The 282,226-nt window shown below is 49.0% G+C and overlaps 13 protein-coding genes and 4 pseudogenes across 27 annotated transcripts; 10 read left to right on the plus strand and 7 right to left on the minus strand.

Moving 5' to 3' along the window:
- The first annotated feature begins 1,771 nt into the window (after positions 1–1,771).
- Positions 1,772–118,986, plus strand: LOC309967657 (MHC class I polypeptide-related sequence B-like; annotated as a pseudogene). The gene is made up of 6 exons: positions 1,772–1,841; positions 2,488–2,520; positions 4,895–5,154; positions 5,385–5,671; positions 118,221–118,461; positions 118,979–118,986. The product of its transcript is annotated as an MHC class I polypeptide-related sequence B-like (transcript).
- Positions 7,138–25,277, plus strand: LOC309966990 (vacuolar ATPase assembly integral membrane protein VMA21-like; annotated as a pseudogene). Its single transcript has 2 exons — positions 7,138–7,174; positions 24,740–25,277. The product of its transcript is annotated as a vacuolar ATPase assembly integral membrane protein VMA21-like (transcript).
- On the plus strand, positions 38,052–42,778 carry POU5F1 (POU class 5 homeobox 1; the record flags this gene model as incomplete). The annotated part of the gene is given in 6 exon segments (XM_082847176.1): positions 38,052–38,455; positions 38,457–38,460; positions 41,413–41,533; positions 41,803–41,933; positions 42,251–42,409; positions 42,512–42,778. Coding segments are annotated over 6 exon segments (1,086 nt in total).
- Positions 44,982–47,330, minus strand: TCF19 (transcription factor 19; the record flags this gene model as incomplete). The annotated part of the gene is made up of 3 exons (XM_082847354.1): positions 47,086–47,330; positions 45,484–46,039; positions 44,982–45,222 (listed from the first exon to the last, which is right to left on the minus strand). The coding sequence occupies exons 1-3, from the start codon at positions 47,321–47,323 to the stop codon at positions 44,982–44,984; spliced, it is 1,035 nt and encodes a 344-aa protein (XP_082703480.1). The 5' UTR covers positions 47,324–47,330.
- CCHCR1 (coiled-coil alpha-helical rod protein 1) lies at positions 49,144–62,169 on the plus strand (the record flags this gene model as incomplete). 3 transcript variants are annotated; one of them, XM_082847501.1, is made up of 18 exons in its annotated part: positions 49,144–49,386; positions 49,658–49,724; positions 49,803–50,016; positions 51,753–52,056; positions 54,510–54,673; positions 54,790–54,925; positions 55,123–55,233; positions 55,447–55,596; positions 56,047–56,157; positions 56,369–56,475; positions 59,335–59,447; positions 59,610–59,655; positions 59,815–59,951; positions 60,080–60,268; positions 60,366–60,467; positions 61,298–61,449; positions 61,548–61,719; positions 61,936–62,169. In XM_082847501.1, the coding sequence occupies 18 exons, from the start codon at positions 49,144–49,146 to the stop codon at positions 62,043–62,045; spliced, it is 2,628 nt and encodes an 875-aa protein (XP_082703627.1). In that variant the 3' UTR covers positions 62,046–62,169. The 3 variants fall into 3 exon arrangements, with proteins under 3 accessions (XP_082703627.1, XP_082703628.1, XP_082703629.1); XM_082847502.1 differs by having other exon boundaries at positions 49,144–49,359; positions 49,911–50,016; XM_082847503.1 differs by lacking the exon at positions 49,144–49,386 and having other exon boundaries at positions 49,636–49,724.
- PSORS1C2 (psoriasis susceptibility 1 candidate 2) lies at positions 64,326–65,428 on the plus strand (the record flags this gene model as incomplete). Its single annotated transcript, XM_082847433.1, is given in 4 exon segments — positions 64,326–64,367; positions 64,369–64,378; positions 65,015–65,295; positions 65,297–65,428. Coding segments are annotated over 4 exon segments (465 nt in total).
- On the plus strand, positions 74,704–77,978 carry CDSN (corneodesmosin; the record flags this gene model as incomplete). Its single annotated transcript, XM_082847829.1, has 2 exons — positions 74,704–74,788; positions 76,546–77,978. The coding sequence occupies 2 exons, from the start codon at positions 74,704–74,706 to the stop codon at positions 77,976–77,978; spliced, it is 1,518 nt and encodes a 505-aa protein (XP_082703955.1).
- Positions 81,581–82,755, plus strand: LOC309967354 (uncharacterized protein C6orf15 homolog; the record flags this gene model as incomplete). Its single annotated transcript, XM_082847944.1, has 2 exons — positions 81,581–81,659; positions 81,893–82,755. 2 exons carry the CDS (start codon positions 81,581–81,583, stop codon positions 82,753–82,755), a joined length of 942 nt encoding a protein of 313 aa, XP_082704070.1.
- On the plus strand, positions 107,034–110,840 carry LOC309967864 (BOLA class I histocompatibility antigen, alpha chain BL3-7-like; the record flags this gene model as incomplete). Its single annotated transcript, XM_082848793.1, is given in 9 exon segments — positions 107,034–107,097; positions 107,428–107,697; positions 107,899–108,174; positions 108,795–109,070; positions 109,189–109,211; positions 109,214–109,301; positions 109,734–109,766; positions 109,907–109,954; positions 110,118–110,840. Coding segments are annotated over 9 exon segments (1,083 nt in total). The 3' UTR covers positions 110,123–110,840.
- Positions 117,672–117,842, plus strand: LOC309967261 (small ribosomal subunit protein uS14-like; the record flags this gene model as incomplete). Its single annotated transcript, XM_082847830.1, has 1 exon — positions 117,672–117,842. One exon carries the CDS (start codon positions 117,672–117,674, stop codon positions 117,840–117,842), a length of 171 nt encoding a protein of 56 aa, XP_082703956.1.
- Positions 118,987–119,670: 684 nt separating the features above from the next.
- LOC309967658 (MHC class I polypeptide-related sequence B-like) lies at positions 119,671–124,386 on the minus strand (annotated as a pseudogene). Its single transcript has 5 exons — positions 124,297–124,386; positions 121,556–121,912; positions 121,039–121,325; positions 120,142–120,458; positions 119,671–119,741 (listed from the first exon to the last, which is right to left on the minus strand). The product of its transcript is annotated as an MHC class I polypeptide-related sequence B-like (transcript).
- Positions 124,387–131,992: 7,606 nt separating this feature from the next.
- Positions 131,993–132,246, minus strand: LOC309967470 (bolA-like protein 2; annotated as a pseudogene). The gene has a single exon. The product of its transcript is annotated as a bolA-like protein 2 (transcript).
- A 25,794-nt stretch (positions 132,247–158,040) lies between these two features.
- Positions 158,041–162,723, minus strand: MUC21 (mucin 21, cell surface associated; the record flags this gene model as incomplete). Its single annotated transcript, XM_082848425.1, has 3 exons — positions 158,041–158,229; positions 158,583–160,603; positions 162,660–162,723. 3 exons carry the CDS (start codon positions 162,721–162,723, stop codon positions 158,041–158,043), a joined length of 2,274 nt encoding a protein of 757 aa, XP_082704551.1.
- A 32,340-nt stretch (positions 162,724–195,063) lies between these two features.
- SFTA2 (surfactant associated 2) lies at positions 195,064–195,685 on the plus strand (the record flags this gene model as incomplete). Its single annotated transcript, XM_082847564.1, has 3 exons — positions 195,064–195,124; positions 195,373–195,461; positions 195,599–195,685. The coding sequence occupies 3 exons, from the start codon at positions 195,064–195,066 to the stop codon at positions 195,683–195,685; spliced, it is 237 nt and encodes a 78-aa protein (XP_082703690.1).
- Positions 195,686–199,966: 4,281 nt separating this feature from the next.
- On the minus strand, positions 199,967–211,697 carry VARS2 (valyl-tRNA synthetase 2, mitochondrial). Of its 3 annotated transcripts, XM_082847945.1 has the most exons (30): positions 211,601–211,697; positions 210,899–211,126; positions 210,685–210,766; positions 210,468–210,568; positions 210,055–210,176; positions 209,616–209,682; positions 209,428–209,525; positions 208,810–208,891; positions 208,520–208,639; positions 207,951–208,062; positions 207,151–207,239; positions 206,365–206,455; positions 206,098–206,225; positions 205,877–205,980; positions 205,608–205,689; positions 205,214–205,290; positions 205,058–205,133; positions 204,663–204,768; positions 204,375–204,445; positions 204,121–204,246; positions 203,793–203,897; positions 203,567–203,635; positions 203,364–203,442; positions 203,116–203,243; positions 202,831–202,983; positions 201,831–202,037; positions 201,019–201,130; positions 200,698–200,873; positions 200,384–200,512; positions 199,967–200,267 (listed from the first exon to the last, which is right to left on the minus strand). In XM_082847945.1, exons 2-30 carry the CDS (start codon positions 211,097–211,099, stop codon positions 200,172–200,174), a joined length of 3,189 nt encoding a protein of 1,062 aa, XP_082704071.1. In that variant the 5' UTR covers positions 211,100–211,126; positions 211,601–211,697; the 3' UTR covers positions 199,967–200,171. The 3 variants fall into 3 exon arrangements, with proteins under 3 accessions (XP_082704071.1, XP_082704072.1, XP_082704073.1); XM_082847946.1 differs by lacking the exon at positions 211,601–211,697 and having other exon boundaries at positions 210,899–211,419; XM_082847947.1 differs by lacking the exons at positions 210,055–210,176; positions 210,899–211,126; positions 211,601–211,697 and having other exon boundaries at positions 210,685–210,701.
- Positions 211,698–211,924: 227 nt separating this feature from the next.
- On the minus strand, positions 211,925–217,412 carry GTF2H4 (general transcription factor IIH subunit 4). 2 transcript variants are annotated; one of them, XM_082848091.1, is made up of 14 exons: positions 217,253–217,412; positions 216,477–216,619; positions 216,117–216,221; positions 215,629–215,760; positions 215,263–215,359; positions 215,079–215,167; positions 214,753–214,864; positions 214,535–214,558; positions 214,262–214,345; positions 213,885–214,017; positions 213,573–213,703; positions 212,886–212,933; positions 212,634–212,712; positions 211,925–212,162 (listed from the first exon to the last, which is right to left on the minus strand). In XM_082848091.1, the coding sequence occupies exons 2-14, from the start codon at positions 216,614–216,616 to the stop codon at positions 211,990–211,992; spliced, it is 1,347 nt and encodes a 448-aa protein (XP_082704217.1). In that variant the 5' UTR covers positions 216,617–216,619; positions 217,253–217,412; the 3' UTR covers positions 211,925–211,989. The 2 variants fall into 2 exon arrangements, with proteins under 2 accessions (XP_082704217.1, XP_082704216.1); XM_082848090.1 differs by having other exon boundaries at positions 214,535–214,603.
- A 4,658-nt stretch (positions 217,413–222,070) lies between these two features.
- On the minus strand, positions 222,071–246,724 carry DDR1 (discoidin domain receptor tyrosine kinase 1). Of its 6 annotated transcripts, none has more exons than XM_082848608.1 (18): positions 246,305–246,724; positions 232,835–232,967; positions 232,642–232,744; positions 232,213–232,441; positions 230,744–230,891; positions 230,375–230,483; positions 229,702–229,888; positions 229,345–229,591; positions 228,701–228,796; positions 228,432–228,583; positions 227,380–227,545; positions 226,572–226,682; positions 225,252–225,496; positions 224,954–225,081; positions 224,524–224,739; positions 223,823–224,057; positions 223,102–223,251; positions 222,071–222,989 (listed from the first exon to the last, which is right to left on the minus strand). In XM_082848608.1, the coding sequence occupies exons 1-18, from the start codon at positions 246,557–246,559 to the stop codon at positions 222,849–222,851; spliced, it is 3,051 nt and encodes a 1,016-aa protein (XP_082704734.1). In that variant the 5' UTR covers positions 246,560–246,724; the 3' UTR covers positions 222,071–222,848. The 6 variants fall into 6 exon arrangements, with proteins under 6 accessions (XP_082704734.1, XP_082704737.1, XP_082704738.1 ...); XM_082848611.1 differs by lacking the exon at positions 246,305–246,724 and adding an exon at positions 237,352–237,389; XM_082848612.1 differs by lacking the exon at positions 246,305–246,724 and adding an exon at positions 237,085–237,091.
- Positions 246,725–282,226: the final 35,502 nt, after the last annotated feature.

The following is a 282,226-nucleotide window of genomic DNA, read 5'->3' on the forward strand; positions in this document are numbered from 1 at the left end:
GGAGGGCACACCTGGTACCATCAGGGAGGTTCAAACCATGGCCTAGACCAGTGGTTCTAAAATTTGCCAATACATTGGAATCACCAAGGGAGCTTTAAAAGATATGAAGGTCTAAGTCCAACCCAAGGGATACTAATTCAATTGGTTTTGGCCACTGCCTGAACATACAGACAGTGAAAACTCTCCAGCTGGTTTTAATAAGCAGCTGAGTTTGAGGACCATGGTGTAGGTATTCCAGAGACTAAGAGATGAGTGCTGGGGATAAGTCACAGCTTTCAGTAGAAGGAGGCCTTCAGGACGGCATTATTGTTATTACAGTATTATTGAAGTATAATTCATATATCACATAATTCACCCTTTTAAAGTTACAGTTAAGTGGTGTTTAGTATAATCCAGAGGTTGTGCCACCAATCCCACTATGTAAAAGAGATCTTTTAGGATGTGCAGTTCTGATGGGCTGGAAGGCAGAGGAGAGTAATCCATAAGAGGGGAATGTGTAAGCAGTGGCATCCTGATAGGACAGGGTAAGGAAATGGGGGGAGCCCACTTTTACTGCAACCCAGGGGAGATGTCACCAGAGAAGTGGAAGATGATGCCAGACAGCTGGTTGTGGCAACTGCAGGCTTTGATGGTGGAGTAGAGACCTTATGTGTTAATTCTGCAGATGGGGCAGCTGTGGATGGCTGGGGCCTTATGGTTATAACTGGCGACAGGCAGGTGTTTAGGAAGCCTTTGCAGTTCTCTAGGCTGAGGTAGATGAAAGCCTGGACTAAGGTAGCTGCAGTGGGACTGAAAAGGGGTTGGAGGAGCTGACTGTGAGCCCATGAGAGGCAGGGGAAAGGGGATCAGAAGGGACCAAGCTGGTGATGGTTAAAGAGAACTTGGGGAGGGAGAGAGGCTGGTGTGCAGGGAGAGGGCTAGAGTTTGCCTGTACATCTGTTGGGTTTGAGGGGCAGATGGGCCCAGAGGCGCAGTTGTCCTGAGGCAGGTTGGAAAGGGAGTTGGGAGAGGTTGGTGTTGGGGTAGATCGTGGGGAGCCACCTCATTGGGCCTGAATCAAGAGGCTTCCTTGGGAGAGTGTGGATACCCATAGGCAGAGGCCACAGGAAAAGACACATGGCTCCGTCTTGGAGTCAGTGGGAGGAGAAGATTATAATGGTGGAAACATCTAGAAGAGTTTAAACTCTGGGGAAGAGTCCTTCATCTGGGCAAGTGGCTTCTGAGAGGCAGAGCTGCTGAAATCTGCAAATCTGGTCTCAGCGGACTGTTGCCAGTACCTCTGCTGTGCAAGGTGGAGGGAGGGGGTTATGGTAGAGAAGTTGTGCCTGAAGGAAGAAGCCCTGAAAGGCCGGAAACGTGGGGTGTCTCTGAAGCAGCCTAGTGAGACCTTCCCTGTCGCGGGCGGGGAGTCTTTTTGCAGAGGAGGGAGGCGGTGATCTGGGCGCTTCTGGTGCGGGGGGCGCCCTAACTCTCTGCTGCTCAGAGCCTGTCCCTTCGGCATTTGTCTGCACTTACCCTCCGTCTCACCTTCCTGGGGATCCTAAGGCTTTTCTAGCCTCCAGGCTTTTTTAGGCAGCGGAAGCGGCCGGATGGCGGTCCCCGCTTGGAGGAGGGAGGACAGGGACGGGGACGGGGCGGGGGCGGGGCGGGGCCAAGTTTTTAAAGCTCCGTGCGGGCCGCCTCGGCTGCCAGTGCGCCGCCGCTGCCCAGCTCAGTGCCGCCCGCTCGGCTGCTGTCCCGGGGCCTCTGGGAGGTTGACAAGGTCTGGGCCATGGCGCTACTCCTTGTCCTGCCGTTTCTAGCCAGTGCTGCCCTTTCTGTGCTCCCGGCTACCGCCGCTGGTGAGTCGCGTTCATTGAGGTCCTCAGCCGGGAGCCTGGGGCGGTTTCAGGGTCCGGGTGGGATTCGGTGAGCGTCGCGGGGACCGTCTCACTTGCGGTGCAGCGGGGTGGGGAGTGGGGGCGGGGGAGTGGGGGGAGTCGGGGGCGGGGTGAGGCCGGGGAGGGGCCGGGAGCGGCTCGCGGCCTGTGGCCACCAAATAACGTTCCGGCTTTTCAGTCTCTTTCCGACTCCCACCCTCTGCTGCCCCTGCTGCACCCGCCCTCCCTGCTTTCCTCTTCCTCACACATCCGCGTCCTCTGACTGCCCTGGGTGGGAAGGCTGCCCCCAAGCCCGGGTTGCTCCCGTCAGAGGCGATCAAGGGCTCTTGGAGGTCCGACGCTCAGGCGGCCACTTCCCACCGGTGTGCGGGACGCCCTCTTAGGCCCCTGAGCGCTGTCCTCTCCTCCTGTTCTCAGTTCTGCCCTCTTCCCGTTTCTGGCCTCGGGAATCAGGGGGCTTCCAGGCAGGCAGCGCTCAAGGGCCTCAGGCCTTGGAGTTGAGGGTCTCTTTCTAGTGACTGGAGCTCTAGGAAGGGCCCAAGGGCCCTGAACCACATTTCCTACTGCTGTGGGCACCGTGGCCGATCCTGGCTTTCACTGAGGGAAGCGACAAAAAATGTTTTCCCATATTCAGATACAGGTAAGTTATCCTGTCTTATACATGAACTAAGTTGAATTTTGCACTAAGTAACTTGCCTCTTTGTGGCCTGTCAGACATACATTGTACATCTGCTTTAATTATTAAAGGAAACGGCACATTGACCAGAAGTAAAGAATCTCCATGTTAAAAATAAAGATTCAATGCCCCTCTTCTTGGGACTCCAACGCTAGTTCACCTTTGATGATAAGACTCCTTTCCCAGGTGCCAAGGCCACACTGTATGTGCTGCACGTGTATGTGCTGCAGCCCTGACTTGTTTAATGTTCTTTGTTCTGACAAGATATAAAAGCCTGTGCTGTGCTGAAAACCCTGCTGGTTCAGGGCTAGTCCTTAGTTTGGCTCAAATAAAACTCTTTTCTATTCTTATTATAGATTGTTTATTGATTAATTTCATTGACAGAGTGAATCTGATGGCTTTGGGGCCTAGATTCTTCCTGTGGTTTCTATGGTCTCTACTCCCTCCCTCCTCCCTTACTTCCCCCCTCCCCCACTCATGTTCACTCTAATTTTCTGCTGTGCCCACGTACCCACCCCTGATTCTCTCCTTGCCTCCTCCCCTGCCATCTCTTGCGCCCCCTCAGGATTTGTCCTGCCCCTTCCTGCTGTCCCCTCCTCTCTACAGTTCTCTGATCCCTTCCTAGGGCGTCCTCACCCTCATCCCCTTTCCCACCACAGGTCCCTCTCTTCCCCTCATGGGTCTTGACCTGCAAGGACCAGACACCCGCATGGCTCCTACCACCCCCCAGCTTTCACTAACCTTACATTTCTGGGGATGACTTTTGCCCAGGGGGACTTCCCTCCCTCATCACTACCCTATTGTCATCACCAGGGGGAGCTCTGCTGCTAATGATAACTGGGCCTTGAGCACAGTGCACAGCCCCTGTGGGAGGACCTGTCCCTTGGTCTTGGCACCCATCCTCCTACCTCCGCCCCAGTGCAGGCACCTGCTCTTGGCCCTTGTTCAGTGTGGGCCTTTCCCCCAGCACTGCCCCTTCCCCACTCCTGCATCCTAAACCTCACCCTCTTGAGACCTCCACTCTCTAGGCCTCAGGTGCTGGACTCCACTTGCCCTGGTCCCTCTGCACCTACCCTCATGGCACGTTGCCCAGCTTCCACTCCTTGCCTGAGTGCCTGGGGCCATCGCCACGTTCTCATCAATCACAAGCCTCCTCCCAGGAATCACTACCCCATCCTCACCCTCAACCAGAGCACCCCTCCTCTCCTGTCTTCACCCTAACCCAAGGTCCCCCAGAGTGACCCCTGAGGCATGCTCATCCCCTGCCCCCCAATCCACCCTCACCACTGTCTCCTCTGCAGCCCCTTGCCCTTCCTCCCTCCCCAATAGGAATACTACCCTTGGTCCAACTGCCCACCTCCTTGGCCTTCATCACCCTCTCTTGGGTTCACTGACCCCAGTGGGCTCTCACTACCTCAACCATGTATCCAAAATCCTTGTTGATGCCACTTGGTCAGTTGGCCTTTCCCTACAGGGGGTCTTCCCCCAGCCCCGCCCTCCTGTGCTGCCTGCCTGACCCACACCCTCTGTGGAGGTGTGACCTGCCCCCAACCACTCCCACCATGCAGGTCCCTCCCAATGTGCACCTTGGCTTTTCAGTTCTATTTTCTCTTGCCAACCCTCCTAATTCTCCATGACCCTTGGGCACATGGCACTGACTCAGGCCCCCAACACCCACCTCTCCCAGGGGACACTGGCAGGTCCAGCCACCTCCCCACCTGGGGCCTCACCATGCCTCTTGCACTCTGGGCCCAGACCCACTGCTTCACCTCCACCAGGGGTACTGGCCCACCTTCCACTCTCTTAGGGCCACAGCCCAGCCCCTCAGGCCCCTCTGCCTCGTGCCTCACCCTCCCTTGAGCCCACCTTGTCCATGATGAGCCTGCCCCACGGGCAGCAGCCCTCGCTCTCCATCTCACCTGACCCGCCTCTGACCAGGGATGCCTCTGATCCTGGGCCTGACACTGCCCCTCCCTCCCCTCTGACTCCACCTCCCCTCACCCTGGTCTTCCTGCCTCTCCCTTGCCCCCTGCAGGCCAGCCTCTCCCCTTGGCCTCCTGCCTGGACCCTTAGGGAGCCGGTGCCTCCCTGTCCTGGCACTTGTCCTGCTTGTTTGCCCATCTCCACCCCTCCCTCCACTCCTCAATTCCCCTCTCCTTCCCTTCTCTTTTTCTTCTTTCCCCTGTGTTGGAAAAATTCTCATTGTGGTCCCTTGTACATGTGCATGTTCTGCATCCTCAGTCCTGGAGCAGGTCAGGACAGCAGAACTTGTCTGGTAAATATTTGATGTGCACTTGTTTCCGGAAAGCTCTTTCATCTGCGGTTCCCCCTTCCCCAGGATCACACAGTCTTCATTACAACCTCACGGCGCTGTCCCGGGATGGATCTGTGCAGTCCAGCTTTTTCGCTGGGGGACACTTGGATGGCCAGGCCTTCCTGCACTATGACCGTGAGACAGGCAGGTAGAACCCCGGGGGCTGTGGGCAGAAGAGCTGGGAGCTGAGACGTGGGACACAGAGTCCAAGGACTTGACAGAGACGTGGAAGGACCTCAGAGAGCTTCTAGCAGAAATCCTGGCCCTGCAGGAGGAGAAAGGAGGTGAGAGTGGGGAGGGTCCGAGAGTGCTGGGAGGCCTTTCACTGGATTTGGGGGCAGGGGCCAGAGGATAGGGGTCTGTGAGTTCAGCAGGGGGGTGGCCATGACTCAGCAGCCCTGGGAAGACATGAGGGGAGCAGGGAGGGGGCCCTCTGGCTGGAGTTTCTCACTTGGGTGTGAGGACAGAGGGACACGGGGACTGGAGGAGTCACTGCTGGTGGGGTGGGGTGCAGGTGTGAATTCCCTCCAGGAGATCTGGGCTGTGAAATCCGAGAAGACAACCACGCCTGGGGCTTCAGGTTTCGCTACTATGATGGGGAGCTCCTCCTCTCCTGTCACCCAGAGACCCACGGATGTACAGCGCCCCAGTCCTTGGCTCGGAACTTGGCCATGGAAATGGAGAAGTCCTGGGACACAGATGGCTTTCAAAGCAAGTATTACCAGGCCCACATGCAGGGAGAGCTTTGTGGAAGACTGCGGGGCTATTTGGAATCCTGGACAGGCTTCAGGGAGAGAACAGGTACTGCTCCTGGGCCAGGGCCCTTCTTCTCCCCCAGACCCCTAGAGCCTCCCCGCCGTGACTCTGCACACGGAGACCCTCCCTGTCCTCTGGGTACATATATGCTCTGCTGGCGTGGTGTCCTGCAATTTAATGCCATCCTGAAAGCCTCCTTCTGAAAGCTGTGCCTTATCCCCAACACACATCTCTTGGTCTTTGGAATACCTACGCCATGGTCCTTAAACCTGATTGCTTATAGAACCACCTGGGGAGTTTTTACTATCCATATGTCTAGGCCATGGCCAAAACCAACTGAATCAGTATCCCTTGGGTTGAACCTAGGGCTTCATATCTTTTGAAGCCCCCTCAGCGATTCCAAATGTGTAGGCAAGCTTTAGAGTCACTGGTCTAGCCCTGCTTGAAACCTCCCGGATGGAACCAAGTGTGCCCTGCCTTGAGCCCCATCTGACCATTTTATACTCCCCACATTAGAAAATGAGCCACTTTAGGATCAGGAACTGTGTTCATTTCATCTTTGTCTCCCTGCAAATGCTTTTTTTAAAGTTGTACTCTGCCTCTCATTAGTAACCATTCCACTAAGATCCTTTTCCAATACTTTTCCTGTGGATGGAAATGTCATGCCTCGGGAAGTTTTAACAATTTCTTAGATTTCACATCATTTTTATTAATTAATTACTTTGACCATCATAATTTATTTAGCAGGTCAGGGATTGGGTCCTGTCCCATCTCAGAGAGCTTCTTTTCATTGCGAAAGGTCACAAGGGTAGTGAAAGTATAGAGGCAGATGGAACCCAGCTCTCCTGACAAGCCCTTTCCTCCAAGACCATCGTCCTTCGAAGACTTGATAGGTGTGGCAGCTCCAGCAAACGGTCTCATTCGAGTCGCAACCCCTCTCCCCCCAAAAAGACTTTTAATACTAATACTAATATGTTAGGTTTGTCTCACAGCATTTAGAGATGACTGCAATGAGAGATAAAGCCAACTACTCTTCGTGAGAGGTACGACTCCAGATTTGGGGTGCTCTCCCGGATTTGGGCGTGGCTGTCCCTCCCCCATCAAGCGTCGCAGCTAGTCTCTTGTACAAAGTATTTTCCCTGCACGCCACGCTGCCTCCAGCCTCCCCTGCTCTGCCCTATAAACTACCTGTTCTCCCTCCACTCTCCCTTTTGTACCCCTGGACTCACCGGCACACTGGCATCTTTCTCTGCGCAGACCTCTCGCACTGCTGCTGGGTCCCGAAAGGAAACCGAAAGCAGCCTGCGCGGATGCTTGCCTAACCCGAGGCGCGGCCCCTCTGCACCCTCAGAAGATCAACCAACCCCTAACTCTGGTTTAAAGGAAATAGAAGTTGTTCGTGGATATAAAAGCAGAATAAAGGCTCTTATGGGCAGGTTGGGACAGGAGTGAGCTGCATTCAGGCTTCTGGTCCTCACACTGCTCGGCAATTACATCTGCAGGCTGCGAAAATGCAGACCTGCTTGGGTCCGCGGAAATTCCGAGTCGGTAGGTCTGACGAGAGATGTGGAATTCGATTTATTTTAAACTGCCCCTGGATTGATCCTGAGTTCGGAGCTGCTTCTTCCAGCCCACCCCGCTGCGGGGCCCACCGTTAGATTCTAGGATCTAAGTACACTTCTACAGCCTCGCGTCGCCCCCAGGAAGGAAAGCGCCCGCTGCGGACCTGGCCTTTAAATCCGGTCCTTCCTGCCCGAATGAAAAGCAGAGATCCAGAAAACAAAAACAAAAAACCACCGAGGTTCTGCCGCGTTCAGGGAGGAAACTACTTTAGACCCAGTGTGACTTCCTTCAAAGACTGGGGTGACTGCCTGAAATGATACGATAACAGTGGAGCTGGGCAACGCTTCATCATTTACAAAACGCCTGGGTGAGCATCGACTTGGGCGTCGGTACCAGACCGGTGGAGGTGAGTCAGGTGTGTTCGTGTGTTTGAATATGCAGGGGATAAGCCCTAAAGGAGAGAGTGGAAAAAGCAGGGAGGAAGGGAAGGGGGAAAGGGTTGAAGAAAGGAAAAGAGAAGAAAAAGGGAGAAAAAAGCTACGGGGAAATAAACTTTTAACGATGTACTTTTATGATTTCTAACGTTTATTTTTATTCTTTATCTAGTTCTGTCATTTATTCAAGGTTTGCTATAGCTGTTTGATCTCTCTCTGAATGCATAAATAGACGGCTATTACTGTTATTGCCGAACGACTGGAGAGTGAGTTGCGCACAGCAGGACTCCTCACCTCCAGATGTGCAGCGTGTAGCTCTTAGCAACAAGAACAAGGTGTTTTGTTTGTTTTGCTTACCTAACCAAAGTACAGGTTCCAAAGAGGATAATATTTTAAAAATCAACTTTGAAGGGACATACTTTATATACAATTTAATGCATCTATTTGAAATGCACAGCTGGTTTGAGCTTTGGCAATTTACGCGCCCATGTCACCATTACCACAGTAAAGATGTAGAACATTTCCACTGTCCCCAAAGAAAAGCCTTGCGACATAATTCCATGCAGCCAATATAAGGAGTAAGATAGATTTTACTGTATTGCTATGAAAAGATGTGCCCAACACACTTTTAAGCTTCTCTAAAAGCTAGAGAACGTACTGAATTATAATGCCACTAACACCACTTACAAAATATATATCTTATTTATTTTAAAATTTATTTTTATTTACTTGGTTGCACCAGATCTTAGTTGCAGCATGCGAACTCTTAGTTGTGACATGTTGAATCTGGTTCCCTGACCAGGGATGGAACTCGGGCCTCCTGCATTGGGAGTTCGGAGTCTTACCCACTGGACCACCAGGGAAGTCCCCAAAATATATATTTTAAATAGATGAAACCCTGGAAGATTGCTCACCGAAGTTCTGACAGTGGTATCTCCAGGGAGTGAGATAATTCGTGGCTTAAAATTTATCTGAAATGTTGGAATCTTCTTTTAGTGTAAATTTGGATTTATATTGTGTAGGGGGTCAGGGAGTGAATATTTCCACTTAAAAATATCATGACACTAAGCCCCAAAGTCAATAAGTTGCAGATTTTTAAACACCAAAATGTTAACTAAAATCCAACACCAGAAACTGTATTTTGGGATAATCCTTCACACTTTCATAGCCCTGAATCTTTCAAAGTGCTTTGCAAAGGGATGTTTTTAGTGGAGTACACGGAATATAAACAAACATTTATGAGAGGCTCGGACTCTAATAAAAAGAAGCGCAAATCAGTGGGGACACAAGGGATCCCGTCACATTTATCCTCAACCCACGTTCCAAACCCGCGGTGCCATAGCGTCCTCCAGCCGAGAAAAGGTCGGGGCAAACCTTATTCCTCGAGCCTCGATTTGTCCTTGAGAAAAGATAAAGGCTTTCAGAGCGAGTCTGAGGAACAAGACACTGACTTCCTTTTTTTTTTTTTTTGACACTGACTTTCTGATGTAAAGTTTCAAAAATGCTGGGCAATGGCAGTGTCTCCGTCAGAGCATCCAACCCATGTGGGCGATGCTCGCTCTGGCTCTCGGGTTTGCAGTGGCTCAAGGAGAGGACGCAGAGAAACTGAGAATTCCCTGGCGGTCCAGTGGTTAGGACTACAACCTCTCACTGCCGAGGGCCTGGGTTCAATCCCGGTGGGGGAAGTAAGATCCTGCAAGAAGCGCGGTGCGGCCAAAAATGGAAGGAAGGAAGGAAGGAAGGGAGGGAGGGAGGGAGGGAGGAAGGAAAGGAAGGAAGGAAGGGAGGGAGGGAGGGAGGGAGGGAGGGTTAGGATGGTGGCGGGGAGGCAAGGAAACTCAGACAATAACTGGAGAGGAAGAAAGCGTGGTAGGGAGGACCCAAAGCCTCCACACCCGTCCCTGCTCCCCTTCCTGTTGGTGTTGGAGGGGACAACGCAGTCCTGGGAGGCACAGCTGGTGCAGACACTTGGGTTGCTCCTAGCAATTTCTGATGAGCTTAAACTGGGAGGAGACTGTAACTTTTTTCCTTTGAAAAGCAGGCTCCTAAAATGGTACTGACAAAGTGGTTTGCAGGGCAGAAATAGAGACACAGATGTAGAGAACAAACGTATGGACACCAAGGGGGGAAAGTGGGGTGGGTAGTGGTGGGATGAATTGGGAGATTGGGATTGACATATATACACTAATATGTATAAAATAGATAACTAATAAGAACCTGCAGTATAAAAAATAAATGAAAAAAAATTCAATAAAAGAAAAGTAGGCACCTAATCTCCCACTCTGATGGGTTTACCAATTCATCCTGACGAAACACAAGAACAAAACAAAGTCAGATTCTGATCTTTCTGGCCAATAGAAGGTCTGCACTCTCCCCATTCCTCACTTGCTTTAGGACTCCACACAGTGAACTGCTGGGCTCCAGACCTGCTGCCCTCAGGCCAGCCCCCTCTCCTGCCAGACTCCGCCTCTCGTCCAGCTGCACTCGGCTTTGTCTCTACTCTCCTCATCCTTTTCCCTCCCCAGAACCATCCCTGAATATCTCTCACCCTTTTCAAAAGACTTCTCCTGGAGTACAAACTCCTCTGAACCGCAGGAAAAGAGAGAGGCAAAGACCACTGAGAGAAACCCTGAAGGGCACCTGTGGCTCCGCCTCTAGACATCCCATACCATCCCCTCCAGCTCTCTCTCTGTGTAAATCTCGGGTACCCAAGTTGGGAACCACTGGTGTAAATGGAGAGTCAAAATTTAGGAAACCTTCCCACCTTGGCACTACATTCAAGACTTTGGTGTTATGGTCACATGTGCCTTTATTTCTGGATATGGGACAATGGCACTCATCAGATCAGCAGACTGCAAACACCGCCCCCCCAAAAAAAAAGGCTTAAAGCACTCTGCATTCGGGAGGAGGGTGAGATGCGGTGACCCTGTGACTCCAAGTCTACAGGTCATTCCTACACAAAGGGATACTGAAAAGTGGTGCAGGACAGTCCATTCCCTCCAGGGACTGGTCAGGGAAGTCAGAGCCACTGAGGGTGGATGTCAAATTCCCTCAAAGAAATATCATTGCAAGGAAACCTTTGTCACACTTTTAAGCCCACACAAATGCTCAAATAGAACCAACATCAGAAAACCAAAATCCTAGTTCAGATGACACCACTGAAGTTGGCTCTAAGGCTTTGTGGGACCACTTAGGTGGAAAGAACAACTCTATTTAGGGCTATAGCTCAATAGCCCCTACATCTTGGGGCCCCCAGAAAGGAGACTATCTCTTCAGCAGCACACAGTGAGGTCATTTCTGAGAAAAACTGTAAAATCTTCTTGAATTCCTGAGGTTCTTACATTTACTCAATGACTTTGTAGATGTTGATTTAATCTTTGAACATCTTGGAATTAATCTGCTTTACTCTAAGTATAGAACCGGAAGCAGGAAACAAGGGACTGACCCTGAGCTATGGCCCCACCCCGTGGCTCTTTTAGGCAATAATCATAAGAGATTTTGAGCCAGTGAAATCCATGACTAGGTAAACAGTAAGCTCTCCATTTCAACAAATGTTTCAGATATTCCAGCTTGCCTAGTAATGTTCTAACTTGAACCCAGTCTCAACATTTAAAATTTATATTTTTATATTGCTTTTTAAATAATTCATGTATATTACACTGAGTTTGTTGCAGTAAGCCACGTGGAATCAAGTGTGGAATTAAGATAAGTAAATAAATGTGTGGTTCTTCATTGACTTACTGCTCACGCCATCTTTAAAATGTATCAACATTAAATCCAGTCACTTCTCACAGCTCTACTGCTTCCATCCTAGAACTGTCCTCCCCACAATAGTAAACAGGCTAGCCTTCCAGGTGGGCTCCCTGCTGGCTCTCATGCCCTGCTGTCTGTTACCCACGTAACAGATGACATGAATTTTTAAACTGTGAGTTAGACCACATCCTCACCACCACATCCCACAGAACACTGCAGCGTCTTCCTTTCGTAGGCAGAATGAAATCCCAGTCCCTCACCACTGCCTACAAGCCCCTCATGACAGGGACCCTCTGGCCACCCTGGCCTCAGCCCACCACTGGCAGCCTGGCTCACTCATCTACTCACATGGGCCTCTGACACAGCCCAGTCCTGTCCCAGGGCTCCTGTCCTTGCTGTGACTCCCCAAGTGTACCTCCTCCCCAGAGACTCACATGGGTGCTCCCTCCTCCATTCAGGTCCAGTGTCCCAAGGTCAAGTCCTCAGAAACATCATGTCCAACAAACTCTCTGAGATATTTGCCTTGCCATTGCCACCACCAATCTTCTAGCCCAGCCATATTTTTCTCCAGAGCAATTATCACTGATAGCAGAATAATTGCTTTTGTCATCTGTGTCACTGAAATATATGTTCTTTAAAACAGGAACCTTGTCTACTTGTCACCACTTGTATCTCTAGCATGTAGAACAGTCCCAGTACATAGTAGGGGCTCAGTAAATATGGGTTGAATATAAGCTGGCATAGTGGTTTTGAAAAGCAATTTGAAAACATGTATGACAAGCCTTAAAAATGTTCATACCGGGCTTCCCTGGTGGTGCAGTGGTTGAGAGTCCGCCTGCCGATGCAGGGGACACGGGTTCGTGCCCCGGTCCGGGAAGACCCCACATCCCGCGGAGCGGCTGGGCCCGTGGGCCATGGCCGCTGAGCCTGTGCTCCGCAGCAGGAGGCCACAATAGTGAGAGGCCCGTGTACCGCAAAAAAAAAACAAAAAACCAAAAAACTTCATACCATTTGACCCAGTAATTTCTATTCAACAAATCTATGATTTTAAAATAAAATATAGAAGGATATTTAGGTGTAAGAATTTTATTTTTTTAAATTTTTGGCCATGCCAGGTGGCTTGCAGGATCACGGTTCCCTGACCAGGGATTGAACCTGGGCCTCTGCAGTGAGAGCTCCAAATCCTAACCACCAGACCACTAGGGAACTCCCTAAGCATAAGAATATGAATCAGGGACTTCTTTGGTGGCGCAGTGGTTAAGAATCTGCCTGCCAATGCAGGGGACATGGGTTCTATCCCTGGTCCGGGAAGATCCCACATGCCATGGAGCAGCTAAGCCTGTGCATCACAACTACTGAGCCTGAGCTCTAGAGCCCACGAGCCACAACTATTGAAGCCCTTGCACCAGAGCCCGTGCTCCGCAACAAGAGAAGCCACCACAACAAGAAGCCTGCGCACTGCAACAAAGAGTAGCCCCTGCTTGCCACAACTAGAGAAAGCCCCCGCTCAGCAACAAAGACCCAACGCAGCCATAAATAAATAAATAAATAAATAAAGACTAGGTGCTTTCACTGCTGTGGCCTGAGTACGATCCCTAGTCAGGGAACTAAGACCTTACAAGCCTCACAGCGTGGCCTAAAATAAAAAGAATATTAATCAGATTTTATTTGTAATGGTAAAAAATGATACAGAAGAGCAGGTATATCTTTTTTTTTTTTTGGAGATAGTATACAGCTGGTAAAAGCAGTGTTTAAGGAGAGTTTGTAATATCATATATAAAGTTGCTTACTGATAATAATAATGTTTTCAAAAACAAGATTCAAAATAATTCATAATGTATGACTACAGCTAACTACAGCTATGCAGTCCTGTATGGACAGACACATGAATACATGGGAAACAGCTGGTGGGAACTAACGGCCTGTCAAAGGGCTCACCATGATCCTCCCAGTGGAGACACCAGATGGTTTCCCATCTTTCTGCTTCTATACATTTTTTTTTTTTTTTTGCGGTACGCAGGCCCCTCATCGCTGCAGCCTCTCCTGTTGCGGAGCACAGGCTCCGGACGCGCAGGCTCAGCGGCCATGGCTCACGGGCCCAGCCGCTCCGTGGCATGTGGGATCTTCCCGGACTGGGGTATGAACCGCGTCCCCTGCATCGGCAGGCGGACCCTCAACCACTGCGCCACCAGGGAAGCCCTATACATTTTTATATGTTGTCTGTGACTGAGCAAGCTTTACTTTTTTAATAGGATAAAGTACTTATTATGAAGTATTAAAACGTGCAAAATGAAATTTTAATGAAAAAGTCCAAGTCTCCTTTCCCAACTCAGCTTGAAGCAACATCTCTCCTTTGGACTCCACAGGGCAGAAATCCCTACTGATGGTCCTCCAGAGGGAAGAAATGAACTCTTCCTCCACAATCCTTGATCCATTCTTGGGTTTGGGAGTTGGCTGAGCAATAAAGGCAACACTAAGAATACCGTCAATTATAGGTTACTGATTGTTATGTAATTTTATAGATCAGTTATATAACTGATTGTTATGTAATTTTAATCTCACCACACCTGAGAAAGTAGCATGGATTCTTTCATCTTCACAGCTTGAGAATCTGAGTCCCTGATGTACTGAATGTGTGGCCTGGATTCTCCAAAAAACGTTGGCCTTGAAACTTAAATGACACTGGACCTCCTGGGAAGCCCACCTGGGCACCACCTGGGTGACAGATGAGTGGGTCACTCTGTCACTGAGTGTGGGTCCTAGCATTTCTGGAGCTGTCTGTAGTTTTTCTCCTGAAGACTCCTACACATGCTAAAACGATGTTTTCCCTCCCCTCTTCCCACATCAAGCAGGCTTCTATTTACAGATGTAAAGATAACTTCCCTAATGTTACGACCAACAAGTGCTCTCCCCCCCACAACCCCAAGTGACTGATCCCAACTGGATAATCTAAATTTCACTGAACTTACCCTCAGGGTTGCCATTGAGCGTGTGGATCCAAGACACAAGTTATCTGGAGATTTGGGCTTGGCTGATCCGGAAAGCAGTCCTGAAAGGTAATGTTCTACTAGATGGGCTTTGGAGAGGGGAAGGAAATGCCTGGTGAGAGGAGAAGACAGATGAGAAGATTCCAAAAGCAAACCTCAGTGAGCTCTGTGTTCCAACTAAAGGGTTTGGAAAATCTCCCAGCCATTCTTGGCTTGTAGTTTCCTGTTTCAATTTCCTATGTCTATGAGAGACCATATCGGATAAACCAGACCACACCTGACTGACCCTGGAACCCCACTCTCACCGCGGTGATCCAGTGTTTGATTGCCTTGGGGTCACAGGAATGGCAGACAGACAGGTAGGGACCAGACATGGAGGTCAGAGAGGGTGATCCAGAGGCAGTGCTCTATGCTCAGCACCTGGGGCTGCTGCAGCCCCCCAGACTGGCTCCTACACCCTCAGGGCCTTCCTCACCCCTCAGCACGTTGACCTCCAGGCCTTCCTCCACCATACCTTGGCTGTTTGGGCCTATGATGTGACAGAGGGGCTCTGATCACACTTTCTGATCCAAAGATAGGGTGACATAGTCTGACAGGCATGGGCAAACTTGAAGGATAACAGAATGGGCCAATAATGAGAGCCCTGAAGTGTTGGTAAATGGCTTCAATCAGATGTCCTAGGTGAAACTCCAAAGTGATTGATCTTCTAATTATTGAGACCTTGAGCCCACATGGACACTAGAGGGCGTCCTGAGATTGCTGAAACTACAAGTGTTGTGTCCAACCACCAAAAAAATGCCTTGTAGATTGGGCTTTCCTGCTTAAATCAAGATTTGGTCAGTAATAATAATAATAATAAAATAAAATTTTAAAATGGGAATTCCCTGGTGGTCCAGTGGTTAAGACTTGGCACTTTCACTGCTGTGGGCCCAGTTTCGATCCCTGGTCAGGGAACTAAGATCCTGCAAGCCATGCGACGCGGCCAAAAAAACAATAATAAAAAAGTCGGTTTCTTGACCAAACAACTTGCATTTGTTAACTAATCATGCCTTTATTTTACCTTTTGATGATTGAAAGATATGTAAAGAAAGTAAATGCAGGGACTTCCCTGGTGGTGCAGTGGTTACAAATCTGCCTGCAGCTGCAGGGGAGATGAGTTTGATCCCTGGTCCGGGAAGATCCCACATGCCGCGGAGCAACTAAGGCCGTGGGCCACAACTACTGAGCCTGCTCTCTAGAGGCTGCGAGCCACAACTACTGAGCCCTCACGCCACAACTACTGAAGCCCACGTGCCTAGAGCCTGTGTTCCACAACAAGAGAAGCCACCGCAACCAAGTATTAATTCATTAAAAAAAAAAAATCTTCCTATGTCCTTTTTTTTTTTTTTTTTTTTAACCTCACCATGAGGATGTGGGATCTTAGTTCCCTGACCAGGGATCAAATTCCTGCCCCCTACAGTGGGAGCTCAGAGTCTTAACCACTGGACCCCCAGGGAAGTCCCTTTTTTTTTTTTAATTCTTATGGTACTTTATTGTATAGATATGCAATGCTTTTCTCTTTTTTGAATGTTTGAATTTTATTTTATTTATTTTTTTATACAGCATGTTCTTATTAGTTATTTTATACATAATAGTGTATCTATGTCCCCTGCACAGCATCGAAGACCCAATGCAGCCAAATAAATAAATTAATCAAAAAATAATTAATTAAAAAATAAAAATTTGCACAGAGATTGCCATATTGTCCTTCATAAAAACATTACCAATTTACAATCCAATCTGCAATATATTTGAGTACCAATTTTGGCATGATTATTTTTTAAACTATGAAAATATGTAGAGTTACATATTTGGGAGCCATCTGTGTATAGATGATATTTAAAATCCTGTGACTGGGTGAAACTAGAGCGATTGGGAAAGCGGTAAGAACAGAATAAGCAGTCCAGTTAAAGCTCTTAAACATGTCAAAATTTACAGGAAAAGGAGGCGGCAAAGGAGATTGAGAAGGAGCAGCCGGGGTGGTAAGAAGAAAACTAGAACTGAGTGTCGCAGGGCGCATGGGGGGTGGGTGGGCAGAGCATATATATATATTAATACAATCACTTCGGAGAACAATTTGGCATCTCGTAGTAAAGAAGTGCAATAATTCCACTCCTACAAACATATCCTAGCGGGACACACAAGGGACCAAGGAGAGATACCCAAAAATGTTCACTGCAGGCAGCCATGTCTGTGATAAAAACAAACTAAAAGTCAATGAAGAGGAAAAAGAGAGAGAAATTGTAGCATATTCGTACCATGGCTACTATCCAGGAATGAAAACAAATGAACTATTTGTATAAACGTGGATTCATCTCATATACAATGTTAAATGAAAAAGTATGCTACAGAATGATACATTTAGCAAGAAACAATTTATACAGTCTTAAAACATACCTAACAAGAGGATTTTAAAAATCCTTAGTAAGAAAAGCATGCACCAAATTCAAGACACACACACACACACACACACACACACACACACCCCAAGCCATGCCAGGAAAATGTTAATTGAAACACATGCCTATCAAAACCACGCAAAATGAAGACTGTCTGCATATGTTTCTACTGTTTACTATGTATACCACATATAGCAAATGATATTAAAAAGTTACAAATCGACAAACCTGCACGGTGCCTCCATAAGGCTTTCTTATAATTCTCTATTCTTTTCTTCCAACTAGAACTACTTTGTAAAAGCTTTGTGAAGTAAATCCAGAACTGAGCAAAATAAATAAAAAGAAAGAGTTGTCAAGTATGGGGAAAGCTGCTGAGAGGTAAAGAAAGATGAGGACATAGACATCTCCATTAGGATTAACAGTACTATGTTAGTGACCTTGACCAGAAGAGACTTCCTTGAGAATGTGAGCAGAAGCCAGAATGAAGTGAATAGAACCAAGAAAGAAGGATGAAGGAAGGACCACAGGCACAAATAGGTCTTGGGTGTCAAACTCTTGGCGGGGGTGGGGGGGGGTGGGGGGGTGGGGGGGCAGGTGGACTGGGAGGCAGGGCTGCATTCTGAGCATTCTTTGAATCCAAAGCTTAGGGAAAGCGAATTAACATTTATGAAGCTCTTTCCACAATCTTCAGAGGGATCTTCTGAAATAGCTTTCACAACCTGAAGAATGAATTCTCCAATAGCTCCTGGGTCCCTCAGAGAAATTAAGTACTTTGGCCTACTTTCTGAATACAAAGACAATAATATGAAGTTCCTGTGGGCTAGAACCTCACAATCTGGGCCATTATTCTCAATAATGTGTGAAAAATCAGTAGATTTTGCTTTCCAGAAGAATTTTTTTTTCTTTTAAAAAGAAACTCCTTTGTTAGAATGTTTGCAATACATGTATCGGACAAAGGATTTGTATCCAGAGTATATAAACAACTGCTATGACTTGATAATAAAAAGACAAACAACAACAACAACAAAACTGAGTAAAAGACTTAAATAGGCACTTTACAAAGGGAAGATACATGAATGGACAACACATATATGAAAAAGTTCTCAGCATCAGTCGGGAAAATACAAAGTCAAAACTTTGAAACCACAGTTAGAAATCACTACACCCATCAGAAAAGCTAACAGTAAAAAGATTAATAACCATAAATGTTGGCAAGGATGTGGAACAACCCGAACTCTTATCCATTGCCTATAGGAATATAAAATAATTACTTTGGAAATTAGTTTTGGATCTTCAAATAAAGTAAAACAACAAGAAATCTATGACCAGCATGTACATTCCTTGGTATTTACTCAAGAGAAATCAAGATAGGGCTTCCCTGGTGGCGCAGTGGTTAAGAATCTGCCTGCCAATGCAGGGGACACGGGTTCAAGCCCTGGTCCAGGAAGATCCCGTATGCCATGGAGCAACTAAGCCCGTGCGCCACAACTACTGAGCCTGTGCTCTAGAGCCCACGTGCCACAGCTACTGAAGCCTGTGCACCTAGAGCCTGTGCTCCGCAACAAGAGAAGCCACCGCAATGAGAAGCCTGTGCACCTCAACAAAGAGTAGCCCCCGCTCGCCGCAACTAGAGAAGGCCTGAGCACAGCAACGAAGACCTAATGCAGCCAAAAATAAATAAATTAAATAAATAAATATATTTTTTTAAAAAAAAAGAGAAATCAAGATATATGTCTATAGAAACCATGTACAAGAATGTTAGTAGTTGCTTTACTTGTAGTAGCCAAAAACTGAGAATACCCTCAAATAGCCAAAAACTGTGGCCCAATCTTCAATGGAATACTGCTCAGCAATTAAAATGAAGAACTACTGATACATACAACAACATGGATGGATCACATTGATATTATGCCAAAGGCAAAAAGCCAGACACAGAGAAGACCATACTCTGTGAGTGCATTTGTATCAAGTTTTAAAACAGGCAAAACTACTCTGTGGTGATAGTCACCAGATCAGTGGATGCTTTTGGTTGGGGAAGGGGGACTAAACGAAAGGGAGTAAAGGGAACGTTCTAGGGTGAAGGGAACATTCTATATTTTGATGGGGTGTGGGTGACATGGCTGCATATCTTTGTTAGATTTCATCGATTGATTCACTAAAGTTCTGTTCATTTCACTATATGTACATCATACCTCAATTTAAAAATGTTTCTAACAAAAAATGTTAATGTTTTTGTTTTGTTTCCTTTGCATGGTATGCGGGATCTTACTTCCCTCACCAGGGATCAAACCCGGCCCCTGGCAGTGGACACGAGGAGTCCTAACCACTGGACCACCAGGGAATTCCCCAAAATTGTTAATATTAATAATAAAAATAAGATAATTGAAGGCAAGATGTATGAAGACATCTACCACAGCACTGTAAAGGTAAAAACTGGAAACCACAAAAAATCCATCAGTAGGGGGCTGGTTAATTCAATACAAATACAATGGAATTCTCCATTTTTGTGTCTTCTTTAGCTTCTTCAGAAGGTGACTTGGTATTATTGTGTATCTTTTAAAACATTTGTCTACCTTCCTTCAACTGTAGACTCTTTGAAGGTAGGGACCACTTCAAGTTTTAACAGTCTGAAAGTCAAATATTCTGCCCTGTTATTCCTATAAAGATATGAATAATCTAATCAAACGATTCTCTCCTGAGCTCATTAAGAGCTCCTGCTCTTCGGACCCCTCCCACACCCTGTTTCAATCTACCAAATACCATCTCGTGGGGCTGAAGCCCCAGAGAGAGTGAGGAGGCTGCACAAACAGCCTTTTCAGGACAGATTCATGACTGATGACATGAGACACCTGACAAGCACCCAAACTAGGCTAGAGAGAAGAGGGACAGAAAGAGCTCAAAACCCCTGCGGTCTGGCACCTCCACACTTTGTCTAAGAGAAGAGAGTAAAACAAACACACCACAGCCACAGGATAATGAGATAAGATCCTACATATCTGCAAGCCAACATTTTGTGACTCGTATGATTTCAGGAAAGAGAGATTGGTGTGGCCACAGGAAGCATTAAGGGTTTGGGGGGCAGAGGCTGGGATGGAGGGGGGAATAGCTTGCTTCTTTGTAGCATAGGTACTCTTTGCCAGGAACTTTAGATAGAATCTCCTTTAATCTTCACAATGTTCCTGTGAAGAGGAACCTTCCATTTCAGACATCTATACCTGAGAGTCCAGAGCTTAACTAATCAGTCTACAACATCACCTGGGAGCAAAGCTGGATGGATACCCAGGACTCCAGCCTCCAAGCCTGCCCTGTTTCCATTATCTCTTCTCAGGACCCCAAAGCAGGGGGAAGAATTTGAATGGGTGGTGAGACTGGGGATAATGCATCAGCTGGATCTGCACTAAAACAGTGGAGAAGCATCCCTCCCTCCCCTCCCCCATGCCTTCCTCAAACAATTGAAATCATCCCCTCTGATTTACCCAGCACCCCTTCCTCTCCCTCTCTCCACAATGGCTAGAGTTGGGGAGGAAGGAAGAAGAAATTGCTTTTGCCCTTCATGGACCCTTCTTCTCCTGGGGTCTCTGCCTTTCCACCTTTTCCCTTTTCCCACAGCAGCCCATTCGCTTCACAACTGAGTGCCTATTGAGTGCCAAGAGCTGTCCTTGTCTCTGGGGATAAGAAAATGAGTAAGACAGCTCCTGCTCTCAAAGAGTTTACTGTCTGGGGGGAACGCAGGCACTAGAGAAGATTGTAATAATCTCCTTCTGTGTTAAAATTAGGTGTCATCCTCATCCTTGGAGGGAGGACAGGGGTACTTCAGGGAAGGTGACCTGGATGCAGCTGACACATAGGGTATGACAGGTTCCAGAACTCTCTTTACTGGAATTCATATCTGCACACAGGTAAATAATGTCTTTCTGACTGAATTCCTTTCAGTCTTCCTGAAAGATGAGCAAGCTCACTCCAGAACAAGGCAGGCGGGTGGGGTGAAGAGGCCACTCCCCAAGGACACAGGCCCAAGATGCTTGGGTACCACTGGTCACCACTGCCCACCCACACTTCTCCTAGGTCCAGCCTTCTTCCAAACCTCTCACAGCCCTTGACTACATTCCATGGTGTTCCGCATGGGTACCACGGCCATAGCCAGCCTCAGAACCTGACTATTGAGAAACCAAGCAGCACTGATCCCGGCTGAATTAATAGGGAAGCTGAAGTCTCTTTGAGGCAGAGATAAACTTGGCAGTTCAGCCTCATTAAAATCTTTAATTACAATTCCAAATGGTCTGCAAAGCCATGAAAGGTCACTCAACTGATTAGCCATAACATCTACAGCTGATGAAGATACAGGGACAGGGGCATTCTTGAGAATGGAAGCTGTGGGGACTGGAAACTGCTTCCATTGTTTGTGAACATAATCTGACAATGTAAAGGAAAATACCTGCCACCCCCTGACCCAGCAGTCCAAGGTGGGGAATATCTCCTATGGAGGTAGCAGCTTAAGAACATGTAAGGATGTTTATTGTAGCTTTATTTGTTGTGCTGAACTGGAAACAACTCAAATGTCCATCCAGTGAAAGACTAGATAAATTGTGACGCATCCATATCATGGACTATTATGCAGTTATTAAAAAGAAGGAGTTTAGGGCTTCCCTGGTGGCGCGGTGGTTGGGAGTCCGCCTGCCGATGCAGGGGACACGGGTTCGTGCCCCGGTCCGGGAAGATCCCACATGCCGCGGAGTGGCTGGGCCCGTGAGCCATGGCCGCTGTGCCTGCACATGCGGAGCCTGTGCTCTGCAACGGGAGAGGCCACAACAGTGAGTGGCCCGCGTACCTCAAAAAAAAAAAAAAAAAAAAAAAGAAGGCGTTTAATCTATATGTACAGAGGGATGTCTGTGAGTTGCAGACTATTATGAACAGCATTATCCCATCCCTGTAAAAGCAAAAAATAAAACCCTCAAATATGTGGACATCTGCTTGTATGGTCATTAATGAAACATCTGGACGGGTTACACGGCAGACTGTTAATGTGGTTATACCTCTTGGTGGTGGAAACAGAATACATTTGTTAACTTTTCGTTTATAAATTTTTGGAGCGTTTACCTATAACAAGAAGCACATATTACTTTTATACTTTAAATTTTATATTGAACACATACAAAAGTTTCTTTGTGACGGTTGCACAACAATGTGAATATACTTAATGCCACTGAATGGTACACTTATAAATGGTTAAAATGGTATATTTTATGTTGTGTGTATTTTACCACAATTTGAAACAAAACCAGAAGAACACCGATGCATCTTCAAATGCTCCAGTAACTGAGAATGGAAGCTGGGGCTAGTCAGAGTTTAGGAAATCAGACATGAAAGTAGATTTAAAATTTTTTTTTAAATTTTTTGTTTATTTTTTGGCTGCATTGGGTCTTCGTTGCTGCCTGTGGACTTTCTCTAGCTGTGGCGAGTGCGAGCTACTCTTCGTTGCAGTGCCGGGCTTCTCATTGTGGTGGCTTTTCTTGTTGTGGAGCACGGGCCCTAGAGCGCCCGGGCTTCAGTAGCTGTGGTGTGTGGGCTCAGTAGTCGTTGCTCCCGGGCTCTAGAGCACAGGCTCAGTAGTTGCGGTGCACGGGCTTAGTTGCTCCGAGGCAGGTGGGATCTTCCCAGACCAGGGATCGAAACTGTGACCCCTGCATTGGCAGGCAGATTCTTAACCACTGCAGTACCAGGGAAGTCCCGAAAGTAGATTTTTAAAAGCATAATATTTAACTGGTGAAGAGAAGTCTGAGCATAAAAATAGTCATAATCCCATGGTGACCGAGGAAGAACAATTTCTTTTTTAAAATTTTTTTCCAAAAATAGATTTTATTTACTTATTTATTGGCTGCGTTGTGTCTTCCGTGGCTGTGCGCGGGCTTTCTCTAGTTGCGGGGGGCTTCTAATTGCGGTGGGTTGCGGAGCACAGGCTCCAGGGATGCAGGCTTCAGTAGTTGTGTCACACGGGCTCAGTAGCTGTGGTGCACGGGCTTAGTTGCTCCGTGGCATGTGGGATCTTCCCGGACCAGGGCTGGAACCCGTGTCCCCTGCATTAGCAGGCGGATGCTTAACCACGGAGCCACCAGGGAAGCCCCGGAAGAACAATTTAAATTCATTAATCCAGTCAGGATGAACCAAAGCACCTCTGTCCATCAGGGTAGGGCAGAAGCCTGGCTCTGACTAGATTTAATCCAAAGGGATTCAAGGAAAAGGAAAAGTCCAGTCTCTCAAGCAGCTATGGCCCAGTGGGAGCCTCCCTGGGATTCGCCACGGGGAGCCAGGTCGGGCAGTGGGGCTCGCCCTGCCTCGGGGCTAGATGCCAGGCCCTGGCGGGTTCCTGCTTGTGCTGCTGCTGTGCTGCTGCACATACCCCCTCCATGCCCGATCCCCAACCCTGCAGCTACAGGCTTGGCCCCCGGGGAAACCGAGGCCAGGTGCCCCGCCCCCACCGCCCCAATCATGGGGGCGCTGAGTTCTGGGGCCACTCAATTGTGTCCACCCTCTCCCTTCACCCCAAGCACACCCTCCCCCAAACCGTGGCTTCTGTGAGCCCTTTGTGAGCGCTTCCTGCAGCCCAGCAACAGAGGTCTGGGGAGACAAGGTTGCCAAAGCTGAGAGAAGATAAGGCCATAAGTAACATTACCCCAAATCCTCTCCCACCACACTTCAGTCTGTAACTTAATCCGTACACTTAGTCCTACATCATGGCAGGAACTGAGCAGAGGGGGAAATGAGTTTTATATCGAATTGGTGTTGGCAACCCCCCCACTACTGATGAACTATTTTGTGCTTGGTGCAAGGGTTGAAAAGATAAATAAAATCTCATCTTAAAGGGTATCAGTTTGGTTTAAGAAAAAAGAAAAAAAACACAAACGATTGAGTGAGCAGATTAGTGCAATAAAATATTAAAGATGCTATCACAGCAGAATGTGTAGGGTCAGGGACTTCCCAAAGGAGGATGTGAATTCTACATTCAGAGGTTCAGAAAGGCTTGAGAGGAAGTGGCTAAAATTCAATAATGTTGGAAGATAGGCAGGTCTTGGGCAGACAAACCAGAATGGGAAAAAGGGCACTCCAGGCAACTGGGCAGCTAGAGTGGGCTTCTGGGAATCACAGGGAGATCTGAAAATCTGACTGAGGGTAGGAAAGCATCTGCTGAATCAGAGCGTATCGATTTTTAAAGCACTCCCCTCTGCCCTTGCATTCTGGGTATTTACTAACATTAAACTCTTGACTCTCAGCCGTATTCCTTAGTCTTGTTTTCCTGTGTTACCGATGAGAGAGAGAAACACTTAGAAGTTACACAGCTTCCCTAAATTTACACTGCTGATATGTTGTTGAGTGAGAAACGCCAATCCAGATTTTTCTGATTCCAAATCCTGGTCAGGTTCGTTTCTCACAGGAGCCAGGTGGAGAAATGGACTATTTTTGAAGGCATTGGGGAAGGTCTCATTGAAGGAATCTCACGCAGGGCAGTAAAATGATCAGACTTATGTTGAAAAAGCAGCTGTGTGGAGGACGGATGATGGGAGCTAGGAGGGTAATGAGAGAAGTCCAGAGGTGAGTGGGTGTTTCCAGGCAACACCTGGAGAATGAGCACAGGGTAGGGCTTGAAGAAGTGACTCAGAAAACCCAATAGTCATGGCTGGGGTACTGGAGCCAGTCTGGGAGGCAGGGGAGAGGAGTCAGCTCCCAAACAGGAAAGTGACAGGAGGAAGTGACATCCAGGGTCACAGGAGGCTGAGAGAGCACATCAGATAAGGGCTGAAAAGTGTTGGTGGATTTTGCAATTAGGAAGTGGATAGTAGGCTGGTCAGTCTGAGCTCACAGGCACTTCCAGTGCAGCCCGCCTGGACTGACCTGTCGCCCAAGCCGACTGAGCACAGCCACTGAGGCCAGCCCGCTTCTGAGCACCTGCTGCGGGCACGGAGCGCCTTGATAAAGCGTCACTGAACACACTGCAGCCACCCGGCTTCAGAAATGAGAGTTCATTAGCATTCACTCTGGAGATGCTCCTGTTCTTCACAGCTTTAAAGATCACTGTACCTGCTGGGTTATATTTCATGATAAATATTATGTTTTTGAAGGTGCCTTTGGGATGTCCAATAGGGACAGCTATTTTTATGCTGTTATTGTTGCAGTGGTCGCCGCCCATGTGGTGCTGGCCCTCTTTGTTTATGGCGCTTGGAATGAAGGCTCATGACAGTGGTGTGAAGGCAAACAGGATTAATGTGAATATCACCTTTTGATAGCATTAAATTTATTTTTTTAAATGATAAATGACTCTGGGATATTCATGATTTCAGTAAAGTTGCAAGAACATGTTAAAATCAAAAAAAGAAATAAGAAAAATAAAGAAACTGGCTGGGGAAAAAAAAGAAAATAAAGAAGTTACATAAGAGTAGAATCTAATTTTTTGTTTAAAAACGCAGGTTCATGAAAAGTAACCTTTTAGAGCATTCACCAAGCTGATGACACTGGTTATGTTGGGAGGAAAGGTGTTGGAGGGCCTTTTGCTTTCTTTGTGGTGTTATTCTGAGATAGTTGATATTACTTTATTATCAGAAAAAAGCAATCAAGTAAAATATTTTGTTAATTAGACGTGAGTGGGAATGAACTCTCAGAAAGAGAAAGCAAGAAAACAATCCCGTTTACAATTGCATCAAAAAGAATAAAATAGGGCTTCCCTGGTGGCGCAGTGGTTGAGAGTCCGCCTGCCGATGCAGGGGACACGGGTTCGTGCCCCGGTCTGGGAGGATCCCATGTGCCGTGGAGCGGCTGGGCCCGTGAGCCATGGCTGCTGAGCCTGCGCGTCCGGAGCCTGTGCTCCACAACAGGAGAGGCTGCAGCGATGAGAGGCCCACATACCGCAAAAAAAAAAAAAAAAAAAAATTGGGAATAAACTTAACCAAGGAGGTGAAAGACTTATACTCTGAAAACTCTAAGACATTAATGAACGAAATTGAAGACAATACAAGTAAACGGAAAGATATCCGGTGCTCATAGATTGGAAGAATTAATATTGTTAAAATGTCCAAATGACCCGAAGCAATCTACAGATTTAATGCAATCTCTATGAAAATATCCATGATATTTTTCACAGAACTGGAACAAATAATCCTAAAATTTGTATGGAACCACAAAAGACCCCAAATAGCCAAAACAATATTGAGAAAAAAGAACAAAGCCAGAGGTACCATGGGCCCTAACTTCAGACTATACTACAAAGCTACAGTAATCAAAACAGTGTGGTACTGGCACAGAAACAGACATATAGATCAATGGAACAGAACGGAGAGTCCTGAAATAAACCCATGCACATACGGTTAATTAATCTATGACAAAGGAGGCAAAAATATACAGTGGGGAAAAGACAGTCTCTCCAGTAAGTGACGTTGGGACAACTGGACAGCTACATGTAAAGGAATGAAATTAGAACATTTTCTCACACCTTATAAAAAAATAAACTTAAAATGGATTAAAGACCTAAATGTAAGACTGGAAACGATAAATATTCTAGGAGAAAATATAAGCAGTACACACTTTGACATAAGTCTTAGCAATATTCTTTTGGATCTGTCTCCTTAGGCAAGGGAAACAAAAGCAGAACTAAACAAATGAGAAGTAATCAAACTTAAAAGCTTTTGCACGGCGAAGAAAATTATCAACAAAACAAAAAGACAGCATCCTGGATGGGAGAAGATATTTGCAAACGATATGTCTCATAAGGGGTTGATATCCAAAAGATATAAACAGCTCATGTAACTCAATATCCAAAAAATCAAACATCCTGATTTTTAAAATGGACAGAAGACAGGAATAGTCATTTTTCCAAAGAAGACATACAGATGTCTAACAGGCACATGAGAACATGCTCAATGTCATTAATCATCAGGGAAATGCAAACAAAACCACAATGAGACATCACCTCACACTGTCAGAATGGCTATCATCAATAAGACAACAAACAATAAATTTTATTGGTGCGGATGTGGAGAAAAGGCAACCCTCGTGCACCGTTGGTAGGAATGTAAATTGGTACAGCTACTGTGGAAAACAGTGTAGAGGTTCCTAAAGAAACTAAAAATAGAACAACTATATGATCCAGCAATTCCACTCCTGGGTATATATCTGAAGAAAACAAAAACACTAATTTGAAAAGATATATGTGCCCCTATGTTCATAGCAGCATTATTTATAATAACCAAGATATGGAAGTAATCTAGGTATCCATCAACAGATGAACGGATAAAGAAGATGTGATGTATATATACAATGGAATATTATTCAGCCATAAAAAGAATGGAAGTTTGCCATTTGCAACAACATGGATGGACCTGGAGGGTACTATCCTTAATGAAATAAACCAGACAGGGCTTCCCTGGTGGCGCAGTGGTTGAGAGTCCGCCTGCCGATGCAGGGGACACGGGTTCGTGCCCTGGTCTGGGAAGATCCCACATGCCGCGGAGTGGCTGGGCCTGTGAGCCATGGCCATTGAGCCTGCGCGTCCGGAGCCTGTGCACTGCAACGGGAGAGGCCACAACAGTGAGAGGCCCGCAAACCACTAAATAAATAAATAAATAAACCAGACAAAGAAAGACAAATACTGTATGTTTTTACTTATATGTGGAATCTGAAAATAAAACAAACAAATGACTATAATAACAGAAAACAGAAAGAGACTCATAGATACAGAGAACAAACTAGTGGTTACCAGTGGGGAGAGGAGTAGAGGGAGGGGCAAGATAGGGGCACGGGATTAAGAGGTACAAACGACTAGGTATAAAATAAATAATATAGGGACTTCCCTGGTGGTCCAGTGGTTAAGACTCCGTGCTCCCTATGCAGGGGGCAGAAGTTCGATCCCTGGTGGGGGAACTAAGATCCCAGGTACCATGCGGCAAGGGCTAAAAAAAAGGAGGATATAAGGATGAACTGTACAGCACAGGGAAGATAGCCAATATTTTATAACAACTTTAAATGGAATATATTCTATAAAATATTGAATCACTATGTTTTACACCTGAAACTAATATAATATTATAAGTCAACTATACTTCAATAACAAAAATTAGAGGAAAACAGTGAGGGGCTAAGGAGTAGAGAAGGACAATTTATTCTCGGAGCCTATTTTGGGAAGAGAAGAAGTGAGCCTAAAGGGAGAAATTTCTGGAAAAGGAGCCAATGATAACAGGAGTTATGTCTAACTAACAATGTGTTTTAAAATATCTACAGTTTTCTTTTCTTTTCTTTTCTTTTTTTTAGGGGGAGAGGTATTACCTTTAGTCCTCTAAGATAGGCACTATTTCCTCATTTTATACATGAGAAAAGTAAAGCTCAGAGACTTAAAACCAAGGCATTATATCTCATAAGAATCATCAATGAGGTGCTTGTTAAAAATAGATTATTGGGTCCCACCCAAACCTCCTGAGTCAGGCTCTAGAGAGGAAAGGCCTAGGAAACAAACAGCCCAGGTGATTCTTAGGCTCTGGCAAGTTGAGGAGCACTGTCCTCAAACCTCCTATCTCTCTGTTCCCCTGCTAGATAGAAGGGAATAACCAGGGGGTCAAAGGGAGGCCAAGGAAGAAGCTTTGAAGAAGAAAAGGGATGGCCCCGTTAGGGCAGCACAGCCCATAGATGAGTGTGCAGGGTGTGTGTGTGCATTGTGGATTGGCCCACCATCCTCTGAGTAAGAGTCAGAGGTCATCTCTGAAATAAAGGGGTGCAGTAGAGTGCAGACGGTTTGAGGCCAGGGCAAGGCTTTAATGCCACTGGTGTATGGAGCAGAAGGGGTCGCGAGTCTTCCCTTGAGAGTGAACAGTCTCAGGAAGACACTGGGACGTGGAACAGCAGCAGGAGGAGAGATGCTCGAACATTCCTGGTCCAAGAGTGAAGGCAGGGAGTGGTGGGAGATGAGGGTGAAGTAAGCCTTTGAGGGGCCTTGTTTAGTCTGCTAAGGAGCTTGGAAGTCATCCTGAGAATGAAAGGGAATCCTTGAAGGAGCAGCAGAGAGCTATGCAGTCAGACACATATTTCCAGATTGATTACCCTGATTATATCAAGGAAGATGGATTTTAAATGGTTAAGACGGGAGGGAAGGAGGCCAATTGGAAAGACTCTGGCTATAAACCAAACAAGCAATGCTATGGGTTGGTTTGATGAGGATAGAGAGGAATGCCCAGATTTGAGGAATGGGAAGTTAAAAATGGGCAGAGCTTGGTAATGGTTTGAAACTGGAAGGTGTTGAGGTAGGCAGCAGTCCAGTATAAGCGCCCATGTAAAGCACACCTGCCTATTGTTTGGGAATAGCCAGTTCTGCTATAGAAGACAAGAAGACAAATGGGACAGATGAAATTTATAAAGGTAAGCACATTGGAAATCTGTGAGACACGTTAGACGTCCATAAGTATGTATCAATAGAACACGTATTTGTGTGAACTGAGGTAGAAAGAGAAGGAGGGGGACTTCCCTGGAGGCCTAGTGGTGAAGACTGTGCTTCCAGTGCAGGGGCCGTGGGTTCAGTCGCTGGGGAACTAAGATCCCACATGCCATGGGGCCAAAAAAAGAAAGAAAAAGAGGGCTTCCCTGGTGGTGCGGTGGTTAAGAATCCACCTGCCAATGCAGGGGACACAGGTTCAAGTCCTGGTCCAGGAAGATCCCACATGCCACAGAGCAACTAAGCCCATGCACCACACTAGTGAGCCTGCATGAGGGAGGGAGGGAGGGAGGGAGGGAGGGAGGGAGGGAGGGAGGGACCAAAGTAGGCACTAAATACTCATGAGCCCTAAAACATATGAGGCATCTGAGGCTATCAGTATGCATAACCCAGAATTCAGGCTGCAAGAGCCTTCCACCCAATATGAACCTGATCTTAAATGTGTTAACCTCCCCTCATCACTTTCCCTTGCTCCTCATGGTGTGTTTTACCTTTATTTAATAAACCATGTGGTTCAAGCATCTTAGTTTGGTCTGTGAGCCTTTTTGTTCCACGACCGCTGGATAGCTTCACGGTACTGTACCAGGAGGCCACTGTGACATAAGTTAATTTCCCACACTACAACCCAGTTCTGACTTAAGCAAGCAGATAGGTCGGATGGTGATGCCACCTACCAGGAATGTAGGATGAGGGCCAGATTATTCCCTGGTGGGGGCTAAGAGGATATCCTTAGTTTAGATATGTTGAATTTAAGGTGATGTAGGACATTCTGTCAAGACGGCCAATAGGTGGTTGGGTACACTGATGTGAAGTGCAAGGATTTGGACAGTGGAGTCATTACTATCTAAAACTATGAGCCTGGATGAGATCCTGCAGGGCAGCAAGAGTTTCCCTTCCCATTGTTCACTCCCCATGCCCCTTACTCACTCTTTTGCTGTCCTAATGATAGTCCTACCTCCTCACCTTCTTACAGGTGGAATCATCTCCCCAAAAAAGTGCCCACTAGAGATAACCCATTCCCACCATTTCTTTTCCCCTCAGCAACCTATTCTCTGCGCTACAGCTTCATCACTGCTTCCCAGCCTAGCCCTGAGCAAGCCCATTACGAATTCTCAAGCTCGCGGATGACCAGTCTTTCTAATGGTACTGCAAGGAGGGCAGGTGGGCAGAGTTCCAGGCATCCTGGTCTGAAGCCAGGGACCTAGGGGTTTGGGAAAAGCTGATTCTCAAAATGAAGGCCAAAGCCCAGTACCTTGTTATCAAATAAGAAGCATCGTGGAGCAGAAGAATCAGAGCCAAGGTGATGGGGAGTGAAGGGAAGAGCTCACAGCAGTCCTAAAGATATGGAGTTGTTCATTCATTATCGTTAAACTAATATTTATTAAACTCGAAGCCAGGCACCCTGCTGAGCACTCTGGATACAGCACCCTTCACTGATGCTGCCTCCTCCTGGGGGGTTTCATCCCTGACTCCAGACCCTAGTGTGTACCTGATGGTGCCCAAAAGATTGGATATTGAGTATTGGGTATTGGAAAGGGTAGGACTTAAGTATAAGACTCCTACCTTTCTCCAGTCAGGGAACAGGGCTAGAGAGTTCTCCGTTGTCTCAAGAACCCCAGGACTTCCCTTCAGGTGAAAAAAAAAAAAATTGTATCCAAGTTTTTCAAATCCAGGGTCTGGGAAATAAATGGCCTTTCTGACATAGCCACCTCCCCATCTCCACCAGTATTTATAGGAACCCTGGAAACCAGGTCAGGGTCCCAAGAGAAGTATATTTCTAACCTACATTTTTTTTTTTTCATCTAGCAATATCTGAGGGTCTAGTAAATGCTGTTCATGGTGCTTTACCCATAATAAACATTACAATAGCAGCTACTGGGACTTCCCTGGTGGTCCAATGGCTAAGCTTCGGAGCTCCCAATGCAGGGGGCCCAGGTTCGATCCCTCATCAGGGAGCTAGATCCCACATGCCACAAGTAAAAGACCCTGCATGCCACAACTAAAAAAGATCTGCATGCCACAATGAAGATTGAATATCCTGAGTGCCACAACTAAGACCCAGCGTGGCCAAATAAGTAAATAAATATTAAAAAAATAAATAGCAGCTACTAGTTCTTGAATTCTTATTGGCAGGTATGACATTAACACTGGCATGCATTATATCATTTGATCACTATTGTTATCTCCAACTCCCAGATGAGGAAGTTGAGGCTTAGAGAGGTCCAGTTACATTTGCTATGGACAATATATCTAATAGTGGCATTTAGATCTGGGATTTAAACATGTTGCTCTGTAAGGCATACGGTTAATATGGTTAATAATATGGTAGTAACATTTTTTTTTGCATAGTTTTTTTTTTGTGTGTGTGGTACGCGGGCCTCTCACTGTTGTGGCCTCTCCCATTGCAGAGCACAGGCTCCGCACGTGCAGGCCCAGCGACCATGACTCACGGGCCCAGCCGCTCCGCGGCATGTGGGATCTTCCCGGGCCAGGTCATGAACCTGTGTCCCCTGCATCAGCAGGCGGACTCTCAACCACTGTGCCACCAGGGAAGCCCCGGTAGTAACATTTTTTTAAAAATATTTATTTAGGCTGTGCTGGATCTTAGTTACGGCATGGGGGATCTTCGTTGCGGCATGCGGGCTCATTCATAGCTGTGGCACATAGACTTCTTAGTTGTGGCATGTGAACTCTTAGTTGTGTCATGCATGTGAGATCTAGTTCCCCGACCAGGGATCGAACCTGGGCCCCCTGCACTGGGAGCGCGGAGTCTTACTCATTGGACCAGCAGGGAAATCCCCAGTAGTAACACTTTTGGAGACAGGTGGATACTACTTTTCGTGATGATCATTTCATAATGTACGCAAATGTCAAATCACCATGTAGTACACTTGAAACTAATATAATACTGTATGTGAACTATACTTCAATTAAAAAAGCTTGGTGAGGCTTCCCTGGTGGTCCAGCGGTTAAGACTCTGCGCTTCCACTGCGCGGGTTCTATCCCTGGTCAGGGAAGTCCTGCATGGGCAAGGTGCGGCCAAAAACAAAGAAACAAACAAAACCCCATGATGCTGGGCACAGGGCATGGGTCCCTGCATTCAGGAGGGCTCAGTGTGCTCAGTACCATGACTGTGGCATGAGCAGGGCATGATGGGAGCAAAGGAGGGAGCCGCTTGCCGCAGGGCATGAAGGGTGGGGTGCAGCATAACTTTGGTGGGGATGTGCATGACCGGGAAGATATGTCTTGGAGAATGAGTGAAGGTTTATCAGCCGAGGAAGGGAATTCCAGGCATTTTGGGAAGTGGTGGGAGTGGAGGTAGAGAAAACTAATGTTTTCTTCTCCTTTGGAGTTCTGGGACTTCGGCATTTCAGAGTCACACGACTTGCTTGGGAATCAGAGCACCTGGGGACACTGGCAATACAACTCTGATGGCCAGGACTCCCTTCTCAGTACACTTGAGTCTTTCAATTCCAGCAAAAGCAAGCTAGGAAAAAACGGAACTACAGATGGAGAGAAGTGAGAAGAGTAATCCTTCTTGACCAAGAGCTGCCTCCACCATTTCAGGAAATACCTGGAAGCTGGGGTGGGGCCCCAGCCTGCAGCCTGTGATAGGAATGATAGGTGGGGACTGAGCAGTGTGGAAGGTGAAGGGGCTGAGGGCATGGCGGGGAGGGATGAGGGAGCAGACCTCTATTGCATTAAATGTGTCCTTCGTGAGCACAGTTTTTTGTTTGTTTGTTTGGCCACACCGCGTGGCATGTAAGATCTTCCCAGACCAGGGATCGAACCCGTGCCCCCTGCATTTGAAGTGCAGAGTCTTAACCGCTGTACCAGCGGGGAAGTCCGTGCATTATCTTTGTTCTACATGAGCACAGTTCTGTTGCTAACCAGCCTAGCCACTGGCCTTGCCTTCTCTCACACATATTTGGTCAATCCATTCTCCACTTGGTGTTCAAGTTCTGGCCCAGGGCTTAGCACCCCAGGGTACTCAGGGCGGGGTGTGACCGACAGTCACCATGGAATGTGGTGTGAATGGTGCCTGGGTGGCAGCCCAGGCCCTGTTGTGGAGGATGCATGGCAGTGTGGCAAGACCAGAGGTGGCAAGTCCCCCCTGGTCTAGGAGTCTCTAGGTCTCCTTTGCCACCACTCCTCCCTGTCCCACTGGCCCTCTCAGTGCGTGTGCCTCTCTACAAAGCCCCCTAGAAGAGAGCCCATCCCAACATGCAGGGCCCATGGCTTCTGTCCTCTGGTGTCCAGCTGTCCCTGAAGCCTGGGTCTTTGGGACCTCAAGCCATCTGATCCCAGTGGGATGGGACTGCTTAGAGCCAGCAGTCCACTGAGATGCCCTTTGACACAGCAGAGGTTTCCTGTCTGGTGGCATCCCAGTCCAATGCTGGGTCTCTGCAGGACCTCAGATGAGCAGACAGGGTAGCCCAGGGAAACGGTGGGGGAGCCAGGCTCGTCTGTCAGTGCCTCACATGCCCACACCTTTCAGAGCCTCCTGGTACTAAGCAACACACACCCACCCCTGTCTGGATCTTCTTTGGGCTCCTGGCCTCTGGAGTGGTCACTGTGGGAGCTGTAGGCACCTTCCTCTGGAAGAAGTGGCAGAAGGGCAGGGCAGCAGGTATGCTCAGAATTTTAGAACTGTGTTTCTTTTTCTTTTTTTAGCTGCGGCATGCATGTGGGATCTAGTTCCCCGACCAGGGCTTGAACCCAGGCCCCCTGCATTGGGAGCGCAGAGTCTTACCCATTGGACAACCAGGGAAGTCCCGACAGGTTTTGCTTTCTTTTTTTTTTTTTAGAATTTTAGAGCTGGAAGCGGCCTTAAGGATCATCTGGTTTCCCTCTCTCTGGGAGGCTGAGGTCCAAGAGCAGTGATTTAGAGAAAAGCAACTGAGGAGGGAATATGAAAAATATGAAAAGAAGGAGTAGGTTAGGATTTCCGTTTCCTCTCTAGCCTTTGTACACACACACACACACACACACACACACACACACACACACACACACACACACACACACACGAAGTTTTACTTCCTGAAGTATGTTCTTATAAGTTCCCAAACACCAAAACCAAATCAAAACTGGCCTCCCAAACTCATCAAACAAATCTTGATCAAACTCGAGGGGAAACTCTGCTAGATTTCCCAGGAAGGCTGCTGGGAGATGGGGGTGCGGGGCGGGAAAGCCTGTGCCAGCATCTCACTGAGTCCCTCCTCTCCCACCCCTCCAACCCCAATTTCTCTTCACAGGCGTGCAGAGAGAGATTGCTAGTCCCATGACAACTAAATGGCGAGGATAGAGAAGAGGGTGTATGGGAGAGGGGCAGCACTTTTATGTCTGAGCTGGAAGGAAATTTAGGGCTCATTTGGTCCAATTCTTCTTTATTAGATGAGGAAACCAAGGCATAGAAAGCGAGGCACCGTCCGCTGGGGTGTCAGATCCAGGGCCCAGGACCCTGGTCTGCAGACCCTTGGTTTATTCCTGACCTCTTCTCCTGGCTTCCCCTCCCTCTTGCTTTCACCTCTCTATCCCCCTACAGACTACAAGCAGAGAGCTGACTCCTAGATTTGAGGTAACAGTACCTGGATTTGGGAAAAGAAGATTTCAGTTTGCAGACCTCGCAGGAGAGATCATAGGGTCAGTTGTTGAGAAGAAGGAGTGTGGTTTACGGTGAGCAGTGGAAAATGTGTAAATTGAGATTAAGGGAGATATTCTCCCAAAGTGGGCAAAGCCTGAATCCTTCTCTCCTCAGCCTTCCATTCTTTCCCTTTCTTCTGCCTTCAGATTGACAGTAGCCAGAAGCCAAAATAAGGGGTTTGCTACCCTGGTGTAGAGCAAGTCTCCGTTGGTCCCCATGAGCCATTTCAGCTGGTTTTCCCAACAGAACAGTGAGGGGATGGCTGGGCCGACAGCAGCAAGGCCACCATCGCACCTCCTAGCAACCATGCCAGGCCAGCCACACCTGGCAGGGAGTGGTGGCCCTCACCTGCCCTCCCTGGGTCATGCTCTACAACCAGATACTTGCGTTTGTCTTTATGTAGGACCTTGACATTGCATTATAATAAAGGTGTATGCGGAGAGTTTGTGAGGCCAGTCCTAAATTGGTTTCGGGGACTTGAAGCTGTTTAGTGACTCCCTAAGACCCAGGAGAGTGGAGGAGCCAGGTCTGATGACCTAACCCCGCTTCCAGTCTCCTCTGGGCCTGCACAGAGCTGGCCCGGGCAGGGGCTGGCTAGGACTGCAGACAAACTTAACTTTCCATTAAGGTTTTGGGTCAGGCTCCAGGCAACACCTGACTGATCTGGCTCAGATCTCTGGCTACAAGCCAGCCAGGCAGCCGGGCACCCTCCCCTCCTCTGTCTCTCCCTCTGGAATGGGACTCTTGCCACCTAGAGCAACTATTGATTGAAATCTAAAAAACAGAGGTTGTTGTTGAGTGGGGGGAAAAGGGGAAGGTGTTTTAGGGGCCGCTGGGAAGACAGGGGTACAGGGGCTCTCTGGACCACATGGGGGAAGGGGTTTCTGGGAGCCTAGAGGGCGGCGAGCCAAGAAGCACTGCTGTAGGAGATTTCCCAGGTCCGCCCATCCCCCTCCTCCGGGAGGCCGTCTTCTTGGCAGACAGCAGATAGATGCATGACAAAGGGGCTGTGATGGCTCTGTCCTGGGGGTTGGGGAGATGGCTGGGGAGGGGCCCCTCCTGGTCCAAAGCACACCTCTCCACCCCCACCGGGCCCCTTAATCTATCTGCCTTTTGGGCAGTTAGTGGTTTAGCGGTGAATACAGCTCCAGTTTCGCTGCCCTGTAGATCTTCCAACAGACCTATGGGAAGTATTGAAATGCATGCATACAATTAGTTGCCCAAAAAGTACTTAGAGATGGGCTGGAGCAGGGGCTGTGTGATATAGATTCAGAGGAGAAAAAAAACAAAAACCAAAAAAACAGGCTCAAAGGACTCCCAGATACCACCAAGTTGAAGACGGCTGGCCACAGTCAAGAGGACCCCCAGCAGGACCCCCAAGCCCCTCAGAAGGCAGACGCTGAGCAAACAACCTGAGACGGGGCTGAGATGAAGAGAGGTCTAAGTCGGCAGAGGTCCACGTCCCAGGCTCAGGATTCTGGCCTTCCAAGCTGTAGGGAGCTCTGGCCTACAGCCTTTCCGGAGGCCCCCCAGTTCACCTCGGGGCCTTCATTTAGGGCAAGTTTGGGGAGCAGACAGACAAACCTCATCCCAAGCAGACAGGCAGTCTGAAAGCTATTCTCTTGCAAACAGAATCAAGCACTATGCCTGCAGTGTGAGCCTTCAGGACAGGCCCAGAAAAACAGACCCTGTGGGAGAGCTCAGGGAAGGCTTCCTGCGCACCCCCCAAAGCCGCTCTCCACCCCCTCCTCATCTTTTCACCAGCCCCCCTACACAAAGGCCTGGGGGGCTGGGGGAGGGGTAGATGATGAGGCTGGACGCCTGAGTCCTCTAGAGGGGGACAGGAGACCTAGGTCCCAGTGGGGATCCCTGTCTGAGGCTCAGTCTTTGAGGGGATGGGGGGTTATTGCTGGAGCTCTTTTAGCTGCTCTGAGGGGGATTCCGTGTGAGGGGATTGGGGCTGGGGGGTTGTGGGGCAGGAAGCTGTCCCCAGGGGAGCCATCCAGGCCCATTCAAGGGTTGAGCACTTGTTTAGGGTTAGAGTTGCCCCCTCTGGGGACCAGGATTGTCCAGCCAAGGCCATTGTCCGGCCCCCTCCCCCCGTCCCTCCCAAGCCTCTTTGAACCTGAAGTCAGATATTTTTTTCTTCCCCCCTCCCTCCTGGGCTTTCCCCACCCAGGACCTACGGCCGGAGGCCTGGGCTGGGAGGTGGGGGAGGGAGAACAGTCAACTACGGACTAGATAATGTGGGTCTCTGAAGAGGGGGGCATGGAACTTGCTGTGCATGACCCACAGTGGGGCACCCATGAGGGGGCGTCCGATTCTTCTGTCTGGACAAAGGTTGGGAGACTCAAGACCAGTCAGTCCAGAGCCTGGCCCCTAGAAGAGAAAGGGGTTCCATCCCTGACTCCGGTAGGTGAGGGGGCTCTGAGGCCGGGAAAGTCGGGGATGGAACGGAAGCCTGTCTGGCAGTCTGCCCCTGGTGATGGGGTGGAACTTAGAAGCCTAGGCAGATAGATGGCTGCTGGGCAGCGCAGCTTTGGGGTGACTGAATCTGGCCAGTAGTCTAAATGGGAACACCTAGGCTCCTGGATTGGGGGTGCAGGACAACGGGGAGGGAGGCTGTTAAGGAATTGAGGGGTAGCCCCATCAGGACTTGACACATAAACCATTAATGTTTGAGGAGCCGAGAGGGTGGCTGGGCTCGGGTGAGGGGACGGTGCCAGGGTGTTTGGCGAGGGGTCCAGCAGCCGGGCTCCTGAAGAACGGGCAGGAGGTGTGGAAGCGATCCCAGGCAGCTCTGGTGTGTGCGGAGCGTCGGCAGGGCCGGGCGGCCTGCTGGGAGTTGGGAGTGAAGGCCCGCATGGGGGACCTGCACCAAGAGCCTCGGGATCTGGGGCCTGGAGAGGCGCCCGGCTGGAGCTGCCTGGATTTCGGCTTCCAGACACCACCGCCACCAGCCGGCAAACACCCTCCGCCTCAGTTTCTCCCACCCCCACCGTCCCCTCCCCCACCCATCCAGGGGGCGGGGCCAGAGGTCAAGGCTAGTGGGTGGGATTGGGGAGGGAGAGAGGTGTCGAGCAGTCCCTTGGAGAGCCCTCGTTTTCCTAGGCCCCCGGCTTGGGGCGCCTTCCTTCCCCATGGCGGGACACCTGGCTTCCGACTTCGCCTTCTCCCCCCCGCCGGGCGGTGGAGGCGATGGGCCGGGAGGGCCAGAGCCGGGCTGGGTTGATCCTCGGACCTGGATGAGCTTCCAGGGGCCTCCCGGTGGGTCAGGGATCGGGCCGGGGGTTGGGCCCGGCGCCGAGGTGTGGGGTCTTCCCGCGTGCCCCCCGCCCTACGACTTGTGCGGAGGGATGGCCTACTGTGCACCTCAGGTTGGAGTGGGGCTGGTGCCCCAAGGCGGCCTGGAGACCCCTCAGCCCGAGGGCGAGGCGGGAGCCGGGGTGGAGAGCAGCTCCGAGGGGGCCTCCCCGGAGCCCTGCGCCGCCCCCGCTGGCGCCGTGAAGCTGGAGAAGGAGAAGCTGGAGCCGAACCCCGAGGAGGCGAGTGAGCTGCTGGGGGCGGGCGGCGGGGCCAACCGCGCCGGCCGGGGGCGGCCACGCGACGGGAGGTGGTCGCCTGCAGCTGCCCAGGTCGCCGACCCAGGAGGGGAGCGGGCGAGGGCGGCGCCCCGGGACGCGTGTGTGGCGGCTGCAGGCCGCCCTGAGCAGGGGCCAGGTGGGAACTAGGGGCTGGAATTTAGAGAGAACCGCAGGTGAGGGCAGGGCGGCCTGGGGCAGTCGGAAGTTGGCCTTGCTTCCCCCCTCGGCCCTTGTCAAGTAGGTCCTTCCACTTCCTAGGTCTGACCTGGGTCGGGTCACTCATTACCAGCCCAGCACCAGACCCAGCTTGGGGTTGGAGCCCCTTCTTCTACCCGGATCCCTTCTTGAAAATTTGAGCTTGATCAGATCCAGGATCTCCGCCTTAGGGTTAAGTGTGGCCTGAGGGTGAAAACAGTGCTTATCCCAGGGTTATTGTTCCTGAAAGTCTAGGGTGTGACTGGTTTCTGATAGAAGCTCCTGTTTGGGCTGCGTGGATGTGTGGAGTTTGGGTTTACCCTCCATCAAGTTTAGGGCTTGTCTTCCCTTGACCTCTGCCTTGGGCCCAGTGAGTCACCGTCAGGCAGAGTGCACACCCTGACACCCCCTTGTAGAGAGCTGGAAACACCAATTTCGGCCGTAATTCCATAAGTAGTGAACAGGGGGAGAAAAGGGGAAGAAGTCATCTCCAAGCTATTCCCCAAACGTACGGTTTGCTGAGGGAATTGAAGACTTCCGCATCCAGCCCTGCTGGGGACTATTAAGGATATATCTTCTGGTCGGAGTAAGAGACAAGTGCAAGCAATTAGAGATCAAGTACTAAACCTTTAGACCTCTTCGAAGGAGGTGTGATTGGTTGCAGCTGACCGAGTAGCCCTAGACACTTTGCTCCAGGCGACGGCTGAGCCTTGAATGATAATGGCTGCCAATTGTGGTCCATTTCCTAAATGCCTGGCTGTGGGCTCAGTTTCTACATCATTATCTCATTAACCTGCACAAAATCTCCTAGGGAGGTATTATTAGCCTATTTCACAGGTCTTAACTGCTAAATGGTAAAGCTTGGATTTGAACTGGGGTTTACCTTATTTCAAATCCCCAAAATATGATTTGGAAAAGCCGAGATATGGGGACAGCTGACGTTTATAGGTTTGCGACATTGGTTGAGCAGAAGTTGGGAATGGAAGTTACCTTATTTGAGTTTGATGTGATTGATGACCCTTGAAATACTTCCCTTAGGTTTTCAGGACTGCACAGAGGCCTGGCTGCTCTTCTCCATCTTCTGGCCACTGGCCTTCATTGGAGAGCTTCAGGGCTCCATCTATCAACCTCTGCTCTGTCTACCTTTCATTCACCTCTCATCCACCCTCAAGACTCAAATATCTTCTAGACATGACCACCGCATTTTCTGTCTCCTGCTGGGATGGCTCCCTGCACTGCCCCACCCTGTCCATCTCCCAGTAGCTTAAGGCCCAGACCAGGCATCCTCATTCCTTTCACATCCTTACATCCAATCCTTTGGACACGCTGCTATCTTTACCTTGGATATACATCCTGAATCAATCACTTAGAGCCATCCTGGTCCCAGCCACCATCATTATGCTGGGATTACTGCAGTTGCCTCTTTAGTCTATGGTCAATACATCAACTGGAGTGAACATTTTAAAATGTGAGAGTCAGATCATTTCACTGCACAAAACCCTTCAGCGGCTTTCTATTCCTCTGAGTAAACCAAAGTTACGGCGGCAGCTCCAGGATCTGCTCTGCTCACCTCTGTGACCTCATCAGCTCCTCTTCTTCCCTTTCCCCAGTCCTCTCACCCTGCTCCGGCCATGCTAGTTTTGCTGCTGGCCTTGCTGCTAGCTTTGCTACTACCAGGGCCCACACACCTCAGGGCCTTTCCACTTTGCTCCTTCCTTTTGCTCAAACATCACCTCTGACTGTCTTATTTAAAATTGTCACCTTCCCCATAATTCCCTACTCTGCTTTACTTTTTTCCATAGCACTTCTAACATACTGGATAATAATTATTTCATCACAATGAAAGCCCCTTGGGGCTAGGTTTCTTTCTTTTCTTTTTTTTATTAAAAAAAATTTATCTAACTATTTGGCTGCGCCGCCAGGTCTTAGTTGTGGCACGTGGAGTCTTTTAGTTGCGGCATGCAGGCTTTTAGTTGTGGCGTGTGGGATCTAGTCCCCCGACCAGGAATGGAACCCGGGCCCCCCCTGCACTGGGAGTGTGGAGTCTCAACAGCTGGACCACCAGAGAAGTCCCTGGGGCCAGTGTTTTTGGTCTACTTTGTGTAGCCACTGGTTTGCAGAAGGTGCTCGATAAATATGTTGAATTGGTCAATGAGGATACTTTTATATTGCAAAAAGATACAGTTAAAAATAAGGGATAATCAGATTTTTAAAAACTGAGCACTAACTATATACAAAGCATGTTATTCATACCTCGTACGACGACTGTTTTGTAGTGTGTTTGTGAATGTGCATGCTTTGTCATAGTTTGTGGGACCCTCAAAGTAAGCCGGAGAGAGTATATTTGGAAAGAGAAACAGAGACATGGTGCTCTGTATCTCTACACTCAAAACTTCCTCAAACTGAGGTAATACTAGAGTCAAAAAGCTTTTGTGAGTGTTAAAGAACTAAAGGGCAGGAGCCCCCTTCATAACCCGATAGATGTTCTCATTGAGGCCTGGGCTTTTCTTTCCATTATCAAATGATGTTCTGCATCTGATGGATGTGTCACTTTCTGGGGTAAATGACATTTGTATATAGTTTATTTCTACTTGTTAGGTGGGCAGCCTGGAAGCAGAGATACTCCCATAGACTATTTATTCCTTGGGGCCCAAATGGAAGGGGGGGGGTGGCTAACTGGTATGTTTATGCTCTTACATGTCCTCTGCCTTTTAAAATGCAGTCCCAGGACATCAAAGCTCTTCAGAAAGACCTCGAACAATTTGCCAAGGTCCTAAAGCAGAAGAGGATCACCCTGGGATATACCCAGGCCGATGTGGGGCTCACCCTGGGGGTTCTCTTTGGTGAGTCTCACCTAGCATGTTCTGACCCACAGAACACAGGGACCACATCTCCCCTGGAAGGAACATCCCTGAATTTGGGCCTTTCCTCCCCACCAAGGGGGTGAGGGAAGGGTGTTTCTACCCTCTTTAGAGGTGAGGGTAGAGGGGAAAGAGATCCTGTACTCGTGTGGGATCTTGGGAGGGCAGGAAGAGGTGGCGAGCCCTGGGTCTTGGGGTCGAAAGGGCCCTGCCTGCTGCCTCACCTTGCTTCTTTCAACCCACCTCCCCAGGGAAGGTGTTCAGCCAAACGACCATCTGCCGTTTTGAGGCTTTGCAGCTCAGTTTCAAGAACATGTGTAAGCTGCGGCCCCTGCTGCAGAAGTGGGTGGAGGAAGCTGACAACAACGAGAATCTGCAGGAGGTGAGGGTGGGAGGGATGCATAGGGACCTGCCTGGTCTCAGCCCGATTTCCACTGCTTCCATCCGTGGCTGGCAGCTCTCCCTCTTGGAGGCAGTGGTCCTCAATGGGATGGAATGCAGTTCCTCAGTTCTGCTGGGAGAAGGTCCAGGACCACTGGTCTAAACCCAACCTTCCGGGATCTTTCTTGTGGCCCTGGTGCCAGTCAGTGCTCCTGAGCAGCTGGCTCTCGAGTCATTGACCTTATGATGCTGCTGCTCAGCAGGTTCGAGGCTTGTCCTCCCACTTCCTTCCTTGTCATCTCCTCCCCACCTGCCCAGATATGCAAGGCAGAGACCCTCGTGCAGGCCCGGAAGAGAAAGCGGACGAGTATTGAGAACCGAGTGAGAGGCAACCTGGAGAGCATGTTCCTGCAGTGCCCAAAGCCCACCCTGCAGCAGATCAGCCACATCGCTCAGCAGCTCGGGCTTGAGAAGGATGTGAGTGCCGCTGTCCGCATCCCTGTGTGCTCCATCTCCTTCCCAGTCACACCTCCCAGAGCTTATGATCGAATGTCCCTCTCCCCTGTCTTCCTCTCCCAGGTGGTCCGAGTGTGGTTCTGCAACCGTCGCCAGAAGGGCAAACGATCAAGCAGTGACTGTTCGCAACGAGAGGATTTTGAGGCTGCTGGGTCTCCTTTCTCAGGGGGACCAGTATCCTTTCCTCTGGCGCCAGGGCCCCATTTTGGTACCCCAGGCTATGGGGGTCCTCATTTCACTACGCTGTACTCCTCAGTCCCATTTCCTGAGGGTGAGGCCTTTCCCTCGGTGTCTGTCACCACTCTGGGCTCCCCCATGCATTCAAACTGAGGTGTCTGCCCTTCCCAGGAATGGGGGCAGAGGAAGGGGGACAGCTAGGGAGAGAACCCTGGGGTTCGTACCAGGGCTTTGGGATTAAGTTCTTCATTCACTAAGAAAGGAATTGGGAACACAAAGGGTGTGGGGGCAGGGAGTTTGGGGGAACTGGTTGGAGGGAAGGTGAAGTTCAATGATGCTCTTGATTTTAATCCCCACATCACTCATCACTTTGTTCTTAAATAAAGAAGCCTGGGACCTAGTAGGTGGACACTTTTGTCTTTGGTTTATTCTCCTCTAGTTACTGAAGAGTGGATGGGGATAGTTAATAGTGGATATTAATAGCTCTCCCACCCAAATGACCCTGAGACCAAGGATGCCATTTAAACTGCCCAGAGTCACAATGTCAGAGGGAGATCTGGGATTGGATCCCAAGTTTATACGTAGAGGGCTCTTATAGGTGTGAGCTAGTTCTTAGGAGCCTGTGACCTGGGGAAATTGGAGGTGAACACCTTATTTTTGCCCAAAGGTGCAGTTATTACATAGCCCATTCCCTATTAGGAGCTGGCTTTTTGCTTTTCCCCACTCTACTCTGAAAGTCCTCAGTGGCTTTGTGCTAAAAAATCAAGTCTTTTAGGTACTCATTTCTTCTGCATATCACCGCAACCGGAAACTCTACTTTGTGCTTTCTTGATACCTGGGTCCATTTTGTTTCCACTTAAGGTTTTTGCCTACCCTGTCTGTGACTCACCAAAACTCCCACATTTTAGTCCTGCCTCTGCCACTTCCTAATTAGGGCCCTTGCTCTGGAGCCTTTCCTCAATGTGTAAGAAACTTGGGTTGGTAAGTCTAAGTAGAGGAGGAAGGGGATGGATATGCAGGTACAATAGGATAGGTCAAGATAGGGCTTTCCTAATAAGAACTACAGAAATGCTACTTTGACAGTATCTTGGCTTGGCGTACGACTCTCAGAAGAGAATCGGTGTAGCATACGTGGGTTACGTTGATACACTGGACCAGGTTGCCATCTGTTGTAGCTGCTGTCTCAGGTTTTCTCTTCTTGGTAGTACTGGTGAACCTTGTAAAAGCTCTGCCACCCTCATGAACTTGACCAAATCCCAAGTACCTTATTTTAATGGCAGTAGATCTGTTGTTTGTTGTTTGATAAATATTTATTTTGGCTGCTCCAGGTCTTAGTTGCGGCATGTGGGATCTATTAGTTGTGGCGCATGTGGGCTCTTAGTTGCGGCATGCAGACTCTTAGTTGAGGCATGCGGGGTCTTTAGTTGCGGCATGTATGCGGGATGTAGTTCCCCAACCAGGGATCGAACCCGGGCCGCCCCGCATTGGGAGCTCGGAGTCTAACCCACTGGACCACCAGGGAAGTCCCGGATCTGTTTTCTTTTAAACTAGAAACTGTAATTACCTGGATTCCTTTTTTCCTGTCTTTCCACCTCCAGCTTACCTCATATATTTGTACCTTTTCAGCGAGCAGGTTTGTATTTCTCTGCCTTGTCTGCTCATCTCCTCCCCTAAGAATCTGAATTAGTTTTCCAGACGTTACCACTCCATTCTCTCAAGAATTGGAAAGCAAGGAGTATCAGACCCACAAAGAGTAAGTACCTTGGAGTATATGAAGTTGCTCATTCTTTATTTGGAAACGGAAGCAAAGCTCTGAAAAGTCAGGTCACAGTCATGGGGATCAGCGGCAGGACTGCCCACAATGTAAGGGAGTTTGGGGCCTGTGCCCTAGGTTTTCCCAGAGATGCCTTAGGTGATGCCATCAAGAACATTTAGAACTTGCTTGTTCAAGTCTGAGGCTTATAACTTCCCAGGCATGACCTCTGCAATTGATGGGTTCTCTTTTTTTTTTTTTTTTTTTTTTTTTTTTGATGATGGGTTCTCTTGACCAGACATTCTAGTGTCCATGACAACAAGGACCTACAGCTTGTGACAAGCGGGAATTTCCAGCTCACTGGCAACTTCCTGGAGGCAGCAATATCTTTGGCAGGAAGCCATCTCTTCTGTTACCTTGGCCATGAGGGCCCGCTCCAGGCCTTGAATTGATAATCCATAGGAATGGCCCCTTCCCCTGTAGTTATTCCCTCCTAGAGAGGCAAGGGAAGAAGAGGGCATCTCTTAGGACCCATTGGCACCCCAGTGTCCACCCATGTCCTGGAGGTGCCAGCTCTGTCCTCTGGTGCTTTGGTGGTGGGCCTTAGGTCTGGATGCCTACACGACAGCCTGGGCACTGGAAGTCGGCCTCCCTGGCAGCCTGGATGCTGCAACCAACACAGGCCACATGGAACCAGATGTCACAACCATCACACTGAACCCAGGCTACTGTCTCTTCTTGGGGTAGGCAGCAACAAGGGGCTGCACAGTGCTCCCCGCCCCCAACTGCAGGGGGAGCCCTGGGGTTGCTCACTGGGTGTTTCCGAGGACGCCCACGTCGATTTCTGAAGAAAGTGACACAAAAACCAGGGTCACTGGAAACCTGCAGAAGCCTAGAACTTTCCCCTGGATAAGTGCAGAGTGAACCTATATAGATTCACTAGACTAAAGGTGAATCTGGTTAGAAGAACTAACCCAGGTCTTGTCATTCCAACCTCTGTTCCATCTCCCATCCCCATCCCCCAAGCAGAGAGCTACCTCCCAGCCTAGGGCTCTAAAAGAATCCAAAGGCAGTGAAATAACGAGACAAAGTTCTCTCCACTTACCCGCTGGGTGTCGGTGGGGTTTTCTCTACACGGAGTTTCTTCCTGGGCTCCATAAGGACTGGTGGGGGGCTCTTGGGAGCCTCTCTCTCATCATCCAGTTCCGCCAGCACGCGGTGAGCTGATTTCCTCCGGTTTCTTGGGGGTGGGACAGAAGGGGTTGTCCCCACTTCCCCAGCTGGAGTGGGAACAGGCAGGCTCTGTGGCCCACCCCCACTCCGTGAGAAGGTGAGGGGCTGGGAGTGGAGCTTGCTGAGGCTGCCAATGGAGTTGAGGATCAGCGTGGCTTTGGGGGCAGGGGAGAGGGTGCTGAGGGGGCGCTGTGGAGCCCCCTGGGAGGGCAGCATGGGCCGGAAACCAACCCCGGTTCCCTCTTCTCCCCTAGACCGTGGGGTAGTAATGGCAGCAAAATCTTGAGGTTTGACTCGGACTTGCTGAAACAAGTAGAACTCTGAGGGGCTGGTTTCTGGGGGCCCTTCAGGGCCAAAGGTCAGAAGGTCACCATCACTCAACTCCAGCCTGTGACCCCTTGGGAGTCGGACATTATTGACCAAAGTCCCTGTTGATTGTGGGGCACCAGACAAATACAGAGAACGACAAAAACAAATGACAGGTCAGAAGTGGAGAAATCTGGTCCTGTCTGGTTTTCTGGGGAACATGAGGAAGAACATGACACCTGTCATCAAATTCTCACATTCTAAATCTCTCAGCAGGTGACATCAGATGTGAAACTCCTTGTGAGTTGGGAATGAGTTTATTTTTCTTATGCCCTCTCCCAGGGCACATGGAGGGAATGAACTCCTTCCCTCAATTCACTGAGGTCCAATTCTCAGAGATGCCCACTTTCACTCAGTTCCAACTTAGTACTAATCAGCATAGCTCAGATTGGGTTCAAATCCAAGCTCCACCACTTACCAGCCATGTGACCCTGGACAAGTTAGCTTCTTTATGCCTCATTTTCCTTGTCTGTAAAGTGGGGTATTTGTGCTCACCTACATTTAATGCCCTTAAAATGTTCTTGTCTCATAATAGTAAGCACTAAATGAATGTTGGCCACTATATCCAATCCCCACAGCACTCCTCAAAAACGGACCTTACAAAGATTTACATTCTACCTAAGAGGAAACTAAGATCTAAAAAGGTGAAGTGACAGGCCTGAGTGATACTGCCAGGTGCCAGTAGCAGCACTGAGATGCGAACCCAGGCCTTCTGAGGCTGACTTAACTGCCTCCAAGTCAGGGAGTAAGACACATGTCCAGAACATTAAGACATAATTCAACATATAACTGCCCTAAGCCAAGGACAAGGTGCCTAAACAAATCTGGAAACTTAGTCAAGTCTGAGCTTGTCCCGCAGTGGCCCCAGAACAACCCCACTGATACTGCAGGCCCTGGATCTACCTCCCAGCCCCTCTAAGAGCTAAACAGGGTCAGCCCCACAGTATCTGACACTGCACATTTCTGGTGGGAAGACAGGTCTGGATGACAACCATCCATCCAAACTGATGGCGAGTTTGGGAGGCAGGCAGAGTCCCTGTGGAGACCCGGTCATTCCAGCCCAGAACTGCAACTGCCCAGGCATAAGGCTGCTCTGCTCACTCCTCACCTTGGCTGCTATGGTTCTCCAGGCTGACCCTCCAGTCGTCACCCCGGCGTTCAGCGTGCAGCTCCGCATGGACTCCAGAGATGAAGCCGGGCTCCTGCTGGGGCCGCAGGGCCACATCACAGAGATCGGCCCTGCAGCCCAAGCGGTAGGTGCAGCCAGCCCCACTTGGGGGGTGGAAGGTGTAGAGATCGCCACCCTTGCCGCCCCCTATGCGCAGCAGCTGGAAGCAAGGCAGCATGGGCGGTGCCCCCTCCAAACCACCTCTTCCACTTTAGGAATCCATCACCTTTCCCACTCACTGGGCCATGCACATCTGGCCTAAGTTCACTTTCTGTCTGATGCAAACTTGAGCTGTCCTCTGTGCAATTTCAACTTTGAGCACACTCCCTGAGTAGGGCAAATTCAGAGTGCAAGGAGCCTAGGACGCGATGCAAAATTGTCTGTCAGCAGCTTTGCAACTGAAAAGTTTGGTGAAGGTCCCAGTGTAGTGCAAAAATGAAGGCGTCTTGTGGTACGAAGCTGAATCGAATCCTCAGGCTGCTAAGTATTCCAGGAGCCTTCGATCTGTGCAAGGCAACAATACATTAGGCAGCTTCTAGGGAAATTCGAACTGTAGGTGTGGGGGTGAGGGTAGGGACTGCTTCTGTGTGGTATTAACTTGTCACCTCTGTAATTTGGAGAAGAGAAGCTTCTTCCTGTAAAACCTGCTGATCCAAATAGAGTAACCCACCTGCTAGCCCACGCCTCACTCTTCTGGCCAATCCCTCACTCAAAACTAGTTGGCTTGAACCCCAGTGGGAAGTGTATCCACTGTCACCCCTCAAAAGGCAGTGCAAACGGGTCTCTAACGTTCTCCAGCAAAGTGGATCTAAACCCTTGCTTACCGACTTCTCCGGTGGGATAAAAACAGAAGAAAGGGCTCCCGGGATGATGCAAGGCAAACCCAGCCTTTTCCCTCCCCGCCCCAGCCCAGGTTCGTATCTACCGCGCGGTGCAGTCTCGGAATGGTCCCCTCTCCAGGCAGTGCCAGCTCGGCCGGGGTTGGTGCTCCTGCGGCTGTTTGACAGCGAGGAAATCAGGGCCAGGAGGGGCGCGGCCTCCGCGCGCGGGCAGCGCCGACCCCGCCTTCGGAATTCCCGGGTCCGAACCTCCTGCCGAGCGAGCCCGCCCCCCTTGCCGTTTCTTATTGGCCATTTCGTTTGCCCTCCTCCTTTCCATTGGGCGACAAGCTGGGAGGGTCCCCGATCTCCCGCCTTCCACTTTTTCTGATTAGTTCACAAGTTTTCCCGGGTTCCCGGAGTTGGGCGGAGCTGCCAGGGCTCGGAGGTGCCCCCAACGCCTTAATTGGGCCAGGCTTTAGACGCTACTGCGCCTGCGTGCACCTCTTCTCCTCCTTCCGGGGTGGTAGCCTTGTAGGTTTTAGAGCGTCCCGCCAACCTGCCCGCTTTGCGCAGGCGCTGTCAGGGGTCGAGGCCGCGCCCGGGAGCTAGGTATAGGGGGTGTGGCCAAAGGGCTGGTGGGGGGGGTCTCTCGCGCCGGGTAAGGGGCCTTCGGGAGGAGTCGGTTGGGGGCGGGAAGGGGCTGAGAGGGGGTACGGGGGTGGGTTCAGGGATCCATAGGGTGGAGGGGTGCAAGGGCAGGGTAAAGGAACAAATGAGGTGGTCCGAACAGCCTTAGAGCTCAGCGTCCAGCAGGGCGAAGACTCATATCTGGGGGAGAGGAGGAAGGGAGAGCAGGCTATTGGAAGATGAGGGGCCAGAATAATTTCTTCAGGATGAAAGCAAATTAGGTTGTAGGGAGGGATAGGAATCCCAGATTGGGGGAAAAATAGATGAATTCGGGTGGCAGGGTGGGGAGATCTTAAACACCCCTCTCTCTGCTCTAGGACTCTGGAGAGGTGGGTGGGCGACAGGGATGGAAGCTGAGGAGGCAATAGAGAGAAACTGAGAGGAAGGTTGCTGGAAGGGTTTGGATGCGACGTCAGGAAGCTGGCTTTTCTGCCAAGGGGTCTAGGCCGCCTGGATTCCCCGGGGGTCCTGGGTAGGCGTCCTGCCCTACATGTGGCCACATTCATCAGGGGCCAGGCATTGGGCCAGCGCTTTGATAGGGAAGGACCCAGGAGTCATGGCTTGGTGGTGTCTGGATGGGCTTCCCCAAGGCCTTGGTGAGCCATGGAGAGAACTCTGGAGATTGGGCTCACAGCCTCTGTACTACATACGTCCTTTCTCACCTCCATCTAGGGAAGGCAGAGACTGTAGAAACTTAAGGAGGACGGTAAAGGCACTGTCCAGAATTCTAAAAGTATGAGTAAAACCAGAGCCTCTCTCAGCCTGTCTCAGTAAATTCTCTCCATCTCATGGCTGTTGCCACAGTCCTATCAGGAACCAGATTGAGACGAGCAAGTGCTCTTCGGGTATTTCCTACTTCTTCTGGGAAGTAGGATAAGAGGAGCTAAGAGTCAGATGGACCTGGCTGTTATTTAAGGATTATGACTTTGTTATTGTAGGGGCTCTCTCTTTGGAAGGTGGCCTGAAAATTGAATTGGAGTGTCCTTCTTTCTCGTATTGTCCAGGGGAGCATAGATGGCTGGACACAGACTCTAGAGACTTCAAATAATGTGGAAATGTTTCGACCCTCAGGTCAGTGGGACCTGGCAAGGGGGCTGGTGATTATGTCTCCCTGGGAAACTGACCATCTTTGTCCTTATGATTCTTCAGGTTCCACTGGGCTGATTCCCCCATCCCACTTCCAAGTTCGGCCCCTTCCAACTCTGCCAAGAATGGCTCCCAGGTGGGTCTCAGACATTCCCCTGGTTCAGCCCCCAGCCCATCAAGATGTCTTAGAGAGGCGGCCAGATAACCAGAGACCTCAAGTGACCATGTGGGGACAGGAAGTTTCTGGCAAAGGGCAGGAGCCAGGGTGGAGAGGCAGGTACAGATCTAATGTTGCTGTTTTCTTGGGCTTGCTTGCCAGTGGCGCTTCTTCCCTGAAATAGATTCCTTACCCTATTTCAGCCCTTAGTTCCATAATTTATTCATTTTTATATAAGCAGTTGTTGTTGCCTACAATGCATAAATAATAGCAGTGTGCTAGATGCTAGGGACAAGGATAACAAAAATAAATAAGAGAGATCCTGATATTAAGGAATTTTATTTTATTTTTGATAATTTTTTTTTTAACGAATTTATCTATTTATTTATTTTGTTTTTGACTGTGTTGGCCTTTGTTGTTGCGCACAGGCTTTCTCTAGTTGCAGTGAGTGGGGGCTACTCTTTGTCATGGTGTGTGGGCTTCTCATTGCAGTGGCCTCTCTTGCGGAGCACGGGCTGTAGGTGCGCGGGCTCTAGAGCGCAGGCTCAGTAGTTGTGGCACACGGGCTTAGTTGCTCCGCGGCATGTGGGATCTTCCTGGAGCAGGGCTCGAACCCGTGTCCCCTGCCTTAGCAGGCGGATTCTTAACCACTGCGCCACTAGGGAAGCCCCTATCAAAGAATTTTAAATCCTAAAGGAAGAGATAGGTTGACCCACAGCTGATTGTATTAAGTGTAGTATAAGGCAGGCTGAAGAAGTACGGGCTGGGAGTACAGACCGTGTGCTGTGGTAGTATAGATTCATTCTGATGGAGCTGACCATGCCATCTGTCAATTTGTTGTCTGTGAAAGTTCTTATTCTTGTTGTTTCATGTGTGTCTTTTCCCAAATGTACTGGAACATCATCCTGCCATTTTGTTCTTGAGTGGATTGCATGTGAGTCTGCCTTGGACCCCATCAAGGGGAAAGGAGCATAAGGACGAAAGGGGAGCATTGGAGTGAGTGTCAGGAGACGGAGACTCTTTGTGACTAATTTGGCTACCAGCTAGGGGTCCTTTGGCCAGTCACCTCATTTCTCTAGGCTACAGATCTCTGCCACTTAAAAAAGGTGTTGGGGAATTCCCTGGCAGTCCAGTGGTTAGGACTCTGCTTTCACTGCCAAGGGCACAGGTTCAGCCCCTGGTCAGGGAGCTAAGATCCTGCAAGCTGCATGGTGCGGCCAAAAGAAATTAAAATTAAGAGAAAGAAAATGCTGTGGCTCTGGGCCTCAGTGAGGGAGCTGTGTCAAGAGCCATGTTATAAGCTGGTTTCAACTTTATGTGACGCCAGTAGACTGTGCTCTCCAACGGTTGGGACTATGTAATTTATTGAGGTACTGCACTCTCAGACTTCTCATGTGGTGTACCTAACACTCAGTAAATGATTTTAACTAGTGCCTGGACTCACCATATTGATACTCGTTGCCATGACCTCTCTTTCCACCTCCATCAAACTTTTCCTTGCCCTTAAATCCGAATTCAGAAATCTCTGAGTGTCCTTCCAGCTTCTCCAGTTGAGAACGTGTGGCCTAACGATGTACACATCTGATGTTGAACACATCTGCCTGTATATTGTCCTCGAGAGAGGTCATGTTCCATGAACTCAGCCTTTAGGTCCTGTGGGCCCAGATATGCTTAGTAGGACTGTTGTCAATGATGATGGTGACGGAAGTGCAGAGATCCCCATGGCCCAGCTTCATCCCCTGCCATCTCCCCATATGGGAGCAGAGGGATCCTCTCCTCCTCCTGTCTCCATTTATGCCTTGGCCACCCTCCCAGCACCAGAGACAGGTCTCACCTGTGCTAACCTGTCTTTGAAGGTCCGTGGAGCTGGCGGGGTCGCAGGCCCTGAGCCAGCAGGCTGAGCTGATCTCTCGGCAGCTGCGAGAGCTGCGGCGGCTCGAGGAGGAGGTCCGGGTGCTGCGGGAGACCTCGCTGCAGCAGAAGATGAGGCTGGAGGCCCAGGCCGTGGAGCTGGAGGCACTGGCACGGGCAGAGAAGGCTGGCCGCGCTGAGGCCGAGGGCCTGCGTGCTGCCCTGGCTGGGGCCGAGGTTGTCCGGAAGAACCTGGAAGAAGGGAACCAGCGGGAGCTGGAGGACGTTCGGAGGCTGCACCAAGAGCAGGTGAATGTGGGCCTGGTAAGGGTTCAACTGCACAGTGGTGAGCTGGGCAGGAGCTCCCCAGCAAAGAGCAGGCATTGCAGAAAAGGGTGATGGATGTTTGCTGAAGGTGAAAGAAACAGGTGACCTGGAAAGAGGGAGAACTTGGATGTGTTGGTCTTATTCAGATTGCCCTTTTCCGCCAGGACTCAGGAGACCTCCCACCACTTGAAGCCCTCTTCCTCTTCCAGTAGGAAGTAGTTTGTCTTTCTACTTTACTCCAGGTACCCAGTTCATCTGGGAACACTGTGGGAGGGAGAGTGAGGGAGGTGGGAGTGGGGTCCTAAGGTGGACTGGGAAGGGGCGATTATGCAGTCAGCAAGCATTTATCCGTGCTTACTCTTTGCCATCCCTGAGACAAGAGCCTGGACACTGGGGTGAGCAAATCAGACAACTCTCTGCCCTTGTGGGTGGAGCTGACAGCCTAGTGGGGGATACACACATTCAATGCGTAATTTAATTCTAATTAATTAATTGCAATTGGGAAAAGAGCCATGAAGGAGAAGGACAAAGGAGCCCTGACTGGTCTGGGGGTTTGGGAAGGCCACCCTAACCAGTTGACGTGTTAGAAAATGAAACCATAAAGATATTGGAAGAAAATATGGGTGAATTCCTTTATAACCTGGGAATGGGGAAACCTTTCTACCTGTGAATCAAAATCCAGAGCCATTAAAGAAAAGATTGATATATTGACTTTATAATACCAAACTTAGGAATGACAAAATAAAAGTAAAATTAAAGGGTGATAAACTATAGAAGAATATTTCCAGGTCATATCACAAGAAAAAGCTAATATCCCTACTATATAACGTGTGCCTAGAAATCAAGAAGAGAAAGACAGCAGTCCAGGCAGAAAATGGACAGAGGAGATCATTCAAAGAAAAATATAAAGAGCCTTTAGTTTCATGAAAGATGCTTAATGATAAGAAGTTGACATTTGTGTTAAATAGGAATTGGCGGTGCCGCAGTGGTTGGGAGTCCGTCTCCCAGTGCAGGGGACATGGGTTCGAGCCCTGGTCTGGGAGGATCCCACATGCCGCGGAGCAGCTGGGCCCATGCGCCACAGCTACTGAGCCTTCGCTCTGGAGCCCGCGAGCCATAACTGCTGAGGCCCATGTGCCTAAAGCCCATGCTCTGCAGTGGGAGGGGCCACCGCAATGAGAGGCCCGTGTGCGGCGGCGAGGAGTGGCCCCCGCTGGCCGCAGCTGGAGGGGACCCGTACACGGCAACGAAGACCCAATACAGCTATAAATAAATAAATAGGTGTTGGCTGGTGGGCAGGCATGTGGGGAGGTGATGGGGGCTGGTGTGACACTTGGCTGCAAGTAGATGTGAACGGGAGGAGGCCAGAGGGGCCTGAGTGCAGGCGATGAGAGGGGCTCTGGGTGTTGGGGTGGAGTGTGAGGCCTTGGGCCTGTTCAACTTTATACTTTACCTCAAGAGCAATGGGTAACTGCTGAAAGGTTTTAACAGGGAAATGACATGATCAGATTTATATTTTATATGTAAAAGGACCAGTTTTGTGATTCGTGTTCAAAAAGCTCACAGTGACTATGGTATAGAGATAGGGCTAGAGGCGGGCAGACCGGAAGTGAGGGCAGCCACTTCCCCTCCTTCACCAGCCGAACCGTGACTCTCAGCGTATCTGACACCCTTAACCACTGTTGGTGGTGCTGTGAGAAAAGGACAAGCTCCCTGCCTTCCTAGGGCTTCCTTCTGGATGGGGGGAAGCAGACAGTAAGCACGTGCAGAAGCAGGATCATTTCATAATGATAAGAAGTGCAGGAAGGGCACGAACAGGTGATAGGACAGCACAGGTGCTGGGTAAGGATTAGCGGTCTGGGGAGGCCTTCCCCACGAGGCGGCATCACTGAGATCTGAGGAGCTGGAGGAAACCAAGCCTCCAGGTAGACTCTGAGGTGGGAAAGAGCAGACTTGTTGGGGGGACGGTGGGAGAGCACTGTGGCTGGAGCAGAGTGGGCAGTGGGAGAAACAGGACAGAGCTCAGAGAAGCAGGCAGAGGCCAAGACACGACAGGTTTCACAGGCCCAGGGAGGAAGCCGGTCTGAACGCTGTGGTGAGCCACTGGAGGCTTCTAAGACCGGTCAGGAGATGGTTGCCATTGTCCAGGCCAGAGATGAGGGTGGGTTGCCTCAGGTCGGTGGCACTGGATGTGGAGAGAAGTGACAATGTTTTGGTGGGAGACCTGACAGGAGCTGCTGGTGGGTTGGAGGGTGGTGGGGAGTGAGGCACCAAGGATGGTCTCCGTTTTGCTGTGCACAGTTGGGCGATTTCTTGGGTGCTTGTCCAAGGTCACAGAAAGTGGGAGTGAAGGGCAGGGCCAAAGCAGAGGGCGGATTTGGAAGGTCCAGGTGTGGGCGAGCTGGCCCCTGCTGAGCCCTCCCTTCTCTCCACAGCTCTCCTCCCTGACACAGGCTCACCGGGAGGCTCTTTCCAGTTTGACTAGCAAAGCTGGGGGCCTGGAGAAGTCTCTGAGTAGTCTGGAAACCAGGAGGTCAGGAGAAGCCGAAGAGCTGGCTGCGGCCCAGAGGGAGGCCGAGCTGCTGCGGAAGCAGCTGAGGTGAGTGGGCGGGTGGGCGACCGAAGGGCAGTTGGTCTGGCATTCGGTGGGTTGGTGGGTGGGCTGGGTCTCCAGGGTGCCCCCCGATGGCTACCCTGTTCCCACCCCAACCCTAGCAAGACCCAAGAGGATTTGGAGGCTCAGGTGACCTTGGTTGAGAACCTAAGGAGGTACGTGGGGGAGCAGGTCCCTCCCGAGGTCCACAGTCAGATGTGGGAATCAGAGCGACAGGAGCTTCTAGAAACCGTGCAGGTGAGAGAGTGCTGGGCATGGGGTGGGACGTGAGGGCTCAGGTCCTGGGCGAGGGGGCCCTGGAGAAGAGCACAGTCCCCGGGAGAGAAGGCAGTGCTGTCAAGGGGCACACAGACTGGCCGCCGCCCGAGGGCCACTGGGAGACCTGGCAAGAGGTAGCTGTCCTCTCTCTCTCTCTCCCCCGACCCCGCCCGAAGCACCTGCGGGAGGACCGGGCCGGCCTGCACACCACCACGGAGCTGCTGCAGGTGCGCGTGCAGAGCCTCACGCACATCCTCTGCATGCAGGAGGAGGAGCTGGCCCGGAGGGTAGGCCCCTGGCCCAGGCCCCTCACCCCCGGGTGCCCCCTGTGCATGGGAGGGGTTGGGGTGCCACTCCTAGAACCTGCCCGCGTCTTTCTTCCCCTGAACGCCTCTTCTTACTCTGGCTCCTGATGCCTGGGCAGGACAGAAGAAGTAAAACCCACCTCCTTCCTCTGCACCCCCAGGAGCCCACACTGTCCCCACTTCCTCCACCCTCAGGTTCAGCCTTCAGACTGCCTGGAGCCCGAGTTCACCAAGAAGCGCCAGTCCCTACTGAAGCGCTGGCGGGAGAAGGTGTTTTCCCTCATGGTGCAGCTGAAGGCCCAGGAGCTGGAGCACAGAGACCGCGTGGGGCAGCTGAAGGGACAGGTCGCCTGGCACCCTCCTTCTCCCCATGCTCTCCCCCAGCTCTCTGCTCCTTACAGGAGGGGTGGCATTTATTCACCAAATACTTGGGTGGTTCCCACATGCTGGCAGCACAGCCCTGAGCAAAGGCTGACAAGGACCTGCTCTCATAAGGCTTACATTTGGTGAGGTGGGCCGGCCTCCCCCAGAAGGTGACAGTGTCCAAGGATGGGTGGGTGCCACGGGCAGAGGCTGGCCACGGGTCCTGGTGGGTTGGTCACAGGGTAGTTCCTTAAGGTGTGGGCACGGGGAACATGCTTCTGGAAGGAAACCTGGACCCAGACTCCATTCTTAGGAACCCGGGCTTACTGTCTCCATGTGTGGCCTTCTTTCAGAGACCCCTGCACCTGCCCCTTCCTTCCCAGCGCCTCCCCTACAGCTTTGGCTCTAGACCTGCCTCCTCTCCTCCCCCAGGTGGCCGAGCTCCAGGAAGGAGTCAAAACCCAGTGCCAGGAGCAGGCCATCCTGCAGCACTCCCTGCAGGACAAAGCTGCAGAGGTGGAGGTAGAGCGGATGGGTGCCAAGGTCAGTGTCTGAGACGGGCAGAGGCTGAGGGAGGGCAGGGAAACCCCAGGGAGGGGGACACTTTTGTTTTGGCTGTACCACGTGGCATGCGGGATCTTAATTCCCTGAACCAGGGATCAGACCTGTGCCCCCTGCAGTGGAAGCGAGCAGTCTTAACCACTGGACCGCCAGGGAAGTCCTCAGGGGACCATCTTTACCATATCCTTCCTAGGCCCTGCAGACGGAGCTGAGCCGCACTCAGGAGGCCCGGCGCCGGGAGCAGCAGCAGACAGCCACAGCAGAGGAGCAGCTGAAGCTTGTGGCGAACGCTGTCAGCAGGTATCTGGGCTGCAGGGTGGGTGGAGTAGCATTTCTGCTTCGACAGCTTCCTGGGCATCTTGGAGTTTAAGAGCCTCAGGCAAGAGGGGCTAGAAAGCTGGCCGTGTGGAGGATGCAGGGCTGGAGGTATGTAGCCATGTAAAATCTTTGTGTTTGTTTTTTCCTGGGGCAACCCCCCTCCATATTCACAGCAGGGTCACTTGTTATGACTCCCACCCACTGCGTGTTTGGCTGGAGATGAGGTATTACTAACTTCCTCTTGCAGTTAGTAACGGCTTGAGCTAAATAGAGCACCTAGGAGGGTCTCCACCTTCAGAACTGTTCGAGGATGGGGAATGTGGACACTTGATCTTTCTTTCTTCCCTCCTTTCTCTCTTTCTTTCTCTCTTTCTTTCTTTCTCTCTCTCTCCCTCCCTCCCTCCCTCCCTCCCTCTCTCTCTCTCTCTTTCTTTCAAATTTTGCGGGCATGCCCTGTTGAGTTGAAAACAATTTGATCTATCTCTTTGAAGGCTGCGCACCCACAGGTGTGCCTCTTTTTATTGTACTTTGCTTTATTAACTTCACAGATGCTGCTACAAATCGAAGGTTTGTGGCAACTCTGTGTCGAGCAAGTCTATTGGTGCCATTTTTTCCCCAACAGCATTGTTTTAAAATTAATGCTATTTTAAAATGTTTAGTTGTTTTTTCAGACGTAATGCTATTGCACACTTAATGGACTACAGTATAGCATAAACGTAACTTTTATATGCACTGGGAACCCAGAAAATTCGTGTGACTCGCTTTATTGCAGTTTCCTTCCCCCCCCTTTATTTATTTGTTTGTTTATTTTTTTAACATCTTTTTTGGAGTATAATTGCTTTACAATGGTGTGTTAGTTTCTGCTATATAACACAGTGAATCAGCTATACATATACATATATCCCCATATCTCTTCCCTCTTGCGTCTCCCTCCCACCCTTCCTATCCCACCCCTCTAGGTGGTCACAAAGCACGAAGCTTATCTCCCTGTGCTATGCGGCTGCTTCCCACTAGCTATCTATTTTACATTTGGTAGTATATATAAGTCCATGCCACTCTCTCACTTCATCCCAGCTTACCCTTCCCCCTCCCTGCCAGTTTCCTTTTTAATCAATTGCAAGCCTGTCTCTGATACCAACTTCCTAGGTGTTTCCTTCATAGCTGTTGTTAGATAACCTTTAGAAAGACCTCTAAGGAGAAGCACAGGTTTCTTTGCAGAGGTAACAATCCCTCCTCGGCTTTGAACATGGGGACACGGAGGCGGTCTGAGGAGAGCTCTCAGCACAGCGCCTGGCTTACTGTCTGCATTCTGTAAATGTTCACTTTTACCATGAGGCTCTTGTAGATGGATCACACAACAGTTTTGGCTTAGAAAAATTGTGATGCAGGGTGGGTCCTTGCCTACCATCCCTTTCTGTTGGATTTGTACCTTGAGGACTAATTTAACCAAAAAAAAAAATTTTTCATGAAAAATTTCAAGCGTGCATGGCATTAGAGAGACTAGTTATGATGAACTACTGCCCAGATTCAATCCATTGCATGTGCCTCCTACCTCCAGGAAGACAGAAAGATACAGTGTGGACAGGGTTTTACTTTGATACCAGGACTTTACTGAAATGGTCCTTGCTAATGATTTATTGCCAAAAAGTCCACGTGGCCTAAAACAACCCAAGCTCGGATTGTTGCCAGGTTTGTTAGTCTTTTGGTGGCTTGGAGATCCTGTCAGGAAAAGGCTTTCATAAGAGCCACAGTAGGTGTTGGAAGCACCCACTCAAACAGTTTTCAGATAAAAGTGATCTCTGCTGTGCTGCTAGGGATACAGCCTTCGGCCTTTGTCGTCCGCTTGTTTTCCCCCTCGGTGCTGCATAGGCCCTCCTCCCAGGGGACCCCTTTAGACGTCTCAACTTCCATGAGCCACGTGGATCCTGCTTTGGGCACAGCCAGCTGATAAAGCATGTGGACCCGGCCTTTGTTGGTATCAGGGACTTGTTAGAGAGGATAACTTTGATCTCTGATACCTAATAGTGATCAAAAGGCAGACCGTGAGAAATAAGGTTAGCACATTGCTTGAAAAGATGTACAGTCATTTAATGCCTTCTTGGGGCAAACTGATGGAAGCTATGGGCTTTGTTCCACAGCAGAATGCACGTAAGTTCATACAGCCCAAACGTGGCACATGGCGGCAGGAGACTCCCCAAACCTGGAGACGCACCTGGAGGCCTGAGGTGCAAAAGCCTGAATCAGCTGGAGATAAGCCTGCTTTAGGGCACTTGTTTTAGCCCCCATAGAATCAATGTTACTGAACCCTTTCCTTTGTGATGGCATCTGAGTCCAGATAAGGTGTGACCCCCATGAACCTGATTATTGTTTTTACCGTAGGGTTGTTTTTAAAGACACTGATTGCAAGGACGCAAATGAGAAGCTTATGTAGGTTTTGGGACCAGAAATAGCTGCGCCTTTTTTTTTTTTTTTTTTGTCTGGGCCACACAGCATGCGGGATCTTAGTTCCCCGACCAGGGATCAAACCCACACCCCCCGCAATGGAAGTACGGAGACTTAACCACTGGACCTCCAGGGAAGTCCCTAGCTGTGCTTTTTTTTATGAGCAACTGCATCATTTTTATTTGACAATCACTAAGGGGCTTAAGCTCTCGGTTTTCTTTCACGACTGGCAGGGCACAGAGTTGGGGCCCCTACTCGTGGCTTCAGCTTCTCTTGCCCTTGCTCTGATTTCCCCTTCCCTGCTTTCCCCGCGTACATAGCAGTACAGGATAGAGGGGATCAAGTCCTTTTGGAAATAAGTTGGGGTTGAAGGGTCATGACTTTGTGTGTCTTCTCCAGCTTTGAGACCTGGCTCCAGGGCGCTGTGGCGGAGGTGACGCGGGCCGCAGCCCGGCTGCCCGGCCTCAGCAGCCGAGTCAGCTATGCCGTCCGCAAGGTCCACACCATTCGGGGTGGGTAGGGCAACTTCCAGATGCGTCCTGCCCTTCCCGCTGCCCCACCAGCTCTCTCATCCTACACCCACCCTCCTGCCTCCTCCTTACCAGTCCAGGCGTCTCCTGTTTTCCCTCTTCTGTTGCTCACCTCTCTGTCGCTCTCTGCCTTTTCTTCCCCAGGCCTGATGGCTCGAAAACTGGCCCTTGCTCAGCTGCGCCAGGAGAGGTGAAGTTTGGGCCACTTTGAGGTGGATCAGGGGCAGGAGTGGGGCGTTAAGGTGTTGGTTGCTGGGACCCAAAAAAGCGAGGATGGAGGAAGGATGGGGGCTTAGGGGTCAGGCAGCTGGGTGATTCCCCCCATCTCTGTTTCCCTTCCCTGTCTCAGCTGCCCCCGACCCCCACCGGCCACGGATATGAGCCTGGAGTTGGAGCAGCTGCGGGAGGAACGGAACCGTCTGGACACGGAACTGCAGCTGAGCGCCCACATCATCCAGCAGGAGGTGGGCCGGGCCCGGGAGCAAGGTACACCTGGTCCTCAAGTCACCGAGCTTGAGCCGGGGCCAAAGTCTGAGTCTGGGGGATGAAGAGGAAGAGGGAAGAGCTGGGGTCTAGGGTACGGAGAAGCCTGAGCGGGCACCACGTCTTCCCAGGGGAGGCGGAGCGGCAGAAGCTGAGCGAAGTGGCCCAGCAGCTGGAACAGGAGCTGCAGCGCACCCAGGAGTCCCTGGCCAGTTTGGGGCTGCAGCTGGAGGCGGCTCGCCAGGGCCAGCAGGAGAGCACGGCGGAGGCTGCCAGTCTCCGGCAGGAGCTGACCCAGCAGCAGGAGGTCTACGGGCAAGGTGTGCAGGAGGGGGCGTGGGCAGACCCGTGGTGGGGGCGGGGGTGGGAACCATGAACCAAGGCTCGCCTGACACCCCACGTGCACCTCCACCCCAGCGCTGCAGGAGAAGGTGGCCGAAGTGGAGACTCGACTGCGGGAACAGCTCTCAGAATCAGAAAGGAGACTGAACGAGGCTCGCAGGGAACACACCAAGGCCGGTGAGATTGGCTGGGGTGGACGTGGCTTTTCAGGAAGAAGGAAGTGTTGAGGCATGAGGTTATTTTAAAAACTTTATTTTTAAAGCTTTTTTGAAGTGTGCGAGTCATGAAGTTATCAAGGAAGATGAATTCTCAGGTGGTAAACACCCCTATATAGCCAGCTCAAGCAAGAGCACTTGACCAGCCCTGGATCCCCTGCAGCCCCTCCCAGTCACCCCCCTCTGCAAAGGCAGTCTGACATCTCATAGCAACGATTACCCCCAACTTTTTATTGGGAAACATTTCAGACACCTGGCCAAGTTAAAATGGACGCTCAGGTAATGGACGCTCAAATGCCTTCTCTGGTTAGAGGCAGCGGTTCCTAACCTTTGGTCACATTTCCTATCTATCTGTATATACACACATATTGATATATAAACATTTGGGGGGGGAATTATTGAAAGTAGGTTGCACACATCCTGACTGTTCAGCTGCATCTCCCACAAATAGGATATTTTCCTATGTAACCTCAATACCATTGTCACACTTTAAGAAAATGAACATGAATTGCACAAAATCTGATATCCAGTCCCTATTCAGATTCCCCCTGCAGGACTCTGGGAAGCGTCAGTGATGGGGGAGGTACTTTGGGTTCGCAGATTCATAGGCTCCTAGAGCATCAGACTCCCCTCTGTACGGAAGACTGAAAGCCACAAAGTGTCAGTGGCTCACCCGAGGCACAGAGCTGGGACCCAGTGTTCCTGCCCATCCTTCCAGGCTTGTTTTCACGGTGCCTCATGGCCTCTAGGCTGCCCAACACCCGTCCCCTCTGTGGCCTGGCTTTCCCGTAGTGGTCTCCCTGCGCCAGATCCAGCGCAAAGCCACCCGGGAAAAGGAGCGGAACCAGGAGCTGCGGCGCCTGCAGGATGAGGCCCGAAAGGAGGAGGGACAGCGGCTGACCCAGCGCCTGAAGGAGCTGGAGAGAGACAAGAACCTCATGCTGGTAGGAGGCCGAGGAGGGGCTCTTCTCAGGGAGCAGAGCTGTGGAAAGGGGAGGGGACTCTGCCCGGGCTTGGTGGCGTTTAACCCTCTCCTTCCCAGGCCACCTTGCAGCAAGAGGGTCTCCTCTCCCGTTACAAGCAGCAGCGACTGTTGGCAGTTCTTCCTTCCCCGTCGGATAAGGGGTTACCTGTGGAGTCCAGCCTCAGGCCCTCAGGGTCTTCAGCGCCTGCACCTCCAGCGGCGGCCCTATGCACCAAGGAGTCCATCAAAGGTAAGGGACAGATGGCGGGGGACTTCAGGCATCTCTCCTCCAGGCACTCTGCAATGCATGAGCCTTGTTCTCTGTGACCCCTGGAGGCCCACAGCCTCTCTTGTTCACGCCCGCCTTGGACCAGGAGCCTTCTCCCTCATAACCCTCACATCCTGCGGCGTGACTGTGACAGCCTTCTCTTGTCCACCTCCTGTCCCTTGGGGTCTTCTTTTCCAGGATCCCTTTCTGTCCTGCTCGATGACTTGCAGGGCCTGAGTGAGGCCATTTCCAAAGAGGAAGCTATTTGTGAAGGAGACATCCAGACCTCTTCTTCTGTCTGCCTCTGAGCAGCTGCGAGGACCGAAGGGATGAGGATGGAGGAGGAGTGGGTTGGGGAGGGCGTCCAGCCCAGCTCCCTTCCCATCCAGCTGCCCTCGGGGACAGCTGCCAAGATGTTGTGAATTCTCCCGTGGCTCAATAAAGATGACTGCAGTAGGAGCCATTGTTTGGACAGTTCTCTCTGGGAATATAAGGAAATTTTCTCCCTGCAGCCTCTCTTGTCCGAGAAATATGAGAAGTGGTCTCCCACACAGCTCTTTCTCTAGACGATTCCGTTTTCGAAACCCCTTTCCTAGGCTGCCCAGGAAGTTTTTGGAGAAGCTCCAGGTTTCTTTTTATTCTCAACTTTTGTTTTAAAACTACCTCTGGAAGGTGATCAGTGCCAGGAATGAAGCAGATAAAACATTCACATGTTCGACAGGAATCACAGATCCAGGCAGCATCCTGCCCCGGGGGCCACTGTGGTGGGCTTGACGGGCGGGTCCCTGCTCCCGTGGCACTTACAGTCCGGTGGGAGAGACAGACGATGGGCAAGTACTTACATGAACAAATGAGCCGTTTCAAACAATAATAAGTGCTACGAATATGAAGAGAAGAAAGAAATGACAGTGATGTGGTAGAAACTGGCTGTGTGGGGAGGGGCGGCATTAGATGGGGGGGACAGGCAAGGCCTCTCTCCGGAGGGATGTGGTGCTGAGGCCGGGGTGAGGTGAGGCGCAGGCTGTGCAGCCCCCTGGGAGGAGCATGAGGGCGGCCACAGGCTGGGCAGGCGGGAGGCTGGAGGGAGCCCGAGGGAGGATGCTGCAGGGAGAGGCCAGGCCTGGTGGAGCTTGGATTTTACTCTAGAAAGTCCTTAGAGTACTTTTAAAACTGGGGACAGCCACACGATTTGACGTACATTTTTTTTTTTTTTTTTTTGCCGTACGCGGGCCTCTCACCGCTGGGGCCCCTCCCACTGCGGAGCACAGGCTCCGGACGCACAGGCTCAGCGGCCTTGGCTCACGGGCCCAGCCTCTCCGCGGCATGTGGGATCTTCCCAGACCGGGGCACGAACCCGTGTCCCCCGCATTGGCAGGCGGACTCTCAACCACTGCGCCATCAGGGAAGCCCTTGACTTACATTTTTAAGAGATCTGTTGGCTGGCTGTGGAGGATGGGTTTGGGGTGTGGCCACGGGATGAGGAGAGAGAGGAATGAAGTCCTCAAAAGTGAGCCACGAGGGACAGTGGTGTCCCTTACTGCGGGGGAGCAGACCCGGTGGGGGACAACCCGGGGAGGAAGTGAGTTTGGACACGTTACTTCTGAGAGGCTCATGAGACGTCCAGGCAGAGGAGTCCTTGCTGAGGAAAAGTTCTAGGGGGATCTCTGAACGACTCAGACCAGACAGACTGACAACTGAAGGAGGAGGGGAGAGAAGGGGTGGGCACAGAGTTCACACCAAGGACACGGAGAGGGGCTCAAGGGGCAGTGAGGAGGATTCCAGAGGGAGGAGAAAGAGGCTGAGATGCCAGGGGGAGCTGAGGCAACTTCTTCCCGAGCCTCTGGGTGTGACTGATGGAACCAGCCCTGGGGTCGGAGAAGGAAGCAGGATGTCCTCGTACTGTCTCCTTCACCTGCAGTCACCCCAGGTGGCTCCTGGATGAAATTCTCAGATGTCACTGCTTGGGAGGCCCCCTTCACGCCTGGAGAAGGCATATGCTGGGAAGTGGAAGTTCCAGGAAGGGCTGAGCCCCAAGGAGAGGGTTCACACTGGGATGGGTGGGGGAGGCTTGGTGTACTAGCTGAGACCGTTCTAGCTGTGTCCCAGCTGTTCAAGGGAACACCCCCTGTCCTCCCCCCAATTGCCCACCCCCTGCCCGGCATCCTGCCTCCCAGCCCCTGTAATTACACTGCTTCCCCACGCGTGGTTTGCTCCCATTCCTTGGCTTCCAATGACCTTGAGGGACTAGAGGTAGAAGTCCCTGTTATTAGGGGTTGCTGCAGGGTGTGTATGAAGGAGGACATGAAAACAAGGGTGAGGTGACCAAGGTCTGGGTCATCGATAAAGCCTGGGTGGCTGGGTCCTGAGCTGAGGGACTAAAGTGAGGGACACCACCAGAGGTTACACATTAGCCACGGCCTTCCAGATGGGTTTGACCAGTTAGGTTCGGATGTGATTCCTTGTGTGACTGGGCCGGTCCCTCCCCAGAGATTGGCCTCCTCTTCCCCCTCCTCCCCTATAAAGCCTCTTGGGGTCCCCAAGCACCCAGACTCAGCCGACCCCTGACTGGGGGCCAGGAGACAGGCAAGATGCTCAACTGGAAGCTCCTGGGGATCCTGGTCCTTTGCCTGTTTTGCCGGAGGTGAGCTGGGAATAGAGGCCCAGAGTGTGATTTGGGGTGATGGGGGACGGTAAAGATGAGGCAAGGGTGAGCTGGGTGCATAGGGATAGGGAGATCCTGGGAATTCACATGAGGGGAAGAGTTAAGGGGATGGAGGTGGTGCGGGAAGGTGCATTTTAGCGCAGAATAAATGTTTTGCTGGTTTGGGTGTAGCTGCATGTGGCGATTTAGATCAGCATTCAGGTGTGGGGCGAGTGTTCATCAGAGCTGAGGTCCGTGTTAAGGGCGTGGAGGTCATCGTAGAGGTGGGGTCTGGGTGCCACGCGGTGCCAGGGTGTAGACAGCTTTGGGACTGCAGACACATATAGCGGCCCTGCCAGTGGGGTGTCCCAACCAGGGTTGGATGGAGCTTATGTGGGGGGAGCAGGGGATCCTGTCAGTTTAAAGTTGGTCCAGTCAGTGGTTCAGGACGGCGTTTCCTGTCATTTTAAGATCACTTGGGTATTCTGTGAACGTGTGAGAGTTACTTTTGAGTTTTGTTTGTGGGATCAGCTCAGGCTGTGGTCCATCGCAGAGAGGTGATGCTCCCTGGGTCTGTAGCTACGGGGAGAGGGGGGATCCTCACAACCTCTTATCTTTCTCCTTCCTCCTCTACAGGCATCTCAGGCAGCGGAGACCATCCATCTCCCTCATCCACAGAGCCCTCAGAGGAGGAGGGCCCCCCAACATTGCCTCAGGGCCCTCCAATCCCTGGTGACCCCTGGCCAGGGGTACCCCCTCTTTTTGAGGACCTTCCACCTCCAGGCCCCAGTTGTCCCTGGAGAGACCTGCCTGAATCTGGAGTCTGGCCTCCTGTACCCCCTAGAACTGATCCCCCTCAACCTCCCCGGCCTGATGACCCCTGGCCAGCAGGACCCCAGCCTCCAGAAAACCCCTGGCCCACCTGCCTCTAAGGTGGGCCACGGATCTCAGGAGGAGCCAGATCTTGACCCACCCCGGGAGGAGTACAGACAATGGATCCCCCAGAGGCATCCTGGGCCTCTGCCCTCAAGCCCATCTCTACCCTTCTGATTTCCCTTGAATTCTCCCCAATTTAGCCTAACTCCTTAATTCCTTTCCTCATTCCTTCTGTTTTATTCTGAACCCAGAAGGTGTTGTTCTCAATATTTTCTGTCCCCTCTTGAGATCGGTATTTAGCCCCCGCCTCCCCCTTCTTTTTCCTCTGACAGCCAAAGTGAACACCCCTACCTCACCTCCAGTCCTCTCCCCTCCCACCGCCTCTTCCCCACCCCTGGGACTCTCCGGGCAGGGCTGGCAGCACTGTGTTCTCTGCTGCTACCTGGTGGCCGCCAGCTGGGAACTACCAGGAAACCATGGTGCTTCCATGAAATGGAAAAACAAAAAACCATGTTTTCTAATTTTGACTCTAGGCTGCGTCTTTGCCAATGAGCAGGACTTTGAACATTCAGATGCCCTCATAACAGCCATGGACCTACAGAGATCTGGAAGTCATCTGAGTTCCTGTCTTGCCCATATGCATAGGGATGTGGAACTCAGCCAGTGGAGGGTTGGAAATGCAACTCTCAGAGTTACAAGGACATTCAGACCCACATTTCTCCCATTCTGGGATCCCTATTTTGGAGAACGAGAAACCAAGTTAAGTCTCTCTTTAATAGCTTATGGTTTGCATACCTCTGGCTGAACATGAAAACTCTCCCAGGGGGACATGGGCAGGACTAAGTTGTAAGGGGATCAATTTCCAGAAGCATATGTGTCCCTTCCTAAAATGAATCTGCCTGAGAACCGTGTTCTCCTTTTCCACATGCCTCCATTAACAAGTGAACCTTCTCTCACTAGACAGAGGAAGGCCGAGCTCTCTCGCCCACCCTGAACTGAACCTGGGTGCTCTTCCTGGAGCTACCAAATGAAGTCAATGGAAAATAAAAATCAGCCCTTTCCATCTCATGAAGAGATGAATTTTTAGTAGAAGTTTACTTTTCTGTTTAATCATTGTCAATATTTGTAGTTTTGATCAATTGCATCTTTTAATAATTGTAATTATAAACCCAGGGCAGAATAATGGTTTTTAAATAGTCTTATGGTCACAGGAAATAAATTCCAATTTATTGAGATGTACATATTTTCGTTATAGAGATATACAATAAAAGACTTTCCAAAAAGACACTAAAATACAAAAAAGGTGATACAATGCAAACAATATTTCATTAGGACCAAACTCTATAGGGAAAATGAAATGGAAAAAGGAACCAAAAAGAAAAATAAATGAGGTAAATTTGCTGACTGGCTAATGGACTTGTTCACTAATTAAAAGGGTGTTAATGAACATGAAAGGGCTATGGTGTTATATTCCATCCGCTACATTTAAAAGAGTGATGTGACTTTCTAAATATATAAGTATTTACAATTTCCCAGAAAGTGTACCCTTTGCAGTATTTAAACTGAAGATTAAAAATGTTAGTTGTTGACTTTAAAATGTGTAAGGGGTACATAGTTTCCCCAAATTCTTTAAGGGTGTATTTGAGCAGGAAAGTTGGAAAGGCAGGAGCCCAGAGATCCCAATGGCCCGATGTCAATCAAGTGGCTGGCCCGGGTGGGGTTGAAGAGGGCCTAAAAGAAATGACGGTTCCCTGACCTTAAAATCCACCGCTTTAGGACCCAGTTTGCTTACATGGTAACTCCCATCAGAACCTATATGTGACCGGTTTGAAAAAAAAAAAACGAAATAAAAACAAACAAAAAGCCCCCTAAGTTTAGAGTTTGGAAATAATCTTAGAACAGGTGCGAATTGTAGGTGTGAGCCTGTAATTTAATAGGCCTCAAAGTGGACTAGATTCACTCATTCATTCGATCATTATCTCATACCCTCAATATGTCCTGCAATGTCAGGTGCCACGGGGGAATATAACGGATAAAAATATACAGTTCCCATTCTCAGGAAGCTTAAAATTAGGCCGGGGGAGCCCTTCCTGGTCCCACTTCCCCACTCCCTTTCCCTCCTCCCCACCCTTATAACTTTTTAATAAATCCCTTTTACTTGAATTTTTGTCTCAGGATCTGCTTCTGGAACATCCAACCTAAGACACAACGAACGGTTTGCTATAAACCCTTGCAGCTGCTTTTTACTGCGCATGTGCAATAGGGGTACTGTTGCCCAAGGCATAGAGATTAAGCTCTCACTTAATTTGCACAATAACCCTATTGTTATCACCATTTCTCAGAGGAGAGAAACAAAGGCCTGGAGAGGTACAGTGACTCATGCAAGGTCATACGGAGAAAAATGGCAAAACTGGGATCTGAACTGAGGCCTGTCCTGATTTTAATTACATTATCCCATCTCTTTATTCATCTGTGTAAATCTGACACGGAATACAGTGCCTGGGCCTTCATGGACACTGAATATGTTGTATTGGGGTTCTCCACACAAACAAAACCAATAGAATATACGTGGAGATTTATTACATGAATTGGCTGAGAACGTCCACGATCTGCCGTCTGCAAACTGGAGAATCAGGAAAACCTGTGGAGCAATTTAATCCCAGTCCGAAGGCCTGAGAACCACGGGAGCTGATGGTTTTAAGTCCCAGTATGAGTGCAAAGGCCCAAGAATCAGAGGGCTGATGGGGTAAATCCCAGTCTGAGTCCAAAGAACAAGAGCCAGGAGTGCCAATGTCCAAGGGCAGGAGAAGATGGGTGTCCCAGCTCAAACAGAGAGCAGATTTGCCCTTCCTCCACCTTTTTGTTCCGTTCAGCCCTCACAGATTGGATGGTGCCCACCCACATTGGTGAGGGCGATCTTAACACTGTCTACCGATTCAAATGCTAATCTCTTCCAGAAACACCCTCACAGGCACACCTGAATGTAAGGTTTCACCAGGTCTCTGGGCATTCTTTAGCCCAGTCAAATTGACACATAAAATTAACCATCACATACATGTTCTATGAATGGCTGAATTCATTAATGAATGGTGAGTTTGGGCAACAGAGAGTAGATCAAAATGTTTAGAGTGAAGGAGATATCTATATAGCTATATAAATATATATAAATGTATAAGTATATAAATATGTACATTTTGGGCCTCATCATGATGCTTGTGGGATCTCAGTTCCTCAACCAGGGATTGAACCCAGGCTGTGGCAGTGAAAACCCGGAATCCTAACCACTAGGCCATCAGGGAACTCCCGGAGTGAAGAGTTTATAGCTTGGAGAAGAAAGAAATGTTGTGGAACAAGTAGGTTGGGGGAATTAGAGAAGGTCTTGGTGCCTGGCTCAGGAGCTCATATCTGAAAGTCTTTGTCCTTGGATAGAACTGTGTTCTTTGTGGGGAGGCGCACATAACCTGTCTGGTGTACTGTGGCAGGGAGGTATGGGATAGAAGGGAAGAAGGAAATCTGGATTCCTCAAACTGGCCCTCCCTCAGCAACTTCTCAAGCCAGTGCAATGGAGTTTGTTGGGAAAGGAAAGAGAAAAACATTCTTAAAGGAGAGAGAAAGTGAGGGAAAGAACTGAGTCCCTGATGTAACCCAGGAAAGGACCGCAGGCTCTTTGCATCATTTCCACATTATGTTGGTTTCCATGTCTTTCTCCCTTTGTAAAGTATGAGCTTCTTGAGGGCAGGGATTGTGCCTTGTCTGTCTTTGTACGCCTTACTTCTCTCCTAGTACTTGGCCCACAAGGAGTTCAATAAAGCAAATTATTAACCCCATTTTACAGATGAGGAAACTACTGTTGACAGAGGTAACTCACCTTCCAAGACAACACAAGTGCCAAAGTCAAAGCTGGATGTAAGTTCCAAACCAACTCTTCCAAGTTTGACACAACAGGTAGATGAGTGGGAGAGGGAAGGGAAAGCAAGAAGTAATTGGAGGGCTTCCCTGGTGGCGCAGTGGTTGAGAGTCCGCCTGCCGATGCAGGGGACACGGGTTCGTGCCCCGATCCGGGAAGATCCCACATGCCGCGGAGCGGCTGGGCCCGTGAGCCATGGCCGCTGAGCCTGCGTGTCCGGAGCCTGTGCTCTGCAATGGGAGAGGCCACAACAGTGAGAGGCCCGCGTACCACAAAAAAAAAAAAAGTAGTTGGAGATTTTAATACCAGTTAATAGGCAACAGATATTGGTACCTAAAAATGCTGTGTTTATTAGCTGGGAGGAGGCTGAGTGGGACTGGATGGTATGGAATATTAACACAGGGGAACCCACTGTGCCAGCTTATCCATTTAGATTAGACAATGCTGATTCTTCCCCATCTGCCTTGACTGACCTCACCTATGAGTGACTGCGGTGGGGACACTATTGCATTTTATGTCAACATGGAGTCATACAATTAAATAATAGAATAGGATCTCTAATAGATTTAGAGAACAATGGCTCAGTACCTTGGACATGGCCGGTAGTCAATAAACGCTTAGCCAATAAGAGAAAAGAACCTTGAACTGGTATCTTGGTATAATCTAATTATAGAAGCTGAGTTACCTTGAGAAAGCATTGGGCACAGCCCTCAGCCTTTGGGCAGAAGAATAATGTCTTTGGACTAGACAGAAGACTTGGTTATCTGCTCTCCTTTGAAGATCTCTAGGCAGGGAAACTCCAAACGACTCATTTGTTTATCTATTTACCCATATAATGGTCATTTATTGAGCATCTACTGTGTGGGGTGCTAGGTGATGGTGACAATCTCAGGGAGAAGTTTCAGTCCTCCCTGCCCTCGAGGAGCTCTGTGTCTAGAGAGGAAACAAATATGTATTAATAAATCATGACAATAAAATGTGATAAAAGTTAAATTAGGGAGGGGCACACCCGTGCTAACTCCTCTGCCAATTTCATGTTTCAAACTCATCTGACCAAAGACTTGCTTTGGTATAAACTTAAGCTCTCTTACTGTACATTTTCTCCCTCTAATCTTTAACTAACTGCCCACCAGGTGTCTAGCACTGGCTCAAATAACTTGTCGAATTAAACCAAACCTCTCTCCGAAGGTTTTTCCAGCTGATACCCTTCTCTTTTGCAGCATAATCTCAACTGTGATGGGGACAGACAGGATGGTGTAGTGGTGAAGGCATCGGACTGTGACCCAATTCGTTGTTCCTACTCTGCCATCTGATCTCTGCGTGGCCCTGGGATGTGAATTTATGGGATTTCCTTAATAATCTCTAAATTCCCACACAAGGTTGACAGCCTCAGTTCTTCGTCTGTGATGTTCCACGACATACCACCAGAGGGCAGCATAGAGACTCCTCCAAGGCGTTTCCCTCCAGAGTCCTCCTTGTCGTGCCGCTAACATCATCACTCGCCCGGCCTCCATCAGGTCCCACTAATGCCCTCTTAGTCGCCAAGGTGACTCCTCTAAGGTGAGTCAGGCACATGAGGTAAAATGAGGCAGGCGCTGGGGCCCTCAGGAAAATTCAGGCCAGGCTGCTTGCCCAAGTGGTCCATTCATTATCTATTCTTTCTCTCATTATTAACTGAGTTCCCTCCATGAGCCACGCAGCACTAAAGCTGTGGAAACAGCGGTGAGTCAGAAAGGAGGGCCCCACCCTCCCGAGGCTTACCTTCTAGTGGGGGAAGTGAACAACACGCAGATGCATACAGGTTGTATGTAATAGGCTATCACGTCCTGATAAGAGCTATGAAGAAAAAGAAGGCAAGAGGAAGGACATAGCGAATGATATGGTCCGTGAGCGTGGGGCTGGAGGGCTACAATTTCAAATAGGAAAGTCAGAGAGGGCTTCTGAGAAGACGGCAGGTCACAAGGACTGAATGAAATGAGAGACTGAGCCAGGTCGTGCAACGATCCAGGGAGAAGAGGAAAAGCTAGCTATGTGTAGCCTGCAGCATCAGGATGCCAGGTGAAGCCCCCAGCTACTGGTAGTGGGCATCAGCTTAACGCCCGGAACTTGTGTCTGCAGCTCCAAAGGATAAATACTAATTTCTGTCTCCTAGGAGCATTGAGAGAGTCAAGATAAATCCTGCACGTGCAGATGTTTATGACGAGCTGATTGTTACACTGTCGTGGAGGAGTCTGTCCTTCTCTGGTTCTAGTCCTGGGGCCCCAGAGAACAGAGCTGGGCATGGGACGCCCGCCTCTCCAGTAGGATTCTGTGTTGACTGCTGTGTTACCTGTGTGTGGGGGTGATGCATCAGGCACCAGGGGCACACTGTGGGGCGAGAGAAGCTCCCTGCCCACGAGGAGCTCTCAGCCAGAGGGATTCGGACAGTCCGGGAGAAGGAGAGAGGATGGGCCCCTGCGGATCCCACCCCCGGAAACAGTGAGGGCCACAGCCTGCCTAGAAGTCCCTCCTGGGACAAGTCCTTCTAGCCTCTCCTAAGCACATTCAGACTCTGCCTCAGTCCCCGTTTTCACCCTTTCCTGCCGGATCAGGAGGGAGCTGGGTCTCTAATTCTGGGTGACCAAAAACAATAAAATGCATGAATAGCAACAGTGGAAAGAATGACTATTTAATAGCTGAGTGTAATGAGCAGACAAGGGGTGCTGGTTTCCCTAACACTCGCTCCACAGAACAGAGAAGAGGAAAAATATTATTGTTACTCTGAGAGCTAATCACAGCCTTATATTCACCTCCTCACAAGACAGGAGGGCTGGTGGCCAAATCAGAGGTGGCTTGAGCAGAGCTATGAAGTCTCGGACTCTAGGAGCATGACCGTCACTCAGCTGACTCTCGGCTGCTTGCAGGAAGGCAGGGGGAGGAAGGGAAAAGAACGAGGGCTGGGGGGACACATCGCCTGTGGGCAGAGCCCCCGCCTGCCAAGTGTTTCCTCTACGGGATGCACTGGCTGAGGCTGCTCCTTGCTCTGACCCCGATCTTCACTCCCATGTCCCTGCTGTGGTACCCGGGTCCCTTGGAGGATGCAAGCGGGGTTGCTAAGAGGGTGAGAACAGGGCCGGGAAGAGCAAAAGTAGATGCTCACCAGGTCAAGTTCCAGGAGGTCAGTCCTAGAGGAGGGAGTGATGGACCAGGGAGCTGAGGGGGAGAAGCAGGAAGGGTGTAGCTGAGTATGGACCACACCGTGGAATATATTTTGAGGGAGTTGATGTATTTTGACGGGGTGGAGACTGCCCCCCAGAGCAGCAGTTCTCAGCCAGGGGTCACACGTTATGCTGGGGTGAGAGTCCCTGAAAGAGTCACGTAGGCGATTTTTTTGCACAGCACTGCCTACCCCACCCCAGCATCAGATGAACGCCTTGTCCAGGGGAAATCCCCGTACTTCCTCTTCGTGGCCACGTGAGCTCTGCCATTTGTTAATGGAAGTGTGCTGTATCCCTCAGAGGAAAGAGCTCATCCAGGGGAGAGAAGAGTGGCTCAAGGGAACAGTCACTCACGAGGAATGAGGGCAGGACAGACAGGCCCAAGAGAGAGCACAGGTGGGTGGCTCTGTGTCAGAGCCCAGTTCACGTGCCTGCTGCCACTGCCCGGCTAGACCAAGCACTCTTTTTTTTTTTTTTTTTTTTTGGCTGTGTTGCGTCTTCGTTTCTGTGCGAGGGCTTTCTCTAGCTGTGGCTAGCGGGGGCCACTCTTCATCGCAGTGCGCGGACCTCTCACTGTCACGGCCTCTCTTGTTGCGGAGCACGGGCTGCAGACGCCCAGGCTCAGCAGTTGTGGCTCACGGGCCCAGCCGCTCCGCGGCATGTGGGATCTTCCTGGACCGGGGCACGAACCCGTGTCCCCTGCATCAGCAGGCGGACTCTCAACCACTGCGCCACTGGGCGCCTCTCTCTTCCACTCCCATTTTGGGTGCTAGGGGACGGTCAAGGGCTAGATTCGCTGGTAGCCACTAGCCACAAGTGGCTATTTACATTTAAATGAATTAAAATTAAGTAAAATTAAGAATTCAGTTCCTCCAGTTGGTCATACTAGCCCCATTTCAAATGTTCAGTGGCCACGTGGGCTCGTGGCTACTGTATTGGGCAGCACAGAGAGAGAACATTTCCATCATGGCAGAAAGTTCTATGGACAGTGCTGGGCTGGGTCAGAAGCAGGGCAGGAGACAGAGAAAGGGAGAAACGAGCCGAGGGCTCCGGCGGTAGGGCTGCCTCTGTGAGGAGACCAGGGCAGTGCGGGAATGAGAGTCCAGGCCAGGGGAGCAGGGAGAAGGCTGGGTGGGCTTGGGGAAGAGGCAGAGAACCTGACCCGACTCCCAGGTCCCGCCTTCCAATACTGATACTCTTGGCAATACCAGTGAGCAATTCATTGGCTGGGGTGGGGTCAGGTTCCAAGCGGAGGGAGGGGAATGCGATGGAGGAGGAACCACCCCCTCTTAGCAGGTCTCAGGGCTCTGGTCCTCCAGTCCTGCCCTTCATCCTGCAGGGACCCAGGATTCTGCTGGCCCTCCGTGGTCCTACCGTGGATCCTACCCAGACCAAGCTGGCTGCTTCCTGTTGCTCATCCAGGCTGGGCAGTCAATTAATGGGCGGCAGGGCCGCCACCTTCCCAATTAGTCTTATTAGCCTCTTGCTTACACACTGGAGCCAGGGCCACCCCTCGGGGAGGGGCTGTGAGTGGCCTGTGAGTAACCAAGGCCCAGCTGTGACAAGGGTCCTCAGCCCAGGCCTGTCTCCGGGCTGAGGCCTTGGCGTCCAGCACCTGCGGGCCGTCCCTGGAGCCCCCCGGAAGGGAGAGGTCAGGGAACTGGCTTTGGAGTGCAGACTCCAAAGGTCCGCTCGCTGATGACACACGTAATAGCTGTGCGGCAAGAATGGTACTTGGGCAGTGACAGCAGGGCGTGGCGTGTAGATCCTTATACCCGGAGGAAGAGAGTGGAAGCTGAGTGAAGGGTCTCAGGGAAAGGGGAGTGTGGATCCAGAGGCTGTGGAGGGCTCCCAGGCGGGGTTAACCGTGAGGCGGGGGTGCGGGCCACAGCAGGTAGCCGGTACTGAAGGGAAAGTTGAAATGCCCACATCTGTGCGTGGAGGGAGGACGAGCAGTCAGAGAGGCCAACACTGGGGAAGGCAGGAGAGTGAAGGAGCCAGGGGACTGGGCCCCATGGTGAGGGTGGCCGCCCGGGAGTGAGCGGCCTTCGGGGCAGAGCACCTGGTTCCAGGTTAGGCAACGAGGAGCCCGGGCAGGCCAGCCAGGTGTTCCCAGGGCCATGGTGCCCCACACTGCAGCCACCCCTGCTGCTGAGTAGGCAATACCCAAACATTACTTCAGCTCCTCCCGGCCACACCAACTTCCCCCCCCCCGCCCCCGGCACCTCCACCTCCACCTCTCCTCCCCTCCCCACAGTGACTCCTGCCCGGGAAATGTCCAGCCCTGACATAAAGGCCCCGGGTGTCCACGAGCTGCTGTCACTCAGGAGGCCACACAGTCCAAGATGGGCTCTGCGCGAGCATCCTGGATAGGGCTTGTGGGAGGGCGGGGGATATTGGCATTGCTGCTGGCCAGTCTCCTCCTGCAAGGTAGGAGGCCGGGGGCCCTGGGCGCAGAGAGAGTGGGGAGAGGAGGGGGGCAGGACTGCAGATGCCAGGTCAGAGAAGGCTGGGGGGAGCCCTGCGTGGGGAGAGTCCAGGAGAGGACCCAGCGAGGGTGGAAGGGCAGGGGCTCTGGAATCTGATGCTTGAGTCTGGGGGCCGCTCCTCACTGCCTTGACACCTCAGTCAAACTGCTTAAATTTACTGAGCCTCCGTTTCTGAAACTCTAAAATGAGGCTAAAGTTAACACCTAGCTCTAGTTTCTCTCTGAGTCTCTAGGTAATGTGTGCCGCAGTGCCGTCGAACTCCTAGAGAGTTATCTCATGTTGGCTGTTGTTATTATTATTATTCGAGTGCTAGAAGATGGAGTCGATATTTAATAGTCATAATAATTGTCACCATTCATAGGGCCCTTTTTACGTGCGAGACACTCCACTAGCACTTTAATGCATTAGCTCGTTTGATCGTTAGAAGGATGGTGTGAGAGAAGCGTCCTCATGCTATACGGGAAGACACCGAGGCTTGAAGAGCTTAGGAAACCGGCTCAAGCTCACAAATTAGAAAGCAGTTAAGCCGGGATCCAAACCCCAGGCTGGGTGACTCCGGGGCCTGTGCTGTTGATCACGGTGACCTTGCCCACGGCCCCGTGGCTGTGTGGCATCGGAGGAGCAGAGGAGGAGCGCGGGGTGGGGGTGGGGGGCTGGCTGATTAGTGCAGCAGAGTGAAGGGGGCGGGGCTGCGGGCAGAGTTGGGGTTTGGCGTGGAGGTGGATGCGTTGAATTTCTTTCTGAGGAGAGAATGGGGAACTCACAGAGTGTGGAGACCTGGTTTTTGGTGGAGTGTTCAAAGGAGGAATGGCAGTAATAAATCATGTCTGATGCCTTCTGCTTTTGTAAAGCACCTTCTGCATGCGTGGTCACATCTAGTGCTCACCATAACGCTGTGAGGAAGGTAGGGCAGATCTGGCCTCTCCAAATGTACGACCTGAAGTACGTGGCTCTGTCCACACCACTTGGGACCGGAGGTGGTTAAGGTGGGGAGTAGAGGAAGGGTGGGGGGAGGGGGAGCCTGGGTGAGGAGCAAAGGGTTAGTTAAGGAAAGAAGTAGAGGCAGAAGCGGTCAGATGTGGGCCTGGGGGCAGGGAGGCACGCAGTGCTGGCCAGCGGGGAGACAACTGATAAAGGTCAGGGGCCTCGGAGGAGGGCTGCATCCTCGTGTCCCTGAGCTGGGCTCGGGGTGCAGGGTCCTGTCCTGCTGGTACAAGCGGGTTCTGAAGCAACAGTGCGTGCCCCCATGTCCTGGCCCCCACCCAGCTTTCCTGGCATGGGCGGTGCCGAGGCGGGAAGCAGAATTTTCATTCTGTACCCAAGCCTGGCCTCTCGAGGGGAAGCTGGCGACCCAATCATAATCCTCAAGTGTCCTGTCCTCTACTGCTGTCCCCCTGCCCCTCCCCCACTTTCTCTTTTTCTCAGCGTCTGTTTGGCTATTTTCCCTCCCTTCTCAGTCCTCTGTGGTTCTGTCTTTCATCTCCTCCTTCCATCTGGTCCCACGGTCTCCCCCACCTCTCAGAGTCTCAGTCTCCCCCACTCTCCATCTCTTTGGGGTCTCCCTGCCTTTTCCACCCCAAACTCTCCCTGGGCTCCTCTCAGGAGAGATCAGAGTAGCAGATGACTGAGGTGGGTCTGGGAGGGGAGAAAGAAAGTCCAGCCTCTCTGGCCCTTGCTAACCACTACTTTCCTCCCCAGGGACCTTGGCCAAGAGCATTGGGACCTTCTCAGACCCCTGCAGGGACCACACGAGTATCACCTCCCCCAGTGACCCCTGTCTCCTGGGGAAGGGGAGCTCCAGCAGCTTCAGTAGCCAAAGTGGCTCCAGCAGTTCCAGCAGTTTCCTTTCGAGTTCCAGTGGTTCCCGTGGTGGCTCCAGTGGCGGCTCCAATGGCTCCAGTGGCGGCTCCAATGGCTCCAGTGGTAGCTCCAGCGAATCCATTGCTACCCAGGGTCGTTCTTCAGGATTTTCGTTATTTAAGCCAGGAACGGGGTATTCCCAGATAAGCTACTCCTCTGGACCTAGCCCTAGTCTACAGGGTGCATCTAGTTCCTCCCAGTCAGGAAGCCTCAGCTCCCAGTCTGGAGGAGGCTCGAGCTCTTCTGTTTCCCAGACCTCCTCGATGTCCAGCAGCAGTGGCCAGGAGGTCAACGCCAAACTGAGTCCCTGTAGTTCCAACATCCCTGACTCTCCCTGCAGTGGGGGACCCATCGTCTCGCACTCTGGCCCCTACATCTCCAGCTCCCATTCTGTGTCTGGGGGTAAAATGCCTGTAGTGGTGGTGGTGGAGCAGCATGGCTCTGGTGGCCCCAGAGTGGGTCAAAGCGTCCCCTGTAGCAATGGTGGCCTTCCAGGCAAGCCCTGCCCCCCCATCACCTCTGTAGGCAAATATGGCAGCTATGAGGTGGTGGGTGGCTCCTCTGACAGTTATCTGGTCCCAGGCATGACCTACATCAGGGGCAAAATCTACCCGGTGGGCCACTTCATCAAAGAGCACCCTATCAAAGGCTCTCCAGGGGTTCCCTCCTTTGCAGCCGGGGCCCCCATCTCTGAGGGCAAATACTTCTCCAGCATCCCCATCATCCCCAGCCACAGCTCTTCTAGTTCCAACATCTACCAGTCGGGAGCTTCCTCGGCCATTGTGTTCCAGCCGGTGGGCTCTGGTGGGGTCCTGCCCTATGGCGTTGGCTCCAAGGGCTCTAAGGAGCCCTGCTCCCTCTCTAGCTCTGGAGTCCACAGCAGCTCTAGCCTTTCCAGCAGTTCTGGTTCATCTTTCCAGCCCTGTGGTGGTGTTTCCCAGAGGCCCAGCTCCTCACCAGGCACTGGCTCCTTCAGTGGCAGCTCCAGCTCCCAATCCCATGGCAAAATCATCCTTCAACCCTGTGGCAGCAAGTCCAGCTCTTCTGGTCACTCTTGCATTTCTGTCTCCTCTTCAACATTGAGTAGGCGTCGAGCTGGCTCTTCCCAACATGACCCCTCAGCTGGTGCCAAGCCCTGTGGCTTTGGCAGCTCTGGAACGATCCCCTGCCACTCCATCCGGGACATCCTAACGCAAGCGAAACCCCTGGGGCCCCAGCTAGCTGACCCTGAAGTTTTCCTACCCCAGGGAGAGTTACCTAACAGTCCATAAAGCAGATTTTGCCTACACACACGTGCAGGCACACACACACACACACACACACACACACACGCACGCACCGTCTCCCAGGTGGGAAAAGTCCAGGAGCCCAGCCATGGGGGTAGCTCAGTTTTCTTCCACCCTCCCAAGACAGCTGCTCTGCTTCCCCCGTTGTCCCAATGTGGCAGACTCTCCCTATCAGCTCTTCTTTCTTTACCTCCCCAAATTGTAGGCTCCAAATCCCTTTCCTCATTCTCTCCTACTGTTTAGATTCCCATTGTACTGCAGTGCCCTCCCTGCCAGATACCCTCTCCCTAGCATTTCCTCTGCCATTTCTTTGAGACAGTATAGTCCATTGACTAACCCTACTCATTCAGATTCTTGACTGGGAACCCCCTGAAATGTCCTACAGTAACTCTGATGCCTGGACAAACCATCCCCTCCCCACCCCCCTGACCCCCCTTTGCCAAATAAAGCACAATCCAAACAGTTATTTGAAAACAGTGACCATTTTTCACTGATCTCATTTCACCATCTGGTCAACCAGCATGATATCCTGTTGGGTTCTCACACTCCCAATTCCACTCCCACGCTCCATTATAGAGCTCAGCACACCCTTTTTGAGTTCCCAACATTCCTCTTTGTCTCTCAAGGTCTCCATCTCAGTCCCCCTTCCTGGCTGCCACTTCCCTCAACGTTCAGAGGCTTCCCTGTGTGTAGGAGATACCAGGGTATCTGCAGAGACTGGAGCAGGCTCCCTGCTCTCTCTGGGTCCTGGACAGATGTCTCAATAAACTGTGTGAACTGGATTAGACTTTTTGCCTTCTTGGAGCCCTGGGTCTCCTCTTGGGACCTGAGTGATGCTCTCCTATGCCTCTAAAGGTCCTGTGTCCCCCACTTTCATTCATAAATTGGCCTGGTATTTCTTACATCTTACAGCTCCTCCCACAAAGGAGGAAAATCATAAATATTTGTTAAACTGAAAGCAGGGGTTAGTTGGTCTCCCAGATCCTTCCTCTCACATCTCTTCTCTCTCGTTGCCCCAGGAAATCCATTCTTGTTCCACTGCCCATTCACTCTGCAGTCCTCCCCTCTCCTTACATAGAGCCTTAATGATTTCCTCCCCCTCCCCACCTGACTCCTTCTCCTTATCCATTAGTTGGCCTCACCTTCAAGATGCCATCCTCTCTGGGAGTCCCGAGCATCGATTTCCTGGGTTTCTGGGACACCAGGAGCCTTGGGAAGGCTGGAACACAGCAGCCCGGACCACATTCCTGGGGACTGAGTAGGAGCTAAGGGGGGCGTGGTTCTGGGAGCTGCGGGTGGAGGAAGTGAAAGACAGAGAGGACAGGGGCATGACGGGTGTGCAGCCGAGCAAGGTGACCTACTGACCTACATTGAAACGCCCCAGCCCATGACAGAACAGTGTCCTCCCCAGCAGTGTCCTCTCCACCTTCACACTCCTGCTGCCTCTGCTGTGGTTCTAGAGTGAGAGCTGGGAGAGGTGAGAGGGCTGAACACTACAGTGGGGAAGGGGAGGTGGCCTCCATGGGAGAAGATTGAAAAAGTAGACAGGGTGCCAAGGGCCACGCGACTATGTTCTGGAGACAGCAGGGAAGACACTGAGGCCAAGGAAGCTCTCATGCCCCAAGGAGGGGAGGGTGGGCTGTGCTCACCCTTACAGGAAGAGCCTCACCCCAAAGCACAGGCCACCTCTCAGAGCCTCTGCTTGGCTGCAAAGGAATTCACCCCCACCTTAGGATCTAGCTCATTCCCTCCTATAGGGATGATGTCAGCTGGCCCCAAATCTAGGACTGTTGTTGAATTCTCGAATCAGCAGAAATATGTTTTGTTGATCAGAAATGACCTGGGGCAGCTGAGCCAACCTGCAGAGTGGACTGAAGACAGAGGAGGGCTCCAGAACAGTCCCGTTTCTGTCATCACTGTGGGGTCACCCTTGGTTACCATGTGCCCCCTGGACTGCAGCCAATGACAGGAATCAAGGCCCTCAGAGGCTCTGTGGACCGCAATTGTGGGAGGGACGCAGCCTCTGACACGAGTATTCCTCTAGTTTCTGGTGTGATCCAGGTCAAAATGTTTTGCAAAGCTGTTGGATGTCACCCCAAAAGGCTGCTGCCCTGTACCCACTGGCCAGATCTGCACTCTTTTTAAAAAAGTTTTTATTGGAGTATATGTTGTCCACTGGCCAGATCTGGAGGAGCTCTTTACCCTTCCAGTAGCCAGCTAGCAGGGGCTGGGGATGAGGATGGAATGGTAAAACCTAACAGCTAATATTTAAACTTCATGCAACAAGAGAAGCCTAGTCTGGGTGCGTCTTGGAAGCAATAGAGAAACAAAGGCGCTTAAACACTTTTTATAGGAAAAATTCAAACATATTTAAGAGTAGACAAAATACTTAATGAATCCCTATGCTCTCATCAATCAGCCTTAACAATGATCAGCTCATGGCTATTTGACATGTCAATGCCCTCCTTCTACTTAGTTGGAAACATCTGCTCTCTCTCTCTCTCTCTGTATCTCTTGTATATTCTGTGGACACATTTGACCATCTAAGGTAGGCAGACTTGTGCCCTCCCCATGACCAGAGATGTCCACGTCCTGATGCCTGGAAACTGAATATGTGAGGTTACATAACAAAGGGAAACTGTTTGCAGATGGAATTACGGTTGTTAGTCAGATGACCTTAAAGTAGAAAGATTATATGGGATTATTTGGGTGAGTCCGAGGTAATCATAAGGGTCTTTAAATATGGGAGAGGGAAGAAGGGGAGGTCAGACTGATGCCATGTGAGAAGATCCTGCTGTTTCTGGCTTTGAACATGGAGGAAGGGGACCATGAGCCGAGGAACTCAGGTGGCCTCTGGAAGCTGGAAGATGCAGGGAAATGGATTCTTCCCCAGCGCCTCCAGAAAGGCTCTACCAACACGTCAGTTTTAACTCAGTGAGACCCATGTCAGACTTCTGCTCTTCAAAACTGTAAGATAGTAAATTTGTGTTGTTGTAAGCCATTAAGTTTGTGGTGACTTGCTACAGCAGCCATAGCAAACCAATACACCATCATCTCTTAAGGATGGGAACCAGGTCTATTTCCCTAGACACAGGGTCTCATCTAGGAGCAGCCCCTCAGAAGGGGGCCACTTCTGCACCCCAGAACCTCCTGCAGGCTGAGGTCAAGATGATGTAGCTACGGGGATGCACGAGAAAGGGGTGCTGGAAGAGAATGGTATGGATCCCAAAGAGAAACAGAATCAGGTGTTTCTATTGTTGAGAAGTCAGTGAAGAGATTGGGACCCCAAGGGTGAAGGTCCTCATGTGCCTGGTGTCAGCAGCCAGGAAGGGTAGGGCTGGCAACGAGTGATGAGCTGTGAGCCAGGGCACCTGGGTTAGGAAGGGGTGGGGAGCTTGAGGAGAGGAGCAGGGTGGGAACACCCAGCTTCCCTGAGTCATTCAAGTGACATCTGTTGCCACAGAATGAATTAGGAACGAGGGTGGAACGTAGAGCTATATTGTTTCCACAACCACTGGCTCAGCCTGTTTCTGATGTCCCCCACCCACTAACAGGATAAAGGGCTGGCTGTCTTGAGGCTGAGGGAGATGCAGAGCGAGATGCAGGGCCATGTCGCAGGGAGCCGGGCTCCTCTGGGCCTGCTCCTGGTCTGTCTTCATCTCCCAGGTATGGAGGCTGTGGCAACCTTTGGGCAGGAGCGGACTGGTGGTCCTCGGGGAACTGGGACTGAGGGAAGAGGTAAAGGTGGGAGTGTGTACAGTTGGGTCCCTGAGGGAGGAAAGAGTTGGCACAGGCAAAGTGGAGGGACTTGAAGCAAAGGGAATCAGGGAGTCAGGGAAGGGAGGGCACTGAGACTAAATATCTGGTCCACTGGCTGCCTCCTCTTCCCCTTCCCTCAGGCCTCTTTGCCCGGAGCATCGGTGTGCTGGAGGAGAAATTTCCCCAAGACTTGGGGATCAACCTGCCTCTGCTTGAACGACCTTCCTTGACCAGCCCCTCCAACTTGGAACATCCTCAGCCCAAACCAGACCCTGAGCCTAATGATTCGGCAAGGGCTCCTCTGGAGCCCAATGCTTCTCCATCACCTGGCTCTCAACCTGCAGGAGGTGCTGGGGTACAGATGTGGCCCCCATCTGGGGAGCTGCCCTACATGGATTCCTGGTCCTCGGAGGACCCTTGGCCGATGATGCCTGCTGTGTTCGAGGACTATGTGGGAGAAGAGCTGCCTGAAGAACCGTCCTACTTTTCTAGTGAGGCTGCCCTCCCTCCGGGCAGTGGGCCTTTTCTTGCAGAGCCCTTTGCATACCCCGCGGACCCCTCACCCGAGGCTTTACTCCTCCCCCAGGACTCTGAGTCTAGAGGGCCACTCCACTCTACTGTGCTGGGCGCCCCGAGAAAAATCCTTGCCCGACCCCGTCCTGGGTCTCTCCTCAATGGGATTCCATGGTCACTTCTGCCTGGTTCCCCCTGGGGGACCCTGAGTCCCAGTGTACCCTGGGGAGGTGGAGGTCCTGGCACTGGATGGAGACCAAAGCCCTTTTACCCTGTGGGAAACTGGGGTAACATTAATCCATACCCAAGTACTAGCTGGGGGTATCCAGGTGCCAGATGGAAGATTATTAATTGGTATCCAGGTACTAGCAGGAAGAATATTTATCTACACCCAGGCAATAATCAATTTCCTCCCGGAGTTCTCCGTGCTCCTGGCTCTTATAGGAGCATCCCAGACAGCTTTCCCAATCCTCAAAACCCTGAGTCATAATGGAGTTAGGAGAATGACAGAGCGGGGGCAGCCCTAAGTTAGAAGTCAGAGAGGGGAGTCCTGCTCCCTCCCCTTGCAGTATGAGCTAAATCAAGATCCTATCAGCTGTTTTCTAGCGTCCTCTCCACTTTCACTGCCTCCCTGCTCCCCATATGCTGATCTCCAATAAAACACAGCACTTACTGAATCCGCTTCTTGTCAGTGTCTTTGTTTCTGGGTGCAAACTGGAGTTTTGTCCATCCCCATTTTCTAGTCATCCTCATGTCCCTCTAGGGTCCTCCTGACACTCTCTTGCTATCCCCATCCTTTGCAAAAGATCAAAGCCCAGGTGTTTGAGGGTGGGGCCTTGTGGTCTCATCTGGGCCAAGTGGGAGAGCTGGTTCTAGAATAGTCCTGGAATCTGAAAAGGGGAGGAGGGGCAGCAGGACTAACTGAGGTGGCACCTGTGGCAGGAGGCAAGGATGAGGTCCAGGAGGTTGGTACCAGGACCAAGTGGGGAATGAATAGTCTTTGATTCAGAGACACAGAGGGTCAGAGAAAGTCATTTTTGTCTATGCTTACCTTTTCTTCCCAGAAAGTTACGGTTCTTGGAAGTGGAAGAGGCATTGATCTCCCTTACACGCATCATTTGGTACACTGTGCCCCAGAGAACCACAGACTTTGGGCATTTGCTGAACAAATAGCAGACCTCAATAGAGGAAGAAAGGAAAGGGAGAAGGGACAGGGAGAGAGAAACTTGGAGCCAACAGTCCTGCCTATGGCTGCATTTGATGCGTTTATTCTCAAGTGATGACACAGTCTCTTCTTTTGGTCACACTACCCTCCCTTTGGTTTTCCCAGGAGCTCAGTATCCTTGTACAGGAGTTGGAGTGGGGTGAGGAAGGGTCATTCTAAGAAAGTGCAGAAGGAAGTTAACAGAAGCTGGTGGGGGTGATGGGGTTTCCAGGGGGCACACTTCTGGTGTCCACCCATGTCTTCCCATCACCAGTCACACCACCCTCTATCACCCCAACCTCCTCCCCCAGTTTTTTCCCACCCTGGACTCTCACTTTCTCCCTGTCCTGGGGCAGGCAGTTCTGTTTTCAGCACCTGTCTCTTCCACAAGCCCAAGCTCATTCTCAGGCTTGGTCTCATTTCTGTCTGTCCCTCTTTCTGGCTGCCTCCCTCTCACTCCTATTTGCACTTTTAAATTCTGTGTCAGCACTCCCCTCCTCTGTTCCCCACAAGCAGCACGGGAAAGGGACTTTGCTTGTTCACTGCGGAACTCCCAGCACCACGGACAGCGTCTGGACCAAGGTCAGCACTCAGCAAACACTGAGTCAACGCACTCGCACTCTCTCTCTGACTCCCTTGTTTTCTCTCTTCTTCCACTTTATTCCTGAGCCACAGGGCTGCACACAGACTCCCATCTGTACTGCTACCATACCCTTCCCAGAGCCTCACTGACATCTCCCTAGAAACCCCACAAAACCCTTCCTAGCTTGGGAATGCTCTGTACATTCCATTCTTTCACCTTCATTAACAACTGTGAGGAAGAGGTTGTAAGATAAAGAAACTGAAGCTCAGAGAGATTAAGCAATTTACACAAGGTGACATAGCTAACACGTGACAGAGTCAGTGACTCAAACCAAATTTTTCTATGTGTCCAGGGAGTGTTCAAGTATATTATGCAATTAACAAAAACCCATCTAATTTTTATTGAGTACTTGCTATGTGCCAGACTCTGGACGAGTTGCTTTCACAACACCCTTCCAGCTAATTGCCACAACAATCCCATTGTGTAGGCACTGCTGGGCCCATTATACAGGTGGAGATACTGAGGCCCAGAGAGGGAGGTGAGCCAAGGCTGACAGAGGTAACACTGAGCCGGGGGAGTGCAGTTCATCCACTACTCGCTGCTGATGGATGGTCCCGGGTAGCCGTGGTCAGCTTTGTCGGACTGGTCTTTGCTTTAGGGCTAGTTGTTGCTATTAAAAAAAAAAAAGTGAGATTGGTCAGTAATCTGTGATATAATAAATGTCCTAAGGTCTGCAGTGGGAGCTGCTGCTCATATACAGATTTTTACATTTTTATTAGTGGTTAATTGGTGGAAGTAGCTGCTGGAGTAGCAGGAGTCATTTCTTGAAGGTTCTACAGTAGAGAGAGCACTTGGCTGGAAGTTGGAAGACAAGGTTCCCCTTCCATGTGCCCACACAGCTCTCTCTGCTGTGACAATTTGGGCTGGTCATTAGCCTCTGCAGACCTTAGTTTTCTCATCTGTAAAATGGGATGACAGCAGATGTCCAGTCTACCTCACAGGATTGTTATGAAACTTAATTAAGATAATGATAGGACTTCCCTGGTGGTGCAGTGGTTAAGACTCTGCGGTCCCAATGCAGGGGGCCCAGGTTCGTTCCCTGGTCAGGAAACTAGATCCCACATGCATGCCACAACTAAGACTGGGCCACAACCAAATAAAAAAAAATAAATGATAATAAATAAATAAATATTAAAAAAAGGTAATGATAAAGTGCATTAGAGACTGAAAAATGGAGCAGGTGTAAGGGCCTGATTATAATGCAAAATGTTGTCTCAGTGAGGCAGTCCTGGTGGCATCTCAGAGAAGGAGAGTTCTCAGCCCACAGTGGGCTGGTCAGGGTAGTGGCCGTAGTTGACTTCACGGTTGACTGTTGAGTGTGGTGTGATGCTTCCCCCTGGGAATTACACTCAAGAGAATTATTCCAAGATCAAGAAGGGAGAGTTGGCTCCTCCTTGAACTATTTCATTCCTCAAACAAACTTGTGTTCTCTCAGACGTTTTTCACTTACACACACACTCTCGGGTGATTGTAATAATGGCGTCCTTTATCACATATTTACCATGAACAAAATGTGTTACAGGGTTATCTCAACTCTCACAACAATTCTAGGATGTACTTACTCTGATTATTTCTATTTTACAGGTGAAGAGACTGAGGCTCAGCAAGGTTAGGTAACTTGCTGAAGGTCACACAGCCAGTAAGAGGTGGAGCTTGGGTATGGTACCATTTGGAAACCACAAGCAAAGTTGGGCAAACTGCACAGAGCAGGTGAAAGCAAGATTCTCCAGCCCCTACAGTTTAATCACCACCTGGAGTCCTTCCTCCGACACGTGCATTTTCAGCCATTTTCATGTCATCTGAAGACCAGCAGCCAGCCTGTGCTTTTGTCTCTCCAGACCAAATGCCTGCCTCTTGTGTTCCTCTCATTCCACTGGAAGGATGTCCCCTATTGCCTTTTTATACTTCTTTCTTTCTTTCTTTTCTTTTTTTTTTTTCATTGTTTGGCAGCTCACGGGATCTTAGTTCCTCAACCAGGGATAGAACCCGCGCCTTCGGCAATGAAAGCATCGAATCCTAACCACAGGACCACCAGGGGACTCCCTCTACCTCTTTCTAGGTCTGCTTTCTCCCTTTGCTGTCAGGAAACTGGTAAACACAACAGGAAGACACTTTTATGAGCCCAGATTGTCACACGTGAGAGTGAGCACACCAGCCCTCGGGAAGACTGGTCACATGCCAGGGTTTCTAGTTCTGTCCACTCACAGAATATCCTGGTCAAGGAGGCCTGTACAGTCCAGGGGAGGGATAGTGGGAGGAGAATAGGTGTTTCAGGTCTTAGAGGCATGGTCGTGGCCAGGGTAGGAAGGACCGTTTTCACATTCTCAGTAGCAATGACTGTTCGGGGTTGTTATTGTCCCCACAGAGATCAGTGGGGTGGATATGGCTTATCCTGAGGTGGTAGTAAAGTTGGTGCTATACCTGCTGTTTGGTTTAAAGCAGTGGGCTAGGGGCTTCCCTGGTGGCGCAGTGCTTGAGAATCCGCCTGCCAATGCAGGGGACATGGGTTTGATCCCTGGTCCGGGAAGATCCCACATGTCGTGGAGCAACTAAGCCCGTGCACCACAACTACTGAGCCTGCGCTCTAGAGCCCATGAGCCACAACTGCTGAGCCCGTACGCCACAACTACTGAAGTTCGCGCGCCTAGAGCCCATAATCCGCAACAAGAGAAGCCACCGCAATGAGAAGCCCACCCACCGCAAAGAAGAGTAGCCCCCACGCACCGTAACTAGAGAAAGCCCACGCGCAGCAAGGAAGACCCAACGCAGCCAAAAAGAAATAGATTTATAAAAAAATAAATAAATAAAGCAGTGGGCTAGGTTGACGTGAAATAATTTCTGGTCTAATAGGGTCTCCAGTTAGGCAAGCCCCACTGTGGAAAGGTGGTAGAAACAAGTTGTGAACTAGTTTTGAGACCATTTAATCTTTCTTGGCCTCAGGAAGGCAGTTATGACTGATTGAGCGGAAGCCGTTTTCTTTGGCATGTTTCTCAGTGTTCCTCTGTCTCCTCTCTATGTACCTTTTTTCGGTGCTTAACTGCTCCCTGGCTACCCAGGACAATCCATCAGGATTCCCCTCTGGCTGGTCTGACCATTCATCCCATGCACTGGACTTTCCCCCTTGCTTCACCCCCATCAAAACCCACCTCTCCTGTACCCCACTTCTTTGGGGCTCTCTGTTCACTGTGACATTGTAAGATGCTGAATTCAGAAGAACTGACTCTGTTAGTGATGAACAGGGGCGAAGATGATGAGCCTAGAAAGATAAAACCAATCTACTATGTTAGTGGGCCCTTAATTATCTGACCCCAGCCTCCCCTCCTGGAACACACCGCCATTGTCTAAAGGACTTTAAGGCATTTCTGTGTAATGTAAAGTTTATCACCCTTACGAGTTTGTTAAACAATTAACATTTAAGCACAAAACAACCTTCCTCTGCATACTACTTACATAACTACTACCTCAAAACTTACAGATTTAATAAACCAAATTTTATTCAAACATTGATATTGTTTCACACTTAAACCAATTTAAGCATTTAATTCAGATCTCAAGTCTGATGTGTAAGATTCTCTTAAATGTCTTAACCCCCCCAAGCAGCAAACAAACACAAAAGTTATTATAACATTTACAAAACCAATCACTTCACTTCCACTAAAAATCAGTTATGAAAGCCTAGTTCCATGGATTTAAGCTTCTTTCTTTTTTTTTATTCCTTAAATTCTTTTTATTTTTTAAAAAACCCTTATTTTTTTTCCCGTTGCCATAATGCATTTTTATTTTTTAAACTTATTTCTTTATTATCCTTCTCTTTCCTCTTCTATTCTTGGGTTGGGTTGCCTTTCTAGGATGTCAGTATTTTCTCTTTTTATCCCATCCTGAGGTTTCAATAAACTTAGGAATGGCATGTGACCACTTTAGTCTTGTCTGGACACGAGACGTGGTCGCACAGCTTATGATTCAGATCTGGGCTGCTGATCCCCAGCATGAGCTGTGGCTCTTTCCTTCTCCTCCCCGCCCCTCTTCCTCTTTCTCCTTTCCTCCTCCTCCTTTTTCTCTTTCTCCTCTTCCTTCTTCTAATTAAAGAAGACTAGTTGAGTCAATAAAACTTAAAAAAAAACTTTCTTGAGATATTAATTTACACACCATACAATTTGCCCATTGAAAGTCTATACTTCAGTTTTCAGTATACTCACAGAGTTGTGCAAACATCACCACAATCAATTTTAGAACGTTTTCATTGTTCCCCAGAGAAAGTCCGTGCCCATTAGCAGTCACTCCCCATTCCCCTTCCCCTAGCCCTAGGCAACCACCACTCTACTTTCTGTCTCTATGAATTTACCTATTCTGGACATTTCATATAAATAGAAAATACAATATGTAGTCTTCTGTGACTGGCTTCCTTCACTTAGCACAATGTTTTCAAGGTTCATCCATGTTGTAGCAGATATCAGCACTTCATTCCTTTTTATTGTTGAATTCTCTATTATTTCATTGTATAGGTACAACACATCGTATTTATCCATTCATCCGTTGATGGATATTCTGAGCAGTTTTCACTTTTTGGCTATCATGTATCATGGTGCTATAAACATGTGTGTGCAAGTATTTGTGTAGACATGTATTTTCATTTCTCTGGAGTATATACCTAGGAGTGACTCTCTGGGTCACATGGTAACCCCATGTTAAGCCTTTTGAGGAACTGCCGAACCGTGATTCTCCAAAGCTGCTTCACCATTTCACATTCCCACCAGCTGTCTATGCAGATTCCAATTTTTCCATATTCTTGTCAACAGTTGTTATTATCTGTCTTTTTATTAGAGCCTGCCTAGTGGCTGTGAAACTGTATCTCACTGGAGAATAAAACTCTTTTTAAGTGTATAGATTTTAGAATTTTGCAACCTATTTCTTCTCCCTAATATAACATACTTAAAAAATCCCTCTTGATTAGTGGATTTTTCCACTCATTATGATACATTTTTCTCTCATTATGATATGCTGACTTGGTCTATTAGCATTATTATATCTTAATTCTTATTTGTATCTTATTATAATTAGTAGGGCATTCTAGATATTTATTCTAGGAGATGAGGAATTGGGTTGACTATATTAGCTCTCCTTTTTTTTTTTTTTTTTTGTGGTACGCGGGTCTCTCACTGTTGTGGCCTCTCCCGCTGCGGAGCACAGGCTCCGGACGCGCAGGCCCAGCGGCATGCGGGATGCGGGATGCGGGATGCGGGATCCTCCCGGACCGGGGCACGAACCTGTGTCCCCTGCACCGGCAGGCGGACTCCCAACCACTGCGCCACCAGGGAAGCCCAATTAAGAAGACTTTTAATGTCACCAAGAGGCTGAAGGAGAGGAACACACCCTGGACCAGGTTGTGTGTGAGAACAAAGCAGAGGCACAGAGTCGGCTCACTGTAGAGGCTCTGAAGTCATTAGATTGGGGCAGGATTGCGTGCTCAGTGATTTCTGCACCGGGCTAGGTCTGTTTGCGCTATAGTCATTCAGGGTGAGACCATATTCAACCCTGTTACGGGTTGAATTGTGTCCCTCTATGTTGAAGTCCTGACTCTGGGTACCTATGAATGTCATCTTATTTGGAAATAGGGTCTTTACAGAAGTAATCACGTTAACATGAGATCATTAGGGTGGGGCTTAATCCAATAGGACTGGTGTCCATATAAAGAGGAGGAAATTCGGACACAGACACACACAGAGGGAAGACAATGTAAAGACATAAGGATAATGTCACCTACAAGCCAAGGAACGCCTGAGACTACTGGAAGCAAGGAGAGAGGCATGGAACAGATAGATTCTCAGGGCCTTCAGAAGGAACCAACTCTGCTGACACCTTGGGTTCAGATTTCTAGCTCCAGAACAGCGAGACAACAGGTTTCTCTTGTTTAAGACACCCAGTTTGTGATGCTGTGTACGGCAGCCCTAGCAACTATGCAAACCCTTTAACATACACCTCCTTCACCTGCCACCTCTCCAGTCTTCTCTCCAGGATCACCCGAGTTGGTACCAGTCATCTGCAACTCAGTGCAATGGACTCTAAGATAACTTGCTTGAGAGCAGGTTACACTGTCCACTCATTTAGCTGTCAACATTGCACACTTACTATGTCAAGGCACTGGGGCTACAGTAGGGAACACGACTCACATGGTCCCTTCCTCCTGGACCTTACAGGCTAACAGGGGTGAAAAACACGTCACATGTTTACATGAAGAATACTGAATTTAAAACAGTGATGTGTTATAGAGCAGGGCAGTCCTGTGTGTGTGTGTGTGTGTGTGTGTGTGTGTGAAGGGGCTTGGAGGATCGTGGCAGGGCAGGCACCTTCCAGGCAGAAGGAGCAGCTGTGTAGGACTTCCCTGGTGGTCCAGTGGTTGGGACTCTACGCTTCCAGTGCAGGGGGCGTGGGTTCGTTTCCTGGTTGGGGAACTAAGATCCCACATGCAGAGCGGCCAAAAAAAAAAAGAAGAAGAAGGAACAGCTGTTTGAGGAGGGGAGGCACTGGAGCAGATCCTGCGGGGCCTTGTAGGCCCTCTTAGAGATTTGGGGTTTGGGTGTTTTATCCATATCTGAAGAACCATGAGAATTCAGAGGTTGAAGCAGGGGAGAAACATATTTACCTTTCAAAGTGATTTTTCAGAGTGGAGAAGGGATTGAAGGGGAGTGAGTGTTGATGAGCTAAGGGGGAGATTTTGATGATGGAGGAGCTTCAATAATGTGAGAAATGGGTGCAAAAAAGAGCTTCAGATTTGTTGGCTGCTGACTCCAGCTGGGCAAGTCACCCGGAGAGGAAATGACTCCTCAGAAGCCTTCAGGCGGCCTGGCACAGTGAGTGTTTCGTGCACAGGGAGGTGCTTTTATTTAATTATTAAATTTGTTTCCTGTTTGTGCCCTTCTTTCTCACATGGGGATCCTCATGGCCTCTGGCCTTGGTGGTTACAGTCATCTCCTAATTGGCCTCTTACCCACAGGCCTTGTCTCCTGCAGCCCATCCTAAGGTCAGCTCGAGCTGGGGAGAGGGGAGAACAGGGAGGTATTGTTTAAAAGGTATAGACTTTCAGATTTACAAGATGTAAAGGGTTATGGTGATGGATGGTGGTGATGGCTGCACAACAATGTGAATGGTTTTTGTTTTTTTTTAAATTAATTTATTTTATTTATTTATCTCTGGCTGCGTTGGGTCTTCGTCGCTGCCCGCAGGCTTTCTCTAGTTGTGGCGAGCGGGGGCTACTCCTCGTTGCGGTGCGTGGGCTTCTCACTGCAGTGGCCTCTCCCGTTGCGGAGCACGGGCTCTAGACACGCGGGCTTCAGTAGTTGTGGCACGTGGGCTCTAGAGCGCAGGCTCAGTAGTTGTGGCGCACGGGCTTAGTTGCTCTGTGGCATGTGGGATCCTCCCGGACCAGGGCTCAAGCCCATGTCCCTGGGATTGGCAGGCAGATTTTTTTTTTTTTTTGCGGTACGCGGGCCTCTCACTGTTGTGGCCTCTCCCGTCGCGGAGCACAGGCTCTGGACGCGCAGGCTCAGCAGCCATGGCTCACGGGCCCAGCCACTCCGCGGCATGTGGGATCTTCCCAGACCGGGGCACGAACCCGTGTCCCCTGCATTGGCAGGCGGACTCTCAACCACTGCGCCACCAGGGAAGCCCTGGCAGGCAGATTCTTAACCACTGCGCCACAAGGGAAGCCCGTGAATGTTTTTAATATTACTGAACTGTACACTTAAAAATGGCCAAGATGGTGAATTTTATGTTATGTGTATTTTAATACAATTTTTAAAAAAGTCAGCTCTAGTCAGGCCACTCCCCTGCTCAAGTATCAGCTGGTTGCAGAGCCTGGAACTTGCACTGAAGGTCATTACCACGTGGCCAACTGGCCCCCTGGATTCTGGCTTCCTCTGTTCCTCACCCTGATCCCTGGGCCCTGCTCTAGGCCAGGGCGGACACTACTGGAGGAACTCAGAGAGTGGCTTTAGAACCAGTGAATGCATGTAAACAAGCAAGTACCTGGCCCCTGCCCAGCACCTGGCCCAGCGGCCAGCCCTCAAGCCCTTGGCCGCCCCGCACCCTTGCTCCTGTCACCCACCCCCCTCCTCAGTGAAAATCAGGAAAGAAAAAGAAAAAAAAAGGTACCCAGAAAAAAGAAAATAATAGAGACGTACAGCTTGATCTCGTTTTTAGACGGTATATTCATGGAGAAAGTTCCTTCAGGGTGTTATTCAGCAGTTACTCCCTGGTGGTGGAAGCTTCTCAGATTTTTACTTTGTAACCATAGGCACCGTTTGAACTTTTTCAAGGAGCATATACATACAATACTAGGTTTACAATGAAAACAAAGAAACCAAACCAACAAACAAACCAACCCCTCTGCAAATGACTCCTTGTTCAAGAAGTCTTTCCTGACCCCTCACTGAACCCCTCTGCCCTGTGCCTTTCTCATGACATTGAATAATTATGGTTGTAACTACTGTAACGAATAGGCCAGGCACTAAACTCTCCAAATCTGTTTCCTAATCTGTAAAAGGGGGGATAGTCAGAGATCCCATGGGATAGAATTGCTGAGATGACTCAAGCAAATAATTGCATGTTAAATGCTCACCATAGTATCTGCCACAATAAGAACTCAATAAACTTTTGCTGCTGTTACTATTATTACAATTTTCTCTAATTCCAAACAACCATCCAAGGTAGGCATTATCAACAATATAAATGATGAATTCTCTTGCTTCATTTTATATGAGGTAAACCCCTCTGTAATGCTTTCCAAGGGAAGACAAGAGGAAGGAACCAGCACTGAGGAAAGACAGAGAGTACTAGGCAGCTTACTGTAAGAACACATTCATTCTGGCCGTCGTTGCTGCTGACCCGGGGCAGGTTAGAGCAGCTCTCGAAGTTTTTATAAAACGGAGATAATAATATCGCTCCCCAACTTGTATGGATTCAACGAGACGACTCATGTAAATCACTTAGCACCGCTGCTACAACTATTGCCATTTCTGTTGCTGCCCAAACTATAGCCATTAATTATCCTCACTACAATTCTGCGAGGTGGGTAAGATCACTAACGTTTTTAAGACGGGAAGTGGGGAAACCTGCGCTCCTGTCACTCCGCAGACTTCCACTAGAGGGAGGCCGAGGCAGGGGATGCGTGGAGGAGCCAGGGCTTTGGGTAGCTTTGTAAGCCGGAACAAGCAGCAACAGGGGGAATAAAAGCAAACACTGATGCTCTTACTGAGTAAGTGTGAGGCCCCAGAGTTTTAAAAGTACTAGCCAGAGGGCTTCCCTGGTGGCGCAGTGGTTGAGAGTCCGCCTGCCGATGCAGGGGATGCGTGTTCGTGCCCCGGTCCGGGAAGATCCGTGAGCCATGGCCGCTGAGCCTGCGCGTCTGGAGCCTGTGCTCCGCAACGGGAGACGCCGCAACAGTGAGAGGCCCGCGTACTGCAGAAAGGAAAAAAAAAAAAAAAAAGGACTAGCCAGGGCTCCATGTCTTTCTCCCTATCTCTCTGGTCCTGAAGTCTGTCCTGCCCAAGGTCTCTGGTGGTCTTTCCTTCTTTCCCGATGACTCAGCTCACAGTGACACCTAAATCCGCCCCCTCTCATCCTTTCTTCTCTCCATACTTTCTGAAACTTAAGGACTGGGTCTCCCTCATCCTCATATTTCTTTCACTCCAGTAAGTGAGAGACAGGATGCCGAATCCCACCCTGGGGCAACTCAGATTTCTCCTTTAGGCTGAGCAGCGGCAAATAACATGCACCATTCCCTGCTGCAGAGCCTTAGATCCACGGGCTCTTTTGATTCTCACCAAGATAATTCTGGTGATGACCCCTGTCTGGAGCCCCGCTCCTTCCCCTCTCTCCCACCCCCCACACTCTCCAAGCAAGGGCAGTCCCTACGGAGAACCTTCTGGCAATGTAAGCAAAGCAGTCTGGCGAGCTGGGGCGGGCTTGGGGAAGGAGCGGTGCCCTTCCGGGGGCAGGACCTGCAACCCCGAGATTTAGAAAGTTACCACTGCTGTATGCTAAACACAATTTTAAATGTACCAATAGTTACTCTTTCAGTCCTGGATTCTATTTGTAAAAATTTCTGTGAACGCACACTATTTCACTTCTAAATGTCTCAGGCAACAGAAGGCATCACAGATCCTTCAGATCCACTGAGGAAGCCCTGTGCTGTCCATTTAGCAAGAGGACATTTCAAGAGGGGACATCAGGCCCAAGTGGATTCTGGCCAGTTTGGTCCCCAGCCTCCTAAACACTGGAGCCCAGTGAGAATCCAGCACAGGAAGTTTGGTTCTGTGAGCAGAGCAAGGAAAGGGCTTTTTTCTTTTTCCAGGAGGAACAGCTATTGCTGTGTTGGTTTGCAAAGATCACATCTACACAAATGCCACTGCTGCAGAAGAAGGAAGACACTCGGCCTCGTGAGGAGGGTAAACCCATTTACCGTCTTGTCTATACCAGGCACAAACCGGAGGTGACTTGCTCTATTACTGTCTTATGTACTAGTACAGAGACATAACCTACAGTGCTCTAAGTACAATTCTATGAACGCAAGTTATTTCACTTTCTGAATGTCTCAGACAACAGAAGGCACGCTATTTCACTGTGAACACACGCCATTTCACTTCTAAATGTGAAGTGGACATTTAGAAGTGAATGCATGCTATTTCTGTGAACACACGCCATTTCACTTCTAAATGTCTCAGACAACAGAAAGCGTCACAGCTTCTCTACCTGCAGAATGTAGAATCCTGAGTGTTGCTCTGAGATTTCACACACCCTCCAGAATCCCCTTCAGATTTCTGAGTGTGAAGGAAACATGATTAGACACAAAGCTGTACAAACAAAATGTTCTCAATGAATAGGGCTTTTCCTTGAGGTGGGCTCTACTATTTGGGCAAATAAAAACACTATGTTCTTTCTAGAAAAGTGAAACCTTGATGTATTCATCAGTTATGTTTCTGCTGAAAGTGGCAGAAATCTGACTCAGGCTTGTCAAAGGGCAAGTCATTGTCTTACTGAACAAACTAAAGAAAAGCAGGGGAGCAAGTGAACCTCAAGTACAGCTAGAACCAGGGGCTTGAATGCAACTAAGACTCTCCACCTCTTGTTTCCTCTTGTCTCTGTATTGGCTCCTTTTTCAGGCCAATTACCTGTATAAGCTGTAACCTTGCCATGTCTAGGTTCATATCTCTTATCTCCGCCTCTGCTCTTCCCTCGGTTCAGCCTCGTCTCTGTGTCCCAGCCCACCCACCTTTCCATGCACACTGGGTGGCATTCTCCGGAGTCCTGGTGTGTTGGGCAGAGTCACCTGTGGTGTGTCGTGGATGTTTCCTGGTTGTGGATGGAAGGGGGGAGAGACAAAGGCAGCTTTTCACTCCTCCGTGTGGCTGATGTGCCTCCTCCAGGTCGCAGTTTTATGTCCAGAATCTGCCGATCCTGTTCAGCTGGAAGCCTGGCTCAGCTGCAGCCTGTGGGGCCCTGGGGAGCCTCCCCTGACCCCTGACCACGAACTCCTGGGTCAACATCAGCGCCAGAAATTAGATCTGAGTCCAGGACCACAGGGCCTTTAAGTTCAGGTTGGGAAGCGGCTGGAGGGATCCAGACAGCAGGTCCCTGTCTATTATTAGGTCCATGGAGGGGAAGAAGAGGCAGGACACTGGGGTGTCCCGGGCTCTGGGGACTGCGGAGGAGCGGAGAGGACCCTTGAGGCTTCAAACGGTGGCGGATTTCATGCCTGGACAGGAGGGGCCATGCTTGGTGTCCTTGGGTACGGTGTTGGGACGCCTGGGTCCTGTAGGGCTGGGGAGGGGGGAGGTCGTTTTTGTGTCTCAGGGAAATGTTAGGGGGACCCCCGGGCCCAGATTCATGGCTGATCTCCTTGTCCCACTGTGGTCTCCAGGCTCCACTCCATGTCCTGTCCTCTGCTCTCCTGTCCTCTGCTCTCCACCTCCACCAGCTGGGCCCGTCTTTTTCCAAAGGTCTTTAGCCAGTCTTTTTGGCACAGTGGTCACCGCTGTCTTAGCTCACAGGGAAACAATGTCCAGGTAGCCCCGGGCTGTGAGCTGGGATGGACTCTCCCTTCCTTGAGTCTCCCTGCTGCCCGCCAGCACCATGTGTGTGTGGGGTGGAGTGAGGACTGGGGGTGAGGTTATTTCTCTGGAAGAGAGGAATTCCTTTAACCACCTCCCCTCTCTCCTTTTCTCTTTTCTCTTTCTTCCAGGTGTATTTGAGTTATACCATACCTGTAAGGACAGGAAAACACCGAAAACATAAGCATAGTTTACCAGCAAAATAGAGAGCTGACACCTGTGTACTTATCATCCAGGTGAAAAACAGAGCCTCTACCAGCGCCCAGGCCAGAAGCCCCTGAGCCTCTCCCCACACAGACCCCACCCTCCCCGCATACGTGTCCACTGAGTGACCCGCCCTGCCCCCTCCCCACCCATTCCTCCCCCTCCGCTCCTGTTGGCCTCCATCCCCTAATGTCACTGTTTCCTTCCTCTCATCACTTCTCACTTCTTAATAGGCTGTTACCTTGGGGATTCCCTCCTCCTCTGCCCCCTTTTCCACCCCATCTTAGGGATGGAGGTTCCAGAGTTGATTCCTTGGAGGAAGAGCCTATACCCCTGTCAGCAGCCGGAAGAAGTGACAGGGACTTGGGGTTCCAGGTCCCACGCCAGGAGGCTGAGGACACCCAGTATGTTTGTGGGGTCCACCCTGGACTGGGGAATCAGCTGTTATGGCCTTGAGATCTGATCCTCCCTGGGGCCAAAATCTTTAGTCATTTAATGGGGAGAAAAACGTCCATGTCAGCGTGTATTTTGGGTAACAATTCAAACTTCAAACTTGACACTGGATGGGATGCCAACTTGTGTGCCCAGCCCTGGCCTGCTGCTGGGAGCCCAAGGAGACCCTGGGCAGGTGGTAAGGAGCTCAAAGGGGAGCTCAGGTCTCCTGTCATCAGCACTGTGGCCACACGGGGCGCCACCACTCTGCTCTCTCCTATACAGCACAGCGCGGGAGAGGATGGGCTGTGGTCCGTCAGAAAGAGATGGCTGCCCTGGAGGCTGGACAGCAATGGGGGGATGAAGATGCCTTCTGAGCAGCTCCTCGGGGTGAGGCAGAGATTGGAGGGGAGGAGGGCCCTGGAGCCCTGCTGTGTCTGAGGTTTCCATCTTTTCTCTCCACAACTCCTCTCTCCAGCTCATTCATGAAAACACCCTGGAAAACTCAAAGTCAATAATTGTTTCTTCCACTCCCTGTTTGTTTCTGGTGGATATCTGAAAAAATATATATTTTTAAATTTTACTATAGTTCGAGATTTACAAAAAAGTAGCAGAGTTAGTAGAGAGTTCCTGTAAATCCCACGCTCAGTTTCTCCGTGTTAACATCTTACACCACCATCATACATTTGTCACAGCTAATGAAGCAATACTGATACAATATTACTAAAAACACCCGAATTTATTTGGATTTCATTAGTTTTTCTTTTTCCTGATCCAGGATCCTATCAAAGACACATTATATTAAGTCCCAATCATGTCTCCTTCAGGCTCCTGTGGTTGTGACAGTCCCTCAGAGGTCCCTTGTGTTTGATGACCTTGATGTTCTTGAGTATTCCTCAGGGATATTGTAGAATGTCTCTCTATCTGAGTTGGGTTTTGGGGAAGAGTACCACAGAGATGAAGTGACATTCTCCACATATAAAGGGTATATACTGTCCACTGGAATGTCACTAATAAGTTCACCTCATCACCCAGCTAAGGTACATTTCCCAGGTCTCTCCTTGTGAACTTCTATTTTTACTTCCCTACTTTCCATACTGTAGCCTTTAGAAGGAATTCACTACGTGCAGCCCACACTTGAGGGGCGCTCTGCTATAAACTTTGGTGTGCCGGGGTTTGTGCATATATAAGTTTTCAGATGAGCTGCATGAGGACTAGAGCGCTCAGTAGACTGGATGGAGGGTCTATGTGCAGCTTTATAAGAAACTGCTGACCATCATTTCTATGGGCTGTGCTACTTCGTATTCCTGCCCCAGTGAGTGAGGGTTTCTGTCGCTCCACATCCTGGACAGCACTTTGTATCATCAGTTCTTGGATTCTAGCTGTTCTAATAGGTGTGATGATACATCATTTTTTTAAATTTACATTTCCTAATAATATATGATGTTGAGCATCTTTTCATATGCAGTTCCATGGATAGATCTTCTTGAAGAGGTGTGTGTTCAGACTTTCCTTCATTTTAAAATTGTTTTCATATTATTGAGTTTAAGCGTTCTATGTGTATTCTAAAACAAGTCCTTCATCAGATATGTGAATTTGCAAATAATTTCTCCCAGTCTGTGGCCTGAGCTCTTTTACTGACATAACAGTATTCATTAATGCAGAGATATATTTGGGGAGAAGGAAAATGAGAAATTGCCAACCGCAGTGGTTTCCAAGTAGAGGACTTGGGCAAATGGGGGACGAGAGGGAGAACATGAATTATTTATTTTGTATACCCTTGAGTACCTTTTCAGTCCCCTTCTGTGTAGGTAAATATGCTTTCAAAAATTACATTAAAATCCCTTGCACTTGTAAAACACCTGACAGATCCTCTTAAGATAGTGCATTAGGACACACATTCTCTACTTTGGCACCCAAAGTCTTTTAACTGAGCTATTCTGCCACAGAAATTCCATTACTGGAGAAGATGGGCTGGATTGTAGGGAGAATTCTGCTCACTGAAAATAGCTGAAAATGCCATGTAAAATATAAAAACCATCTTAAAAGCATCAAAGAGGTGACAAGGTCCTAATAAGTGACCACACTGAAAAAAGAAGGAAAAAATCCTGCTTGACCTCCAAAGAAAACATGGTCCTGAGAAAAGGAGAAAAGGCTGTGTGATTTCACTGCCCAGAGCTCAGGCACGGAGCCCGGCACGTCCAGCACTGTGCCCACAGCTCTTCACTTTTTCTGCCCACTTGCCTTCCTTTTAAAAATTTAAACAAAGCTTTTGAATTCTTATTATGATGTATATGTGTAACGTATAATATAGGATATAATGTATGTTCACTGTAAAGCAAGTAATAACGTGTCGAAAGTGATAAATGACAAAGTAAAAAGAATGTAATCCTCACATTTGCAGATATTTTGTTGCATTTTTCTTTCGTTTCTTATACATCCTCGTGTTGTTGCCCAAGAGCTGGAAATTTCTCTAAGCTGAACAGCCCAGACCTCAGTGGCCCCCACCCTGCACTCTGCAGACGCCATTTCCCAGTCAGCTCACTCTCACACCCCTGAGAGGGTGATTTCTCATTTCCTCCTTTCCCCTCAGACCCCTCCACTCATCCCTCACTCCCTGTTCTTAATGATGAGCTTTTCTTTTTTAACTCAGAAAAAAAAAGCACTCAGGTGAGAATTACATCCTCCTCCTCCACTATTCCCACATCTGCACCTGTATCTCACCTTCCCACCAGTGATGATGGATGGTCCCCTACTGTCTACGCCTGCCCCTCAGCGTGGGTACAGGATCCGACTCCATCCTCCCCTGTGTCATCAGTTTCCCACTCTCTATTGCTCCTTCATCCCTGCCTACAAACATGCTGCAATTCCTCCCATTAAAATTAATCAAACAAAAATAAATAAATCAAAACAAAATTCTCCCATAAACATCCACCACTCTGTGTACAGTTTCCTTCCAACTGCTGCTCCATTTCTGTGACTCTTCTTAACAGAACAATTCCTAAGGCCAAAGGCCATTCTCTCATCTACTAGGTTGTCTTTTTTATTTTTAGCTAATGGATATGTGCACATAGTTTTAAAAAGTAAAATACTTCTACAAGACTTGATATCTAGACCGATGTCCCCAATCTTCCATGTCCCCCGTCTCTTGAATCTCAGAGAGAAGCTCTTTTAGTTCTTAAGCTGGTTCTCTAATTGTTTCTTCTATGTCTCTAAAATGCATGCCTTTAATACTCCTTTGCTTTCAGTTTTATGTATCATCTTTAGTTAATTGGTTTTTCTTTCACACACCCCTGTCTTCCCAAAATAGTTATAACTTATAATTATAAATCTATCAGTTTTGTAATTTTGATTAGCTCTCTGTGCAATATTTGCCTTATGATGATGACGGAAATGCTAGTCACAAGTGAGCATTTAGTAGACTGTGATTACTTTTCTTGAATGGATATTTAAGATTTCGCTGGAATAAATAATGTCTTACTTTGGTTGTACTGATTTTTTTTTTTTTTTTAGTTTATTTGCCTGCTTTGGGTCTTCATTGCTGCATGTGGGCTTTCTCTAGTTGCAGCGAGTGGGGCTACTCTTCGTTGCGGTGCGCGGGCTTCTCATTGCAGTGGCTTCTCTTGTTGCGGAGCATGGGCTCTAGGTGCGCGGGCTTCAGTGGTTGCAGCAGGCGGGCTCAGTAGTTGTGGCTCACGGTCTTAGTTGCTCCGCAGCACGTGGGATCTTCCCAGACCAGGGCTCAAACCCTTGTCCCCTGCACTGGCAGGTGGATTCTTAACCACTTCGCCACCAGGGAAGCCCCATATTGTACTCATTTTAAATCATTCTAAAACTCTGCGCAGAAGCTAAGTCTTTCTGAATACATTCAAGCACATCGGATATTCCACCAACTTCACTTCTTTGCACAGACTCTCCCACAGCCCTCCGTGCTGCCACACGGAGACTGGTTCCCTGCACACCTGGGGCAGGGTGACGTCCCGGATCTCCTTCTCCTCATTCTGGGCAGCCCTCTGCCTCTCTCTCCTACTGTATAATTTTACAAGGCTTCCCTGTTGCCTGGATCCCATGTTTCCCTGTTGTTGGTTTTCTCCATCATTTCCCCCGCACTTTGTCTAACAGTATCCTGAAGAAGGGAACATGGAAAGGAAAACATTGTAACTCTGATATGTCTTAGGCTACCCTAGGACTTACTCTCATCTTGACTCAATATAGAACTCTGTGTTGGAAATACTGATTTTTTTCCTTAGAATTCGGAAGGCATTGCTTCACTGTCTTCTAGCCTCCAGGCCCATGTTTTTTGCCTCTTGAAGTTTTCAAGGTCTCTCTTCTTTTCCATCCTTTCTGCAATTTCACTGTGATGTTTCTTAGCATCTGTCTGTTTTCATCTACTGCAGTTAAGAGTTTGCTTAGGCCATTTCAGATGTAAATTTTTGTCTGTAAACTCCGAGAGGTTTTCTTGAAAATTTTTTTTATTATTTCCTACTCTCCCTTATTTTTGAAACTTGTATTGCTTACTCGCTGGAATCTCTTGATTGATAGAGGAATATTCTTATAGGTCTTCTCTCCTCCTTGCCATTACTTTTCTATTCCTATTACTTACTGTGAGTATGACTGTAATTTTTCAATTCATCTACTGAATTATACACTTCTATGACATTATTTTTAATTTCAAAGAGCCCTTTTTGGTTCTATGATTTTATATAATTGTATAGAATTCTGTTTTTGTTTAATATACCATATATCTTTTACATCTTTCAAATATTATTGCTAACAGTGGTAGGGGAGCTGTCAGGTCTCTTGGTTATCTACTTTCATGATATCATGAACTTCTTCCTCACAGCACTTAGCTCAGTAGTGATTTACATTTATCTTTGTCATTTCTGTCCATCTCCCTCACCACAGTGCCTGTCGCACATCACCCAGGTCCTAACTGTTGTTCTTCATTTTTTCTCCAGTGTCTCCAGATCCTGATTGAAGGTGGCCTTGAAATATACACTCCTTAACCTCTCTGAGTCTCCACTTCTATGTCTCCTTTCTCTGAGTCTCTCTCTCTGTGTCTATACAAAGGCATCACATGTTGGGTGCCTCATGGGTTTGCTTTTTGTTTTAATTAATTAATTTATTTATTTATTGGCTGCACCAGGTCTTCATTGTGGCATGCGGGATCTAGTTCCCTGACCAGGGTTCGAACCTGGGCCCCTGCATTGGGAGCTTGGAGTCTTAGCCTCTGGACCACCAGGGAAGTCCCCTCATGGGTTTGCTTTGAGGAATAAATTTGACCCACTATGTAAATCACATGGCATTATTGCTTTAATTCTTATTAAGTGTTCCCCTATTCATAGTTACCATCATTGCAATGACTATAGCTTTTAGATTTTTTCCATTCTTTGCTTTTTTAAACCACAATTCAAGAAACATCCTTGAATACATATTTTTGAGAACATGTGTGATTATCTTCGCAGGATAAATTTCTGAAAGAGAAATTTCTATGTCATAATGTAAACATATTGAAGGCAACCCTCCTACACTGTTGGTGGGAATGTAAATTGGTACATCCACTAGGGACAACAGTATGGAGGTTGATTAAAAAAGTAAACATACAAGTACCATGTGACCCAGCAATCCCAATCCTGGGCCTAGATCCGGAGAAAACCATAGTTTTAAGAGACACGGGCACCCCAACGATCATGGCAGCACTATGTACAATAGCCAAGACATGGAAGCAACCTAAGTGTATAAGGACAGATGAATGCATAATGAAGATAGGATACATATACACAATGGAATATTACTCAGCCATAAAAAGGATGAAATAATGCCATTTCCAGCCACAAGAAAGGAAGCGAAACAGGAAAAGACAAGTATCCTATGATATCACTTACAGGTGGAATCTAAAAATGGATACAAATGAACTTCTTTACAAAAGAGAAACAGCCTCACAGACTTAGAAAAGAAACTTACGGTTACCAAAAGGGAAAGGTGGTGGGCAGGGAAAAATGAGCAGGTTGAGATGAACATATACACACTACTATTTATAAAATAATCAACAAGGACCCACTGTATAGCACAAGGAACCCTACTCAACACTCTATAATAACCTATATGGGAAGAGAACCCAAAAAAGGACATATATACGTCTATGCATAAGTGAGTCAAGTTGCTGTACACCTAAGAAAACAAAACACCCCGCAACACTGTAAATTACCTATACACCAATACAAAATTAAAAAAAAATTTTAAATGTAAATATACTGAAATTGAGACGTTTTGCATACTGACCTTTAAAATTTTTGTACCAGTTTTCAATCCCATCAATCTTTATGACAGTATATTCTCCCTAAATTCCTGTCAATACTCTCCTCATACTATTATCTTTGCCAAGATGATAGATTTTAACTTATTCCCATTTCTTATTCCAGATTTGCATTTTTCTTTACATTTATTTGTTATATATTTGTTTGACATTTGCATTTCTTATTTTGCAAATTGTTTTCTAATACACTTTAATTATATTTTGTTTGGGATTTAGTTATTTTAAACACTGAATTCAGGAAGGACAAAGCAGCCTCCAACATCAGAAGCTGGTCTGACGTTTACCTTAGGCCTCAGCGTTGCCAGAAGCTGGGCTGGTGCTCACCACGCAGCCGTGTTCTTCTCCTGTTGGACATATGTCACCTCACAGAACATCAACATCAGACAAGGACACCTGAGACCATGACACAGTGAGACAAAACAAGACCACAACATCATTTTCTCCAAGCACAGACCAAACAAGGCAGCACTATGCACCTCACAATGTATCAAACCTCTCCCTGTACTGATACCAGCGACCACGGCTTCTTTCCAATCACAGCTGCATCCTCACTCTAGTCTTTCCTCCTTACAGGGAAGATTCACTGACATGCCCAGTCATAGAATTGCCCCCACTTCCTGACAACACCCAGTGTAGAGTGAGCCCCTCCTCCATTCACCCTCCTCAAAATCACCCAACCAGTGCCCACATCCTGTATATGTTCTATCTAGATAGGTGTTCTATCTAACACCTCACACTAAGACACCATGGTCCCCGATGGTGTGTCATCTCCCTCGCTGCATCCAGTAATAAATCCAACTTGTTTGCCCACAGATGTTCTCCTGGTGGTCTTTGGCTGAAAAACATTGCTACCTGTTTGTCAATGTTTTTGTCTTTGAGTTTGATAAGGGCATGTGTTAGTATCTTTGTGAATGTCTGATTGACATAAAGAAAATTTATGATTTTTTAGCGGTTTTTCACCTTTGGGTCATACAACTCTTCATTCCCCAAATGTAAAAAATTCAAGTATTTTTTTGTCTAGGAGAGAGGGGTCCAAGGGTGAAGGGAAACAGAACTGATTGAATTTGGGGGGAACGAATAGCAGGAGCAGTCAGTAAAGAATTCTAAGCTGGTGGATTCTAAGGTTTACATCTCCTGCTTTATCATTTCACAAGTATGTACAGGTCCTGCAAGGTATTTGATATCTGCTGTGTTCAGTGAATACTTTCTCTTGGGCTAAGTGAAGACTTCAGTGTCTGCTTATATTTACCAGGTTAATGAAAAGAACAGCAAGAGCTCAAGGTTATAAAGACAAGAATTAGCCCAGTGATGGGCAGTCTTGAACACATACGACCTTAAGGTTATAAACCACGGTGTCCTTAATGTCTGAACACTCTAGTTGTTAAAATACATGTTAATGAAACTTTCTGCGCATGCTGCATTTTAAGGATATATCTAAGACCCACATAGACAAATCCATGATTTCCATGTGAAGGTTATTTTAATATGCATCAACTTATGAGTCACACAGTATCTTTTTGGGGGAAGAGACTGGAAATTAAGAACATTATAGATATGCAATGCCCAATAGGCTAGCTACTAGCCACATATTTAATGTTATTTAAACTAAATAACATTAAGGTGCTCAGCACAGTAGCCACTTCTGAGGTGCTAAATAGCGACCTGTAGCTAGTGGCTACCTGATTTTGACAGTACAGATATAGAACAATTCCTTCACCACAGAACATTCTATTGGACAGGACTGCTCTTCATGTTTTCTGGGCCTCAAGTCAGATATAATGGACCCATGAAATGGCCAATATTATTTCTCTTAGAGATGATGTCAGATTTCTGTCTGGGATATGAATACATACTTAGCTGGTGTGTAACAAAACCAAACTAGGTTATGAGTGGGTACGGTGCCTTCAGGCACAAACTGTTTCCAGGTTCAAAGGGGAAACACCTGTCCCCCTACCTCCCTTCCCAGACTGAGGACACTCTCTGGGATCAATTTCCAAGGGGTGAGTTCTCTCCTAGAGGAGCCCTGGGGGCAGGGCCCTCAGCTAAGTGTGGGGAGGCAGGGAGTCCAGCTCAGGGAGAGGGATTCTCCAAAACGAAGAGGAGGCAAAGGCAAGGGTCAGTTAGGAGATTTTCCCAGGTTTATTCGAACAGCAGTTCTCAGAGTGTGATCTGTGGAACCCTTGAAGTCATTGAGACCCTTTCATGAGATCCATGAGGTGAAACCTACTTTCATAGCATTACTAAGATATTATTTGACTTTCCACTATGTTGACATTTGCTTTGAGGTATAACTTAGCAGTGATGGAGACTACTGTAGCAAACTGCAATATAATTATTTTCACCACAACTTACTTGCAGAAAAAAAAAAAGCAGGTTTGCTTTAAAACATTCTGGTTGATGCATTACAAATTTTTATCTTTCCCTAATAAGCTATAATGGAAAAGAAAATGAAAAAGAATGTATATACACATGTATAGCTGAATCACTTTGCTGTACAGCAGAAATTAACACAACATTGTAAATCAACTATACCTCATTAAAAAAAACTTTAAAAAATACATAAAAATTCTTTTGTTTCCTAAATCATCCTTAAATCCACTTTTTTTTTTTGGCCACGCCCCACAGCATGTGGGATCTTAGTTACCTGAACAGGGATTGAACCCTTGAACCCAGGCCATGGCAGTGACAGCTTTGAGTCCTAACCACTGGACGGCCAGGGAACTCCCTTAAATCCACATTTTAAAAGTACCTTCTAAGATGACATGGGAAGTACCCATCAAGCCCTTCTGCTACATTCCAAAGTACTATGTCCCAAGGAAAATAATTTGTGTGACCTGAACTACCCTCCTCTTCATGGAATACAATGTTTACTTGAAAGAATGAATGACACTGGAAGATCTATATAACTTAGTGAAACAACGTATTACTTTTTTAAAATCTTACCTTAGTCCAAGAGACATTCAATGTGCAAAATAGGGTTATGGAGTTTAACGTAACAGAATAGGAATAGTTAATAATATTGTTTCAGGTCCACTTTGAAAATAACCTTTGAGAAACTACCACTTGTGTAGTTTTCGTTTTGTATCAAAGACTAACATCCATGACTGTCTGAAAAGGTTTTTGAAAATACTACTCCTACATATCTGTGGGCCTGTTTATTTTCATAGACTTCAATCAAAAGAACGGATTCATTGAAGAAGCAAACATGAACATCCAGGGGTCTTCTAATGAGACAGACAAGAAACAGAGAGACTTGCAAAAATATAAAAATCTGAAAAGCTCCACTTTTCCCACTACCGTGTTTATTTTGGGAAGTAGTTATTTTTCATATTAAATCATGGGTTATTAATATTATTCTAAATAAATTAATTTAAAAGTTTTAAACTCTATTATTTCTACTTTGGAAAGTACCGATAGAAGTAACCACATAAAATTATCTGTGGGGTCGTCACTAGTTTGTAAGACTGTATAAATATTCTGACCACAATGCTGTGAAAATCGCTGACTACACAGTCCCTGGGCCAGGACTCAGGGAGACACTGTGACAAAGAGCTCTCGGTGCAGGAGGGGAGGGATCAGGCAGAGTCCCAGGTCCCGGGAGGGGCAGGCTCTCAGGCTCTCAGGGTGTCAGGCGGTCTCTGGGGCAGGGACGCTCCGTGGTGGAGATTCCCAGTCTCCCGGAGTTTCACTTTCTCTCTCGCAACCTGTGTCGGGCCCTCCTGCCTGGACACTCGTGACGCGACCCCACTTCTCACTCCCATTGCGTGTCCGGTTTCTAGAAGCCAATCAGCGTCCCCGCGGTTCCCGGTTATAAAGTCTCCACCGACCCGCCGCAGTTTCTCCTCAGACGCCGAGGTTGTGGTTTATGTCACCGCGAACCCTCCTCCTGCTCCTCACGGGGGCCCTGGTTCTGACCGAGACCTGGGCGGGTGAGTGCGGGGTCGGGAGGGAACGGCCTCTGCAGGGAGGAGCGAGGAGACCCCGGGGGTCGGGGGTCAGGACTCCCAGGGAAGGAGCCACGCCTCTGCCCCGCCCACACCCGGTCCAGACCCGCCCCCTCACCCCGGTCCCCGCCTCTCCCTCCCTTGCTTCCCGCCCCCTCTTCTTTCCCCCCGGGGTGCCGGCCCTTCTCCGACCTTCACACCTTTTCCGTCTCACGAGCCCCTCGCCCCCTCCCCCCTGCCGGCCCCGTCACCTCGGACCCGGGGACCCGCGCCGGGAGGAGGGTCGGACCGGCTCTCACCCCTCCCCGCCCCCAGGCTCCCACTCCCTGAGGTATTTCTACACCGGGGTGTCCCGGCCCGGCCGCGGGGAGCCCCGCTTCATCACCGTCGGCTACGTGGACGACACGCAGTTCGTGCGGTTCGACGGCGACGCCCCGAATCCGAGGTGTGAGCCGCGGGCGCCGTGGGTGGAGCAGGAGGGGCCGGAGTACTGGGAAGAGCAGACGCGGATCTTCAAGGAAAACGCACAGATTTACCGAGTGGACCTGAACAAGCTGCGCGGCTACTACAACCAGAGCGAGGCCGGTGAGCGACGCGGACCCGGGTCCAGGTCACGATCCCCATCCCCAGGGACGGGCCGGCGTCGCCCCGAGTCTCCGGGTCCGAGGGCAACCCCAACATTGCGGGACCCGCCCGGCCCCCCGACTCGGGAGGAAACGGCGGGACTTTACCCGGTTTCATTTTCAGTTTGGGTTTAATCGCTGCGGCTGGTCGGGGCGGGGTCAGGGTCTCACACCTTCCAGGAGATGTACGGCTGCGACGTGGGGCCGGACGGTCGCCTCCTCCGCGGGTACAGCCAGTTAGCCTACGACGGCGCCGATTACATCGCCCTGAACGAGGACCTGCGCTCCTGGACCGCGGCCGACGCGGCGGCTCAGATCACCAAGCGCAAGTGGGAGGCGGCCGGTGTTGCGGAGCGCTACAGGAACTACCTGGAGGGCAGGTGTGTGGAGGGGCTCCTCAGATACCTGGAGAACGGGAAGGACACGCTGCAGCGCGCAGGTACGAGGGGCCGCGGGGCCTCCCGGCCTCCCTGGTGTCCCCTCGGGCTGGAGATGGCTTCCCACAAGGGGAGGAAATGGGGTCCCTGTGGGAACACCGCCCCAACTTCTTGTCGGGAGAGGGAGGAATCCGCCCAGGTTTTCATATTCGGTACAAGACAGTGACTCGCCGGTGGCCTCACTTCTCTGAAAGACAGTGAAGGAATCCAGTCTCTTTGGGGAAGAAACAGGAAACCATCCGTGAAATAACTGACCAGCGGCGCCCTTTGACCCTGACCCCCATCTTGTGAACCATGACTTTCTCTCTCAAGCCTGTTCTCAGCCTAAGAACATCTTAGGAGGCCTGACTCCAGCTTTTCTGAGTCATACAGCCTCCACCAAAGTCAGGACCATTGCTCTGTATTCTCCCCTTTACATGGAGCCTCCTACCTTGGCTTTCATCCTTATTCTAGAACTTTCCAAGGACTGGGAGATCTTCCCAGACCCCGGAGTCCAGGCTGGTGTCTGGTGTTTTTGCTGCTTCTTTTCAAACCTGTTGTGCTGTTCATTCTCAGGATGGTCACATGATGTTGCTTCAGTGGCCCATGAAGGTAACACTAAGTGTGAATTCTTCCTCCTCAGATCCTCCAAAGACACACGTGACCCACCACCCCATCTCTGACCGTGAGGTCACCCTGAGGTGCTGGGCCCTGGGCTTCTACCCTAAGGAGATCTCACTGACCTGGCAGCGTGATGGGGAGGATCAGACCCAGGACATGGAGCTTGTGGAGACCAGGCCTTCAGGGGACAGAACCTTCCAGAAGTGGGCGGCCCTGGTGGTGCCTTCTGGAGAGGAGCAGAGATACACGTGCCACGTGCAGCACGAGGGGCTTCAGGAGCCCCTCACCCTGAGATGGGGTAAGGAGGGACACGTGGGGTGGAGCTTCCTCTCAGATAAAGCAGGAGCCTTTCTGGACACGTTCAGCAAAGTCAAGACTGAAGCCTGAGCACTGGGCGCCTTCCCTTCTCTTTGTAGAACCTCCTCCTCAGTCCTCCGCCCCATCATGGGCCTCATTGTTGGCCTGGTTCTCTTGGTGGTCACTGGCGCTGTGGTGGCTGGAGCTGTGATCTGGAGGAAGAAGCACTCAGGTAGGGAAGGGAGGGAGGGATCTGAGTTTTCTTGTCTCACAGGGGCGGTTCAAGCCCAGGTGGAAGCTTGCCTGCGTGTGTACTGGGCAGCACCATTCAGAGACATTGCTTGTCAGTCTGCAGACTGGCACTTACCCTTTTGTAAAGCACGTGTGGAAATGAAAGACACATTTTTCACCTTCATAATTCCAGTTGGGGACCAGGTTACCAGCACTTGAAGGTCAGAGAGGGAAGGTTCCTGCTGACAGACCCCCAGGAGGGAAGAAGTTGATCCAGTCCCCGCACATCTCCTTTCTTCATGTTCCTGATCCTATCATGAATTTTGGTCAACAGTTCTGGAAAGTTCTCTGTGGTCCAGGACTAGAGGGGTCCTCTAGGATCTCACAACTCAGTCTTCTCCCTGGCCTCTCACGTGATGTTTTCTTCTTACAGGTGAAAAAAGAGGGAGCTACGCTCAGGCTGCAAGTAAGTGTGCAGGGGCTGTGATTCCTGAGACCCTTGTGAGGGTGCAGAGAGGAGGCCATGGGGGGCTCACCCTCCTAAAGTTCCTTCTCTAGTTTCTCTCCTGTGTGTTCTGACCACATCCTGGTTTTGTTCTCCGCTAGGCAGTGACAGTGCCCAAGGCTCTGATGTGTCTCTCAGGCATCCTAAGGGTGAGGCTCTGGAGGGTCTAGATTAGGACGGGGGATGGGGCAGAGGGGATGCCCTGGGAGACGGGGATTCTTTGAGTGGGACATTTGAGCAGGTGGGGGGCTGTCAGAAGGTCAGCACTTACGTGACTGCCCTGAATTTGTTCATGATTATTTTCTTCTATAGTTTGAGACAGCTGCCTTGTGGGGACTGAGTGATGCAGGATTCCGCATCCCACCCCTGCATTGTGACTTCAAGATCTTCTGACTTTCTGCAAACGTCATCTGAATGTGTCTGTGTTCCTGTTAGCATAAAATGAAGAGGTGGGGAGCCTGGCCCACCACTGCCCACCACGACCCCTCCCCACACTGGCCTGTGTTCTCTTCCCTGATGGCCTTTCCTGACCGAACAGAGGCGGGGCTGGGCCGTCTCCATCTTTGTCTTAACTTCATTTTGCGCTGAAAAGTAATGTCTTTCATATCCTATTGAAAATCAGGATTCAAACTACAGCTCTCCTCCTACTATATAGATGGGTCCTCATCGGTCTTGTCCCCCAGTGTTTGGTTGTTTGGGTCTTTTTCCTAAAACTGTACAAATGTTAGATATTTAATCTTTGGTAATATGATATTACAAAGAAATGGCTTCCTTCTGTTATTGTTCAGCTTAGTCATCTTCATATATGCTTAATCATTACTAGTTACTTCTGTTATTTCATTTCCTTCTTTTTTTTTTTTTAATTCATTTCCCTTGGCATTATCAACGTCTTTGTTACTGGCTTCTAAGAACTAATTTATGACTAAGGATGTTAACAATTTGTCATGCAATGTAAACGAAATACCATGTTTTACTGCCATCAGTTTACTATGGTGTTTTGTATTTTGGTTGTGTATTAAAATATACTCATGTTGTGCCTTAAAAAAAATCAGGATATGAATTTGTTTTTTGCTATTTATGCCATGAGGGGTTGATGGGATAATAAAGATGAGGATTCCTAAAGTTTGAGAGGAAATAAATGGAAGCACTGAGACCCTTCCAGATTCCATGTGCTTGCTGTGCTGAGTCTGCTGCAGGTGGGACAGGAGGAGGCTGTGAGGAGCTGAGCGTGGACGCGGCCTGTGCCCACTCCATGCTCACCGCATCGTGGGCTTTGAGGTGGTCACTCCTGGTCACATCTCAGCTCTTTTGTCCTTGTCACTTCAGTAGAACCTTGTCCCACCAGCAACTGTGATCTCAGAAGAAGTCACCAGGTCAGCCTCGGCTCAGGCCTGTGTCCAGTCCTCAGCCCCTATCTTTTGGGTGTTATTTGTTGTTTCTTTGTTTCTTTAGAGGTTCTTGCCTGAGTTTGTGTTTTATTCTCCTCTGGGTGTCCCCCACCTCTGACAGCTGGAGGAGTCGTTTGGCCTGTCGTGGTCCCCACAAGGCCCAAGGCTGCCCCTGCACACAGGAGTCTGTGGTGTCCAGAGGTGGATTTTCAGATTCATCCAGCTCTTGCCCTTGGTCTAGGGTTTGATTGTTCTTTCCATATTTCCCCCAACCTTCTCAAAGGATCCAGATTCTGGAATTAGCAGAAAGGCGGGAAACCATAATGTCTCGTCTTAGGTAAGTTCCTGTCGGAATTCTGCTCTGCTCGCCTACCCACTCTCCCTGCCCTTAGCTCTAGTAATCCCAGTGCTGGCTCCAGTACAAACTCATGGACTTATAAAGCAGAGTCTAATTTAGGTTTATATTTGGTTGGAAAATAGGACTCATAAGTCAAGGATCATTGTTTTCTGAAAAGAAAAATATACTTGTGTGAGGCAGTGTGGAGGAGGGTTGGTTGGGGAGAAGGGGAGAACAGCACTTGTGAGAAAAACACCGGCAGCACTGACGTCAATGTGAGTAGATGTTGTGCTGTAGCTGCCACAAAACAGCGTTTGGCCTTAGGTCACATTAGTAAAGATGCTGTCTCTAGAATAGGGAGGTGCTTTACATTGAACATTCACTCAGCTGATACCGGTTGTGTGCCAGATACATGACACAATGTTCTGCATCTAGGAAACTTCACTGAAGTTAAAACAAAAAAATTGCTGGCCTTGTGGAGCATGTATTCTAGTGGGAAGAGACAGACTATGTGCTATCAGCATAGTAAATAAGGAAAGTGTTCTGTTACTAGGGGATACGTACAATGGAAAAGATGCAGTGGAGAAGGTGATTCAGAGTGTGAGTATGGGGACAGGGAAAATGGGTGTTTTACTAGGTCGGTCAGGGTGGGCCTCACTGGGAAGGTGACCTTTGAGGAAAGATTTGAAGGACATGAGGAATTACCCCTGAGGATGTCTGGAGGAGGTTCTTTCCAGGCAGAGGGAACCTCCAGGCAAATGCACCAGGGCAGAAGCATGTCTGTGTGTCCCAGTTAAAGTGAGGAGGCCAGTATGGCAGGAGCAGAGATTAATTGAGATGGGATCAGAGGTACAGCCAGACCATGTAAGGCCTGGAGGATGCTGGGAGGGTTTCGACTTTTGCTCTGAGTGGGATGGGCGTTATAAGATTGTTTTGAGCAGAAGAGGGACATGGTATGACTTCTTTCTTTATTTTTAATAGGTTTTATCTCTCTTATTTATTTATTTATTTACGCTGAGTTGGGTCTTCGTTGCGGCGTGCTGGTTTTCTCTAGTTGTGGCTAGCAGGTACTACCCTTCATTGCAGTGCGTGGGCTCTAGGCGCGTGGGCTTCAGTAGTTGCGGAGTGTGGGCCCAGTAGTTGTGGCTCATGGACTCTAGAGTGCAGGCGCAATAGTTGTGGCGCACAGGCTCAGTTGCTCCGTGGCATGTGGGATCTTCCCGGACCAGGGATCGAACTGTGTCCCCTGCACTGGCAGGCGGATTCGTAATCACTGCGCCAACAGGGAAGTCCCTATTTTTTTTTAATATTTAAATTTTATTGTATAGTTGATTTACAATGTTGTGTTACTTTCAGGTGTATAGCAAAGTGATTCAGTTATACATATATTTGTTCTTTTTTAGTTTCTTTTCTCATACAGGTTATCACAGAATACTGAGTAGAGTTCCCTTTGCTATACAGTAGGTCCTTGTTGGTTATCTGTCTTATACATAGTAGTGTGTGTGTGTTCATCCCAACCTCCTGATTTATCCCTCCCCTCCACGTTTCCCCTTTGGTAACCATAAGTTTTTTTCAATATCTGTTAAGTCTGTTTCTGTTTTGTAAATAAGTTTATTTGTACCTTTTTAAAAAAATTAGATTCCACATTTGAGTGATATCATATGATATTTGTCTTCCTCTGTCTCACTTACTTCACTTAGTATGATAATCTCTAGGGCCATCCATGCTGCTGAAAATGACATTACTTCATTCTTTTTTATGGCTGAGTATATTCCATTGGACTTCACCTTTAAAAGCATCACTTTGGCTGCTGTGCTAAGAACAGAACTGTGAGGCAAGGAGGGAGTGAAGCCATAGGGAAGCAGTGGGAAACTAGTACAGTGTCCAGGCTGGAGATGGCCGTTGCTTCGACTTGGGTGTGAGCAGTGGATGTAATGGGAAGTAATTAGATTCTGGACACGTCCTGAAGGTGAATTTTACAGCATTTGCTAAAGGATTAAATCTGGGGTATGAGAAAGAGGAGTTAAGGAGGACACCCTAAAGTTTGGACTATGTAAGTAAAAAGATGGCATTACTCTCACCAGAGATGGGGAAGACGAAGGAGCAAATTTTGGGGGAGAGGGGGCATTATGGGCATTTGGTTTAAGAGATGTTGGAGCTGAGATTTTGTTAGAAATACAAGCCAGGTAGTTGGATTGGCAGTTGGACAAATGAGTCTGGAGTTTAAGAGCAATGTCTGGGCTGGAGAAATAGATTTGAGAGGCGATGCCACATCATGATATTTAAAGCCTTGAGAACTGATGAGGTCTCCAAGGGAGGGAGTGATGGCTGTAGAAGAGGAAGGACAAGGACTGAACCCTGGACCCCCCAGCGCTATGCAATCGGATCAGATCACACAGCTGAGCAGACTGCATGGTTCTGACACTGTGTCTAGACGGCACAGAGACCCGGGAGTCTGATCTTTGCTTTGTACAGGAAAGCCCTGGACATCTTTTTAAGATTCAGGAAGTCAGAAAGCATGAAATTCTGGGTTTAGAACAAGGTTGGTGTTGATGCTGCTGGTCTTCAGATCACACTTTTTAAAAAATTTATTTATTTATTTATTATCTTTGTCTGCATCGGGTCTTAGTTGTGGCATGTGGGATCTTTGCTGAGCATGCAGGATCTTTCGTTGGTGTTCGTGGGCTCTTTTTTTTTTTTTTAGAGAATTGATATCTTTTTATTTATTTATTTGAGGCTGTGTTGGGTCTTCGTTTCTGTGCGAGGGCTTTCTCTAGTTGCGGCGAGCGGGGGCCACTCTTCATCGTGGTGTGCGGGCCTCTCACTGTCGCGGCCTTCTCTTGTGGAGCATAGCCTCCAGACGCGCAGGCTCAGTAGCTGTGGCGCACGGGCTTAGTTGCTCCGTGGCATGTGGGATCTTCCCAGACGAGGTCTCGAACCCATGTCCCCTGCATTGGCAGGCAGATTCTCAACCACTGCGCCACCAGGGAAGCCCCTCGTGGGCTCTTTGTTGCAGCGTGCAGGTGTCTCTCTAGTTGTGGCATGAGGGCTTAGTTGCTCCGCCGCACGTGGGGTCTTAGTTCCCCGACCAGGGATTGAACCTGAGCGCCCTGCATTGGAAGGCAGATTCTTTACCACTGGACCACCAGGGAAGTCCCCAGATCACACTTCTGGTAGCAAGAACGTTCGTAGACCAGGATTCCCACATGGCTGTGCATCAGCCTTATGCATAGGACTTGCTGAATAAGCTTTTCCTTGATCTTGTGCCTAATACTCTGAGAAGGTGGTCCTGGGGAGAGGCCTGAGCATTTTGGAAGAAGCCCCACAAGCAATCCTGATGCTCAGCCACTTTGGGAACCACCAAGGTCAGCGACAGAGAGTGGCCAGAGAAGGGTCTTAAATCCACATTTAAAAGTGTTTTTTTTTTTTTTTTCAGAAAGAAAAGGGAGTACCTATATTGTCAATTATGAGATGTGATGTTGGGAAATACATGTAGTTCTCTCTACTATGGGGTATAGTCGGGTGGAAGACTTAGGAAGTGGTTCACAGTTCAGCATAATGAAATCCGTGCTCTCTGAAGTTATTCTCCAGACTGAGTTCTCACTCACTCTTGGAACAAACAATAGGATCCAAAATTTTTCTAATTTAGGCCTAAAGTACCATATATATATGATATGGGGGCTCATATCATTTTGGGAAGGCTACAGAACCAGGCTTGAGGCTCCACGGGAACAGAACCCACAGTGTCCACCCTAGGCCAGGTCCCACATAGGAACATTCGCCCCTGTTGCTGGGCACAGATGTCACTGCTCACACAGTGAGCCCCGCATGCTGGACGTGGACCCTGCGGCGAGGACGGCTGTCACTGCGGTTGCTGACAGCTGGAGGTTGTGTAACTCCCACTCACACCAGCCTTGCCAAATGCATTCTGCTCAGTCCCAGCCTCTCTGTGTCACCACATCCTGAGTAGAGCCTGAAATGTGGTCTCCTGAGTGGTGAGGCCTGAGCTCCATGCTGTGTCCACCTGCAAGAATGTTTGGGAAAGTGGGTTTTCCTCTTTTATGGAGGAAGGTGGTCTCTGCCTCCTACCAAGACTCTTTTAGTGTGGAATTCTCCTAATCTAGGAATTGTCCTAATCAGGTAAGGGGGTGGTGAGGGATGGAAAAAGAATGTCAAATTTCAATTCTTAGAGCAAAGATCTGAGACTAGAACTGGATCTGGTACATTGTAGGCACTTGGGTTTGGTTGAAAGAACAAGTGACTAATAAATGACATCCAAGGTAGAGATTTACTTGCTTACTACTCTTACTCTGAATTTCTTTGTGAGCTGGTGAGGGATTTTTTCCTTCACGCAACCAATTTTCTGATTCTCAGACGCCAACTGGGTGTCCTACAATTCAACTCAATTCTGACACGAGCTACCTGGAATTAGCATCAGACCCCACAGGTTTCAGGGCTCAGTCCCGCAGACTTCCTTTACTTCAGAAGCAAGTTGCAAGCCTCAAGTCCCTGTGTTACCTGCACTTCTGTCTGACTTGACTACAAAGCTAGGGGTTCCCCCCAAGTCTGATAATTTGGTAGAACAAGTCATAGAACTCAGGAAAATGCTATGCTTACCATTACAGTCTATAGTAAATGACACAAGTGAGCAGCCAGATGAAGAGGTGCCTAAGTCGAGGTCTGGAAAGGTCCCGAGTGTAGGAGCCTCAGTCACCGTGGAGTTGAAGTGTGCTACTCTCCCAGCATGTGGATGTGTTCACCAATTTGGAAGGTCTCCAAATTCTGTCATTTTAGGGTTTGTAATGAAAGTTTCATGATGTAGCTATGATTGATTAAATCATTGACCATTACTGATTGACCTCATCCTCCAGCCCCCCTCTCCCCAGAGGTCAGGGAGTGAGGCTGCAAGTTCCAACCCTCTGATCATGGCTTGCTTTTCTGGTGACCAGACCCCATCCTGAAGCTTCTAGGACCTTTCAGCCAAGAGTCATCGCCCTAGCACCCCAAAGATGCTTTTATCACTCAGATAGCCCCTGTCTTTGACCACAGATCCCTTAGAGCAGAAGGACCATAACAGTTAAAAGATGCTGACACATGACTAGAGTCCCATTCAGTCATTAACAAGTAGTCCAGTCCATCTTCCTATCAAGGATATTTACATGGCAAATAAATTCATGAAAAATTGCTCAACATTTTTAGTCAGAGGGGGAACTCAAATTAACCGTAATATGACATCGCTGCACACTGCCCAGAGTTGTTAAAATGAAAAAACCGCGCCAAATCAGTTGCTGGCAAGAATTTGGGCTAATTATCTCTCATAGATTGCTAGTGGGAGAGTAAATTGATTCAAATACTTTGAAAACGTCTTTGGTGGTAACCATTCACTCACCAGCATTTCCACTCTTAGTTATATAGTCAATAAATATGCATGCATATGTGTGCCAAATATATGAAAATATTATTCATAGCGGCTCGATTTGTGAAATTTGGATATAACACAAATGCCCATGAACAGTAGAGGACGAGAAATGTGGTCTATTCCTATAATGGAACACCACGAGAGTAAATAAATTACAACCACACACAGCAATAGGGGTGAGACCTGGTGACATAATGTTGAGTGAGAGAGCCAGACACAGGGGGGCATCCACTGCATAATTCTTTCCAATCAGAAACTGGCAGAACTCACCTATGTATGGCGTTAAAAATCAAGATAATGATTACTCTGAGGGGTGGGATGGGCAGGGTCCTTTATGACTGAATAGGATGCAAGAGGGTTTCTTGGGATGCTGGAAAGGTTACTTGATGTGAGTGTTGTTTACCCCAGTGTTCACTTGGTGAAAATCCACTGCACACTTATGAGCTGCCCACTTCTCTATGGGTGTTGTCCTTCATGAAAGTATGATTTTCTTGGATTTTTGAAATAATTCTAAGAATTCTTAGAATAACATAGAATTCTTCTTACTGAAAGCCCTCAGAAATGCTGAATTGAAAAAAAATCACTACAATTTTTAGAAACTCAAGGAAATACATGCCTGTGATTCAGATATAAAGAAGAGAAGCTAAAGTGAGAGCAGTGAGCCTGGGAGCCGACACAAGAATAGTTTGGGGCTTTTGCCTTGTTGCAGCCGAGAAAGCAACATGGGGCACCAGCAGCTTTACCGGAGCCATCCGAGAAAATTCGGCCAGGGTTCTCATTCTTGCCCCATCTGCTCAAACCGGCACGGTCTGATCCGGAAATACGGCCTCAATATGTGCCGCCAGTGTTTCCGCCAGTACTCGAAGGACATCGGCTTCATTAAGTTGGACTAAGTGTGAACTTCTTGAATGGGTCATCATGCATATCTACCTTCCTCAGAAACAATACTAACTCTTCGTATATAAAATAAAAATTTTAAAACTTCAAAAAACAGAATAGTTTGGGGAATGGCCGTCAAGCCAGGAAGTAGGAATCAAAACCCAAGCAGACTCTCTCCTCAGCATCAACACGTGGATCCAAGAGAGTGAGGCCCCATCCCAGCCCCTCCTCCTGCCCGGCTGAAGGAACGGGGCCCCAGGGTGCAGAGCAGACTTGGAGCAGGTCTGCGGTGGACGAGGGCTCAGCCAGAGGTGCAGCGTGTTCTCTCCATCTCCCTTAGAGGGAGCAGGGCTTGACCCCGGGCTTCACTGGCTCTGTGCTTTCTCCCCCAGGGGCCCCAGCCGTGAACGTGACCCACAGCCAGGACTTGGAGGGCACAGTCAACCTCACATGCTGGGCTTTCGGCTTTTTTCCCCCAGAATATCTCAGTGGCCTGGTTTCCAGATGAGGAACCCATGTGCCGGCATGCCCAGCAGACCTCCGTGACCATAAGTGTTCTCCAAGGAGAGGAGCAGCGGGTCTAGTGTCACGTGGAACACAGCGGGAAACACAGTGCACATTCTGCGCCCCCTGGTGAGCCTGGGGTGATCCTGGAGGGGGTTGTGACCTTGGGAGGGTCAGAGGCCAAGGTCAGGGAGAGGAGAGCAGGCCTGTGGCTCTGGGGTGCCTGGGTTATATATAATAAGTCCCTCTCTCAGGGAAAGGGTGGGGTGGGTGGGGAGGGGTCGGGGGTGCCCCAGGTGAGAACAGGAGCAACTACAGAGCTGCCTGGTCCCCCGCTCTGGGTGCTGCATGGACAGAGCCTCTCGCTGTGGGGCAGGGTGACTAACCATCCCTGTATGCCCAGGCTGAAGGCCAAATGATAAGGGAATTAGGCTCGTGGATGAGAAACCGCGTCCCCAAGCACGCCAGTGACACAAAGAGGTGGCATCAACAGAAGGAGCTGAGCCTGCACACGCCACCCTTTCACTGTTCCACGCTCTGCCTTTGCTCTTTGCCAAACGCAAAGCTCTGCTGCTCTTTTCCTCTCCCCTCAAGCAACCTGATTATGGGGAAATCAGTGTGACCATCCCCTTGTCCAAATCTACAGGGCAGTGACCACCGTGAGCAAGGGAACTGGCTCAGGGAGGGCAGGGTGAGGCCACAGAACGCAGACCCAGTGCCCTCCTCTAAAGAGCCCTTGGACTGTGTCCTGAGGGGCTGGACAGGAAAGAACCTGGAGGTAAGATAAAATCAGTGACCCCAGGTGTCCAAGGATTGGCTGGTCTCCTCTCCCTAAATGGTCAAGCGGTATCTGCTCACTACTCCTCCATATGAAGGAGATCCCAGCAAGCATGGGGGCAAGTGATGGGAACTTGAGAAGGATGCAGGCTGGGGGTGACCCAGAGGAATCGAAACTCAGAAGACAGCTCATGGAGGAGGAACTGGAGAGGTTGCAAAACATCTCTAGGTGGGGCCTCACAAGGGAGCATCACAGGCAGGGCTCTGGCACCATCCACTGAACCCTAGTTTGAGCCTTATGATTCTTCTACTTGGATTCTTAATACTGGCTGAAAAATTGGGGGAGAGAAATGCAGACAGGAAATCACCTTTCCTCTGAATTCCTTCTCAGTTTTTAACCCCTCCTCACCAGGTCACAAACACTTTACTTCAGGTTCCCTCTGATTCCAGGATCACCTAGACCCTCCCAACCAGCACATGATCCAACACATGCTCCCCAGACAAGCCCTGGTGAGCCTGAGAGTAGAGAAAAAAAGATGAGAACAAAAGGAGCTGCAACCCTCACTGCTGCCCAGTCTCACCCGAGCAAGGAGAGGCCTCGCTGGACACTAAGGGCCCCAGCCTGGCCCTGGCTTTAGGCAGAACCAAGGGGTTAGAGCAGACGTGGCTCCCATTCCCCTCACAAATACCCCAATGTCCAACTCTTGGAACAGAGGCTTGTCATCCTCTCACATCTGTGCAGAGGGACACGAGGGGGACTCTACATCCCAGGCAGAGCCCCTCCCATCCCCACCCGCGCCCAGATTTCTCACCTGGGCTCCCCACAGCTAATGCTGTCTTCTTCTTCTTCTTCGAGTAGCAAAGGACACAAAGCCCGATGATAAAAACAAGAGCAAAGGCAGCAACACCCAGGATGGTCCACTATTGACTCTGACGCAACAGGGTCTCTCCTGAGAGAGGGACTTATTATATATAACCCAGGCACCCCAGAGCCACAGGCCTGCTCTCCTCTCCCTGACCCTGGCCTCTGACCCAGGGTCACAAGCCCCTCCAGGATCACCCCAGGCTCAGCAGAGGGCACAGTGTGTGCACTGTGATTCCCGCTGTGTTCCAGTGGCACTGGACCCGCTGCTCCTCTCCTTGGGGAACACTTTTGGTCACCCAGGTCCGGTAGGCCCCGTTCCCATCAGGCAGGGCACCCCCAGACCGCTGGGCCTCCTGGCTCATGGGTTCCTCATCCCAAAACCAGGCCACGGAGATATTTTGGGGAAAGAAGCCGAAAGCCCAGCATGTGAGGTTGACTGTGCCCTCTGAGTCCTGGCTGTGGGTCACGTTCACGGCTGGGGGCCCTGTGGGAGAAAGCACAGAGCCAGTGAGGCCTGGGGCCAAGCCCTGCTCCCTCTAAGGGAGACGGAGAGAACACGCTGCACCTCTGGCTGAGCCCTCGTCCACCGCAGACCTGCTCCAAGTCTGCTCTGCACCCTGGGGCCCCGTTCCTTCAGCCGGGCAGGAGGAGCGGCTGGGATGGGGCCTCACTCTCTTGGATCCACGTGTTGATGCTGAGGAGGGGGCCGTGCAGGGTGGGCTCCTGGGGACCAGGAGGGAACTTTCTGGGACGGGCAGGCTGGAAGCCAGGGGCGCCCACCCTGGTCTAGGAGCTTCCTCTCCTGCCTGACACCCCTCTTCCCTGGTCCAGTTTCTGTCGGAGGGCCCACTGCTCCCCTGGATGATCGTCACTGGTGCGGTTCATTCCCGTCCCCACCTGCCCGTCTTTCTACAGTGGATTTAATGGAGCAGGAGATTGCAGGACACCACGCCAGCAGAGCAAATGTGCACCCAGAGGACAGGAAGGGTCTCCGTGTGCAGAGTCACGGCGGGGAGGCTCTAGGGGTCTGGGGGAGAGGAAGGACCCTGGCCCAGGAGCAGTACCTGTTCTCTCCCTGAAGCCTGTCCAGGATTCCAGATAGCCCTGCAGTCTTCCACAAAGCTCTCCCTGCACGGGGGCCTGGTAATACTTGCTTTGAAAGCCATCTGTGTCCCAGGACTTCTCCATTTCCATGGCCAAGTTCCGAGCCAAGGACTGGGGCGCTGTACATCCGTGGGTCTCTGGGTGACAGGAGAGGAGGAGCTCCCCATCATAGTAGCGAAACCTGAAGCCCCAGGCGTGGTTGTCTTCTCGGATTTCACAGCCCAGATCTCCTGGAGGGAATTCACACCTGCATCCCACCCCACTAGCAGTGACTCCTCCAGTCCCCGTGTCCCTCTGTCCTCACACCCAAGTGAAAAATTCCAGCCAGAGGGCCCCCTCCCTGCTCCCCTCATGTCTTCCCAGGGCTGCTGAGTCACGGCCACCCCCCTGCTGAACTCACAGACCCCTATCCTCTGGCCCCTGCCCCCAAATCCAGTGAAAGGCCTCCCAGCACTCTCGGACCCTCCCCACTCTCACCTCCTTTCTCCTCCTGCAGGGCCAGGATTTCTGCTAGAAGCTCTCTGAGGTCCTTCCACGTCTCTGTCAAGTCCTTGGACTCTGTGTCCCACGTCTCAGCTCCCAGCTCTTCTGCCCACAGCCCCCGGGGTTCTACCTGCCTGTCTCACGGTCATAGTGCAGGAAGGCCTGGCCATCCAAGTGTCCCCCAGCTAAAAAGCTGGACTGCACAGATCCATCCCGGGACAGCGCCGTGAGGTTGTAATGAAGACTTTGTGATCCTGGGGAAGGGGGAACCGCAGATGAAAGAGCTTTCCAGAAACAAGTGCACATCAAATGTTTACCAGACAAGTTCTGCTGTCCTGACCTGCTCCAAGACTGAGGATGCAGAACATGCACATGTACAAGGGACCACAATGAGAATTTTTCCAACACAGGGGAAAGAAGAAAAAGAGAAGGGAAGGAGAGGGGAATTGAGGAGTGGAGGGAGGGGTGGAGATGGGCAAACAAGCAGGACAAGTGCCAGGACAGGGAGGCACCGGCTCCCTAAGGGTCCAGGCAGGAGGCCAAGGGGAGAAGCTGGCCTGCAGGGGGCAAGGGAGAGGCAGGAAGACCAGGGTGAGGGAGGTGGAGTCAGAGGGGAGGGAGGGGCAGTGTCAGGCCCAGGATCAGAGGCATCCCTGGTCAGAGGCGGGTCAGGTGAGATGGAGAGCGAGGGCTGCTGCCCGTGGGGCAGGCTCATCATGGACAAGGTGGGCTCAAGGGAGGGTGAGGCACGAGGCAGAGGGGCCTGAGGGGCTGGGCTGTGGCCCTAAGAGAGTGGAACGTGGGCCAGTACCCCTGGTGGAGGTGAAGCAGTCTGGGCCCAGAGTGCAAGAGGCATGGTGAGGCCCCAGGTGGGGAGGTGGCTGGACCTGCCAGTGTCCCCTGGGAGAGGTGGGTGTTGGGGGCCTGAGTCAGTGCCATGTGCCCAAGGGTCATGGAGAATTAGAAGGAGGGTTGGCAAGAGAAAATAGAACTGGAAAGCCAAGGTGCACATTGGGAGGGACCTGCATGGTGGGAGTGGTTGGGGGCAGGTCACACCTCCACAGAGGGCATGGGTCAGGCAGCCAGCACAGGAGGGGCAGGGCTGGGGGAAGACCCCCTGTAGGGAAAGGCCAACTGACCAAGTGGCATCAACAAGGATTTTGGATACATGGTTGATGTAGTGAGAGCCCACTGGGGTCAGTGAACCCAAGAGAGGGTGATGAAGGCCAAGGAGGTGGGCAGTTGGACCAAGGGTAGTATTCCTATTGGGGAGGGAGGAAGGGCAAGGGGCTGCAGAGGAGACAGTGGTGAGGGTGGATTGGGGGGCAGGGGATGAGCATGCCTCAGGGGTGACTCTGGGGGACCTTGGGTTAGGGTGAAGACAGGAGAGGAGGGGTGCTCTGGTTGAGGGAGGGTGAGGATGGCATGGTGATTCCTGGGAGGAAGCTAGTGATTGATGAGAACGTGGTGAGGGCCCACGGCAGGTGGACACGGCGTGCGAGCTGGGCAAGGTGCCATGGGGGTAGGTACAGAGGGACCAGGGCAAGTGGAGTCCAGCACCTGAGGCCTGGAGAGTGGAAGCCTCCAGAGGGTGATGTTTGGGATGCAGGAGTGGGGAAGGGGCAGTGCTGGGTGAAAGGCCCACAGTTAATGAGGGCCAAGAGCTGGTGCCTGCACTGCGGCGGAGGTAGGAGGATGGGTGCCAAGACCGGGGGAGAGGTCCTCCCACAGGGGCTGTGCACTGTGCTCAGGGTACAATTGTCAAGGCCCATCACCACAGCTCCCCCTGGTGTTGAAACTAGTGGGGATGTAGGGAATTCATACTGGGCAAAAGTGAGTGTGGGCAAAAGTCAATCCCAGAAATGTAAGGTCAGTGAAAGCTGGGGGAAGGTAGGAGCCATACAGGTGACTGATCCTTGCAGGTAAAGATCCATGAGGGACGAGAGGATGAGGGTGAGGACGCCCTAGGAAGGGATCAGAGAACCGCAGGGAGGAGGGAACAGCAGGGAGGGTGAGGGCAAATCCTGAGGGGGCGCAAGAGATGGCAGGGGAGGAGGCAAGGAGAGAATCAGGGGTGGGAACAGGGGCACAGCAGAAAATAAGAATTAACATTGGTGGCGGGGGCAGTGGAGACCACAGAAATCACAGGAAGAATCCCTTGGCTCCAAAACGGTCAGACCCTAACTTCTCTCAGTGAAAATAATGAATAAACAATCTATAATAAGAGTAGAGGGTGTGATGAATTGGGAGATTGGGATTGACATATATACACTGATGTGTATATATGTGGGTGACTAATAAGAACCTGCTGTATAAAAAAATAAATAAAATAAAATTCAAAAATTCAAAAAATAAAAAATAAAATATAGTAAAAAAAAAAAAAGAGTAGAGTGTTTTATTTGAGCCAAATTAAGGACTAGCCGGGAAGCCAGCTTCCCAGATAACTCTGAGAAACTGCTCTGGAGAAGCAGGGTTTTCAGCACAGTCGTTTTTTGTTGTTGTTGTTGTTGTTTTGGGGGGGTAGTTTTTTGGCTGCCTCGCACCAGAATCTTAGTTCCCAGACCAGAGATTGAACTCCGGCCAACGGCAGCGAAAGCTCTGAGTCCTAACCACTGGACCGCCAGGGAATTCCCCTTCAGCACAGTTTTATAACTTGTCAGAACAAACATTGAACAAGTCAGGGCTACATTTCTCCAAGGTTTAAAAAAAACAAACAGACCAGCACGTACACGTACGTGCAGCACATACTGTATGGCCTTGGCACCTGGGAAGGTAGTCTTATCATCAAAGGTGAACCAGCGTTGGAGTCCCAGGAAGAGGGGCATTTAGTCTTTTTTTTTTTTTTTTTTTTTTTGTGGTATGCGGGCCTCTCACTGTTGTGGCCTCTCCCGTTGCGGAGCACAGGCTCCGCACGCGCAGGCTCAGCGGCCATGGCCCACGGGCCCAGCCGCTCCGCGGCAGCGGCATGCGGGATCCTCCCGGACCAGGGCACGAACCCGCGTCCCCTGCATCAGCAGGCAGACTCTCAACCACGGCGCCACCAGGGAAGCCCTAGTCTTTATTTTTAACATGGACATTCTTTACTTCTGGTCAATGTGCCCTTTCCTTTAATAATTAAAGCAGATGTACAATGTATGTCTGACAGGCCACAAAGAGGCAAGTTACTTAGCCCAAAATTGAACTTAGTTCATGTATAAGACAGAATGACTTTTCTGTATCTGAATATGTGCAAACATTTTTTGTCGCTTCCCTCAGTGAAAGCCAGGATCGGCCACGGTGCCCACAGCAGTAGGAAGTGTGGTTCAGGGCCCTTGGGCCCTTCCTAGAGCTCCAGTCACTAGAAAGAGATCCTCAACTCCAAGGCCTGAGGCCCTTGAGCGCTGCCTGCCTGGAAGCCCCCTGATTCCCGAGGCCAGAAACGGGAAGAGGGCAGAACTGAGAACAGGAGGAGAGGACAGCGCTCAGGGGCCTAAGAGGGCGTCCCGCACACCGGTGGGAAGTGGCCGCCTGAGCGTCGGACCTCCAAGAGCCCTTGATCGCCTCTGACGGGAGCAACCCGGGCTTGGGGGCAGCCTTCCCACCCAGGGCAGTCGGAGGACGCGGATGTGTGAGGAAGAGGAAAGCAGGGAGGGCGGGTGCAGCAGGGGCAGCAGAGGGTGGGAGTCGGAAAGAGACTGAAAAGCCGGAACGTTATTTGGTGGCCACAGGCCGCGAGCCGCTCCCGGCCCCTCCCCGGCCTCACCCCGCCCCCGACTCCCCCCACTCCCCACACCGCTGCACCGCAAGTGAGACGGTCCCCGCGACGCTCACCGAATCCCACCCGGACCCTGAAACCGCACCAGGCTCCCGGCTGAGGACCTCAATGAACGCCACTCACCAGCGGCGGTAGCCGGGAGCACAGAAAGGGCAGCGCCGGCTGGAAACGGCAGGACAAAGAGAAGCCCTGGCAAGCCGCGCGGAGCTGGACAGCTGGGTGGCGCTGTTTCTCCCCGGGAGATGCCGCCTCCTGGCCTGTGGTCGTTTCACTGACCGGCCCTGCTCCGTTCCTTTGCAACTTGCTTCTCCTTCCTCGCCGCTGCGCCTTCTTCCTTCTCGCCTGCTCTCCTTATTCTCCTTTTCTTTCCTTCCACTCTCACCCTCAGCGGTTTAGGGGTTTTAGCTGTGCTGCCCCAGGACCTGGGGATTTTATCGTTTGTGTGGCAGCTTCTAGAGGGCCTATCGCTGAGGCTGAGGTGTGAGGCCGTGATGAGGATGACGGAGGAGAAAACGGGGCCTCCTCTCAGCTCGCTGCCTTGGGGGCTTCTCCGCAGGGACCCCTTAGGCTAACGCCCCTCCTGGAGTCTTAACCACTGGACCACCAGGGAAATCCGCGGGTTGAATTCCTGGGCTTCTGCACCCATCTTCTTAAAAGAGAATGGTATATCTCTTCAGGAGGGACTTCATCCAGGAAAAGTAGGTGGATTACCCTCAGGGCCTGGAAAATACTGATGTTTCTTCTGTTTTAATGATGTTTTCCACCACCTAAACTCATTAGGAAACCCATTGAGGTGAGAAATGTCTCTCATTAAAAACAATCCAGATAACTCCTCCAATAACCACCTGCATTGGCCCTTTAGCTCTCCCCGCTGCTGAGGACCCATCCCCGGATTATCTTCTAACATCCATCAGTTCCGCTCTCTCTGGTGACAATCTGCAGGAACATTTCCATTTTTTTGATGCTCCAGCGAATCTCAGCTCTTCACAAACAAACTAGACCAGAAAACTGCAGAGTCTTGTGCCTCAAGCATTGGCTTGGATTGGACTCAAAGCACTTCCTCTTCAAAGGGCAGCACCTTGAAAACTATAAACCTGTTTTGTTAGTCATGATGGAAAGACATTTCTGGAGTTTCAAGTACCAAATCTACCTGAGGAAAAAAAGTGCGTTGACTCCTGGTTTTGGCAACGTACTACAGTACGTGAGATGCTTTCATTGGGGTAAGATGGCTGTAGGTTGTGTGGGACATATCTGAACTATTTTTGTAATTGTTTTGGTGAGTCTAGAATTATTGCAAAATGAAAAGAAGGAGGAGGAGGAGGAGTGGGGGGAGGGGAAGAAAAGGAAGAAAAGGAGGAGGATGAGGAGGGACATTAAAAAATGTCCTTAATGAGAAATTGAGGACATTCCAGGAAAAGGGGCTCTTTATTCCTGAGGTTTGGCCCTAACACTATTGTGGCTTCTGACCTTAGTAAGCTGGATTAGTGAACGTGTCTAATCGCAATGACTCTTTGCCTAGACAAGAGGCACGGTTGTGTAGAAGCCCGCCTCACCATGCCCTGTCACATGTCCCATGAGTCCTTCACTCTTGGGCCTTCAAAAGAGGGGCGAAGTGTCCCTCACCAGCAGGAGGGGGCTCTGAGTAATTCCCATGGACCAGCCTTAAAGAGTGATTTTGCCTGGAGTATGTTTCACACTTATCTCCCTCAGGACCCCAGCAGGGCCATTGGAGCTCATAGGTGACTGATGGAGGATTTTGGGATTTAGATCTTGATTAAGTCAACTTTGAAGACTTGCCCAACATCTGGCACGGTCTGGAAGATGACATCAAGGAGGGTATACGCAGAACCCTGGGAATTGGAGAGTTGAGTCACTTGAGAGTCTGAAAGTTCAAGAGCAGCTGCCTTCTCTTGGGCACAAACCAAGATTGAGGGGATTGAAAATACATTGAATCTCCTTGGTCCCCACAGGCACAAGCTTATTTGTGACCGCAGCTGCTTCATTGGCATGAAGCTAAGGAAGCCTTGGGTTTCTGCAGGGTGTAGAGGAGAGCAGTAGATGGAAAGGTGGAGAATATAGGGCCCTGAAATTTATTTGATATCTGCTAGAAATGCGAGGTGCCGCATTCACTAAAAAGTGTAAGGATACCAATCTCAGGATACCAGGGGAAAGGGATAAATGAAGACAACCTGTAATATGTTGTCAGGAAAAACTGAGAGGCATATACATTTAGGAGAGGTGTCCTTATCATACATTTGTAAATGTTCCAAGATGTGGGAATGTTTCAGACACGACTTTTAAAGAAACAACACAGTCTGCATGGATGGTGGAGCTTATTTTTTAAACCCAGTATATGTCTTACTGTATATTATTTCCCAAATGTGTTTTTGCTCATTTGACTATTTTAAATTTTTACCAAATTTATACATGTATATAATTTTAAAAGGCAGAAGGTCCTACAAGACTTATAACAAAAAGCTGTGGTCCTTATTACCACTTTCCCAATCTTTAGTTCTCTTTCGCTAGATGCAAACATTTCAATACTCAGTTGGCTTTTATCTTCCTATTTTTAATAACAAGTTGCATCAGTCAAGGTTGAGTGAAGGAACTAGAGATTATTCTAGGTTTATTAAACAGGAAGGGATTTTACAAAGGCTGTTAGGAGCTTTTGAAATCTTTAGAAGGGCTGAAGGAGCAAGTTCTCAGCTGAGCCTTATGGAATGACAGCCAGAACAATGTAGATATGTTTGGTGTTCCTTTAATGGCTTGTATATAAATTTATCTCTAATCTGTCACCAAATTCTCCTTCAACAGTGTAGTTTTCCTCTCCATTCAAATGCATGACAATTAATCAATTTTATCTTTTTCTTGGACATAGACTTCTGTAGCCAGGTGAAGTAATTCTCTTTATTCCTGAGGCCTTGGCCCCAAACTCCTGTTTCAATCTGGACCTGTTGATCCCTTATTGTCCCACATAGGTGCCTCTTGGGATGTTCCTTTAGCATTTGTGTGTGTATATATATATATATATATATATATATATATATATATATAAAACATTCATATATATAGCATTTATATATATATAGCATTTGTATATATATATACATAAAACATTTATATATATAGCATTTGTGTATATATATAGCATATTTATATATACACATAAATATATATACATATGTACAAATATATATACAAATGTATATATACAAATTGTAATATATATACAAATATATATAATATATATACAAATATATGCAAATATAATACATATCTATTATGTATACAAAAAATATATATATATAAATATATATACATATATATATAAAATGATACTGTTTAACACCTGAAGGCGACAAATTATTCTGGATTAGACATTTATGTATATAAAACAATACTGCTTAACACCTGAAAATGACAAGAGAAACTCTGGAACTTTTTTGACCCAGGGACAGGAAAGAATGGACACTGTTTCCACAGCTGCATTGCTGTTTTGACTGTCATTACATGTAGTTTGAAGGACTGTGAGAGTTTGAAGGACTGTCATTACATGTAGTTTGAAGGACTGTGAGAGTTTGAAGGACTATGAGAAAAAATATAGCTTTTTCTTGATTTAACAATGATCTAGGCAGGACAGACAATAATAACCCCACTTAATTAATGGATAAACTAAGGCTGAGAGAGATTACACAGTCTATAAAGGGGAAGAACTAGATTGGAACCCAGGTTTTTTGACTTTTTCTTTTCTGGTGTCTGTTTTCAGTCTGTAACTCATCTATGGTCAAAAAAGGAGGAACTCATTTGTGGCAAAAATCATCAGACATCCTACAGTCACTAGAACAAAAACCCCACAAAGGTAGGACACCTGTTCACTACTGTAGCCTCAGTGCTGACGTCAATGCTTGTCCCAGAGCTGGCATTTAGTAAATATGTGTAGAATGAATGAACGGGTAAATGAATGAACGGTGTAACTGTTTATAAGTAGGGAAACACAGCTCCAGAAATGTTAAGCGACTCACCAAAAGTCACTTATCATATTTTATAAATTACAAGACATATGTGGACATATGCTGTGCTCAGTGCCCAGCAAGTGCAAGACAAGGAGGGAGCTGGTGTGTGACACTGTGAGATGGTAATGCAAGCCAACTTCCCCTGAGATACTCTAGGCGATCAATTTCCAAGAGAGGCTCATCTCTCAGAGGACCACTACCCAGCCATTGCCACTAGAGGGCTCATCAAGACATTTAATCAGAAAGATACAGGCAGTCTGGGAGCCTCTTTTTGTTCAGGCCATTTGTTTCCACAGTTTCTTTTCATTGCATTCCCCCCGCCCCCCCATTATCTCTTTTCCCATGCTAGCTCTGTATTCAGATTAAATCTTCATTCATGTCAATGTAACAATTTTACCACATCCAAATTTTTCTAATGCCAGTTTTCATCAATCCTGACATTTATGTTATTTGTCTGACTTCACTAGTGAGTTCTGCTTTTTAAACACTTGCAGCTCTGTGATCCAGTATCCAACGACGCGTTATACTTCAGCTCCATTCACAAATCGGGTATCAACTGCAAGCAGCTAAACACAAGCAGTGAATACTAATCAGAACAAGGAAGAATGTGTCTGTTGTGGTCTCAGTGTGAGAGAAAATGCCTCTGCTCAGGGGTGCACCTGTACCTCACTTTGCTTGCTGCCCCATATGGTGACATGACCGATGGTAAATGTCACTGCTGAAAGCTCCATGAGTTTTTTTGAAGGTTCCCAAAGAGGGTGTAGAACACTAAAATATTTCATAACTTTTGCATCTACATGACAGCAATGTCCATGAACTTCCGCCAGGCACGTTGAAGGCAGAAGCTGTTTATATGGCTCTCCACTGTGTCCTCGGAGCCACACATAGTAACTGGCATATGTGTCCTATGTAAAGATCTGATGGCTGGTTAAGTGAATCATCACACACCATCTCTCCCATGGGTAGAGCAGAGGAGCTGAAAAACTCTCCTGGGTGGAGAAAATCAAAAATACCTTGAAGCTGCCCTGATTCAGGGATGCTGCCTTAAAAACTCTTGGGTGGGGCCCTAAGCCAAAAATGGAGCAACTCTGCTTGTGTCGTCTTCAAATTCTTTCAAGGGTGAGGCCTGAGATGCTGCAAATATTTTAAAAAGTAGAATGCACCTGTCAGGGCAAATTAATGCCATAAATGTCAAAACTGATGACACATTTCCTACTGTTCATTGTACACACAGATGGGTTTATTTGTATCTGCATGTCCAAAATTCGTTTTCAGGCTGGGGGCTCCCCAAGAATGGGGAGGGTGTCTGGTTTCTCTTGCTTGGCTCAAAACTCAAAACAGATTAAAGGCTAGGTCCAAGGACCTGTCATTGAAAGCCTAGAGAAGAAAAAGCTGAAGGATAAAGGTTTTATGAGGAGGGTGCTGAGCAGTTATTCATCACTTGAGATTCAACTCTAATGAGGTAAACAGTGAATGAAGACCCGTGTTTAACTCCACCTCTTCCACTTCCACTCTGCCACTCTGAGCGGGAGCTACTCTTCGTTGCTGTGTGCGGGCTTCTCATTGCGGTGGCTTCTCTTGTTGAAGAGCATGGGCTCTAGGGGCATGGACTTCAGTAGTTGTAGCTCGCCGGCTCTAAAGCGCAGGCTGAGTAGTTGTGGCGCATGGGCTTAGTTTCTCCGCAGCATGTGGGATCTTCCCAGACCGGGGCACGAACCTGTGTCCCCTGCATTGGCAGGCGGACTCTCAACCACTGCGCCACCAGGGAAGCCCGGCAGGCAGATTCTTAACCACTGCGCCACCAGGGAAGCCCCATTGAATTGAAACTTTTAAGATGAGACTATTTTTTTTTTGAATTGAGGTGTAGTTGATGTACAATATAAGTTTCAAGTGTACAACATAGTGATTCACAATTTTTAGGTTTATAGTTATTATAAAATATTGGCTATATTCCCTGTGTTGTACAATATATCTTTGTAGCTTATTTATTTTATACATAGTAGTTTGCACTTCTTAATCCCTAACCCCTATTTGCCTCTCCCCCCCCCCCACTGGTAATTACTAAGTTTGTTCTCTATATCTGTGAGTCTGTTTCTTTTTTGTTATATTTACTAGTTTGTTCTATTTTTTAGATTCCGCATATGTTATAGCATACAGTATTTGTCTTTCTCTGTCTGACTTATTTCACTCAGCATCATACCCTCCAAGTCCATCCATGTTGTTGCAAAAGGCAAAATTTTCTTCTTTTTTTGTGGTTGAGTAATACTCCATTGTATATGTATACTACATCTTCTTTATCCATTCATCTGTTGGATACTTTTGTATCCAACTGATACCTTTGTCAGTTGCTTCCATATCTTAGCTATTGTAAATAGTGCTGCTCTGAACTTTGGGATGCATATATCTTTTCGAATTAGTGTTTTTGTTTTTTTCAGATATATACCCAGGAGTAGAATTGCTGGGTCATATGGTACTTCTATTTTCAATTTTTTGAGAAACCTCCATACTGTTTTCCACAAGAGGCTGCACCAATTTACATTCCCACCAACACTGTACAAGGGTTCCCTTTTCTCCACATCCTGGCCAACATTTGTTATTTGTGTTCTTTTTCTGTGGGGGTGGGGGTCTGATTCATAATTTAATAGGTGTGCAGGTCCGGGTCCCTTATTTCTGCTGCTCACGGGTCCACTGCTCTGGGGTCACGGTTTTCTGCTCAAAGGCATGGATGTGCAGGAGCTCTTCTGCTAGGCAAGTGTTCACAAGCCGGTGTCTCTGAAGCAGCGGCTTCCCCTCGAACTTGGCCGACACCACCAGGACCGGAAGCTGGACGCACAAAGGCTGGGAGTCGTGTCCTGCATTTCCACCCCCAGGTCCCACTGCAGCTTCTCCCGGCGGTACTCGGCGCCGAGTTCCATTGTGGCAGCCCAAAGGGGGCGGCAGCCCAGCAGGGACAGAACCCCTGCTCGGACCCCTGCCACACTTATTTGTGTTCTTTTTGATGACAACCATTTATTTATTTATTTATTTATTTATTATTGGAGTATAATTGCTTTACAATGGTGTTTTAGTTTCTGCTTTATAACAAAGTGAATCAGTTATACATATACATATGTTCCCATACCTCTTCCCTCTTGCGTCTCCCTCCCTCCCACCCTCCCTATCCCACCCCTCTAGGTGGTCACAAAGCACCGAGCTGATCTCCCTGTGCTATGCGGCTGCTTCCCACTACCTATCTATTTTACGTTTGGTAGTGTATATATGCCCATGCCTCTCTCTCGCTTTGTTACAGCTTACCCTCCCCACTCCCCATATCCTCAAGTCCATGCTCTAGTAGATCTGTGTCTTTATTCCCATCTTACCCCTAGGTTCTCTTCATGAATTTTTTTTTCTTAAATTCCATATATGTGTGTTAGCATACAGTATTTGTTTTTCTCTTTCTGACTTACGTCACTGTGTATAACACACTCTAGGTCCATCCACCTCACTACAAATAACTCAATTTCGTTTCTTTTTATGGCTGAGTAATATTCCATTGTATATATGTACCACATCTTCTTTATCCATTCATCCAATGATGGACACTTAGGTTGCTTCCATCTCCTGGCTATTGTAAATAGAGCTGCAATGAACATTTTGGTACATGACTCTTTTTGAATTATGGTTTTCTCAGGGTATATGCCCAGTAGTGGGATTGCTGAGTCGTATGGTAATTCTATTTGTAGTTTTTTAAGGAACCTCCATACCGTTCTCCATAGTGGCTGTATCAATTTACATTCCCACCAACAGTGCAAGAGGGTTCCCTTTTCTCCACACCCTCTCCAGCATTTATTGTTTGTAGATTTTTTGATGATGGCCATTCTGACTGGTGTGAGGTGATATCTCATTGTAGTTTTGTTTTGCATTTCTCTAATGATTAATGATGTTGAGCATTCTTTCATGTGTTTGTTGGCAATCTGTATGTCTTCTCTGGAGAAATGTCTATTTAGGTCTTCTGCCCATTTTTGGACTGGGTTGTTTGTTTTTTTGTTATTGAGCTGCATGAGCTGCTTGTAAATTTTGGAGATTAATCCTTTGTCAGTTACTTCATTTGCAAATATTTTCTCCCATTCTGAGGGTTGTCTTTTGGTCTTGTTTATGGTTTCCTTTGCAAGGAGAATGTTGAATCACTATTGCTGGACAACTTCACCAAACATTCTCGTTTGTAAAGATGGGAGACTGGACGGGAATGTGCATTCGCAGACATTTTTGTGAGAGGTGACAAATGGGCGTAAATCCTGTTCGGGAACAATTCTTTAAGGGGTGTGCTTGCTCGGTTTCCTCAATCTGGGCAGCACAGTAACAGCAGGTGCCAGTTGGGGTCACTTGGATTTTGTACTGCCCTTTAACAATACCTAAAGAAAGACATCCTCTAAACATTGGGCTTTATAAAGAAGAAAGGAGGATTGGATGAGTGTGGCTGGACTCACATGCTGGAGTGAGCTGTATACAGTCACTAAATAGATGACACACATAGATATATGTAGCAAATTACAAGTGTCACAATGAGTATGATGAGTAATATGACTTGGAAGCCAACTACCAAATCTTGTAGTTCAGGATTCCAAGACTAAGGGCGGGATTTCCCTGACTTTTTTTTTTTTTTTTTTTGCGGTACGCGTGCCTCTCACTTCTGTGGCCTCTCCCGTTGCGGAGCACAGGCTCCGGAAGCACAGGCTCAGCGGCCATGGCTCACGGGCCTAGCTGCTTCGCGGCATGTGGGATCTTCTTGGACCGGGGCACAAACACGTCTCCCCTGCACTGGCAGGCGGACTCCCAACCACTGCGCCACCAGGGAATTCCTCCCTTACTCTTTAAGGCTTCATTTTTTTCCTTCGGGATGTTTCTGCAGCGTCTTCACCTTGTCGTTTTCTACCTTCAGTACTGTCCAGAGACCAGATGGTCATGCATCTCTCTGTGGGTCCTTAAAGGCAGGAACCATGCCCCCCTTCCTAGCAGCACCTTGCAGAGGTGGCCACATTCTGGAGATGGAGGCTACATGGTAAGATGAGGGAGGTGGACTCAGCAAAGCCCCTGCACTTTTGGCAGAACTGCTGACCCAGAGGGACATGGGTGTCTTGGGGGTAATTAGTATGGGCCAGTTGACTTTAAGAGTTTCCCTTATCCTATGTTCCTTTATGCCACTATCCTATGTACAACCCCAGGATCTGTGGAAGCAGCGAAAAGAACTGAGACTGAATTTCCCTCTAGTCCAACTGGTACTCAATTCATACTTGATGAGTGACCAGCAGGCTACCTCCTGTAGACATGGTCTTTTGGCCTGGGTGTTGGGATGACTTGGATGTGGTGCTTTTGAGAGAACAGAAACCTGTATCCCTCAGCTAGACAGACCGAGATGAACAGACAAAAAGGCATGGAGTGTTTGACCCCTGCTGGGCACTTAATAACTGTGTTGTTAAATGAATGGATTTAGATATGTGACCTAGACTGGAACAAATCTTTGCTTTATTTCTTTGATAATACTTAATGAATATCTCTTATATTTGAATTGTACGTATCTCCCCCAAATAGTTTTTATGACTAAACCTGGTAGATAAGTAAAGGCAATTTTCCTGAGGGCGTAATCACGGCCAGAATTAGGTGATACTCAGAGAAGACAGGCATTCTGAGTGTCCCTAACATGTTTATTCCCAGGGCCAGCCACCTTCCCCATCTGGTGATTCCAGGGCTCCAGACTGGGGGAGGGGAGTGGAGGCCTGAGGACAACACACATCATACTTCATGGTCCTTTACAGGCTGAGGAGGCTGGTTTGCTCTAGAACCAACTGTAGCCACTGCTGGGATCCTCTTTATGGTGCCTGCCAATCCATGGCATGGGGATGATAAACAACTCTGGTGGATGGATTTAATGGATGAAGGAAACAATTTTCCTGGGGAGAAAGGAAGTGGTTTGTTTTTAAGACTTGGTTCCTCTCTTAGTCCTGGTGGTTTGTGATCTATAAAGATCTATTCAACTCATCTCTATGGCTCCTTCCAATTTACCACTTTCTTCAGATCCGGATACCACTAAAGATACACAATTTCCAAAAATGTTGAAGTAATATAGGAAAAATAAAATTATTTTGATCAGTGGAATTGGGGGAGGGATGGAAATACAGATAATTCTTTTTTAAAAACTTTTTTTGGTCAAATATTTAAAAGTTAAAAATGTAGGAAGTTGGGTAATACAAACTTTCCTCTTACTTTCTGTACACTGAGTCTTTTGAATCATCTCTTGGTTTTAGTCTCTATAAGAGGTTAAGAAGGTGCCATTGCCAGGACTTAGAGTCCTGGTTTGGAGTGAGAAAAGGCTCCACCAACCTGGAGCGAGAGTATCTGACTTTTCGTCACGAGCCACATGATCAAAAAGCCACTTGTTTGTGATTACAGTGAAGTCAAGAAGGGCATCCCTCTACTGATGAATACTGAACGTGATTCATGCGTGTGTCAAGTACATATGAAGGCTTTCATCCCCTTTTTCCTTTTCTTAGCCATCCTTCAGTGTGCCCTAGTTTCATGGTGTGCTTTTGGTGGAACTAAACTGAACACTTCAACTGAATAAAGCATTACTTTTGGCTTAATCACACTTACAAATGGATCCTGCACTGTGGGTTTGCCTCTTGGGGCAGAGGTCAGTGCACAATGGCATCAGTGACCAACAGGAATGAATGAGGTTTTAATGACCTGCATGAGCTGACTAATCATGTAAGCGCCCCTGCTGAGATTCCAACATGCACTTCATCCTTCAGTCAGGATGGCCCCAAAGGGCCGGCCCTTCCATGTCCAGCAGAGGCCAGAAGTTGAAGGCTTGGATTTTAGACTGAAAGTCAGCAAGAGGAAGTCACAGGGTTGGCATGGAGTCCTTTTATCTCCCTTTTTAGAAACAAGGCCCCTCAGAGACAGAAAAACACCTAGAGCCCCCCTTTGAGAGCTGTCACCCATTGTCTCTCCAAGACAGAGTAGCCCTGCTCATAAAAACCTACCCAATCCTGGTTTAAAAAAATCTTCTGCAGAATTCCAGAGTGGGTAGTAGTTAATACAAAATAACATAATTTCTGACATGAGTGGATGTCCAAAAATGTTTCCATTTTCTCCTCTTCTCTTACCCGACCAATTTCTCATCGTATAAAAATTTCCAAAGTTTTACATCTGTATTTATTTAATAGTTTAAGCCTCACTCCAGCTCTCACCATGTCTTACTATATTTGTGTTTTTATGCTCCTCTTTCTGTCTGCTTTATCTCTCTCCATACTGTCTTTCCCTTCCCTCCTCTCTCCTTTTCCCTCTGTCTCTCACACCTTCCTTTGTCCCTCAGTTCTGCCCTCAATTTTTTTGCTTCTTGCCCCTTTTCTTTCTCTCCATCTCTGTGTCTCTCTGCGTCTTTGCAGAGCTCTCTCTGTGTACGTTTCCTCGCCTTTGACAATTTCTTATGCCTCAGCTCCCCTTGCCCACCTCATCCTCCTCAGGTGCCCTTATTCCCATAATGTCCTGCACATTTCAGAGCCAGGTGCTCACCACTAGGAAGCCGAATCCAACAAAGAGTGCAACAGTGGTGGCAGCCAGGGAAATGAAGGGGATTCTGATGGGTGTCAGGAGCCCAGGGGGTTTCACTGCGGTTACTGAATCTGTTCCCTCTGGTTTAGTGTCTGGATGTTCAGTGGTATAATCTTCTGTGGTCCCCAGGTCTGGGGTGGTGTAGTCCTCCGTGGTTCCTGGGTCTGGGGTGGTGTAGTCCTCCGTGGTCCCTGGGTCTGGGGTGGTGTAGTCCTCTGTGGTGCCCGGGTCTGGGGTGGTGTAGTCCTCTGTGGTGCCTGGGCCCTCAGTGACATGATCCTTAGTGGTCTCTGGGTCAAAAGTGATAGAGTTTTCAGGGCTGGTCTCTGGGTCTTTAGTGGAAACATTTTGGCTTGTTCCTACTCAAAAATAATCTCTTTTAATGTGGATCATTGATGGCCCATCATCATCTGCTTTGCTTACTAGTCTTTTTTTTTTTTTTTTTTTTTTGCCGTACGCGGGCCTCTCACTGTTGTGGCCTCTCCCATTGTGGAGCACAGGCTCCAGATGCGCAGGCTCAGCAGCCATGGCTCACGAGCCCAGCCGCTCCGTGGCATGTGGGATCTTCCAGGACCGGGGCACGAACACGTGTCCCCTGCATTGGCAGGCAAACTCTCAACCACTGCGCCACCAGGGAAGCCCTGCTTACTATTCTTCACAAGTATCTTGCCCATTCAAATGACACTTCTCCCCATATAATGTGATTTTATTTATTTGAGTTAAGGATCATTTGATATTTTAGGTTTAATTCTGATAAAACATTCTACAACATGCACTACAATATGGAGTACCCAGAGCTAAGTCATGTCCTTAGAAGATCTTCTCACCCAGCCTTTGATTCTGCCCTTGGTGGTTCTGGTCTCTTTCCATGGAAAAGTAAGCCTGACTCTTTCTAAACCTCCCTTCCCCCTGGGTTGGTATTTCAGTATCCCGGGTATTCAGACTCCATGTTTCTTTGTGTCACCTCTCATCCAGTTATGCCTGGGTCTCTGGTAAACAAGTGAGGCAGGAGCCATTATTTTTATTAGAGATTGAATTCAGGTCGTGGCTTGGTATATGTTTTAGAATGAGGCAGCTCCTGGGTCAGATCTGGGGCCAAAGTGTCAAGATTGAGGGCAGGTAATATTCAAGGTGGTTTGAGGGTAGGAGAAGTCACAAGGGGCTGTGGATGTGGTCTGGTTGGGGTTGATAGAAGCACTGAATTGGGTATAAGTAGAAGGAAGAGATGGATCTTTCCACCTCCCACCACCTCCACCTGCAGGGCATCAGGACTGAGAGTGTTTATCCTTATGAATAAGTGCAGCCCACATGGCATAAATTTTGGGGTTTTCGGCTCCTCTGCTCAAAACAATTCCCCCCTACCTGCTGCCGATTCCTCAAATAGGGCTCAAATATTTCATTTCCCAAGGAGGGATGAAATACAGAAAGTTAAGGTCTAAATAATGAAAAGTAGAACATTTCCTTAAAAGAGGATGTAAGAAAGATAATGAACAGGACCATCGGAACCTACTCCCCTGTGACAGGGAACTGGGGGTAGGTACCAGGGTGTGGAGCTCCCCAAGGATCTCTCACCTATTCCACACCTTCTCTCAAGACTGGCCCTGCCTGAGTCCTAAGAGGTTCCTTCTCCAGGGATCCCGGCCCCTACCTCTCCAGACCCTGGGGAACCTTTGCACTCTTCTCTCCAAAAATAGTTCACTCACCCAGTTCCAAACACCGGAACAGAAGCAGCATCAGGAGAAGGGATGAGGCAGCACATTTTCTTTTTTCATCTCAAGAGAATCCAAATGGGCTGGAACCCAGGATGCTTTTTCCTCCCTCCTTCTCTCTACTTTTTCTATCTCTCCTTCTCCTTAAGCACAGAGTGGCTGTGGGGTTCATATGTGCTGCTACAAAGGAATCCAGGATGCCTGGGTCTTCCTTCCTTCTTTCAGGGAGGAACAGCCTGCTTCTTTACTCTCTGTCAATCAAGGGAAGAAGAATTTGATGCAGAGGAGGGCCAGGGCAGAAGGGAGATGTCATAAGTGCAAGAAGGGGATCTTGGCTCTGCCCAGAGCCCAGAGTTGAGCATAACAGGGGATCAAACTTGTCAGCGTGGGTGGCATCACTTTCTGATGCAGAGCCCTAGATGAAAGCTGTCCACCACACAACATCTCAGTGCTCAGGGAGGGGCTTGGGCTTCCTTTTCCACAGGTGGGAGTGGTAAGGTTGGGGCGACCAAGGAGGGTTTCTGGCAGGCCTGCCTGGGGGATAGTGCATGGTGAGAAGAGGGCTAGATGTCAGAGGGCACAGAGCACCTTGGTCCTTAACAGAAAGGAGGAAGGTTGATGAGGGGGGAGAAATACCCAATCTCTCTATCTTTTAAAAATGTTTACTTATTAATTTGGCTGCGCCGCACCTTAGCTGCAGCACACGGGATCTAGCTCCCTGACCAGGGATTGAACCCCGGCCCCCTGCATTGGGAGCATGGAGCTTTAGCCACTGGACCACCAGGAAGGTCCCCCAATTTCTATCTTAGAACTTCCCTCTTCTCTCAGTCATCCACCCAAGTCCTTGTCAGTGGCTCATCTCCTACCTGCAGATTCATCTCCTTGCTGCTATTACTTGAATGCCCTCAACCCACCAAGATTTCCTCAGTGACCAGATGAAATTAGTTCACCTCCAAGAGTCCCATCGGGCTTAGAATGAGAATACCCATATTCCTTCCTTTGCGGATTCCCACCCCTGCATCGTTCAAGATTGTCCAGAAAATTATAGCTGCTTGTTTTCATTCAGAGTCAGGAAGTTTCCTGCCATTCATGGGGCCTCCCTCTTTCCCAGTATCCTCTTAAGTGGAAGAGGAGCTCGGGAATTACAGGACGGCTGGAACCATGTTCCCCTCTCAGATGGCGGCTGATTCCCTGAAAGTCAACTTAGTGAATGGCTGGTTTACCAAATTTAATTGATTACTTCAACTACTAATTTTATTTGAGTGGATTAAATATTATTTAGATGAATTAAGAAGGTATTTGTATATATTTAATATAACTAATGAATATATTTTAAAGGACTATCATAAGGAATAGATATTATTTTTAAGTCAAGAGGCACAATTTGCATATAATGAAATTAACCTTTTTTCATGTATAGATCTATAAAGCTTTTTGTTTTGTTTTATTGTAAAATTTTTTATTTTGAGATAATTTTAGACTTATAAGAGAGTTGCAAAGATAGTACAGAGAAATTATAAAATTTATACAATTATAGAAACTAAGAAATTAACTTTGGCATAATACTATTCACTAAATTACAGAATTTATTCAGATTTCATGTGTTTTTCCATTGATGTCCTTTTTCTGTTCCAGGATCCAATCCAGGGTTCCACATGGCATTTATTTATAGGTCCCCTCAGTCTCCTCCAATCTGTGACAGTTCCTCTGTCTTTGTCTTTCATGGTGTTGACACTTTTGAAGAGTATCAATATTTTATAGTGTCCTGAAACTTTGTTTCTTTTAAAAATTTTTTATTATAGTTGATTTACAGTGTTGCATTAGTTTCTGCTGTACAACAAAGTGTATCAGTTATACATATACATATATCCACTCTTTTTTAGATTCTTTTCCCATATAGGTCATTACAGAACATTGAGAAGAGTTCTCTGTGCTATACAGTAGGTCCTTATTAGTTATCTATTTTATATATAGTAGTATGTATATGTCAATCCCAGTCTCCCAATTTCCGCCCCCCACCGAGACATTTCCCCCCCAGGTAACCATAAGTTTGTTTTCTACATTTGTGACTCTGTTTCTGTTTTGTAAATAAGTTCATTTGTACCATTTTTTTAGATTCCACATGTAAATGATATTATATGATATTTGTCTTTCTCTGTCTGACTTACTTCACTCAATATGACAATCTCTAGGCCCATCCATGTTGCTGCAAATGACATTATTTCAGTCTTTTTTTATGGCTGAGTAATATTGCACTGTATATATGTACCACATCTTCTTTATCCATTCTTCTGTCGATGGACATTTAGGTTGCTTCCGTGTCCTGGCTATTGTAAATAGTGCTGCAATGAACATTGGGGTGCATGTATTATTTCCAGTTATGGTTTTCTCTGGATATATGCCCAGGATCATATGGTGATTCTGTTTTTAGTTTTTTTTTTTTTTTTTAGTTTTTTAAGGAACCTCCACACTGTTCTCCATAGTGGCTGCACCAATTTACATTCCCCTGAAACTTTGGTTTGTTTGATTTCTTTTTTTTTTTTTACATCTTTATTGGAGTATAATTGCTTTACAGTGGTGTGTTAGTTTCTGCTTTATAACAAAGTGAATCAGTTATGCATATACATATGTTCCCATATCTCTTGCCTCTTGCGTCTCCCTCCCTCCCACCCTCCCTATCCCACCCCTCCATGCGGTCACAAAGCACCGAGCTGGTCTCCCTGTGCTATGTGGCTGCTTCCCACAGCTATCTACCTTACCTTTGGTAGTGTATATGTGTCCATGCCTCTCTCTCGCTTTGTCTTGTTTGATTTCTTATCACTAATTTGTTTTTGTGGTTAAATCAGGGTCATGAATTATTGGCAAGGATACTGCTGAGATGATGTTCCCTTCTTAGTGCAGCACATCAGGGAGCTCGTGGTATCAACGTGCCTTATCACTGTGATGCTAACCTTGATCACTTGGTTAAGGTGGTGTCTGAAAGAATTCTCCACTGTAAAGTTATTATTTGTCCCTTTGTAATTACTAAATATTTGGGGAGGGGTACTGAGACTATGCAAATATCCTATTTTTGCTTAAACTTTCATGCACTAATTTTGGCAACCATTGGCGCATCTTGCCTGCAGCTATTATTATTGTGGGTTTGTCCCTCCTTCCTTCTATATTTATGAATTGGAATTCTTCTGTAAGGAAAGTTGTGCCTTCTCCCCACTTTATTTATGCGGTTATTTACATCAGTGTGGACTCACAGGTATTTATTGTGTTCTGTGGGTTTTGATATAATACTACCACAATTTATTTTGTTGCTCAAATTTTGGCTGTTGTGAGCTCTCTCAGGCTGGCTCCAGTGCCTTTTTAATATTCCCCATCCTTTTTTTCAAAGTACTTTTCTCCACTTTGGCATCACAAGATGCCCCATGCTCATTTTGGATTTTCTCTGCCCAGGCCCTGGAATCAACCATTTCTATTAAATCTTTTTTCTTAAATAAGCTTACAGACAGTGAAATGCACAGGTCTTAAGTATTCAGTTAGGTGTGTTTGACAGATGTCTATTTACCTGTGTAACTAGCAGCCCAACCGAGATATAACACATTTCTATCATCCAGAATGTTCCCCCTTCCTAAAAATTCTCACCCCTGTGGGAAATTAGTGATCTGCTCTCTGTCACTGTCGATTAGTTTTGTCTATTCTAGAATTTCAGACAAATGGAATCATACCGTAGGTTCTCTTTTGCGTTTGGCTTCTGTAGAGCTGTTTAAAGCTGTTTTGTTAATAGTATTGCAAAAGGTACATCAATGGCCTTGGTCCTGTTAAGAAGGCTCTGGCAAAGGCCCAGACTATGAGAACCATGGCAAGGGCCAAGTTGATGAAACAAAAGTGAGTGATTCATTTGCCCAAGGAAGGATCAGCAAATGCATGTGACGAGCAAGTGACACCAGAACCCTTGACAAGGGCTTGACTTTCAGCAAGAGTCCAGTGCTGACACACAGGCTTTTTGTACCTGTTCTGAGGCCTGGTTTTTCAGGGACTGCTGAGAGCCTGGCTCCTGGCAGCACAGGCTGGGCCCGCCCTTGCAGAAACTCGCAGCACGTTCTCCCTGCCCAGGACTGCCACTTGGGCTGCGAGCCCACAGGAGAGCAGGAGAGAAAGGAGGTGGCTTACACCTGTCTTCCCAGTGAAGAGCAGACCTGTGTGGCCAGGAAACCAGAGAATGTGCCACGCCTGGGTACAGCCCCATTAGCAAGACCCTCTCTGCTTCACAACTGGTGTGATCACTCCCTAGCCCCCTTGTGCTCTAATCTTGCATAGACTTTCTTGTTGTGCAACACAAACTTGTGAAGTCCAGCATCTGCCTTCCCCCATCTTTCCTGATTCCATTCTTCCGTCAGCCCGGAGGCCTTCAGGGAATGGGGATAGAATGGGGAAGAAAATGGGACAGATATAAAGTCTGGATTTCACTCTAGGGATTTGAGAGCTGGGAGAACACAGGGAAGAGGGGTCTTTAGGATATAAGGAACCTCCATTCACAGTGATAAATAAACACACACCCACAGAGTCTGGTTCCGCATATATTAGATGCATTTATTTAATAATTCAGTCACAGGACTGTCAGAGGCTGAAGCAGAGCTGGGAGGAGCAGCCCTGGGGGCAGGAGGGGCAGACACTCAGAATCGCAATCCAGGTCAGCTCCCTCTCTGCCCCCGAGGACGGTGATGCTTCTGCCTTCAGGGATGCTCAGGCCACTTGTGTCTCACAGTCAGCTCCATAGCTGCAGGAGGAGACAGCTCTCCTCTGCAGTCAGTTACAGTGGCCCTTGACCCTTCTGGAACTTCATAACAGCCGTGAGTGCATGGCCATGGGGTGGTAAGAGATCTACGTTGAAGAGGTTTCTTAGGCACAGAGAGTTTCTCTAGAAAACAAGAGGCTGAATAGCTTCAGAGTCTTGCCCCCCTCTTCAGTGCTGTCCGATCCCAAGCATCTCCCCTCCTGCCAGCTCTCTCCCTCCTCGTTACTTCTTCTGGTCTCCTTCTTCCCCTCATCAGTTTCCTCTGAATATGTCTTGGCTTTTTGACTCTCTGTCTTGCTGACTCTAACCTGCTGTTTCTGTCTTTCCTGATTTTCTCATCCTTGTTACTCCCACAGTGACTCTGCTCTCTCTAGCTTAGTTCCTTCCTCACTTGCCTGCTCTCTTTCCCTCAGAAAAAGGGTTTCCTATACATCAGGCACTCATGAAATGGAAGAGGAGTCCAGTGAGGAGAATCACAGCCACCGCAACCAAGGCCAGAGTAGCTAGCACGACTTCCCACGGCCTCAGGTGTCCGCTAGGGTTTTCCTCTTTCATTGGAGGAGCAGTACTTGTGCTGGTGACACTGGAGATAGTAGCTGTTGTGTTAGTTCCACTGGACAGTGTGGTTGATCCAAGGGAGGTGGCTGTAGTGTTAACATTAAAGTTACAGCTTATTAAGGAAGGATGACTGATTAGTTCCACTGGAAATTTTGTTTCCAGGTGTTGTGCTAAGTGCCACATATGAATTAGTACTTCAAATTCTCACAATACCTCCATGAGGTAGGAACTGCTACTACCCAATTTTATAGATAGGGACATTGAGGTTTAGAGAAATTAAGCCTGGTCCCAGGTTAGAGAGCTAGCAGGTCATGTAACAGGGATTTAAACCAAGGCAGCCTGACATGAGAGCCAGCCCTTAACCCATATACTACTCCACATTCTAAGTCACATGACCTGGGGAGTCACATGACCCAGGTCACAGGTATTAATCCTTCTCTAACTATTCATGATACTCTTCAGATAAAGAATATAAAAGAGATAGCTGAAGGGCCCATGTGTATATATTGAGCTACCCTCCAAACAGAATTGTACCCTTCTTCCAGAGGACAAATAATCAAGGGGAAGTTTGGGAGGGGAAATAATGTGCATTTTCACTATCAGGTAATTCTTATGCACACAGAAGTTTTGGAGCCACCAGGTACAGGATCCCACATGACCTTGGCACCTGGCCTGGCAGAGAACTAGCCACAGGTAGCTGGAGGAGATAAGGTCTCCCAGGATTCCAGGAAGGGACCCAACCTCCTTGCTTAGTGAATCAGAGTTAAGGTGAGGCCCATGCTTTTTCCCTCTATCTCATGCCTCTTTCCTACCTGTTCTGATTTTCCATCCCAATAACAACCAAGCTCTTGGCTTCCCAGATGCCTAAATACTCTCACCTCATCTGTGACTCTATTCTTCTGCTGGGATATAGGTTTTCTTCCCCTTACCTATTCCTTTCTTAGTATTATCTGGACTAACATAAATATTGCAAATTTAGGCAGAAGACCTAAATAGACATTTCTCCAAAGAAGATATACAGATTGCCAACAAACACATGAAAGAATGCTCAACATCATTAATCATTAGAGAAATGCAAATCAAAACTACAATGAGATATCACCTCACACCAGTCAGAATGGCCATCATCAAAAAATCTACAAACAATAAATGCTGGAGAGGGTGTGGAGAAAAGGGAACCCTCTTGCACTGTTGGTGGGAATGTAAATTGATACAGCCACTATGGAGAACGGTATGGAGGTTCCTTAAAAAACTGAACATAGAATTACCATATAACCCAGCAATCCCACTACTGGGCATATACCCAGAGAAAACCATAGTTCAAAAAGACACATACACCCCAATGTTCATTGCAGCACTATTTACAATAGCCAGGGCATGGAAGCAACCTAAGTGTCCATCGACAGATGAATGGATAAAGAAGATGTAGCACATATGTACAATGGAATATTAGTCAGCCATAAAAAGAAACGAAATTGAGTTATTTGTAGTGAGGTGGATGGACGTAGAGTGTGTCATACACAGTGAAGTAAGTCAGAAAGAGAAAAACAAATACTGTATGCTAACACATATATATGGAATCTAAAAAAAAAAAAAAAAAAGGGTCATGAAGAACCTAGGGGCAGGACGGGAATAAAGATGCAGACCTACTAGAGAATGGACTTGAGGATATGGGGAGGGGGAAGGGTAAGCCGTGGCAAAGTGAGAGAGTGGCATGGACATATATACACTACCAAATGTAAAACCGATAGATAGTGGGAAGCAGCTGCATAGCACAGGAAGATCAGCTCGGTGCTTTGTGACCACCTAGAGGGGTGGGATAGACAGGGTGGGAGGGATGGAGACTCAAGAGGGAAGAGATATGAGGATATATGTATATGTCTAGCTGATTCACTTTGTTATAAAGCAGAAACTAACACACAACTGTAAAGCAATTATACTCCAGTAAAGATGTTAAAAAAATATATTACAAATTTCGATTTAGGGGAAGAGTCCAAAAACTTCTTGTTAATGCCTCTGATTAGGGTTATGGTCAGAGTCAAGAGAGAAACTAGGGGAATTACCTGGCAGTTCAGTGGTTAGGACTCTGTGCTTTCACTGCCAAGGACATGGGTTCAATTCGTGGTCCGGGAACTAAGATCCTACAAACTGCGTGGTGCAGCAAAAAAAAAAAAAAAAAAAAAAAAAGAGAGAGAGAGAGAAACTTAGTGAGAAATTGAGGCGGGAAGCTGGCCTATGGACAGGGAATAGATTTGTTTTGTTTTGTTCAGGGGCATAAACAAATGAGTCAAAGTCAAGAAGGGGCAAATTCTAGAAAAAATTCAATCTGTGCAAGTGTTGAACAGCCCCGACAAGTTTAATTAGAGGGAAGGTGACTGCTGTCAGAGATGTTGGAAATGGATTCTTGCCTACTGTGGGTTATCAGGCATTAACTTTAAGATCCCTTCCAACTCCAATGCATCTGTATTTGGGATTGGTTGATTACAGAAGAAATAGTCCAGACTTATGGGCAGAAGAGTTGTTACTGGGAACAGAATAGAGAACAAATGCTGGGTTGGATTGAAGAGAATAGAGCAAAATATTGGTCCTTACTTCTTTGATGAGAATGAGAGCTAACAGGAAGAGTGTGCATCCCAGGACTGGACAACACTTCCCACAAACACTACTCAAACTTCAAGATTATCTTCTTTTAAACAAAATTACTCACTATTTCCTAAAAGTAATAGAAGATGAAACAACAGCCAGCATTCAAGGGAAAATGTTTTTCTCTTCATCTTGAGATTCTCTGCCTTGCAAGCCTGGAAAGGAGCGTTCTTGAGTCCCAGATATGATTAGGCCTAGAAAGGAAAGAAAAAGAACTGAGGGTCTTGAAAAAGAAGAGTCTCAAGTTGGAGATCTGAGGCTGGAGTTCTGGGGGTTTTGGTCTCCAAAGAATGGGCCCACAATGGGAAGAAAAACACCAGTAGGCAGAACCTGGGGTTGCAGACTGGGGACGCTGGATGCCTGGTCCCTTAGGATCCCTCACAGAATGTCACCTCTTTCTTTCTCTTTCAAAGGTCTTTATAGCGTCATCTGGGTTGAGCCGGAGCTGGGTATATGACCTGTTGTTCTTTCAGCTGTGGGCAGGTAACAGAATACCTGAACTCAGAGAGGAGAGGTATAGAGGCCAGGAGATCCGTGAGAATGAAGAGTGACATGGTCGCATTAGGCAGGGCCTTGGGAGGAGCAGGAAGTAGTACAGTTCAAAGGGATCATGTTGTCAAAGTGGAGGGGACTCATCCTCTGAGGCAGGGATGGGGCTAAAAACCTGTTCTAGCTCAAGACCTTGTTTCCTGGAGAGAAGTCCTGAGTAACTGGGATAACTGTGTGGGGGCAGGGTGTGGGAAGGTAGACTTGATGAGCAAACCTTAGTTGGAAGGACACATAAAGTGAGTTTCACTGTGAATGGGGACGGCGGCCCGGACCTCTGGGTGCTGGTGAGCATGTGGTAGGCACACATCTTGGATGAGGTGGGAAGAGAGACTCACGGATAGACTCTGGGATCTCTGAGGTATGGGAGGTGGGGGTGGGGAGAGTGGGGCTTGGGCTGTTGAGGAGATGGGACCAGTGGTGTATCACTGTCAGTGTATACCTGTTTGCAAGGACCCCAAATTGTTAAAATTTCAGGATTTCTGCAGCATAGCCATTATTAAAAATTTGAGTTCTAATTTGATACTATGTGTAATCAAAACAAGGTGTCTCTACCCCCTCCAGCCATGGAGGCTTCCTGGAAGAGGAACCATTTCAGATTCTTTTTTTTTTTTTTGGAGCACCATGCAGCTTGTGGGATTTTAGTTCCCTGACCAGGGATCAAACTCAGGCCCTCGGCAGTGAGAGCACATAGTCCTAACCACTGGATGCCAGGGAATTCCCCTGAATTCCCCTGAATTTCAGATTCTTTAAATGTTTGGGTGAAAGAATATTCACTGCTTGTGAGGCCTGATGAAAGTGAGCTGACAAGCAGGAGATGAAGATTCATCCCACAGATATTTAGTGATTTCCTACTATGTGCCAGACACTGTACTCCAGTAAACAAAGCAAATAAATTTGTGTTATTTTGGAGCTTATATCTAAGATATGAGAGAACTGTGAATGACTGAGTTTTAAAAGCAGGAAGAGAATGGAATGTGGTAGAAAATGTGTTGGATGAGGAGTGGTCAGGAATCTAGATTCTAGGATGCCCTAGGAAAGGGCTTGGTAGTTGATCTGCCCACTGTCTGCGATAGGAAGTCCCATGTGGGGGATGGATGAGGAGTGTGGTCAGTAACAAGTCAGTATTGGGATCTCAGCACCCTGCTCTAAGGGTAAACATCCCAATAACATTTCTAAGTAGAAAGATGTTTTCTCTACAACCAATTAGAGTTACAGGATTTGTTTTATAGTGCAGGTTTACTCATATATTAGCACTTTTCTCATCTTTTTAGTGGGGATTACAATCTGAACTTCATAGGGTTGTTGTGAAGATTAAATGGTGGTATATTAAAAAACTCACAGAAGTCACTCAGAAGCAAAGTACAATAGCAAAACAAACACAAAGTTTAAAAGATAAGCATTTCATCTGGTTACAACATACATTAATAAACTTTTATTTTTTAGAGTATCTTCATTTCTTAGACTGTCTAGTAATTTTCTTCTTCATCACACAACATCTGGAGGAGACAGAAGCAGGGAGGAAGACTCTTCTTAAGGACAAAGTCAAGCTCTGGAGGGCATTGAAGTGACCTGGGTGGAGGGAAGATGAGGAAGCAGCTGCCATAAGAGTAGTCACTGTGCCCATCCCCACGCCCTGTCAAGCAGCCTCCTTGATCCTGGGATTCTGAGTTATGGGGAGAGCCAAGGGAATACATTTACTTGACATCACTCTAAGCCTGATGAGGCTGTGGGTCTTCCAAAACAATACGCTGCCTGAGTGACCTTGTTGGTCAGACATGGAGACGCTTTCCTTGGTCCTGTCCTTGACCCAGGCCATAACCTATGGCCATTCTCTGGGAACATTCTGGTCTCCCATCTTGACTCACTCCCCCATCATTGTTCTTTGTCTTCTCCTCCATGACCCTTTCCTCCGCCAAGGTTTCCTCCCTTAGAATGTCTCCCATTATCCAGTGTCCATAGCCATGCCCTCTTCAATGACCTCCTCTAAGGTCTGCCCTGTGGTTGTCACTGGTGTGGCCTTTTCCATGGTCTCTTTCATGGTCCCAGGCCTGTGGTTTCCATCATGGCTTCCACAGAAGACACCTTGATGACTCATTTCCACAATCATCTTCATGACTGTGGCTCATTTCATGGCCCACATTGTAGCTTTCTTCATGGCCAAGGCCACAGGCCCCTCCATGGCTCAGTTTATTGTAGAGGCTGCAGAACAATGGACCCAGGCCAAGGTCATGGGTGTAATAAGTGTCAATGTTTCTTAGAGGCAGAAGAGTATCCCTCTAAAAGAGAAAGATGTGGATATTTTAAGAGAGTACTCCTCTCACATTTCACAATCCACCTGGTTGACTAAAATCACAGACTTTCACTTTTTTTTCAGGTATATATCTTTATTTTACTGAAACTGAAATTAAAATTAATAACAGTAAGCAAAGCAAAGCACAGCAAATGTATTGTAGAAGATATATATTAAAAGGTCAGAGGTATAAAACTGAATGGTTTATCCTTTTCCATATTGTTCCTGCTTTGAGGATTTTTAAAAATTGAAGTATAGTTCATTTACAATGTTGTGTTCATTTCAAGTGTACAGAAAATTGATTCAGTTATACCTATATATATAATATATACTATATATATTCTTTATCAGATTCTTTTCCATTCTAGGTTATTACAAAATATTGAATATAGTTCCCTGTGCTATATAGTAGGTCCTTGTTGTTTGCCTGTTTTATATATAGTAGTGTGTATATGTTAATCCAAACTTCTAATTTATCTCCCTCCCCCTGACTGTTCCCTTTGGTAATGATAAGTCTGTTAGTCTATTTCTGTTTTGTAAATAAGTTCGCTTGTGTCATTTTTTTAGACTCCACATATAAGTGATATCATATGATATTTGTCTTTCTCTGTCTGACTTAACTTCACTTAATATGATAATCTCTAGGTCCATCCATGTTGCTGCAAAGGGTATTATTTCATTCTTTTTTATGGCTGAGTAATAGTCCACTGTGTGTGTGTGTGTGTGTGTGTGTGTGTATACCATCTTCTTTAACCATTTATCTGTGATAGACATTTAGGTTGCTTCCATGCCTTGGCTATTGTAAATAGCATTGCTATGAACATTAGGGTGCATGTATCTTTTCGAATCAGAGTTTTCTCCAGATATATGCCCAGGAGTGGGATTGCAGGATCATATGGTAACTGCCTTTTTAGTTTTTTAAGGAACCTCCATACTCTTTTCCATAGTGGCTGTACCAATTACATTCCCACCAACAGCGTAAGAGGGTTCCTTTTTCTCCACACCCTCTCCAGCATTTATTATTTGTAGACTTTTTAATGATGGCCATTCTGACTGGTGTGAGCTGACACCTCATTGTAGTTCTGATTTGCTTTTCTCTACGAATTAACAATGTGAGCATCTTTTCATGTACCTATTGGCCATCTGTATGTCTTCTTTGAGAAATATCTATTTAAGTCTTCTGCGCATTTTTTGATTAGGTTGTTTGTTTTTTGATATTAAGTTGGATGAGCTGTTTGTGTATTTTGGAAATTAACCCCTTGTTGGTAGTATTGTTTGCAAATATTTTCTCCTAATCTGTAGGTTATTTTTTTGTTTTGTTTATGGTTCCTTTTTCTGTGCAAAAGCTTTTAAGTTTAATAGAGACTAAAAAAAATAGAAAAGATCAATGAAACTAAAAGATGGTTCTTTGAAAAGGTAAACAAAATTGATAAACCTTTAGCCAGACTCATCAAGAAAAAAAAGGGAGAGGCCCCAAATCAATAAAATCAGAAATGAAACAGAAAAGTTACAACTGACACCATAGAAATACGAAGGATCATAAGAGATTACTAAGAGCAATTATAAGCCAATAAAATGGACAACCTAGAAGAAATGGACAAATTCTTAGAAAGGTACAATCTCCCAAGACTGAACCAGGAAGATATAGAAAATATGAACAGACCAATTACTGGTACTGAAATTGAATCAGTAATTAAAAAACTCCCAACAAGCAAAAGTTCAGGACCAGATTGCTTCACAGGTGAGTTCTACCAAACATTTAAAGAAGAGTTAACACCTATTCTTCTAAAACTTTTCCAAAAAATTGCAGAGGAAAGAACACTTCTGAACCCATGCTATGAGGCCATCATCACCCTGATACCAAAACCAGACAAAGATATCACACAAAAAGAAAATAACAGGCCAGTGTCACTGATGAACATAGATGCAAAGATGCAAGTGGGATTTATCCCAGGTACGCAAAGATTTTTCAATATCAGCAAATCAATCAATGTGGTACACCACATTAACAAACTGAAGCATAAGAACCATATGATTATCTCAACAGATGCAGAAAAAGCTTTTGATAAAATTCAACCATTTATGATTAAAAAATCTCTTCAGAAAGTGGGCATAGAGGGAATATATCTCAACATAATAAAGGGTATATGTGACAAACTCACAGCTAACATCATACTCAAAGGTGAAAAGCTGAAAGCATTTTCTCAAAGATCAGGAACAAGACAAGGATGCCCATTCTAGCCACTTTTATTCAACATAGTTTTGGAAGTCCTAGCCACAGCAATCAGAGGAGGGAAAGAAATAAAAGGAATCCAAATTGAAGAAGAAGAAGTAAAACTGTCACTGTTTGCAGCTGACATGATGCTATACATAGAAAATCCTAAAGACGCTACCAGAAAACTACTAGAGCTCATCGATGAATTTGATAAAGTTGCTGGATACAAAATTAATATACAGAAATCTGTTGCATTTCTATGCACGAACAATGAAAGATCAGAAAGGGAAATTAAGGAAACAATCCCATTTACCATTGCATCAAAAAGAATAAAATACCTAGGAATAAACCTACCTAAGGAGGCAAAAGACCTGTACTTCGAAAACTGTAAGACACAATGAAAGAAATTGAAGATGACACAAACAGATGGAAATATATACCGTGTTCCTGGATTGGAAGAATCAGTATTGTTAAAATGATCACACTACCCAAGGCAATCTACAGATTCATGCAATCCCTATCAAATTACCACTGGCATTTTTCACAGAACTAGAACAAAAAATTTTTAAATTTGTATGGAAACACAAAAGACCCTGAATAGCCAAAACAATCTTTTTAATTTTATTTTATTTTTTATTTTTGACTGCATTGGGTCTTCATTGCTGCACGTGGGCTTTTCCTAGTCGTGGCGAGCAGGGGCTACTCTTCGTTGCGGTGCACGGGCTTCTCATTTGGTGGCTCTTGTTGCAGAACATGGGCTCTAGGCACACGGGCTTCAGTAGTTGTGGCATGCGGGCTCAGTAGTTGTGGCTTGTGGGCTCTAGAGTGCAGGCTCAGTATTTGTGGTGCACGGGCTTAGTTGCTCCACGACATGTGGGATCTTCCCAGACCAGGGATCAAACCCCTGTCCCCTGCATTGGCAGGCAGATTCTTAACCACTGCACCACCAGGGAAGCCCACAAAAACAATCTTGAGAAAGAAGAATGGGGCTGGAGTAATTAGACTCCCTGACTTCAGACTATACTACAAACCTACACTAATCAAAACAGTATGGTACTGGCACAAAAACAAACATAGATTAATGGAACAGGATAGAAAGCCTAGAAATAAACCCACATTTATATGGTCAATTAATCTATGACAAAGGAGGCAAGAATATACAATGGAGAAAAGACAGTCTCTTCATAAGTGGTGCTGGGAAAACTGGACAGCTACATGTAAAGAATGAAATTAGAACATTCTCTAACACTATATACAAAAATAAACTCAAAATGGATTAAAGATGTAAATGTAAGACCAGCTACTATAAAACTCCTAGAGGAGAACATAGGCAGAACACTCTTTGGTGTAAATCGCAGCAATATTTTTTTTTGGATACATAACATAGAGTAATGGAAATAAAGACAAAAATAAACAAATGTGACCTAATTAAACTTAAAAGCTTTTGCACAGCAAAGGAAACAGATTTTCACTTTTTAAGAGAACCCATTAAATTTTTTTTCTTCCTAATCTTTTTACTTCTCTGTGTCTCTCTTCATATCCATGTGTTATCTTTTATTTCTCTCCTTGTGAAAACATCAAAATAAGGAAAAAATCAAATAAAATAATAACCTCACTGTGTCTATATTCCAATTTACTATGCTGTACCAATATAATGTGGTAGAATTTACAAAGCAAAAATAAATCAACATCCCAGTGTTCAGGGGATGGGCCACCAAAGAACAGGAATCCGTCATTGTATTACTAAGGAAATGCATGTTTGTGAGACCAGGTATAACTTTTCTGGATGAGCCACAGTTTTCAAATCCAACATATAGCCTTTCAGTTAAAAACATGGATTCCTGAAATTAAAAGATCCTGGGTTGAGTTCTCTGCTGTGTGCCCTTCAGTAAGTTTGTTAACCTCTTTATATCTCCTTGCATATGAAATGTGAATAGTGTCCTTATGTATGAATAGTGTCCTTGTATATGAAATGAAGATAATAATAACACTTTCCCTGTAGTGTTATTGGGGGTATAAAATGAAATACCACATGTAAAATGCTCGCATAGTACCTGCCACAAAGTAAGTGCTTAATGAATATTAGCTACCATTATTATTGCTATTACCTCTTGGTTTTGAATAAGAGAGTGCCAGCATGTTTAGGAGAAAACCAGTGGAAGTGAGTCTGTATGTGGTGCCCTATAATTCGAGGACATTTTAGAGTTTAAAAGGAATAATGTATAGTTGGAGTGGTCTTCATCATTTATACCCTGCCACCTTCCACACATTGTTTAAGGTACCTCTCTATAACAAAAAATGTAAAATAAAAAATTCAGAACAAAAAGAAAATACAGGGCTTCCCTGGTGGCACAGTGGTTGAGAGTCCGCCTGGCGATGCAGGGGACACGGGTTCGTGCCCCGGTCCGGGAAGATCCCACATGCCGCAGAGCGGCTGGGCCCATGAGCCCTAGACACTGAGCCTGCACGTCCGGAGCCTGTGCTCCGCAGCAGGAGAGGCCACAACAGTGAGAGGCCCACGTACCGCAAAAAAAGAAAATACATCGGAATAGGGGAGCAAGTCCAGGTGAAAATCTGAATGTAGAATGCAGTCTGGAACCGGTGTGCGAGGACAGCTCTCTCAGCCTCCACAAGGAATGTTAGGAAGCCTGTGAGCTCTGGCTGAGCTCTGGAAACCTCTGCACCTCATCAGGCCGTTTTTGTCTCCTATCCTCTCTGGTTTCTACCCCTGTTATTCTGCCTTGATATTACTTCCCCTACATTATTCTACTGTAATATTTTTTGCTTGTAAGATTTTTGTTGGTCACCCTACCATGCTTCTCTGCACCAAAAGATATGTTTATAAACATAAAAAAAATTTCCTGTGGCTTGTGTTAAATTTCTCAGTCCTCAATAACATTTTGGTGAAAAGTAAATGAAAATGTTTTTCTTATGCAATGTTTTTATCTTTCCTCCAACTCCGCAATGTTTTTCCATATTTTCAAGAAAATGTGCAACATGAACCTTCCCAATATAAAAAATAATAGCATAATTTATAGAGTGCTACCAAATGTACTATTCTAGGCTTCACAGCAATCTCATGAATTGGGTACTGTTATCACCCTCAGTTTTACAGATAAGCAAACTGAGACCCAGGAAAGTGAAGAAATTTGTGGGAGGCCACGCTGAGCTTAGATTTAAAACCGGAAATTCTAGTTCTTCAATCTGTGCTCTTAGCAGGTATGCTGTACAGCTTCTGGATCTTCCTTTCGTCTTAAGATAAAACATTAGGGACTTCCCTGGCGGCACAGTGGTTAAGATTCTGCCCTCCCAGTGCAGCGGGGCCGGGTTCGTTCCCTCATCAGGGAACTAGATCCCACATGCATGCTACAACTAAGAGTTCGCATGCCACAACTAAAGAGCCGGCAAGCCACAATTAATGAGCCCGCCTGCCACAACTAAAGACCCAGCACAAATAAATAAATAGTTTTTAAAAAAGATATAACATTAATCAGGAAGTAAATGTACAACTTATAATGTCTTCCTCCTTGAAAATCATGCAAAATATCCAACTGTGATCTAAACCAGGAAACTCTTGAATGAGACAGAGTTTCTCCTTATGGAGAACGGTGTATAAGCCAGGGACGCGTGCTTCATAGTAAGTTGCTATTTCCCAGCAAAGTTTTTACAAATCTTGAATATTCTAAAATAGGTAGACAGACAGATAAGGGTTTTCTATAGGGTTTGCTATAGGGTTTTCTCCTGGGTTAAACGAGGGACTGCCACTCTTATTATTTCATACTGATGACAGCATACTGATGACAGCTCTGCTTTCATGAGTTGCTCCCCCCAGAAGGATGTATTCTTTGACAGGAGATGAAAGAGAAGAGATTGTTAAGCAGAAATCTTTATCACCCCTGCTACCTCACTCTACAATATATCTGAATAAATAACATCTTAACATGTCCAAAAATTCCCCGTTTATTACACTTCTTTTAGCCCCTAATAGGAATTTATGTGAGGCAAGGGAAAACATGAAGCCCTACTCTGGGTATACAATGACTAAATTAGAAGAGATTTTGAGTTATCCCTTTATTTGCACCCTGGAATTTTTTGCACCTAGGGAAATCCACCATAATAATATAGGAGCTAGAATGTAAAAGGTGGGTGGGTGGCTATAGAAGGAAAGCTAGAAAAGTATAACTAGCAGATGCTTTGACCACAGCCACAAAATACCTATCGAGGTTGAAGTTCTGGAAGATGATTCCCATAAGATATCCCACACCTGCATAATACTCTTTAGAAAGTCTTCATATACCTCCAAGGGTATGGGCAGACTCCATTTAAAGATCATTGCAGTAGGCCGACAGTGCAAAAGCGCTCAATCCTGTCAACTTCCTAGACCTCTGCTTGGGTCAAACTTCCTTGGTGAGATGGGGCTTTGTTGGGTTAAAACATGTTTCATCCATGTAAGCAGATCCCATGATAAAAGTTGAGTCATGATGCTTCCTAACTCTATGTACACACTCCAGTTTCTGGGAGTAGCGAGATGTTCACAGTGTAACCATGTCAATTAACCACAAGCTGAATTACTTACTCACCGTGGTTTCATCTCTTTTCATCTCCCACTGTCTCAAAGTGCCCATTGCTGTTTATCTTTGGAATTCAAAATTTTTATTTACACGATATGCCTGCTGGGTACTAATATTTTTACAGCTTTATTGAGATATAATTTATATAGCATATTCTCCTGTTTAAAATAGATGTTAATGGGGTTTAGTATATTTACAGAGTTGTTATTAATAAGCCCTTTCAACTTGCAGACTAAAATCTTTCTTCCCTGTTGTTCTTTTACTTCCTCTGGTCTATCTCTTCCTTTTTTCTCTGTTCTGAATCTTACTACTTGTTTGTTAGTCCTCCTGAATCAATCCTCCAAGTGTCTGCTATTCTCTATGTCAGTGATTTTCATCTCTGGTTTGTTGTATCTAATTGAGCTACTTTCTCCACTTGCTCTTCTAAATAACTAACTTTATTCTCAACCAGCATCTTTGAATTTATCTATTACAATTTTAAACTTGAAAATGCATGTTTTACATTTTAAAATTATCTAAATGGACTCCCTTGCTTTATTTTCACGTTTTTCACATTATGCACAGTTCACACCAGTGGGAGGCAACTTTCTAGGGGGTTCAACTCAGCTTCTCTTTCCGGTTGCTGGATCCCTGTAGGTAAGATAATGATGATGATGATGATGGGTCTGTACATGGCTCAGCATGGCCTCACTGACTAGGATCAACCGTCTGGTTTGCTGACACTTGAGAAACCCAATGAATGGTGGAAGGCAGAGCAGTTTCCACTGCTGTGAGTTGGGGTGAACCCACCAACAACCTGCTAATTCTCTCCTGAGGCCTCTGTCCCCGGTGGAAGTCGTGTCACTGGCCTCATGGATTCAGAGCAACCCAGCCTTTCAAAGCAGCTCGCCTCTGTCCTCCAAGACCTGTAGGATCAGAGAGCCTTCTATCCTAGACCATGAAAGGGGTATGTGCAGCCTTTGTGGGAGGGGAATTCATGAGAATCTCAGGCTTTACCCCAGGTGTCTCTGCCATGACCCTCTTGAAAGGAAATCTTAGCAGGCCAGGAAGTGTTTCCCTTGATAAAAACAGGAAACACTTTCTCTCTGCTTCCAAAGGCAGCACTGAGAGTGAGAGTTATCAACCAACACCTTCATTCTTACAAGTAACCCAGGTCTAGAGCAAATGTAAACGGCCTGGAAACTGTGGCTTTGAGTGACCTCCCTCCCCGCCCATCCCCCCACCCAACAGCATACCTCCTCCTGTCATGCTCTGGGTTCTGCATGTGCTACAACATAATCTCTACCTACCACAGGCTTAATCCATGAGCCTGTAGGATCTGGGCACCTGCCCTCCCTTCTCATCTCTCCCAATTCAATTCCCCTCTCAGTCTGGGAGATTCTTGGGGGCACAGGGTTCCTGCTTGGGGCAAGAAGCATTAGAAAAAGGGGACAGATATGGATGACGTCTCTGGATTTTACTGTGGAGATTCTGAATGCCAAGTGGATTCTAGCATGGGGTTCTCTCATACAACCGGGAAATTCAACTCGGCGCAGCAGACACCACTCATGTGCACACACAGGTTCTCTCTGTGATACAGTTTGTATGTGTTTATTTCTTAGCTAAATGACCAGCAGAGTCTCCTCTTTCCAGTGTCTGGCAAAAGCAAGAGAGAGGGAGGAAGTGTCTTTCCCAATACTGGCAGAGACCCAAACAAAGCTGGGAGGGGACTCCTGGGGACGAATGAAAGGACACTCAGATCTCTGGTCCCCCAGGCTGGCTTCCTCTGTGAGAAATGTGGCTCTCTGGCTTCAGCAGCCACTTAGAGCCCATTGTGGCTCTCTCTCAGCTCCATGGCCACTGAGGATACCGGTCTCCTCCAGAATCCATTAGGGCTCCACCTAGACCGGTGGTGGACTGTGTGATTCCCTCCAGGGCCTGGGCCGAGGTTTGGGCCATGGAGTGGATAGACAGCTGTGTCAAAGACATTTCTCAGGGACAGGGAGTTTCTCTAGAAAAAGAAGGCAGAATCATTTCAGAATTGGATTCTCCTCCACTCCCGAGAAGCCTTCACCAGGGACTCCTTCTGGAATCTTCTCCCCCTTTAAACCATTTCCCTCATTCAGCAGTCCTTCCACCAGTCTTTATTTCTTCTTTTGCTCCCCTTTCCCACAAGTCAATAGCTTCCTCTGCACATTGATTGGCTCCTCTGGTTCTAACTTGCTATGTCTCTTTCGTAACTTTCTCCTGATTTTTCTTTCCTCCCTACTCATCCCTAACTTGGTGGCCCTACTATTCATACCTTATTTCCCTATGTTCCCTATTCCTTCCCCCCAGGCAATTTCCTATATATTAGGCACTCACCACACAGAAGTAGAGCCCAACAAAGAATCCCACAGCCACTGTAACCGAGACCAGAGAGATGAGGAAGATTTCCCATGGCTTCAGGGACCCACTGGGCCCTTCATTCACTGTAGTTCCAGCACTTGTGCTAGTACTGTTGGAAGTTGTGATTATTCCAGTTGTCAAGGGTGTACCAGAGCCTCCTGCAGTTGCACTGGGTCCAGTGTTGGAGGCCGTGGTGGTCCCACTGGAGGTTGTGCTGGATCCAGTACTGGAGGTTATGCTGGTCTCACTGGAGGTCATACTGGAACCAATATTGGCAGGTGTGCTGGTCTCACCAGAGGTCACGCTGGATCCAGTATTGAAGGCTGTACTGGTCCCCCCAGGGGTTGTGCTGGATCCAGTGTTGGAGGTTGCACTGCTCCCTCCAGAGGTCAGGCTGGATCCAGTATTGGAGGTTGTGCTGGATCCACTGGAGGTCACTTGGGATCCAGAGTTGGTGGCTGTGCTGGTACCACCATAGGTCGTGCTGGCTATAGTGTTGGAGGCTGTCCTAGTCCCACTGGAGGTTGTGCTGGATCCAGTGTTGACAGGTGTGCTGGTCCCTCCAGAGGTCAGGCTAGATCCAGTATTGGAGGTTGTGCTGGTCCCTCCAGAGGTCAGGCTGGATCCAGTATTGGAGGCTGTACTGGTCCCCCCAGAGGTTGCGCTGGATCCAGTGTTGACAGGTGTGCTGGTCCCTCCAGAGGTCAGGCTGGATCCAGTATTGGAAGTTGCGCTGGTCCCTCCAGAGGTCATGCTGGTTGTAGTATTGGAGGTTGTGCTGGATCCACTGGAGGTCACTTGGGATCCAGAGTTGGTGGCTGTGCTGGTACCACCATAGGTCGTGCTGGCTATAGTGTTGGAGGCTGTCCTAGTCCCACTGGAGGTTGTGCTGGATCCAGTGTTGACAGGTGTGCTGGTCCCTCCAGAGGTCAGGCTGGATCCAGTATTGGAGGTTGTGCTGCTCCCTCCAGAGGTCATGCTGGATCCAGTATTGGAGGCTGTGCTGGTCCCCCCAGGGGTTGTGCTGGATCCAGTGTTGGAGGTTGCGCTGCTCCCTCCAGAGGTCAGGCTGGATCCAGTATTGGAGGCTGTGCTGGTCCCCCCAGAGGTTGCGCTGGATCCAGTGTTGACAGGTGTGCTGGTTCCTCCAGAGGTCAGGCTGGATCCAGTATTGGAAGTTGCGCTGGTCCCTCCAGAGGTCATGCTGGTTGCAGTATTGGAGGTTGTGCTGGATCCACTGGAGGTCACTTGGGATCCAGAGTTGGTGGCTGTGCTGGTACCACCATAGGTCGTGCTGGCTATAGTGTTGGAGGCTGTCCTAGTCCCACTGGAGGTTGCACTGGATCCAGTGTTGACAGGTGTGCTGGTCCCTCCAGAGGTCATGCTGGTTTCAGTATTGGAGGTTGTGCTGGATCCACTGGAGGTCACTTGGGATCCAGAGTTGGTGGCTGTGCTGGTACCACCATAGGTCGTGCTGGCTATAGTGTTGGAGGCTGTCCTAGTCCCACTGGAGGTTGTGCTGGATCCAGTGTTGACAGGTGTGCTGGTCCCTCCAGAGGTCAGGCTGGATCCAGTATTGGAGGTTGTGCTGCTCCCTCCAGAGGTCATGCTGGATCCAGTATTGGAGGCTGTGCTGGTCCCCCCAGGGGTTGTGCTGGATCCAGTGTTGGAGGTTGCGCTGCTCCCTCCAGAGGTCAGGCTGGATCCAGTATTGGAGGCTGTGCTGGTCCCCCCAGAGGTTGCGCTGGATCCAGTGTTGACAGGTGTGCTGGTTCCTCCAGAGGTCAGGCTGGATCCAGTATTGGAGGTTGTGCTGGATCCACTGGAGGTCACTTGAGATCCAGAGTTGGTGGCTGTGCTGGTACCACCATAGGTCGTGCTGGCTATAGTGTTGGAGGCTGTCCTAGTCCCACTGGAGGTTGCACTGGATCCAGTGTTGGCTGTGGTGGGTTCACTGGAAGTTGGGCTAGGTGTGCTCCCACTAATGGAGGTTATGCCTAATGATAATCATAGATGATGACATATATTGAGCATATCTACTTTCTGTTCAATGGTTGGTTAAACTCATTACATGGATAATTCTATTTAACGCTCACTACAGCCCAATGAAATAGATATTATTATTATCAACAGCTAAGATGAAAAAATTGAGGCTTAGAAATGTTGACACTTGCCCAAGTTTGTACAGCTAGTAAGTAGTAGAACAGGAATTTGAACCCAGGCCATTGAATCTGCACTTTTAGCTACCATGCTAAGTCACCCTCCACATCCACCCCCAACACCAGGGTTACATGACCTAATTTCACTGATAGTAAGCTTATTCCATCATCTGCTGTACAATATTCAACACAGATAAAAAGTATTATAAAGAAGTTGTAGAACCCAGGTGAAACTAGTGTATATTGATTAATTCATTATTAAAGTGGTATTGCTTCTTTCTTGGAAAATATTTCTGAGTGTTATTCAGAAAACACCTATATTAGAATTATCTGGGGACCTTGTTGAAAATAAAGATTTCTAGGCAAACAACTCCAGACTAAATGAATCAGAGTCTGAGATAGGCCTAGGTATCTGGGTGATTACATATGCATTAAAGTTCCACGGGCTCCTGATTACAAGGCAAAGGTTAGAAAAGAGCAAGTTATATGTAACTTAAATATATAAGATCTCCCAGGATTAAGGTCTGCAAACCAAGATCTACAGGTATAGGGAAGCATTTCCCCCTTCTTGAAGGCTCAGCTAGAGTTAAGGTTGTGCCTATTTTTTGCCTCTCACTACCTTGAAGGACAAAGATGCTTAGCCTCCCCAGATAAACAAAATTTATCTCATTTGTGGCTCATTTTACTATTAATTTGGACATGAGCGCCTAGCACCTCACCACACACGTGTGTAGCTTATTTGAACTAACATAGTATTAGAGTTTAGCTCTATTTGGGGAAGGCCCCCTAAAATCTGCAATGGGGTACAAATTGGAGTTAAGGTTAGAATCATGAGTAAAACTAAATAAGAAACTGAGATGAACAACAGTAGGGGTGATGTGAAAGAGGGAGTGGATTTGATTTGAGAAGTTTTGGAGAATAGAATAGTTGAGTCAAAATTGTATGAGGGTGGGGCTTCCCTGGTGGCGCCGTGGTTGAGAGTCCGCCTGCCGATGCAGGGGACACGGGTTCATGCCCCAGTCCAGGAAGATCCCACATGCTGCAGCTGGGCCTGTGAGCCATGAGCCATGGCCGCTGAGCCTGCGTGTCCGGAGCCTGTGCTCCGCAACGAGAGAGACCACAACAGTGAGAGCCCCGCGTGCCACAAAAAAAAAAAAAAAAAATTCTATGAGGGCTAATTTTGATTCAAAATGATGAATTCTCGGGGAAGTACCCTGATGGCCTAATGGTTAGGATTTGGCACTTTCACTGTCGTGGCCGGGGTTCAATCCCTGGTTGGGGAATTGAGATTGTGCAAGCCGTGTGGCACTGCGCCCCCCAAAAAGAAAAAGAATTCTCTAAGAAGTCATGCTTCCTAGTTGCACAATAGGAGACGGCCCGAGGAGTGTTTAATAGAGTGTCAGAGGTGCGGAGCAGAGTGGGAGTTAGTTTTGACTTAAATCCTTTTCTCCTTGGCCTGAGGCTGACTGAGGCTGATTGTGGAATAGGGGTTAAGGACACGAGAAAAATTAAGATTTTATAATATAGAAGAGTGATATTTTAAAATAACAGTCAACTCTTCTTGTTATTAATATTTAAACCCCAGCCATATCTCACAGGTTATTACCATTTTATAGATGCAGAAATGGAGGCACAGAGAAGTTAACTCACCCAAAGTGTACCAGTAACAGATGGAGCCATGATTCAAATGTAGGCAATTGGAGACCAGAGTCCACAGTTTTAACCACTGTGCTCTGACTGCCTCCCAGGTGATACCTTATTAGACTGAAGCGATTGGGGTGAAATGATGACCCTCACTCTATGGCAGAGAACCAGTTATTCCTAGTGCCGGTCATCATCTCCCACAATCCCTCAAAAGTTCACAGACCATCCACCTTTAAAGAAAAGCACTCACCATATTCCAAAAGTAGGAGATGCAACAGCAACCAGTACATAAGGCAAATGTTTCTTTTCTGCATCTTGATCTGCCTCTTTGTGGCTGGTAAAAAAGACGCTTGGATCCCAAATGTGGCCAAGACCTAGAAGGCAAAGAACAATATTCTTGAGAAAGGAGAGTTCAAGGTGAAGAGGTAAAGGCTGGAGCTTCCAGGAGCTTGGTTCTCCTACGTATGTGTTCTTGGAAAGAATCTGGAGCCTAGCGGGGTGGGAGACTGGATGCCTGGCTTCTTGAGCTTCTTCCACACAATGTTGTTGCCTCTTTCTTTATCATGGAAGAGCTGCAGGAGCCTTTATAGCTTCATAAAAGGGAGGGGTTGGGAAGTTGCCTTCTTCTTCTGCCAACTATGAGCAGGTAACAAAACAATAATGAGCCTGGGAAGGAATAGACTGGGGTTCAACAGGAAGGTGAGAAAGGAGAATGACATGATCATACTAGGCAGGGCACTGGGATGGGTTTGAGCAGGAAGTAGAATGTGATAAGGGGATCAAGGTTGTCAGAGTGGAAGAGACCCACCCTTGAGGCAAAAATAGGGCCAGAAACCTGTTCCAGTTCAAGACTTTGTTTCCTGGTCAGGAAGTCCTGTGTGCCTGCTTTTAGTATGGAAGAAGCCCTAATAGACTGAGCTGAAGGGTAGGACCTGACATCTTTAAATCAAAAAGAAAAAAAAAAAAAAAGAAAAAGAGACCTCAAAGAGAGCAGTAACTAGGGATCTGGGCTCCTGGGATATGGGCAGAAGACAGACGGTATATTGCTGAGCATGCAGTAGACACTCAACAATGCACAATGACTGAACAGAAAAAGAGAGATCCATGGGTAGTGTAGCCATCTTTGGGGTCTCTGGCACATGGGGGATGAGGGTGGGGGAGAGTGTTGAATATGCAGGAACAAGCCACCTGTCACACTCATAGCAGGTAAAGCGGTGGTATAGGGCCCCCCTTTTAAAAAATTTTATTGAAGTATACTTGATTTACAATGTTGTGTTCCTTTCTGCTGCACAGCAAAGTGATTCAGTTATATATATATATATATATGTATGTATATATATTCTTTTTTATATTCTTTTCCATTATGGTTTATCACAGGATATTGAATATAGTTCCCTGTGCTATACAGTAGGACTTTGTTGTTTATCCATCTTATATATAATAGTTTGCATCTGCTAATCCCAAAGTCCCAATCCTTCCCTCCCCCACTCCCACAAGGGCCACCTTTTGATTCTCAACCATAGGGATTCCTGTCTTGTTTGTTTTCGGAGTAATTCATAGGACCTTTTCTTCCCTGAGATCCTTCAGATGTTCCTTCTCATCAGCCTTAATGAAACATCTCTCAGCAAGGTATACCACGGGCACCACATTAGGAGACTTCAGGTCTGTTGGGGGAGGGAGATACTTACTTAGTCCAAGTCCTCTAGGAACTTCGAGTTGGGTCTGGATGCAGATATAGCAGCAGAAAGGACACACAGTCAGCTAAATGAGCATGACTGAAGAGACCCAAATGAGTGGAGGGTTGGGGAGTTTATGGGGAAAGCTTCTTGTGACCAGGGTAAGGGGAGTGGGATTGAAGGGAGTTCCAATGCATAGTCTGTATGACCGAAGTCAGCTGTCTCCATTCACTGTCAATGAGGAGAAGCTTCGTGGAAGAAACGACATCTCAGGTAGTTTATTTATAGGTGAATGGGTATCCCCGACATGTAAGACCTGCTAGAAAGAAGCTGCAAGCAGGAGGTGGCTGGAGGCATGAAGGAGCTTGGAATAAGTCAGTCTGAGAGTCCGGAGGGACAGAGTGTGCTAAGAAAGGCTTACATGCCTAGCGGCTGTAATGGGTGGTTCCTGAGGTTGAGGTGTGAGGGGCCAGTCAGTGACAGATGGGGTCTTGAACTCCCAGCAATCCTAATCTGTGGCTGTAAAGCCAATAGCACTCTAAGAAAGAAAACTTTTCTTCCCTCTAGAATTAATTGGAGGCAGAGGTCCTGAATTCAAATCCAGATTTCACCTTTTAGAGATATCCTAAAAAAATTTTACATGCATACTTATCAGTCTAAATGTAATTAATATCTTTATGCTCCTTCAAAACAATACAAGGACCTTGGAACTCTTTCATTCTTATTACCTGTCTCCCAGCTCAAACCCTAACATTATCAAGTATGTTAATTCTATCTTGTTTTTTAACTTCATGAGAAGTTATTGCTATCTGCTAACACACCATAAGAATATAGTCACACAGCTACAGTAAGCTGCAAGAGAGACTGGGAAATATAGTCCTTTGCTGGGTGGACATGTGCTCAACTAAAACTTGAGAATTCTATTTTCAAAGATGGATAATGGATATTAGTAGACAACCATAAAGCTATGACAATATCTATAGTTTTTGCGGATCTGATCCTGTTGTCTATTTGTTTTGTTTTGTTTCTTGCTGGCTTTCACTCATGGTGCCTCATTTGTGATTTGAGATTTATGACTGTAAATTTCTTTTTCTTGGGTTATTATCTATATAAGTCCTTTGAAACCCAAGGTGAGTTCTGATCTTCCACAGTGAATTTGCATGTTTTTGCCAAGCATAGGGAGGCAATACCACTTGTAGATTCCTTTAAATTAAATTATAGGCTTGAGCTCTTTTGAATTACCTAGGTTACATGATTTTGGGCTGCAAACCATGTAAAGTATTGTGGTTACAAGTTATTTCTCAAGAGGTACTTCCCCCATCCTCCCTTCCCTTGCACTGAGTTTAGAGACAGGCAATTTTGCTTGCATTTCCTTAGAGGAGGGGTGGGTTTGTTTTTGTTTGTGTTTTTTAATATTTATTTGGCTGCGCCAGGTCTTAGTTGCAGCATGCGGGATCTTCGTTGCAGCATGCAGGATCTTTAATTGTGATATGCAGAATCTTTAGTTGCGGCACTTGGGATCTAGTTCCCTGACCAGGGATTGAACCTGGGCCCCCTGTATTGGGAGCGTGGAATCTTAGCCACTGTACCAGCAGGGAAGTCCCGGGGTGGGTTTGGTTTTAGTTTACACTCTCCCTGAAGGTTTCAGATTTATGTGAAGGTCTACTACAAGAGTCCTCACCTGGGTTGGTCTGACTGAGGTTGTGCTACCTGAAGCTTAAATTCACTGGTTGGGCAAAAGTTGGCTTGAGTACTCTTACCTCCTTAGGTTCCTACCTTAACTTAGTCTTTACTTTTAGCATTCCTTACTGTCCTGCTGAATCAATGATACTTTTAAGAAGAATTTTTAGTACACCATTTTTAGTTTTTCAGCATATTTTAAGACACCTAGCCCATTATAGAGCCAGAAATTTAAGTCCTCATTGGATTGTTCTGAGAAATAAATGATCGTGTATTTAAAGGCACAGCACAGTGTTTGGTGCATAATAAGCATGCAACAATAAAGGACAAAGGAAGAGCATAAATATATAGATGCCAAGTGTATTTTGAGATTTTAATAGTAGCACGTTGCAGTGATTTTCTCCTTACTTGTCATATAGCATTTGGAAGAGACAAAGAAGTGGGGAGGGAGAATCTTCCCAAAGATGAAGGCGACCTGGAGGACATGTGTAGGTCAAAGATGGCTTTCTGTCTACCTAGTTTGTATGATTTGAAGCTACAAACCCAAATGAAGAATGTTATGCAATTACAAATTCTCAAGGGAGGTTTTTACTCCCCTCCACTCAGTGTCAAGTTTAGAGACAGACATTTGTCTCAGTCGCCAATGTGCAAGGTGGGCAATACAATTTCATTCTAGTTTAACCGCTGAAACCTTAACCCTTTTAGGTCTCAGCTTTCTTTAGTCTCCTATTATACTCCACCCCTTATGCAGGTCCTGGACTTTGTCTCCTGTACCCTAAGTGCTAAGAGGCTGTGAGAAGGTAAGCTTAAATTCACCAGATACGGCAAATGCCCTCAGTGTGACAGCTGGTTCAGAGCTCTCCTTCAGCCTCTCTGAGTCTCTGCCTTCTCTTGGTTGTTGATCTAAATATTACCTACTATCTACCCAGCTAATTGATACTATCTACCCAGCTGATTGATATAGTTACAAAGATTTTTTTCAATATTTTATCCAGTAATTTTTGTTGCTTTCATTAAGAGGGGTGGTTAATGCATCTTGTCCACTATGTTGCCAGAAAAGTAGAAATTCTCAAAAGATTGTTTTAAGATTACAAATTTCAAAATTGTTAAATGATAGTGCATTTAAAATTACGTAGTACAATGCTTAGCACATAGCAAGCACTCAGTAACAAAGGGGAAAAGGGGGGGAAAGAATGCTCAAACAGATAAACAAGGAAGCAAGTCATCTTGCCACCACAAATAGTATGAGCTGTGCTTTTTAAGGCTGTAATCATATCTTCCTTCTTCCTACTGGTCACACTGCGTCATGAGGAAATAAAAAAGAATTCCAAAGTGAAAGGGCACAGGTTATTACTTGTGCATTAGGAGAGCAAAGAGAAATTGTTGTGCAGTTGGTCACTATGACTTCCTAAGAGGTTCTGAACTATGGTTAAGCTTAGGGAGAATCTTTACTTGAGCTCAGGTCCAAATCTGATGAGGCTGCAGGCCTCCTCCAGAAACACTCTCTGTTTTTCTGGCTGCCCTGTTGGTCAAACTCTATGATCTCTACCTTGCTCATGACCGTCTCCATGGCCAATTCCCTAAAGACCTTTTGGAAGCCCATCTTGACCCACTTTATGGCCACTGCCTTCTCCTCCATGATCGCCTTCTTCTGCGATATTTCCTTTGCCAGAGTGCCCTGCATTATCCAGTCTATGTCCATACTCCCCCTTCCTCTATGTCTTCCTTGGCAGCCTCTTCTGTGATCTACTTCATGGCTCTTGTCATGGCATCCTCCATGTCCATGACTCCTGCCAGGATTCATGCCATAACCACCCCCTTGGCTGTGGCTTAATTCATGGTGCACTCCATGGCCTACCCTGTGTCCAGAGCCATATGCTCTTCCATGAACCAGTTCATTTTCTAGGCTATAGAACATTCCAGAGCCCAATCCTGAGTCCAGGTCCAGACCATGGAGGTTATAAATGGCTCTGTTTATCAGGGGAAAAGAAAAGTCATTCTAAAAGAGAAAAAAATATATTTTTAGAGTTAAATCCTTTTCTTTCAGATCATTAAAACTTGGATTGTCAAAAATCACAAAATTTCGCTTTTCGTCCATTCTCTGTGTGTGTCTCTCTTCCTCTCATTTATTTATTTATTCACTTCTCTGAGAAAACAGACTTCCTGATTATTGCACTTGCATACTCTCTACGTGAATGCTACGATCATTGCTCTGTACGTTGGCAAATCCACATCCTGTACCTAGAGTAGAGTCTCCCAGAAATAGGGAGTCTTTCATTGAGTTAATCAGCCAAGAAAGTTGCATGTCTATGAGGAAAGGTAAAAACAAGAAACTTATGAAAGTTCATAAAATAGAAGTCAGAATAGTAGTTACCTTTGGCTGGGCAGGTATTGACAGGGAGGGGACACCAGAAACTACTCAGATGATAGGAATGTTCAATATTTTGAACGGGATGGTGGTTATTTGGGTGTGTACACATTTTTAAATGAATCGAGCTGTACACTTGAGATCTGTGTACTTCTTGTAAGTTATACTTCAAATTTTTTTTTTTTAAGATAAAGGAAGGCCCATTAAGAACTAGAGGTTGGAGAACCAGCTTTAAACACTGTGGCTAAGAGAACAGGCTCTCCTGTGAAGCAGACTTGGATTAGAGCCCCAGTTCTGTCACCACCTCACCCTGTGATCTTCAGCAAGCTACTTCAGTCTCTGACTCCAGTGTCCAAGCCTGTAAAATGGGATAATAAGAGTACATGCCCCAAAGGTGGTTAAGCAGAGTTAAGGAGAAACAATGCTCTCTTGCACTTTTAGTTCTGGACCTTGCACCTAGTAAACAGTTAATAAAATGCTAGTTATTATTATTACATGTTTATCTTAAACAATTGTTTAAGATTGTTCATGGCTGGTGAGTCACATTTTGTTCTTGCCACAGGGAGGGATCAGAGGATCTGAAATAAGAAACACAAGTAAGTTGATTATAAATTATGCCAGCCATGGGGCTTCCCTGGTGGTGCAGTGGTTGAGAGTCCGCCTGCCGATGCAGGGGACACGGGTTCGTGCCCCGGTCCGGGAAGACCCCACATGCCGCAGAGCAGCTGGGCCCGTGAGCCATGGCCGCTGAGCCTGCACGTCCGGAGCCTGTGCTCCGCGATGGGAGAGGCCACAACAGTGAGAGGCCCGCGTACCGCAACAAACAAACAAACAAACAAACAAATTATGCCAGCCGTTTGTGGCTCGTGTGTGAATTTTTCATTGATTTATTGTGTATTTACTCGGGCTCATCCTACACATGCTGAAGACCACTTCTGGAATACATACTGCCAAAATGGGAAAGAAGTATATGTTTTAAAAATAGAACAAGAAAGATATATTAGAATAGGAGATTAAGACCAGGATGTAGAATAGAATGCAGAAATGAAGTCTGCTGCTGGCATGTGGCTGTCACCCCTCCCCTGTCCCCAGAGAACTGCGGGGGGCTTTAGGCCTTGAAACAGGCGAGCTCTCAGAGCATCAGAAGCCTCGCCTACTCAAGGGCAGGAGTTTCTGGGGCTTCTGTCCTTGCTAAGGGTATTTTCTTGTTATCCTCCCTTACTGCGTAGTCGAGTATTTTGAAATGGCCAGCCTATCTGAGCTGTGCTAAGGGGTACCTACAAAAGTGAATTTCTTTTCACTTGGGTAAAATCATAAAAAGAGGGGGAAAGAGCCCCGTACTCTCACCCCAGGAAGTAGCATGTGGTAATATCTATGATCGTGAAAAATCTGTTGGGGGCCCGAATGACCATCACTTTCTAGGGATCCTTTTTCTGGTGCTATATAGTTCCAGCTATTTTATAATAGATATGCTTTCCCTTATCCTTGCCTCTATCCACACCACATAGACCCATACATTTACCTCTCTCTTGGGCCCCCACTTCACATTTGTTTTCTTTTTTTTCCATTTCTTGCTATATAATCTATTGTTTATATTTTCTGTTTTGCTCCCTCTCGCGATCTTTGTATTATGGTATGTGAGAAAGTAAAAATCAGACTGAGAAAGTAACAATCTACCCTGCTGTTCACCAGGCTGGGATATAACAACGTGGATCAAACCAGATGCAAAGATTACTGGGAAGAATATTTTCCCCAAGGACACGCTGCAGCCGTAAAACATCAAAACAGCCCCCTTCGTTGAGTGACTTACTCACTTCCAGTGATTTCGTCAGTGAAAAATTTGGTTCTCTAAAATAATAGACTATAGCAAATTTGCTGTTTGAAATTGTATCAGTAAGAAGGAAATATCCCATTCTTGTCTGGAGAATCTAAGTTACTTTGGCACAGAGAAGCAGCCTGGATTTCCTACCCAGAGGCAGATGAGTTTCTGAATAACATTCCACATCTCTTGTAACTTTGTACTTTCCAAGGAAACCAGGTCCACGTCACAGTCTAGAGCTGCTGTGGATCCTTGTACACACAGCCCTGCTTTGTTCTGAGCTTATTAAAACTCTGCTTCATTTAACTTTCGCCCAAACTCCACGCTTCCCTCAATACTGTAATGACTCTTTTCCTTAGTTGGTAAGAAGCTCCTTAGTCCCTCTAGTGTACAGTCTCCTTTGGTGCAACAAGCCAATAAATCTGACTTTGTGAGACTGCGACTTTACTCCTGCTGCTCTTATGTCGATTGGGTTAGCATATGTGTGACTCGCCACGCACTGACTGCTTTCTCGTTCTGAATATCTTGCTGGTCCCATTCCCATTATTCTATTCCCATTCATGATCCATCTTCTAGGTGGGTTCCCCCCATCTCCATGTACAGTAACTCACCAGGCAAAACTCAGTCTACTAACAGTCCAACGCCAACCATGACTGCAGCCCAAGAGATGAGGATGATGCCTCAGAGCTGCAAATATCCACTTGGTTTAATCGCATGTGCTGGTGTGTGGCTCACGCTAACTGTGCTGGTGCCCATGGAGACTGGGCTTGTTTTACGGGAGATGGTGCTGGTTCCAGGAGTGGTGGTTGGCTCATGGGTAGATCCTGTCCTGGTGGTCCTAGCACCTGGCACTGATGTGGTGGATGATGTGCCAATAATGGATGTGCCCAGGGCAGAGGTATTTGGGGCTCTCCCAGGGACAGTATTCCTGGCAGCAGGGGATGTGGAGTCCGTTCCAGGAGCTGTGGAGACAGCGATGGGGGTAGTTGGTTTGGTACCAGTGATCCTAGTGTCTAGGAAACATGTCACACGATATGATGCATTGGTAGTGGAGATAATTAACAGGGAGGCAGGTGTCCTTAGAGCAGAGGGGTTGATCTAACACATCTCTGGTGCTGGTGGTTTGAGGAGAGGTGTTGTGGTGGGACGAGAGATGGTAGAAAGTGATTCGCCTGAGGCCACGGTCCCCAGAATAAAGGTGAGTGTCTTACAGAAGAGGAGGTAGAATACGTGCATGGATGGTGCTGTTGATGGTGGAAGCAGAAGATTGAGGAAATGTGACCATGACGCATGTGGACGTGGGAGATCTATTCAATTACGGAAGTGGTCACCCACAGAGAAGAGCGTGGGTTGGGATGAAAGGAATAGGGTCTGATAGTCTTGTGATGTAGTCACTGGGTATAAGGATGGTGCTGGAGGAAGAGATGACAGAATAAGGTTTTTCCATGGACGAGGCAGTGCTCATGGCTTGGAGCAGAGGTGACATAAGCTAACACAATCGTGGTGATCAACAAAGTCGAGCTGAGTGTGCTCGGAACAGATGACCCACGTGAAGAGGCTGGCGACCCCAGGGACAGAGGCGGGGTGGGGGCGAGGGACTCAGACAAGGTGGGAGGACAGGAGAGGCAGTAGAGATGGTGCTGTTGGCAGCAATGGTTGTGTTTAGATGAGACGTGGCTACACTGATACAAGAACAGTGTCCGTCACTGGAATAGCAGAGGGTGGCTCAGAACAAAGTGGGTAGAATCAGTTCCAGTACGAGTGCTGATGGCAAGTGCAGAGGTGGTTTTATTCAGAACAAGTGCCAGAGTATGAAACAAAAATAGTTTGGTCTTGGACTAGAGCAAGGATTGGCAAACTTTTCCTGTAAAGGGCCAGGTGGTAAAATTTTAAGCTGTTTGGTCACAGTCTCTGTTACAGTTACGCAAAGTACCTGGAAAGCAGCTATAGATGTAAACAAACAGGTGTGACTGTGTTCCAACAGCACTTTATTTGGAAAGACAGGTAACAGGCCAGAGCTGTCTTGTGAATTATCGTTTGCATCCCCTGGACCAGGGGTCGGTGTGTTGAGGCCACAGTAGTTTCAGAGGCTTTGGTGGGCACAGACTCCACAGTGGTTCCTGAGCCTGTGGTAGAAGCTATGGTGAGTGGTCTCAAAGCCTGTGGTGGTTTCATTGGTGGAGACTGTGGTGGGCACAGATGTCATCATGGAGGCTGAGGTGCTATCAGAGGCTGTGGTGGTCTCAGCGGACACTGTGGTAGCTGTGGAGGGCACAGAGCTGTAGCTGTCACAGAGATTTTAGTGGAGACTGTTGTGGTATCAGAGGCTAGGCTGTGCTGGCAGCTGTCCTGGTCTCAGAGTTGGTGGTGGAGACCATGGTGGTCTCAGAAGACGTTGTCGTACTCCTAGAGCTGGTGGTGGACGCTGTGGTGGACACATATGCAATTGCTGAGGACGGGTAGTCTCAGACGCTTTGGTGGAGGCCTCGGTGGACTCAGAGATCAAAGTAGAGGGTGTTGTGGGCACGGATGTTATCGTGGAGGTTGTGATGCTCTCAGAGACTGTGGCTGAGGCCAGGACGGGGGACTCGCCCAAAACTCCGCCCCCGCATCAGAGTGGCTTCAGGGTGGGAGGAGGGCATCGGCCGGGGCCCAGGCGGGCCGCTCCTCGGGGGGACGTGGGGACCTGGTGGGATCCTCAGATGAGCCTACTGTCGCCCTCAGCCAGACTCTGCTCTGTTAGGGAGTGAGATTCAGGAGCCACAGGTCAAGTGGAGCCTCCAGGGAGGGAGGGCCACGGACTGGGGAACCCAGAGCCCCCGCTGCCCGGCCCCGGGCCGCCCTGCTCAGGCTTCCCCTCTGCTCTCGCACCTGGAGCCTGCTCTAGCCCTAGGGACCTTGGGTGCCTGCTGCTAGGACGTGCTCTCTCTTCCCCGGGAAGGTGGCCGGGGAGCATTCCCTGCCTTGCCACTCACTCATTAAGTAATTTTTCCTAATGAGAGCCCAGCTCCAGAGCTTGTTAAAGGATTTCCCCTTAGATATCAAAGTGATCACTAGCCCGGGAGAGAGAAGTGGGAAGGGAGACATTCAGGGCCGTGCCCTGGGGCCCATGGCACCCGCTGTCCCCGTTTGCTTTGGGGAGATGTAGAACCTCCCCCACTCCCCCAAACACACGCTCTTTGACCCCCAGTGCTCCCTTTTGGTGCCTTGGCAGGGAGGCGTTGGTCGAGTTGGATGTTTTGCTTCATTCTGTTTTGGTTTTTTAATTAGGGTCCAGGCTGGGGAAATTCATGGTTAGAGGCTGGGGTTAGGGGGTATCTGCTTTCCTCCCGGAGCGAGTGACTCTCCTGTCATGGCAGCTGCCACATGCTGCGTCACCATCTGCCCAGAGACTAAAAGCCGGGCAGCTTCCTCCTGTGTCCTTTGGCACTCCAGCCCTCTTCCAGAGCCCAGGTGTCCTTCTCTGCCTCAAGGCTCTCTCCAGGGACCTAAGTCTGGGGTCCCTCTGGCACCTGGCTTGCCTCCTTTCTGGCACTCACGCTACAATTCTGCCCTTAGCAGAGCAGATCTGCAGCGGAAGATTCAGAGAGCCCCTCAGGCCTCAGGGCCATACCAGCCCAGGGCTGGGTCCTGGCAGATAATCCACTGACATGAGTGTCCGGGTTCGGATCACTGTCCGTGATGGGTTTCCAGCTTCCTGCAAATGGAGATGCCAAAAGTGGCAAAAAGCTGCTCGCGGCCCTGCTGTTTGATTCTGGATAGAGTCAAGATTGGAAGGCCTGTGGCAAACTGGATTGCCTTTCTGGTCAGCAGAGATGCTGATGCTATCCTCTTCCACTAAGAGTGAGACCCAAGGCTACGTGGATGATGGGCGGTGGTTCGGTTGGGACTGACATTTGGGCACGGAATGGTTTTGGAGCAGGGCTGCTCTCCTACCATGCGTATGGAACATGGCAGATGTGCATAAGTATTGGGCTTAATTCGTTAGAGTCTTGTTTTATTCTGTGTAGTGCTGCCTTGTGATAACTCGTACTGAATTATTTAATTTTAATTTTCCTGTATTTGTGTCTCAGATGAGAACTATGTCTTATACTTCTTTGTAATCCTCAACAGAATGTATAATAGGTGCTTAGAAATACTTGCTTATTAATTAACCCATTTTCTCCTCATTTTGTCACCATGCAAATGAGCCAGGCATGAACTCAGGCTGGCTCTTCTGGAAATCCAGGAACGAGCCATTTTAGGAACAGTGGAAATTCAGCCTCCTCTTCCTCGACCCTCCAAAGAATTCCTATCTTCCAGCCACTCCTGCTCAAGGTCATCTGTAAGGTCACAGCCAGAGCCAGGAACACCAGTCAGGACTTTCTCCCAACTGATAGCCCAGTAATTATGATGCCTTACTTTATAAATATTTTACACTTTATTGTAAAAGGACCAATAGATAGAAAGAAGTTATCTGTCATCAGCTAACTCTCCCTTACTCCCTCTGCCCAATCAGTAATAAGTGAAAGGGCTTTAGTAAATTGGAGAGAAAATCCAGAAAACATACACAGATGAAATGTCTGCAAGGAGAAAAATCAGAATCTGGGGTGAAGGTGTGGAGAGAATAGGGGCAGTAGAGAAGATGGATGACTCCTACAGAAAAAAAGCCAAGACTCTGGGGCTTTGTGGGGAGAGAGGAAAATAAATGATGAGTGGGGAACACCGTCAAGGAGGGTCTGGGGTGGGGATCCATGGATGAGACTGCAGGCCAAACAAAAATCCCTCCCTGTGTGCCCACACACAGTCCAGCAAGGCAAACCCACAGGATGCCCACTGCAGACGTTTAGGAAAACTAAGGGACTCAGGAGGGAGAGGGAAGAGCCATCTGGGTGACAGATATTTATGATCTTTTCTGGAATTTTTCTGAGAATGGAGAGGGTGGAGAAGGAAATCCTCTTTTCTTCTCAGATCCTATATTTTCATTAAAAAAAAAACAAAAACAGTCAAGGGCCCTGGGAACTCAGAGACAAGCCTGTTTCCCACAAACTCTAAGTAATAGTAGATGGAAATAATATAGGTTGGTCCTGAAACCCAGAAACTCTGTCTTTCGACTCGCCCTGCCCATAACCCTGACTCACAGTCAGTCTGGAGCATTGCCTTCTAAGGCTCCCGAACTTCCCTTCACTGTGCTGTCCCTCCCAAAACTCAGAGTCCTGTATTGATCCCCACTCTGTACATCCATCAGACACCTTTTCATTTTCAGATCATCATCTTCTCTAGAGAACACTTGCCTGTATTATTCGTTCTTTCTTTTCTATACCCCAAACTCATATCCTTTTTGCTTATCACTTCACCCCTTGACCAGTTTCAATAACACAGCAGTTGAAGGGTTGAAGTGTTAACCATCAGTACTTTGCCCTTCCTGGAGTCCAGGAAATAGGAATTGTGGGTCTCATTTTCCATCCAGGAAAGGGGTAAGGCATGGAAGAGCTGGGGGTTGGCGAGTTCTGAAAGATCATTGTGGGGAAGAGATCTGGGTCATGCCGAGAGTCCGTTGCTCCATCAGGTGGACTGGATAGGAAATGGGGCCCCCATCATCCTCTGGGTCATTGTCCTCAGTGTTCTGGGTCAGTGCACGGTGTGTTCGTGCCAAATAGGAGACCTGTGATTGGGAAGAGAAAGGAGGAGTGAGTACCATCTGCCATGCCATTTACTTTCCTCGACACCCATATCTCAGGTCCTTTGATTCTATTCTCCCTGACCCTGGACGTTGTCTTGCTCCTTTCCCAAGATTCCGTTCAAACCCTAATCCTTATTCCAGCCCCAGATCCGGTACATTGAGTTCCAGACTTCATCTCCAGTTCCTTCCTCTGTCTTATTTTCCTTATTCTAATATCCCCCATTCTCACACCCCAGACTCTATCTCCAACTCCAAAATTTTCCCTACTTTACACCCTTTTGTTCTCAGCCACTGCTTTCTTCCCAATTCCACTTTTCATGTCGCATGCATCTATTTTCTTTTTCCATAGTTTCCACCACCACAATCCCTCTATTACCATCCTCCACACTATGCCTCTTTTCCTAGACTTATTAGTCCCTCCAGTTCTGATCCATAACATCTCCTCAACTCCTTATCCCATGGGTTCACTCCCCTGGGCGTCACTCTCCCTTACCAAGAAAATCAGGCCAAGGAACACCAGGAGGAGAATCACTATCAACAGGACCACGATAACTATGGCCCATGCAGGGAAGGAATCATTCTCCCCCCTCTCTCCAGCATGGAAAGCTCCTTGTGAGCCAGCTTTGTTCTGGTGTGGATGGCTCTTGTCAGGGGCTTCCGACATGATCGACCTGGTGGCTGTCGAAGAACCAACGGACACATGACGGGAAACCTCAGGTTTTTTTGGACAAGGAGAGGTAGTGCTGATAGACGTGTCTCCTGTGACCTTCACTGGAGGTCTTATACTCTCTGTGGCTGCTGTGACTTTTGTTGAATTTTCTGTGTGTTTAATTGGGGATTTTATGGTCTCAGTGGCCAATGTGGTCTTTCCTTGGTGTCTAGTAGATTCTGCTGGAGCTCCTGAGTTCTTGTAATGGGTCCATTTGGTCTTTCCTCCATGTCCTGTGGGCTTTGCAGGGGCTCCAGTGCTTCCCTCATGGATTGATGTGGTCTTTCCTTCATATCCCATGGGTTTTCCTGGGGCTCCACTGGTCCTCTCATGGCCTGATGTGGTGCTTCCTCCAGGTGCTGAGGGCCTTTCTGTGGCCCCTGAGGTCCTCTCATGGCCTGACAAGGTGCTTCCCCTGTGTCCCATGGGTGTTTCTGGGGCCCCCGTGGTCCTCTCATGGCCTGATGTGGTCTTTCCTCCATGTCCCGTGGGTGTTTCTGGGGGGCCCGTGGTCCTCTCATGGCCTGATGTGGTCTTTCCTCCATGTCCTGTGGGTGTTTCTGGGGGGCCCGTGGTGCTCTCGTGGCCTGATGTGGTCTTTCCTCCATGTCCTGTGGGTGTTTCTGGGGGCCCCGTGGTCCTCTCGTGGCCTGAAAAGGTGCTTCCCCTGTGTCCCATGGGCATTTCTGTGGTCCCTGAGGTCCTCTCGTGGCCTGATGTGGTCTTTCCTCCATGTCCCGTGGGCGTTTCTGTGGCCCCTGAGGTCCTCTCGTGGCCTGAAAAGGTGTTTCCCCTGTGTCCCATGGGTGTTTCTGGGGACCCCGTGGTCCTCTCATGGCCTGATGTGGTCTTTCCTCCATGTCCCGTGGGTGTTTCTGGGGAGCCCGTGGTCCTCTCATGGCCTGATGTGGTCTTTCCTCCATGTCCCGTGGGTGTTTCTGGGTGGCCTGTGGTCCTCTCGTGGCCTGATGTGGTCTTTCCTCCATGTCCTGTGGGTGTTTCTGGGGGCCCCGTGGTCCTCTCATGGCCTGACAAGGTGCTTCCCCTGTGTCCCATGGGTGTTTCTGGGGCCCCCGTGGTCCTCTCATGGCCTGATGTGGTCTTTCCTCCATGTCCCGTGGGTGTTTCTGGGGGGCCCGTGGTCCTCTCATGGCCTGATGTGGTCTTTCCTCCATGTCCCGTGGGTGTTTCTGGGGGGCCCGTGGTGCTCTCGTGGCCTGATGTGGTCTTTCCTCCATGTCCTGTGGGTGTTTCTGGGGGCCCCGTGGTCCTCTCGTGGCCTGACAAGGTGCTTCCCCTGTATCCCATGGGTGTTTCTGGGGCCCCCGTGGTCCTCTCGTGACCTGATGTGGTCTTTCCTCCATGTCCCGTGGGTGTTTCTGGGGATCCCGTGGTCCTCTCATGGCCTGATGTGGTCTTTCCTCCATGTCCCGTGGGTGTTTCTGGGTGGCCCGTGGTCCTCTCGTGGCCTGATGTGGTCTTTCCTCCATGTCCCGTGGGTGTTTCTGGGGGCCCCGTGGTCCTCTTGTGGCCTAATATGGTCTTTCCTCCATGTCCTGTGGGTGTTTCTGGGGGCCCCGTGGTCCACTCGTGGCCTGACAAGGTGCTTCCCCTGTGTCCCATGGGTGTTTCTGGGGGGCCCGTGGTTCTCTCGTGGCCTGATGTGGTCTTTCCTCCATGTCCTGTGGGTGTTTCTGGGGGCCCTGTGGTCCTCTCGTGGCCTGACAAGGTGCTTCCCCTGTGTCCTATGGGTGTTTCTGGGGCCCCCGTGGTCCTCTCATGACCTGATGTGGTCTTTCCTCCATGTCCCGTGGGTGTTTCTGGGGGCCCCGTGGTCCTCTCGTGGCCTAATATGGTCTTTCCTCCATGTCCTGTGGGTGTTTCTGGGGGCCCCGTGGTCCTCTCGTGGCCTGACAAGGTGCTTCCCCTGTGTCCCATGGGCATTTCTGTGGCCCCTGAGGTCCTCTCGTGGCCTGATGTTGTCTTTCCTCCATGTCCCGTGGGTGTTTCTGGGGGCCCAGTGGTCCTCTCATGGCCTGACAAGGTGCTTCCCCTGTGTCCTATGGGTGTTTCTGGGGCCCCCGTGGTCCTCTCATGGCCTGATGTGGTCTTTCCTCCATGTCCCATGGGTGTTTCTGGGGACCCCGTGGTCCTCTCGTGGCCTGATGTGGTCTTTCCTCCATGTCCTGTGAGTGTTTCTGTGGACCCCGTGGTCCTCTCGTGGCCTGACAAGGTGCTTCCCCTGTGTCCCATGGGTGTTTCTGGGGCCCCCGTGGTCCTCTCATGGCCTGATGTGGTCTTTCCTCCATGTCCCGTGGGTGTTTCTGGGGGCCCCGTGGTCCTCTTGTGGCCTGACACGGTGCTTCCCCTGTGTCCCATGGGATTTTCTGGGGCCCCCGTGGTCCTCTTGTGGCACAATGTGGTCTTTCCTCCATGTCTTGTGGGATTTTCTGAGGCTCCTGTGGTCCTCTCATGACTTGACGTGGTTGTTTGTTTTTGTTCGTTAGGTTTTCCTGGCTTTTGTGTGGTCTTTTCAGTGGTTTTGTCTGAGGTGGTACCTGGTGTTACAGTTTTAGCTGGGTTACTTGTTACTGTTGGTCTCTTTGTTGTGCGCTTAAGACAAGTTGTCTTGCTCTTGGGCGCTGGGGTTGGATGTTTTTTGTGAACCGATCCTTTATCTGTGTTAGTGGAGTCATTAGTGTTGTTGTGTTTGTTCCCGGTAATTAGGTCTTTTCCTTGAATGCTGGGTTTCTGTTCAGAAGCGTGAGGAGCATCTTGAGTTGCAGAGCTTTGGGAGTTATCTACATCTTGGTGAAGCAGCTTGGAGGGGTGTGTGGTATTGCATTGGTGTTTTCGCTTATGGGTTTCTGTAGATTTTGAGCGGTCTGGGGAGCTGTGTTCTGAATGAAGAGCAGTGTGGTCAGAGTGGTTAATAGAAACAGGGCCTTGAGCCAGAGAGGAAAAATGATCAGATGTTGGGTGTTCACGAGTTTTCTGGTGTTCTTGAAGTGTGGTAGCACCTGTGAAGGGAGAGAGGCAAATAAGAAACTTCCTCCATGCTCTTCCCTGCTTCCCTTCTCACCTCATCTCTCGGGGTCCCTTTGTTACCCAAGATGTATCTCCCCAGCCAGTCTCTTCAGAATACTCCGGTATCTAATCCCCGTTCTCACCTCCGCTCTCTGGACCTTTGTTGAGGCTGTCCTTTCAGCAACAATGCCACCTCTCTCCTCTCCACCTCTACTCCTCAGTTCTCAAGTTCAGATCTTTCTAGCTGTATGGCATCTTTCCTGATCTTTCTAAGCAGATAAGATCCAGCTTCATTTCAGTGCTCAAAAAGTTCTTTGTTAGTTACTCTTTCCTGCTACCTTCAACGTGACATTACAGTTGTTTGTGTGCCTGTCAACCTCCCTCTCCGGCTTATCACATTGTAAGATTTTGAGAGGAGATACTGACTGGCCTTTTGCTCTGCAAGTGCTGTTTTAGAGTTTATATACTTATGGAATGGAGCTGCCTTTCCATTGCAGAGCTGAGAGGAAAGGGAATAAATGTCAGAATCTCTATCTTTCCTTAATAGTCCAGCTCCATCCCAAATGTGACTGTGTGAGAGACTGCGGTGAGACCTCTGGCAAAACTTCCCACAGAGATTAGTAAGTAGACACAGGTGATGCGTGAGAGGATAAGAAGAGGGATGGACGGTAGGTAGAGGAGGGGGATGGGAACCTTTCATTTTGGTGATGAAGATTGACCTGGATGCAGGGAAGCGGATGAGATGACTCAACCCTTATGGTTCCCCACTGGCTCCCCCTCTTCACACACCTGAAGCCATCTGAGATAGATGAAGGTGATCCTTCTGAAAGAAAAGGATATCGACTTGGGGGTCCTGGGAGGTGTGAACAAGGCAGCTGGATTCTGGCAGGGACCGACTATGTTTATGGACAGGGAGTGAGGGAAAACACCCCTATCAATGAACCGATGTGGGCCTTAATTCCATGGAAGAACAACCAGTGGGAACAGAGGAGATGTCTTTGATATCTAACCAGGACAGTAAGAGCCAGCAGAGCGGGAAAAGTGAGAGAGATAGCGTCGTTACATAACTGAGCTTTCCAGACTCTGTTAACTCAAGGTGGCAACCAGAGCCTGGACACACTCCCAGTCACCGGAAACCACAATCCATCCACCTCCCTGTTGACTCCTTAAGAGGGTTGAGGGTTGGGGAACTTAGTCCTTGAAAGAAATACGGGTGGACGAGAAGGGGGTGAGGGTAGGAGGGAAGCCCAAGTCCCTGATGGGATTCAAGGTTGGGGAGAGAGAGGAGGGCTGAACTGCCAGGCCCTCACTTCACCAGGCCGGGTCCATTCTCTGATTCCCTCGGCAGCAATACAGACCGTGGCCCTTGTTTATTGGGCCCCTTCTTGGGGCCAGGAGCTCAGCTAATTGCCTCATAGTCACTCTCTTTCTGGGTTGTCTTCTAAGGTGATTGATCTCCCAGCTCCCCACAAGGCATCTTAGAATCTGTCAATGTCCCTATTTTACAGCCAAGAAACTTGAATTTCTTGGAGCAATGGTGACTTGCACACAATCCCACAGCCACAGCAATGGCCAACCTTTCTGGAACACTTACTGGGAGACAGGCAGGTCCTACGAAGGAGGGCATGTATTAACTCATTTACTTTTTACAACAACCATTTGAGGCTGAGAACTATTTGTTATTCTCCCTTTTTATAGATGAGGAAACAAGGTTCAGAGAGGTTAAGTAATCTCCCCAAGGACACTCAGCAAGAGGTTGAGACAGAACTGGAACATGCATTCTGGGCTCCCAGGACCAGGCTTTAACCGGTTAAGACCACACTATACAGCCTATAGGTCAGCCCAGTCTCTTGGAGAAGGAAGAACACTGACATTTGTGGAACCTCTGAAAGATGATGTTCATATATTTGTTTAGGGACTTCCCTGGTGGTGCAGTGGATAAGACTCGGCGCTCCCAATGCAGGGGGCCTGGGTTCGATCCTTAGTCAGGGAACTAGATCCCACATGCATGCCACAACTAAGAGTTCTCATGCCACAACTAAGGAGCCCGTGAGCCGCAACTAAGACCCAGTGCAACCAAATAAATAAATAAAGTGTACAACTCAGTGGCTTAAAAAAAAATAGACCAAAAACATATATTTGTTTATTTAATCTTCACCACGAACTTGTGAGGCAAGTGTACGACCTTACTCTTTTACAGGTGAGGAAAGGAAGTTCAAAGAAGGTGAGTGATTGGCAGAGGCTTTTCACTACACCCCAGATGCTTTAAATGTGATAGGAGATGACTAAGTATCCATGGAGTGAATAAATGTGCAGGCGGCAGCCCGGAGTGGCAAATTCCACTGGCCTTAAAGAATCAGAGGAGAGGATAGAGTCCAGGCACTATCCCTCACTAGGTTTGCATCCTTACTCAGGTCACTTAAATGCTCCGAAGCCCCATGTCCTCAACAGTAAATAACGATGATGTCAACCTACCAGTTTAGTGTGAGGACTAAAGGAAGTATGGAGCATAGAAGACTCTGGAGCATAGAAGACTCTTTAAAGTGTTTGCTGAATTCAGGTTGTAGTCTTTGAAACAATCTCATACTTTGCTCTGCTCTTCTCCTGGTAGTAAGGGGAGCCTGAGCCTGTGGCCTTGCCCTCCTGTCTTCTGCAGCTCCAGGTGTCTCTCCTGGCTTCCCCCCACCCCCACCCCATATACTTCTGCGTCTACCTTGACCACACCTTCAATACCCCCCCACCCCCCCACTCCCCCACCCCACCCCCACCCCCCCACCCCCCCCACACACATTCCTGAGCCGCTTCCCCTTGCTGTGTTTTATCAGCATTGCACTCACCAGTTTCTAATGTATTACAAGTGCGGTTTACTTCCCCCAGTGGCAGGGACTTTTATGTGTTTTATTCATTGCCTAGGTCTCCAGCCCAGAGCAATGTTTGGCCCATAGGAGGCACTTCATAAGTATTTGTTGAATGGATGAATGAGACAATATTTTAAGACTGATGAAAACTCTTCAGAAGCCATGCCAACAACCTTTCATTATGCATATTAAGTAAGAAAACAAACATAATTGTGGCCTCCAAAGGTTGGGAGACCAAGGGTAACTTCTGCTATGTTAAGTAATTGAGCCCTGAGATGAAAAGATGTTGAAAGAAGGTCTCTCGCCCACCCGTTTTGGGATATTGGTCGTTATTTAATCACAGGAGCCACATAGTCAATAACTAGACTCAGATAATTAGATTTTAGAATTCCAGCATCACATAGTTGTGGAACCATTGATTATAAAATCTGGAGTTGAAGCTCAAGGGATTCCTTGGTCCTGAGCCTTGAGGCAAATCAGTGACCTAACCCCCAGGTTGAGATGACCATCTCTTCTCCCCAGTAGATCTGTCATTGGTAGCAACTTTCTTTTCCTAGGAAGTTTCCACCATAAGATATTCATTTCACTGACTATAATAATGGTCAGAAAAGAACTGTTTTGGTCACTGAGGTATAGGTAGAGAGCAAAACCTGGCTTTAGCACAAGACACTGGTAGTAGATACTCAGCCTGGATAAAAGAGTAAAAACAAATCCCACAGCATCAAAACTATGTACAGTTCCAAGGGTCTGTTCTATCTGCTTCATGCACTGGTTTGAAAAGAAGATGGACATCCTACTAAGTGACTCGTGCTATGGAGTCTCTGTTAGAGCAGCCTCACGCAAAAGAGTCCCTCAAAAATGGCTTACTCCATTTGCAATAACGTGCATAAATGTTTGTTAAAGTGTCTATACAGTTTAAGTTCAATATGTGACCTAAAACACAGACATAGTAAAAAAAAGATGAAAGGGAAAAACACTCAAGTGTTTGCATGGACAACTACAGAGTATTAGAAAAGACTTTCTTTTTCTTTCTAATTTTTCAGCTTCTAGATTGAGCATATATTATTTTTGTCATAGAAATTAAATCAAATAACATTTACTATAGGAAAATGTCTTTTTTTAGATTCTCCTCAGGCAGGACCTCAGCCCCGTCTGTGCTTTCTTCAGTGATGATTTAATCTAGATGCTGCACCTGTGGTTCTGTGGCTGCATGATGCCGACTCTGGGGTTCTAGGATCTAGTTATCTGAGTCTGGGTATTGACTGGTCCTGTGGATAAGTGACAGGGCATACCCCAGACCTGTGGGCTAAAGGTCTTCATCCACTCCTCTTGTCACTCTTCCCTCCCTACCCTGGCCGCACCGTCTGCTGGACACACTTATGTGTCAGCCCTGACTCACACTCCACTTGCACCCTGACTCCATTCCAACCCCACCCCAGACTCAAGCCCTCCCTCACCTATCACCCCCTTGCTCTTCTCTGCAGAATCTGAGCGCCCAGCGGCTCTTCCCTCCCCACCCGTCCCCTGCATCCCAGCCAGCCAAGCTCTAGCGTGGCTGTCTCCCACACCACACACACAGAGCCCAGAGTGTCCTGCTCCAGAATTCGGATCTTGAGTGTGCCCTGTGCCTGTCCTGTGCCTCAGAGAAAATCTACCTCAAAAGTGAATGTGAAGAGGGACTTCCCTGGTGGTGCAGTGGTTGAGAATCCACCTGCCAATGCAGGGGGCACATGTTCAATCCCTGGTCTGGGAAGATCCCACATGCCTCGGAGCAACTAAGCCCCCGCGCCACAACTACTGAGCCTGAGCTCTATAGCCCGGGAGCAACAACTACTGAGCCTGTGTGCCACAGCTACTGAAGCTCACACACTCTAGGTCCTGTGCTCCGCAACAAGAGAAGCCACCACAATGAGAAGCCTGCGCACTGCAGCGAAGAGCAGCCCCCGCTCGCTGCAACTAGAGAAAAGCTCGCATGCAGCAACGAAGACCCGACACAGTGAAAAATAAATAAGATAAATAAAATTTAAAAATTAAAAATAAAATAAGCTGTAAAAAAAAAAGTGAATGTGAGGGAAAAAAGTGAATGTGTGTGGAGATGATTCAGGACTCATCCCCTTCTGACCCCTACGAGTTCCTCTTCCTGGGCAGCAGCAGGACAGGAGAGGAGGGAGAGCGGCAGGTGAGACAATCAGCCTGACAGGAAGGGGAAGAGAAGGTGCGCAGGACTGGGTGGTAGGCGGCTCAGGGCGGCTCTGATGCCTCTGTCCCCAGACCCTCGAGGTGGGGGGAAGGGCATCAAATCAAGACACTGCTGAGACCCAGCAGAGACAACTTAGAGATTCCTCAGCCCCTGCCCCTGCCCCTGCCATCCACCATCTGCCCAGTCACCAGCTCGCATCCCCTCCGGCCCCAGCGTGACCCTGAGCTCAGGGAAGGAGAAACTTTCTCTAACATCACCCTCGATCAAATACCATTGGAAGGATAAGCTGCTGCTTCCCCTGCCCACAGTGCTGCCCAGAGCACCCAGACTCACAACCTTCCCGGGCCTGGTTTGGGATCATCGACACCGTTACCGTGGATGACCCTATGCAGTACGTAGAGAGTCTCTCTGAATCTATTTTTGCCAAGTGTCTACCTTGTAAGACCCTCCTCTGAATTGCCCAGGCCCCTCCAAGCTGCCCCTGTGTTTGGGCATCTCTGCTCCCCAAGTTCAGTCACAAAACTCTCTTAACTAAGTGAACTAATTTTGCAATTTCACTTTATCTTATAGGGTCTATTTTGCTTGTCAAATTTTCTTTTCTTTCTTTTTTTTTTTTTTTTAATGATTCAGCACCTCTTTTTTTTTTTTTAATTTACTTAATTTTATTTATTTTTGGCTGTGTTGTGTCTTCGTTGTTGTACTCTGGCCCTCTCCAGCTGCAGTGAGCAGGGGTCACCCTTCGCTGCAGTGTGCGGGCCTCTCATTGCGGTGGCCTCTCTAGCTGTGGAGCACAAGCCCTAGGCCTGGGCACCCCAGCAGCCGTGGCTCGCGGGCTCTAGAGCGCAGGCTCAGCAGCTGCGGCGCGTGGGCCCAGTTGCTCCGCAGCATGCGGGATCTTCCCGGACCAGGGCCCCAACCCGCGTCCCCTGCATCGGCAGGTGGACTCTTAACCACTGCGCCACCAGGGAAGCCCTCTTTTCTTAAATTTTTATTGGAGTATAGTTGATATACAATGTTGTGTTCATTTCAGGTGTACAGCAAAGTGAATCAGTTATACATATATGTATATCCACTTTTTAAAAACCATTTTTCCCCCTATAGGCCACCGTCAAACTTTTCTATATTCACTTTCTTACCAAAGCCTTGGGATGTTTCCCAACTGTAAAACGGGGATAAAACCATACACACCTTATCGAGTTGTCGTGCGGATTAAATAAGTAAACACAGACGAAGTGCCTAGAACAACGCCAAGCACATAGTAACTTCATGTCAGCCAGGCGGCATCCTTCCCATTTTACAGAAGCCCAGACTAAGTACATGGGCCAGAGTCAGGGCTGGAACCCAGATCAGAACTGAGCAGGGCTCTTGGGAAAGAAATGCACCTTATGCCCCCTGAGGACAGCGGCGGGGGTGGCATGGTGGAACCCCAGCTTGCCTCTGTGACTTTGGACAAGCCCTTTACCTCTCTGAGTCTCATTCGCCTCACTATAAAATGGGACATTACTAACCACCTCAGGGGATTTGAGGACATGAAATGAGATGAAGTACCTCCCTCGAGCGTCTGTGAATTCCCTGCACAGAGCAGGGGCTCAGGGAGTGTAAGATCCCTGCCGCTGCCTACCCAGGACTGCCAGCCCAGCCAGCGTCTTTATCCAGACTAAAAGAAGTCCCCCTCTGGTGGCTGCAGCCTTGCAGGCCATGTCTTGAGGAGCAGCGCATAGGCTGTAATTCACCTCCGACATGCCCCTTAGATGGCGAACTTGAGCAGTGTACACCCCAGGCAGCTGTATGTAGTAGCTCCGAACCCACCCCCTTTCCCACCACATAGTCGCTTGCTGTTCATTTCTGTGATCGGTCGTTCAACCCTATGAATGCTAAGAAACAACGCCTCTCTATTTTCTATCCCCCCAAGTGATGATGACCCCTTCGTCTCTGAGGGCACCTTACCTGCCTCCCAGGAAGCTAGAAGGAAGAGGAAGCAGCACTGGAGGCGAAAGATGGAATGGATGCAGTGGGCCGGCTGAGCCATGTTGGAGATGGATGGCTGCTTGAGGCCATGGGCTGGAGTCCCCTCAGCTTATATGGGCCCAGGTTTGACGTCATTGGGGCTGGGGCCCCTCAGGCCTAAATCTTAAACAAATGGAACTGCCCCACCCCACAGGGGTGCCCTGATAACGGGAGACCGCAGCTGCTTCGTCATGAAGTGAGGTACATGGATGCCTACTGAAAGGGTGGGATCTGGGGGCAGGGAAAGGCAACTGGGAGGGACAGACTCCTGCCCCAGCCCCAGTGGAAGGTGAGGGGTTGGGTGGGCAGCCTCCAGGGTTCTGGGCAGGTGGGGAGCAGATGATGGGTTCCAGAAGGACTGAGTTCTGCCTGGGGCCAGATGGGGAGGGGGCTGGTTGAATGCCTGGATTCTGGGAGGAGGTTCAAATTCTGGTTCTTCTCCAGCTGCACATTCACCCTCCCACTTCTCTCGTGTCAGCCCAGCTCTCCACACCCCTTACTCACACAAGGTCACTCTTTTTGCCCTGGGTGGAGCTGTCCATGAGTATCAGGTGAAAGAGCAGAGAAGGGGGAAAGCCCTCACATAGCAGAGACAGGTGCTTCCAGGTGTCCAGAGATGACACAAGAAGTGGGGACAGTGGGGGCAGTGGCGGAGACAAGACAGCTATGGAACCCCAGGGACTGACATTCCTCACCAGGGATGCCAGCAGGTCCAGGCCACCCAGAGGCACTGAAGCCAAGATCTTTGGCAGAGATGCTCAGTGGACAGGGGCTCTGCCTTCCCTCTCCCCCCACCCCGTCCTCTCCCACCTCAACCCAGTGGCAGTCTCTTTGCCTGCAAGCCCCCATCCACCCCTAAACAGAAAAGCAGACCTCTCATTTCTAGGAGCTCCCTGGAGTCTCTCTCTCCCCTTTGTCCTGATTCCAAGCCTGAAGCAAACATTAGCTCAGAGACTGTCAAAATTCATACACTGCGTTCCCAAGAGACAGTGGCTGAGGCTGGAGTAAGGGGAGGACAGGCTACCTGGGACTCTAAGGAGAGAGAAAGCCATGGGTCCAGGTGTCTCAGTCACTGCCCCTATCGCCCACTTAATTTGTTCACTGTGGGTCTCCGCTACTGGAAGTCAGCACCCTGCAGGTGAGGTCTGCTGCCTCCCCAGCACCTGGGACAGGGCCCGGCACACAGGAGACAATCAATAGTGTTGACTCGGCCGAATGGAGTGGAAGCCAGGGCTGGCTACTGCCTCTAGGGGGACGTGGAACAGGCAGAGGGAGTGGAGAGGGCTGGACCCAGAGGGCAGGAGGCCAGGGCCCTGGGGCAGTGGGGCTCATGGGAGGACTAGAGGGCCAATATGTGAATCCGTCTCAGTACTTGGCATGACTGGTCCCTAAGCCCTAGGCAGGGCTGGAATGGGAGGGAAGAGGAGCGGCCAACTGCTCGTTAATGCAATTAATGGGAGATTAATTAAGCTCCATGGAGTCAGGCGCCTAACTGCTCAGAACTGGGCAGCCTTCCTCCCAGGCAAAGCGTCCTGAAGGATGGGGAGACTGAGGCAGAGGCAGACCCCCTCCCCTGCGGCTTCATCTAGATGCAGGGCTGACTGACAACTCCTGTTTCCACTAGTCTGCTACCCCACGCTTTCCCCCAAGGACCCAGGCCTCAGTAGAATAAGGGACAGTAATACTGCTTATATCACAGGGCTGCTGTGAACTAAAATATGTACAGTACCTGGCACATAATAAGTGTTAAGTGTTATTATTATACATTATTAGTTATTATTATTAATGAGGAATATGGAGCACAGAAAGGTTAAGTAACTTGCACGAGGTCACACAGCTATAATGACAAAGCCAGGATTCAAAACCCAGGTTATAAACTAACTTCACAGAGTTGATTCTTCACTGCCTAGAGCTGAATTTAGCACCTCCATGGGCTGGTCAGCCCGCAGCACTCCCAAGCCTCTCTTTCAGTGGCCCCAAACCCCCATTCCTGCCCGGTCAGTGTTTCCTCTCAGCCACCCAGACTGCGGTTCCCTTTTCCCCTCATCCCTCCCTAAGTGTGGCAAGCTGTCATCTTTTACCCTGAAGCCCCTGTTCTTCTCAGAGTTCTGGGGCACCAGGTCCCAGCTCCACTGGCCTCAGGGACCCACACATTTGGACCATAGCTTCACTCACCTTTTTTTTTTTTTAAGATTTTTTTGATGTGGACCATTTTTAAAGTCTTTATTGAATTGTTTACAATATTGCTTCTGTTTTATGTTTTGGTTTTTTGGCTGTGAGGCATGTGGGATCTTAGCTCCCCTGCCAGGGATTGAACCTGCACCCCCTGCATTGGAAGGCGAAGTCTTAACCACTGGACTGCCAGGGAAGTCCCCACTCACCTTTTTTTTTTTTTTTTTTTTTTTGCAGTACGTGGGCCTCTCACTGTTGTGGCCTCTCCCGTTGCGGAGCACAGGCTCCAGATGCGCAGGCTCAGTGGCCATGGCTCACGGGCCCAGCCTCTCCGCAGCATGTGGGATCTTCCCAGACCAGGGCACGAACCTGTGTCCCCTGCATCGGCAGGTGGATTCTTAACCACTGCACCACCAGGGAAGCCCCCCACTCACCTTTTTGATACCATACAGTAGGCTGACAGTGGCTGCCACCAAAGTGAGAGTGATCAACACAATGGCCCAGTCAGGGACAGAGCCCTTCTCCTGTGGCTTTGGGCCTGAGGAACACAAGGAGACTTCAACCCCCTGACCCCCACTGCCCTCTGTGACTTTCCATCCTTCCTTCTGTGACTCTGACATCTATGTAACTCTAAGACCACGTTTCTCTGTGGAGTTCTGTCTTGTCATCTCGGGAACAGAATCTCAGTGGAGGGGGTTTTAAAGGGCTTCACTCCAAGCCCCAGTCAGCTCTTCCCAACACCTGTGGACGTGTCTGTCAGTCTCTAAAGTCCTCACTGACATCCACGTCTCTCCATCTTTCTGAACCTTCCTCCATATCGCAGGCTCTATTGTCCGCGTCTCTCTCCATCTGTGATGCCTCTGCACTGTGAGGGTCCCTGGGTGGGTCTCTCTCCTTCTTCTGAGCCCCCCTGTCCTCCCACCGCCCCACACTAACTCTGATCTCTAAGGGGAGCCAGAGTCGGTTGTGTGTTTTCCCTCCACTCATTTCCTGCCCTCGGACTGCCTGATGGGGAGACTAGGATTGAAGGGGAGGGGAGGAGGGAGACAGAGGGAGGAGGGAGGACAGAATCTGTGGAGGGGATGCTTGTTGCCCTGGAAAGACAGATTGGGCCACGAGGAGTAAAGCTGAAAACCTTTTGAGGAAGCAATCAGGTAACCAGACATCTGGCTGCTGGTCGAACCAGAGGCTTGAGGGGGAACCGAAACCCTTTTAAGTATTGGAGACATCCTCAGACATACTCAAAACACAGTTGAAAGCAGGTCCTAATGCCTGTCCCTACACTCCTCTCCAGGAGCCGAGCTGCCTGCAGGTCAATGACCCAATGCAAACAAGAGCACCTTACAGGTCGGGACGCTGAGCTCAGGTCGGGACGCTGAGCTGGTGGCCGCCCCAGCTGTGGTGGCAGTGGAACTTCCTGAGACAGCTCCACTTGGTGTGGAAGTCCCAGGCACAGGTGAAGCAGTTCCAGGGGCTGTTGTGGCCGAGAAAGATCCCAGAAAGGCAGAGGGGAAAACAGCTAGAGGAGATGTGAGTGAGAACAGAAGCAGAAATTCCATCCAGTGCTCCCTCAATTGAAATCCTAGCAAGTTTTTGGTAGAAATTGACAAACTGATTCAATGAAAATGAAAGGACTGAGAATAGCTAAGACAGTCTTAAAGAAACACAAAAGTGGAAGACTTACACTAGCAGACCTCAAGTCTTGCTGCAAAGCTGCAGACATTAAGGACTGTGGCACTGGAGTAAGAACAGACAGAACAGGAGAGAGTCTGGAAATAGACCCACACATACATGGTCACTTGACTTTTAATAAAGGGACTCACACATTTCAATGGTGGGGAGAGAGGGAGGGTCTTTGAAATGAATTGTTCTGGGGCAACTGGTTATCTGTAAGGGGAGAAAAGGAATCTTGACCCCTACCTCACTCCATACACAGAAATTAATCTGAGATGCATAATAGGTTTAAATTTGAAAGCAAAAATAATAAAGTTTCTGGAAGAACATGACCTTGAAGTAGGCAAAAAAACGCCTTAGGCAGGATACAAAAGGCACTAAGAGAAAAAGTTGATGAGTTGAAAAGCAGAAGGGGAGCCTTTTTATAGCCACCAAGGCCAGGATACTGCTTCAGTGAGGTTCCGGGGAACTAACAACTTACTCAGGGCTGAACACAGGAAGCCCCCACCCAACGCCATGGACCAAGCCAAAGAGTTCTTCAGAGATGGACTGAGCAACAGAAGTATCACCTGGCAAAGCTGATACCACTCCTGTCGTGCTCCCCAAAATGGTCAGATCTAAAGTCTGAGGACTGCTGGGCAAAGCCCCAGATGTTGAAGAAACTGAGAAGCTCACAGAGATGGTAGGGAGACCTGCAGAGTTATCCCCAGAGGCAGTTGGGAGACCAGCAGAGACATCCCCAGAGGTGATGGAGATGCCTCCAGAGTTAGAGGTCCCCAATGGGATCAGCTGAGCTGTTGGAAGAAGAAGAAAGACGATAAGATGGTGTTAGAAGAGTTGGTCATCTCCCTGGGTCCAGAGTCCACATCTTGATCCCAGTGCCTCACGTCAGAGCCTAGGTGCTCACTGTAGCCAGCCAAGGCCTGCAGGCCCAAGAGTAGCACCAGTGCAGCGTCCATGATGCCCGCTGAGGTGTGTTTCCAGGACTGTCTCCCCGCCTCTTTAAAGGCTTTGAGGCCTTATTACAAGTTTCGGGAGAGCCAGGTGTGCCAGGGCCTCCATCAACACCAGGATCTCCATCCCCAGGGAGAGGCCACCAAGCTGTCCCTAGGGGACTAACCTGTCCCAGCCTGATCCCAGGAAGCCCTGGGTGAGGGGGAGAGTAAGATCCTGAGGACTCCCCTACCAGGCTCTCAGGCTCTTTCCGGATTAGGGATCTAACCCCCAGGCCCAAGTCAGTCCCCAGCCGAGGCCCTCTTCAAAGGGAAGAGACCCAGGTGTCCTATTTCCCAAGGTCCTCTTGCTCCTAGAAGTATAACCATTGCGGGTGAGGATATACGGGTCCCTTGTGGAAGCAGGATTTGGGAGCTGGGTGTGGGTGGAGAACGTCACTATCTGGGGACTGCATCTGACTCTTAGGAGAGCCCAAGGCAGGGCAGGAGGGTGAACACCTGAGTCATCCTTCATTCCCAATGGCTGCAGCCCACAGAGCTTTCCATTTGTTTGGCTGAGAAGGGGTGACTGGAGAAGAGAGACACCTGGTAAGACAATCATCATGTTCAGAGACAGTGCAATGAGCAAGTTCAGAACCCAGCTCTAAATCCACCGCACTGGAATCCACCACTTCTAAGCTGTGCAGGCTTGGGCAAGTCACATGACCTATCGAAGTCTTCGTTTCTTCACCCCTAAAACTGGGACTTCAAAGGGCCATAATGAGCATTAAAGGAAATAATGTTTCTAAGGTGCCTAGCACGCAGAAGCCTCAGCTATGATTACATGGAAAGAAGAGGGCCAGCTGAGAAAGCCAGGGGCATGCTCCCACTCTCCTCTTAAGAGGACTCGGATGCCCCAAGGCATCTCTCTATGTTCCCACCTTCTCACCCGTGCTCTTACCTCCTATGTCTGATGATCTTTTTGTCTATTAATTCTTCCCACTCTGAGCTTCCTGCTCTCCAGTACAAGTCTGGGAGCCCTGGGATCACACTTTGTTTACTTTTATGGGATAGACAGTGTCTCCCTCCATCTCTCCATTTCCCTGGTCCTGCTTTTTTTTTTTTTTTGTAACTTTTTTTTTTTTTTTTTTTGCGGTACCTGGGCCTCTCACTGTTGTGGCCTCTCCCGTTGCGGAGCACAGGCTCCGGATGCGCAGGCTCAGCGGCCATGGCTCACGGGCTCAGCCGCTCTGCGGCACGTGGAATCTTCCCGGACCGGGGCACGAACCCGTGTCCCCTGCATCGGCAGGCGGACTCTCAACCGCTGCGCCACCAGGGAAGCTCTGTAACATCTTTATTGGAGTATAATTGCTTTACAATGGTGTGTTAGTTTCTGCTTTATAACAAAGTGAATCAGTTATACATATACATATATTCCCATATCTCTTCCCTCTTGCGTCTCCCTCCCTCCCACCCTCCCTATCCCACCCCTCTAGGTGGTCACAAAGCACCGAGCTGTGGCACCTGTGCTATGTGGCTGCTTCCCACTACCTATCGGTTTTACATTTGGTAGTGTATATATGTTCATGCCACTCTCTCACTTTGTCACAACTTACCCTTCCCCCTCCCCGTATCCTCAAGTCCATTCTCTAGTAGGTCTGTGTCTTTATTCCCGTCCTGTCCCTAGGTTCTTCATGACCTTTTTTTTTTTTAGATTCCATATATATGTGTTAGCATACAGTATTTGTTTTTCTCTTTCTGACTTACTTCACTGTGTATGACTCACTCTAGGTCCATCCACCTCACTACAAATAACTCAATTTCGTTTCTTTTTATGGCTGACTAATATTCCATTGTACATATGTGCTACATCTTCTTTATCCATTCATCTGTCGATGGACACTTAGGTTGCTTCCATGCCCTGGCTATTGTAAATAGTGCTGCAATGAACATTGGGGTGCATGTGTCTTTTTGAACTATGGTTTTCTCTGGGTATATGCCCAGTAGTGGGATTGCTGGGTTATATGGTAATTCTATGTTCAGTTTTTTAAGGAAGTTCCATACCGTTCTCCATAGTGGCTGTATCAATTTACATTCCCACCAACAGTGCAAGAGTGTTCCCTTTTCTCCACACCCTCTCCAACATTTATTGTTTCTAGATTTTTTGATGATGGCCATTCTGACTGGTGTGAGGTGATATCTCATTGTAGTTTTGATTTGCATTTCTCTAATGATTAATGATGTTGAGCATTCTTTCTTGTGTTTGTTGGCAATCTGTATATCTTCTTTGGAGAAATGTCTGTCTAGGTCTTCTGCCCATTTTTGGATTGGGTTGTTTGTTTTTTTTGATATTGAGCTGCATGAGCTGCTTGTAAATTTTGGAGATTAATCCTTTGTCAGTTGCTTCATTTGCAAATATTTTATCCCATTCTGAGGGTTGTCTTTTCATCTTGTTTATGGTTTCCTTTGCTGTGCAAAAGCTTTTAAGTTTCATTAGATCCCATTTGTTTATTTTTGTTTTTATTTCCATTTCCCCAGGAGGTGGGTCAAAAAGGATCTTGCTGTGATTTATGTCATAGAGTGTTCTGCCTATGTTTTCCTCTAAGAGTTTGATAGTGTCCAGCCTTACATTTAGGTCTTTAATCCATTTTGAGTTTATTTTTGTGTATGGTGTTAGGGAGTGTTCTAATTTCGTTCTTTTACATGTAGCTGTCCAGTTTTCCCAGCACCACTTATTGAAGAGGCTGTCTTTTCTCCACTGTATATTCTTGCCTCCTTTATCAAAGGTAAGGTGACTGGTCCTGCTTTTGACTTTTCTCCCTGACTCTGCCCAGGGTCCTCTCTGCCTCCATCCCTCTGTACAGGGGCCCATTGGTTTTGGGGGGAAGAGGGAGAAGATGAAAAGGGAGGCAGCTAAGAAGACAAAGGTCATGTGCCTTTGTGCATTCTAGAGGGTTTACGTGACAAGTTTATCAGTCTGTTGAGCTTACCCCTGTGTCTGGCAGAATGACGGATGGGTTCTAATCTCTCTGCTACTGACTGTGTGACCTTAGTAAGTCATTTACCCTCTTTGAGCCTTTGTTTCCCAGTTTTTAAAGAAAGAGGGTAAAGCAGATGGGCTCCAAATTCCCTCTACAAATCTGTCCTTGTGTTTGCCATTCTGAGTGCCTTATGAAAGGGTGTTGGCTGGGAAGATGAGGGAGTCCCTTTTGCCGTGAGTGCACAAGGCAGGGGGTGGGGCGGATATCTGATGAAATTCGTGTCCCTGCCTGAGTAGCTAGGGTATTTTAGAACAACTAAAACAAAATATTCAAAGACGAAAGTTCCCCCTTACCCAGATTTCTCACCTAGAAGGCCACTATGGCTGCGGTAACAGAACACCTGGGTTTGGGAAGAACTTGTCCTAATCCACCCCTCCATTTTGGGCCCACATTCCTGAGCCCTTCGGTGACATGGATGATAGAAATTAATTGCAGTTAATAATTAATCCCTAAAGAGCAATGAGAGGCCCAGGCTTGGGTGGGGCCCAGACACCTGCACAGAGGGACACCCTCAGCTTCCCTCTCTGTGTGACCAGGGACCCACCCCCTCAAGCCTCGAGACATGGGGGAGAAGTGGGGCGCAGGATCGAGGAAAGGGGACCACCCTCTATTTCCCCAGCAGCCCAGTGAATGGCCCTCTCCTGGGTCCTTAGAGCCAAACTGAGAGAACTGGCAAGTCCAGTTACCCAGCTTCCCCCTCCCATTTCCCCACACACACCTGTGCTAAGGATTGAGTGGGGAGTAGGAAGGCAGGCCAGTTAAGGAGAGACCAGCAGGCCTTCAGACATCTCTTCTGTCCATCTGAGAAGCAAGAAGCGATAGAGCCGCGATGGGGGCTGGGCTGTCCCTCTTCATCCTCCTGACCCTCCTCGCCAGCTCACAGGGAACAGGTGAGGTCTGGAAGGCTAGACACCTGGGTGCCCAAGACAAGGGTCCGAGAAAGGGAACGAGAGAGATGGAGGCACCCTAGTCCTGAGCTCCTGAGTGTTCGGGGCTGAACTCCTGCAGCGAGAGGGTCTGGAAGGGCCTTGTCAGGGAAGAGGAACTCGGGTGGGCGTGGGGCAAGAGGGGTTGCCCGCATCTCTGAGGGAATCCAGCCCTGGTGGCTGGGCCCTAAGCTGTGCTTTTGGATCCCTAGGGTCAGAAATGACTTTGCAACTGAAGATGAAGGACTCCTTTCTGGCAAATTCCTCCTATGATTCCAGCTTCCTGGGACTGCTCGAGAAGGTAGTCCTTGGGGAGGGAAAAGGATGGGGCTGTGTGAACTTGGAGTGCATTTGTGAGTCAGCTTGGGCCTCTGGCTGTCTCCGGGGTGTGAGTGAGACCATCTCACACCTCGCCCTCTATCTCTTTCTCTCCCTCAGCTCTGCTCCCTCCTCCACCTCCCATCAGGGACCAATGTCACCCTGCATCATGCAGGATCCCCACACCACGTCACCTGCAAAGTCTGAGAGCGGTCGAAGCCTGTGCCCTTCTTGGCTGGGGCATCCCGTCCCCAGGGTGCAGGTGCAATGCCTGACCCCGTCTTCCAGCAGGCCCGCACCCTGCTGAGTGGCAGTAAATATGCTGAGCTCAGCGACTTGACTTTGTGGGTTCATGAGCAGAGGGACCGGCAGCAAAATGGAATTGGACACTCAAGTCTCTGACTCTCCCTTGTTAAGCAGAGGGTTTCCAGGGTGGGTGCTCTCTCCTAACACCAGTGTCAAAGGCCAGAAGGAATCTGGGGAATTAACTGCTTGGACGCACACACACACACACGCCACACACACATACACATGTGCATATACACACACCCTTCAAGCTGAGTTCTTCAGAACACCTGGGAATAAAGAAAAGGAACATTTATTGAAGTCCTGCTTTGTTCCAGGCGTGAGGCTTTCCCATTTCAATGCTTGCAACAATCTTGCCTGTAGCATAATAGGTTTCATTATCCGATTTTACAGATGAGGAAATTGAGGCTTAGCGAGTGTAAGTCACTCACTGAGGTCCATTAGCAGTGGAGAGATCTGACACCGGACAAATGCCTTAGCTTAAGCAAGGTTTTAATTTCATCTCCCCCTGCTTAAGCTTTGGGACTGGGGGCTCAGGAACCTCAGACAGGGAGGTGAGCAGAACACCCCCAGGATATGGGCCGCCTGACCAAGGGATCCACACAGGTCAGTCTGGGTAGGAGGTGGCGTGGGGGGCCGTTCAGGTGAGAGATGAGGGGTTCAGCTTGTGGGAGGATGGCCAGCCTGGCAGAGTGGTGGGGAGAAGAGGATGGGTGCTCTTGTGCTGGTAACTATGGGAACGTGTAGTCCCACAGGCCCACTCTTAAATCCTAGGTGAGTTTCTCGTTCTCTTAGAGCCTCCATTTCTTTACCTGCCAGATGAGGATAATGATAGTACCTGCTTCCTAGGATTGGTCTGAGGATGACCTGGATAAGTTACCTAGGGCACTTGCCATGGTACCTGTCAGAGAGTGGACCTGGGAGGTAAGGATCGTTATTAGGGTGGAAACCTGGTCCCAGCACATAAATCCTAGTCCCCCAGGGGTCCTCATTCTCCTGCCTTTTTTTTTTTTTTTTTTTTTTTTGGCTGCCCAGCTTGCCGGATCCCAGTTCCCCGACCAGGGATTGAACCCATGCTCCCTGCAGTAGAAGTGCAGACTCCCAATCACTGGGCCGCCAGGAAATTCCCATCTCCTGCTTTTCTTGAGGCAGGTACACATCTGACTCCACACTCAAGATGATCTTGACTTCTTACCGGCTGTCTCAAAATGCAAGCATGCTGCCCAGACTTGACCATGTGGAGGGCATTGGTATGATTGCCTCCTGTTGTCCACAATACCTGTCCTACCAACCGCGCTCCCCCTCCCCCGCACACCATCACCACCATATGAAACTAGAGACTGACTCCTTCGGAGGGAGGGGAAGACAACAGTTCCATATGGAGTATCCCTGAAAATGAGAAAGCATAGTAAAACAAAATTCCTTTAGTTTCCTTGACAATTGTCCTGAGACTATTGGCCTGGAGGAGAGGTAGCTGGGGGCTCCAAAGGGCCCCAATATTTCATGACTGGCCCCTAGCCTGCACTGGTGGGCAGGTGACACCCATGGGTCAAGTGAATAGGCCCCAAACAAGTCAAGGGATTAAATGTCTGGATCTCCAAAAGGCTGGAGGAGCAGACAGCTAACTGCTTCTTTTAATTTTTTTTAATTTTTATTTTATATTGGAGTATAGTTGATTAACAATGTTGTATTAGTTTCAGGTGTAAAGCAAAGTGATTCATCCATACATATACATGTATCTATTCTTTTTCAAATTCTTTTCCCATTTAGGTTATCAGAGAATATTGAGCAGAGTTTCCTGTGCTACACAGTAGGTCCTTGTTGGTTATCTATTTTAAATATAGCAGTGTGTACATGTCAGTCCCGAACTCCCAAGCTAACTGCTTCTTAACCTGGTTCTCGAATCTCAGGGCCTGGGATCACAGGGCTGTGATTTCCAGATTCTTTTCTCAAAGAATTCTCTTCCCAGACTCAAGGCAGAGCGGGGCAGTAAAAAGAATGCTTTGGGGTTCACTAGACCTAGGGGTGGCAGAGGCTGCTAACTTTCCCCTAATAGTCATTCCCCTCCTTTTGGATAGTCATGTAAATATTAGCTGAGCACATGGCTATGTTACATTTCCCAGCCTCCCTTGCAGCTAGGAATGGCCTTGTGATCAGGTTCTGTCCAACGGGTTGCAAGTAGAAAGGAAGTATGTATACAACTTCCTGGTAATATCTTTGACAGGAAAGTCACTTCCTTTCCTTTCCCTTCTCCCAGAGGGAAGAAAACAAAGTCTTTACAAAGGCCTACAAGGTCCTAGACCAGCACTTTACAATAGAACTTCTCATCATGATGGAAATGTTTTATTTTATAACCTGCACTGACCAATATGGTAGCCACTAGCCACACGTGGCTATCAAATACTTGAAATGTGGCTAGTGTGACTGAAAAACTGAATGTTTAGTTTTATTTAATTGAGATAGTCAAGTGGCTACCATTTTGGACAGCACAGGTCTAGATGATTGCCTTGAGCCTTCCCTGATCCCTACCACATCCCTTACCTTCCTGAGTTCACCTCTCACTCTCCCCACCGCCCCCTACCACCTCCTTGCTACTCTTTGAGCTCTCCAGGTGTACTCCCATCTTACTGTTTTGCTCTAGCTCTTCCCTCTACCTGGAACACTCTTCTCCCAGACATCCACTTGGATGTCTTTACTTAAACCCCAAGTCTTTACTCCTGCAAGTCTCTACTTAAACCTCACCTTTATAATGAGTTCTGCCCTGACCCATTTCATATTACAACCTGCCTCCCCGCAACACACATATGCACCGGAGCCCCCTACCTTATTTCACCCTTTTCCCCCCTTGCATTTATGACGTTCAGACACACTAGTTTATTTATTTACATGTGTTATTTCTGACTCTCCCTGCTAGAATGAAAGAACTACAGTGGCAGAGATGTTTGTTTCATTCATTGATGAATCCAACGGTCCAGAATACGGCCCAGCATATAATAGGTGCTCAAGAAATACTTGTTGAACTGGGGGAAGGGAAAAAGGAAGGTGCTCACTCCCTCCTTTTCCTTTCCCTCTGGGTGGGATGTGGATATAGTGGTGGGAGAAGATCTTAGACCCAGAGTTGGGAAGTGTATCAAAATGTCAGGAAAGTAAGATCAAAAGGGGTATGGGACCCTCTATCTCAGTCCTGCACTGCTTCTGCCCAGCAAAAGAAACACCCATCTCGTCTGAGCCATTTTCTTTGTTGTTTTTTCTAAAATAACTTTTTTTATTTTTGAGTTGAAGTATAGTTGATTTACAATATTAGTTTCAGGTGTACAACACAGTGATTCAGTATTTTTATAGATTGGCCACCATTATCTTTAAAGCTTGGTTACAGCAGTTAGAAAACTTGCACCTAACTTACTGGGTTGAATCCCAGTTGACACTTCGGACTAGTTACTTTTATTCCCTGAGCGCGTTTCTTCAACTCTAAAATGGAGCAAATATCCACCTCGTGAGGTGCTTGGGAGGATTCAGTGGCACCACAGAGGACCCAGCCCAGTACAGGCCCGCACATACAGCAGTTTCTCAGAGCTGCTGGACAGAATGTCACTTGGGTGTGGAAGGGCCAGGCCCCTGAATTCCACCGATGAGACAAGGTGCTGGAGATGGAGGTGGCTAGGTGGGCATCTGCGCCTGTGTATATCCCTGCCTGGGGCTGGGCGGTGTGTCCCTGGCACTCTGGTTTCAGGTACACAGAAGCAGGGGGGAACTCAATCCCCAGCACAACCTACAGCTCCCCTGAGGCCTGCAGGAAGTCCCAGATCCTCTCAGAACCCTTGGCGATAAGGCCAAGAAGCAGGGAAGCTTCCTTCTGGTGAGAAGCAGAAGAGGAACGGCCTGCAGAAGTCGGGCCATTGTCAGTAAGTGCAGGAAGTAGGTGGAAGCCAGGTCACTGTTCCCAGGCCCTACCGAGAGCTCCTCCTTCCTCCAATGAGGGAGCCCCGCCCAGCACCCACACTCCCACTGTGGCCCAGAACCCAGCGCTAAGAGGCCACCCGCCTCTCTCCCAGACCAAAGTGTCAGGGAACAACCAAGAGGCAGAAAGTCACCGCTGGGGGAAAGAGGGACAAAAGGACCACAAGCAGACATGTTTGGGTTTTTTAGTTTATCTGAATTTCCTCATTCCTAAACTTCCAGGTGGGACTGCATAGGACGGAGGCTGGGGCAAAAACGTGAGCGTCTCGAGGACACCCAGTCACTCTGACCAAACCAGTCTGTTTTCTCATTGACGAAGGAGGGAACTGGACCACATGGTCTCTGAGGCTCCACGGCACCAGGACAGCTGCCGAATCTGTCCTCAAAGGCGGGTCTGGGAGGGAGGAAAGCTACCAGGGATGGTTAGAGCTCAAAGCTCCCCAGGGCTGGGAGACACATCCATCAAGTGCCGGAGGTGAGAGGCCGCCTTGTCCAGTTTTGACAGTTCCAACTGGAGGGAAGAAAGCTGGGCAAGGAGAGAAGCAGGTGAGGATCGAGGTATAGCCTCCCCCCCCCACCCCTGTCCCCAGCCCACATTCCCTTAGGGAGTCAGGCATCCTGGGTGGCCTGCCCCAGACTCACCCTCTGCTGCCTCTGAGTCTCTGCCTCTCCCTCTGATGGGGTCCGGGCTATGAGGCCATCAAGCTGCTTCTGCAACTTGTGTCTTCGGGCAGCTAGCCGAGGTAGGTGGGTCTGGGGGTCCACCAGGCCCTGCAGAAGAACAGAGAGAAGGCTCAGACATCTACAGTCCACCCAGCATGCCCTTCCCCCCATTCTAAGATCTCTCCTCACTTCCCCCCCCCCCGCCCACCTCACTTTTATAGAACCCGCCCCTTGCCCTCCTCCCAACATCCTTTTCAACCCCACCCCTCCCTCCTCCAGCCTCCTCTGGTCACCTGCAGCTCCATGTAGACCTGAACGGTGTCACTGAGAGCGGCCTGGGCCCAGCCCGAGGGAGCTGCTGCAGCTGGGGGTAGAAGGCCCACGGCCCCACAGTGGCCCAGGGTGCCCAAGGGCTCCAGGAAGGCCTCAAAGAGGCCCTGCTCTCCTGGCTCTGAGCTCTGCAGCAGCACTGGGGAGGAAAGGAAACTGTCAGGGTCAAGAGAGCAGCTCCTCATCCTGCACCTCCCAACTCTGGGCTCTGTCCTCCAGGCTCCCCCTCTTCCCCACCAGCCCCTCCTGTCTGCAGAGACTCAGGAGCCCAGGGCCCGCCTCACCTCGGGGCCGGGCCTTGGTGAGCTGGTACGTGGCACGGAGAGCCCTCAGCGCCTGCACAGCCTCCTGGACCCGGGAGAAGTGCCGCTCCAGCTCGGGCTGGTGCCAGTGCTCCTGGAGATGGGCACCCAGAGTGGGTAAGCAGGCACCTGGGGGACTCGGTCTCAACTCTCCTGGCTCTAACCTCCACCCGCCCACCCCTATCTCCTTAGAGCAACGATCTGCTCTCTCCACCACACACATAATTCACCACCTCAAGGAACGGAACATGGCAAAAACCAGGGTGTCATCTAAGAAGGTCTTAGATGATCGCTGGTTAATGTCTGTTTAGTCGCTCTGACTGGAGATGACAAACAACCAAAAATCAGAATTTAAAAGGTATTATTCAAAACTCACAAAACCAAGTAAGTAAAAAAGAAATTGAGTTAAACTTTAGAATTACTTTTTGGGTGAGTTTGTAGCATTTTATCCTTCTCAAGTTATTAAAGCTTAACACTGCACTAAGATTTTTGGGATATCCTATCACTACCAACTAATCTCATCACAACCATGACATGTACTATTACGAACCGATACACGGTCACACGGCTAGTGTCAGTCTGGTGACAACATCCTACTCTAACCACTTGCTAATACTGCCCCCAACACCCTGGAGTTATCCCAGCCCTATAGGAACAATCCATCCTCCCAAAGACTCCACGGCAAAATACAGACCACCACTGTCAACGACCCCACAGCAGCAAGCCCTTCTAGAAGACTGCTCCCCAAGCCTTGACCAGAAGTCCCACTCCAAGACTCCATGGACGTGACTCACCAAGCTGAGGGCACTGGGGTAGGGGGCAACACAGATGCTGGGGGCAGGGGCGCCACCAGGCCTGGGGGGCAGCCTCTGCCAGAGCTCTTCAGCCAGGAAGGGCATCAGCGGGGCGAGGAGGCGGAGACCGATGTCAGCGCAGGAGAACAGGACCTGAAGAGGCCCCGGGGGGCGGGGCAAGTGCAACAGCACTGGCTTCACAGCCTCCTAGGGAGGAGGCCAAGGGGTCAGGGGCCGTCCACGGCCATGTCCTTCCTCCACACGCTCGCCGCCCTATCAGTGGGGATGCTGTGGGTAAACACGGGCAGGAGCACCCAGCATCTCTGAGACTATCAACTGTCCCTGGACACAGTGTGGAGCGTGTGACAATGGGAAATCTAGGACAGCGACTCTCAGAGATGGGTGGGGAATAAAATTGTTAGGGAGGTTTGTGTCGTTTAGGATGAAAAGCACTGAGTTTTTTTTCATCAAAAAGAGACAGAAATTTTTTAAAAAGTTGAGAAACAGAAATCTAGGGCAGTGGTCCTGGGCCATCAGTGTCAGCATCACCTGGGACAAGAAATGAACATTCTTGCCAGCCACCCTCCAACCTGCTGGCTGAGCTGCTCTGGGGGTGGGACTGACACTCCGCGGTTAACAAGCCCTCCCTCTGAGAGAAGCCCTTGGTCTAAAGACCCCTACTCTTCCTCCCTGTCTGCTCCCAGCTCCCAGCCTGCCTGGGGTCCAAACTCAGCAATCACAGGGACTAAAAAAAATCTCCATCTGCCTCCCAATCCTGCTTTGTCAGACTTGGTTTTCTAGAAATCTCCCCCCCTCCTCTTCTCTCTTCTGGTGACAGGCAGGGAACAGCACCTGGGCCAGTCCCAGGGAAGAGGGGAATTAGGATTTCCCCATCTCATCTGTCTTCCTGTCCGGGGGGAAGAATTAGGAACCCAGTTCAGAGCTCTCCGCCAGGGCACAGGAAGCAGGTCTGCAGGGGGAGTGCCCTCGCCTCACTCACCAAGTAGACGTCACAGAGGTTGTGAAGCCAGAAGTGGTGCAGGGCGTGGGTGACGAGCGCGAGCTCGCGGGTGAGGAAGCCCCGCTCGCAGTCCCGGGCAGTGCGGGCCAGGCAGCTGAGGATCCAGGCGTCCATGGGGGAGGCAGGGGACAGCTGCGGGCAGGAGGGGCTTCAGGGTGGGACAGCTTGACTCCCACTCCGCTGCCTCTTCTCCTTCTAGACGCCTCCACCAAGCCTCAGATGTCGGACTACCCAGTTCCCAAGCACCCCTTCTTTCTCTCTTACCTCCTCTGCAGGCTGGGGTATGAATTTCTCCCCAAGAGCATTCAGGATAAAGCGCAGGGCATTCCAGATCTTATTGCAGAAATGTCTGAAGCTCAGGACCTCAGAGACAGACAGGTGCAAGTCGCCCCCTGGGAGGGAGAGACAGGAGGGAGCATGCACTGGTGGTGGCTGCACGGGGAGTCCTTGGCCCTGCCCCACCCTGCCCCACTGCACAGGGGCTGCCGCCGGCTGCCCTCACCCGGGCTTACCCAGGGCCCCATGGGAGCACAGGGCGAATCTCAGGGCATCTGTCCCACACTCGGGGATCCCATGAGGAAAGTCCTTTCTCTGCAACCAGAAAGAGAAGAGGGGTGGCAGCTGCCTATGAGGCTGCAGGGCCGGAAGCTGGGTTGCAGAGGAAACCGGTGGCCACGAGCTAGAGGCTGGGATGGGTCAGACACTGGCGACTCACCTGTGCTGAGGCCGCGATCACCAGCTCTGCGGGGTCCAAGTTCCCATCCCTCAGCTTCTCCTGCAGCACCTGGGGTGGGTGAGTAATTCACTGGCCTCAGTGGAAGACCCTGCCCCTACAAGGGTCCCGCCTACTGACCCTCCCAGCTCCAGCCCACCCTGCCGGCCCCTCCCCTGCCTTCCTCTCTCCTGAAAACTCCATCCCTCTTCGGGCCCTTCATCCTGACCTGCAGCTCCACCCCATTGATGATGTCCCGTGGGTCCAGCACATTCCCCAGCGACTTGCTCATCTTCCGGCCCTGCCTGTCCCGAACCATGGAGTGCAGCAACACCTGGGGGCATGGAGGGGGTCAGCAGAGGGGGGCCTGGAGAACTTTCCCCTGGAGGATCCCCTGGCTGTCCTCCAGGCTTTAGGGGTTAGGGTGGGAAGTGAATCAGGACAAAGGAACTGGGAACACAGAAAACCCCACATTAGGGGTTAGAATGGACAACAAGGCTTGGGGAAGACTGGGGAGTCACAGAGAGGGGCAGGGCACCAAAGGGCCGGGCCGTTACCTTGCTGAAGGGGAGCTGCCCTGTGAGCTGGGTCCCCAACATGACCATGCGGCCCACCCAGAACAGCAAGAGGTCACCACCCGTTTCCAAAAGTGACAGGGGGTAGAAACGAGCCAGGTCTGGGGTCTAGGAGAAAAGGATAATCAGTGAGAGGCCTAAGCCCAGGGCCTCTGGCTCTTCTCGAGACTCTCCGGGGGCCCTGGGGCCCACTTCCTCATCCCCACCTTCACTCTCTTCCTCTCAACCCACCTCACCTCTTGGGGCCAGCCCAGGGCAGAAAAGGGGAAAAGAGCCGAGGAGAACCAGGTATCCAGGACATCGGGGTCTGGGAAACAGAATACGGAATGGGAACAATTGGAACCTCAGCTTCAGAACCTCAGCCCACTGCTACCCACCTTTCCAGCCCAAGCCCCACCCACAGAGACCAGGGGTTGAGCCCTCTGCCCCATTCCCAGCTTTCCCGACCCTACCTTCTCTACCTCAGTACCTGTTCCCTCAGTACCCAGACGCCCTCCCCTGCCCTCCCCAGCTCCGGTACCCACCCCTCTCCAGGGTCAGCTCCGCTCCTGGTCTCCCTGTCAATTCTGCAGCTACTTCTCTGGCCTCAGCCTCTGTCCGCCCGACCACCCAACAGTCCTTCACGTCGCCCTGCAGAAGTAAGGGGTAGGGAAGAGTGAGGAAGACCAGCACCTGACGGGTGTGAAACACCACTGAGTTTTCATGTTCTCAGGTGGTCTGAGAATGGCCGGCACCCTCTGGTGGTGAGATGAAGAATCGCCAGCCCAGGAGCTCTGATCACACAACAGATGTTTACATGACCAAGACCAGAAAGCACAGCAAAGGCAGAGAGCTGGGACGGGCACTGGAAGTCCTTGGACTCCTGTGCTAAGGCTCTTTCAGCCACACCCAGCCCTCCCCTCCACTTCTTCCTACCAACCTGTGTGTGCTCCTCTACAACCAGGTAGGCTGGAATCTGATGACCCCACCACAGCTGCCGGGAGACACACCAGTCCCTGCCGGGAGGACACGAGTGATTTCCTAGCATAACCAGTGGGCCCCCTCCCCATCTCCTGAGAGCCCCCCTTCTCCTTACCCAGTGTGGGAAAACCAGTGCTGCCAGTTCTTCTGGTGGAAGGAGGGACTGAGCTCCAGGGCCCCTGACTCCACAGCCTGGAGGGAAAGGACCTTTAGACGGTGCTTCCCTACCTGCACACCTCAACCCCCCAAGAATGGGACAAGTGGTCTCTGAAGTGGTTCTAAAACTCAGGAAGAACCTCCCAAGCCTGCTGAGAAGATTCTGGGCTTGAGTGAGGATGCAAGCCAGCCCTTTCTGGGCACCAGGCCTCCATCCCCACAGCTCTCCTCTCAACAGCACAGCTAGAGAGGTCTGGGGGGCAGAAGGGCCCCCAGCCTCCCTGTTTCTTCATTCCACTGCTCAGGGAGTCCCCCAGGCCAGGCCCCAGGCCCTCCTCACACTGCAGCCTCACCTTGGCAGCTCTGTCCCCCATTTCCCGGCAGCAGACAAACCACTGGCTCTTCGGTAGGTATTCTACCACATCCCCAGAACGGCTGAAAGGGACACAGGACACGACTACGTGCCAGGCCCTCAAGCGCTGAGGATACAGCAGCAAACAACACTGACACAGAGCTCGTATTCTAGCATAAGGGGTGCACAGCTCACCCTGTGGTCACTCTTAAGCTTCATCCATTCCCATCTGGGGGTGGTCCCTACGGAAAGGAGTGAAAATGAGGTTACCTGCAAATGGGCAGCACCATAGGGTGGTCCTGGAATCCCCGGAACAGGCCCCGTTCCCTCAGTGCTGACAGAATCTTTTCCCGGGCCACAAATCGGTGACGACCCTAGGGAAAAGCAGCAATAGGAAAGCGTAAAGGCTGCTAGGAAAACAAGAAAGTGGGAGCGGGGAGATGGGGCAGAGGGTGCCCCCAAAGAATGGGGTATCACTGAGCTGGTACTACCTGCAGCCAGTCCCCGCAGAGGGAGGTCATGGTCCCATCCTCCGCAATGACACTCAGGGGGCTCAAGCCGTGTCGGGCCCCCAGCTCAGCATCGGCAGGGCTGTGAGCTGGAGTAACCTTCACTGCCCCTAGGGGAGCAGAACTGATGTAAGCACTGAACCCTGACCTTGGCTTTTCCAGATGTATCGTCATCGCCCACGCTACCCTATCCCTCCCTCCTGTCCCCCAGGAGCCCTGACTTCCTCTCTCTCCCCTGCCCCCACTCACCTGTGCCCAGGTGTGGCTGAACAGCACAGTCTGTGATAAGGGGGAGAAGCTGCCCCGTCAAGGGATGACGAAGTTGTCGTCCATGTAGATGCTGAAGGGAAGGGAGAGGGATCAAGGACAGGCACGTGTGTGGGATGGAAGGGTCTGGGGTGGGCATGAGAACCCTGGGAATATGAGCCCCAGAGCAGGGCTCCGTAAACTTTTTCTTAAGGGGCCTTAAGCTTTACAGGCCAAGAGGCAAATTCAGTCTCTGTACAACAACTCCACTCCACCACCATGGCCGAGTTAGATAATACATGATGTAGGTGCAGACAATACACAGGGAACGAGGGTGGCTCGTACAAAAACAGGCAGCAGGTGGATCTGGCCCACGGGCCATAGTTTGTCAGCCCCTGAGCTGAAGTGTAACATCAGGAAGAGAAGGGAGTAGACTCAGAGCCACTGGAGAACTGAGATAAGGGAAATTTTAGGAAAAGGAAGAGAAAGCGGAGAGGAGGAGCTGCCATTCTAAAAGGAAGGGAAGGGCTTCCCTGGTGGCGCAGTGGTTGAGAGTCCGCCTGCCGATGCAGGGGACACGGGTTCGTGCCCCGGTCCGGGAAGATCCCACATGCCGCGGAGCAGCCGGGCCTGTGAGCCATGGCCGCTGAGCCTGCGCGTCCGGAGCCTGTGCTCCGCAACGGGAGAGGCCACAACAGTGAGAGGCCCGCGTACAGCAAAAAAAAATAAAAGGAAGGGAAGAGGATGGGGGTGGGAAGGCCACGTGGCAGAGCGCGCGCTGTGTATTACTGTGTATCGGGAGTCATCGGGATGGACGGCCACAGCCACGTCTCCAGGCAACGTCTCTGGCCTCGTGGTTCCTACCACAACCTCTGCATCTGAAGACAAAATTCAAGCACTTCAAGTTGGTCCTCGCCCTCACCCCACACTCCTGACAAAGCTAAAGCCAGGAGAACTGGCAAAGGGAGGGGACAGGGATGGTCAAAGTTGAGCAGGCCCCCAGGAGTAACTAGAGAAAACTAGGACCAGTGTCTACGGGAGCCTGAGGTTTCCCCCAAGCTAATGACCAGAGGCCTGAGGGGGTGTCGGGTGCTGCGGAATTCCTCAATAACTTGCTTGCAAGACAAGGACAGAATGTTAATGAATACAACTAGAATCCTTGCTGGGTGCACAGAGGACACTGGGAGTTCTCGGTGCCCTCATCATAAATACTGTGCATTCTTTGGGGGAAGCAGCAGCCCCTCCTATAAGAAACCTCCTCTGACTATTCCAGCTCATCTATCTTCCCCTTCTCCAAACTCTTGGGAACAGTTATTGTTCAAACCGCACTTCAGAACTGATCTTTTGTCTCTTCTGGGGGTAGCAGCCTCCTGCAGAATTATGCTAAGCTCCCACAGGGCAGTGACCACGTGCACTTTTCTTACATGGCCCAGGATACCCAGGGTGAGTGCCCATGAGGACACAACACTACCAAGGTTCCTTATGTCATGTGCGAGACAGGCTGGTGGGTTCCCTCCATCAGCCCAACATGGGCTTGAGAAAACGGGAAGCAGAGGCAAGTGCGTGACCTTTCCGAGGACTACCCTCACCAGGCTCTCCATCCACGGGGAAGGCCACGGAAAAGAGGAGGCCAAAAGACACAGGGGTGGGGGAGTCAGGCAACCGAAGCTCCGTGCAGCCAGGGAGGGGCCGGCTCTCCACCTGGAGGCGTGGAAAAAGCAGGGTCAGAGAGCAGCCTTTCTGCAAGGCTTGCACCCGGCTTCCCACCTCCATTCATCCACGGCCCCGCGTCCCTGCAACCCATCTAAAAGCCACTCGGAGGATTCAGGAGCCACCTCCCTTCCCTCACCTAATCCTTGTGCAGCCACAGTTACAGAAAATATTCACCAAGCACTAAAACCACGCACAGGTGTTGTGCCGAGCACCTTCCAGGAGTTCTCACTGAATTCTCACAACACCCCCAGGACACAGGCATTTACATCACCCCTAATTTACAGACTGAGGAAACTGAGGCTGACAGAAGCTAACAGGCTGCCAGGAGCCACACAGCTGGGAGGTGGCCAGACTCAGATGTGAATCCAGGAAGTCTGGCTCCAAAGTCCAAGCTCTCCCCCTGCCTCAGAGCTCTCACAAACCCGCCTCTCCTTCTCTGCCTCACCTCAATATCCGAGATGGCAGAGCGTAACGCACACGACCAGTTGACAAGCTGCCGGCTCCGGTACAACAACCCAGCCTTGTAGAGCCGCACGAAAGCTTCTGTCACAGCCACTGAGGAGCCCTAGAATGATCTGAGTGTCCACATCCAACCGCCCCTTGTCAGCCCATCACCCCACTCAGGGACCCAGGCATCCCACCCTGCTACCCCAACACACACAGCAACCCGCCTCCCTGCACAGAGCTCTAAACACCTCCCCGACACCCACAGGGACCACGGCACGGAACACTCACGGCATCCATGGTAAAACACTCTCGGTCCCAGTCCAGGGAGGCCCCCAGCACTCGGAGCTGCTCACATATCTCTCCACCTTTCCTGGAGTGAGTATGACATTGGTTTAGCCTCTAGAAGCTAATGGACACAGACAAACCCAGTATGGGGCCTTCCATGACACTGAAAGAAGCATAAAGTTCTACAGTAACAGGGGAAGGGGCAGCCGATTTGTGAGAAACCCAGAGAAGCTTTACAGAGAAGATGGCACATGTTAACAGACCTGGAAGCAAGAGGGTAATTTCAGGGGGATGAAAAGTGGGAATGGCTGAGGAGAGATGATGAAATCTAAGCAAGGGAAAACGGGATAAATAGAGGGAAAAACATACATATATACATACACATATATACGTACATATACACAAGTATCTACATTTTAACGTATACAATACACACACACACACACATATACACAAAGCTTGGAGACCCCACCAAATGCTAAGGGGCTTCAGAGCTTAAGTCACCACAGGAAGTTAGGACTGAATGGAAAAAGCCTGGACTACATGTTAGGAGAGAGGGGCTGGGAAGCAAGGACCCAAACCTGCTGTCTCGGCCCCTCCAGTCCTGCCCACCATACTCACTCCTCCTTCCACTTCCACACCTCCCTAAGGAAGTCTTCCCGGCTCAGCTCGTGTCTCCTCACTCCTCGCTCCTTCCACAGCTGTTTCTCCACCACAGCCTACAGCAAGATGAGAGGGCAAACAGAGAATCAGGTCGCTTTGGGGGAAGAACTCTCACCCAAGAAAAGGAAAAGTGGCGAAAGACATACTTGAGTAGCAATCCCTGCATGATCTGATCCAGGGACCCACAGCACCTGATCCCCACGCATCCGGTGCCTGCAAAAGAAATACCGTCATGGGACTTCCCTGGTGGCACAGTGGTTAAGACTCTGCGCTCCCAATGCAGGGGGCCGGGGTTCGATCCCTGGTCAGGGAACTAGATCCCACATGCATGCCACAATTAAAAGTTCGCGTGCCGCAACTAAGGAGCTGGCAAGTGCAACTAAGGAGCCCGCGAGCCGCAACTAAGGAGCCCACCTGCCGCAACTAAGATCCAGAGCAACCAAATAAGTAAATAAAATATTTTTAAAAAGAAAAGAAAAGAAAAATCCTCACAGGAATCCCTGGTCTTACATGTTTGTTTATCCTCACTCCTTCCCACTTTCTCCTTCCCCTCCAAGAACTCAAGCAGCCCCATTCCCATCTCACCAGCGCACGAGGGCGTCCTGTATGGCTACGGTCAGCGCATGCCCAATATGCAGGGAGCCCGTGACATTGGGAGGTGGGATACACATGGAAAAGGTCTCCCGTGTGGCCTGGGGCAGCCTGGCCTAGAGGAAGGGAAAGTCAAAGGGCAAGACAGGGCTGCATGTTCCCTGGGGAAATAGCACACTCTGGTGTCTCCAAGGCAGAAAGAACTGCATGAAAAACAGTCGGGCAAATAACAGGGAAGGGGAAAACCTGTGGACACCTTGGAGGCACCAGAGGGAGAAGGCAAGCTCTCCCTGCTTTTGGCAGCCTCTGCAATGTGGCTGGTTGCGAGCTCCAGACTCATGCCCACTAACCTCATGGGCCATTCTGCCCTGAGGACCATTTAGCACCCCTCCCTACCAGGTACTAACCTGATATTCTGGTTTGAAGAAGCCCTCTCGCACCCACCAAGGGTACCAGGCAGCCTCAACATATTGGGGACTGTATGCAGGAGGCAGGGGCCGGGAGACATCTATGGAGGAAGAGGAGAGCTCCACTAACTCCTGAGTTTTGTTTCCAGGTTGCATTTCAGCAGACCAAATGGGCAACCAAAATGTGAGGGAAAAGGCCTTCAAGTGTCCTAGTTACCTTTCTTTTCACCATGTTCCGTGGGGATTTCATACAACACTATCTCCTTAGGGGTCCAGGCCTTACTGGATTCGGCAGGTGACTGCGGAGAGGAGGAACCAGAAGGCGGGATGCAATTCGAATATACCTCAGGTATCTGGATCCAGCCAGTCTCTCCTCCAGCTCCCTCCCAAGATTTCTCAGAGAACCAAGGACCAGCTGTCTGACCCCTAACCTTGCTCTTCTGAGCGATTCCAGCCTCCAGCGCCGCCTGCTTCTGTCGCAGGCGCTTCTGTTTGGCTTCACGGTTCCTCTGGGAGATGGCTGATCCATTGGGCTCTGACTGGGTGGAAATGGGATGGGACCTGGGGAGTCCCCTTGAGGGCCTCAACCCCCAGAGTGGTGGTCGGAAAGAGGCCAAAGGCAAATGAGGCATCTGGAGTACTTGGAAAGGGGCCAAGGTCTGTTCCAGAGAGAAGACACTAGGAAGTTAGGGGGGGTGAGGGAGGGTCACACCTCCCAAAATCACATCCTCCTCCTTAGTCTCTGCCTCCCTCCAAGCACTGGTCTGTTATTTTAAGTATCTATCCCATCCGTCACAACCCCTCCTCTGTGAAGACTAGATTGCATGGTGTCGACAGGGCTCTTCCAGGACAGGGTAGGACCCTCAGGCCCTCAACCTACTCATCTGCGACGTGGGGGTGACCGCGGACACAGAGGAGGAGAAAGGACTCAGGGATCCTGGCAGATGATGGACATTTGCGCTCCCGAGAGCCAGCAAGGAGTCCCGCCAGGGTTATTACTTGTCCGCCTGCCCCAGAGGCCGTCCGCACTGCCCCCAGCCAGCGCGTGCCAGGCCTTCCCGCCCGTGCCGCCGCGTGGGTCCTGACCCTGCAGCACCTCCCACTCCCCGAAGGCCGGCCCGCCGCGCGCTCACCCGGTGAGCCCGCCGCTATCCCAGGGCGCCCCGCGGCTGCGGGCGATTAGGGCGGCGACAGCAGGCGCTCGAGCACCAGCTAACGGGACCCCGGAACTTGACTCGCGGTCACCGCGGCGCTGGGAGGCGGGTCCCCGCCCGGGCGCATGCGCAGTAACTGGCCTCGGCCCCACCTCCTTCCCCTCCAGGTCCAATGGCTGTCGACACGGAGAGGAGGGCGTTCTCCGCGGAGCTGGGTAGCCTCTCGGGGAGGCGCCGGGGGCTGCATGGTTCACTTTAACAACTTTATTAAACAATAAGAGTCCCGACGTGTGAATAAAAAAACTCCTGAGTTCCGAGGCCGCGCCCGCTTCCACGCGGCCCGCCCTCCCGGGTCCGGTCCCCCACTCTCAGGAGTTGTGCTTCTGCCGCTTCCAGAAGCGCTTGACGTCGCCGTGCCCGGCCGGGGTCACCACCATGAGCCGCTTGGCCGAGTTCTCGAACACCAGGACGCCCAGCTCCCGAGCGTGGGCCAGCAGCAGCTCAAAGTCCACTTGCGACAGGAACTGGTTATACAGGACGCCTGGGGTCCGCAGGTCAGGAGCGACAGGGGAGAGAGAGGAGGTGAGAAACTGAGGCGCGGCGCCCCTGGGTGGCAGCCTCAGGGCAGCGGTCTGGGCTTGCCATCCACCACGTTTAAATACTAATCTTCTATGTTTGCCTCCTCCAGGGCTCATTCTAACACTAGTGTGATCCAGGCATATTCAGGAAAGCAATATAATACAATAAGAAAACCCATTAATGCTTACCAAAACCAGAGAAATTGCTATGAATTATCCCTCCCAATTTCCCTCTTCTAGCTAAATCTAAATTGCACTGATTTGAGACAATTTATTTACTGCCACCGACTCACCCCAAAATAAAAAGTGCATGCGTTTACCAGCCCATGCAGTAAACAAAAAATAAAATGCATGAATAGCTTTTTCATTTCATCAAGACTGAATTGTCCTTCCTCTGGCCAATGACCAAGAATCAACCGCCAAAAGCCACTCACCTTCGGTGAACCGGAGTCTGTCCCTTTCCAGCTCCCACAGCCGAATCTGGTCCGTGATGGTGGGGGGCAGCACAGGTGTCTGCAGGGGCAAGGGATGGCTGTAAGATTCAGGAATACTACTCCAGACAACCCTAGCCCTCCACTCATTCCCCAGATTTAGGTGCCCCTTTCTCTTTTCCATCACTTCATCGCCAGATGCCAAGAGCTGTCAGCCTCCAGCAGCTGTCTGTACCTCCAGTCTCCTGTTTGTACCTGTTTAAGCATCACTGGGTGGGCCCTTGTCCTTAGGAAATGGATGATCTAGGAAAACAGACAAGAACTGGGATCAAGGGCTTAAGAAAGCAGGAAAGCTAGCTAAGTTGTCACCTAATGTCACTGAATAGCAACTGTTTAAAAACTCATGGGCACATGCCTGTCAACAGTTCAACCCATCCCAGTTTAGCTGTTGTCCCCAGGTGCTGTTCCCACTGGTGATGTCTGCTACTCCTTCTTTGACACATCTGTCCTTTCTATAGTCTTGTTTTTCATTTTTTTATCTTTAAAATAACAACAACTATTATTTCTGAGCACTTACTGCATGGCAGGCTCTGAGCTAAATTATTTACCTTTATTTCACTGAATCCTTCCAACAGCCCTATGAGGTGAGAACTCTCATTATTTCCAGATGAGGAAACTGAGACTCAGAGAAGAGAAACAACTAGGCCATCTATGCATCTAGGAAGTGGTGGTGTCCTTCTTCCGTGTCTTTTCCCCTCGACGGTCAACCTATTCCCACACCTAGAGCCTTGATTTCTCGTGTGCCTGATGCTCAAACATAGACAACTCACCACCACCTACTGTAACAGACCCCATGCTAGCCTTCCATGAGGTGACCACCCTGTACCCCACAGGCCAGGTGCAGCCTTTCTTCCCCCCTGCACCTTCCCCAAGAGGCAATACCTGTTGGGCTGTGATGCCACTAGCAATGGCCTGCTGCACACTCTCCCGGGTCACCTGTGCCACCACCATGTTGGGGAAGCGATAGAGCATCTCAGAGAAAAGGGCAATGAGGGCGATCTGCAGCTCCGACTCTGACCCGAGGATAGGAAGAGAATAATGATTAGGAGGCTCCTCTACACCCAGAGCTCAAGCCTCAGAGAACTCTGTAAACCACCAAGTTTACATGACCAGAAACTGGCAGTCCCTCCTCCTTTCCCCTTCCCCACTCCCCTCCCCAGCCTGCTCTCCCAGGGGCCCTCTGTCCAGCCTCACCCGTGTAGGCATACAGCCGGTAATTGGTTTCCACGACAATGAACCCAGGATGATGTGCAGTGCCCCCGGCCCCAGAAACACCTGACGAGAGATTGATGGCCAGTCGCGTGGGGTAGTAACGCCGAGATTTCCTCTGGAAAGGAGAAAGGAAAGGCAATAGGCCCTCTCTCCGGCGTCATTGCCCTTCATCTTCCTCCTCAGACATTATAGATTCCTTCCAGTGCACAGAACCTCAACTCCCAATTTCTCTCCCGAGGGACCCAAGCATTCAGTCCTGGCAACTGCGTCCTGCCTCCCGAGACCCCGCTCCTTTTTAAGGCCAAGGCACCGTACCACCCTGCCTCTTCCCTAGAAGCCATGTATCTGGGTGCTCATACCTTCCTCTGGAAAACAAGCCCAAACTCACGCAGATGTTGCAGGAAGTTCAACAGAGAATCACTCATACCTTCCACAGAGTAATCCTAGGGAAGAGAGATGGCCAGCTGGGGTCCAAAACACATCTCTTCCTCCCTTTCCCAACCCCATACACTCACTCCCTCTTTCCCCATCTTTGTTCATTCTTATCTTTCACTGTATTGCCCCATAACCTCATTTCCCTTTCCCATCTCTCTACTCTTTTCCCATCTTGCCCACCCAAGCCCCCAGCTTACCTTGCCCAGAGTAGAGAAGCTGAGCTGGAAGAGAAAGGAGAGAATCTCCACTAGGTCCATGCCCCGACTCTAGGAAGGAATGGGCAGAGACAAAGGGGGAGGGATGGGAGGGAGGAAATGAGGAGAAAAAATCAGGGAACAGAGTCTACGGGCAGCAGTCTCTCAGTGGGTCCTGGGAAGAGCAGAGCATGCCGGCAGGCAGCCCCTGACCTGCTCACCTGTGCTGTCTGCAGATACTGTAACATAAAGTACCAGAGCTGGGCCGGGGTGTCCAGCAACAGGAACTGGAAGCCGGCAGAGGTAATGCAGGGCGGCTCTCCAGGTTCAGCACTAGAGACAGAGAGGGCCCATGGCAGAGGTGTGCAGAGAAAGGCCACCATCCCACCTGTGTGATCACATTTTTGGGGGTTTATCTCTGGCCGTGCTCTGCTCAGCTCTCCTTTTACAGCCAACCCTCTGCAATCCTGACCCGATGTGGACACTCAATTTAGCAGGCACCCAAGCAGACGGCAAAACAGAGCCGCTGTGCCTCTGGCTTCCTCACCTCTTCATGAGCCCAGCCTGGCTAAGGAGCTGAGCCAAGTCCTGGCTGACGGCTGCGCTGGGGGATCCCACCATGAAGTGCAGGACCACCTGAGGAACGGAAGAGAACAGAGAGTCGGGCGCCTCTAAAGGCCGTGGGAAGTAGGAGCACAAGCAGAGACACACACAGAGTCCCAAGTCCTCACCTCCCATCGCTCCTCGGCATACTTGTCAAGTGAGGGGACATCCCGGGCGTGCTTGTCTGGTCCCAGCTGACTTGTGTCATCAGACCAGGCCTTGCCCCTATGCCAGGACAGTCGAGAGTAAGGAACCCTGCCTGTGTTCGCTGCCAACCCTTCTGCCCTTTTTCCACCTTCGTCCCCAGGGGCCATGAGTGGGAGACATTTCCTACACCACGTAGCTATGTCTGGTCCAACTTATTCCTAAAGGAGCTTCCAAAGTGGAGCCCACAAGCTTCCAGAGAGGTCCCCTCAGGAGCTTCCCCTCCAGCAGTTTAATGAGCAGTTTAATCACTATTTCCCCTGCCCATCTTAGGAAAAGGTGTGACATACCCACCCAGAAGGGCGATGCGGAGGTTTTGGCGGAATATGGGGTTGAGGATGAGGCCCTGGAGCCCACCAGGGAGCAGCTGGGTGTGCCAGATACGGAGGCCGCTCAGCAGCCCCGTGCTTTCCTCCTGAGCTCTGGAACAGAAGCAGAGAGGTGAGGGGGATGTCTGGAGAACAGAAAGAAGGAGGTCCATAAAGGCTTCCATTTCTGCCTGTTCTGAACTGGTGATCTTTGGAACACTGTTTCACAGAGTAAGATCAGTGTCTTCTTAAGGCAAATTTCTTTACTGTAACACCTACCAGAGCCTTCTTACAGACCTCAGAACTCTCCAAGAGGCAAAATACAGTAAAAGGAATTTCCCAAAACTTGCTTAATTACAAGTTTTGTGGTGTTCCCATCAATATTTCTTGGAAGTGTCCCAAGAACAGCAGTTTGGGAAACTTGGCTATTAAGAAATTTGTATCTGACTGAGAATGCCGGAGACACTCACTTGCTGAATTCCTTCTTCACCCACAGGGCTACAGCAGCTTGCGGCAAAGGCTGCTCCAGAAAGAGCATCCGCATCACCCAGTTCTTAGCCAAAGATGGGAGCTCCCTGTAAGGCAGGAGAGGGAAACTGTTAATATCAGAGCTGCCTGAGAACTGCATCCCTGCTCTCAATGGCCTCAAACACCTCACCTCACCCCCCACACTTTCACCAGTCTTGCTGCCCCCACTACCTCCATCTGGTTTGGCACACTTCAATCTCCAAGCCCACCAGGGCTAAGCTTCTACCCACGAGAACTTATTCCAGTCTGCAGGCCTTATTACATTTCCCCACCATGGTCCCTGCCATGAAGGGTGTCCTCACCTGAAGACAGCCAGACAGGTGGCAGGGTGCCCATACAATCGGTCCAATACCCCAGGGCTCAGGCTCCCTAGGAATTCCTGCAGGTTCCTGCATTGTAGGTGTACTCGACTCAGTCCACCCCTGGAAGGGGTGCTCTCCATCACCTGAAAGGTGCAAGTGTTAGCGTTCCCCCACAGTCCATGCCAGTATTGCCCCTCAACTTTCTCCGGCTCCAGAGCCACTGGCCCCCACAAAAACGCATCTTTTCTATGGTTTCCTTTCTCATGTCACTCATCTCCTCTTGTTTCTCCCAAATCTGACCAACCTCCCCTCTTTCCTGCCTCCTCGCCCCACTGCTGGCCTCAACTCCAGTCTTCTCTAAATTTCTAGATGGCAGAATTGTTAACTGTCCCATATTTGCAAACTTTGTATTTCAATGACTGGTCTCATCTTTACCTAAGCAGTGACAAAGAGACTTGTTGGAGCCCAACCCTCTCTCCCTTCTACCTCTCCTGGTCTGAGCAGCCTATAAGCTCCAAATCTGTCCGTTCTTCCCATCTATTTCTTGGCCCCATTTCTCGTGCTGGGCACGGCAATAACTACCTTACCCCTCCATGTCTCCCAAATCCAATTCCACCTCTTTCCTCTTCCCGCCCCCAAGACTACTTCACCCCATTCAGCCTGACCCACACCGCTTGATCTCCTAACTTGTCCCCTACTTTCCTCCCAGTCCTCGCCTCTCATTCAACTCTCTCCCTCTTATACCTCCGCCACCGCTTCTCTCCCAGCCCCCTTACCACTCAGTGTCGATCCTCCCTCGTGCACTCCAAGTCTCGTCGCTTAAACGGAGCCAATGTCTCTCATTGGCTCCGGGGAATAGGGAAAAGGATGGCGGAAAATGAGAGGAAAAAATGGGAGAGGGACGAAGGATTTCACCGACAGGAGACCAGAGTGGAGGATGCAGAAAAGAAGGGAAGGAGTGGAGAAGCAGGGAGGACAAGAGTCGGCGCTGCGCCCGCCGGCCGCAGGGCATACTGGGAATTGGAGTCTTGTCTTTCCCCACCCGGGGGCAAGCTGAAGCGCGTCTGACTACAACTCCCAAAAGGCACCGCGGGGAAGCCTAGAGGGGAGAGGCTGGCTTTTACTTCAGAGAGTAGAGGGCACCAGAGGTTGGGCCGCTTTGTTCCGCGTAGCTCTCCGCCTTCTCGGCCAACGGCAAATCTAACCGACCTGAGCTGGAGTGGGGACGCTGGGAGAAGAAATGCCCTGAGAGCTTCCTGGCGGAGGTGCAGAAAAGACATGGTGGTGAGGCGCTTGAGTTTGGAGACGCACGAAACTGGGTTCTTTGAGCTCAGTTGCTCCCCGTGAAATCGGAATAATGCACTTTCCAGAGCATTTTCTCGAATTAGGAGTTAATTCGATCCAGTGCGCCTTCCTCGGCACGTAAGTACTCAATAAATCTTAATTGTCACGTCCTCCATGCTTCCACCCACCTCCCCACCTCCCGTTTAATTAGAAGATCCTAATAAATGCAGATTTAAAAAGAAACCAATTGTTTGGTCTGATTTGATTTATGAAACTACTGCGGGGTAAGGGAAGGGAACGTCTTCAGCAAAGCCAGAGCTACACGTTTCCCCACATTCCTATAAGGCAAGTTTTGTTATTCCCACTTTGCAGACTAGAAGACGGAAGCTCAATGAGATTAAGAAATTTGCCCACAGCCAGACATCTAGAAAGTGCCCGAACTGGGAGTTGAAGTTCATTTGCCAGTGACCAGGAATCAAAATGGTAAGAACTAAGACTTTGTTATAATTTGTAGCCCACCCATGCTTGTTTTGTTGGTCCGTTTCTTTAGCAATGTTTAAAATCCTCAAAGAATGAATGACACAAAACTGACAAAGCTTCCTTACGGCAAACGTTGGGTAAGGTTAGAAGACAAATTGCAATCTGGGAAGAAATATTTCATAAAATAGACAAAATACAAAGAGCTCTTATAAAGCAATAAGAAAAAGAAACAACACAGTAGAAATATTAAGAAATAACAGGCAATAAACAGAAGAAATACAAGTGCCTTGTAACCAAATGAAGAAGCTCTCAACTTCATTCTTAATTAAGGAAAAGTAAATTAAAGAAATAATAAAAAGTCCAATTAGAAAAAAAAAAAAGGATTGACAACCTCATTGTTGGCTTGAGTATACATGAGCACTTAACCATACTCATATTTTTTTTTCATACTCATTTTTGTGGAGGGTTGACATAGGCACACCTTTCTAAGGGTAATTTGGCGGTATGTACCAGTGATTTTAATGTAATTACCCTTTGACCTAGCAACTCCCCCATTAGGAAAGTAGCATACTGAAATTCTGCCACATGGGTACAAAGGTATACATGCAAAGATGTTTATTGAAGTGTGTTTGTTGTTGTAGCATGAAAATAATGGAAACAGTCCAAATGTCCATCATTGGGAGCTGGTTAGATAAAATGTGGGTAGAATGCAATGTAGAATACTGGGCAGCGCTTGCAGAGGAGGTCACTGTCTGCACACTGGCCTGAGCTATGTACCACCTATCATGACGGGGACAAGAGCAGATTACAAAATGGCATGCCTAATCCAGTGCCATCTCTGTAAAAGAGGCTTTTACGTGTGTGTTAAACTCAAATAGGCCATATGCTTCATTTTGACTAGAGCAAGCAAGGGGGAGCTGGGCAGACTGGTTGCAGTTCCCTACAGTGTAGGGAAAACTAGGGCTACACTTCCAGGACAGGAGCTGCTAGTCACCTGTGGCTATTTAAATTTAAATTAACTGAAGTAAAGTTTTCAGTTTAGTTCCTTGGTCACATTAGCCCCATTTCAAATACTCAACAGCTACATGTGGCTAGTGGCTACCTATTGGACAGTGCAGATATAGACCATTTCCATGATCACAGAGTTCTCTTGGAGAGCCCTGCCCTAAGGGATGCAAGGTGTCTGATGTCAGGCTGAGCGCAGGCTGAGTTCCTGGAACTGGCCTTCAGAAAGAAAATCAGCCTGGGCTCCTAGGAGCTGAGATTGTGGAACGAGCTCCCTGACATAGGGCTATCCACCCTGTGCTTGAAAACGTCCTATGTTGGGTAATGGAGAGCTCATGCCCTCCTCCCCTCGGGTAGCATCCTGGAGAGAAAGAACAGAGCCAGGAGCTGACGGGCCTGTTTTCCACCAGCTTCTCCATTTCCCGGCTGTGCTGCCTTGGGCATGTTGCTAACCTAACAAGAGAGGTTTTCTACTCTGTGAAATGGCAATAAGTTTAACTACTTCCTGTGTTGTATTAAATAAGATACAATATGTAATAAGTATGGTACCTGGCACAGAGAGGGTGCTCAGTAAATAGCATCATTTTATAAAAAACCAGTCAGGGCTTCCCTGGTGGCGCAATGGTTGAGAGTCCGCCTGCCGATGCAGGGGACACGGATTCGTGCCCCGGTCCGGGAAGATCCCACATGCCGCGGAGCGGCTAGGCCCGTGAGCCATGGCCGCTGAGCCTGCGCGTGCGGAGCCTGTGCTCCGTGGCGGGAGAGGCCACAACAGTGAGAGGCCCGCGTACCGCAAAAAAAAAAAACAGCCAAACAAAAAACATGTAAATTCGCACCTGTAGTATGTCCTACAAATAAGAGAGTCGTGCTCAGAGAGCATCAAGGGCATTTGACCTGGTCGGGCAAGTCAGGGAAGATTGCTGAAGGACCAGCAGGAGTTAACAAGGCAAAAACAGCAGGGAATTATGTCCCAGGTGGAGGAACAGCAAGTTATAAATGCCATGTGGCAGGAAGGACTGAAAGAAGGCCAGTGGTGCACAAAGCGGGAGGAGGGGCAAACTTGACCAAGAACATTTTGTTCATTTTAAGGTCAATGGGAAGCCATTAAAGGGTTTAGAATAAAGGAGTGGGGTCAGATTTGTGTGTTTAAAGATCGCACTGGCTGTAGGGCTGTAAACAAACCAGAGAGGAACAGAAACAGATCCTGGGAGACTACTGCAGTGGTCCAAGCAAGATGGAGGTGGCGTGTGCTCCGATGGGGATGGAGACAGAAATGATGAATTTAAGGGAAATATGGAATCAAAGGCAACAGAGCCTCTTGATAGACTGGACTTCGGAGGTGAGCGTAAGGGAGAAGGGGTGTCAACGATGATGCCCAGGTTTCCGGCTTGCGCAGCTGAGCTGCCATTCAGTGAGTCAGAGAACCATGGAGGAGTAGCAGGTTTGAACATGCTGAGACTGAAATTCAAATGAACCCTAGGTGGTTGTGCAGGTCTAGAGCTTAAGAGTTCTAAGCTCAGAAATTTGGGAGTTCTCGGCTCACTGCCATGGCTTCTTTTGCTCACCATTGTGGGTTCTGGCCTCTAAACTGTTGTCAGTGCTTGTCTTAAATTGTGGGTCACAGTGGTCTGACCTGTGTAGGTTCCAGCAGGACTCAGACCTGTGACCTGGAACCCCAAGGGCCTATCAATACAACCGAAGATTAAATTATCTTTATTGCCATCCTCATTACCCAGTTGGCTCATTTTGTAAATGTCATCAACTGAGACCCCAGGGTCTTTATTTCACATGAACTGCCATCAGTATGGGTCTGCCTTTTCCCATACTTGCAACTGATCTTTTTTTTTTTTCATTACAACCAAATTTGAACTCTGTTAAATGTTTTCCTGGCAGCTGTGGCTCATCCTTCCAAGCCTCTGAGATAATTTAGGGTCTTGGCTTGGCTCTCAAACAATTCAAACCTATTGGTTATTTGAACACTTGATCAGTCTAATACAGGGATTCTCCTCCTGGGACTTCCAGACCCTGGGGTGCAGACAGCGGGAGAGGGTTTCCTAGAATTTGGGCAAGAAGAGAATTACATCTCTATTTTTATTAACTTCTAACTGAAATTTAGCATTTCCTCCAAGTATGAGTATGAGCAAAACCCCCAGGATATTAGCAGTACCTGTGACTTGTCACTAACAGACACCACAGCTACTCTCACATCCCACTACAGCTGTAGAAATCTCAGAATATCATTTATGCTCATTACTTTCTGAAAATATCAGTAATTATTACACCTGCTACTAGGTCTTATTATTAAATATATTTAAAAGAAGCACATGTTACTATATCATTTTTTTAAAATTTTGGTAAATGCTTTGATTTCCTGTTACACATGTGTAATCATAATTGTATATTATATATATATATATGAAATATTTTTAAACGGGTTTTAAAACATAATTCTGAGGAGGAATCAGTAGACCTCTCCACACTGCCAAAGGGGTCCATGGGTCAGACAAGGTTAGGACCGCTGGCCTAATCCACCTCCTTCCAGGTCTCCTGCAGAGCTCCATATTCATGTGGGACCTTAGGTCCCACAGGCGAGGGCCTGGCTTATGCAGAAACAGAACGCTATGCTGGGAAAAACACATGTTAGGAAATGGAATGGGAAGAAGAGGGAAAAAGAGGGGAAGGAAGAAAGGAAATGGGTTTGGGGGGGGCAGGAGGCAGATTTCACCAAAACCCCAAGAAACCCACTCATAGCTGTGGAAAACTCAACCTTTATTATTACCTGCCTAGTGCAGGGGATTAAAATAGCATTGAGCTAGATCCATATATTAGTGTAGAAATCTGTGTCTCTCCCCCCCCAAAAAATGTACAAACCCCAAGTGATTATAGAAAAACCAATGTGGCAGCTACCATAGAGATGTCCAACCCCAGGGCCATGGGCCATTGCTCTCTTTCCCCCCTAACCCCAATACTTATTCCACAGAAACATACAGGCTTAGAGAAGTTCTACCTACAACAGGGCAGATGGGAAGTGGGTAGGCTGGCAGGGGTAGGGATCACCCCCAAGTCCAGTGTTTCATAGGATGGAGGAGGGAGGCCAAAGCTGAGGGCAACCCCAGGAGGAGGCACAAGGGAACCCCTTTCTCCCTTTCTTGTCCTCCTCACTCCCCAGATTCTCAGCCAGTGGGGTCCAGTGTGTGACGGAGAGAGAGAGAGGCTGGGGGCAACAGCCTTCTCTCCAGGCACCAGTGTTGTCCAGGGAGGCCCAGGTGCTCCAATGGGCCAGGTCCAGTGTCTGCCCTATATTTTCTCCCACCTCCCCCAAGAGATGGCTAGAGGAGGTCAGAGAGGATCCCATCCACAGGGCCAGCTGGGTGGGTGGCAGGGGCTTTTAAGAGGAGCAGGAAGGGGGCATGAGAGCGTATCTGGGGAAGGGAGGGCGTCAGCTCCCTGGCAGGCCCAGCCCACCTTCAGCCACACTGCCTCTCTCAGAGGTGAAGGGCGGTCAGGAGGGGGAATGGAGTGGGGTGCGCTTAGCTCCTCTTGTTTAGTGCCGCTGGCCTCCCCTGAATCCTCCCTGAGGGAGGGGCGGCTGGGTGTTGTGATTCACACTGTGTTGAGTGCATCTTCTGCCAGGAACCGATGCAGTTGGGAAAAGGGTGGTCGCTGCTCAGGCTCCCGGCTCCAGCACCGAAGCATCAGCTCATACAGGCCCAGTGGGCAGGCTGGGGGCCGGGACAGGTACACCTGCATTGTGGCAGCGTGGATGAAAGGCAGGCAAATGTTCTTTAGTCCCCAAGATGACAGGCTCTGGCCCTCCTGGGCCCCCAGACCCATCTTCCCTCCCCTCTGCTCTGACCTGCCGGCCCTGGTCCCGGAAGAACTCCCCCGCGTTCTCGATGACTTGCTCATCGGTGAGCTGCCCAAACGGCTGGGCCCTGCAGAGCATCAGCACCTCCCACAGGGTCACCCCAAAGGCCCACACGTCACTGGCAGTCGTGAACTTCCCCTGGTGCGTGGATAAGGCAACAGAGGCAGAGAAAGGCATCAGTCAACAGAGACCCTCCTCCTCTCCCCACTGGGACCCCACATCCACTCAGCATCATCCTCACACCCACCTGACTCCCTCCCAACCCCCGGCAGTCCACCCTCCTTAGCTGGCCCTCTTTCCCACTAAGCCTGCTCCTCTCCTCTGGCTCTGCCTTCTTTCTTGTGCTCTAGTCCTCTCCTCACCTCTTCCCGATTCTACCCATCCTTCCCCCCATTTTCTGGTCCTGACTCTCCCAACTCAACGCCTTCTATCTCTAGCCTCCTTATCTCTCTTTCTCTCTGCTACCCTGACTCCATCTCTCACACTCGCCCTTGGCTCCTGGACCCTTTCCAATCACACCATAACTCTCTGCTTTCTCCAGTCCCTTGAGCCAGAAGGAACCTTATAGAGCACTGGTCCAAACCCTCATTTCAGAGATGAGAACTGCAGTCCAGGGAAGGCAAGTGACTGAACAAGATCCCAGAGCTTAAGTGGCAGTCAGTGCTCCCCTAACCGCCCCTCCCTTCCCGCCTCTCTCAGGGCCTCTCACCATGAGGATGCACTCCCAGGCCATCCACCGGATGGGCAGCACCGCCCGGCCCTGCACACGGTAATAGTCCCCGGCGTAGAGGTTCCGGCTCATGCCAAAGTCGGCGATTTTGATGGTGAAATTCTCCCCAACCAGGCAGTTCCTTGTGGCCAAGTCCCGATGCACAAAGTTGAGTGTGGCCAGATAGCGCATGCCCGAGGCAATCTGGGCCGCCACATGCAGCAGCATCGGGTAGCTGAGTGTAGAAGCCGACACCCGCGGGTCATAGGGGCAGCCCTAGACTCGTCCCCACCTCACAGATTCCTGGGAGATGAAGGAGAGCCCTCTTCCCAGGACTGGGTTACCCCTTCTCCTGGTGCACAGATGGAAAGTCCTGGTGGAGGCCAGCGGGTAGATGCCCACTCAACCTTTCTTTAGCTCATCCGACCCCAGGAAGCTACCGCTTTTGTTATGCTCCACAATCTGGACTCAGGGACAGTGAGGGCGAGAGAGCACAGGGAAGTTCCTGACAGGGTCCAAGTCCCTTCACCACCCTCATTGTCATAATCTCCAGCCTTTCTTCCCCTCAAGTTCTAGATGAACATGGCCACATGTGTCTCATGCCAGGCCCCCTCCCGGAACCTCTACCTGCCTGCCCACCCCACGTTCCCCCTTTCCCTCTAAGCTGGAGTGAGGGGAACGGAGGAGACCCCCTTGTGTACCTGATGGTGGGCCCCTGGGCCGCCTCCCCATCTCTGTCCTCCTCCACCGCCTTGTCCTCTAGCTGGTGGGCACTGAGGAACTGGTTGAGGTCGCCATTCTCCATGTAATCAGTTATCATGCAGAGGGGGTCGTCCTGCACACACACGCCCAGGAGCCGGATGATGTTTGGGTCCTTTAGCCTCGACATGATCTTCACCTCCTTCAGGAAATCATTCCTGGAGAAGCAGGGAGAAGGTGGTGGGATGCCGAGGGGCTGACCTGCAGCTTCCCTCCAGCTCCCACAAACCAGTGCCCCACTCCCTGACCTCTACTCACTAGTCCCCAGACACTCCCCCACTGTTGATCTCCACCATGTTTCTCTCTAGATCGCTCCCCTCTCTTCATGGCCTCCCCCCCTCCCTTCTTCCAGATGCCATCCCTGGTCCTCACCTGGCATTCTTGGTGGCATCTGGCCGTAGGATCTTGACAGCTACAAGTAAAGGGTGTTCCTTGTGCACACTAAGGGGGAAATCAAGACTGACCAGATCTTGAGGGTTCTCTACCTCACACAGGTGCACCTGGAGAAAGAAGGTGATTTGGTAGGGGGTCACAAGGTTCACCAAGGAGACACGGTCAATTGGGACAACACAGATGATGGTTTCCCAGCCAAAGGGGATATCTGGGCATGGCATGAAGAGAGGCAGAGAGAGGCAGACACTGCTGATGGCTGGGCAGGAATCCTTCTTACCTCCCCAAACTGGCCCTCGCCAAGCTTCTCCTTGAAGCGGAGCCTCGACCGAGGGAAATCCACTCTGGGGGGCCCATCCCCAGCTGCCCCTGGGGGCAGCGCGGGCACAGCATAGGTGTTGCCTCCAGTGACACCCTGCAGGGTGACAATGTCAGCCTCGGCATAATGGGGGACGCTGTTCTGGGGAGGTGGGGGCAGAAGCGGGGCACCCGGCTTCTCCGGCTCCATGTAGTCCCCACTGCAGGCTACAGGATGAGGGAAAAGAAGACAGGACGAGGCATCAGGAACAGCCCCCGAGAGCCACGGTTCTCCACACCCCCGTCTCCCAGAGGCGCCCCGTCTCCCAGGTGGGTGAGAGACTGGGTCTACCCTCCTCTCCTTGGCGTCCACCCGCCAGCCTCAAAACAGAGAAGGCGCCGGCGTGGGTGAGAGCCAGCTGCCGCAGAGCTTCCGAGGCGGCGGCGGTGGCCGAGCAAAGAATGCCGGAAAGTCTTGACCTCTAGGGCTCCCAGCACAGTCCAAGACCATGAAAGAAGTCTTGGCTGCAAGTGGAATTCCTCTACCCACCATTGGAAGAAGGATGGTCCCAGCCATCCGGTCACCCTCCAATTTCCAAACCCATGACCCACTCACCGCCAGCCACTGCCATTCACGTAGCCGTTCTACCGGCTGCTTTCATCCTTTCATCCTCCCTGCCATGGTTACCCAAGCCCTCCCTGACCCAACATACCAAGCTCAAAGACAAGCAGAGACAGGGGCACACAGAGGGAGAGGAAAACAATTCCTCACAGCCCGCGCAACATGGAGTCTACAGACAGAGGAGAGGAAGCAGAGCTGTCCCCCCTTGGCCCTGGGGAAGGGGTGACGAGAAGAAGGTAACACAGAAGGGAAGAGCAGACAGGAAGGGCGGGGGCGTGAGCAGAGAGAGGACATGTGGGGGGAGAGGGCAAGCACTGGGGGAGAGGCCCTCCTTGCAGCTCTAGAGAGAGGGGAGAGTGAAGGAAGGGTTGTAAGAGAGCCTGGAGCCACCATAGCAACCTCCTCTCCGGCTCTGGAGAGCTCAAGAGATGGGGTGGAACAGGAGGAGGGGAACAGAGCTGAGAACCAGGGAGCTTTCTACTCCTCAGCTCAAGGGGGAGGCCTTAAAAAGGAGCCAGCAGCAGCAGAGGAGAGCTAAGGGCACAAGAGCTTCCTCCTTGGGAGCTCAGGAGAGCAGAAGAGGCCACAGTGGGGAGAGGAGGGAGTGCAAGGTGTGAGGACTTTTCCCTGCCCCATAGAGGTACGGGGAGCCTGGCGGAGACTAGGGGCAGAGGGGCTTACCCTGGGTGTTGGTGGGTTTGGCCCAGGCGGGTGTGGGGGGGCCCGGGCCTCGAGGGGGGCGGGCGTAAGTGGCCAGAAGGAGACGGTAGGCTGGATTGGAGAGCAGCAACGCTGTCGGGAGAAGGAGGGGGGGAAACACGGGGAAGGGATGAGACTCAAGGCTAGACAGACAGGGAGACACAGAATAGGGCAAGACTAGGGCTGATGAGAACGAACGTACTAAGAGACAGAAATGGAATAAAACAAGCATCTGGAGAGTGCTGGATAACTGGATGGATAGGTGATAGATGGACGAACAGATGATGGATGGATGATGAATGATTGGATGGATGGATAGTGAATGCATGGATAGATGATGGATGGACAAACAGATGATGGATGGACGATGGATGGATGAATGGACGTATGAATATATATGGATGGATGAACAAACAGATGGATGAATGATGAATGGATACATAAATATAGGTAGATGGATGGAATGAACATGGTGAGTCTAGGAGAGAGGGGAGGAGCCAGAAAGACACAATGAGAGGGCACAACAGAGATGAGAGAGGGAAGTGTGTGGGACACAGAAACAAGATGAGAGCACTGGGGACTGTGCGTAATGCATGGAAAATTCCTGAGGGAGATTATATGGTAAGGACATGGAGTAATATAGAAGGCTGTGACCAGGGACACAGAAATAAGAAAATGAGTTGAAACTGGGGAAGACAGTAAAAGAAAGGAATGGTAAAGGAGAGGAAAAAGGATACACTGAGAAGACAGGCAGAGGACGGAGGTGGGACTGGAACAAGGAAGGTCTTACCAGAGCCATTGGGGACACTGGGAGCAGAGTGTGGCGGATTCCCACGAGGCCGGGGCTCCTGGTAAGGGGGTGGTTCTCGAGGGCCTGGGCGGTTGTTGATGAGGATGGTGTCCCCAGGGACAGAGAGGTGAACCGTCAGCTCCTCTTCTAACACCCGACGCTCGGCCTTGTCATGGGGAACGGGAAATATTAAGTGCAGCTACCGCTCAGCGCACACTTCCCAGCTCTTGGTTAAATCCTACACCCGTGTTCCCTCCTTCAGTCCTCACAAAGTCCTGTAGTCGTATGTACTACTAACTTATCTTTCAGGTAAAGAAAGACTCAAGGGCATTTAAGTGGGTTCCCTGATGTCCCACAATGGGATTCCAACCCAAATCCTACCAGTTCATAACTATTAACTGTAACGTGTATCCCCACCACTGGACTCTGGCCTGGAAGACATGGGCTTAGGGTGTGCCGCACTTCTTCCAGTCGCTCCTCTAGCTCCACTCGCCACCTTCTCCCGCTGGGCTTCTGCCCCAATAGGTCAATCAATGTGGACTGCGTCAACGGGCTGGGTCTGGCTTGGCCAGATAGGAGCCCCAGCAGGAGTTTGGAGGGCAGACAGGAAGTGAGGTCAGGGTGTTTATTCTCCCAGCCCCTCCCCAAGGGATGGACCCAGGTGAGCTGCATCCTGGAACCAAAGTCCATTGCCCCTCTCAGGCACCCTCTCCACACACTCCTCCTAGACTCCTCCCGCCTTCCAGTAACTGCCTCCTTCTCTCACCCCACAGACCCAGGGATGGTAGCCGCTCTGCAGTGACCAGGCCTGGGGAACTGCACTGCTTCTCGTGATGTACGTACACCCTGCCCACATCTTTCTACGTGGTCTCCTTACTAAGCCTCCCTCAAATTATTCTCATCCGACTGTGCTCTATGGTCCCTGCTGGATCCTAACTAAGGCAGGAGTCCCGACACACGCTGGCCTCACTCTCCACGCCCACATCCTGCCCATCCCTCCCCAGGCTGCCCCACCCCCAGTAGCCCAAGGGTCCCCACGCCACTCTGCCCACCTTGCTGAGGAGCTTGCGCCAGTGCAGGCGCCACAGCATGAGGGCGATGATGAGCAGCAGCAGGAGGATGATGGCCACCAGGCAGCCAATGAGGATGGCGGTCGGGCTCCCCTCGGCCTTGGCCACAGGCTGCTGGCCCCTGGGCTCCAGCTCTGGTGGAGGCAGAAGGGTCAGGACCACGGGTGGCTTCCCACCCAGGCTGAGGGGGCCCAGGGAGGACTGGTGACACAGGACCCACATACCCTGGCGGGGGCCCCAGGTCAGCTCACCCAAGCTGCTGAAGTTGGTGGGAGGTGGGCCGGGTGGCCACCAGGGGGCTGGTGCGAAGGTGCCCCCCAAAGCCAGGGAGGAGTCATTCACAACATCTGGGGAGAAGGAAGAAAAAAGGGGAGGTCAGATAGGGAGGAGGCGACGAAAGGGAGGCACACATGCATGAGACCGAGGGAATTCTATTATTGGGTGGGGAGTAGAAGCAGGGCTGATACTCAGTATATGTACCAACCAACCAGGATAGGCGGTGGGACAGGATCCTGGAGGGTCCTGGACGGTTGTGGCGGTGCTGGATGTTAATCTTTTAGTTGCTGGATTGTGGGGAGAAGCGGGACTCCTGAGGAGAGCCCGGGGTGCGGGAGGATCCTGGCTGTCAGGAGGCTTAGAGAAGAGGCTATTTCTCAACCAGCACAGAATATTTCAATATTTTAACAACCACAGTCATACTGCTCAACATCAGTCGTGAGTGAGGGGCTCATAAACGAAAGACTGAGACAGGCAGGGGGAAAGGGGGAGGGAAGTGTTCAAATTATTTAGGGCAGCCTTACTTGTAAAGTCTCACTGGTGCTGGGAGTGGTTATTCGAGGGCACTATGGGTTAGTAATCCCAGAGGCTGGGAACTGGGCAGAGACCAGGGGCTTACCAGAGATGAAGGAGATTTCGCTGAAGAGTAACCACGGCCCAGCAAAGAGGAAGCGACACTGCAGAAAGCGGCCCACTCGGCCGCCCAGGGGCACTGACACGGTCCGGGCTCTGGGGTCCCCCAGGCTGCCCCCCAGGGCATGGCGCACGGGCTCCCCCTCCCAGGCCATGGCAGGGCCCCTCTTGAAGCGACACTCCACCCCGCCAGGCAGGCGGGCTCCCAGCGTGTGCATGTTGTTACAGTGGACCTGGGGGAAGGAAGGAAGGACACAAGGTCAAGTCCAGGAGAGCCCGAGCGAGCACCCCAGGGCACTCACCCTGGTCCCAGAGCCCTCCCTGGGAGTTGGCCGCACTTAACCTGCATGGCATTGAAGGTCCTCAGCCGGTCAAACTCAAACTCCATCTCCACGTAGCCGCTGGGGAAGCTGTGATTGCTCCATCCCACATAGTCATAGCCTGGCCAGACCCGCAGCTCCTGGCTCTTCCTAAAGTCATCCAGCCCCACCACGCCATCTGCCAGCTGGCCCAGACCTCCGTACTGCAGCCTGGAGAGGAGGGGAGCCGAGGAAGAAGAGGGTGGAAGAGAAGAAAGTGTCACCTATCTGGGTGCTCTACAACCCCCATCCTCCAGTGGCCTGGCCAGCGTAGCCCAGCAACCCCCACCCCGCCCCAACCTCACACAGCTCTCTCTTACCCCCACCCAGGACTCTCTAGGGCACCTTGAAGTCACATGCTATACAAAGGCACCGCCTCTAAGGGACACCGCTCAACCTACGATGTATTTATTGTGACAATTTGCAACAGATTTAAGTGTCTTAGCAGAGGCAGGCCTTTCTCTAATTCACACAAAGGGTCACATTAGCTAGTGGTCACCGTGCTATCCCTCAATCCTGGTCCTGTCCCTTGAGCCCCACCTAAGCCATCGCTCTCTGCAGTTCTTCCCTCTCGCTGCCCAGACAACCCCCTCCCCCACCCACTCCATCCACTCTCCCACCCCAGGCTCCATGTCCTGCGGGGCCCGCTTCTTTCACCCGCCAACGGTGTGTGTGGTGTGTCCATCGTAGGTGGAGTCGTTGAGGTGCACAGCCTCAGATAAGTACATCGTCTGCCCCACAGGGGCCATGTAAGACAGGAGTCCATCTGGGGCAGGGGGAGGAGGGGCGTTAGGGGCACGGAGCCTCCATCCCCCACCCCTGCATCAGGCCTGGGCAGGTTTCAGGTCCCTCTCTCGTAACCCCTCCACAGGCCACTGGCATGGAGGAGGCAATGCTGGCCAGTCCCCTCCTCACTCAGAGTGACAGATTCCCAACAGGACAGAGGATCCTGGATGCCCCTCTCCCCCATTCCCACTCCCCAGTCCCCAGGACAGGAATGAATCCTCAGGGGTCTGAATGACTCACCCTTCCAGAGGCAGCCATAGAGCTCCACCCGTAGACAGACGCTCATGACTCGGTCCGCCCGGGGATAGAAGCGAACCAGTCGGGCCACCATGGGGGGCCCAAGGTCCTTCAGCACCACTCCCCCAGGATCCTCATTACCTAAGATCACCTGTGGGCCAGGATGCAGGGGTGGATGGGGGAGGAAGGCTCCAGATCGGATGTAATTTCCCAGCCACCAGCTGCTCCCTGGCCCAGCCCACAATGGCCACAAAGAGACCCATGAAGGGTGGCACTGAGCACCCAAGGCATGGAGTACAGCCAGGCATTTGTAAGACAAGGGGCTGCAGCAGAGCCCTCTGACACCTCTCTGGGCCTGATGGTCTGTCCTGACCTCTAAGTCTCGCATCCTGTTGTGCCCAGATTCTCTCCAGTCCCTCACGGCTCTGCACCCCTGCTCTGGCTTCCCCTCTTCCTTCACCCATTCCCTCTGTTCACTCAGCAGATGCTGGCTGAGCACCCACTCTGCACCAGCCAGGCACATTCCTGGGGGTGAGCATCAGTCCCTCTCCTGTAGGACAGTCCAGTAGGAGAAACAGCTGTGACAAACAAGAGGCAGCTGGGGGTGGGGAGTCAGAAAAGGCTCTATGAGGAGGTGATACCTTCGGGGAGAACTGAATGGAGGGAGGAGAGCCTGTGGACAGCTCGGGGAGGAGCTTTCCAGGCACAGAGAACAGCAGGTGCAGGTGTCCTGAGGCTGTGGGGTGAGCCCTAGCATGTACCAGGAACAGCAAGAAAACCAGCATGGCCCGGGTGGAGCGAGAATGGGGAGAGGGGTAAGGGATGTGGACAGGAGCCGGCACAGGCTAAGCTTCTGCACCCACAAAGGACCTCAGCTTTTGTTCTGGCAGCAGGAAAGCCAGCAGAGGGCTGTGAGCCAGGTGTGAGGCATCTGCTTTGCATTTTCTCAGGTACCCTAGATGTAGCCTCCAGGTGGAGATTTGACTTCAGGAGAGAAAGAAGCAAGGAGAACCGTTTGGAGACTACTGCATTCATCTAGCTGGGGATGCTGGGGGCCTGGCCTAGGGGTAGAGGTGCAGGTGGTAAGAAGTGGGCAGATTCAGGAAATATCGTGGAGGTGGAACAGACTGGCCTTGCTGATGCTTTGGGAGTAGGAGGTGGGAGAAAAAGAGGAATCAGGGATATCATCTTAGCTTATGGTGGTACCATTTCCTGAGCTGGAGAATGCTGGGGGAGGAGCAGGTCTGGGATGAGAATGGGGCTCAAGTTCAGCTTGAGAAGTTTATGGTAAGTTTGAGTTGACCATAATACATCTAGGTGGAAAGTGGTCAGGTTTGCAACACTAGATGGAGCTCAGGGGAGATGTCTGGGCTAGAGAGGGCATACACTGCAGAGTCATCAGTGGATAGGTGGTACAGCGGGGGGACAGAGGAGAGCCAGCCTTCCCTGGGCACTGTCGCTGCCAGCCTCACCTCCTGGCCCCAGCGGTCCCTCCAATCCATCCAGCGGTGGCCGTCCCGGGAGTAGCGCAGCCGGTAGCTGGGGGAGAACTCCTTGCCCAGGCCCCCTGCGTGCCGCCCCTGGGTGCCCACCAGCGCCACCAGGTGCAGCCGCCGCAGGTCCACCTGCAGGTATTCCTCCTCCTTGGGAAACACCGGCACCGCAGGGCACCATGCCCCATCTCCATCGCTGCTTTCCAGCCTGGGAGGGCGCAGGAAGTCACAGGGAACATCTGGCCGTAGGTCTGCCTCTGTCTCCAGTATTTAACACCCCCGCCCAGTACTATGGGGGGCTTCATTGGCATCTACCCTCTCAGAAGCCTCTTGGCTTGGGCAGAGTGTCGGAAGGGCAAGTAGAGTCCCCAGGGGTTCCCTCTGGGACAGCCCAGGTGTGCCAGCTACCTGCTGTGGCGAGCCGCAGTGGAGTCTGACCAGGAGCTGGAAGCAGAGATGTCACCATCCGGGATGGTCCGGTCCTGCATGCCCAGGGCATAGCGGCACTTGGCTGGGTGAACACAGGCATACGGAGGGTCAAAGCTCCCAACTCGGTCTCCCAAGCCCCATCCCTCAGGGACCCAAGAGCCAGTCTCCTCACCAGGGTCAAAATGTCCCTTCATGTCAGCATCTCCTGTTGCCACCAAGAGCAGCAGCAGCAGCAGTAGAAATGAGAGGGCCCCTGGCCCCATTGCTCTTGATCCCTTGGGCCTACGGGGGTGGGGGCAACATCTCTGCAGGGGACATAATGAGGGGGGAGGTTAGTTAAAGGGCAGTCAAGGAGACTGGCTCACAGCCAATAATGAAGAGACAGGATGGGCTGCTTTGGGGATAATAGCAGTGAAATGACAACAACAGTCACCGTTTAACAGCATCAGCTATATTTTTAGAATGCTTCCCATGTGCCAGACACCGAGCTAAATTCTGGTCCCCTCCCCACCTAGGAGACCAGAATTCTAAGCGAAGCGGGGGACCCCAGCAACCTTCCAATCTGAGTGTCCTCTGTAGCCCTGCTGGCCCCCGACCCAGCAGCCTCAGCCACACCTGGGAGCTTGGGAGAAATGCAGAATCTCAGGTCCCAACCTAGACCTGCTGAATCAGTCTGCATTTTAACACAATCACCAGGCGACCTGTGCCTATGAAAGCGTGAGAATCCCTGCTTTTTTTCTCCCTCACTGGGCCCCTGGCAGCTTGCCCCCTGAAAACCATCCCAACTACAACTCCCTATGAACCCAGGTATCTACCCTCCCCAGCCTTAACCCCAGCCCCAGCCCCAGCCCCAGGAAAATCGATCCTGACCTGTCTTCTTCCCAGCAGAGGTCTGCTCTGAGTTCTCCAGGCCCTGGAATCCTTTGGGATCCCTAGTGCCACCCCTCAAACCCTGATCCTCTCTGCCATCAGGTCCAAAGTATTCCATCCCCTCTCCCTGCTCTGCCTTCCCTTCCTAAGACCTCGACATCCTATCCCCCCAGTTCCCAGTTTCTGAAGGGGGCTGCTTCAGAAGGAAGAGCCCAGGGCTGAGGAAAAGGCTGAGTTGCCTTGGAGATGAGGGCGGATCTAAAGACGGGGAAGCCAGGTCACCCCAGGAGGTAGGAGGAGTGGGGGGATACTCCCCCATCCCTTTGTCCTCCTCCAGCTGCTCCCACAATGCTCTAGGGCAGGAATGTAAGAGGCAGCTGAGACCCCACAGCTCCAAAGCAGCAGCTGAGGGGGCTGACTGAGTTATGGGGGGACCCAGGTATCAAAGGAGAGCTGGAACCGGAAGCATCACGCCTGGTCCCTTGGGGGTCTGGGAGCTGGCACAGGGGAGCAAGCTGCCGGAGCCCCAGGCAGCCGGCCTGGAATTCCTGGGTGCTGCTCTCCACCCCCACCTCTCTCGGGAACAGCAGGGCCCTTGTTCCCCTGGGTAACCTTCATGCCTATCCCAGATGAGTCATCAGAGCCAGACGGAGCAAGCAAGAGGAGCCCGGGGCAGACATACAAAGACAGGCAGAAGATAGAAGGCAGGGGGAGACAGGGCGAGAGACACAAAGCAAGAGGTAAACAGAGCGGGCTTCGAAGCGCAGGGCACAGAGCCAAGCAGAGAAACACACACAGACGTCTGGGGCAATCTGTTCGCTGACACCCTGTCACCCCATTTCTCTCCACTGGGTCACAAACACCAAGGACAGGCCCAGAAGACCTACCCCAACCCCACTACAATCAATCAGTCAATCAGGCCCCCCATGTGCCGCCCCAGGGTGCAGCAGGAGGCTGGAAGCCAGGGGCTGGAACACTCTGCCACAAGCCCTTCGCTCTCTTCTCCCAACCCCCAACCCTCACCCCAGACAACACTCACACAGCTCTGTACACATGTGCACGCACACACACACAACTGTCTTACAGACTTTCAGAGACAGACACATGTGACATCCTCATAAATCCATTACACACACAGACTCCCCAGCCAAGGCAAACACGGACGGACACTCAAGCACACATCACCTCCATCCACACCTCGGCATTCTTTCAAGTTCAATCCCATCACTTAGTTAATAGTCACCTTCAGACACCTGTGAACATGAAATGACAAACATGCACCTACAGAGGACAGTGTGAGACACACACTCAGGTCCTCAGGCACAGGATCCCAAGAGAACTGGGGCCCACCCCTAATACTCAAGGTGACCAAGCCAGAGGGAAGTCAAGAGAGTGGGGAACAGAAGGAAACTTGGGTGGCTGGAGTGACCAAAAAAAAAGTCATTTCTCTATTTTCCCATATGCTCAGCTTTCATCTCCACTGCACCACTCAATTCTGGACACACTATGTACCCTCAGCAACAGTGAGTCTGAGCACCAGACTCTGGCTGGGGGTAGAGGTGCTGGAAAGGAATGTCCAGCCAGCAGGGGACCTGTAGGGTGAAGGCTGGAGAGAAGGCAGTGGGGGAGGGTCACTGAGGATGGTGCTCCCTGGGCAATGACAGTAACTCCTGGCAGAACTAACTGACCATCCAACCGTGGATGAACGACTGTCACTGACAGGTTATGGTGTCAGGCCCTCTCTCTGCTGGGCTGAGGCCAGGCTGCCCAACTGGGAGCTGGCTGGATGGAGGCTTAACAGTTCGTAGATGCCCGCAGAGACTGGCCAAGTAGGAGGACAGGCCCACTTCTCCAGGAGGCCGGGAGATGATTCAGTAGGACCACATATGAGCACCTGTCTTCCTGGGGTTCAGTTCCTCCATACTGGGTAAAGGGGGTCCTTCCTCAAGGCTGGAACACACTTTCTCAGAGGTCAGGGGGTTCCCCACCCCCCATTTTCAGACAGTAAACCAGAGCACTGTGGAGGCGGGCAGGGACAGACTTAGCGGCGCTGGACAACTAAGTCCAGTCCGGGAACATCTTGCCTCCCGGCCAGGCCCTCATCCTTCGGCCACCGCGCGTCCCCGGAGCCCCAGGCCGCCGCCCCCGACCCTCCGTCCGCAGGGGTCCTCCCGCCGCTCTTCTGACCTCTCATCGCTCTTCACGGCAGACCCCGGCGTCCGACCCCGAAGCGGGGCCTCCTTGGTGGCGGCGGGGCGCGGGGAGGGGGAGGCGGAGGGAGCCAAGTGCCGGGAGCGGGAGGCGCCGGCGGGGCTCGGGTGTCGGGAGGCGGCTCCCGAGAGCAGCTGTCGGGGGCCTGTTCCGGGGAGAGGAGCCAGGGCTGGGGCGGCTCGGACCCAGGCGCCGCCTCCCCCTCCCTGCTCCCCCCTCCGCCCGCTCGCCGGGCGCTCGGGCCGCTGCCCTCCCTTCCCCCTCCCGGGCTGAACCGGCCCCGCCGCTCCCACGCCCGGCGCCGCCCTCGCGGCCCCGCGCTCCTCTCTGCCCCGCCACCCCGCATTCCCCCGCGCGCCCCGGCCTCCCCCAGGTAACCGTGCCTCAGTCCCCGCCGCGGGCTCGGTGCTGCGTGCCCATCCCCCTCCACCCGCCCACGGCCCACCCCCCCCCCCCAGGATCCCCACAAAGAAGAACGGCCCAAGCAGGGGGCCAGCGGCTAACCGCTCAGGGCCTCCCCCACTCCCAGGCCCCACGAGGGGATGGCCCGCCTCCCTACTCCCCCTTCTCTGGGCTCAGTTCCTGGAGAGGGAGGTGAAGGGGAGCAGCCGCAGGGCACAGGGAAGGAGCACGTTCCCACAGGCCCGGCGCCCGGTCCGGCAGCAGGAGTTTGAATGGGGGAAGGGAGCAGGGCTCACCTGTCCAACCCGGCCTCCTAGACCTACTCTCTTCACACCGCCAACCTTGCTTCTCTCTGGCACCCTCTGAGCCTCTGGTCCTCTACACCCCAACCCAGCCGTAGGAACAGACCCCTCTCTCTACGTCCACCTCCAGTTCCTCCCCATAATTCCACAAGGCCCTCCCCAGTCCTCTCAAGGACCCTGGGGTCCAGACTCCGAGGTCCTGGTTCCCCTGGGCTCCCAGCTCAAAGCCCGGGAGTTCTCTTCAGGGCAGCCAGCTCTGCCCTAGTGGGGTCGGAGGTTCTGACCGCTGGCAAAGATAGGCCCGGACAAGGTGAGTGGTGGGGATGAGGAGGAGGAGAGGGGGGCAAAGAGAAAATCACGCACAGACAAAAAGTAACAGTACACGAGACCCAGAGAAGTTGGGTGCAGAGAGACTAGGTACAAACCCAATGTGAGAGAAAGAGAGCGGGAGAGCTGCTGGCTGAGGTGGGCAGGACAGAAGGGCTGTGGTGGGAACTGTGCCACCCCGCTCAGCGCTACCTGGGGCCCCACCACCTCTCTCCACATCCCACACCTACCAATCACCTGCAGGGTAAGGTCTCACGCCACTGCAGATCTCTGCCCCATTGCACCTCACAGTAGATAGATATAAACTCACCCTACGTGCAGTCCCAGACAACAGTCCCAAGAAAGAAACACGAAGTCCCAGACAAGTACACAAAAGCACTGCCAGGAAGAGGCTGGCCCTTAGGAGAGGCCAAGGCACATATGGGCACGTACTCCAACTCACGGGTCAACACACAAACCCTAGGGCGCCCCAACTGCTAAGGGACTCACTAACAGACAGCCCCATGGCCACCCTGAGAATTGCCTCTTCCCACCGTCCCCTCCCACCAAATCCCCAGGGTTCCCCCGGTGCACCTACCCCTCCGGAGAGGGCAGCTGGGGAAGCTGGGCCCGGAGAGGCTGGGTCGGGGGTGGAGCCAGGCCGGGGGTGGGGCCAAGGTTTCCCAAGTAACCTCACCTGGGCGGACTCTCAGCTCCTCCTTCCAGGGGCTGTGCTCCCGGGAAGCCCCGGGCAGGCGGCCGGGCTGAGCTGCAGCCAGACCCCTCAGGGAAGGAGGAACAGCCCCTCACACCCCAGTGGGACATTCCACAGCCCAGGCCCACGCTGACCCCGGCCAGGTGGCATGGCGGTGCCAGACAGAGGGGTCGACTGCGGAGAGTATAAGAAACCATAGACTCCTGAAACCCTTGCTCCCTCTTCTCCCCCAGGAGAAATTCCTAGTCGGTGATGCCCACCTCAACCCAGCCCAGAGCTGGAGGAGTGGGAGGGATGCAGGGCTGGGGCCCTGTGGAGTCAAGTGACAGCGGAAAGGGGGCTGGAGCCGGCTGGAATGCCAGGCTCTGAGCCGAGACTCTCAGGGGCCAGAGAGGGAAATCCCAGCCATTCAGGGGCCCCCAGAGTAGTACCAAAGACCTAGTGTATCCAGCCACCCATCCGTGGTCCCCAGAGCCCATCCCACATCTCCTGAATCACTCACAGCTCCAGAGGCCCCCATGTCCTCCTGAGCCCCCAAAGGACCCTCTACCCCTCCCCCATCCGTGTCTTCCAATTCAGGGCTTCCCTCCCCTTCAAGCCAATGGCCTTCTGCTGCCCAGGAAAGAGGAGGAGGAACAGCTGAAAAAATGTGAGGAGAGGCATGTAGAAGAGAGCAGCTTCTAGCCTGCAGACTACTGGGCCACTACAGGGAAGCCCAGCAGGACCAGTGAGAGAGAGGATGGGCCAGATGGGTCCCCCACACAAGCTGCTGTCCCCTTCCTGGGAGATGCAGCTGCCTCTGAGTCAGCAGCTGGGGAGAGTGAGAATCCACTGGGGGGTGGGGAGCAGAGTGAGGGGGTGGACAAGGCCCCGGGTGTGAGTTGGGCCTTGATACCACCAAGTCCACATGGGAAACTGAGGCCCAGGAGCAGGAGGAGGAAGAGATGATACAGCACAGGGAGGAAGACGAGGCAGAGCTCAGCTGTGGGCAGCCTGGGGGTTGGAAAGAGATGGGGCCATGGTGATGGAACTCAGAGAGGCAGGAGATAAACTGAGGCTGAGGCAGAGGGGTACTGGGGATCAGACAGAGGAAAGGGATGAGAGGGCACACGGCAAAAGGTGGGAAGTGTGGAGTTTGGGGAAAAGGGCTGAGTGAGCAAGTGAACTGGAGTGGAGACGATGGGGAAAGGGTGGGGGGACACTCAGAGAGGAGGGCAGGAAAGAGAAGGGCCTCAAGGGGATGCCAAACAAGGACAAAGGGGAGAAGAAGCGGTTGGAATGAAACCCAGAGGTGGGAGAAGAGGAAGACGGAGGCACGGGGATTGAAACGAAGGGACTGGGGAGAAGGAGAGTTAGGGCTGAGAAGGGGAGGGACAGACCAGGGGAGACAGAGGCCCCAACTCCAGAGATTGAAGCAAACCTGCTTCTGAAGGCAGGACACAGAGGCCCCAGACCTCTTGGTTGGTTACTTGGATACATCCTAGTCCTCGGCCCATCTGCCACACCACGGCCCCCAACTCTATTCCCCATCCTTTCCCTCCTCCCCACCCCTCTGGCTCAGGTACACTCCCCTCCTCCCACCACACCTCCAGCCTGGACCGCCCGGTCCCTCCCCAAGAGGGGAGGGCCCAACTCCACTCCCCACTCCTGCCCTCCCTGTTCCCGCTCTCGCTTTCTCCCTCTCACCTCCAGCTCAGGGTTATCCTGGGACCCAGTCCCCCCAGTCTCAGGCCTTTAGGGTTCCGGCTCTGGGGCTGCCAAGGCCGCCTGGCTTTGTCCGCCCATCGGAGCCCCGGGAGCAGCTGCCCCGGCCAGCTGCGGCGGGCTTCGACGTGACCATGGCAACCCAGCCCGCTCCCCTCGCCGAGCCTCCCGGCCCCCGCAGAGAGGGAGGGAGCAGCAAGGCCAGGGAGAAAGGGAGGGGAGGCGGAGGACTGTGAACCGCAGGGAGACCGCAGACAAAGACCCTAGACAAAGGGAGATGAAGGGAAGCAGCGCGGGAGAAAGCAGCAGCGGCTGGCTGTGGCTGAGAGCTTAGGCAGCAGGCATTAGGTCCTGCTGAGGGGGAGAATCCAGGCAAGAGGGACAAACAGACAGGAGGTGGGAGAAGAGATTAACAGTGGTCCGTAAGAGGTCTCCTTCTGCGTCCTTAACAATTCATTTCTTCCGTCAGGGTTTTGCACTCCGGGGAGAACCAGAATACCGGTTTCCTAGTTGGTGAGTGCCCCCCCCCCCCGCAAGTTGTACCAAAGCATAGGAAGTACCCAAGGCCAAAAGGCACCCTCAGTTTTCCAGAACAATCCCAATTCAAACATATTCTGACCTGTCACCTCTGAAGTACAAATATCATTGTCAGACAATGTACTGCAATTCTTGATTTGGAAAATATGCTTCCCAAAGCCAAAGGGGACTGATTAGGCTTGGAGAAAGTAGGGCCAGGAGGGAGCAGTAACGAGGCCTCACATGAGAGGAAGCAAAGTACCAAAAGATGGCGCTAATAGACCTCCGGGGGTCTGTTGGGATGATAATGTGAGATGGCATACAGGCCCCATTGATGGAAACAACCATCCAAACCCCACTAACATGATCTCCATCTGTGGCTTTCTCATGTGTCACTTGGGTCCCTGAGTTCCATGTCCCAATTCATTCCACAGTTATGAAGGGTTTGTGCAGGGCAGGGTTCTGACAGTAAGAGCTATGAAGGATACATACAGGAACACAACCCACTCTGGGCATTTACAGTCTAGAGGGGGAGCAAGGCATGTATATGTATATGTGTGTATAAATATGTATGTATATATGTATATGTATAAATACACATGTGTATGTGTTTGTATATGTATATAATCAGAGAAGACAGCCTTACCCATACTATAGTCAGAGCTGGAAGAGGCTGTGGGAACCCAGAGGAGGGGCAGGCCAGGTCCTCCTGAGTGGGGGCGAGGCAAGATCAAGGACAGCATCATGGAAGAGTTGGAGCTGAAACTGGGTTTTAAGTCAGACAAAGATTTGCAGAAAGGAAGCAAGGCCATTCCTGGCTAATAGCAGGGAGCCGTAAACATGGTTATGTGAAAACGCAGCTGTGGCTGGAAAACAGAGCCTGTATGTGTTAACCCCAGAGAGGCAGAGTGAGGTGGGGTAATCTCATTAGTAGTTTCATTTATTCTGAAGGTGAGGAGGAAGGGCCTTGGGCCTTTGAGCTGGGAAACGCATGATTAGATGGGTGTTATTTTAAAAGTGGTTTCTGGCAGCAGCACGTTGGATACACAGTGCAGAGCAATGGCTGAGGAGGGAGGAGTTCATTCCCCCTTTATCTCGTCCACATCCGCCCGGGGTTTTCCCCCCCGCCCCCGCCCTCCAACCAGCAAAGCCGTGATGAAATGGTGAGATCCTACAGAAAAGCACATGCTCGGTTCTCTCCCGGTGTTTTCACCTATCATTTGGTTGTTTCCTTGGGGCCTCTGAGGTGGATGGGGCAGGGCTCTTAAAAAGGGAATCAGGGGCTTCCCTGGTGGCGCAGTGGTTGAGAGTCCGCCTGCCGATGCAGGGGACACGGGTTCGTGCCCCGGTCCGGGAAGATCGCATATGCCGCGGAGCGGCTGGGCCCGTGAGCCATGGCCGCTGAGCCTGCGCGTCCGGAGCCTGTGCTCCGCAACGGGAGAGGCCACAACAGTGAGAGGCCCGCGTACCGCAAAAAAAAAAAAAAAAGAAAAAAAAAGGGAATCAGGCGCGGAGAGGTTGTAACTTGCCTTAGATTTGTGGCAAGTTACTGCTTTCCACCCAGGACTTCTATCCGCCTCTCTCTTCCGAAAGGGGGCGGGGGCTAGGAGGGAGATCCAGAACGGCTTCCTGAGTGGCTGGACTAGGCAAAGGCCTGAGCCTCTTGAGTCCTGCCCCCTTGGAAACCGCGCCTTTCTTCAGTCTTTTGTAGGCCCCACGGTCCCTGTAATGAACAGAAAGACCACTGGGGGGCGCTCGCTGCACAGGTGACCAACACTACGATAATTACTGGAGAAAGTGAAAACCTGGAAGGAAGGAGCTTCAAGCCTGGACGTGGAACCGGGGCGGGCAGAGCTCTGGAGAGGCAGCCAGGGAGGGAGAAAAGAGAAAGGCTGAGCGGAAGCTTAGGGTAGCTGCGGGGCTCATTAGTGTGAAATACGCTGACAGTCACATAACAGAAATACTGTTATTTATGGACAGAATCTTAGAATCTTCACTTTCTCTTTTCTATCATTCTTTGCCAAAGCCTGTGGCATTCTCAGCAACCTTTGGCCTCTTCCTGATAAAGGCTGCTGATTACTGAGCCTTGCTAGGTGCCAGGCTCTGCCCTCAGCACTTGCCCAAGTCATCGCATTTGGCCCTCACTGCAGCTCTGGCAGCAGTATTTTGAGATACTTCCACTTTTACAGGGGCAGAAACTGAGGGTCAGAGAAATCAGGTAACTTGCCCACAGACACATACACAGCAATTGGCAGATCTGGAGTTCAAACACAAGTCCTTCTGACTCCAAAGTCAAAGCTGGACTGGAGTGTCTGAGCTATCGTTATTTGTCCAACTCTAGGGATCTGTCATAAATCCTCACCCCTTCCTTTAAAGTCCTTGAAGATCTTGGGACATTGTCCTTAACTCCTCTAACTTCCTTCATCTCCCAAGAATAGTAGTGGTCCAAATTATTCTTGTTTGTACACAATGTACAGAGATTGAACGATGGCTAACAGTTCGCCCAAGGTCACACCAGAAGTCAAGGTCAGTGCTAGGATAGTGTTTCTCAAACTGAGGTTCCATGAATGCTCTGTGAAAGTTATTAAATTCCATGTTTTTGTTTCATTGGTAATTTTTTGGAAAGTATTTTAAGCATGTTCTGGATCCTGTGTAACTGATCTAGGGACCTGCATGTGAGTGCCTGCATTTGTGTTGTGTGTTTACCTACTTGTGGTCAAGTTAGCACTTCTTTAATTGTCTGGCTTGCGTTCGTACCAAGTGAAGTCCAGGGGACACGTACTGACAAAGATTTCTTGATTATTTGAACAGACACAAGTAGGGGGAGAACTGAATCATGCTGGGCACACAGTGGAATATTGTGTCAACTTCAAAAGAGCCAGTTAGGTATTATGTGTTCACGTTGCCAGCACCAACTTCATTTCAGAAAAAACGACACTATTCATCACATCAAATTACTTTTAGTTTAAATTGTCTTTCCACTTTTCTTTGTACTTATTGCAACTTTGTTTTGGGTTTATGACTGCTTAAGTACTGAAGCACGAAGAGTTCATAGTTAGCTGTGTTTGCACACATTTGTTATAAAAATAATTTAGGTCAAGTCCATGAGAATTGTATGTCTTCCAAAAGGGTCCATACGTTACTCAAGTTCTAGCCCTCAGTGCAGGGCTAAACTCGACCTGGGCCTTCAGGAGTCTCCAAAGGAAACCTGTAGTGTTGGAATCTCTGTTAAAGTCCAAATCCCCACCCTCCCCCAAAGATCCAGCGCAAGGAAGTTAGAGCTGGGGACCTCGGGGCTGCTGAGACTGAGGGAGGGAAGGAGGGGTCACAAAGTGAAGCGGTCATAGGGCAGCACCTGGGGAAAACTCCAAGAAGAATTTACATGACAGAACCAAAAACTGAGGTGAGAGTGTGTAGAATGTGAAGGTGTGAGCGAGACCGCTGCAGGATTTAAGTAGAAGGAAAGGTGAATTATAAAAGATGATGTTGGGCAGGTTTATCAGTGAGAATGCTTGTGGCTGCAAGTACCAGAAAAGGCTTAAACAAACAAATGAAAAAAAAAAACAGAAGGAAAAAAAAAGTTCTGGGTGAAGAAGTTTCCTGGGAAAGAAAGGTTCTTGGTTAATTTGGTGGCTTTATGATGTCATCAGGGACCAGCTTCTTTCCAACTTTCTGCTCTCCCATCCTCAGTGTGTCAGGACTCAGTCTCATAGACTTTGGTTGGCTGCCTCAGCTGCAGACACCACATCCCACATCCTCCACAGCAATGTACAGAGGTAGAAAGCTTTTCCCAGAAGTACCCCCGCCGACTCCCCACTAACACCCCCCCCCCATGTCTCGCTGGGCCCAGAGCCCCACTCCTAAATCCATCATGGGAAAAGGAATGGAAATGGTGTGGCTGATTTAAAGCAATCATAGTAATATATCTCTTTCGGCCGTGAAGGGACCGTCTCCTCTGAATATATGGGAGGGCAGCACTGAAACAATAAATAAATAAAATTTGAAAAGCTTTGCCAGCAAGGAAGTAGGGATGGCCGTTTTGTGATGCCAAAAGTGTCCTCTACAAAATGCTTTCATGAGATTGGACAGGCTTTCTTGAAGGGACTTGCCTGCCATGCCGAGGGGTTTGGGTCTTATCCAGTAGGTTCTGGAAAGTGTTTTTAAAAATTGAGTCTGGGCATGATTAGATTTGCATAATGCTATAAAGAATTATATGAAGGCAAAGTGGAATTAGAGGCAGAGGTCCCAGTAATAAAGCTATTTTTTATGTGCTTCTAATTCTAAATCATATACATACTAGGAAACCAGAACTGGTAGATGGCTGGTTAACTTATCATGCCCGCTGAATCACAGGGGCAGTGAAGACCTCCCTCTTGGAGATCTTCCACCGTGAACTTCACAGCTCTTCAGCCATGGGTGGAGCTAAGCTGAGTACAAACAGCAGACTCTTAATGCCTGCCTAGGACCCAGAACCACCCTGTGTGTGTGTGTGTGTGGGGGGGTGATCAGAGGTCGGGGTGGGAGGGGGCTGATAATGTTTTAATCAAAGGAGGCTCACACAAGTGCTAGATTCTGCCACTGTGCTCCTGAAACAGACCACTGTGTCCCATTTAGGGTGTCAAAAGTGATATTTTCGATAATTTTAAGCATCATGCTGTAAACTATACTCCCATCTATGACACATCCATGGGTGTGGGACATCTCATGTGTCTCTCACCTAGACTCCAGGGAACCCACTGGCAAGGGCTTCATAATGACCTGCCCCCTGACCCGAGGGCAATAGTGATACAGACAACATGGCCCATGTCATCCTCTGCACTGCCTGAGTCCTTCCATTCATGAAATAAATAGTCTGCCACCACCACACAACCACGTGACCGTCAGCTGAGGCTTGAAGTTCACATCCTGTCTCTGGAAAATAGCCTTCAAACTTTGCCTGTCCACTTGCCACTGCCCACAACCAGGGGCCAAATGCAGTGTATTAGTCACCTTCTGGAGGCTTTCCTCCAGCCTCAGCAGGGCTCCCACCTGGAGTGAGGCTTGTGCTTCATGAAAACCCTGGTCTGAGGAGTAGGGGTTGGAGGTGGGAGGTGGAGGAAGAAACTTTTCTGCAGAGATCTATCCTCCCCATCATGGAATCAGCCATTTAATTTATTGAACTGACGTCATAACATGAGTTCCAAAACATTCTACATACAAACAGAGTGAAATTTTTCAAACTGTGAAAGAATCTCTCACTTGATAAAAGAATCACATGAGGGACTTCCCTGGTGGTGCAGTGGTTAAGAACACGGGTTCGAGCCCTGGTCCAGGAAGATCCCACGTGCCACGGAGCAACTAAGCCCGTGCGCCACAACTACTGAGCCTGGGCTCTAGAGCCCATGAGCCACAACTACTGAAGCCCATGTGCCTAGAGGCCATCCTCCGCAACAAAGAGAAGCCACCACAATGAGGACCCCACGCACTGCAACGAAGAGTAGCCCCCGCTCGCCTCAACTAGAGAAAGCCCGTGCACAGCAACGAAGACCCAACACAGCCAAAGATAAATAAATTAATTAATTAATTTTAAAAAGAAAAGAGGGGGCTTCCCTGGTGGCACAGTGGTTAAGACTCCACACTCCCAATGCAGGGGGCCCGGGGTTCAGTCCCTGGTCCGGGAACTAGATTCCCACATGCATGCAGCAACTAAGAGTTCGCATGCCACGAATAGGGAGCTGGCGAGCTGCAACTAAGGCGCCTGCCTACCGCAAGCGAGGAGCCAGTGAGCCACAACTGAGGAGCCCACCTCCTGCAACTAAGACCCAGCGTAACCAAATGGATAAATAAATAAATAAATATTTTTTTAAAAATAGAGACTTGGGCTTCCCTGGTTGCACAGTGGTTAAGAATCCGCCTGCCAATGCAGGGGACATGGGTTCGAGCCCTGTTCCGGGAAGATCCCACATGCTGCAGAGCAACTGAGCCCGTGTGCCGCAACTACTGAGGCTGAGCTCTAGAGCCTGCAAGCCACAACTACTGAGCCTGCGTGCCACAACTACTGAAGCCTGCACACCTAGAGCCCATGCTCCGCAAAAAGAGAAGCCACCGCAGTGAGAAGCCCGCGCACCGCAACGAAGAATAGCCCCTACTCACCACAACTAGAGAAAGCCCATGCGTAGCAATGAAGACCCAACGCAGCCAAAAATAAATAAATTTTTAAAAAAGGATTTGAGGGCTTCCCTGCTGGTGCAGTGGTTGAGAGTCCGCCTGCCGATGCAGGGGACGCGGGTTCATGCCCCGGTCCGGGAAGATCCCACATGCTGCGGAGCGGCTGGGCCCATGAGCCATGGCCGCTGGGCCTGCGCGTCTGGAGCCTGTGCTCCGCAACGGGAGAGGCCACAACAGTGAGAGGCCCGCGTACCGCAAAAAAAAACAAAAAAAACAAAAAAAGGATTTGAACATTTCACTATACATAAATTATATCTCCATTTTAAAAAAGAAGAAAAAAAATAAAGACTTAACAGAGGCAGGGACTGAAAATTTCTGTCTTCCAAACAATGGAACAATTAGAAAGTAAGCAAATGAAAATGGAAATCTGAAATTCTAATAGTTTAAAATTAAAAAAAAAATTATGTACCTTGTTTTCCTGGACAGGAAGCTGAAATTCTGGGCTGGTATTCAACTCTGGATGACCTTCAAACCAAGCAGGAGCCTCATCTGGGTGTGTCTGGGCTGCACAGCTGGAGGGCGGTGTGCAGTGAGGAAGGCCCAGGACAGGGTGAGAGGCAGGCAAGGGGCCGGGCCTTGCTGTTTGTTCACTGGGGTGTTCTTCACGAGATCCTTTCCTCACCTGGAGCAAGTGGGGCAAGGACACATCTCCTTTAGGTGCCATTTGGGAGTTGAGGAGACTTTTTACCTTCACAGAAAACCCTGAGGAAGGTTGGTTCTGAAGGTTTTCAAGGCCAAATATAAACAGCACCAAGTCTCTGGGTGTGCACTAGTTACCCCCTCCCAGGCACCTGCCGCCCAGGACTTGGGGCTATCTCCGTTCTAAGTGACAGATGATATTTTGATATGGTTTTCACATCATCAAGATACAGGCAAATCCCTTTCTCTTTTTTTTTTTTTTAAATCCCTTTCTCAATCTTAAAATTCCTAAGATGGACCTCCTGACCCTATTTAGTTCTGGAGTTTTCTTCCCTGCTTGTGTATAGAAAGCTCCCTGGGAGTAAGAATTGGAAGTGGGTTGTCTTTACCCACATCTAACATGTACTTACCTTTGCTCCAAACTCCTCGCTATTGAGCCATTGAATTTCTGAGTGGATGAAGAGATCGATGAGGAATTAGTGCTAATATTAACATTATTGGACTAAAATATGCATCCCATTCTGTGATGAGAATTGCTAAGTGTTCTGTGGGAGTCTGAGGCCAAGTAAAGTTGATCCCTGAGTATTAGGCTGTCCCTTTTGGTTGCATCTGGATGTGATTTGGTGCTTGTGGGGTATGGAGTCCGAGGTAAGGCGTGCCCAAGAGTCTGCTGTGGGTTTTTGAAGCTGAGGAGGTGGGAGGAGGAGACATGACAGCGGTTATGACAAGAAGGTACTGAGAAAAGTAAGAACATTCAGTTCTTGTTTTGTGCTTCTAACATTTTTGACCCTGGGGAATTTTAAAGGACTTTTTCTAATATTTATCTTAGATGGAGGCGTCATTCATTCAATAAATATCCCAGGTACTATGTAGGGGTTGGGAATAAACGGTAAATGAGACGAAGTTCCAGCCTTCAAGGAGCTTTCTAAGTTTGTTTTTTAGCCCCACAAGGGCAAGGTGGAAATCCCAAGAGAGGCACTTTGACTGAGGCCCCAGGGAACACCCAATGCCCAGATGTGTGGACAGAGACACAACTCCCAGCAAAAGCAGAATTCCTTTAGAACTCTGCTGATCGTGAGGAATAAGTCAAAATGGCAAACCTGCAGCATAACATCCTGGCTCATTTCCTTTTTTATTTTAGCCTCGCCACGCTGCTTGGGGATCTCAGTTCCCCGACCAGGGATTGAACCCGGGCCATAGCAGTGAAAGTACTGAATCCTAACCACTAGACCACCAGAGAACTCCCATTGGCTCATTTCTTATACAAAGGAAAACACGGAGGGTTTGCTGAAGAAAGGAGGAGAAAGCAGCATAATGGGAACCATGTTGCAAAAATGTAAATTGCTCCCTGGCGATTGCTAAGATCTTGATGACCTGATAAAATGGTGTATAAGGCAGAGCAAACACACCCTTGTGATGAAGCCAGAAATTTCATCCACAGTGAAGGATGCTACCAGAGGCAGGGTCGGGGTGGGTTGGGGAGGATCAAGATTGGTGTCTGGAAAATTAGTTGGGAGGCTGTTGAAACTGTTTCAGTGAGTAGTGTTGAACGTTTGAAAGAAGACAGCCACCAAGGAGCAGGTAGGGACAGACGGGACACAGATTTCAAGGCAGGAAGGACTGATGTAAGGGGAGAGTGAGGAAGATGACTGTGTTCTTTCTTCACATACCGTGTTGCCTTGCCATGGAATGAAGACCCCACTTCAGTCCAACTCTTTCACTTTATAGCAAAAGGAAGGCATTAAAACCCAGGAAATGGAAACCCTCATCTACGGCTGAGCTGAAAGTTGGGGGAGGAGCCCAAGTAGAAGCGAAGTCTCCCTTCCCTGGTCCCACCCCTTCCACAGGTGCACATTAGAGCCAGCCAGGCCCTTTCCACACATCTGTGCCTAGGCCACACCCCCTCCAGTGAATCAGAATCCCAGGGCTGGGACCATGAGCTATTCCAGGGCAGTGCACAAGTTTCTCTTCCTGCCGTGACGATGATAGCACATCCTGTCTAGACCACACTTTTTCTCTGTTTCATAACTGCATTACATAATTGCAGTACATTACATATTCCTACTGATAATTGGAAAGGCGCTGAGTGTTGGATGGAGAACTATGTGCAAACAAAATCCTTCTTCATAGGCCCTTTAGCGGTAATAATCTAGAACTGATTTGCAAACATTTCATTGAAACTGCAGGAGAGAGATGCCTTTGGAGGCTGCTCTCCAGTAAAGAAGGGTTAATCATCGTTCAGTCAGCAGTTACCAATCTAAGTTTTGTAAAATTGATCATCTCTTTATAAGTTTATTTTAGTAAAAATAAAGAATATATTTTTTAAAGATATATATAGATTTTTTTTTTAATGAATTTATTTATTTATTTTTGGCTGTGTTGGGTCTTCGTTTCTGTGCGAGGGCTTTCTCTAGTTGCGGTGAGCGGGGTCCACTCTTCATCGCGGTACGCGGGCCTCTCGCTGTCGCGGCCTTCTCTTGTTGCGGAGCACAGGCTCCAGACGCGCAGGCTCAGTAGCTGTGGTGCGTGGGCTTAGTTGCTCTGCGGCATGTGGGATTTTCCCAGACCAGGGCTCGAACCCATGTCCCCTGCATTGGCAGGCAGATTCTCAACCACTGCACCACCAGGGAAGCCCAAGAATATTTTTTAACATAAAACACAAATCTTAAAATTAAAAAAAAATTGTGGTAAAATGCACATAGTATGAAATTTACCATTTTTACCATTTTTAAGGGTCCAGTTCAGTAGTGTTAAGTACATTCACGTTGCTGTGCAGCCATCACCACCATCCATCTCCAGAACTCTTTTCATCTTGCATGACAAGCTCTGTACCCATGAAACAACAACTCCCCATTCCCACTTCCCCTAGCCCCTGGTAACCACCATCCTACTTTCTGTCTCTACGACTTTGACTATTTTCCTTTTCTAATTTTATTTTTTTTACTTTTATTTATTTTTTTGGCTGTGCTACGCAACGTGTAAGATCTTAGTTCCCTGACCAGGGATCAAACCCACGCCCCCTGCAGTGGAAGCACGGAGTCTTAACCACTGGACCGCCAGGGGAGTCCCTTGACTTTCTTTCTTCCTTTCTTTTTGGCTCTGTTGGGTCTTCGTTGCTGCGCGTGGGCTTTCTCTAGTTGTGGCGAGCAGGGGCTACTCTTCGTTGCAGTGCCACAGGTTTCTTGTTGCGGAGCTCGGGCTCTAGGCTCATGGGCTCAGTAGTTGTGGTTCGCGGGCTCTAGAGCACAGGCTCAGTAGTTGTGGTGCACGGGCCTAGCTGCTCTGCAGCATGTAGGATCTTCTCGGACCAAGGCTCGAACATGTGTCCCCTGCACTGGCAGGTGGATTCTTAACCACTGCACCACCTGGGAAGCCCTTGACTACTTCTTATAAGTGGAATCTTACGTTTTTGTGGCAGCTTATTTCACTGAACATAATATACTCAAGGTTCATCCATGTTGTAGCATGCATTAGAATTTCCTTTCCAGTTGAATAATATTTCATTTTATATATAGACCACATTCTGATTATTCATTCATTCACTGATGGACTCTTGGGTTGCTTTCATCTTTTGGCTATTGTGAATAATGCTGCTATGAACATGGGTGTATAAATATCTCTCTGAGGCTCTGTTTTCAATTATTTTGGGTATATCCCCAAAAGTGGAATTGCTGGATCATATAGTAATTCTGTTTTTAATTTCTTAAGGAACCACTACACTGTTTCCCATAGCGGCTCCACTATTTTACATTCCCGCCAAAAGTGCCCAAGGGTTCTAATTGCTTCATATCTTCGCCAACACTTGTTATTTTCTGTTTTGATAGTAGCTATCCTAATGGTGAGGTGGCATAAAACCTTTTTAGGACATAGGTTTACTAAAGGTTTTGATCTCTCCTACCCCTAACTTTGCATAAAGTCCTAAATTCCTTAATCACAATGTTTTCATCCAAGGAGGTTTTTTGGAACATAACCCCCATGGTTAGAGAAGGAATATTCTATTGTCATCTTAAAGTCTTTACCAACTAGAAAGGTAAAATTTGAATTGTTTTAATTTTCATTCATTATTAGTGAAGTTGAACTTTTCACTAAATTGTTATTTATGGTTTCTCTGTTGTGAATTGTTTGTGTCTGAATTTCTTACATGGTACAAAATAAAATAGAAATAGCTATTGACTGCTTTCCATGTGTCAACTACTGTTCTAAGAGCTTTACATGTAGTAACTTAGTAACTCGCTTAATCCTGACCCACTGTGAGGCAGGTGCAATTATTATTTTATAGAAGAAACAGAAGCATGGAGAGGTCAATGAACTTGCCCAAGGTCCTACCTAAGGAGTCTGGATTCAGAGCCTGTGTACTTACACACAGAATGGCCAATATTTTCTTAATTTATTTGTTTGCTTTTAATTTTTTTCCATTAACTATAAAAATGAAAACAAAATTGTGGTTAAATTTATCAGTCTACTCCTTTCTTTTATTGGACCATTTTATTCTTTTAGCCAGCTTAGAACATCCTCTTTTCAGATAATAGAAAATATTTGGATTTTTGTTACATTAGATGTTTTACATGTATGTATTTTCCCAAATAATCATTTCTCCCAAACTGTTTATTGAATTATATTATTCTTCAGTTGTTTAGCGATGGCACCTTTCTGCTGGTTTTTATTTCCTAATTGCTGTTTTCTTTTAATGAACATTATATGTTCAGTCATCTCTTGGAGGATACTGAAGCGTCTTTCTTGTTGTTCTGTTCTTTTCACTTCATCCGGCATGAATCTGTCTCTGGAGTGTTGGTGTTGCTGGCTGCCTTCCTCAGTGTTACATTTTGTGTATTTTGGAATTTTAGTTTCCAGGTTCATTTCCAGGTTTTCTCCCTCTCATCTCTGGTTCCCTAGACCAGCAGAAGATGGGCTTCCAAGACTGCCCTCCATTCCTCCAATACCTCCTTCTTCAACCCAACCCCTCTCTCTCCACAAATAGCCCTTCCCTTTACCTTCTCTCAAAGTTTTTCACCTCCCCATGTCTGGTCTGACCCCTCGTACCCCAGGATTAACAGATCCCTGGCCTCCTCGTATATTTTTGAAGTTATCACAGTGGCCTGTCCAGTCTCTTAACCAGTTTTGCTGCAGGGAATGGAAAGTTTGGAAACCATGGTGTGGGATGGGGGAGGTACCATAGGTGTTTTCCTTTGGTTGTCGCTAAGTGTAAAAAAAAAAAAAAAAATCAGACACTTGCAGCACAGTAAGGGTTAACCTCCAGCCCTGGGCCCCAGTGGATCCCTGTAGCAGCATGGTGAGGAGGGGTGGTGCTGCCCTAGGTAAGGCCGGCTGTCCGGCTGTCAGCGTCTATTTGCCTGAAGGTTGACAGGTTTCATGCACAGAACTCACCCAGGCAGAAGCAGTAGCCAAGTACAATGAACTTGACCCAATAATAACAAAGTCTTGAACATTAAATTTTAAGTGCCTTTTGTGGCTCTGTGAGTGTGTGTGTGTGTGTGTGTGTGTGTGTGTGTGTGTGTGTGTGTGTTTGGTTTGGTTTTTGGTCTTGCATCAGGCTGTAAACTCCTTGGTTGCAGAGACCACATTTATCTTGTTCACCGTGTGACTAGCATGGAAGAGGAATTCAGGAAATATCTGTTGACTAAAGGAGTAAGTGGATGTTGTTTGCCACCATCCCTAGTCCAGTCCTGCCTCCATCCCAGTCAGGAAGAAGGCTGAATGTCAATCCGGAAGCTGTGGTCCTACAAGCTCTGCAAGACCTTGGGGCCTACAGGCATTGCTTGGATGCCCCACTAATGAAATGGATCACAAAAGAGAGGAAAGGCATCTGACCACTGGGCAGAGACACCCCCCACACCCTGCAGATTTGGTGTCTCGAGGGTTCCAGTTCAGTGCGTGTGATGCTCAGCAGGAGATGGAGACAGTTACAATATCCCTGGATGGCTAAATTTATGAGCACATGTGAGACTTCCCTCAGATCCCCAGAAATACTTCGGCAGAGAAGGGGACTTTGCAGGGGTTGGGCTAAAATTTGGGTTATTACCTTAAGATGACCCCATCTGCATGTCCTTGCAGGCTAGTGAGACCCAGAGAAACTCAGGTTACATTTTTGAACTAACCTTGAGATACTACTTGCACCACAGACTAATTACTACCGCTGGGGTGAGAGCCCCTTGTTCTGTTGGGGATAGTGGCAGTGACAGTGGCTCCGGTGGAGTCCCTGCAGGTGGCCTTGGGTAAGGTAGACTGGAAGTTCAAACAGAAGGAGAATAGAATGCAGTTTCACTAGAGCTTCTGGGCATGTTAATTCCTCTGTGATGCCCTGGAAGATATGAGGTAAGTGGGTGAGGTTGGTATTTGGAAAGCAAACAGACAAGACAAATGAGCTCTTATTCAAGAGAAATGACTTCTAAAGAGTTTGAATCTCTTTCTCAAGAGGAGAATCATGAGGGAAGGTGCCAGAGCACCTTTACAGTGCCAAGCCTGGGAATGTCCCCATAAAGGTGGGACCATAGATGGGAGTAGGAACAGGGTAGCTATTCAGCCTCTTGAGGAAATCTGAGGCAGGCATTTCTTTCCCTTCAAGCCCAGGGAAAGGGGCTTCATAGTATCCTTCAGAGAGTTTACTGTGTGTTCCCTGCAGTGTGGAGGACTGGGAGAGCTGGTGGCTGGCTCATTCTGAAAATCAAAAACAAAATTGGCTAGCTGCCCTGATGGTGGAACAAGAGAGGCTGCTGGGCTGAGAGGCTGCCAGCCTTCCCAGATACCAGCACTGGGTTTATGATATTTCCTGTGGACCAGATGTGGGGTCTGACACAGGGTGATGTTAGATCCTGTCCAAAAGTGTCACCTGGAGGGATTGGTGAGCTTAATAGAGTCCTGCCAGACTTGTAGAGGCTGGAGAAAGAAATATAGTTGACTAGCCTAAGCAGGGCATTTGACCACATGGAACAATCAGGAAGTGAGAAATCTTAGCAAAGGGAAGGAGTTGTCTCCAAAAGTATCCACAAAAGTGCCCAATGAAAGGAAGGATCACCTATTCCTAAAAACCCAGGGATGACTTATGCCATCTCACAGGAGTTCTAGCCAAATAAATCCTCCCCTGGCACCTTTCGGCCTCTCCCTCTCACCACTGCAACCCTGTTGGGGTCCAAGGTCCAAGCTGAGTTAGCAAGATGATGGAGGAAAGACAGAAGCATGCATAAAAGATGACCTGTATAGTAAGTATACAGGAGCAGCTGCTGGGGGAAAAAACTCTATGTTAAAAAGAGACAAAAGTTAAAGTATTTCTCATGGAATAGTTCCAGCATAAGGACTCCTGGGCTGGATATGGTAATTCCACTATGTTGGGGACCCTGGGTCCTTCTGTCTTGCTGTTTTGCCCTTGCCTGGAATGCTGCTCTCACCTGAAATGTTGAAATGACCCATCACCACATCCGCTGGGTCCTTATTCCAGCCAGCAGGAAGAGGGAAACGGGAATTGGAGCACCATCCCGGCCATCCAGAGCATTATCAAAAAGTTCCTCACTCACTTCACTCAGACCCTTCTGCCGAAGTTAGTCACATGGTCACACATAGCTTCAAGGGATGCTGGGAAATGTAGTCTTTATTCAGGGTGGCTACAAGTCCACTAAAAATTTGGGAGTTTTATTAGTAAGGAAGAAGAGGTGAATGAATATTGGGAGACAACAGCAGTTTCTGCCACAAAGCAAGAAATGGGAAGTGAGAGATCACTGCACACTTCAATTCCCAGTGAAGGCAGCTGGTCTGTATATGGCACAAAGAAAGGGAAGAAGCCTTGTGTTTAAATAAAGTTTGAAGTTTTACCATTACATGAAACCAGACCATTTAATTACTAAACTTTTGGGGAAATTAGACCAGGTGAGCTTGGATTACATACAATGACCAGAAGGTCATGGAACCTGTTTTAAATGTCCATCAAGGAGCAGAAGGAGAATGGGTCCCACAAAATGGGCTTAAAGGGACAAAGAGAAATGAAAATAAAATTGCTTCCTGATCTCACCTTCTATTAGTTAGAGTAGGCTAGGCTGTGGTAATTAAAACACACACACACAAGTTTCAGGCCTTCACATAATACAAGTTTATTTCTTATATAACACTGCTGAGAAGGTTTGCATTCCAAGAGCAGCTCTCCTCCTCATGGTCTATCAGGAACTTGGATTGATAGTGGCTTTGCCAATTTCAATTTATGGCTTCCAAGGTCACCTTTGGTGTCAAGCTGCCAATCAGCCAGAAGAAGGGGGAAGAGAAAGGAGGAGGAACATGGGAGCTTTTTAATAGACCAGGCCTGGAGTTTGGTATGTACACTTCTGCTCACATTCCACTGGAGGTAACTTGGTCTCCGTTGGAGATACCTTGGTCATGTGACCAAACCTGTTTGGAAGGGTGTCTGGGAAATGTAGTGTGTGTATCCCAAGAAGAGAGGAGTTTGGTGTGTAGCTGGTGGTCTCCACCATTATGCCCCATGATTTTTCTTACTCAGTTTATAGTTGTACCAATGCAATGGTTATAATGAGTCACCAAAAATCCAAAGCCTTTGGACCAAAGATGATTTCTTGTAGTCTTGTGCCAGGTCTAGAGAATTAGCCATTTAATATGCTGGCTGGAACTTTCCTCTGATACACTGGAGGAATAACAGAGTCATGAAAGGAGAAAGAGAAGGAGGCTGATACAAAGCTTATAGGTCCTGCACCAGCAATATCCCTGGCATCCACGCAGACTGGGCTCTGGGGCAGGATGCTTGGGGTGGCACCTACACAGGGGTTAGAATTGTGGAGAGCTCCAGAACCATGCCAGTAAGTTTCATAGCAAATGTTAGAATGCAAAGGAGAATATCCATGTGTAAGTGTTAGAGATCTCCCTCAGGGGGTCACATGAAGAGACGGCAGTTCCGGCTCACCCCCTCAAGTCAGGAGCAGTGGACTGGAGCAGTCCACCCATCTCCCATGATTAGTGACACCACGGAAGAGAGAACAAAAAGAGGAAGCCTAGAACATTTGCAAGAATGATCAGGAACTTGGGCCAGGGGTGTAGTGCTCAGTAAGTCTGAGGACCCTCAGAGCAGCATCCAGGCAGCGGCTTTAAAGTCTGCCACTACTGTATAGCACAGGGAACTCTATTCAGTGCTCTGTGGTGACCTAAATGAGAAGGAAACCCAAAAAGAGGGGATATATGTATATGTATAGCTGATTCACTTTGCTGTACGTATAGACTAACACAATATTGTAAAGCAACTATACCCCAATAAAAAGAAAAATAAGTAAAAATCTATGTCGAGGAAGAAAAAAAAGTCTGCCATGACTAATGGGGCATCAGCCCCACTAGGGGAGCACTGGACCCACTGTCTAATTACTGTTGTGGTCAGGCTTTTCCTGGCAAAGTGAAACAATGCCATGAACAACTCCCAGTGACAGAGAAAATAATGATCTGCTGAGAGATACGGAAATACCAGACGACCATTAGTAGGAGCCACCAGGATCTTTTTAGGATCAAGCATCATGGCCATCACCAAATACTAGGGGCATGGGAAATTGTGACCCAATGATACGGGCTTTATGAAACAGCCCCCCACCCCAAGCGCCCAGAACTCTTCAGAGTCTTCCCCTGGTGACTCTAAGGGAGCCACAGCCCAGCAGCAGGAGTGTGAGTGGGGCTCACCCTGCCTCTGTAGCTCCAAACCAGCTTTCCCCCCCATGAATGATGCTCCGATGGCCTGTACATATAGTGGCACAAGCCACAGACTGTTCAGAGCAACCATCCTCCCATCTTCCATTTTGTTCCCAAATTGCTCCTCTCCTGGTTGGTCCTGACTGAGCTCCTTCTACCATCCTAGACTTGCATGGGAACTCGGGCTCCCTGGCTTGGCTCTCAGCTCTCTCCCAGGCCTTATCTGGGGCCCACCCTTCCAGCCCTTCCAACTTCCATTGTCTAGGGTAAGATACCCCTTCTAGTCAGCCCCTGAGGACTGGCTCAAGTCTAGACTGGTACTTCAACCATCCTCCAAAGGTGGAGGATGCAGCAGTAGTCTTCTGCATTTCTCAGGGCAGCCTCAAGCCCTCAGGCATGAGGAAGAAGCTCAGGGCAGGTAGGATTGGGCAACCCATGCCAACCCTGGGCAACCCCAATGTTTCCCAGTGGGAGAAATGAAGGACTTGAGATGGGACTGCAAAGCATAAAGGGGCAAGACTCTAGTAATGGAAACACCTGGCCTTGTCAATGGGGTGTGCTTCCTCTGAAGCAGCCTGTTAGGTAAGTAGGTAGAAACCAGCAAGAGCAGCCTTCCCTCTACCCACGTGCATTGAGCCACCACTTTGACCAATTTGTCGTACAAAAATTGGTCAATCCTTCCTGAAATTTCAGTTGTCCAGGTTGGAGTCCCGAGCTGACAGCAAAATTCTAGATCGTAGTGACTGGCTGGCATCTTCTCCCGCCTGATGGCTAAATTCCACTAGACACCCAATGCAATTCTTGGTGGGATTTGGGTACAAGATAATTCCCATGCCCATTTTGGGGTTTTTTTTTAGCTTCTATATTTAGCTACCAAGCCAGAAACAAACACACCGTGTTCTCAGCTTCACCTGAGCATGACAAGGTCCAGGTACACAAAAAATGTCCTGTTGCTTTAAGAAGCTGGCAGCTTTATCAGACTGCTCGCAGAACACCTGGGAGAGCCTTGGAGGCAAGGACTATATCTCCAGGGTAGTCTTTTGAGCCAGCAGGGCTCACATCTCCACCCTTGACTCAACCAACTGGCTGCTTAGGACTCTATAACCAAAGAGCAGTTTATGAACCCAAAGAGTGCATAATTTCCTTAATTTGTGGGCTCATAGATGTCAGCTCTCAGACTCCTGTCTCTTCTTATTGTGAGTTACCCTTGTGATCCGGACCTGGAGCATCTCTGAAATGGCATCTACTTTCCACTACTCTGCCCTTTGGCTATTCTTTTTTTTTTTTTAATATATATATATATATTTATTTATTTATTATTTTTGGCTGCACTGGGTCTTCGTTGCTGCGCGGGCTTTCCCTAGTTGCAGCGAGCGGGGGCTACTCTTCGTTGCGGTGCACGGGCTTCTCATTGCGGTGGCTTCTCTTGTTGCGGAGCACAGGCTCTAGGCACGCGGGCTCCAGTAGTTGTGGCTCGCAGGCTCTAGAGCGCAGGCTCAGTAGTTGTGGCGCACGGGCTTAGTTGCTTCGCAGCATGTGGGATCTTCCCAGACCAGGGCTCAAACCCGTATCCCCTGCAGTGGCAGTCAGATTCTTAACCACTGGACCACCAGGGAAGTCCCTATTCTTTTTTTTTTTTTTTTTTTTTTGCGCCATTTCTTAGTTGCCGCATGCGGGATCTTTGTTGTGGCGGGCGGGATCTTCGTTGCGGCATGCGAGATATAGTTCCCTGACCAGGGATAGAACCTGGGCCCCCAGCATTGGGAGCGTGGAGTCTTAACCACTGGACCACCAGGGAAATCCCTTGGCTATTCGTTTTAAAAAATATATTTATGAAGGTATAATTGACAAAAAATAAACTGCACAGATTTAAAGGGTGGACTTCAATAAGTTTTGTCAAATGTATACACCCGTGAAACCATCATCACAATCCCGTAAAGTTTTCTCTTGTTCTGTGTAATTCCCTTTCTCCTCCCCCTCCCCACCCCCATTCCCAAACAACCACTGTCCTACACTGTCGCTATAGGTTAATAAGCATTTTCTAGACTTTGATATAAATGAAATCATAAGAAGGTACTTTGGGGGTAGATGGGATGTGGCTTCTTTCGCTCTGGCTGTCCACTTTTAAGAGACACCATTCTGATAAAAGACAGTTCATCTCAGAGAATCCTGCCAAGAGCTCAAGTCACTTGCCTGTGCAGTGACTAGGTGTTATGAATTCTGGTTAGGCTATATAATTTCTCTACAAGATACTAAGTCTACTTTCTGCTTAATGGATCTCTCTTAACCAACAAGAATAATTTGCACTCTTAAGTTTTTGCCAGAATACATAACCTTGAACATCACTCCCTCCCTCCCAATTCTTATCAGAAACTCAGTTAAGTGAAACAAAGTCCATGTAGGATTCTTCGAAGAGTATGTATTTCCTCCAGTTCTGTAGATTGTGTAATTACATTCACTGCCCTGTGAATTTGGATTGCATTGCTTTAAACCTTTATAGAATCTCTTATAGGAACTTCCCTGGTGGCGCAGGGGACACAGGTTTGATCCCTGATCTGGGAAGATCCCACATGCCGCGGAGCAACTAAGCCCCTGTGCCACAACTCCTGAGCCTGCGCTCTAGACCCTGCGAGCCACAACTACTGAAGCCCGCGAGCCTAGAGCCCGTGCTCAGTAACAAGAGAAGCCCCCGCAATAAGAAGCCCCAGCACTACAACCAAGAGTAGCCCCCGCTCGCCGCAACTAGAGAAAGCCCGCATGCAGCCAAAAATAAATAAATAAATAAATAAATTTATTTTTTAAAAAAAGAATCTCTTATAATGAATTGCGCTTTAGCATTATGCTGTCAGCTTGCAGGGACTCAATATGAGTTGGGTATAATGTTGAAGAATTTATAAATGAAATGGTACAATGTTTGGAATTTGTTTTAAAAGATACCCAGGGGGGAAAATGTGGTCTGGGTAGATTAAATGAGTATGACCAAATTTTGTCAGTTGTTGAAGCTTTGCGACAGATACAAGAAGACTCACTATGCTCTTCTCATTACTTTTGTGTAGGTTTGAAAATTATCATTGTAAGCAGAGTTTTTTTTTTTTTAACACAGCTCATCTCAGGACTTAATGAAGCTCAGGTTCTTTATGTCTTGGCACAGAAGGAATTCAGCGAGAGGCAAAGTGATAGGTAAGTAGATTTATTAATATTTTTTGTAAAGCATCTGCAGGAAAATGGGGCACGAGAGGATGGTCATGTCCCAGGTCTCAGGCAAGTTCCTGGGAAGGGCCGCCAAGTGAGGGTCCTTGGCTTCGGGCAGGAAAGAATTCAAGTACAGAGCCATAGTAAAGTGAAAGCAGGGGTACACATTCCATAGACAGAATGCGGTCTGTCTCAGGAGGTGTGCATGGCCCGGAAATATGGGGTGCTTAGTTTTTATGGGCTGGGTAATTTCATTGGCTAATGAGTGGGAGGAATATTCCAGCTATTTGGAGAAGGCGCAGGGATTTCCAGGAATTGGGCCACTCTTTGGCCTTTTATGGTTGGCCTTGGAACTGTCATAGCACCTCTGGGTGTGTCATTTTGTTGCCAAAAGTGGGGTCCGGCTGGGCTGCTTGTCTCTCTAAAGCCAATACTAGAGGGGCAATGTTGATGGAAAGGAAAGTTTGCTTTATTTCGGAGGCTGACAACGAGGGCAGGGGGTTGAGGGGCAGACTCCGGCCCAAAGGCCAACCCCCTCCCCCATCAGTGGGCAAGAGCTTTTTTTTTTTTTTTAAGCTTTACTTTTTTGGTAACTTTTCTCTTTTTTTCTTGTTGGTTAGGTAATGGTCTATCTTAAGAAACTTTTCAACAAACCAGCTTTTGGATTTTGTTAATATTCTCTATTATATAAGTTGTTGTTCTCTATTTCATCTTAGTGTTTCATTCTTTCTTGCTTCTTTGAGTTTGTTCTGTTGGTCTAAGTATTGCTTTAGCCATGTCCAATTTCAGCCTGTTGTGTTTTCATTATCAGTCAGTTTTCAGTATCTTTTTTTTTTTCTTTTCATTTATTTATTTGGTCTTGCTGGGTCTTAGTTGCGGCATGTGAACTCTTAGTTGCAGCATGCATGTGGGATCTAGTTCCCTGACCAGGGATCGAACCCCGGCCCCCTGCATTGGGAGCTTAGAGTCTTAACTGCTGCACTGCCAGGGAAGTCCCGGCAAGAGCTTTTATAGGCAGAGGGAGGGGGCTACATGCAGAAACAGCACAGTCAGCTCTGACAGTCATCTTGAAATTGGTCATGCGGTCGTCTAATCAGCGTCATCTTGATTTGTTTTAAATACAGTTAGCCTTCCGTTCCAGGGTGGGTTTGTTCCCATTTCTTTGAGGCCAGTTCTCGGAATTGTGGCCACTTATGTCATGGCTACAGTCTGGTCATTATGTAGTTAAATTCTTCTCCCTGGTGGGGTTTTCAGTATTTACAAGACAGCTCAAAGAATATGGCTCAGAATATTACCTATAGCCCTTGAGGAGGAACTAAAAGTCCTTGACTTTGCTTAATGACTAAACTAATATTGTTTTGTCCTGTTTGACTACTTGCCTTTGCTTCTTCATTTTTCTCACTTCTCTGATTAAACTTATTCTTTGGCTAAAGTTTTTCTACAGACAAAAGGTAGACTGAGGACATGGGGTAGGAGTGGGTGTGGGGGAAGGGCCATAGGGTCCTACTCCATTTAGCAGCCTAGTATATTACAGTGAGCCTATAATGAGGCTCAAGGTCTACTGGAAGTTGAATCTTGCTGCCATCTTGGGCCTATTAGGTTCTAACCAATTTTTGTCATATCTTCAATGGCTATGTCATTCTTTTAAAGGTTGTGCTCTGTCCCCTTCCCTCCTGTCTCAACTACAGTATACTTTTGATGAGAAACTAAGGGTAATTTTAAGGCTTAAGTAAAATATTTATCTTAATCCAATGCCTAGCACCGAGTAATCACTTAGTAAATGACAGTCACTTATTGTATGATGATTTTATCAGAATTGATTTGTGTGTATTAGTAGCCTGACCTACTTGGAATTTGGAGGTTCCCTTTGATATTGGACTAAGAACAAAGGGGAAAAAATGTCTTCTTTTTGAGAGGTTAGTTATAGGAGGTTTTCTGGGAGCTGACTGGATATATAGAATTTCTGGAAGAAATTTTAAGGTTTCCAGAGTCCTGATCCAGAAGATGAAATTTTAGTATGAGATATTTTAACCAAGAATTCAAAGATAGCTTAATATTTTTAAATATATACAAATTTGTCACACCTGTAAGCCAAAGGAGATAAACCACATGATCATCTAGATTACTGATAGTTAATAAAATTGAACAAGTAATCCTATAAGTATATAAAAAAAGAATTCTTAGAACCTAAGAATAGAAAGATACTTCCTTATCATGCTTAAGAATCAACAAACAACATAACACATACTGAAACATTCCTATGATTAGGCAAATTTCCCACTATGGCCACTATCATTAACTATTATTTACACTTCCTAGGCAATTATATCCAATACAATAAGATAATATAAAATTAAAGAGCTTAAATATATATTGGATATATTGGAAAGGAGGAAAAGATCAAAGTATTCTTACTTGCAGACTTGATTAGCTTCCTAAAAAATCAAAGAGTATCAACTGTAAAACTATTAAGGGCAGATACGTGGACAATTGCAAAATGACATATAAAAGCAATAGATTTTCTATTTATCAGCAACAGCCTGTTGGAATATATAATTAGAAAATTCACATTCACAATATTGATATAGAAAATACTTAAGAAACACACTCAAAAGAAACACATCCATTCACATCCCTGGAAAGAAGATTACAAATGTTTTTGAAGGACCATAAACATTAATGCAAATACCCCTAGTTCTTGAATGTGAATCCTCATTATTGTAAATATATCAATTTTCCCAAGTTATCTATGAATATAAGGCAATTACAATAATAATAGGATTTTTAATGTAATAAATGTTCAAGAGATTTTTTGGGAAAAAAAAAAAGAATGAAAGGGTATCAGACCTACTAGATGTTAAAATGTAATGGAAAGACCCAATAATTAAAATCAAGTGTTGCTGGTACTAAAACAGCTTAATCAATGAAACAGAACGTAAAGCCCAGAAAGAGACCTAAGTTGTATATAAGAATTTGGTATATAAAAATTGAGGGCTGGGCTTCCCTGGTGGCGCAGTGGTTGGGAGTCCGCCTGCCGATGCAGGGACACGGGTTCGTGCCCCGGTCCGGGAGGATCCCACGTGCCGCGGAGCAGCTGGGCCCGTGGGCCATGGCCGCTGGACCTGCGCGTCCGGAGCCTGTTGCTCCGCAACGGGAGAGGCCGCAGCGGTGAGAGGCCCGCGTACCGCAAAAAAAAAAAAAAAAAAAATTGATAAACGGAAACCTCAATTAAAATAGTCAGGAGGCCAGAAGGGGGAGCTCTCACACCCTGTGACAATAGCAAAGCCCAACAGGAAAAAGAAAGACTTCCTCTTCTTCCCGGCAAGAGCTCAGCCAATGAGAGGCTGTCACAACTCAACCAATGACAAGCCACTGTACTTTGAACTCTCAATTCCTCCAGTGGACTGTTTACTATAGCCCTCCCAACTTCCTTTTCCCCTTTTTAAAAGAGGTTTTCCTCTCCTTCCTGTGCAGGGACTTGCTCTCCTCTTGCTGTGGTTACAGGCTCTGAATTGCAATTTTTTGCTGATCCAGAGTAAACTTACTTTTGCTGGAGAAGTACCTGGCAGTCTGTTTTAGGTCAACAGGTGTACGGTAAAATACGCATTTCAAGCTAGAGGGAAAAGAAAGCTTTATTACATTACATAAATGATACATTGGTTCTAACCATATGAAATACATTAATGATTAGGATTGTCTCTCTCTACTCAAAATCAATTCCATATGAATATAAATGTGGAATATGTTTAATGTGGAATTGTACAAGGGAGGAAGCCAACTTTACTATATGCTTCCTGGGTTAATCTTTAGTCTTGTTCCATCCCTAAGAGAAAGCAAAGGATAAGTAAATTGTGACAAATCTTTCGTTTTTGCATCTTGACATAGTCCTCAATTTCTCTCATCTTTTGTAATACTAATTCCTTTACAATGTCTGAGCCTTTATTACAACCAATTTCAATTCCTACAATAACTGGATGCTTGGATCCTATGCTTCCATGATAAGACACTGCACTTGGCTGATTTCTTTTCATAATGCACTTGCTAAATACTTAAGCTCTTGTGATAGATTTCTCAAGATATGTCAGGATTTCTCATCTCTATTTTATAATACAGTCATATCTCAGTAGCTGCAGGGGATTGGTTCCAGGACCCACAAGGAATACCAAAATCTGGCGATGCTCAAATCCCGTAGTCAGCTCTCTGTATTTGCCAGTTCCACATCTGCAAATTCAACCAACCTCTGGTGGTAAACATAGCACACGATCCGCAGTCAGTTGAATCCGCGGATGCAGAACTCGAAGATATGGAGGGCCAACTAAATTATATGTCCCTATTGTACAATAAAGAATTTGCCCTTTGTCCCTGGGTCCTGGAAAAGACCCCAATTCCTTGGCATTTCTTCAGTAATAGGAGTATCTTTATTATTCATGAGTCCCTTGGATCACACCTGAGTTCATGCCAATGAGATGACTTTGGATGAAAGGCTGGTCATCAGAAAAATCAACCATGTGATTAAAGGGTTGGGGCTTTGAGCCATGCCAACCTCCAGGGATGGAAGGGGACCTGGATACTGAATTCAATCATGGAGCCAATGATTCAATCAGTCATGCCTACAGAAGAAAACCCCGGACACTGAAGTTTGGTGGAGCTTCCTGGTTGGTGAGCACAAGGATGTGTGGGGAAGGTGATGCCCCCTGATTCCACAGGGAGAGCACATGGCAGCTCTGTGTTTAGGACCCTCCCAGGCTTTGCCCTATGTGTCTTTTCATTTGGCTGGTCCTCCTGATTTGTATCCTTTACTGTAATTGCAAGTATGACATTTTCCTGAGTTCTGTGAGTTGTTCTAGCAAATTATCAAACCTGAGGGGGTGTCATTGGAACTCCCCAGATGTGTAGCCATTTGGAGCAAGTGGCCAAACTTGTGACTGGCATCTGAAGTGAGGGTTGTCTTGTTGAGGACTGTGCCCTTAACCTGGGAGTCTAATGCTAACTCCGGGTGACTAGTGTCAGAATTGTGCTGCAGTATTCCAGTCATTTGTGTTATTTCCTTGTCAGGGCATTGCTGGGATGCCCCCATCTGTGTGATCTCATAAAGGTTGGAGACAAAGGAAAGGCAGATTTACCCAAAGAAACAAATTCCAATGCTTTTTGTTACACATTCCTACATTTTTACAATTTCTTGCTTATTGATTCTCTGATTTTTGTTTCTCTGATTTTCCTAGATTATCTAGATTTTGGCAAATGCTAACAGTATAATTGCATAAGTTTAACCTATATGCCTTAAGGATACATTTCCTACTGCCTCCATTTTTTTCCGGAACTTCCTCCATTGTGTGTATGAGTGTGTGTGTGATATTCATTAACCTGAGTTTTCATCAGAAGTTTGCCATCTTGATGTTTCCTTTACCATGAACAAAACAATGAATGGATTCTGCGTAACAAATAAGCGAGTGACTATTGTACAATACAGATCCCTGCTACAGGCTCAAATATACATTGCTTAAATGCTCTGAATTGGAGAGAACATTCTACTTTCCCATTTTTATTTTGTGCTGGGAAAAACTGCTCCTCCCCTAGGCTGTATGGAACTGAGCTACAAATGCCTAGTACTACCCACCTACCAACAGATTTTCGTTGCTCTGGGGATTCTTATTATCACTGGGACATCCTATCTGTTTCACGCACTGCAGTACTTCTCAGCAATCGTCCCAGCCTGAGATAGTTCCTTTCTCAGTAGGGCTTCCTTTCTCGCCTCACAGATGTCCTTTAGTTGATTCTCACCGTGGCTTTAGTTGACTGCTGGCTTCTTGCCACCCACCAGCCAGGACAGTGCAATGATGCAATTATCAGCCACATTTCCAATTTTATTTTAGCTCGTTCAGGAGCAAAGCGATCATAACCTCCAGCTCTTAGTGGGGGGTTTTAACTTCCTTATTTAATTTGATGGAAATGTTCATGAAAAGGAGCCAGGTCTGATCTATGTCCTCCTGATCAGAATTGAAGGCCACCCACCCTCTGCTACTGTATAATTATCTGCATTACATGAAAAAGGAAAGAATCTGTTTATATCCTGGAATCTTACTTCAAGGGGGTTCCTCTGATGGAAACTTGCTGAGTAATGCTTCTCCCCCAGGATGGCAGAGGACGGTGCTGACACCAGGTACCCTTATCATTGACATATGGCTTCATAGCATCTCCATCCCTCCTGCATTTCTTCTATTTGCCTGGTGTATAGTGTGGCCTCAGACATCCTGTTCCCTCCCAGACCCTCCAACTCATCCTATAGATATTGAATATCAGACCAAAATGGAAACATTGTCTTTAATCTAAGTTTTCAAAATAGTCATTAATTCCGAGAAAGAAAAAGTTTATCTAAGTGGACTCTAGGTCTGATGCATCAGCATGAGAGGCTGACCCAGGCATTCTCAACTGAGTCCTCTGATGGGGTTTTTACACCCTGGCTATTACCCTTTGCATTAATTTTGTATGTCAACTTGCCTGGGATAAGAGATGCCCAGATAGCGGCTACATTTCTGGGTGTGTGTTTCTAGGAGATATTAGCATTTGAATCAGTAGACTCAGTAAAGCAAATTGCCCTCCCCAATATTGGTAGGCATTATCCAATCTATTGAGGGCCTGAATAGAATGAAAAGAAGGAGGAGGGGCAAATTCATTCTCTGTTTGATCTGGGACATCCGTCTTCTCCTGCCCTTAGACACCTGCACTCCTGGTTCTTGGGCCTCCAGACTCAGACCAAATTACATCACCAGCTTTCCTGGTTCTCCAGCTGCAGACAGCAAATCATGGGACTTCTCAGCCTCCATAACTGTGCCATATATATATATATATATATATATATATATACACACACCAATACAGAATATATAGAGAGAATATATATATTTCTGTTTCTCTGGAACAGAGAATCCTGACTACTACACTCCTGAATCAGGTCATGTTATCTTAATGCCCACCACACACCCACAGCCCTGCGCAATCATCAGAAACTCCTGTCACTCTGGAGGAAAAGACGGAAATTCAGACTTATTAATCTGCTATAAAAGACTCCTTTAAAATATATATATGGCATCTCATCTCCAAAGTGAAAACAGCTCCTCCATTCCAGACAGGTGAGCCTTCTGCTGCTCACCACCTCCCGGCCTCCAAATTCTCCTGCTCCAGCCGCTTCGGGCTCACCCCCACCCCCAGCCATGCATAAACTGCTGTGGGGAATCAGTTCTGCCTTGTATTTTAACGCTAATTGATTAGAGTTCTTTATATCATATATAAGACAACTTTTTTTTTTTTTTTTACAATAAGGAATTCATTTAAATGAACAAATCTTGTGACCAGTCGGAGGAGTAGGCCAAACAAGAGAGGAAGCAGCCTCTCTACTGCCAATGCCTTGGCTGAAAGGTACCCCAGCATAATAGGGTTCATTTGTATCCTAAACAATACAACAGAGAGCCTACTGGAGGGGGATGGAGTCTACCAAAGACATGGCTGTGATGGAGGCCTTTCTTTTCCTTTTAATATTTCAACTTTTATTCAAGAAGGCTTGGACTTTCTGTTTACAAAATATTTTAATTTTGTTTTATTAAATATTAAATAAATGCAAATATTTATACAAATATTTCATAAAAGATATTTAAGCTTAGAAAGTAATGATACAAAGAGTGACAAAATAACATTATTTTTTTTTAACCTGAGGTCAATTCCATCTAAAACAATTCAAGCCACCTGTAGCTATTGATTTTATTGCAATAACCAACAGAGACCATGGTTACTCAACCTACCACCCCTGGCAGAAATCTTTCATAACTGTGATGATAGTGAAGGAAATATAAAAACGGCCAACCTCTTGAAAAGATGGAGCTAATTAAGGGGTCTGATGTGAAAGAAAAGTCTGAGGATGTTCTTAGGGAAATGCAGGAAGGAGAATTAGTCCAAGTGCATACATATTAAGCTTACATGAATCTTTCATCGGTTGGGAAAAATTCAAAAGTTTGACATCCCACTGTGTGAGTGAGGCCAGGAAGAAACAGACGCCTCCATATATCGCTAGCAACAGTGCAAACAGCACAATCCTGTGCGGCAGAACCTACAGTATGTACCAGAATTAGAAATGCATTTACCCTTTGACCCAGAAGACCCCTTCTGGGAATCCATCCCATAGATTTGCCCACACAAACGTAAACTTGCTTAGGTATAAGATTATTCATTGTGGCATTATCTGTAATAATAACTAACCAAAAACAACCCAAGTGTTTAGCAATGGGGGACTTATTAAACAGCCAACTCTGGTATATCTACCAATGGAATACTGTCAAAAAAACAGAGGAAGAGTTTTATGTGCTCTGGCATGGAAGGATATCCAGAGTAAGTAGTTAAAATTTTAAGAGGAAGGAGCAGAACATGTATAATATGCTTTTTTGAGTAAGAAAGGAAAAAATAAAGGTACATTTGCATAAAGAAACATCAGAAGGATAAATACATCACTATTATTATTATTTTTTTTTTGCGATACGCGGGCCTCTCACTGTTGTGGCCTCTCCAGTTGCTGAGCACAGGCTCCAGACGTGCAGGCTCAGTGTCTAGGGCTCATGGGCCCAGCCGCTCTGCGGCATGTGGGATCTTCCCGGACCGGGGCACGAACCTGTGTCCCCTGCCTCGGCAGGCGGACTCTCAACCACTGCGCCACCAGGGAAGCCCCACTTCACTATTCTAATAAAAATGGTTACTTTCAGGGGCAAAGTGAGAGAAAACAGAGGGTGGGAACGGAGTGAGAGTGACATTTCTCATGTACCTTTTGATGTAATTTTCATTTTAAACTATATAAATGTAATAGCTACTAAAAAGATTAGAAATTTTAAAAATCCATACATGATTTGTTAAAATCAAAGAATACAGAGAGCAGATATTCAGTAAGTGAGAAATAAAGAACATGCGTCAACAATATTTGGGGTTTATTTTTCTGAGCAAGCCCCTCCTCTGTTTCCATGCCCTTCTTTTTATTTAAAAAGAAAAAAAAATCCAAACCTTGGAGATATTTCACGAAAATCCTGCCAAGGAAAATACCAACAGTTCAATGGGCACGGGAGCCCACAATGCAATAAAGAGAAAGCCATTAAATGTTCTGGATGGCTTGAGAAGCATGTTACATTTATTATTTTGGGTTATAAAATGTGCATGAAATATCACATTCCTTATTTTTTTCTCAATTAAATGGAATCTGCTCTGTGTCCCAAACTGCCAGACTGGAAGGAAATTGAGCCCTGGCCATTAGTGGGGTTCCCTCCTCCCTTCATGAGACTATAAACTCTCAGGGGTTTATGCAGTGCCAGAAAAGCTGAGAGCAAGACAGGTCCTTACTAACTAGTGGTAGCTGTCAGCTCAGGCTGCTGTAACAGAATACCACAGACTAGGTGGCTTCAACAACAAACATCTCTTTATCACAGTTCTGGAGGCTGGGAAGTCCAAGATCGGGTGCTGGTAGATTCAGTGTCTGGTAAGAGTTCTCTTCATGGTTTGCAGATGACCCCCTTCTCACTGTGTCCTCACAAGATGGTGGGTGGCAGCGGGGGGACACACCTCTGGTCTCTTCTTCTTCTTTTAAGGGCTCCACCCTCATGACCTCATCTAAACTTAATTACCTCCCATCCATTACAATACCATTGCATTGGGGTTTCAGGTTTCAATATATGACTTTGAGGGTGACACAAACATTCAGTCCATAGCAGCAGCCATTGTTTCTGTTGCTGACGCTGATTTCAGAGGCTGCTGTCAACCCTGGAGGCCTCTGGGTCAGGCCCAGCACTGCCCCTTACAGATGTCCATATCACTGACTGCAGAGTCTCCCCTGGGGACCCTGGCCTATATGGCCCAGCCTAGGAGAAACCATGCCTATCCTCTCTGGGCATTTGCTAGCAGTTGTTCAGCCTGGGTGTGCTCTGAGCAAAAATTAGGGGCCTGGGTCTCTACTACTCACTGGCGGGAGGGCACCAAATTTCCAGATCTCAGAGATTCTCAGTCTCTGCTCAGCACATGCTCACAGCCCACTTCTGTCTCTCTTAGCTTAGGTGTTTGCACATAATCCAAATGCCAACACTCACCCACTCTCTCCATACCCAAAACAGAAGCTCAGAATTGAGAACAAGAGCTTCATAACTTTCTCAGTGAGGGAAATATACATAGAGCAACAAAAACAGAACAAAAAAATAATTCCACAATAAATTATCTTGCCACAAGCCTGGCAGCTAAAAGAATTCTAATGGAATGAAGAGTTGTCAAATGCCATAGCCACATTGGCAAAGTGAGTTAAGGAGATGGATTCTTACAGAGCCAAGGACACAAAGGCTGTGGTCCAGGTAGAAATTCAAATGTTCCAGTTACCTATTGCTTCATAACTACTCCAAACCTAGTGGCTTAAAACAGCAATCATTGCCTCATATCTCATGATTTTATCTGTCATTTCAGCAGTTCTACTCCTATCAGTGTCTACTGGGGTCACACTCAGTTGGCAGAGGGGCTGGTCCAAAGTGTCCAAGACAGCTTTCCTCACATTTCTGTCTCCTTGGTGGGGATAACCGGGCTCTGCTTATGGTGACCACAGTGCTGGGCATGGCTGCTCCAGCATGCAGCCTCAAGGGAATTTGGACTTCCTGCATGGCGGCTCATGGCTCCCAGAGAGTGTTCCAAGAGACAGGAAGTGGAAGTTGCCCAGGTCTGGAAACTGGCTCAGCATCACCTCCACCAATTTTTGTTGATCAAAAAGCCACAGAACCCACCCAGATTCAAGGAGACCCCACTTCTCAGTGGGAGAAGTGACCAAAAGGGTTTGTGACCATCTTTATTTAATCTCTAGCAGTGGATAGAATTAGTCCCCTTCCTCCAGGTGAGTCCAGGTGAGTTGAGACCTGCCGCAGCAATGGCACCAGTGAAACTGGGGGCTCTGGAGATGATACCAAGAAGACCTCAGACTCGATCAGCAGTGTCTGCCAGGTTGATGTGAGCAGCCCACAGGTCTTGCCTCTGGCTTTACAGATGCTGATGCTCATATACAAGAGTCCAGCTAGTATTTTATGAAGGAGGCAGCAAATTGGGAGCTCACAGTAACACAAACCCCATCTAATCCCTTTTAGTTTTTGCAGGAGCTGAAAAATGCATGAGATAAATTTAGGATGCCATGGAACAGTTGATCAAAGAAAAATATTGATTCACAGAAGATGTCAGGAATGAAGGAGCTGAAAGTCCTTCATGATTTAAATTCTGCCCTGCCTCCCCTCCTCTTGATAAGACAAGAGCAAAGATCCTATTAGGAAGGCATGGAGCACTGTGGGCACTGAAATAATAGTAGACCATTCCCATCTCCTCACTCCATTCTGTAGTCTCATTTTTTGCACTTAAATCTCAAAAAATGTTTTACACAAATATAACATCCATACAGAAAGGCACACAAATCCCAATGAACTTTCACACAGAGCACATCTGTGCAAACAGCACCTAGATTAAGGAACAGAACATTCTCAGGATGCCAGGGGCCTCCCTCATGTCCCCTTTTAGTCGCTACCCGCCCCTAAGGGTAAGCACTCTCCTGACCTCTGGAGTTGGGCTTTTTATAGATGTAATGGTACCCTGTGTGCCCTTGTGGGTCTGGCTTCTTCCACTCAACTTCTTGTCTGCAGCTTCACTGCATTGTCACATGGGGCTGTAGGATGACTTGTTTTCTTCACCGAGAAGTGTCCCACTGCATGAATCTGCTACAACTTTCCCTCCCGCTCTCCTGCGGAAGGGTATTGGGGTGGTTTCCAGTGTAGGCTGCAGCGTGCTCCCTGGGGGATGTGGTGCATCTGTGTGGGGTGCAATCTGGACACCCCCCATCTCCTGCCTCTGGCTGAGGCACAGGACTTCGCTGTGAGGTGACCGAGGCCCCGCCTTGCTGACAGCTCGTGCTGACATGGTGCTTCCTTCTCAGGGGCTACAGGCCCAAAGAAGCACGACAGAGGTCTCCCTCTGACGCCACAAACCTTTCTGCCATTTCTGCCCCTTCCCCAGGGCTCAGCCCAAGGACCTCCATCCTCTAGGACCCACAAATGTCCACAGCCTCAGTGAGTCCCCTCCGCCCTCCAGTCCAAGGGAATCCCTTCGCATCAGGTTAAGAAGGTGGCTCTTAGTGTCTAGGTGCCGGGCTTATGTCATGAATCCATTCATTTCCCTCAGGGGACTAGGGTTTGAAACTTAGGAGCCAGAGAGGACCAGCAGGCCATACCTCTCACCCTCTCTCTCCACTTCGATCCCTCCTTTCTCCCATCTCTTACCTACAACGTGGGCAGCACTATGTTGAACATGGTTCTTTTTCTAGAAGGGCCTGGCATTTTCTCAGCCTGCACCAGAGAATAATAAGGCCCCCAAGACCCTGAAATTCCTTCCAACTTACTTGATGGCCTCTAATGGCAACACCCTCCAGTGTTGTGACCCAGGCAGGGAGCATGAGGTGCTCCACAGGGAACTTTACAGTGGTGTTTGTGGCATTCAAGCTGGAAAGGCCCCCTTGGCCTCACCTTTCCCCCTCAGCCTCTCTGCCTCACCCCGCTCCCCAGTCTCCCTCCTGTGGACCTGAAGCTTGGTCAGCACCGCCCTCCTCAGATGCGGCCACACTCTCTCCTCACCCGACAGTGTCTTCCCTGAGCCTCCTTGAACCACTTGCAGCCCCACCTCCCATGTCCAGAGCACCCAAAGGGAACAGGAAGGATTTGCTGGCAGCCAGGCCTCTCCATCCTAGTGGAGGTACCCGCTGGAGGACGGTGCAGCCAATCTAGACGCCCCACACACAGACGCCACCTCTGTGCCCCTCTCCGCCCGCTGCCTGGGCCTCTGAAGCTTCAGGACAATCTCAGGACCTTGGTTGCCAGGTGAGGTGGACAGAGTGGCATCTGGGGGGTGAAGACACACATTACCCCTCCCGTTTCTCCCCAACCCCACACTGTGATTGTGACTACAGTGTTACATAACTACATCTGAAGCAAGACAGAACCTGAACCGTGGCAGGAGATGAGGTTGACTACATAAATTGCGAAAATGGAGGCATGATTCAATCCGTAAACTAAGTCATGTGTGTAGACACCAACATTCTGGAGGCTGAACGCAGACCCAGACGCCCAAGATGTAGAGAGGGCTCCCCCTGGTGGCACTCCCAGAGGTTCCCCACGGAGCTGCAAGTCCCAGCTCAGGCCCAGAGCCCAAGCACAACCTGCTGTCTCAGGCTGGATTGGCAGACTTCAGTTGCTGCAGGGCCAAGTTAGGACTCGTGGCATTCTCTGTCCTGAGGTGACACCCCGTCCCAGGAAGAAAGGGTTTCTGGGGCAAACTTGCACGGGCACCTCAGGAGACGGTCTGGCCAAGCGGGGAGCCCAGTGTGTCTGGCGCTAGGGAAGCCTGCCCGTGTCTGCTCCTCAGCCCCACTGGGCCTGATCACAGGCCGAGCCTTTGGAAAGGGAGCCAGGGCCTCTGGGTGGGGCAGAGGCTGCTTCTCCCTACCCCTGAATTCATAGCCGAGAGAGCACTCAAGCCGCAGATCTGGTTCTGTTTATATCGCAAAAGAGGCACCACTTTGTACGCAGCTCCGTGTTTAGATCACCGTGCCCATGGCACTGAGAAATATTCTGGTGCAGCAGGAGAGGGGGCAGGAGCTGGGGCCATGTATTTGCCCTGCCTGCAGGCAGGGGTGCATGTGGAATGTTGGACGAATTACTCATGGAGTCCTAAGGACATGGTGCATAATGCCCCAGATGCATCCTGGCTACCATATACACCATTATGTTGTGCAGGGATCCTACCACAGCTGAAACTTCTGGTTGTCCATCTAGGGACCATGTCAAGCCACCAATGTTTGCTCTCATATACTCCCTGGTACTGGATCTACCCTGGCTTGAGACCCCTGATGACATGGTGGCATGGAGCTCTCAAAGAGAAACCTTCCTCCTGTCCCAGAGCAGCTACCCCAGGGCTCCTCTGATGCGCCCTCACATTGGGTGGGGGACAGTAGCACTTCCTCCACTCTCATCTCAGGTAATGGCTGTAGAGCCTCCTACCTGATCCAGCCTCAAGAAATCTATCAGGACGTGATTGGAGGAACTTGTGAGAGTGGCTTCCTAACTCATAGCAGAGAGCTACAATGAATGCTTGTACATAAAGACACAGGCACACGAGTGAAACAGAATAGACAGCCTGAGGCTTCCCATACAAAGCAATGGTGGATAAACTATTAGAGAAAATACAAAATCCATATTCAACAAGTGGAGAATATCCCCATGGATATTCCCAGAAATTGAATATAAATGCAAAATATGAACAGGGCTGATGCTGTGGCCTTTTGGAGTCTGGATACAGTCAAAGGCAGCTGCTAATTCAAGTCCTGTTGAATGATGAGAAAGAATTGAATTGCCCGCTTGAGGTGGGGGAACAGAGTCATCAATTCAGGTAAAAAATCCAGGAGCTGTGACTGGCCTCTCCCCACCTTCTTCAAGAAAATAGATTGAAATAAATTACTGCTGACTTTGCCTGGGACTGTGGCCTATGGAGCAAATGGCACAACACATGACCTTAACCCAGCCTCTTCTGTCATGGGGCCGGACCTGAGTCATCCTCAGGGTCAGGCCAGGGCAGGGGCCCTGGCTGCCATATAAGACCTCACTCTGGACAGGGCTCCGAGGAGGGCAAGTGCTCAGTCACTGGACAGGGAGGAGTGAGGAACCAGAGAAGAGAGAGAGAAAACCTGGAAATGACCTGGAAACTAAAATTCCAAAATACACAAAAACTAACACTGAGGAAGGGAGTCAGCAACATCAACTCTCCAGAGACAGATTCATGCCAGGTGAAGTGAAAAGAATGTGAAAACCAGAAAGAGACTTCAGCATCCTCAGAGCGATGATTGAACGTATAATGTTCATTAAAAAAACAAGCAGTTAGGAAATAAAGACCAGTAGAAAGATACCATCACAAAACAATGGGACAAAAAATATAATTCAATAAATAGTTTGAGATAAATGATTGTTTGGAAAATATATACATATGTAAAACATATATTAAAAAATTTGTTTTTCTATTATCTGAAAAGGACAGGATGTTCTAGACTGGCTGAAAGAAAAAAAAAAAAGTGCCGGGAATTCCCTGGCGATCCAGTGGTTAGGACTCTGCGCTTTCATTGCAAAGGGTACAGGTTCAATTCCTGGTTGGGGAGTCCCACAAGCCACGCGGCATGGCCAAAAAAAAAAAAAAGTGCCAACAAAAGAAAGGAGCAGACTGATAAATGTTTTTAAAATTTTATAGTTAATAGAAAACAAATCAAATAGGTTAGGAAAATATTGGCCATTTTGTATTTAAGGGCACAGGCTCTGAATCCAGACTTCCTGGGTAGGACCTTGGATAAGTTCACTGACGTCTCCGTGTTTCTGTTTCCTCCATAAAATGAGACTAATCATTGCACCTGCCTCATGGTGGTGGGTCAGGATTAACTGAGTTACTACATGTAAAACTCTTAGAACACTAGCTGGCACATAGAAAGCACTCAATAGTTATTTCTATTTTTATATTGTACCATGTAAGAAATTCAGACACAATTCACAGCAGAGAAACTATAACTAATTAACAATTATAGTGAAAAGTTCAACTTCACTAATAATGAAAGAAAATTAAAATAAATTAAAATTTTTACCTTTCTAGTTGGTAAAGACTGATAAAATGACTATACAGTATTCCTTCTCTAGCCGGGGGGGGTCATTTCCTAAAAATATTCATGAATGAAAATATTGTGATTAAGGAACTTAGGACTTTATGAAAAGTTAAGGGTTTGGGAGATCAAAATCATTAGCAAACCTGTGTTTTAGAAAGGTTTTATGTCACCTCATCATTAGGATGGCTACTATCAGAACAGAAGATAAGTGTTGGTGAGGATATGAAGCAATTAGAATGCTTGTGCGCTGTTGGTGGGAATGTAAAGTAGTGGAGCAAAAGAGTGTGGTGGTTCCTTAACAAATTAAAAACAGAATTACCATATGATCCAGCAATTCCACTTTTGGGGATATACCCAAAATAACTGAAGCAGAATTTCAAAGAGATATTTATACACCCATGTTCATAGCAGCACAATTCACAATAGCTAAAAGGTGAAAGCAACCCAAGTGTCTATCAATGAACGAATGAGTAAACAAAACATGGTCTCTACATATACAATGAAATATTATTCAGCCTTAAAAGAAAACAAAATTCTAATACATGCTACAACATGGATGAACCTTGAGGATATTACGTTCTGTGAAGTAAGCTGCCACAAAAAGACAAATACTGTAAGATTCCACCTCTAAGAAGTAGGCAAATTTGTAGAGACAGAAAGTAGGATGGTGATTGCCAGGGGCTAGGGGTAGTGGGAATGGGGAGTTGTTTCATGGGTACAGAGCTTCAGTCATGCAAGATGAAAAGAGTTCTGGAGATGCATGGTGGTGATGGTCACACAGCAATGTGAACATGCTTAACACTACTGAACTGTACACTTAAAAAGAGTAAAGATGGTAAATTTCATGTTACGTGTATTTTACCACAATTTTTTTTAATTTTAAGATTTTGTTTTTTAAAAATATTCTTGGGACTTCCCTGGTGGCGCAGTGGTTGGGAATCTGCCTACTAATGCAGGGGACACGGGTTCGAGCCCTGGTCCCGGAGGATCCCACATGCCGCGGAGCATCTGGGCCCATGTGCCACAAGTGCTGAGCCTGAGCTCTGGAGCCCGCGAACTACAGCTACTGAAGCCTGTGCACCTAGAGCCTGTGCTCCGCAACAAGAGAAAGCCCGTGCACAACAATGAAGAGCCAATGCAGCCAAAAATAAATAAATTTATAAAAATATTCTTTATTTTTACTAAAATAAACTCATAAAGAGATGATCAATTTTACAAAACATAGATTGGTAACTGCTGACTGAACAATGATTGATTGTCCATTAACCCTTTTTTACTGGAGAGCAGCCTCCAAAGTCTTCCCTCTCCTGCAGTTGCAATGAGATGTTTACAAATTAGTTCTAGTTTATTACCACTAATGGGCCTATGAAGAAGGATTTTGTTTGCATATAGTTCTCTATCCAAGCACTCAGCACCTCTCCAATTATCGGTAGTAATACGTAATGTATTGCAATTATGTAATGCAGTTATGAATCAGAGAAAAAGTGTGGTCCAGGCAGAACGTGCTATCATGGTCACAGCAGGCAGAGAAACTTGTGCCCTGCCCTGGAATAGCTCATGGTCCCAGCCCTGGGATTCTGATTCACTGGAGGGGGTGTGGCCTAGGCACAGGTGTGTGGAAAGGACCTGGCTGGCTCTAATGTGCACCTGTGGAAGGGGTAGGATCAGGAAAGGAAGACTTGGCTTCTACTTGGGCTCCTCCCCCAACTTTCAGTTCAGCCATAGATGAGGGTTTCCATTTCCTGGGTTTTTAAATAATTAATTAATTATTTAATTATTTTATTTTTGGCTGCGTTGGGTCTTCGTTGCTGTGCGTGGGTTTTCTCTAGTTGCCGCGAGTGGGCTTCTCGTTGAGGTGGCTTCTGTTTGCTGTGGAGCGTGGACTCTAGGCACTCGGGCTTTAGTAGTTATGGCACGCGGGCTTAGTAGTTGTGGCTCATGGGCTCTAGAGCACAGGCTCAGTAGTTGTGGCACACGGGCTTAGTTGCTCCGCGGCATGTGGGATCTTCCCAGACCAGGGATCGAACACATGTCCCCTGCATTGGCAGGTGGATTCTTAACAACTGCGCCACCAGGGAAGTCCCCATTTCCTGGGTTTTAATGTCCTCGTTTTGTTATAAAGTGGAAGAGTTGGACTGAGGTGGGGTCCCCATTCCATGGGAAGGCAACATGGTATGTGGGGAAAGAACACAGGCCTTAGGTATTCTCTCCAGAGTCATCTTCCACTCCTTCACCCTTACATCAGTCCTTCCTGCCTGGAAATCTTACTCCTATCTGTCCCCACATGCCCTTGGCAGCTGTCTTCATTCAAACGTTCATCACCACTCACTGGGACAGTTTCAGTAGCCTCCCAGCTATTTTTCCAGACACCAATCTTGTAATAGGAAAGAACCTTTGTATTCTCTTACAAGTTAATCACTAAAGGGATGTTGCCTAGAGCTTAAATTATGCCTACGAGCTTAAATTATACACAATGGCCCATCTCTGGGAACTCTGCCTCCCAGGTAAGCTAAAATACCTTAAAATACCTTTGTTTAGCTCATAGGAAACATCCTGATCTGATCCACCTGTGAAGGGCTACAGGAAGGACAAGTTAACACATCCCCACCCTCCCTACCCCCACTCCACCCCCCAAGTCTGGCTGGAACCAGGACTTAACTCCCTCCCCTTTTAGTATAAAAGAAGCCTGAATTCTAATTCTGGTAAGGTGGTTCTTTGGGACACCAGTCCGCCATCTTCTCGGTCTGCTGGCTTTCTTTTTTTTTTTTTTTGTGGTACGCGGGCCTCTCACTGTTGTGGCCTCTCCCTTTGCGGAGCACAGGCTCCTGACGCGCAGGCTCAGCGGCCATGGCTCACGGGCCCAGCCGCTCCGCGGCATGTGGGATCTTCCCGGACCGGGGCACGAACCCGTGTCCCCTGCATCGGCAGGTGGACTCTCAACCACTGCGCCACCCGGGAAGCCCCTGGCTTTTTTTATAAAGTCGCTATTCCTTGCCCCAGCAACTCATCTCTCGATTTATTAGCCTGTTGTGCAGCAAGCAGTAGGAGCTTGGACTCAGTAACAGTCTTTTGTTGTTGTTGTTGTTGAAGTATAGTTGATTTACAATGTTGTGGCAGTCTCTGCTGTACAGTAAAGTGACTCAGTTATACACATAGAGACATTCTTCTTTTATTCTTTTCCATTATGGTTTATCACAGGATATTGAATATAGTTCTCTGTGTTATACAGTAGGACCTTGTTGTTTATACACGGTAACAATCTTGATCCTCTCCAACCCACACTGGCACTGCCTCTGGTAGCATCCTTCACTGTGGATGAAATTTCTGGCTTCATTACAAGGGTGTGTTTGCTCTGCCTTATACACCATTTTATCAGGTCATCAAGATCTTAGCAATTGCCAGGGAGCAATTTACATTTTTGCGACATTGTTCCCAATAAGCTGCTTTCTCCTCCTGTCTTCAGCAAACCCTCTGTGTTTTCCTTTGTATAAGAAATGAGCCAATGGGAGTTCCCTGGTGGTCTAGCAGTTAGGATCTGGTGCTTTCACTGCTATGGCCCAGGTTCAATCCCTGGTCAGGGATCTGAGATCCCGCAAACCGTGTGGCGCAGCTAAAATTTAAAAAAAAAAAGAAAAAGAAAGAAATGAGCCAGGATGTTATGCTGCAGGTTTGCCATTTTGACTAATTCCTCACAATCAGCAGAGTTCTAAAGGAATTCTGCTTTTGCTGGATGTTGTGTCTCTGTCCACACATCTGGGCATTGGGTGTTCTAGGGCCTCAGTCAAAACACCTTCCTGGGTTTTCCACCTTGTCCTTGTGGGGTTAAAAAACAAACTTAGAAAGCTCCTTGAAGGGGAATTCCCTGCGGTCTAGTGATTAGGACTCGGTGCTTTCACTGCTGGGGCCCAGGTTCGATCCCTGGTCGGGGAACTAAGATCCCAAATGCTGCGCAGTGCGGCCAAATAAAACAAAATTAAAAACAGAAACAAACAAAAAAACTCCCTGAAGGCTGGAACTCTGTAGCATTTACTGTTTATTCCCAACCCCTACATAGTGCCTGGGATACTTATCAAATGACTCCATCCATCTAAGATAAATATTAGAAAAAGTCCTTTAAAATTCCCCAGGGTCAAAAGTGTACAGAAGCACAAAACAAGCACTGAATGTTCTTACTTTTCTCAGTTCCCTCTTCCCATAATCGCTCTCACGTCCCCTCCTCCCACCTCCTCAGCTTCAAAAACCCACAGCAGATTCTTGGGCACCCGTTACCTCGGACTCCATACCCCACAAGCGCCAGAGTATATACAGATGCAACTAAAGGGACAGCCTAATCATCAGGGATCAACTCTAGTTGTCATCAGACTCCCACGGGACAGATGCCCAGACCAGATTGAGGTTCCATTGCTGGGGGAGAGGGGGATAATGGAGTTTGAAGCGCAATCAGCTCTGCCTCCCAGAGTATGTTGAGATCCACGGCCAGATGATGAGATGGACGAGGCTGCTGAGAAAGGACGTTCCGAGTAGACTTAGACGAGGAGGAGGTATTTCTGAGTAATTCCCCATTTGAACTTCGGGCTCCTGCATGACTTGTTCTGTTCCCGTGGGTCACATGAGGCTGACATGAGAGACTGGGCTGTTTCACTTGCCCTAGGCCACAAAACAAGAACTCATGCCATTTCCTAAGTCCAAGCCTGGGTCCTTTCCACTACCTATACGTTTGCAAATCATGCTCAACAGATCCTTGGAGAACCACAGAGGCACCTGAGGGGCTCTTTCGAGTATCTGGGTGGATGCACTGTGGGGAGGGCTCATCTCCTTCACCCTCTTCACCCAGAGAAGCTCCACCTTCATGTTTTTGTTATACAGCGAGCTTCTCTATGAGACTTAATTTGATACACAGGTTAACCTGTCACTTTTTAAAAACCAGTCTGCTCTATAACTATTCTGTACTTTCCTTATTTATTGAGCATTTTACGATCAGATTATTTCATACATTCACAGGTTCTCCAAGTTGGAAGTTGTGGCTAGTACACAGGGGCTCCAGAAACAGCTCATCCCAGTTTGGTGCTAGCATCAGAAGATGCCACTCTCTAAAATAGAACTAAGATGAGGGAGGCTGAGGTCAGACACCTGCAGAGGTGACTTGGAAATGAGTGTGAACTAGGCTGGGATATTCCTCACCACTCAGTGGAGCACAGCATAGGCTGTACCGCATGTGAGCTCGGCTGGATCTCAGTCACGGCAGCACACGGGGAGATGGTTTTTTAATAGAAGGTGTTGGTCTGAAGAGAAGAATAGAATGTGTCTGTCTTCAGATTACTTTCATTCAGTAGTCCGACATTGACTAGATGGAGGAAAGAAGGAAGTGGGGGACGGCAGTGGTCACAGATCTCTGGCTTTCAGAATAAGCAGGGGCGAAATCTACTGACCTCCATACAGGAGAGAATGCTGAAGCCAGCCCACAGGGAGCCTTTGGATGCATTTTAAAGACTCCTCCTCTGAATGAATTAAATAGGAAAAGGCACGTCCTCTGGGCACAAGCAGATGATAAGCATACACGCTTGGCAACGAAGAGCACATTTTTCATAAACTAGAAAAAAAAGGCCCCTTCCTCTGGGCAAACAGCCCTTGCACTATGCCGTGGTGAGAGGCCAAGGGAGCTGAGCACAAACTGGAATTCAGTTTTGTGAGCTCATAGGCAGGGCCCTAGGCGCCAACTCTCCCTGCTCCTCCAGTTACCTGTTGGGGTACAAAAGCCTGCATTCTACACATGAAAGCATTTTCAGTTCCAGACATCGGCAGCCTCGGAAGGGAGGAGGAAGGGGTGTGGAGAGGCTGCCACCCTCTTCTTTTTTGTGATGTGTGGACACAGGTTCATGTACACACACAGGCACACATGCGCACTTGTGCGCACATATGCAGTCAGGGACCTGTAGGGTAGAGCTTAAGCCACTGAATGTTTCAGTAAGAATAATGGTGCCTAAAAAATAGAATAGTTGACAGATTTGGGGGAGGGGGTTCTTACTACTCACAGTTCCTGGAATTATGTGTAATTACGTCTTAGAAACCCAACAAATAATCAGTAAGTATAGAATTAAGGAATCACAGTGTGGTGAAGTTCAAGGAAGCTGATGTTACTCATAAGAGTAAATAAAGTAGAAAGTCCAGGGCCTAGGGTCACGGTGAAGAGCCCCCGTGATCTCTGGAGCTCCAGGCATTCAGAGAGGGCAGCTTGCAGAGACCTGATATGCATTCTCCCATTCTCCTTCTAACAGAACTCCAGTTTTATTTCGCTTATCCATATTCCTCTGCTTTAAACAAATTTTTTTTTCTCAATGTCCCGTCCAGGTAGGAGTGACGGCATGACACAGTTCTGGCCAAGGGGGTGTCAGCCTAAGTCACTAAGTGGACTTGCAGAAGAGTTCTTTTCTGAAGCCAACTCTCTGGTCTTGGGTCCCCTTTTCTCCTTCACTATCCCACTTCTTCCTGCCAGAAACATAAACGTGGTAGTCTGAGTTCTAGCAGTCACCCTGAGAGCATTGATTCATTTACTCAACAAATACATGCTATTCTCCATGCTGGGGTTTCAGGGTGAAGAAAACAGACAATGACGCCTATGCTCAAGGAGCTTACAGATCATAAACAAATAGATACATAGTATGTCCGAATGTGGTCAGTGTCAAGGAGGAAAATAAATTAAGAAATGAGGTACTAGATGCAGGACAGAGTCAGCCCTATAGATGATGGCTCAGGAGGCTAGAGGGAGCCAGGTTCCTATTAGGAGCCCTGTTCTCACCTTGAGAGTTATTTTAAATGCAGAAAAATTGAACCCTTAATTCGTTTATGTCACTGTTTTTCAGGTTTCTAATACTACCCTCTGAATGCCATCCCCTAGCCGATAATGACCCTAAAAGAAAGCTGTGTTTGGCCAGGCTCCGTGAGTTTCTCAGATTTCATCCATATGAATAGGTTGTTAGCTGATGACACAAACAGCAAGACAAGTGATAGATTCTTTTTTTTTTTTAATTGAAGTATACTTGATTTACAGTGTTGTGCCAGATAGATTCTTGATAAAGTAACTTCTCT

Source organism: Leucopleurus acutus (assembly GCF_964270905.1).
Source record: "Leucopleurus acutus genome assembly, chromosome: 10".
Lineage (NCBI taxonomy): Eukaryota > Metazoa > Chordata > Mammalia > Artiodactyla > Delphinidae > Leucopleurus > Leucopleurus acutus.

What these genes read in the sequence shown, in the direction of transcription:
- DDR1 (XM_082848608.1), bottom strand. Translation starts at nt 246,559, where the DNA reads ATGGCACCTAAAGGAGATGTGTCCTTGCCCCACTTGCTCCAGGTGAGG. An exon ending in TTCCTGTCCAGGAAAACAAG is followed by an intron (nt 232,968 to 246,304) that starts GTACATAATTTT and finishes TGTCCCCTGCAG; the next exon opens with AGATGTTGCCCCCACCCCCG. An exon ending in ACCACACACACCGTTGGCGG is followed by an intron (nt 229,889 to 230,374) that starts GTGAAAGAAGCG and finishes CCTCCTCTCCAG; the next exon opens with GCTGCAGTACGGAGGTCTGG.
- GTF2H4 (XM_082848090.1), bottom strand. Translation starts at nt 216,616, where the DNA reads ATGGAGAGCACCCCTTCCAGGGGTGGACTGAGTCGAGTACACCTACAA. An exon ending in CCGGCTGTATGCCTACACGG is followed by an intron (nt 213,704 to 213,884) that starts GTGAGGCTGGAC and finishes TCCTCGGGTCAG; the next exon opens with AGTCGGAGCTGCAGATCGCC. An exon ending in GTGGCATCACAGCCCAACAG is followed by an intron (nt 212,934 to 213,572) that starts GTATTGCCTCTT and finishes CTGTTTTCCTAG; the next exon opens with ATCATCCATTTCCTAAGGAC.
- VARS2 (XM_082847945.1), bottom strand. Translation starts at nt 211,099, where the DNA reads ATGCCTCATTTGCCTTTGGCCTCTTTCCGACCACCACTCTGGGGGTTG. An exon ending in ATGGTGCTGCCCATTTGCAG is followed by an intron (nt 205,690 to 205,876) that starts GTAACCTCATTT and finishes TGTCCCTTTCAG; the next exon opens with CCGTTCTGGGGATGTGGTAG. An exon ending in ACCTCTGTGACGTCTACTTG is followed by an intron (nt 202,038 to 202,830) that starts GTGAGTGAGGCG and finishes CCTCCTCCCTAG; the next exon opens with GAGGCTGTGAAGCCAGTGCT.